General features: G+C 36.6%; 2 non-coding genes across 2 annotated transcripts; both read left to right on the plus strand.

The window, feature by feature from the left end:
* The first annotated feature begins 70,020 nt into the window (after positions 1-70,020).
* Trnae-uuc (transfer RNA glutamic acid (anticodon UUC)) lies at positions 70,021-70,092 on the plus strand. The gene has a single exon. It is a non-coding gene; the product is annotated as a tRNA-Glu (tRNA).
* A 1,122-nt stretch (positions 70,093-71,214) lies between these two features.
* Trnae-uuc (transfer RNA glutamic acid (anticodon UUC)) lies at positions 71,215-71,286 on the plus strand. Its single transcript has one exon. It is a non-coding gene; the product is annotated as a tRNA-Glu (tRNA).
* The last annotated feature ends 217,072 nt before the right edge of the window (positions 71,287-288,358 follow it).

Consider the following 288,358-nt stretch of genomic DNA (forward strand, 5'->3'; position numbering starts at 1 on the left):
CAGTAAATAACCAAATAAAAATATTAAAAAAAACAGATTCTAAAAATTATACACCAAGCAAATTGCTACATGGGGCACTGAAAAAAAGTTATTTTTTTTTTGTAATTAGAAAATAACACATAACGGATAAGGAAACAAAAAAAAGTTAGAATAAAGCATGTTAAGCCTTTTATTTTAAACATTTTATTTTCAAGGGCTCAGAAGGAAGTAGATGGGGCAAAGCTAATATTAAACCTAAGAAAATAATAAATATTAAGAAAACAATATAAAATAATATTTAATAGCTGTTACGATCTCTGCTATTTATTGCAACTGATACTTTTCGTCGTGGCATCGAGGTTACGAGTAGCTGAAAGGCCCTAAGGTCGATGTTTGCACATTCCTTTTGAATGGCTTTTTAAGGTGCAATAGGCTAATAAAGTTGTTTTCCAAGAATGCTCCAGAGGTTCTCCATTGGATTTAGATCTGGAATCACCGCGTGGTTCTTTAGCACAGGAATATTTTTCGACACGAAAACTCCTTTATACGCTAGGCGCTGTGGATTGGAGCATTGTCCTGTTGGTATGCCCAAAATTCACCGTGAAGTTCTTCGGCAAAATTAAACAAAATATTTTCCAAGACTTCTACGTAATTTTCTGCTTTCATCTTATGCGAAATTAATTGAATTGGGGTATTTTCACGGTAGCTAAAACCCCCCAGGTCATGTGCGAGTCACCGTGAAAGTTTCAGGAGCGACGCGTTTGTAGCTACTTTATATAGGACAAACCAACTTCATAATTTTCCTCTAAATTTCCTTTAATGTCGATAAAATTAATTTAAGTCAAGTGTTGGTCAAATGGCAGACAAGAGAATTACTAGCGAGAAATTCAGCCAATTCTGGAAAATTCGTTCGAATTAGTTTCTGTGATTATATTATTCAATGCCACAAGTGACTGTAAGAAGTCTCACTTAAAGGTGTTTGAAAAGATTTGTATGGTTTTGTTTTATTCTTCGTTTCATTTAACACTTTCCGGTACTTTTATGGCAGTATGCACAGTTAAACCCCAGCGGTCTTAGTTGTTTAGAAAAAGGGCTGGAAATATTGATCAATATGTAATTTACATTTGTATGAACTGATGCCTTTTAATTCAGTGAACCATGGTCGCATAAAACTCACATTAAATATCAGCCGAACAATGCACGACTTTTAAATGTGAGTATACGATTACTTTATTGTCTATACATACATATGTACCCACATAAAATATGCATAATTTTAACACAATCAAGCGTCCATAAAGTTAGTACTTTGGAAGTGTCGTATAAACCGCACAAGCTGGCGTTATTTACCATAAATATCAGTTGAAACGGCTACATAATTTAGTTGTTGAAAGTTGGACAGCATGTTCTACAATACTTATGCGAATACACACATACATATGCATGGGCATAAAATCTTGTGTATGCGCGTATAGCCTTCATATTTGAAAGCGCCGGTGATACAAAGTCTGCGGCGGGTTGATGTCGTGACGATGGCACGTAAATTTCCAAACCTCTTTTCATTTTTGTGAACTCACCAACAAAATTTACAACATCAAATCACGTTAAAAAGAGTTTGTAAAATATACATACATACATGCACACATATAATATAATAGTAGCGTGCTAACGGTAATAGAGTTAGTCATAATAGCAAATAGTGATGTGTCGTAGTGACTGTTGGAGTCAAATTTGCAGTGGGACACGAAGGCTTAAACTAAAAAGAAAAAAGTTGTAGTAGTATAGTAAAATTATATTATATGGGCTTAGTCATTGGAAGTAGCAAAGTAGCCACAAACTATTACCTAAAATTTATGAGCTGAAAGCAGCAACAATTTAGTACCGAGAATAGCGCTTTCAACACATTACGCACATGAGCTCATACTAAAAGCGCTAAAAATAGGCTGGCTAGAAGTTTTGGTAGTAACATCAGATTTAAGTTAATTTGACACGCAGGTCTTCTAATTTCAACTGAATGGGCATTTACAAAAATAAAAAAAGTTTTTTTTTAAATATGTCGATAAAAAACTGTACGAAATTATGAGAGCAATAATTTAAAAACGAAAATCACTACAAATGCATTCTCATGATTAAGCGTATTTCTGTTCTGCTCTCCAACTAATTTAATATATTCCGCCTCAGTTACGCACTTAAATGACATGACAAGTTTTTTCTTTCCATTACAATAAACCAAATGAAAAATTAAAAAGGGATAAAAGTTAAAAACGAAATTGCTTTGAATTTAAGAAGAGCTAAAAACTAGAAATTCTTGCGTGGCACTTAAAATAAGTGGATGACGTGCATTTCAGCAGGTCCAACCGGAGATGATCGTTAGCCAAGACATGCAGAGACATGCAATCCGTGTAGCAGACGAGAGACGAGGGGCACCCCAAAATAATGCACGAAAGAGCAAAAGCAGAACACAGCAAAGCCATAAAAAAGTAGCCAAACAATTTAATAAAATGCACAAAAAAAAAACATTTTATCCCTGGCTAAAAGGTAACCTATACAAATACATATATCTTTTTTATTCCCTTCTTTTCCTTTCCCTTTTTTTACCTCATTTTGTATTATAGCCAAACACCAAAAATGCTGAGCTGCTAATTTATTTGGAGTCATGTCGTCATTGACGTAGCCCTTGCCTTTGCCTGTGTCGTCATCTAAATTATTGGTCGCCATGTCATTATCGCACAATTGGGTATGTGTGTATGCATGTAGCTCTGTCGAAACGTCTTGTCCAGTCGGTATTTTGGTCATTTGTAAGCAGCGTGACGTAGCCAGAAAAAGACCTGACAGATGAGAGGATACCCAAGCAGGGACTGATACCTTTTGCTAAATTAGACGATATTGTTGGTTGTGTAAATGCACTGCCTTGAATTTGAGTTAAAGTGTATGTGTGTGTATGTATGTATGTATATGTAGCTGGGTATTGGTGACGATGGATCCACCAAACGAAATTGGATGAAAGATTAGATTAGCTGTTGTATAAAGGAAAGTAGAAGTGCGAATTAAAATGTGGCGGTTGCCGCATTCTGCGACTTTAAAAATGTAATAAAGTTACTCTAAAGCCAAAACACCAGAAACGGAAAAACCATTTATTCGGTCGTATATGGCATTTTTGAATTGTTTTCATATATATTTGTTTCTGAAACACAAAATATTCGCAGTACGTGACATTTCAGAAGGAAAACTATTACCTGTGCCACTATTCACTTGCCCAAAAATCGTCTATACTGGGCAATGTGGAATATTTTTGTTTCATTTCAAAAGTGACGCTTAGATGTCAGATGTGAATAATTCCTAGACGGTACGTGCTTTTTATGTCATCTTTGACATTTGTCAAGTAGACAGAAGTGCAATTTTGGACGATAGAGCAACGCGAATTATTGAAATTCACTAAGGAAATTGTTGAATGGTCAACCTGTAATAACAATATATCGCACAATTCGTGATTATTTTGAGTGAAATAATCGGTCGAATGAGTCGACAACTCGAAGGTTGGTAAAAAAATTCAAAAAACCGATTCTTTCGTGGATAGAAAGAAGACTCCTAGACCAAGCACCGGCTCAAAATTCGTGACGCATATCAAGCAGATTTCTTTGTGTATTGCAAACCATTATGAAATATTAGCAATACTTGCATATCATTCAAGCCCAATTAATTACGTATCATTTCGAATACATGTCATTCATGGGCCTCCGTCAATTTTCCGCTGCATCCGAGCCACATTTATTTCGTCGGTCGACGATTTTGACCGTTCTTCTCGTGGCTCGTCGCACAGAAAAATATCCAATGTGGAATCTTTGATACCTCTTAAAAATAGTCTCCCATTTTATATGCAGCTTTGAGCTTATTCAATATTTCTACAGGCTTGAGTACGTCAAAGGCAATAAAGTATTGGGTAACTAATTTCCTGCTGTTTCGGTGACAGAATTTTTACTGATGGCGCATCACTTATTTTAGGTTTCTTTGTCTCTATTCAAAGATGAAACATCGAATTAAAATTAAATGGCATTTACAAATTTTTCAAAAAAATAAAAAATACCATCAAGTTAAGGCACCTTTAATAGTCCCCACGTATGATGGAACTGGCATCGTAAAAATCATCATAGTGCAATGAAAATTCTACCAAAAAATATTGCAAAGATCAGCCTATCCTAAAAATATTAAAAATAATTATGCAGTGCTGCATGAAAGAGCAGGAGTGGCTCTAATATTAGGTATTGTACAAAAACGTTCGTAGTGACATTCTAATGCCATAATTTGATATAAATCCCATAGCCCTAACTATGTTACTCTCTTTCTCGAAATACAGCGTAAAAATTTAAAAAATGTTTGCTCATATTTTTCGAAATCACCTTGTAGATCAGTAATGTGTTTAGAAAGCGATAATTTCTTGATCGAATTATACAAAAATTAATCAGTCGCATTTCTAGGCGCAAAAGTCTTTGCTTGTGCAGATGCACATACATACACACATCAGGCATATATACCAGCCTTTACTGGCAGCGTACAAAAAAAAACTCTCAAGCCAATCCCTCAATGCTATATAACTTAAGCAATAATAATATGCACAATAGTAGGCTTGTTTTTTGGTTTGACAATCTGATAATTTTCTTAAGAACACAAAAGAGTCTCAGATTCACCAGCTTACCCACATCACTAAGTTCCCAATGAACAGCGGAATCAGTTTAAAAAGGATCATAAATCATCAGAAATCAGATATAAAAAACAAAAGGAAGCAAACAACTCATAAACATAAAGAAGATATGATTTTGTATTGAAAAAGAGTGATAGCAAAAAATGGTATAAGCAACTCACGCAAAATTCAAGAAACAGGTAGCGCAGGGAGGCAGAATAGCGGCTCATTCGTAATAGCCGGCAGCTACATGTTTCAACACGTCCAGGAACGTATTTTAAAAGCAGAGATCAGGTTGAAAAGAGAAACCTAAAAGTAAAAAAGAGACGCGGAAGGTAAATATAAAATAAATGAAAACTAATGAATTCAATAAGAACAAATTTCTTCACTTGCATCATTTCAAGTAAAGTGGTTGTGGTATGAAACGAGAATAATAATAAGTGTCTGAGTAAAAAAGGAGAAGGAAAATCACGGCGAGGCTAGAGATTACAAGTGCATAACATACAATCAAATATAGGCTGAACGCAATTTACTAAAAAGGGGAATGAAGTACTTCGATCATAGAAAATTACAAAAAAATAAGTAAATGGCTGAGGCGGTAACCTTCACGTATCGTTGCCTAATTGGACACAGAATAAAAAGCAGAGGTCTGGTATCCACATGCGCACATGTGTAGAAATATATCTATGTATGAGTATGTATGTATGTATGCATTTGTAGAGACACAAATATGTCGCACGCAAGGATGATAGATTTACAAGGTTTGCTCTTTAACTATGGTGACATAGAATATTATAAAGGGAGCTTAGGTTACCACGTCATATGGGAGGTTCGGCAGCCGAATTCTGCACGATAATTTCGCATGCATTCACACACTCGTCCAATCAGTCGTTGTTCAGATAGCAACAAAGTGTCATTGGTTGATTTTTTTCGTATATCACCAACACAATCCCAATTATTTTTTTGTAAACACATCCCAAGTGACGTGAGCCCATCAAATGATGCTGTCAAATTCGCTCAGAGCCGAATAACGGTCTGTTATTAAGCACACCTCTCAAAATCGTTTCAACATGTGTTGCACGTATTAGCAAATTAAATACCTACAAAAACACCCCCAATAAGGATATTCAATGTTAACCAACTACTTTTTATGAGCTATAGTTTTTTTTCCAATTTTATATAAAAAAACGACTAAATCAGAGATCCAAAATGGAACGATGATAACATCAGCCAATCTTGGGCCAGCCAAGGCCGTTTAACAGCATAAAAAATTTCTAATAAATGTTTTGAATGCTGCTGACTGGATATTCATTGGCTTCATTCGTCGCTATACATTCGAATTTTCTTATCCGTATGCCTTATAAACAGCTGTGACAGTTGTTTTTCGTTCTCACTTAGAGTTGGAGACGACAGTCACTTGGAGTTCTTATGACTAACTTTCGATAAATAGAACTCAGCGTTTTGAAAAAATCTTTCTTTAACAGTCTCGGCTAAAGCTAATTAATCTAGAATCTCTAGAAAAGAGAAGGAAAGTCATTTCACTTCCGTTTATTGTTATTGTTAATGGCATCTTCGACTGTCCACTTCTACTTGAGCGAGTAAGCTTTAATGTTCCGCGATAAAGTCTTCGCAATTTTTAACCATTTTATAGGGAAAACTTAAAGACTAAATTTGTGAGACTATAATTCATTATCGCCCATACTCCAGACTTCTAACGAGGAGGGGATTGCGAAAACGAATGAATATTTTTCAGAGTTGGACAAATTCTATTCTCGGAAGGCTTCCATAAACTAGAACAAAGTTGGACAAAGTGTATAAGATTAAAAGAGGCTATGTTGAAAAATACTAAATACTTAAGTAGTTTTTATTTTTGCACTTTTCAAACGACCCTCGTATAACCAGTTCAAACTTTCTCTACAGGGTAGCTACTCATGTTTACACACATATAACTGCATTCTTTATAACCTACTAATTGTGCACCTGTGTCTTTGCCACAGACAAATCTAACAAAGCCCATTAAATATGAAGCAGTCGAGCATACAAACTATTTTGAGGGTACCTCGAGGCAGCCAACACACAGGCACATATATACACATACAATGTGCGTCCCAAAATGATAAGTGATCCTCAGCGCAGAGTGCGTAAACAACAAGTAGCAACAAGAAAAAAAGTGGTTTGTAATCAAATGCCAGACGACATCCCTGTGCAGCAGATGAGACGGGGCAAATCAATGCGAGCGGCAATGTCTGTAAATGTACATAAAGTGCAATTTGAAATGCTTGTAGACCGTCGTCAGTGACTTGACATGTTTGCCACGCACAATGTGATCTGATCCTTTTCGATTTGGCAATGCACTTTTTCTGCATGCTCTGGCCGATCCTTTTTCTGCGCGCCAACTCCAATTCGAATTGCCTTTGTGGCACACTTGCTGTTGCCAGGTCCATGTCTGCAGTTGCATTAGAACTTCAACATACTAGAGTGTAATACTGTTTTTGTTGCTATTGCTGGCGGCTTGTTGGTGCGGGCATGTGACTCACCGACTCAATGCCCAGCCTCATTCACACACAATTATACTGATTTCCTAGGGGCAAATGTTTGGGCTGTCGCTGCTGGTGCTCAATGTCTCATTTTCTTTGGTTCATAGCATTCCATTTTTTTTTTTTTCAACATAGTTTTGCGCCCTTTTTTTTGCTGTTAGAAAAAAAATTTTTAGCTGTTTTTTCTTCTCTTCACTTTTGTGATGGCATTGTCCTGGCAGAAAACTCAATCCCCTAGTGGACTAGGCTCCTCACAATGGCACTAGCAATCCGTATTTACCACTAACACTACTTGCTACTGCTGCTACTGCTGCTGCTGCTTCTTCGCCTTTATGTCCCTCATTGTGTTCTTCTGCTTATTGCTCGAATGCGTGCATTGTCAGCACTATGATGGATTTTCCGCATATGGCATTGTTTGTGACTCGTCTATGGAACACCCCTCTTGGTGCAAATAATCCCCATAATTCCATGGAAGAGCATTCCCACGCTCGCAGAATCGTGCGTTCTTCTCTTTTCCTTTTTTTCTGCTCCATTGCAATCGAACATTTCTTTTATTCTCTATTAGTTGCTGTTTCGTGCCTGGCGCGCTTCAGCAACTTCACCTGTATCGAGGCAGTATCTTTACATTCCTATTTGGAAGTGCGTTGACGTAGCCTCATCCTCTGCTCACAACTGCTTTTATATGTATGTATGTATGCGTATGTGTGAGTCCGCTATTTCGCTCCTCATATGCGCATTAACGGCATAGTGCATATCTGTATACATGTGTGTATGTGTGTATGTGTGCATGTATGTCGTTCTTGTATAGTGCCATTGTATAGCCAGTTGCACCAAAAAGCGACCTAAACACCTGAAACTGTTCTACAAGGTGTCCTTTTTTTGGTTTTTTTTACTACAAAACATCAATAGAGTATTTGTCATCCGCTTCTCTGTAAAGGGTATATTTTTCCAGCGGGCATAAATTTGCAATTCCTGAGTCCCTATTTTATGCCATGTTTAGTGGGCAGCCCTAATTATGTGAAGGGATGCATGGTACTTATTGTTGTCAAAAACAATTATGACACTTATTGTTAAATAAGGATTTGTATGGGATGGTATGAATATAAAAAAATGCCGAAGTTATTGGTAAGTGCACACATGCAAGTTCGTACATACACATGTGCACACACACATAGGAATTTGCAAGTATGCGTGGCATTTCATTTTCGTTGTAGGTTTTTGCATAAGCCATTTCACTCTCGAGTGAGTTCCGTCGACAAATCGGATAACTAAAATGCATATAACACAGTGCAACAAAATCGAAAAAAAATTATGCCTAAGGACACATAATATTTTTCTGATAGACTATAATCGTAGAAAATAATAAGGCACGTATTTTAATTTAATTTAAAGAAACTGCATGGATTCCTAGAATCCATTATTTTAAAAGCTGATGAGAAAAAACTATCTGTTAAGTTTGAATAAAAACCCTTTTCACTGAGAATAGCTGATCAAACTATAGTACCCCTTCGCCATTGCTGTCGGGTTTTTCGTTAAGTAAACTTCAACATGGAAAATGATATTAAAAATATAGAGCCACTGGTTCTGATCAAATTTCACCTGAAAATCTGAAACTTATAGATGACGAGGATTTACAACTCTTAGTAAAACCTTTCAATCATTTGTATGATACCGGCCAATATCCTTCGGAGTGGCTGAAATCCAAGCAAACGAAATTCGGCTACCGAGCATGAATGAGTACTCAAGAAAACTTATCCTGTGTCCAGATGCTTGTTGAAAACTCTAAAAATGTACAAAAATATATATATTTTAATGCATCATAGACTACGAAAAGCATTTGTCCCTGTGCAACCTGTCAAATATTTATTTCAATATAACAAATAATTATATTCAATATTCGAAGATCTTCGGGTGTCTAAGAAAAAGATATCCAAGCAATTCAGAATTAGTGATATATTATCACCAAGCAGCGCTCACTATAATTGAAGGTGACCGCACTGATATCACCGCAGCGATATCAAAAGGGGGACAAGAAGGCTCTGCTCTTTACTGCTCTTTAATGTATACTCCGACAGAATATTCTAGGAAGGATTAGAAAGTATCAAAGTAAATGGCGTCATTGTAAACAACATCAGGCACACCAGCGATACAACTTTATTATGTGACTGTATGGAGGGCCTTCAGAAACTGGTCGACAATGCCAAAATGCACAGTCAACTACCCGGTCTCAAAATCAACATCAACACAACTAAATAAATGGTTGTTAGCCAAAGAATCAATAGTCAACAATACTCCTGTAAAAAGAGTAAGTAAATTTAGATACCTTGAGTACCTGGTCAACGAGAACTGGGATGTCTCAACAGAAATGTGATGTAGCATTGAAATTGTAAGTCCGCATTTTTTAGATATGATTAAGTCGTAAAATGTCGCGACTTCAATCTGCAACTAAATGGCATGGAAATATGAACTACAAATCTGTGAGGCATGAACAGACCGGAAGCATTTGCAATGTGGCTACTCCGGAGATTACTTTAAATAGCCTGGGTTGAAAACGTTTCTAATAAAGAAGTGCTGCGAAGAGTTCATAGTGACAGACCACGGCTCAGGTATTGAAAAACAACGTATCTGGGTCCTATTCTGCGAAATTCGAAATATGAGCTACTACAACTAATATTGCAGGGCAAGCTCTATGGAAGAAAAGGAATCAGACGTACGCAGTTTTCTTTTTCGCAGAACATACATAAGTCGGTGTACAACGTGTGGGTCACCTCTTGGAAGCAGCTAGAGGCCGCGCATTATTTTCAAATATAGTTCAAAATTTGCATAAAAAATAAAAAATGTAACAATTTATTACTTTTAAATTGTATAGTACCTTCCATCCGAAGACGAATAGCGAATAAAGAAGACGATTTTACCGTATATTTGTATCAGTAATTTTTTCATTTCATGACAGACCAAAGTTTATAATACCAATTTTTAATGAAATTCTTGGATAATATAGCAAAACTATTTCTTAAATCATCCCAAATTCATTGAAATATTTATAAATCTTATTTTGAAATGCTACTTATGGTAGTAGCCCGGTGTGACCGGTTCAAAAAATCAATTTTTTTTTACATTTTTTGGAAGAAAAACACCTTAAAAATATACTACAAAAATTTCAGACAGAAATTTTAATTATTTTTAAAGTTATAGCTAAAATAAGAGAGCGCGCCGTAGTGTGTAAGAAAGCGTGTGACACGCCAGCAGCAACTGCTCTGACCGTCTTTAAACGCGTTTTCCTCAAAACCATGTTTTCGAAATTTCGGGGAATCACTGACTCAAAATTATTCAACCGATTTGGCTAAAAATTTAACGTGTTATTCTAGACGCACATATCTAGATCCCGGACCTTTAACAACTTTAATTTTCTAAACTATTTAATTTAAACAATTTATGAAGAAAAAAAATTAGATTTTGAGAACTTTTTTCACAAGCCCGACATTTTGGTTTTGTTGTTTTATTTTTATGTATATTTTATATTCGGGATCTAAAATAAAGTCTACAGAATAATAATATCTTTGAATTTTTTATTTCAGATGACTTTGGAAGAATGTGTGTTTCCCCGAACCAACTCATCTTTTTTTAAGGACTCCTCTTTGTTATCAAAAATTGTAAACAAATTAATATAAAATTAACTTAAAAAAAATTTGTTTATATACTTCAAAACACCAATAAACACATGTAAAAACTTTAAAACGATCGCATTTTATTTAAAAATTTTACAAAAGATGCATGAAAAAACGTCGAACGTCGCCTTATGTCCTTGCCCTTAATTTGTGCTATCTTCCTCTTAATTAGCGCGATAACCGCTTACGCGATTTTGGCCGAGTTTAACAATGCGCGCCAGTCGTTTCTTTCTCGTGCAAACCGGCGCCAATTGGACACACCAAATGAAGGCAAGTCCTTCTCCACCACCTGATCTTTCCAACGCAGAGGAGGCCTGCCGCTTCCTCTGCTAACACCAGCTGGTACCGCATCGAATACTTTCAGAGCCGGAGCGTTTGTATCCATTCGGACGACATGACCCAGCCAACGTAGCCGCTAGATCTTTATTCGCTGCGCTATGTCTATGTAGTCGTAAAGCTCATACAGCTATTTGCGTTATAAAACTTAAAAATCTGCTTTGATAAACAGAATAACTTGCTAAGCAAAAGTAAGATCAGGCACTTCTATGAGGCTTACCCACCATCAACATCAGAAAAATACTATAAGACTCCTGGGCTTAAAACTTTTTTTCATTTTGTTGCACTGTGTAACAGGTGTGGTATTGTGTGACTGGATTTGCATTTTCTTTACTTATCCACATATTTTTCTCTTTTATAACAGCGCGTCTCGATAAACAGTTTAAGGGCATAACTGTTAGAGATTAGAATTCGAAAATCCCTTTGTTTTGCAATTGCGTGCCTTGCTTTATTTTCGTGATTGTAGGTAATGAATGGAAATTTCTACAAATCTATTAAATATTTGTGTAAAAAAGGTGGCATATTTGGACTTTGAAAGGAAATAATTGGTTTTTTTCTTACTTTTTAGTTTGCTTGTTGCTTTTAATAAATTTGAAAGATTGAATTTAATTGATAACTAATGGCTTTATTTCACCTTTAAATATTAAAAATTTCTATTTCTATTTATATCCTGCAAAGTCGAATCAAAAAACAAAAGAAAAGGATCAGAAATCGATTGAAATCTTTCGGTATGCTTGCTGCTGAGTACTTTTTGAAGTATGTTTTTGTTTTTGGAATTTTTCGCCCAACCCTTCATACCGTTCATTTTTAAGGAATGCACACAAATAACTATTCCATGCCAGGCTTCTTGTGGAATCGCTAAAAAGTACAAAATAATGCTTCTGCGTTTATTCTCTTGTCGTTGTTAGCTACAATTTTGTATTGCGACAATTTCATTTTGCATGTTTCCTGACAATTTTGCTGTTACACAAACTAAACTGAATAAATAAAATCCGCCTTTGCTCGTATTATTACATTTTTATTTTTCATTTAATTTTTTCCTTTTTTCAAATATCTCAGTTTGTACTATGTACATGCAAACTCTCTTGTACGTGCGCCTCTGCGTGTGTGTGTGTGCACTGGTAATACAAGCCTACACCTATACATAGATAAAGTTGTATAAACATAACAAAACGTAAAGCCAAAATAACTATGTGCAAATAGTTGTGATAACAATCACAACAACAAACAATACAGCATGCAAAGGCCCTATAGTTGGTGACAATACGAAACAAAAACAAGAAAAATAGAGTGAAAAAATTAAAGTTTCACAGAAAAAGTTGTTAGGAAAAATTCCGCACAGGCGGCGCTCATAAAACTCTGACAAATTCACGAGAATTTCGTTTATGCATGTCGCTGCTTGTAGTTGGAATAAAAATGTAAATGCAATACAACTCAGTACCAGCAGCAATTATTGTTGACATTTCAGCGTTGGCATGAACACGCAGCATTTTAAATGCATACTTTCGCGTACAAATACACACACATCCATAAACATGTACATGTGTATGTGTGTATGAATATTTGCATGGAAAATATAAAATACAAAGTAAATTTTTATCAAAGCAAAACCTTTAGGCTGATTTAAGCCAGATGCGACAGACACGCAATGGATGATACATGAAACTATAAACATTTACTTTTAATGACATAAAAAAATCTGTGACGAGGAAAAGTATTGGGTAGAGATTTAAATGCAGTAATTAAAGTTTCGCTTTTTTTTGTTTTTGTACAGCAGTCGCTGAAAGGCATATATTTCAGCTGAAAAGCTTCCCATCAAGGTTTTTTTGCAATTTAAATGCGGAATAAAGACTTTTAAAATGTTAAAACTTTAATCGAAATGCACCAAAATGACGAGCTGACTTGAAATAAAGAGCAATCAAAATCAAATCAAAAAGGATTTTTAAATATTTGAATAATAAAGGGTGGTTAAGTTTCAAGGGCCCATGTTGATTTTGAATAAATTACATTTTTTTTAGGAAATTATTACCATTTCTCTTTATTATGATAAAAATGGTATGGAACAAAATATCGGCCAAATAGCCACCGCGGCCTCGGCGGCACACCTCCATCCGATGGTCCAAATTTTCGATGACGCTGAGGCATAATTGAGGTTCTATGCTGTTAATGTGCCGAATTATCTCATCCATTAGCTCTTGAATTGTTGCTGGCTTATCGACGTTCACCTTTTCTTCCAAATAACCCCAAAGAAAGAAGTCCAGTAGTGTCCAATCACATGATCTTGGTGGCCAATTGACATCGCCGCGACGTGAGATTACTCGGCCATCAAATTTTTCGCGCAAAAGAGCCATTGTTTCGTTAGCTGTGTGACAAGTGGTGACAAGTCCTGTTGAAACCATATATCGTCCACACCCAAATCTTCCAATTTGGGCCATAAAAAGTTAGTTATCATTTCACGATAGCGAACACTATTCACAGTAACTTCCTGACCGGCCTCATTTTCGAAAAAATACGGCCCAATGATGTCGCCGGCCCATAAACCGCACCAAACAGTCACTCTTTGTGGGTGCATTGGTTTTTCGGCAATCACTCTTGGATTATTATTCGCCCAAATGCGCCAATTCTGCTTATTGACGAATCCACTGAGGTGAAAATATGCCTCATCACTGAAATCACGAAGTGCGCGATATGCATTTTGATTTGAACGCCCATTTTCATAATAAACCTGAATAACTTTAACGCGTTGTTCGATTGTGTATCTTTCCATGATTCAAATTGAGTTAGTCTGAAATTGAAAAATGTGAAATAAAATGCAGAAAAAACATAGTTCAGGTGTGGTTTACATTCAACATCGGCTCTTAAAATTTAACTACCTTTTATAAAGCCGACAACGAAAGTTCCTACATCCAGCATTTTAGTGAATCGCGCTGAAGATTATCCAACATATTTCAATTAAGGGATTGCGCCAATGTATCAGTTTTTTAAGATACCGTTAAAAACGGGTTACCTACTGAATTGAATCCAGCTAATCTTTTAGTTCAACCCGTATGGAATATAATTGAAATTGGTTTTGTTGTTGTAACAGTTATTGGACGGTTATACATCAGGTGGTTTGGGTAACGTACAAAGCCACTATAGTAGTTTAAGTGAAGAAAGTAGAAATGAAGTAGTTTATTACTCTTTGTTCTTATTTTGTTCCAAAAAAATTAAAAAGAAGAGAAAATTTGAGGGAATGAAGGTAAATTTTATTATGGAGGAAAAGTGCAAATTTTTTCTGTAGAAAACTTTTGTTTTGCAGATATGCAGAATAGACAGCAAATACTATACAGCAGACCAACAGCAGCTTATTATACATATATAATTGGCGCGTACACCCTTTTTGGGTGTTTGGCCGAGCTCCTCCTCCTATTTGTGGTGTGCGTCTTGATGTTGTTCCTCAAATGGAAGGACCTACAGTTTCAAGCCGACTCCGAACGGCAGATATTTTTTATGAGGAGCTTTTTCATGGCGGAAATACACTCGGAGGTTTGCCATTGCCTGCCGAGGGGCGACCGCTATTAGAAAAACTTTTTCTTAATTTTTTGATTTTTCACCGAGATTTGAACCGACGTTCACTTTCTGAATTCCGAATGGTAATCACGCACCAACCCATTCGGCCACAGCTTATTATAGTTTAGATAAATAATAAAATCCTATATAAGTTTAAAAAATTACGAGGAGAATAAGTAAATCAAAGATGCTTAAATTACGTCAAATTGCTTCTTGTCAAATTTCTTAAAAAATTTCATGATTTCGTTATTGACGCAGCAAGGCTTTTACAACAACACTTTAATTATATCATTCAGAGCGTCAAAAAAGGCTACACAAAAGGTTGCTCGCTAATAAAATGAACCATCCCACCGAGCAAGGTCTGCCAAGGAAATCATAGAGATAAGCATAGCTATTATTTTTTATAAAATATATTTTTTAAATTTTGGCCGTTTTTGTTTTTATAATTGCGAAAACTGCTACTAAATTCTTTCGAATACATTTTTTCTAATTTTTTATAGATATACATATTTTAACTGCCAAAGCAGAAATATTGAATTATTCTGAAATTTTTTTTATTTTAACTTTTTAGTAACTTTTAAAGGAGAAATACTAAATTTTTATGCATAAAATAAGTTTTTAAAACTAGAATATTAAAGTCCGGAAATTAATATTATTTATTATCTTATATATAAAATAAAGTCAACTTTTTGTGTGTGTTCGCTAACCGGCCATGACTTTGCACCGAATTAAACCAAACTTATACACATTGTTAAGTAAGTATTGAAGATGGTTTACGTATAGTTTGGATGCCTATTGGTGGATAGGGCTCGAGATATAGGTCAAAACGTGGACCCGGGTAACCTTCGGATGTGTATGTATAATATGGGTATCAAATGGAAGCTGTTGGTGAATGCTTTAGTTCAGAGTATTTTTCATGCCGCTCCGTGACTAGGGTCTCGAGATAGAGACCAAAACGTGGAGCCTAGAATGTGTTTGTACAATATGGATATCAAATCGAAGCTGTTGGTGAATGCTTTAGTACAGAGTATTTTTCATGCCGCTCCGTGACTAGGGTCTCGAGATAGAGACCAAAACGTGGTATTGAATAAAGAAATAAATAATATGAGAATAAAGAAATAAATAATATGAAAACCATATCTTTTTTGTTCTAAACCATATCTATTCTATTTTGGTGTGCCCAGCGAAGCGGGCCGGGTTTGCTAGTTTATTATAAATTAATTTGATTGTGAAAGCAAAAATATTGAATAGTTTGAGTAATATACTTATTCTTAATTTTTCATAAGTTATAATAATTGCAATAACGAGAATGCCCATTTATTGAGAATAAAATATGTTTTTATTACTTTTAAAAAATTACATTTAAAGTCAAAGCAAAAAAAAAAAGTTTTTTTGAAGAAAAAGATATTTTATTTTTTTATAATTTGCATTGAGGTCAAAACAAATATTGAACATTTTGATTAATTCTTTTTATAACTTATAACAATTACAAAAACGGGAATGGTCAACTATTGTGAAACATTTTTTTTATTAGTTTTAAAAAATTACATTTAGAGTCATTTTATTATTATTTGTAAAAAATGAATTATCAAAGCAAAAATTTTGGATTATTTTGAATATTTCTTTACATTTTTATAAATTTTATTAATTGTTAGAACAGAAATATTGAATTATTTCCAATAATTAAATTTTTTAAATTTTTTATAATTTGAATTAAGGCCAAAGCAAATATTGAATATTTTGTATACCTTTTTTCAATTTTATTTTTTATAATCTATAAAAATTGCTAATGTCCAATTTAGAATGGCATAGCATGTGCCTGGAAAATTTTCCAATTTTTTCTCAATCTTTTCTCTTTTCTTCTCCCCATTTTCTTTCATCCACCTTTTGCGCATTTACTTATTTTGTTTTTTGTAATTTGTTTTCAGTAAACACATTTTAAAAAGCTGTTTGACACACCCAGAAAACGCTTTTGTAAAATAACGCAGAAAATCTAAATCTACGATAGTCATTTATATTCAAGTATTTTTCAAACATTTAACGTCAAGTGGCAGCGACTAACGAATTGGTATTCGCTGTTCCTAACATCAAGATTACCCGCCTGTAAGCAAAATGCAAAATATACTTGTGCATGTGTATGTGTGCCCACCCAGACACTATTCAAAACGTAATTTTACTTTCCAAAGCAGACCAGTCCTGCTCATTTCTTGTGTTGCTTATCTCCGCAAGCTCATCGGTCAAGAAAAGCAATCACTTGAGGTTCCCAATGTTGTTGTTATATTTTTGTACTTATGAATTTTTTCTGCGCCTTGCTATCACTTCACTGCGCCTTGACAAGTCAACTTGACTTTGACTGTGAAGTTAGGCGTTAGACGCTCCTCGCTGCCATGCGTTTAAGTTGGAATGACCTCATTAATTTTCAATCTGACCGCTGTGATTTCGTTGTAAAAAATTCCCTACACCATTGTCACGCCTACATGACCACTCGCTCAATCACCACATCCACACCCACGCTTGCTCGATAGTTGCTGTTAGTTATTTATATTTACGATGGTGTACAGCCACTGCAGGACGTGCAAAATTTGAGGGACAGCAACAAAAACCAGTAAACAGGATGCGTCTCCTGCAAGTTACTCACTCGGCCATCGTGGTATTCAATGATGAATTGTTTGTCAGTTCCGTGGCAGTCCATCTCATTTTGCCGCAGTGGAAGTTGTTGCAATTGTTGTTTTTGCTTTTGTTAAATTGTTGTGTATAGCCATGTTGTGCTGTGGTAGAAATTTGCGTACAATTTTTCCATATCTAAGATTTATGATGATAAATGAGTTGCAATTGTGAAATGCCATGCGGCAGCCAGCAATTGCTCATTACTCATACCACGCGGTGGCCATTGGAATGTCGCTTCAAGCTCAACTGATTGCAAATACTTGCCTTAGGTATGCGAGTTGTTTGCGCGAGTGCGAGTGTGCGTGTGCGAGTGCAGCACAGCGAAAGGGACGAAATGTATTCGTGCTGTCGCTTAAGTTCACCAACCGGCGGCTCTAATTGGATTTGACGGATGCTGCGGCATCTTCATGCTCGGTTATTTATTTACTACTGCTGCTGCCACACTTCTACTGGCCTTCTTGGGCTCCCTGGCATTATTCTGACAGTCATACACAGGAAAGCTCAACCAGCGTAGGCGCCACGGCTACATTAGAAGATTGAGTGGCCGTTAACGGAAATCATTTGCCAACAAATTGGTTTTTCTTGAAATATTTAATAATTTGGCAATTTTATGATTACTTCAGTGATTTATTGATTCAAGTAGGCGATATTAAGCTATTTAGTATGAAACAGCGAAAATTTGGGAAAGTGAATTAGGAAGTAAGTAATAAAATGTTCACGAAAGTTGATTGGATTTCATTGTGCTTTAAAAAGAGGGACTTTCGAAAACTGAAAAGTGCGTTATTATTCAGAATTATTCCATTTGGTACTCTATTCATATTAAGAGGCGTTTCACAAAAGCACTAAGTATTCCTGTGGTGCGCAGATCATGAAATTGAATTGACTATTTACCTCTTCAGGCTAGGAAGCATTCCATGTGAGAACAAATAAACTGAAACTAACACATTTGACAGGTTTTCTGACACAGAGGATAATTAAAACCAGACTAGTGAAGCAATGCACTACTCCACTGAATAGAGTTTGCAACCAAAACTTGGCAGTCTTAATTTGGAATCTTAGACATCAAAATATTCCCACTAATGAGACTGCCGATGAGTTAGCCATAGAAGCGAGGAAAACATGCAAGCTCCAAAATGGGTTTTAAAATAAAAGCATTTATATCCACTGTTCTTTGACGTCCGCTCATTGATGGCGAACAGTTCCAGATTGCAGATCCAGCAAAGTCATACGGCTTGAGTACAAACTTACTATTTTATTTTGCAAGCGAAGTGCAGGACTGACACCACCCGTTCTCACTGAGTATTGGCTTAATACTACCTATATTAGAAGACTGGGTCTAGTCTGCAATCCCCACAGCAGTAGCTGTGATGATGAGCTGAAAATGAACCAGGCGATATTGAACAGGATCTTGAGAAGACGTTTAGCTTCCCTTTACTTAACTTTTTCACCTTAATAGTATCATTCGACAGGCTTAATAACCTTAAAGACATGTTGAGTTCCCTTGCTAATTTTCACCAAAAGTATTTTTGAAACTAATGGGGTAGTACTGAACTCAACTGTGACGGAGCTCTGAAAGACCAGTCCAGACTATCGCTTGACTTATACTCACTAATGAGGCGCACATTTGGCATTAAAAATCTATTGCTGCATAAGTTGCAAATGCCAGAGGGCCAAGCGAATTTTTGTATCTCTACCGAAATCGCCGTCGATGAATTCGCTAACTAAGAAAGTTGGAATACGATTATTTTAAACGTTCTTACGACAATCGATTCTGTGTTACCGGAACCACCCGTACTTATGCCCGGCCAGGGACTGTCACTCCGCCCAACAAATTTTGGATTGATTTAAGTACCTTTAGTGCGAAAGAATTTTTCAGAATAACAATAATTTAGTTTTTACCTAAACTCCGCTACTGAAGATCCCTTGAAGACTATAACGTCGCAATATCACCATTCCTCTAAATTTGCTCAACTGATGTATAATCATCTTAGCCAGAGCCCCTCAGCACGGCACAGGAACTGTCAGAACTAGCCAGCCGCGAAGATCACTGACAGAATTTTGCGTATTAGAAAGTTTTTTCTATTCATCTATGCTTCATGTGAGTCCACTGTGACTCCTGTGGAGAGTAAAAAAAACACTGCCTTCTTTCTAACTTATTTTACACGAACGAAACTGAAAACTCAATAACTTCCTCAAAATATATAAAGTTTTGATAAAAAAAAATGAAATTATGGAAAAGCACAATTGCTTTCTGGAGAAAAAGGTTTCACTTATAACTTTAAATTCTGCAATTTTTATTCAAAATTTTCCACCAGTAATATGTAGCTACACCATCTCTACTTGTGTGTTCAAGAGATCGCTAAAAACTTTACAAACTACTTAAAAGTTACAGTTTTCCTTGGTTTTCAAAATTTTTTGGTAAACTGAGAAAACCACAAATGTGGTAAATAAACGTTTTTTCAACAGAGAAGTTCTCGGAAATATTTTTTTTTTTTATTTTTGTTAGTTTGCGTGAAAAGTTTAAAGCACAAAAGCAGACTACGCATAAATTAACATTTAAAGCGGATTTTATGGTTTCTGCCAATATTTCTCTTTCATCTATGAGTACCACAAAAACCACCACCACAAGGCCCCCAACACCCGCATCGTTAGCAGTCACTTGTTGAACAATTACAATTAATATGCTTGTCTTTTTCAATGCTCTGATAATAAAACTTTCACTACATAAATCCTACCAACGACATGTCCGTAAAAACTTTTACTTCAAAAAAGGTCTAAAAAAAAGAATCGGAAATAAAATATTGAATAATAAAGAGAAATAAAATAAGCGCTTTGTCTGCCTTTAAAAGTTTTTCAATATTATGACAGCTGCTTATGCCACTTTCAGCGCTATGGCCACACTCTCAAAATATCACCTGCGCCGCTTGCCGGCCTGCAAGCACACGAACTTACGTACATGAATGAGTACCAGCGTAAGTAAATGAGGGAGTGTGGGAGTGTGTCGGATACCCCCAGTCGGCAAACGAGTGAGCAGAGTAGACCTTTCTTTTTACTTTTGAAAGCAAAAGGCATTACACGCTCGATTCGTTGTTTAGAGTATATGGAGTGCTCCGAGTATCAAGGAATTTTGTTGCAGTCCTTCCTTTAGAAGGGCTTTTACCTCGATTTCGACTATAGACCGTCTAAGCAGAATTTGAGATAGGGTCTACTAAAATGATATTTCAAACCAAGATCTTTTAGAAGGTCTGCCAATGACAGCCCTCCAGACCGATATCCTTCGAATTTATTTCTACTACTTTCTTTAAGCATATCAACCATATTTGTTCTTAGACTCCACTTTAGAGCTTTTATTTCAGCAAAATGCTAAAGATTTGAATCACTGTTCTCATATAGACCTAACTCTCCGTAGGGTTCCTTTTTTGAAACCTTCGGTTGGGCACTCGGGTCTGGACTTTTTTCGCCCCTATGGAGGATCCTTTTTAAAAGAATATATCCATAAATCGATAGAAAATTTAATTTCAGGTTGATGCTTGCAAACTCAAGTCGTTAGATATAATAAAAAGATATGTTACATTTACGTCCAAAGTGGAAAAACTCTGGTCAGTAAAGTCTTGCCAGACACGGGTACCCAACGGAGGTTAAATAGATTTAAATTTTTTTTTTCGAAGTAACTTCATCTGACTAGTATAACAGAAATTTATATATTTAGAATATGAGAAAAAAATAAATTCGCCAACTTCACTGATTAATTAAAAAAAATGCCGTCGAATTCGGTTCTTCCAGTGCAGAGATAAGTGAGTTCAAACAAACAAATATTTAGATGGATCATTTTTTTTAAAATAGTATTGTTACGCATAACTCTTACACTCCCTTTACCATCCACATCCAATTCTTCTTCAATATACAGAAAAAATGGTCCTATATTTCTTATTCTCACCGCACAAATTTAACTATCACCAGACACGCACTGATTTTGTTTCCCTCTTTTTCGGTTTCACCTCCAAAAACAAACCTGAAGGTATTTCTAAAAATGCGCTTATTTTTCTCGATTTCTACTTTCGTTTACGCGGAAGCAACATCTTTCACATATCAGTACCATTCAGAGATATTCTAATGAAGCTTTCAAAGCGAAGCTCTTACTTAAAAAAGTCGTGCCTTCAAATTCCCAACTGGGTTAGAGCAAATGCACATACTTTTAATAACAGTTGACTTTGGAAACTTTTGCTCAAATATTGAATATTGAAGTTTTAACTTAACTTCAGCTTCTCGTCCTCCGTCATGCACTGCTCTGCTCCTGCTTCTTATAAAAGTGAACGAGAAACGTGACACGTATTGTTGCCTCTGTTGTTAACGTACAAGTAGCGGCATCCAGCGTCAAAACTACGCACGACCAGCTTACAGGCCACTATGTGCTGCACTTACAAAACTTGCGCAGGTGAGTTTTTTTTTTTTAATTTTTTATATTTGTATATCAGCTTGTGCGCTCTTAAGTAGTCCCCAAAATGACAGTCTTCAGTCACGTAAAATGTTAGAAGAAAATTAAATATAAATGCTTTGTCCATTTTGCAGCTAAAAATAGAGAAAAGTGCAACCAGTTGGCTTGAAGGAAAAAATATAAGAGAACCAATGCTGCTGCCGGTCCAGTTGGGGAAACAATCAATGACACGAGTGGCAAATGATAAAAGTGCTAATGGATAGAACGCCAAAGTAATTTCAATGCAATTTGTGCTAGATTTTTTTATTACTATTTTTTTATTTCAAAGAAATGTTTCCTTTGAAAACTGAATTTAAAATAATTGGAGCTGGGTCACCTTCGTATTTAGATGCATATAAAAATATGCAAATTACAAAAAATGAAAAAAAAATTTAATAAGAATTACTTTGATGGGGTGGCTTCAAAAAAAGCGCTACATTTTTTTACAGCACGCAGCTACGCATACAGGGCGCCACGCATTCTAAAGGCGATTAAGGGAATGTACAAAAAATGCTTTTATTATATGGGATTTACTTTTTCTGTACAAGCAAATGGGGTATAGTAAATAAATACAATATGCCAACAACGGCCAGGAAACAATGAATTAAAAACCTTAACATTTTATCGAATTTAAAATATTCTTAACAGTTTTATTACATTGAAAGTAAAAAGTATCACAGGTGCCAAGTCAAAGAAGCTAAAGTGAAAAAAAGTATTTCCTTAACTAACTCTCGTTCGCCTTTCGTTACAGTTATAGCGAGAAATATTTACGAAAGTGGAAAAATTTAAATCAACACTACCTTTTGCCTAAATAGTAGGTATAATTAGCGTGAGCGCTAAGCACCGTAGGGACCAACAGCTAGCTTTGTTGGTTAACTAAGTCGCTTGGTACTGTTTAAGAAAAACTCTTGGCACACTTTTTCTTCGACCGGTACTCAAAACAACACCTAAAATAATAATAAAGGAACTATCCCGAGGACTGCGATGCCATGATTTCTGTCTAATAGAAAACGTTTGCCTTTCAGGTCTTTCTCATGTTCGGAAGGCAGAAATATTCACTGGGGTTTGCCTTTTGAAACTCAGCACAGGTGCATGGTTTAATTTCTTAAGTTACTGTAGGAGTATGAAAAGAAGGAAGCTTTGTTGAGCATCTCCCGTTAAAAAAAACGCAGCGATCGGCAGCAAATCCTTATGTTCAGGATCAGCTCAGTAGCGTTGAAATGCGTGCTACTGAATGATAATTTTAGTAGACAGTGCGAAAACTGGCAAAACTACGCATTGGAGATTTTTGTATTTAAAGGGCATTCGATTGCTTGTTACTACTGCCAAAGGCAGACCGCTGGAATGCGCTTTTGAGTTATATTAAAGCTGACTCGTTTGCACCAATATTCAATACCTCAAATTTCCATTTTTTCAATATGGAATCTCTACTGAAAACACTCTACCTGCGTCATTTGCATGATGATTAGGCTTTTACGTGCTTTTGAGGCTTTTATGTTGCACTAAATTTTACAAAACCTTTCCTCTAAAAATACCAGGATCATAACACTTCAAAACATTTTATCTGCATGGCTTTGCACTCCACAAACTGATACACAAAGTCATCAGAAACCCAATTTACTATTTATAGCAAATTATTTTACTTGCAGTGGGGCATGCAATTTCACACCTTTCATACATTTTTATACAGTTTCGCAACACTGGGAATACAAGGAGACAAGTTCGATGTACTCTACGCACGTGCTGATCATAAATATAATTTCGAACACCTTTTTTGCACAACCCATTGGAGAATCCAAAATAGGAACCGAAAATGTTATACTCAAATACTCACACACACAAAGTGGCAGCATTTAAAATTGAGCTTTGGAAACGCCCTGAGACCCTTTGTTGTTGCACAGTAATCGACCGAGTGATATGGAGTTGTGCACAAGGCGGCGGCATAAACCTTTTGAAATAATGCACAAACAGCAAAAGGAAAACAAAAACAAAAACAAAAAGAACAAAAACCAATAGCAGGATGAACATTCATACGGCAAAGAGACCAACAGAGAACTGTCAAGGAAATACAATAAATGAAATTAATATTGTTGAGTGCGTGCCGATGAGCAGCTACTATTTAGAGTTGTTGTTGTTGCGCTTGTTCTTGTTATTGTAGGAATTGTTTCTATTGCTTTTATTGTTATTTAAGTTCTTGTCATCGATGCTTTGACGGTCACTTTGAAGAGGTGTTCAATTGTGGTCACCAGCACTCAGCAAAAACAAAAGCAACAGCAACGAGAACAACAAAAAGCTCAAGGCACAGCAATGGCAATAGCAGCAGCGCCAACTAGAAAGGCAGGGTACGAGCAGCACTTAAAGAGCGGTCAGCAAAAAGCCATTTACGCCTTTTAAGCCGCAAGGGGCCAAACCACACGTATGGGTGTATGTATGTGTGCATGTGCGCTCGTACACTTTATATTTCCATACATATTTACGTATGCGTATATATCACTAACACATATACCTCAAACCATTTATCTATGCATGTGCGCTTGTATTTGAGGCAAATTTATTTACGCATATAAAAAAATGGTTCATGAAGCCTAAACCATAAATACCAAAATTTAGCAAAACAAAAAAAAACATGAAAACAAAGTATTTCCTATAAGTCACCATAAAGTGCGAACGTTGACAAAAGGTTTTACTACTCCACTTTGCACAATAAGTTTTATCATTTCAATGCGAAATGCGTACGAAGGCAATAAATTAACAACCCGTAATCCTTTGATTTGCTATTATTGCAACATCCTAATTTGGTAATGCGATTGTGTGTAACATGAAACAATAAGGCGATTTCTTGCATACAACACATACATACGTATACTCACACATACTTGGATATGTTCACTCAAGCATGACGAATAAGGGAAGAAAACCATTTAGCAAATATTGGAAACTTTGCCTGTCTACTCAAAGTGCAGCTACTATAAATCGTCATCACTCAACTCTTTAAGTATTCATGCTCAGAAAAGTAGGATGTAAAATACGAGGCTCGTGTGAAAAGTCCGTGCAAAAAAAAAAAACTACTTAATTGCTTGGAGTAAACCTTTCTTATTTTTTGTTATAATCTCCTTTTAGGCTTATGCCCTTCGTCAAACGCTGTTCGACTTTGTTGAGCCCTTCCGAATAATAGAATCACATGCCCAGTTCTGAAAAATAGCCATTCGTTTCTGCAAATACCTCCTCGTTCAAATAAATTCTTTTTTTACGCCAGCCATTTCTTCAAATTCGGAAACAAAAAGTGGCAGAAAACGGGGGCACTTCTTTCCATTAATTTTGGGACCACAACAGCTAAGGCTTGAGCTGGTGTGTTGCTTATTTAAATAGTTTTTGAAAATCCCTTCTGGACGACTTCCTCGATTCAAACGAGTGCCAATCACAGAGAAATAAACCGATCTAGTTGAAACTTGGTATGTGTTCTTACAAGAGACGCCACTAACTAAACTTAATCTCGATACGCGCCAGTAGGGCCATGCCTCTGACTTTGTACGGACTTTTCGAACGACCCTTGCACGTCTAATAATTTAATCATCAGGATGTGGCGCGTTATATGAGGGCAAAAAAGTGCTCAGAAGTTTGCAAAAGTGATTTGTTTCCTCTTGATTTTTAGACTATGACAAGTACGTATGAGCACAATATCCGTTAAATGCAGTCCTTTGGCAACGCAAATAACTTTTAACGCGTATGTAATTCTTTCTTCAGCTCTGGAATCTTGCCGAGTTTGTTAACATAGACAATACTTTTCATGTAGCCTCAGAGAAAAAAATACAATTGTGGCATTATTTTCTAAGAAGTACCTTCCGATGACCTGGCCAGCCCAAAAACCACACCAAACAGTGACTCAATGCGAGTGCATATTTTTTTCTTGAGTTTGAGTTGATTTTTAGAATCCCAAATGTGGCAGTTTTTCTTGTTAGGGTATGTGTTTAGTTGAAAATGTGCGTCATCGCGCAATGCTTTCTTAAAAGGTTGGATCATTTTTATGCGTAGTTCAGCTGAGTATCCGTGACTCCGTGACTAAGTTTACAAAAGTCTGTACTACAAATAGATTACAAAATACGTAATAACATGTCGCTTGAATCACCTATATACACATATACACATAGCTACTATGCTAGCCTTAGTAAGGTGGCAGACTTCTAGGGTATCAGAATCTGTTTGGAAAAGAAATAGGAACTCACTAACACTTAAGCTCAGGCTCATTTGAGAAAAAAAACTATATTACTCACATGAAATGGGTTTAAAGACACTTAGCAGTGGCTCTGATATATTTTCCATGGGCCTCTAGCAGGCGAAGATATATAATTACTCTCTGTGTCCCACATACCTATTTCAGAGGCTATAAAAATACTTGCAAATCTGGAAATTATTTAGAATAGACGTTGAGATTAAGTCAGCAAGGGCTGTTTTTGAGAAGGGTTTCTTATGAATAGGTTATAATTTTAGTCCTGCCGACATGAGGATCCTACATCAATGAAGGAACTTTCTGTACTTGTTATGAGTTATGCAATGAGAAAACGGCTAATTTTTGTATCGAGATGCTAGATTCTATACAGAAAACAGGGGTCTTTGTATATACCCCTTAAAAACTGAAATAGCAATTTTTTTTACAAAGAAATGTAAAAAAAAAAAAATAAATAATTGGCGCGTACACTTCTGTTAGGTGCTTGGCCGAGCTCCTCCTCCTATTTGTGGTGTGCGTCTTGATGTTGTTTCACAAATGGAGGGAGCTACAGTTTCAAACTGACTCCGAAAGCAGATATTTTTATGAGGAGCTTTTTCATGGCAGAAATACTCTCGGAGGTTTGCCATTGCCTGCCGAGGGGCGACCGCTATTAGAAAACTGTGTTTCTTAATTTTGGTGTTTCACCGAGGTTCGAACCAACGATCTCTCTGTGAATTCCGAATGGTAATCACGCACCAACCCATTCGGCTACGGCAGCCGCCGTAAACATAAGTTTCCTATAATCTGCTCGCTAGTTTTGAAGGGTGTGAAGATTCGTTTGAGAGAGAATGCCAAGTACTTAGGACTTATATCAGACCTATATACTTGCAAAAAAGCAGACGGTATTAAATGGGGGTCAACACCTCGTGTTCCACATTGCCTGTATACTTCTGTAGTTAGGCCAATCTTAATATAAGGAATACTCGTATGGTAACTATCTGCTGAAAAGGCGAGCTACGCAAAAATCATGAGTAAGGTCGAAAAAGCAGCTTTTTTATGCATCTCTAGTGCTCTCAAGACTACCCCAAATAAAGCGATGGAAGTACGGGTGGGCCATATAGCGTTTGCTTTTTGAACCACCTATTTTTTGAGAATGGTAACACAAACGACATGGCAAACGTGTTCATAGTTTACTTAAAGGTTTGACATTTACGAAATGGGACGCTATACGCTTGAACAAAATTGCGAACTATGGAAAGCCTCTTTCCAAAGTGGTGAGTCTTCTTCTTCTTTTCTGATTTTCACATCGGTGGCTACGTCAATAAGGAAAATCGTCGGATTTGGGGCTCAGAAAATCCACACGTTACTGTAGAGAAGCAAATGCATCCTCAGCGAGTCACTGTTTGGTGTGTTTTTGGTCTGGTGGCATCATCGGGCCATTTTTTTTCGAAAATGAGCGAGGAGCCGCGGTTACAGTAAATGGCGAATGTTACCGTGACATGCTCAACGAATTGTTTCCAAAATTTGAAGAGGATGACATAGACAACATTTGGTTTCAACAGCGTGGTACAACTTGTCACACTGCCAAAGTTACACTCGAACTTTTGGCTACCGTTTTTGAAAACCGAATAATCAGCCGAAATTCCGATACCAATTGGTCGCCTTGGAGCTGTGATTTAAGACTGTTGGACTATTTTTTGTGGAGAGCCGTTAAGAACAAATGCTATGCGAACCATCCAGAGATGATTGGTGCTTTAAAGCACGAAATCGAAGTTGCCATTCATGAGATTGGAGCCCAAGCAATCGAAAATGTGCTTAAAAGTTGGGTTGATCGAATGGCCTACTGTAAAGCCAGTCGTGGCAGTCATTTGAACGATATTATTTTTCATTCATAAATAACAATGTTCAATCTTTAAAATAAAAAAAAGGTTTGAAAAAATATTGATTAGTTTTTTTTTATAGCCGATTCAAAAAGCAAATTTTATATGGCCCAACCCTATATGATACTAATCAATTTGCCGGCACTAGGTAGGTAGGTTGGTAGGTAGGTGAAATGGTCTCAAGTAGCACTAGAGCGCCGTTTTGATACCACTATGAGACCACCAACAGTCAGATATCTACAGCCAGCCAAAGTTGTTGATATAAAGGAGGAGATTGATTGGATTTAGGTTAGCGCACTGCCGCAGGCTGTCGAAGAAAGGAGCTTCCAGTGACCTTAGTCATCTAGCTTCCAAACCCGGACATTACAGAGAAAATGCTCTGCAGTCTCCTTCTCTGAAAGGTCCCCCACAGCTTCTGTGATGGGGGTTAAATGGTAATCCTAGCTTTTCCGCGTGTGTGCCGATTGTCCAGTGACCGGTAAACACAGCTAGAAGTTTGGAAATTGAATGGCGGGGAGTCCATAGGACTTTGTGAGTCCTTCGTATATCGCATTGGGGTCAGAGGGTTTTCGAAACAGCACATGAGGAAATGGAGCTCCATCTTTTCTGCACTTTCCTTAGAAATAATTTGTGCAGTTCCCCTTTATCCACTGTCAGGGGATGCGGATGACTGGGTAGGAGGTCTCTCTGGCCAATTCAGTCCCCTTCCTGGCAAGCTCAGCAATTTCATTTCCTTCCATCTTCTTATGTCCTGGAACCCACATCAGAGCAATGTTAGTTGCACACCCAATAGATTTGATCTCCCCTTTATCCTCTTTATCCTATTTACTAATTTCGTTCTGCACCATGGCGTCGTCAGAGCCTTAATCGTGGCTTGCAGAATCGCAACGATTTCAGAAAGATAGATAAATTGGCTGATTTAGAGAAAACTGCTGCTTCGACTCCCGATTCCATCGTGGAACCGTCAGTGAAGGCAGAGGTGCAAGCTTCGGTGCAGATTTTTCCCTCGATCCAATGCTGCCTATTTGGAAAGATTGCCCTAGCACGACCCTCAAACTCTAGTTTGCGCATAGAGAGATCTGTTCGAAGCTCGGGAAAATACGGTGTTAACTGCCCGAAAATGCTACCATGTCCCTTGAGAAATTGCCTCCAGAGGCCAAACTCCTTTCACCTGATTGCACTTTCAGCTGCGACGGAAATGACGGAGAAATCGATGGAAAGTAAGAGCAAAAGGACATTCAGGGCTGCACTGGGGAAGTTTTACATGCTCCGGTGATGCCAGTGCATGCTGTGCTTTGCACCTTCCCCAGTTTAATGGTATTATAGCCCTTCCTAAGAGCTGCCCACCAAACCGGGCATCCATACGTTAAAATTTTCAAAACCACTACGTTGCCTGCACCTTCGACAGACTCTTCAAGCATACAGCAGCGAGCATACAGTCCAGAAGAGAGTAGCAGACTCTAAGGACTGGCGTGGGGACAGAGCAGAGAGAATTGAATTTCTTTACAGATTATTCCAAGCTAGACGATAGAGTTGGCTATGAAGTATTTTCGAAGGAATTAGTATTGGAACTAGCAGTTCAACTACTAGATTACTGCAGCGTCTTTCAGGCAGAGTTCTCGCTATAAAAGAAGTGGCTATGCATCTATGTAAAAACGCATACCGTAACAAAATCTACAATAAATATATTCTCGGATAGATAGGCGGCAGCTTAATTAAAGATCGCGACTACACTAAAATAAAAGTTTGCACAGGAAAGTCGGTCTGCCCTAAATAATATACGTGTCGTATTCAGGGTCAGCCTTATTTGCGTTCCGGAGCATTGCTACTCTTCAACTGCTAAGTGATAGAAGTACCATTGGGATACCTATGATCACGAGCAAACTAATAATTAAGAACAACATAATCCAAGAGGCCAATAGGTAATGGAGATATGGAGGCCACATGCGTGACAGCTAGGCTACTATGGGCGCAAATAAAAAAGAAAAAGACAAAGGAACTGATTTGCCTCTCGAGAGAGGATGTTCCGAGGGTCCGCTTGTATAACCCGTCATTGGCTATTTGGCAGGTATTCCTTGAGATTAGAAGCTTTCTCCCATGAATATCTTAGAAGCTCTAGAGATGATTAAAAAATAGTTGAGCACTTCCTTTGCTATTGTTCAGCCTTAGCTAAAATCAGGTTTTCTAAGTAAATACGTTTTCAATTCTCTTACGGAACTGACTGGCATAGGGATGGGACCAATCCTGCGCTTCATAAGAGTTACGGAATGGTTCCACGAAGGAAAATAAATATGGATCCCGTGTCGTATAGAGGTATCATAACGGCCCGGTAAGGTATAGCTTCTGCTCAAATATGAACGAGACGGTATCAATAAAACGGTCCGCGGATGACATATGGCAAAAATAAATTTTTCGTTTTTTGGTAGGGCTGTTATAAGCTTACATGGCAAATTTCAGCGTGATATGTCACATAGTTTGTTTTCTGTGCTACTGTAAACAAGTCAAGCTCGAGTGTGTTCTTCGAATTCTCTTTTATGACTTCAATTGTCTCAAAATGTTTTCCACGGAACGGCAACTTGAGCTTGAGAATACGGTGCTTGCGTAACGATATTAACATTATTTTTGTTAAAATAATCGCGAACAAGACGGGATGTATGAGCTGGTGCATTATCGTGATGCAAGAACCATGACTTGTTGTCCCACAATTCCTTCCTTTTAAGACAAATGTTCTCGCGCAAACGCTTTAAAACGTCTAAATAATATTCAGCATTAACCGGCTTTGCGATTTGTGCGATTTTCAAGCACAATTTCCTTTACTTTTCCTATGTTTTCGTCGTTTACTGATGTTGCTGGACGACGTTCATGAGGCAAGTTTTCAACTATGTGACATATCACGCTGAAATTTGCCATGTTAGCTTATAATAGTCTTACCAAAAAACAAAAAAAATTATTTTTGCCATATGTCATCCGCGAACCGTTTTATTGATACCGTCTCGTTCATATTTGAGCAGAAGTTAAGTTGTACAGACCGACTACCACCAAAACCTAACAGAACCTAGTAAACTTTTCAGACCAACCACAAAATACGATGTACTTTTTATTTTTTCATTATAGACCATCGTTGGCGTTTCGTTGGTTAAATAGGTACTTTCCTAACCTTTAAATTTCCATATTTTCGACCATGGAATTTAAAAAATTTTGATTTGAAATTTTCACTGTGCATTCATAAACCAATTTGCACATAAAAATCCCTGTCATTAGCTTGGATTTATCTACCCATTTTATTCACGATATACATAAGTATACCTAGTATGTACGTGTGTGTGATTTTTTTTTAATAAAACCATAGTGACCATTTCGACTGATTTAATCCATCCACCAATAATTTTCTTCTTTTCTGCTTTTGGTCGCCACACGCATCGTGCCACACATATAAATGATGCTCAATCACACAGTAATCCTCAATATATCAAATAAATCGTGATAAATGACGGATTTTCCACATATTCGGAATTAAAATTTCACAAAATTTGAAACATAAAATGCTTGAGTGCGCATATTAAAATTTTATGGGCAATCTGACAGCGCGCATGTGTAATTAAGCCATTTAAATGCAAGCGTGTTGGTATAAAAAAACGAACAAAAAATTTACAAATATTAGCATGAAAACTAATTCATAGAAATGTTTATTTTTTATTTGCTTACATACACACATACTACAATAATACATACATATGTACGCATGTGGCATGCTACTGTGGCATTGACAAGTCACGAAATTACAAAAAAAAAAATTTAATTTTGATGTATGCTAAAAAATTTATTGATTTGGCAAAGTTGTCACAATTTGATTTTTTATTGCACGAAAATATTTTTATAACTTCAGACAAAAACTGTCGCATACTGCCTTGAGTCGTTCAATTAACTTTATCCGGCGAAATAGTAAAAAATGCAGCTAAAAATGTATTAGAGTACAAAGCAAATAAGAACCAAAAATTAACGGTTATGTTTCATGAAAAATTTCGTGGAAATAAAAGGAATACATTGAGCAAATTATGTTCTAACCATTACTTATCTGGGTAGAATACGCCCAATTGCATAAATATAATGCTTTACTGGTCCACTACATGATTGCATATTTAAGATAATTGCGCTAATCTTTATGTTAATTGCAAAAAATTTGCAATTTTTATTGAATATTTCTAATTAATTGTACGGATACATTTAACAGGAATTTGCATATTCGGCTTAAGTATTTAATTTGCTTAATTGCCTTACCTTAGCTATTCGAGTTCTTTGTTTTTGTATGTAAAAAAATAATTTTTTTTTTTTGTGTAAATATTTTATTTGGAATCTATCTTAAGGTAGTAATCTGGTAACTTATTTTGAAAGTTTCGAATTTCGGTTTTTTACATATTTTGAAAGTGCGATATATTGGTAATAACGGTACAAATTTTAGACCGAAATTCGAAATGTTGACGAAATTATAGCACATACATGAGAGCAGCTCGTACTTGCGCGCGCTAAGCCGCTAAAACTTTAAACGCGTTTTTCTCAAAACAACGTTTTTCCGGATGGCCGTCGTGAAAACAAATTTTCTATCTAACGGGTTGAGCTGAAATTTAGATATGTTTTTCTACACATCAATAGTTCTGGCGGGTAGTAGATTTAATTTATTTCGTCCCTAACTTTCCATTTTTGAGTCCGATTTCCACTTTAAAAAAAGGCAATTTTCTTACGAAGTCCGCCATTTTGTTATTTTTTGACAAAATCATTTGATCTTACTACCCGCCAGAACTACAAGCGCACTGATTAATAAGCAATTTGTTTTTTCTATTTCAGATGACCACAAGTGACGAAATCACGCCGGCCAGCCACTGTACCTCTTTTTTTTTGCCGCTTCCTGCAGTGTACAAAAATAGTATCAAACCATAAAAAAAAAAAATTTTGTATACCTTCTGATACCTTTAATAACATATCAGAAAATCAAACCGATTGAATTTTATTTTCCCTTCCAAAAAATGTCCCAAGCATGGCCTCAAAAAACGTGTAAGTTACTAGACTACTACCTTAATACAATGATATTCAGCAAATTAGGTCATATAATCTAATAGCAGCGGAAAAAATAATTGAATTTCTGTTTAGAACTACTCGGAAGTTTTTATTTAAATGGTGAGACCAGTCTGACTTTGTTTTAATTTTTTTTTTTTTAATTTTTCAAAATTTTTTCAAAATTATTTCAATTGTTCCCGAGAAGCTCAAAAATAATATCGCAAAATATTATATTATGTTCAGGAACATTTTCTTCGTAAATGATTTTCAAGTTTTTGCGTAAGCTGCTTTTATCACTTTAGAAGCATTTATCTCATAACTGCATTTAACAAGTTGCCTACTTTTGTTTTTGTTTTTTGACAACAATCATTGTAGCTAAAACCCAGTCGCTTTAAAAAAATAAAGGGTGGTTAAATTTCAAGGACCCGTGTTGAATGTGAACCACACCTAAAGGTCAAGTTTTTTTCTGCATTCCTTTTAACATTTTTCAATTTCAGACCAATTTAAATTGAACTATGGAAAGATACACAATCAAACCACGCGTTAAAGTTATTTAGGCTTATTATGAAAACGGGAGTTCAAATCAAAATGCATATCGTGCACTTCGTGATTTTTGCGGTCAATTTAATCGTCCAAATGTGCGTACAATCGGAAAAATTGTGCAAAAGTTTGAGCAAACCGGGTCTGTAGGAGATGTGAAAACACCAGTGCATGCTCGTACAGCTCGTACTGCGGAAAATATTGCTGCTGTTCGCGATAGTGTGGTTGAACAGCCGTCCACCTCAACTCGTCGTCGTGCCCAACAATTGCACCTCTCACGCTCGTCGTTGATGAACATTATGCATAAAGACTTGCATTTACATGCTTCCAAGGTGCAATTGACTCAAGAACTAAAGCCTCTTAACCATTTCAAGCGTCGTCAATGGTCAGAATGGTGACAGGAAATGGCAACAGTGAATGAGCAATTTTCGAAGAAAATCATCTTTAGTGATGAGGCACATTTTCACCTCAGTGGATTCGTCAATAAGCAGAATTGCCGCATTTGGGCGAATGTTAGTCCAAGAGTGATTGCCGAAAAACCAATGCACCCACAAAGAGTGACTGTTTGGTGCGGCTTATGGGCCGGCGGCATCATTGGGCCGTATTTTTTCGAAAATGAGGCTGGTCAAGCAGTTACTGTGAATAGTGTTCGCTATCGTGAGATGATAACGAACCTTTTATGACCCGATTGAGAAGATATGGATGTGGACGATATGTGGTTTCAACAGGACGGTGCCACTTGTCACACAGCTAACGAAACAATGACTATTTGATGGCCGAGTAATCTCACGTCGCGGCGATGTTGAACTTCCTTTTTTGGAGTTATTTGAGTGAAAAGGTGTACGTCGATAAGCCAGCAACAATTCAAGAGCTAAAGGATGAGATAATTCCGCATATTGACGGCATAGAACCTCAATTATGCCTCAGCGTCATCGAAAATTTGGACCATCGGATGGAGGTGTGCCGCCGAGGCCACGGCGGCCATTTGGCCAATATTTTGTGTCATACGTAATTGAGCTATACCAATATTATGATAATAATAAATGACAATAATTTCCTAGGAAAATTGTATTTCATTCAAAATCAATACCGGCCCTTGAAACTTAACCACCCTTTAGAACGTCGAAAACTGTAGCACAAATATGCGGGAGAAAAAAACGTACATACTGTGGTTGACAATTACTCTGCCTCGGTTGTCCACCTCAGTGAGGAAAATATCTAAAATGTTAAGGAAATTATACTAAAAAAAACGATTAATTTCATTTAAAGAAATACCAACGTATTAACATTTACTTTTGGCGTCATTTCAGCGCTTAAAACTAAGTTTTTCCTGCATATTTCAAGACATTGTAAAAGTAAAGCTTTACTAAACCGAACAGCTGTACAAAATTATCAAAAAGAGGTTGTCTGTAAAGTCGGTTTACTGACGATAGTTTAACGTGACAACGTCATAAGAAAACATTGATGGAATGGTTGCAATTTTCAAAACAAAATTTTAATTTTATTTGTTTGATAGATATTTTGTATGCATATAGAGGAGAAGGTAAATGGAATTGCAATGAATAGGTCAAGTCACATTTACACAAACGTGAAAAATGACGAAACATTTATCAAATTCATGAAAGATATCTTCAATTTCGATTGTGCATCAGACGTTAATAAGTCAACAACACTAAGAGGCACCATCATCGATTTGCCTTTTTCAAGACACTTTACACTCGAAACACTCCCTTTCATTTCCGACTTTTTCTATCATCGTCCCTTTCTCAACAGAGAAATGATTCATTACCATGCACACAGGAAGAAGGCATATGCAAATACAAGTATGTGAATTTATATACAAATGCCCATATACATACATATATATGCTCACTCAAGTAGGACAGAGCAAGATGTCGAACATTGCTGTTCGTTTGCTTTGTCGTTCGTTCCGCGCTTTCGCTTGCAGTTCATTCAAGGTAACGACAATGAGCGAGGTAACGGCAAATGAGCAAGGTAACGACAAATGAGCAAGGTAACGACACATTTTTTCGTGCGTGGAGCCGGCTAAATCGAATTATAAGACGTTATCAGGTCAAAAATTTCAAAACTGTATTTGCATCAAATAACCCTGTACCACTAAAAAAGTTTTACACACTCTGTTGCGCCGCCTTTTTTCCGCTTCGCCAGAGCACTGCCGTTCGCCGCTCTACCTATGAGTATATTCCCCTTTGTTCCATCTATATTCCCCTTCGCTGTCACACAATTCATTTCTGTAACTGTTCGACCATTGAAATTTTTCCTATATAACAAATAAAGTCGATCTTAGTCGCACAGCATAATAAGGACGCATAATAAGTCGTCTACATATTTTATCAAACTCAATGAGACCTGAAACGGATAGCTAGTTGGACGGCAGCCGGTGTTTCAGCAACAATCAATGCTTAAAATCTCTAGCTAATCAGTAAAATGCTTAAAAATGGACTGGAAGGTTCTCCTGAATTGCGGATAAAGCGAGTTCATCTAAAAGTGGTCGAAAATAAGGCTCGTTTTATGAGATCCAAAATTCGTTCAAACGCTTGCGAAACTGAATTGATCTTCATGGACAATATTTTGAAACACAATAAACCATTTTTACAATAAAACTTACTATTTTCGCCTACAGCAACTCAGAAATGAAATATGTAGCTACCTTCTCATCAGACAGTCTCCGCATATTTACAGCTTAAATTATTTATATCCGTATTTATGTATTTCCGTTTGAAGCAAATTTCCAAAAGTTGTGAACTTGATGAAGCATCTTGATTACTTATTAGAAAGAGGACGCTAAGATTGGAGATAAATTGCGGATTACAGCAAATGCACTAAAACTTAACGCAACGTAAACTTGAAAGGTAAACTTTTCTCAACAAGAAAATATAAAACGCGAATAGAAACGTGAATAGTTCCATAGGTCAGACAGGTGGTTTGGTGTCTAAGAACAGTCAACACTTTGAATACTACATAGATATATTAGCCAAATAATCCGATAATAATAACTGAATAAGAAAACGAAGATTTTTTGCATGCACCAGCTGATCCAGGCATCTTCGGTTCCCACAGTTAGTTACTTACTTGAAAAAAACAAACTGCGACTCCTGGTACGCCTCAGCAATCTTCATTATCCCACATTTGCAGGCTTTAAATTTGCATCATGAAAATAAAAACTTTAAATACGCTACGAGTACATGGCGTTTCCAGCTATTATCTAGAGTCGGATTTAAAGGCAGCGGCCAACAGCGCTCAAGCGGAAAAATACAATAATGATGTCCTGCGAACGGTGAAGCTAAAACAAATGCGCAAATGAAAATGAGAAAAAAAATGGAAACATAAAATTTGAACGCATTGAAAAAGTGGAAGTTAAAAGGGACGTGGAAATACAATAACGCTAAAAAGTATGCAGCCACACAATGATAGCAGCTGGTAGGGTTCGGGGAAGGGGCAGTGCCATGGTTGTATTGTTGTGTTTATTTGTTGTTTAGATCCTTATACCCTTTTCTTTCTCAACAATTTTGGCCATGTATTTAAATGTTTCCAATGAATTTTTTTTTAACCTTTCCGTATAAGCCACATTTTGGTAGCAAACTTCAACTCTCAAACCTTTTTAACTTGGCATTCATATTTAGCTCTCAACTAAATCGTCTGTTTCCCCGATTCCCTTTTCACGAACGCCAACATTTTGTCTATCGCTTTTTACTTTTTTTACTTTCATTTTTTGTTGTTTTCTGTTTTCGCTTACTGCTTGTACTTTGTGTTCAGTTGCTGTTGTTGTTCTTCGCATTTGAAAATGGATTAAAAATTTATTAGAAGAGTGAAAAACTTTTAGCCCCACTTCAACGGTGGAGCCTGGCGTACGCTGTGCAAGTGCACCCCCCTCTATTTGTGTGCAAAAAGCAAGCATAGAAAAGGTGGATAAGCACGTTTAAGCTGCAGTAGAATGGGTATAAACGAAATGCGCGGGAATGAACTAAGAGGTGGGTTAAAGCGCAGAAAAGAGGAAGCGAAAAAATAAGGCTGGCAATGGAGTTGTTGTAAAAGCGCGACAAAAGCTGTGCAAGCACATACAAAAGACTTGGTCGAACTGGACTGAGTGCGAGTTAAAATACCAGCGACACTTTTTTGTTTTTTTTTTTGTTTTTTAGCAACCACTATAGATATACCTTCATTACGGCTTTAGCCGGCCCTAGGCGCGACTAATTTTTTCGCGTATTTTTTATTTTTCTGGACAATTTTTTGTTAATTGTTTTTGAACTTTATGCTGCGGCTTTTCCGCATATTTTTATTTTTTAATTTTTTGTTTGTTTGTTGAGAGTCATTTGTTGTTGCTTTTGTATTCGTTTAGCTGCATCTATCTCTACCTATAAATGTATGTATATCCGCAAGTGCTTGAATTTATTTTAGGTGTTTTTCTTGTTTGTGCGCACATTTTAGTTGTTGCTCCTGCCCGTTCTTTCCCTGCTGCCGACATTGGCCACCTAAACCGAAAGAAATTAATTTGCATTTAAATGAAATTCAAACTGTCCACTTTTTTGGCACCAAATGGGAAGAGTATGAAAACTTATAAAAAGGAGCAAACACTGCGTTTGTGTTTGTGTGCGTGTATGCCTGTGTATTAAAAAGCGTTGACACATAAAATGCGTTGACTTGTTTGCGTTAATGAATTAATTCTCGAGCTGATAAAGTTATGAAATATCTCTTTACAACAAAAAAAAACTAAAAAACCAGCAAAACTGAAAAATTCGTATGAAAAAATTAAGGAAATGGGGTTTAAATAAGTCGTGAAATGTACGCTTCTTAAAGAGTACGTAAACCCTGAATAATAAAATTTCGCTATGCTTCATGAGAATAGCAAGAAATTAAATGAACTAGAGAAATATCGGACCAACTTAGATTTTCAAGCAGCTGTATTTGGCCAGCCAAAGCACCTGCTTTCAAATAGTTCATAAGCAACTATTTATAAACACAGCTTTGATTTGGTTTCACTTGGGCGAATAGAGAGCTTGAATACCCTGTTGAGATTAAATACCAAAGCATTCAATAGGAGATTCGACTGGTATTTCTAGCTGGGCAATATCCTATATAAAGCCACAAAGATTGAGACAGCCTACAGGGGCTCTTTGGTGTGCCTAAACTCAAAGTTAATAGAGTGGCATGGCATTCCTTTTCACAAGGCAAAAAGTTTGTGGCATTCGCCCAAGTGAACGCTCGCATGGGCAACCATATAAGCTTTTTTTTATGAGGAGGAAGCATTGAAAGCCCTACCCCGTCAGTGTGCGGCTTTAACCCGAACTAAATATCCTACCGTGAAAGTACCGATCCCCCCGATACTACCGGCAAGAAAAATACATGTTTACTCGCACTCTGTACTTTCTTCGTGCCCAAAGCGGTGAAGGTACGCTTTAAAGCAGCCATGATCACTTAGGATTTGGCAGAGATAGTAGTCTACTTCCCCGTGCTTTCTCTGGACCAAGCTTCAACATTGGGGATGAGACGGTGGGTCTACCTGCCTTTTTTTGCACAGTCCCATCGCGTCTGCCACTGGTCCACGCAGCTGATCACATTGGGCTGGATTGTTTCTCATATATCTCATTTCGTACATCTCCTGCGTTATCAAGTCGAGTGGGCATTGACCAGCTATGATGAGCGCCACATCTTCTGAGACTGTCCTGAAGGCAAATCAGACTCTAAAAGCACACAAGCGGTACGTGGAGTTACTGCTTCATACGTATAAAGCGTGCTTGAATACATCACGCCAAACTGTCGCGCTATAAAAAGGATAGACCTCACTACTCCAGCCAGGACCTGTCTTGTCTGCTGTTTGGTACTCCAAGGTTCGCCATTATTCTAGCCAGGGCTACCGTCGCAGTCGCAGCTTTGTTGCTAGCGTATTCCAAGTGATCTCGGAAGCTAAGTCGGTGGTCTACCAAGACACCTAAGTTTTCTACATATGGCTTCGACTCGATAATGCTGTCCCCAACTCTAATCTTGACCTTTTCAACTCTTTTTCGGCTGCTGATGAGTACGGCTTCTGTTTTATGCGTAGCTAGCTTTAAGCCGTTAGCGCTTAACCACATCTGAGCCGCTTCTATAGCCTGTTGCGTGATATTTACAATTTCCGCGAGCGTTTTCGCGGTTACAACGATTGATATATCGTCCGCGAAACCAATGAATAATGCTCTCTTGTGTACCTTTAGCCGCAAAATGTCTTTGTGCATAATGTTCCACAGAAGAGGCGCTAGTACGGATGCTTGTGACACACCAGCTGTGTCCTTGTAGTCAACGATTCCGGCGTGGCCGTCGTAACGTAACACTCTATCAGACAGATAGCTGGATATAATATGCTGTAGAAAGGTAGGCACTTGCATCACGCGAAGGGCGAGTAGTATGTCTATCCATCTGGCATTGTTGAACGCATTTTTGACATGTAATGTTACTACCAGGCAATATTCATTTGCACCACCTAACCATCACCTGCCTTTCATAGCCTTTTCCGCAATTACTTTTACGGCCTCTATCGGGTCTGTGGTAGATCGCTCCTCCTAAAGCCATGTTCCAGCCGGTTTTTAATCAAAAGCTCAAACAACTTACCAATGGAGTCCAGCATGCACAGTGGACGGTATTCATTTGGAGAGCAAGCACCTGGCTTTCTTGGTAAAGGTACCAATTTTTGTAATTTCCAAATTTTAATTCTGTTCTGAGGTAGTTGACTATGACTGATCGTTCGATTTGCTATTACTTCATTTTAGGTCTCTTTGTCATTAAAATTTATTTTCTACTTTTTAGATCGATTAGCAACAAAGCGTGTTTTTTAGTTCTTTTTTTAACTATTTTTTATTATGAATGAAAATTATTGTTATCATTGCAGTCAGTGAATTAATGATTCAATATATTCGTGTTATATTTAATTCCTTTCTTACCGACTGTGAGTCTAAAGCTATGCAGTTATCGGCCGTGATAAAGAAGTAATCGGGATGAAAAACTTATTTCGTGGAGGGAGCCTGACAAACGGCTACCCCAATCCTGAAACGGAGAGGTAACAACAAAATATACTAACATAATCAATATGTTACACACTTTTTCCCATATAGATCATTGATTGAAGGTCGAACCTTGTTTTTCTGAATGAAAATTATTGTTTTCATTTAGTCAGTGATTTATAGTCCGATTTAATTGTGTTATATTTAATTCCTTCTTTACCGACTATATGTCCAAAGAAAGGCCAGCATTGGCCTTGACACAGAATAGATACTCTCAGCACAGAAAAAGGAGACCGTGGATTATATTGTCACAATCAAAACGAGATGTAAAATTCCAGTTTGGTTTTTTTTAGTTCATTTTTGTTGTGAATTGTACTTTAATCGATAAAATTTTATAAATGAAATAATGGTAATGATAAATTCCTTCTTTATTTGCCAAAATTTTGTTCCGTAAAATAATTTCAAAATTTATTTTTTGATTATTTTATTGTAATTAACAAAATTACATCTTATCTGAAAATTATTTCATCTTGAATAGAGTAAATTTGCGTGTATGAGACTTGTAGTATCTACGCGTGTGTAAAGTCTATACAAAGTGAGAATGCAACTACCCTGAAAACGTTTTAGCCTTCAATTCGTACTGCAGGGCAGCGTGCCCGAGCAAGTTCGAATTCGAAAGAGTAAGTCGTATACACCCGAAATCAGTAAGAGTAACTCGGAGAGTGCAGGCATGCGCAGACCGCGCGTTAGCTCTGTCTTTCTTATTCTTCTACAGAAGATCTAAAAAAAGAAAATATTAATCCTGGCAATCCTAATAAGCATAATGGAAAACTTTTGTCAAATTATTGCATTGTCATCGGTCCTTGATAGGTGTGCAAAATTCCAAGTCGATCAGATTTTTAGAAGCCAGTGAAAATTTAGCTCAAAGATTCCGTTACATACATACATACATACAACCCGACCTAATAAAAGTGTGCTAAAAAAAATTAAAAAAATCTGAAAGGGATTTTTTAGAAAAGTAACAAACAATTTCACAATAATTTTCCAAAAATAAAATTAAATTGTATCAGAAAACTTTTTTTAAAAGGTATATTTTATCGTAAAAATTATAAAAAAGAATTTTTAAATAAAAAAACAGAACCGCAAATATTTCACTGTAAAGAACTTTATACCAAATTTTAAACATAATTAGAATAAATGTCAAAATTATATATTTTTTTTAATTTTTTCTTCTTACAAATAATCAAATTTTGAGTCTAATTTACGACAACATTTGAAATACTTGGACCACTTGGCATGGAATCGCTTACGTGTCTATCTCTACATTGTCTCAATTCGTATGGCATGAACATGCCTTCATTTTCCTTATTAATGCGAACTACTTTCCTATTTCTTCTTATTTCCATGTGTGTAACTACGTAGAAGAAGTATTTATTTGCAAAGTACGTGCAACACAAATAACAAAGTAGTTATGTAAAATATGGAAGCTTGTAAGAACCCAACGAAAAACCGCAGCCACATGCAGCGCCCTGAACTCAATATTTAAATAATTTTTCCAATATTCTGGCAATTGGGAAATGCGAACATAAATAACTTTGCGAAAAACCACTTAACCGCACATACATTTACACACACAAACATTTGCACTCACCCAAACTTCCATTCGCATACTTTGCACAACTTCCGCCTGCTGTGCCGAAAATGTCAATTTTATAAATCAAGAAATTTTGTGAAATGCCTACAAACAAACAATCTCCTAAGTACTGAGTTGTAGAAAACCTACCAAAAAAAGCAAAGAATAAAAAAATAAAAGTTATTGAAAATACCAAAAACTTTGGAGTTAACCAAATTTCGCCAAAGCGAAAATTACGACCAAACGACGCGACGAGACGCATTGACATTGCCGCAGTGTCACAGTGTCAATGCAAATTTGTAACGCAAAAATTTGCTGCCGTCGACGCCACTTGACTTTCGATGGAGCACGACTTGTGGCGGTTTTAGGCGGCAGTTAAGTGAACAAGAGGCAGAAGAAAAATGAAGCGCCGCACACAGTATGGTTAAGCATTTTAAGTGCGGTAAAATGGCAACATTTTGCGGTTATTGGCTACAACACTTAATACTTTTCCATGTATGAGTATATGAATGTAGCTATGGCTGTGTGCATACAGGGTAATCCAAATAGAGGTACGTATATTGTATTGACACTGATAGCTTAACCCGCACACACAATTGTAGGTCACCTTCCACAGTAGAACAGTTTTTATGAGGAGCTTTTTATGACAGAAATAAACACAGAGATTTGCGATTGCCTACTGAGGTGCAAACGCTATTAGAAAAACTTTTGTTCTCTGATTCGATATTTTAATGCCTGCACGTTTCAAGCCCGAGACAGCTAAATGGCAGTCGCATACAAACCTTTCGACTATAGCGGCCGCAGCAGCAGATGCAGTAAAGGTACTGAGCGTTCTTGACTTAAGGTCTTTAGCGAGCCATACCCTCTGCATGTGTAAATATGAGTGGATCATAATCTACGGTATCTTAAAGTTGGTCTTACACTTCAAAAATAGTTCTTGGGTGGTTTTGGGATTAATGCAGTCATTTGGGTGGAATCATCGATGGAATGATGGAATCATCGACCCTAAATGGTGCAAAGTTGGAGCAGGAAGCTAAAGAAATTGTGAGGTTTATGAATTCAATACAGTGACGAATGCACTACTAAAGCGGGGGTTCTAACGATTCTGTTCTAGTTAAATGGATATGAAGATGAAACGTGCTCAGATAGGACAATCGTCGAAAATGTCTATAAAATCAAGGAAGTCAGACCGGCGCTAGAGCACCTATTCCATTACAGAAGAACTGAAGAATATCCAGAAAACCACTTGAAACTATTTCTTTAAGTCTAATCTGAAGAAGAGCTCGATGTATGCCACACACATTTTTCCACAGAAGAACCTTTTAGACCAAACTTCAGCCAAGCACAGATAATTGACCAAGAAGGCTTTGCTGTGTGCTTGTTCAGACTGAAAGTTTAAATTCTGTAAACGAAGAGCTTTACAAGCAGTATTTCGTGTAGTCATAATTACCGATTTGTGTGTGAACTGAAATTTACGTTATGCATTTAAACGATCACCGCTTTCAGAAAGATGGCGCAGTACGTGAAACAACCCATCGAACAATAATTTCTTATCCGCACTAAGTTTGGCAATGCATCTTGATTTCATCTGAGCTGTGTTTATACTCGATTTGAAAGTTTTCGAAGTTTTTCGGCGAGTGTCATCGACATAGATCTTTTGTGGATGATTTAGAAAAGAGTCGAGGTTTTAAATGAAATATCAGCCAGTTATTGGGGAGATAAATTCTTCAAAGCAATCACAAAGACAGGGTCGTCTTCAAGAAATACTCAAAGTGTTCGTTCTCTCCAAACACACCGATAGGGAATTAGTTTTTATAAACTTTGTCTAATTTTTTATGAAGAAATTTTCATTTGTGCCACCCTGTATATGTGCTAGTTAATACACAGTCGCATAGTAGTTAAATCTCTTGGCTTGAACATGCAATGCTCAAAAACGTAAAAGGATGAATTGACGTTCTCAAAGGCAGGAGCGCGTGGTTGGGGAGGAAGCATTAAACAATTGAGTAAGTGTAAGAAAATTCAAAGTTGGAGCTTTTCAAGTATGCGACAGAATTTTGCGAAGCTTGGCAAAGCGCCCAATAATGCCATTCAATTGGTTTATTGTTGCATTAAAAGCGCGATTATGCTATTTGTGCATGAGTGAGTATGTGTGTTTGTATGTGCGCGCACGTAGTGGATAAACTGAAGTGAGTAGGCTACTTGAATGTCGCAAGTGCTTGTGAATTGGTTCGGAAATTGTCACCAAGTACAGTACGCGGCTGTGAAGTTTGAAGGGCTACGTGCAATAAAGAGATTATGAATTAAACAATTTTTTTTGGCTTTCTTATTCTCGAAAATATAAAATTTACCATTGAATTTAAGTGCCACTATTCACTATTTTTTTACTACCATGAGCAAATTCTGCTCCATCGCATTGTTGGAGTCTATGACCGACCAAATGATTCAATTTTTCTGCCAGTCCTATTCTGTGGTAATAACTAATGGGGAGTTTATCTGCGTGAAGCCTTGCCTATCAGATATGAACCCATACTAATACGACTCCTCATAAAAGAAATCTGCCGTTCGGAGTCGGCTTAAATTTATGGAACAATATCAAGACGCGCAACACAAATTGGAGCAGAAGTTGGGCCAAACACCTAACAGAAGTGTACGCGCCAATTATTATTATTTTTTTAGTACGACTCATTAGTTCAACGATTTAAAAACTGTTTACTCTTTCACAAAGTATGCTAGCAAACACCTCAGGGACTTATGTGGCAGAGAACCCTTAAGAGGCTTAAATAATGGGAGATATATACCCTCCATGAACCGGAATGCAACATTTCCACCAGTTTAAATTTTCTCCCTTTAAGAGTTCACTATTTTTTTTATTTCCAATTATTTTTTAATAAAACCATATAAATCCAAACTTCAAATGAACACAAAAAATATAAATTAGAGTAAGATCATCAAAATTTCATGATTTTTAATGAGAGTTTGCAGACAAATTTGTGGCATGCCGTTTTATGGCCTCTAAATTTTAATAAGGAAAAGTTTGAAGTGTCTAAAAATCGTGTTAGATTAGGTTAGGTGGAAATGGTTGCCGGAGAAAACTGAGTAATAAGAAGAAGGTGCTGAGATGATTCCAACTCATCCTCCATGTAACTGACTCAAAAACGACTCAAAGTAAAACCGAGTCTCACAGCATGCATACCTCTTGGCCAATGCAAAGACACTTACGAAATTCGAGAGCTGGGATTTTGTTAACCTCAGACGTTCTCTCGAGCGCGTCTGATCCACACGGAACCCGAAAGATTTCACAACCTTACAACTTGTACATATTGCCAGCTCTCACTGAGTTGACACGGAGCAAGCCGTAGGTAGTCAACGAGATCCGAATCCTTTTCAGCGGGAAAACTATCGCGCAGGGCCCCCTTCCGGCCAGCTCATCCGCCTCCTCCTCTGGCCTATGTCGGTTTCCTACGAATTGGTACCCAGATGAGCCTTATATCAAAGATTTCGAATGCATTCGCAAGTGAAGTCAGGCATTCCCTAACCAGTTCCGAGATCAACATCATCGAGCCCAGGGCCCTGATTGCCGCTTGGCGGTCGAAGTAAATCTTAACATCCGTGACAGTTACTACACAAGTAATTTATACTTCTTTAATTGCCACTACCTCCACTTGGAATATATTGCTAGTGATCCGGTAACTTGAACTTGAGTTAAGTCCGTCACCGTCAATAACAGGCATTAATCCTCAATGCAAAGTGAAATATTGATAACAAATTTAATGCTAAGAGCGGCCTAGAACACCTTCCATGGAACTGGCCTGTACTGTGCAGATCGCGAGCTCGTAATGCCGCATTTTTCCCCCTCATTGAAGTATAATATATTGAAGACGAGAAGATTAGCCATTCACTCAAGCTCTCTGGACAATATATCACGATTAGAATATAAGGCACACACTTTCATACAATCTCTTGTCAAACCTTGTGGTCCAGTTTTCGCTTTGGAATGTAATATCAGTTTTAATTAGTCAGGTTAACTTAGCCTAGCCTCATCATGCAAGCAATGCTCGTCCAGGGTTTTGTAGATGGTGACGCATCTCCTGGCAAGCCAGAGTCTCGCGTTAGCAAACACTATTCATCAACTCCAAAGAGTTGAAATTTCTTCGTTGTTGCTAACCGAGAGTTATCTGTCGGTTAAACTAAATGCAGAAACGTTGCTCTTGGACACTTCGATTCGTACTAGCATAGACGCTTAACCCCTTTTTGGATGTTTGGCCGAGCTGCTCCTCTTATTTGTGGTGTGCGTCTTGATGTTTTTCTACCAACAGAAGGACCTACCGTTTTTTGCCGACTCCGAACGGCAAATCGTTTTTTATGAGGAGCTTTTTCATGGCAGAAATACACTCGGAGGCTTGCCATTGCCTGCCGAGGGGCGACCGCTATTAGAATAAATTTGGTGTTTTACGGAAATGGGAACCCATGTTCTCTCTTAATCCCGTATGGTAATCACGCTCCAACCCATTTGGCTACGGCGGCCACATAGAATTACTCATTAAAAAAAATACTGTGCTTTATTAGACTTATACGCTTTTATCGTGAATTCTGTGTGAAAAAATCATACAGTAATTTTTTAAACTTTTTGTTTTCATAAGGTTTTTTGATGGAATCTGTTAGAATAAAAAATAACAACACGACAAGAAATGTGTAAAATGTAATTTGAATATTTTTTAGCTTCATATGAATATTTTTTTTTATTTTACCATAATTAAATTAATATTTTTTTAATATGCTTTGTAATCCCAATTTTAATGAAAATTTCTACACTTTTGCCACAGCTAAAATTTTGTTAAACTTGCATGCAAAAATGCGAAAATAAATTACGTTTAATCAAACCAAATATGAAAATATGTTGAAAGTTTTTTGCCAACTCAGTTTTACATTTTGTTAATCAAAATACGAATAAGCGCTAAACAAAAGAACAATGAAATTTTAGCCATAAATAACTTCAATAACAGTATACATTTTTTACGCAATCAGCTATTACAGAGTTTTTCCAGCTTTCGGCGTAAGAGAAAAAAATTAGAGAAACTAGTTTCCTGCTTTATGCTCTGAATATTGGGAATTTTTTTATAAAAATTTCCTGCAAATATTAAATTTAATATTACCATGCAACCAGCATAAATCACAAAATAAATGCGTCAGCATATTTAGCCAATCTAAAAATTTATTAAAAAATGCAGTTGCTGAGAAAACTTTTATGAATATTTTTTTGTTTCACTCTTAAGCGGAAAATGCATAATACTGACAAAATCTGACGTTGATTTGCTGAATTTGCGCACATTTTAATGTTGTTATTTTCATGCAACAACAACAACATGCACAACAATGTTGCCTGCATATGGGGCAAATAAAGCTGATATTTTTGCATTAGTTGGCGCCTGAATGGCAAATTATGTAGATTTATGCTGAATGAGTGATTTCACAGGAGTAGATGCAAAAAACACAATGTACTCTTAGGTATTCAATAAGTGAAAAAAATGTTAATTAATCGTGTTGAATAGGCAAATTTATATGAATTAAATAATACAAATAAAAGGGATTATGATTTGCTGAAATATCATTTTCGTATGATTCAGCCATTGTATTAGAGCCAGTTAAGCTGAATACAAAATATAATTGGAAAACCAAAACGCTTCGGTGGCAAATTTGAGCAAAATGAAAAAAAATTTAATTAACTTGATTAAAATAAATACCAGAAGCGTAAATTTAACGAACCGAGTAATAACAAAATGTTCTGTACAAAATTCTATTTATATCAGTTTTCTACCTATTACCATTTTATTAAGAAAATACTACACGAGAAATTTAGAATATAAGATAACATAACAACATAAGGGCAATTTTCATTTTTCTCAAATTTTTTTTATTTATTTATCAATTTCTAATTTATCTCCTTCAAATTAGTCCCCCTCAGATACAATACACATGCGCTGGCGCGTGTTTTCTAATCCTTGAAGCAGTTCTGATGCACACTTTTCGGTATGTCTTTGAGCTCTCTCAGCGAATGAAAACGCCATCCTTTCATGGGTCTCTTCAATCTTGCGAACAGAAAAAAGTTGCAGAGAGCCAAATCTGGTGCATACGGTGACTGAGGCATGATAAAGGTGTTGTTTTTGACAAAATAATCACTCAAAAGCAAAGATAAATAAGCAGGTGCATTATCATGAATCAAAAGCCATTAAATTTCTTCCAGAATATTTCCTTTTGACTCACGCAAGCGGCGCATAATTTCAAGGTAATGCTCTTTTCTTGCCGTACGACCTTGTGGTAAGAACTCCTAATTCGCCACGCCATGGTAATCGAGAAAACAGTTAGCAAAACTCTTACAATTGATCAAACTTGGCGTGCTTTTCTTGGTCTTGGCTCTCCTGGACTCTTCCAATGCGACGATTGGACTTTGATTTCGATGTCATAACCAAACACCAGTTATGGTTCTTTTAAGCAAATCTAGATCATCGTTGACATTATTCAACAATTTCTAAGCGATGCTTATCCGATGTTGTTTTTGGTCAAAATTCATCAATTTTGGAGTGAACTTCGCTGCCACACACTTCATGCCCAATATTTCCGAATAAATTGCATGGCATGAGCCAACCGATGTGCCGACGTCTTCAACAACTTCCTTAATTGTGATTCGACGATTCTCCATAACAATTTTCTTCACTTTCCCAACATTCATCGGTTGTTGATGTGCTGGGGCGTCCAGAGCGAGCATTGTCATTCACATCTTCTCGATCTTCTGTGAAAAGCTTGTAACACTTGTAAACATTTTTTTGACTCAGAGCACTCTCACCGTATGCCACTGTCAACATTTCAAGTATTTTTGAGCACTTAATTCCAGATTTTACACAAAATTTGATGCAACTTCTTTGATCCATTTTTTTCGACAGCAGAAAAGCACCGAACACGCAAATGACTTGTCTCATTTATGCCTCTCACAAACAAACAAAATATGCTATATTGCTAAAGCCGCGAACATATCTTCGAGACGAGTGTACCAACATAAAAAAAATAATAATAATCGAGTAGTTTTTTGAACACACCTCGTGCAGGGAGTGCATCGATACCTCCAAGACAATGTCTTTGGGTTAACATCTGATTATATATATATAGTCTGAAATTACCTAGATGGAACACGTGGAGCTTTCTGTTGATCAACTTTGATCATTTCGATTGATTTCGAATACCAAAAACACACAGAAAATTACCACTCCCAGCCAATATATTTTCAAATTATTTTATTGAACTAATTATCATATTAATCCCATGCAACCCGCTATTAGAGTTGATAATATATTCACATCAAATACATTATAAATTTAAAAAATATCATTAAGTTAAATGCCATTCAATGGAATGAAAACATCCTTTTCTCGCTAATCCCGCTCAATTATCGGCAACATTTGCGTGGAAATCCACTTTCAAAATGGCATCATTAACATATTTCCCATTTGGACGATGAAACAAAAAACGAAAGTTGCAGTCGGAAATTGCACACAATAATCGAAAGGAAACGCATTAAAATCGATGAGCATCCGCTGTCTATGCAACCTTCCCGCACCAGCACCGCGCAAGAAAATGGATTTTGTTGCTTAAGCGTAGCGAAAAAGTTGTTTTTGCTAAATAAATAGTTGCCTTGCACTTTTTCGTTGCGCGTTAAAGAAACAAAAAAGCATGAAAAGTTATTTGTTTTTACTTTTCCGAATCCCTGCTTTACTCCTTCTCAGCCACGCTCAGCTCCACTAAGTTAGCCTGCAATTATTCCACTCCTCCTCCTTCTCTTTTCTCGCTGAAGATGTATTCAAGTTCCGAACTGTAAACAGTTTTAATGACGCAAACAATAAGGCGGCGGCATCATCAACAAAGTCCAGATTTTATTTTACCCCTGCCAACCTTTGTTGTGCTCGCTTAATGTCCTACTACACTTTTCGCTAAACTTATGCTTTTTCTGTTTACTCTACTTGTTACTGTTATAACTGTGCTACCCTGAACTTGTTCGCTGATTTTACTGTTGTTTTTGTTGTTGCTTGATTTCTTATTTGTTTTGGATGCGATTGCTCAATACACTCGCTCCGCAGTGCGCGCTTTATGCGATTCTCGAGGAGATGGTGCACTGGCAGCAGCTGAGACAGTCATGGCTACAGATAGGCAAAAGTGCAAAAAAGCAAGCTTAAGTACCATTAAGTTAGCGCACCGGAAAGGCGAGCGGTATGGGCGTGTGGTAATGAGTTCGTAATGCGTGTGTCGAAACAGAATCGTAGTATATACATACATAAATATGTTAGTGAGTAGTTTTATAAAATTTTCCAAAACTCATCGCCTATGTCTATGAAAAATGAATGGCAAACGCTTAAGTGAAGTGAAAATCTGAAATTTGAAAACTTTTGACTTTGTTGACTATTAAATTGCTTCCTTGTTTTTGTGCGGCCGAGTGAACTAAAGCAAATGTCTGCGTGTATGGGTGAGTTCATATTCTTATGCGTGCATTTGACTGTGTTTATTTCTATATTTACTACGTTGCTAGTTGTTGTTACACGTAACGGTACACAATTCGAAGTACACTTTAAAGACGACAGGGGCATATTAGTAGTAATTATAAATTTTTAGTAACGCAAAATATTCATAAATTTGATATCAAACTGAGTAAACTTTAGTCTAAAGATAATTTAATGAGGTATATTTCAAACCGCGATATTCTCCGAACTTATTAACGGATATCTGACAGAGCTTGGTTCACACAGCAGAAGCAGGCAAATTTTGCCAGAAACTCATCTATAGTGCATTTTCTACTAAGGTAGCCATCAAAATGAAGCATTTGATTTGCTGCTTACGAGTAAAATATATTTTAAAGGAGTATAAAATTATTATGCCAAGAAATGATATTCAATGAGCTGACAGTAGGAGGAGTAGCTTGGCCAAACATACAAAACGGATGTACGCGCTATATATATATATATATATATATATACAGCTTATAAAAATATATATATATACATAAAAGTGTGATTTACATTTAACTTTAGCCCATTGGCATTAATTACATTTTATCTCGTTCCCTTTCATTTAATTTCTCGTCACATCAGATCATCTCATATAATTCGTTTTCGTTTCATATCATTTTATTTCATTAAAATTCATTTCGTCATTATAAAAATATAGTATTCATTCAAATTTTCCACTACCCTCATCATTTCTCAAGGTGTAATGGATTTAAGTTCACTTTGCTGGTAGCAAACACCACAGCGTATACTTAACATTTTTCTTTGAGCTCTTTGCACAAATTCACTTCGACTCACTTTGGTTCGGTTCACTTCGTAGAACTGTTTGTTGAGTAGTTTCGCTGCCTTTTGGTCAAATTGAAAAGTTTACGCATTTTCAAGTACTCAAAAACAGTAGCAGTAGCAGTAGCAGTACCAGCAGCAAAAGCAACAACAACAACAATAGAAGCTGAGACAATAGCTGAGTACAGATAAACTTTCGCAGCACCAATAACAACAACAGCACAAACTATATGTACATGTAGTACAACCAACAACATCTGCTGACTACCAACTTACAAATTACAAATACACAAACAAGCAAGGAATAGTGAAAGGAACAGCGGCTTATATGTAGCACTGCCGCTGGCTAGGCAACTGATAGCAGGGGTGGTGGTATTGGTAGCATTAGCGATAGTGGCAGTAGCGGTGGCGGTGGCTTCTCCATCACCATATTTCCATGGCCATGTGGCAAACAAATGGAAACAAGCAGTTTCAACCATAAAATGTTAGATTTATTGAGTGGAGCTTGTGGCTGCAATGGGGGTGCACGTCTCCGTTTCAAGCTCCCATAGAACTTTAAGCACTTTATCGTCTTAGTACTACAACAACTAATACAACAATAGCAAAGAAGCAGCTACACGAAAAAGTAGTACGATGTATGCGGAAATAAAATAAAGTGAAATAAAAATTGTGAAATGTGAAGGAAAAACTTTTGAATTGCACAAAAGCACAAACACACACACACACACATATGTGCATGTACACTTATACAAGCAGACTATATTGCAAGTTGCAAGTCACTTGGATATAAACTGCAAAGAAAACTAAATCTGCTCAATATAATGTGGCGTACAAAATTGTTGGACTTTAGTGGCTAAAAGAGTAAACTGTCTATCTTGATAAGTGTGTGTAAAGCTGGCGTGCAAGTGTTTGCATTTGTGAGTGTGTTTGCGCTTTTATTCCCTGCTTCTGTTTCGTATTTGTCTTTAAAATATGAACTGCTAAAACGCAGCTGATCAATATTAATCTTTGCTTGTATAGAATTTTGTAGGATATGAGGGTCGTACAACAATGTCAACAATAATTTCTATGCGGCCATTCGCTGCGGAGAAAACTCGGTATGTGAAGAAATATAAAAATCGTCGGCACCAGCAACTTTGCACATAAGTTGTAGATTGCCAGTCGATCAAACTGATAGTCAAAAAATAAGAAAAGCGTTGTGAGGTGGTAGTAAAAGGTAAGTTTTGAAAGTCAAACTTCGTTAGATCTCTGTATTGAAATTCACAGTTCTTGAAATGTACCCATACTGTCCGCCTATGGAACAAACTAACCCTTAAGCTCAAAGCTACTAAATACACATTGCACTTTAAAATAGGATTACTAAAATGCCCCTGCTGAATAATGTAGTTTATTTTTAATTTAATAAGTTTTAGATATTAAGGGGACCCGGGGGTCTAGAAATTTCATAAAGTCGATTTTTTTGTTTTTTCAATACTTCGAAAGTGTGGTACCTTAAGAATATACTGTGAAATTTTCATGCAGATATTCCCAATATTACAGCTTCCACAGCCCATTAACTAGGTAGAGAGCGGTCCGCGCGCTTCTGCACCTCAAATTTTAAACTAATTTATCTCGAAACGACTTTTTTAGGCCTGGTGTTGTCAAAAAAAAAACAAAACGCTATTCAACCGAATCGTCTGAAAATTCAACATGTTGTTTAGAACGTCAATGGTTGTCGCCCGTACTAGAATCATAATATTATTTCAGTTATTTCGTATTTTTTTTATTAAAAAAATGAAAAAAAACCGGACAATTAAATTGGTTACATTTCACCATAGTAATAAATAATCGAAATCACCGAAGATGCATAAAAGGAAATCAAATTCTGTATTAGTTGTGCAGGTAATGAACCATATAAAACCACTGCTGGTAATTACGCATGCAAGCAAAGGTTGCTCATACGCAGTGTTGCACCAGCAGAAGTTAAATGAATTAGCTTTTGCTATACGCTTTCAAAACACATATTCCCGTACATATGCTTATGTTAATATGCCAGCTACATATTAGGGCTTTCAGACTGTTATACTGATTTTAAATGAAGGCTGAAAATCTTCGCTATGCTTGCTTCTTAAAGAGACGCCGTTATCCAAAACGTGAATTTAAAAAATTTGAGTAAGTATAACTATTAAAACTATAAAAAATACAAAAATATTATTATAATAATCAAACTAAATTTAATTTAAAATATTAAGTTAAAGCTGGATACCTCAAAATAAGGTAACAATACGTTAGAGATATGCCATATGTTTTTTACAAAAAAATCTGAAGTCGAATCTAAATATAATATAAGGCCTAATATAATATCGTATCGAAAATTCGATTTTTTTCTACAGGAAACTTTACTTAGTCTTTAAAGAAATGAATGCAAAACCTTAATTATGTAATGGTATTGGTTGTACGGGTTATGCTAAAACCTTTATGTATTGCGACCAGATTGATCTATAGTGCGTCCCTGTGCTTAATTTTAATTATTTAGTAATGCGAGGAATCGAACCAGCTCCTTAAGGGGGAGCATTTGTAAGTCTTCATCCTCTAGGTACGTACGAGCCAACTACTCTATCCTAATGCTTCACAGTAAGTGATTACGAGTTCCATGGACTCCTCTTCATCACAGCAGAACCGGCATAAACTAAGGCTAGAGTGTCGCATTGTAATGAAATGTTTATTTCAAGCAAAGTGGCCTGTGAGTGTTCCACAGGCCTTTTTTGTCTAGGGCTAGAGTTCATTATGTAAATTTTCGAACCATTAGCTATCTGAGCTACGAGTATTCCATCTCATCTGATTCAAATATTTTGGACATGGTCTTCTATTTTTCTAAAAACAAGTTTATGTGTAGACTTTGGTATAATTAGTAACAAACTGAAAAAGTTTTCAAAATAAATTTAATAATTTTGACAATTATTCAATGTACAGGGTGGGCCATATAGCGTTTGCTTTTTGAACCACCTATTTTTTTGAGAATGGTAACACAAACGACATGTCAAATGTGTTCATAATTTACTTAAAGGTTTGACATTTACGAAATGGGACGCTATACGCTTGAACAAAATTGGGAAATATGGAAATCCTATTTCCAAAGTGGTGAGTCTTCTTCTTCTTTTCTGATTTTCACATCGATGGCAGAAAATCCTCACGTTACTGTAGAGAAGCAAATGCATCCACAACGAGTAACTGTTTGGTGCGTTTTTGGTCTGGCGGCATCATCGGGCCGTTTTTTTTACGAAAATGAGCGAGGAGCCGCGGTTACAGTAAATGGCGAGCGTTACCGTGACATGCTCAACGAGTTGTTTTCAAAAATTGAAGAGGATGACATGGACGACATTTGGTTTCAACAGGACGATGTAACTTGTCACACTGCCAAAGTTACACTCGAACTTTTGGCTACCGTTTTTGAAAACCGAATAATCAGCCGAAATTCCGATATCAATTGGCCGCCTCAGAGCTGTGATTTAAGCCCGTTGGACTATTTTTTGTGGGGAGCCGTTAAGGACAAATGCTATGCGAACCATCCAGAGACGATTGATGCTTTAAACACGAAATCGAAGTTGCCATTCATGAAATTGGAGCCCAAACAATCGAAAATGTGCTTAAAAATTGGTTTGATCGAATGCCCTACTGTAAAGCCAGTCATGGCAGTCATTTGAACCATATTATTTTTCATTCATAAGTGACAATGTTCAATCTTCAAAATAAAAAAAAAAGTTTGAAAAAATATTGATTCGTTTTTTTTTTATATCCGATTCAAAACGCAAATTTTACATGGCCCACCCTATACAATGGTACGCAATTTTTTAAAGCCAAATATCTCCGATTAATTTCAACATTTTTATTAAGCATACTATACTTCTTAAAATATTTTTTTTGGAACAAAATTAATTTTTGTTTTTAATTTAATGTTAAAGTAATTTTTATTTTTTTCTTCAAAATTTTTTAGAAAAAATATTAATTTTTTTAATTTTTGGCAAAATTTTTTTTCTGAATTCTAAAATCCGAATTCCCGTATAACATTTATATGATTTTTATTTTAATTTTTTAGGACAAAATATGCATACGTCTTAAAAAATTGTTGGGAGGAAATTAATGTTTTTGTTTTATTGTCATGCTATAGAAAATTTAATATTTTTTAAAACTTTTGCCCAAAAAAATTTTATATATATTTTTCTTCAAAATTTTTGGGAAGGAATTTTTTCAGAAGAAATTTTTTTTTGAAAAATTTAAGCTATTGACAATTAAGTATTTTTTTTTATTTTATATTTTTCTTCAAAATTTGTCGGAAAGAATTTTTTCAGAAGAAAGTTTTTTTTTTTTGAAAAATTTAAAAATTTAATTTATTTAAAAATTTTTTTTTCAAAATTTTTAGAAAAAAAAAATTATTAACATAATTTGTTAACATAATTTTTTTTTTAGCACTTTCTTTTGGCATTGCGAAAAATATCGCCTACAAATTCCTTCTTTTCTTTCATCAAAAGCTGAAACTAAGCCCAGTAATCCTTGAAAGTTTCATAGTGAGATTGCACTAACTTTTCGAGTTCTACGAGTATTCAAATAGTTGCAGCGAAAAGCTTTTCTATCTTTCTGCTGAAGGCTACAAATAAACAAGTTTTCAGAAAAGTTCAAAATACTTGGATCACTTGGAATCGCTCATCTGCTAAAAAAGTTGTAGAATAATAATAATAAAATAAGAATTCTTCCAATACCGTTAAGAAGTGTTGTAGCACTTTATACACCCGAAAAATTATTACTTCGAAAGAATTTTAAGAAAATGGTTTTCTCAGATCCAAGGTGAGTCTAGCAGCGGTGGAAATATTTTTAAATACCATTTAATTTCATATGAATTGTAAATTCTGCGCCGAAAAATTTTCGATTTGAATTGACAGAATTCATTAGTCATGGGGCTTACTTTCAGCGTGGTTGAAGTGTCTTTCAAATGAGCTTTTTTTATTATTTCATTTACAATACTTTTCGCTTGTAACTCTGGCACCCGCATGTCAAATTAAATATAAGCATAAATACATATGCCCTTCCAAGTATTAAAATACACATTTTCTTTATTTACTTCATTCATTTTCTGTGCTTTTGTGTTTATTATTTATTCCTGTTTTTCAGTGAACAATAAAATTATGAAATCTAAATGAAGTTGGCATGTGAAATGTGCACAAATGTGGTTTTTGCGCATCAAAATGACGAAGCATAAGGGTAGCATTTGGGTGGAATTCAAAATCCACAAATACGCATATTCATACACACACATGTATGTATGTGTACTTGCATATGTATATACTCATTTACGCAAACACAAGTATGCCTGCTCCAGTTGAATTGGCATATTAGTAGCTTTGGCAAGTGGCGCTTAAGCGATGAAAAATTCACTCGGCATACAAACGACGCAATTTTCGTGAAAGTACTTAGTGGAAGTGGTGAGAGCGAAGAGAGAGAGAGGGGGAGAACGCGAAAGTGAGCGATGCTGTAAGTGGCTTTTGTGCTTTCATTAACCTCTTGAACTCGCACACGCACGCACACTAGCGCAATTACAATCATTTGTTTTACAAAGTTTCCCCAATTTGAAGTTGAATTTTAGGTTTCATAAAATATTTATACCAAAGCATGCTCGTACACGATGGAAATTATAATAATTAACATGCACAAAGGCTGTTGCAATCTATGCCTGCCTACTAACGAAAACTCCTAAGTGGGTTGCTGTTACTGATACAAGCACGCGAAGGATTTTTTAATGTAGATACGAACAATTATACATTGGATGTTACTGGCAGGCGAGAAACGTAGTACGATTGGGTTATGCGAGTTGCGTAAGCCGTCGTGCGGTGTATTTGAAGCTCCTTCGCGATGTAAATACGAGCGCAATTTTCCCAAAATCCAATGTGTAACTGTCAATAAATCCACAAAAAAAAACAGTGAGTGCAACAATTGGTTGATTCCAACTCTGGATGAAAGAGCTAGACCCCTAGCAAAACCTTAAAATCGCTTTGCACCATTCGGTAAAATTTTTTGCTATGGCCATTTTAAATTTGCAATTTTTTGCTAAGCGTTTTTAGAAAAAAAAAAAATAATAATTAAAAAACATATCGGAGAGAAATATATTGTTAAGAGGCATATAGTAAATATTACAAGGAATGATTTTGTAGAACATTTTGACCTATTATTTCTCTCACGAAAGGTTCGTTTTTGGCCCCTTTGTTAGATAGTCCTAATAAAATGGCATTTTAAAGATCGTTTGAGGGTTAACATGTTCTAGAGAATTATTTGTCATAAAATTTCACTATGGGTCTCCTCAGACAAAGCTCTGTAGAAATAATTTGTAAGTCCACGGAAAAGTAAAAAAAGATAAACCTTCATCAACACTTGCATGCGATTCTCTAAAACTCGTTCTTAACATCTAAGAAAACAGAGAGCGTTCCGAAATACGGATCCGAAAGCAATTTTAATTTTGAGGTTTTCAGGGAGTTCTTTCGTAAACTTCAAAAATTTACCTTTTTGAGGAAGCCTTTGGTTTATTGATCGTGAATCCGTCAATGCTCATTTATGGGAGCATTTAAGAGTATTTTTCGCCTTCATCTAATAACACCTAAAAAAGTTTTTGCTGCAACATCCTGCCAAGTGGATTTTATCTGCACAAATTAAAGTTAATTTGTGAGCCGTTATTCCTAAATCAGTATTTTAGAATACTTTTGCTTAGTCCGGGAAGTAATAGAAGAATATTTACTTTACATAGATCTCTGATTGGTTTTTTCCAATAGGCACAATTCTGGTTCCACTTGAAGTAGTGCATGAACCATAAAAAAACTTCTCACAAAAATATTCAGTATATAATTTTATATTTTTACGAAGAGGCTTAGCACTGCGTCCTGAAAAACCTGATGTGTCTAGGCTTATAATAAATAGCTTTATTAAAATCTCCCGAAGGTTCAAAGCTTTTAACTCAATTATTGGCGGTCGAGGAACTTTAACTGGATATTACAGCGGCCGCCGTTAACGAATGGGTTGGTGCGTGACTACTTTTCAGAATCCAGAGAGAACGTAGGTTCAAATCTCGCTGAAAGACCAAAATGAAGGAAACGTTTTTTCTAATAGCGGTCACCCCTCGGCAGGCAATGACAAACCTCCGAGTGTATTTCTGCCTTGAAAAAGCTCCTCATAAAAAATATCTGCCGTTCGGAGTCGGCTTAAAACAGTAGGTCCCTCCATTTGTGGAAAAACATCAAGCCGCACACCACAAATAGGAGGAGGAGCTTGGCGAAACACCCAAAACGGGTGTATGCGCCAATTATATATACACAAGTATATATATCTATACATATATATAACGAAAATAATGCCGTAATGAACCAAAACACTAATAAAACAAGCAAATTCAAACATCAAAACGAGCACAAATTGTAATTTAATATTTTTTTCTACTTAATCAATAAAACATAAAAAGACAAAAAATTTTAAGGCCAAAGAAAAGTCAAAATAACAAAGTAGAAATATGTAAATAATGACAAAATAATTTGCTTACTTTGTATGAGTCTTGCATTAATGAAAAGTTTAATCTGCGACCAAAAGCAAAAAACAAAAGTTTAAGCAAAATTAGTCAAACGATTCCATGTAATATTTAAAATATTTTCATTTGCTGTGACATCGCTGAGAATTTAAGTGCAATTTATTTATTTTCTATCTACGTACAATGGCATGCGAGTAAATAATATTAACAATGGCAAAGTGATTTCCATAAAAATTGCACCCCTTAATGCCAAATACGCTTTTCTGGAAAAATTAGTTCTGACTTGCCTTCCGACTTCTTTTATCTCTCACAAATATATTTTTTTTTATTTTTTTATTATATTTTTTTGTTGGTTTGCAAAGTTGGATTTTTTGTTATATTTTTATAACTTTTTTGTTAAAAATTCGCAGTCCTTGCTTCCGGGAACCTCTTTGCCATGTTATTTCGAAATAAACTTTTATGATTTGCAGCTGAGCTGTGAGCGCCAAGGCAACCAGAATGGATGGAAAAATGGAAATATGAAAGCAGGCGGGCTGTTAAAGAATTTCCCAGAAAATGTACGTATGTATGTGTTTATGAAATGTATTTGTGAAAGTGCTGCGTACTTTGATATTAAAACATATGAGCGTATAGTATGTGGAGTTAAAAATGCTTGCAGAAAAGCGAAAATGAAACAAGTATTCGCATGCCTGTGCTAAATAAATACATACACGCATACATCTAGGCAAGAGAAATATTTATATTTACATTTTTGCTTAAAGTTATAAGTGAAGACAAATAAGTGTAAATATTGCACATGCGTGTATTTGTATGTGTACAAGTATATATGCATATGTATTGGTTATGAGCATACAAAAGTACTTCCTCTTCCGAAAGCAAACATCCAAGTACGCGTGTATGAACGTGGGTGCGTTTTCATTCTAAGATAAAAACTTAAAACACATATTTATGCCAATATGTTTGTATGTATATGCGTATGTGTGCATGTGTGCATGTGTTCATGTCTTTATTTGTATACACTGCTTACTCTAGTATCTGTTGGCACTTCTTTGTTTGCATATTTGTAATGGCTAAGTGCCGTTTTAACTTAATTTCCTCGACACTTTTCTCAACAATCGCTGTCAACATATCGCAATAATGTTAAAAGTGTCAACATATTTGAAGTTAAAACAAAAAGCAACAATGACATTTACAAATAAAAACCAACTTAAGTACATTGAAGTTTTAAGCAAAAACAAAAACAGAAAGAAAATACTTCATACGAAGCATTTGGGCTGCTCTGGAATAATTTCGCGTCCTCCAGCACCAAATTTTATTTGCGGTACTTGAAAGTATTTGCTCATACAAAATTTGTTACGCAATTTATTTGCATAACAGTGTTTTTACCATAAGCATTAAGCTAGAAATGATGCCTAAAGTCACTGCGAAGTATTTTGTAAAGCGAGCGCCCGCTTTTTATAAGCCGCCAACAAGAGATAATAAAAACAAAGCAAGGTGGAGCAAGACACCGGCATAAACAGAGTCAGCTGCATACATATTTACGTACTTGTTCTTGTAAGAATTCTTATCTTCATTTTATTATTCGGTTTTTTTCTTCTTCTTCAGAGCACTACAATGTAAACAAATAATTTTGTCACCAAACACCCACTTCAAAGCAAAAAAAAAAAAAACAAAAACAAAAAAAGTAACTTAAACAAATAAGAAAAAATATCTAAAAGGACTTTAAGTGAAATTAGTCACATGCCAATATTATTTCCGAAATGTTAAAGATTAAACAAAAAAGATACTGTATAGAAGTTATTCACTACTGACATATCGGCGTCACATTCGAAAGACCCTTTACATTTTTCATTTTTTTTTTTGAAGTTTCACACTTTATACAAGGTAAAAAAATTGTATCAAGACTTTTTAATCAGAATTTTAAGAAAAATTTTGAGTACGCAGTTTTATACCTCATTGAATTTTGTTGTAATAAAGTGCATTTTTGATATGGCTAAAAATTCTAGTTGGTTTTTCAAAATATTTTTCTCCAACGATGCTATGAATTTTTTCTAGAAAAAAAATTAACCGATTATTTTAAATTTTGATAAGCATAAGTTGAGTTACGTTTCTTTTTGAAAACTAAGCGATGACTGCTTGAAAACATGATCTCAAGTTAAGTTCTTACTCCAAATTTGAATTTGAAAATTCCTTTGCAGAGAGTTAGCAGACAAAAAACACATTCAATCCAAAATATTATGCGCCGGTAGCCTACGAAAAATGATAGCACATAACCACAAAGAGAATTTGCTGCCGTAGAACTATTCTGCGTATCTGGTGGGCTTATAATTGGATATCGCATGACGAGCTCCTTACTCGAAGTGGTTAGAGACCAACTGACACTGAGATTCGCGAACGAAATGGAAATGAATTGTTCACACAATCCGTAAACCTCTTGCTAACATAAGCAGAATGTCATTGTACTGGCGCCCGCAATGCGCTCGAAGTAGACAACAACCAAAAAGAATAGGCGAGGCGAAGCCTATTAAAGGAAATCACAACTGTTGACGATTCGCGCACATGGCCACAGATAAAGTTGGAAGTTGCAAGTCGATCCCAGTGGAACACCTATGTTTCGGCACTTTACGCCACCGGCTGAAGCTTTAGCAAATAATAATATTTTTTACAAGTTTTGACTACTTTTCTTCCTCATTTTTTTTTTGCAAGCTCATATTTTTTTTATTTTTTGTAAAAGCAATGCCTTTTGTCTAATCGCGTCGAAAGAAGAAATCTTTGCTCAAATAGATAACTATTTTGAAGAACTTATGAAATTATAGCTTTTTAAAGGCTTAGAAAAGTTGGAGATGCACTTGGAAAAGGGTAAAGATTATGGAAAGGAGATTAGTTAAAAATTAAAAACTATTAACCTAAAGTAATTTTTTTCTAATATGACCTTTTCTATAGACTTATATAGAACATCCTTGGAAAGTAATGCAATTTGTCAGACAAATTCAGATTAATGCTGAAAACCAAAACTCAAAAACATTTAAAAATAATAATATAAGTTTTCTTAAATAAAGTGAATAATTCCACTGACAAGTACCCACAACGTGGAGTCACGTGCGAATATTCACTTTAATTTTGCAAAGAATTGTGAATAATCGCATGAATGAAGCCCTCTTTCAAATTCACTACATGCATAGCAATACTAATACTACCACAGCGCTTGCTGATTATGCGAAAGCAGAAAACTAAGTACAAGACTTTCCAGATTTGCTTTTACAGTTATCTCAAACTGATTCACGTCTCAGTGAACTTTTCGATGCTGATACAATTTTAGTGCAATATATTTTTATTGCATTCACTCGATTCCAGAAATATGCAGTTATGCATTTTGAATGGTCTTTCGCATTAAACTCAATACAAACCAAAAAATAAAGCGAAATGATTTTCATAAATTAAATAAATATCGATTTTAAATTCAGTAGGAAAAAAGTTTGAAAGTAAAATTGTCAATAAAATAACTCTTCTCTAACTCACAACCACAAAACTCAATTGCAACATTAAAGTTAACTGAATCATACGTCACAAAAAAGAAGCAGCTCAACAAAACGAAGCTCAAAAAATCGAAACAGTCAGCTCACAAACGCATTTCAAAGTGGAACAACTGTTTTTATTGATGAGCTTATAAAATTTTATGTGTGCCATTTATGGCTGAACAGCGCAGAGAGAAAAAGTATTAAAAAATGGCAGGGAAGAAAATCCTGCAGATGCGCTGAAAGGCAAAACGAAAGCTGTCGTATAAATAGATAGTCAAGCAGAAAATATCAGCAAGGAAATTGAATAAAATATTTTTGAGGAAAAATGTGCCCAACTACGCGCTAGCGAAGCAGCATCAGCTGGACGCACACAGAGCAATAGAGGTAACAGTGGCCATAGCCATAGTTGAGAAAAGCAGCTGCAACATTTAATGGCAGCAAACATCAAAGCAGCAGCAGCAGCAGCAGCAGAAAGAAAGACAGTGGCGGCGGCTCCATTATTACAGTAGAGCAAAAATAATAAACAGTAGCGCAATATTGGCGCACACTATGGCACAGCCAGCCCCTCTCAACCGGCCCCACAACGGTTGTACTCTCTATCAGCGGCACAATTGTCAGCATTGCAATAATAATTTTTATTGCAAGTTTTTATGATTCGGAAGCCAACAACGTTTGAGCGCTCGACGACAGATGTTTCCAGCACCCTAATAAACCCAGATGGGGGATTTCGCAAACAAGAAATGCAAGAGTGTTCCATCTGGACATGATTTAGAAGCAATAGCTGATATGCTCTTGATTTTGTACTGCATTACTACTCGTTCTAGGGACACAAAGCAGGTAAGCGGGAGAAGCTGTTTTTAGTTGAACAATTTTAGAAATTTCAATTTCTGATAAAACTGAAATTTACCTACAAGCAAAATGTGTTGTAAAGGCAAATACTGAAGACAGAGCCGAAGAAAGTGGAGTTCAAGATATTTGCTTCGAAATCTATTGCAGACATCGATAGCAAGAGCAAGAGCTTGTCTAAAACTGTGAGAATTATTTGCAAATTAAATATTATGTAAGAATAAATAATAATAAAAAAAATAAATTTGATAAAACATCAGGTTCAATATTTATTAACAGATAAAACAAAACGTTTTTCAATTTTAATTTCATTGGCTACTCACTTTGAAACATTGTCCTTCAAGAGTAGCAATAATGTTTTATTTAGGTATTTATAAATATTCCATCTTATATTTCAATAATAATTAATTTAAATAACAAATGTGTGACAATAAAAATATTTTCTGTCACAGCTCAAAATTAATTAATAATTAAACTCTGCAATAAAATATTCTCTATAGCGTAAGGCTTATTTTATAAAACAATTTAGTAATTTCCAATTGAGGGCATTAAGTATGAAAGCAAAGGAAAGAGGCAAAATTATATTATATAAAAGTGGTTCAACAAAAAAAGTTGTTAAATATAAAATAAGTTATGCAATTTCGATAGCTATATATATATATATATATATATATAATTGCCACTCACACTCTTTTTGGGTGTTTGGCCAAGCTCCTCCTCCTATTTGTGGTGGGCGTCTTGATGTTGTTCCACAAATGGAGGGACATACAGTTTCAGGCCGACTCCGAACGGCAAATATTTTTATGCCATTGCCTGCCGAGGGACGATCGCTATTAGAAAAAATGTTTTTCTTAATTTTGGTGTTTCACCGAGATTCGAACCAACGTTCTCTCTGTGAATTCCGAATGGTAATCACGCACGAGCCCATTCGGCTACGGCGGCCGCCTGATAGCTACTCGATAGCTATTCTGTCAAATTTACTGAAAGCCGAGCAGCAGTAGCGCAATGTGCGCAACATTCTCTCTTCTTTGAACCATGCTTTAGAAGGATCTCCGGTGACTATACTTCAAGTAGTTAATTCTATACTTCAAGACTATACTTCAAGTTATTCAATCATTTATAATTAAAGTGGTTTGAAATTTGAAGGGCGAGCCAAGAAGCACACACTCAGGCTAAAAAGTCCATTGTATTTAAAGATCTGGAAAGTAAAAGTGTAGATAGTCAAGGAGGATGGGAGAGAAGTAACAAAAAGAAAGAGATGCGATATAATAGAGACGGAGACATAGATAGCTAATCCTATGAGAATTTCCACATCCTTTGGAAAATCTAAAAATATTCTCCAGTTTTAGAGTACGAATATTACTCATTTTCATGGCATCGCATTTCACAACCCAAAATTCATAAGCTTGCTCAAAGTCAAGAAATTCACAGAGAAAATGATTAGTGCTATCCACCTCCTCTAAGCAAGACAGGAAAATGGGTCCTCAATAATTCCAATGGTTCTCATATGCGGACCGCACGGGCTTGGTCCTGTAATTATACCGGCAAACGTCTTTTCTTCCAAGTTTTAGAAGAAAGTTCGACAGTTTTCTGTTCGGGCTTGTCACAAAACACTTTGCAGTTCTGCAGCGTTCTAGACCGGATCATTGCTCTTTATGTAGATTACATTCATAATCGCTCATTCCATTCATGACTTCTTCTTCTTTTTAATTGGCGCTAAAACCGCTTACGCGATTTTGGCCGAGTTTAACAAAGCGCGCCAGTCGTTTCTTTCTCGTGCTAACTGGCGCCAGTTGGACACACCAAGTGAAGCCAAGTCCTTCTCCACCTGATCTTTCCAACGCAGTGGAGGCCGCCCTCTTCCTCTGCTACCACCAGCTGTACCGCATCGAATACTTTCAAAGCCGGAGCGTTTGTATCCATTCGGACGACATGACCCAGCCAACGTAGCCGCTGGATCTTTATTCGCTGCGCTATGTCTATGTCGTCGTAAGGCTCATACAGCTCATCGTTCCATCGTCTGCGATATTCGCTGTTGCCAACGTGCAAAGGTCCAAATATCTTACGCAGAATCTTTCTCTCGAACACTCCAAGCGTTGCTTCATCGGATGTTGTCATCGTCCAAGCTTCTGCGCCATACGTTAGGACGGGCATGATGAGAGTCTTGTAGAGTGTTAGTTTTGTTCGTCGAGAGAGGACTTTACTACTCAATTGCCTACTTAGTCCAAAGTAGCACTTGTTGGCAAGAGAGATTCTACATTGGATTTCAAGGCTGACATTGTTATCGGTGTTAATGCTGGTTCCTAAATAGACGAAGTCTTTTACAACCTCGAAATTATAACTGTCTACAGTGACGTGGGTGCCGATACGCAAGTGCGTCGACTGTTTGTTTGAAGACAGGAGGTACTTCGTTTTGTCCTCGTTCACCACCAGACCCATTCGCTTTGCATCTTTATCCAGTTTGGAGAAGGCAGAACTAACAGCGCGGTTGTTAAGGCCGATGATGTCAATATCATCGGCATACGCCAGCAATTGTACGCTCTTATAAAAAATTGTGCCTGAGCGATTAAGTTCTGCGGCTCGTACGATGCTCTCCAACATCAGGTTAAAGAAGTCACACGACAGCGAGTCACCCTGTCTGAAACCTCGTTTGGTATCAAACGGCTCGGAGAGGTCCTTCCCAATTCTGACGGCGCTGCTGGTGTTGAGCAACGTCATCTTACATAGCCGTATTAGTTTTGCGGGGATACCAAATTCAGACATCGTGGCATACAGGTAACTCCTTTCCGTACTGTCGAATGCAGCTTTGAAGTCGACGAAAAGATGGTGTGTGTCGATTCTCCTTTCATGGGTCTTTTCCAAGATTTGGCGTATTGTGAATATTTGGTCGATGGTAGACTTTCCAGGTCTGAAGCCACACTGATAAGGTCCAATCAGTTGGTTGACGGTGGGCTTCAGCCTTTCACACAATACGCTCGCTAGAACCTTATAGGCGATATTTAGAAGACTAATCCCGCGGTAATTGGCACAAATTGCAGGATCGCCCTTCTTATGGATTGGGCAGAGCACACTTAAATTCCAATCGGCAAGCATGCTTTCATCCGACCATATTCTGCATAGGAGCTGATGCATGCACTTTACCAGCTCCTCGCCGCCATGTTTGAATAGCTCACCCGGTAGTCCGTCGGCGCCCGCGGCTTTGTTGTTCTTTAGCCGCATTATCGCTATTCTCACCTCGTCATGATCGGGTAGCGGAACGACAATTCCGTCGTCAACGATTGGGGTATCGGGATCTTCACTTTCTCGGTGACATGCGCAGCAGTCACTGTTTAATAGGTTCGAGAAGTGTTCCCTCCATAATTTAAGATTGCTCTGTACGTCAGTCACTAGTTCGCCGTCTTTGTTCTTACAGGAAAACGCCCCGGTCTTGAAACCTTCTGTAAGCCGCTGAACTTTCTGGTAGAATTTTCGGGCGTTGTTCCTGTTGGCCAGCATCTCAAACTCTTCGCTCTCACGTATTTCGGCCTCTCATTTCTTCTTTCGGATAATACGTCTCTCTTCCTTTTTCAGCTCTCTGTAGCGATCCCAAATGGCTCGCGTTGCGCCCGATCGCAGCGTGGCTCTATAGGCGGCATCCTTTCTTTCTGCGGCAGCATGACATTCCTCGTCGTACCAATTGTTTTTTCGGGCTCGCCGGAATCCGATTTCTTCTTCGGCGGCGGTACGTAGAGAACGAGAAATGTTGCTCCATTGTTCGTGGATGCCGGTTTGTTGGGCAGTACTCTCTGAGAGCAGGAGTGAGAGTCGAGTGGCGAATCTTCTAGCTGTCTGTTGTGATTGCAGCTTTTCGTTGTCGAACATTCTTTGCGTAGGTAGATGCATGTTGTTTGCTGCACAGAGGCGTGTGCGCAGTTTGGCTGCAACAAGGTAGTGATCCGAGTCATTGTTGGGTCCTCGGATCGTACGTACATCTAATACACTAGAAGCGTGTCTTCCATCTATCACAACATGGCTTTTTTAAAGTATTCATTGGGGGGATTTTTAAGTGGCGGGTCCCAAACCCAACGCACAACCAGCTATCCTGGAATTCATGACTACTCATTTCGATTATTGGGTCCCTGAGAGGGAACCGCTGATCGGCAGTTAGCCAATTTATCCTCAACTTCATTTCCCTCTGCGTAAATTTGACATGAAAAATAATAAATTGATTAAAGAGAAGTGGCTATAGTAGCCAAAACTTTGTACAGAAATCGCTCCGGCATACTCAGATGATGGGCCTAAATTCTACTGGGATGGGGCACTACTATGCGTCTGCTGTATGCCTGTGTATGTGCGAGACAGGAAATCGGATGTAAAGTCATGCACATTCATACATACAAATGTACAACAGTGGCAAAGCGTCTATGTTACAACAACAATAAAGCCCACGCAACATTGCCGCTCAACAATAACAACAGCAACAATGTTTCACTACTAAATACAATAATACACTGTACCTAAAAATGTGTTGCACATGGCACTTGTGCTGCTTTTGCTGTTGCCGCCTGGATGCTGGCGAATATTACAAATTATCGGTAGATGTTGCTTGGCTCGGCAATCAAAATTGCACCTAAAACTAATAAAAATCATCAAATGTTATGACAATGAACGGTGTAGCGAAATGAAAATAAAAATGTTAATGCGAATGCGAGTGAACATCACGAAACTGATAACACTGATTGATACGCGAACGAGTAACAAAAGCAACATCAACAAGGGAAGCCACGCACGTTGCTATGGCACTGATGTTGGCTACAGAAAATACAAATTTATACACTGCGGAGAAAGATAAAAAAGGGTGGGAGGTAATTTTTTCAGTAATTTCTTTTAAGATCTGAAAAAAACTTTGAATGCAGCTCACGTTGTTTGTGCCAGTAAAAATTGGAAGTCTGCTTGATGGCTTCAACCAGCTATTTAAGAAAGCTAAAGGAAAACCATAACCTACATTTATACTGAAAAAGCTGTGATAAATATTTTGCCATCGTTTACTTTTTTGAACAAAGCAAAACTCTTGTAGGGGAAAATAAAATACGTGTATAAGCACATACCGCTTTGATCAAAAAGTTCCCGAAATTTATTTAGAAAATTCAAACCAGAAATTTATTCCTCAAAAGTGATATTATCGCCTCCAAAGTTTTCCCCATCAACTACAAGCCACTTATGCCAGCGTTTGATCTAGCTCTCGAAACATTTCTGGAACTCTATTTTCAGTATAGCCAACAGAGCCGTTTTCGATTTTTCCATTACTTCCTTTCGGCTGTTAAAACGTGTTCTCCGCAGTGAATTTTTAACTTGATCAAAGAGAAAAAGATCGCAGGGGCCATATCAGGTAAATTCAACGGCTATTGGATTCGTATCACTCTTGATCAAAAATTAAGGGAAAATGATAGCGCTGTGCTACAAATCCTTTCTGTTTTGGGAAATTGATTCACGTAAACGTCTCAAAACGCCCATACAAAAGTCTGTTGGCAAAAGTTCTTGGTGTACGTTACCATTGTAATTCATAAAAACGATAAGCAGCGTTTTATTTATTGACTGAAAACGACATGGATGTATTGCACCTGGTTTATTTGAAGCTCTCTAATCACTCGCCACTAATGTCTGGTTTGCCTGTCGTTTTCTTTCACTTACTGGATGTTTTCAACAGTGTGCGATATCGATGGTGAGCCAACGCCTCATGTCACTCGTGATCGGCTCATTTCTTTAGAGTATCATTAACGAAACAGTTTCCCAACATTTCTAAGGTTTTCGTACCATTCAATCCAATTTTAACACAAAATTTAATACAAATTCGTTGTTGCAAATTTATATCCAATTTTAAAACGATAAAAAATAGGAAACCGTGAAGAGTTAGATTTCAAGACTGAGTAAATTGTACAATTGCGGTAAAATAAAAAATAATCACATGCGTGGCAACCTATCAAACAAAAAAACAAAAAACAATGGAACTCAAATCAGTTGCCTTAGAGCATCACCGGTTGTTTCGAGAACTTTTTGGGCAAGGTAGCATATCTGGTGCGGCAGAAGAGTGATTCGGTTTTGATCTACAGCTATGACGAAATCTATAAAAAAACTTAGTTGTAGGCACTTCAGTCGTCCGAAACTTGTCCAGCAAAGATTTTAGGTGAACGGAAGCAATTAATTTTATTTGATTGAGACAAATTAAAAGGTATGTAAATTGTAAAGTTCGGAACTATGCATGAAAATGTTTTATATTAAGAACCACAAAACAGTTTTTCGATGCATCATCTGATTTTTTCTGAAATAAGCTTGCTCCAACAACGGAAGTATGACTAATTTTTATCTTTTTACGTTTGTGCATATCTATAGCTTAGTTCTTACATACTTACTCATTAATATGTAAAAAAAGCATATGCAACTCATAACAGTAAATTCAATATGAGTATTTCACGCAAACTCGTGAGTCAATAAATTAGTTCCACCTTTTTTATAAATACACAAAAATTGTCATACAATAATTTTTATGGAACTTACTCATTAATATTTAAAAAACATTTCTTATCAATGGGACATAGTTCGATTTCTTATCATTTCCCATATGGTCTAGTGGCTAGGATATCTGGCTTTCACCCAGAAGGCCCGGGTTCGATTCCCGGTATGGGAAGCAATATTTTAAAACATATTCTTAGTTTGGCCCTTTTTTTTTTGGAGCGCAATATTTAAAATATTAAGCGAATGAATTCTCTTCAGCCATCAGCATGAAACTAACTATCGGTTTTCTTTAATGTAGCAAAATTGTAGAGGCTTTAAGTATGAACTTCTTTGACAACTTAATGTTATAATTTCTACTTTCATTTCAAAACATATTGCTAAGCTAATCCGAAAAAGCGTGTCAAAAAGTCTTTTCAGTTTGGCAAAATATTCCACAAATATTATTTATATTAGTTTGACACAGTATGCGTGAATTTAATAAACCAATAAAGCAATAAATAACTTTATTTAGACTTTGTAGATATGTATGCATATTTAAATATGTATGCCTGGTTTTCATTATGACATTTTTTATTACAAAGACGGCCAATCCAGCTAACATGGATAATTTATGATAATTTCGATTTGTAGTGCAGGCAAAATGTGTAAAAAACGTTCCATGTCAAATAATGTCGTCAAAAAATATATTAGCACTATAAAAACCAGAAAAGCATCTTTATAATAAAACAATATTGACTTATTTAAAAAATCGCGTAGAAGATTGCCCGCTCAAAAAATTGGACTAATCCGAAAACGAAAAACAAAAAGCTTATGAACTTTATGAGTGTAGCTTAAGGCGGAAACAGAATAATTCATTTATTTGGCAAAATAGAGTATTTTGAATATTGATTACCCAAAAGGTTTTTTGTAAAAAACCGAGTTTTAATCAAAAATTTGTTTTTGATCGCGCCCATAGCCACTGCTGCATTGAAAAAAAGTTTTAAAATTTCATCTGATTGGAGTAAACATTTCCTCATGCTATGCAGACATAATTAATTTACGGTAAAGCGGCATCAACAGAAATTTGACTGATGTTTGAACCGAAAAAAAATCTTTTTTTTCATCGAACTGTACAACTCGCTATCAAAAAACGTGACCTGCCTAGCTATCCTATGTAGTTCAAAGGCATCAAATATAAATGCATCAGACATAAACAATGATCTACATAAACTGCAATCGCCATAGAAGTCGAGGTATAACAGAACAGTCCACCCGAGCCCACTAGTATTTACTCACGCCTACTATTACCGGCGTATCCCATATGGTCTAGTGGCTAGGATATCTGGCTTTCACCCAGAAGGCCCGGGTTCGATTCCCGGTATGGGAAATTTTTTCCTTAACATTTTTAATTTCTAAAATTTTCGTATAATTATTTTTGGCTGTCATTTTAGTTGTGATATTTTATATCTACTTTATAACAGAACTGTCTATATTTTCGCATATTAACATTAATTCACTGACTGTACACAATACTAAAAGGCAACACACAAGAAAAATATTTTTACTCTCAACTTACAAGATAATTTTTATCCACACCAAAGATATCAATATTTGCAAGAGTTGATGTAAGTTTACAAGCGAAAAGTAATTAAAATAATCTAAGAATTATAACGCTAGAAAATATACTAGAAATGCGTACTCCTGAATGTCCCACATTGTCTAGTGATTGGGATATCGGGGTTTTACACAGAAGGCGATGGTTCGTTTCCTGGTATGGCAAATAACTCTAAACTTAACAATTTATTTATTATCCCTAAATAGAATTTTCTATTGATATTTTACAACATTCAAAAGTATGTTTTTCTCATTCTTAACTTACGCTTAAGATTTCTATTAAGTTTCACACTTCCAAAAAGGTAAGGCAGAATTCTTAATTTATCAAAATATGTTTCTTTATCTGAGCTTATTGATGGTCTCTCATTCCATACACACTTATGCAGCTGTTTAAAATTCAGATTTCTGGCAAACAAAAACAAAACAATTCCAATCAAAACAATTATTTGGGAATTGCTGTAATAAATTCTGTCAATAAAAAAACCTTATTTCGGAAAACTATATTAATATTTGACTTAGTAAATCTTATTAAATTCATGTTAAAAATGAAAAATTTATAATTCAAAATTTTCAGCATAAAATTCAAAATGCTGTATTACATCAAAACGAGCACAAATGTACATTTTTCATACATACCCGGATACATACCAAAATCACTACACACCCGGTAGGCAAATTTTGGGTGGTGATGCAAATTTCTGGTTCGAAATTTATACTACTTCACCAATTACCAAGTAGTTGGTTTCTCATGTTGAGAGTCACGGCATCTGCTTTCAAAATGAGTATATAAAATAAAACAAATAAGAATATAAATAAAAAACGCGGTACATATTGCGCTCGTGCGTGCATTAGAGCTTTGGATTAGATGAGTTGCTAATTTACAATGGGTAGAGAACAGGGGTGTTGCAGTTCGTTTGAATACGAGAAATGTTAGTTATGGGACGCCACTTCAATTTCATTAAAATTTTAATTATAACATGTATAAAGAAAAGTTCATTCATCTTAAAAAAATGTTTTTGCTTACTTAAAAGTCGTTAAGCGAACGCTGCACACTCCTATCGAATATGACAGCAGCGGTAATAAATTACACTTTTACCGCTCACAGCTGTATTTGTATAATTTTCCGAGTTTAAATTTTCCTGCAGGGACTCTCTCTCACCTTTGCTGAGTGTGTAGGCTTGTAGTGTCTCAGCGTGTTTATTTAACATAAATTTAAGGGAGGGGTCTAGGGTTTGACTTTCAAAAAATCGATTTTTTGGAAATAGCTATTTCTTATAGTAAATCATCTCAAAAATATTGTCCCAAAATTCCAGCTCAATCGGAGTAAACCTTTTGGAGTTATAGACGTTTTTGTCCCCACTCCTCTGCGACAGCTGCGAGCGGAGCGTGTTTTTCAAACGCGTTTTTCTCGAAACCACTTTTTCAAAGTCCGTGACTATTAGAACTTCAACAATATTTAACCGATCCTTTTCAAATTTGGTATACAGCTTCTATATATAAAATACCTCCCCCCCCACGGAGAGATTTTTCACTTTTTTGTTTTACATTAAGGGCGGTTTCCACTTATACAGCGAAAAAATCAGTGAAAATCGCACTTTTTGCTTCAAAAACGCGCTGGCAACGTAAAAATGAAAAAAAAAAAATCGGAGCCCGTGGGGGGGAGGTTTTGGTGATAATTTAACCAAATAATTCTGTTTTTTTTATTTCAGGTGATTCTACAACTAGATACGATAGTCACCGCAAATCACCTTTTGGAAAAGGCGTTTTCGGAAAAGTTACCTCACCGGCTTATTTCCCGATATTTTCTTAAAAAAATTTAGTACAATATTGTTGAAATGATGCTTTATAATGTACAAAAAGTTTAAATACATTTTCACTATTCATATCCCTAAAGCAAAGTCTCAAAAATTTATTAAAAAAAATGCTCAAACCCTAGACCCCTCCCTTAATGAAAACAGTAGCGAATGTTACGCATACGACCCTGGTTGCTAGCGGTTAATAAAGCCAAGTAAATAAGTAGTTATAATAATAACAACAGCAGCTGCGAAAAGGTTCAATAGTCTTCAATGCGTTTAAGCAAAGTTGAAGATGTAGCAGCAACAACTACAACAGCAATGACCAGAAAATTAATGCAAAGCTTAAAAGTGGGCCAAAGAAAGTATACAAAAATATTTACATGGATGTGTGAGTTCATTTTTTTATTTTCTACTTTTTTTTTTTTTGGTATTGTATATGAAGAAGTGCGCAACACTAAACCAATACACAGCATACTGGCGGCTGGTTCGTGGTATATGAGTTCGATCCCCCATCTTCGCAAGTGAAGACACAAATTTGCTAAAACTAAAAATTTTCTCATAGCATTAGCCCGTTGGCAAGCAATGGGTAAGAATTGAGTGGATAATCGTCTCATAAAACCGAAGGCGATATAAAATTGTAGATCGCCATATTTGCAGCAAAAGTGACAGCTGAAGTCTCCCAACTTTTTATATGCGACACATTTTCATATTTTCAATTTATTTTTGTTTTTTTCCAACTGTACCTGCAAATGTACATATGCACATTCAAACATACAAATAAATGTTTACTCTTAGAGTATAAACACACATATATATGTGTGTATGAGGGAGCCGAGCGGGACGCATAGCCGTGGGTGCAACGCACAGCCGGCACGCAGTCAACTCCAACGGCTACGCTGCGAGGGCACGCAAACAAGTTATGCAAACGCATAAAAGCAATAAACTAAAAACAACAAAAATCCATAAGCTGCCTTAAGTTAACAGAAAGGCAGAGAATCAACAAACTATCGAAAAATAAATAAATGCATTAAAGCTAAGAAAATGTGAGCGAAAAGACAAAAAAGGCAGTTTAGAGACGAAAAGGCAGAGATAAGTTTTATGGGCACGCTGGCAGAGGTTTAATGATATTTAATAATAAACTATACGTATGCATGCATGTGGAGTAGTGTGTGTATGTGAATGTATGTGTGGATGATTGTATGCATAGTAGAAATCCATAAATGTAAGTCAATGGCCGCAGAATTGGAAATTGGTTGTTTATCTTTCGTTCGGAATTACACCTATATTGAATTTAACTTTAAGTAGAAAGACACTTACCTCGCGTCGCGTTCACCTCAAATTGCTTAAGCTCTTAATAGGTTTAACTGTGCGGTAAATTAAATTGATTTAGTGGGTGAAATTGGTTAATTTCTTCTTTTTTTTATTTAGCCTAGTATCTATGGCTTTGATGACAAAATGTTGAAGATGTATTTATATTAGTAAACCTTGCCTAGCAAATAGCTCAAAAAAGATATCGGCTAAGACATTTTTGTTCTATTCAGTAAGGTTTGGCAAGTCATCATGAATCGTTTAACGCCAGAACAACGCAGCCAAATTGTGGGCCATGCGCCGGATATCAAATCCAGAAAATTAATTAAAATGAACTTGAAATCTACCAGATTATAAAAGAAAAAATTAATTCCTTTAGTTTTGTTGTTTTGTATTATGATTTTAAGTTTTCAAGCTCTTAAAAAAACATGAAATATTTATTTAACATTTCAGTATTTGTTTATTTTTGAATTGATATCTACTATCATTATTTAATTCATATCAATCCATTGAAAAATGCTGAATTCCCAAGTTGATATCTGAAATAACTCACCACTCGATCTCAAACCTTTAAGAAATTCATAATTCTCAAACGGATTTGCAATAAAATTTTTGAATTGATATTCAACTTTTTCGAAGTAATTTAAAGCATTATTTTTTATAAAAATATGTATCTAACCAGCATTTCTATGTTTCGTCGACCTAACACAAGTCTTTGACAGGGTGAAGCCACACGATGTGTTTTATGAACTGTGAAAAAGAAATTTAGATGAACGAATCATTGCGGTGGTAGAAGTTAAAAACACAGACAACTCAACTTTTATTAGGCGAACAAAACAAAAATTGCCTTCAGGTACAAGGTAAGAAGGTAGTCTGAGTTCGATACTTTCCAACTTAATCATGGATGAAATAATAATAAATATTAAAACTACAAGCGCAAATGGTCATAAGTGATTAAATACAAAATTTTTAAATACTGCAGTGTTGCCAGCTGAAATGGAAGATAAATTACAACGAATACTTTTCAGTCCACTGAAATCTACGGCAAAATATAAGTTTGGGGAAAAAGAAATCCATTATTTTTACGTAAATGGTTCAAACCTGGCTTATGGTCGATCTTAAGCTACTGGGCATGCCGGTCAACTTCGATTATTTCCGTGATTTGATCGACATTTTCGACATTTTCTTTAACATCAAAAATGCCTTAACGGAATCGACGAAACCAAATTTGCACGTAATTAGCTGTTACAGTAACGACAATATAACTGCCATCCATAATTCCAGCGACCTGTATTGCATTCTTGCCTATATCAAAGAAAAACTGTAAATAAATGCCCCGAATTTTCTCTTTGCTGACTTCCATTGTTAACACCCTGTAACTCTCAACTGAATGTAACAAACAATAAACAGCAAAACAATTTTTTATTGTGAAATATCAGTTTGAGAACGAGCATAAATTTCAAATTTTTTTTTCGATACTTTCACTACAGCCATCTATCAAGAAAATATTGGATTTCTATGTTCCCAAGCGAATATAAATGTGACTGCTACGAAACTTTGACAGATTTTAGAGATTTTAGGAATTCCTTAAACCTTAACTTGTCGCCAAGTTAAACACAAATATTTATTGAATCTAAGCTTATTGCTTTCGCATGGAGGATAAACATATTTTTGCAAATAGCAATATTTTATAATCTGAAAACCTGCTGAACTGGAAAAGTAAAGCAAAAGAGAGCAACTGGAAATTATTGTCCCATACTGTCATCTGTAGTCTAAATAAATTTATGAGAATTGTGGAAATATTTTACGCTTTCTGGCGTCTCTATTATATAAATTTTTCCTAAAATTTATTAAATTTGACTCTATATGCGCAAAACACGCGTTCTACGTCTCGGAAACCTTTCAAGTTATGTAAATAAAAAATAAGTGAACTTCAGCTAATTTCTATGTTGTTGCCAAATTTCATTTATAAATTTTCAGCGCAATTCAAACTAAACAAAAGTGGTATTCACGTGTTCAAAGACACATACAAACAGTCAAAGTCTATTTGTTAGAAAAATTTCCGTTTTTTACAAAAAAAAATATAATATATACCATACACACACACACGTGCCATGTAAGCATAAATACTCGAACCATTCACTCTTCGCATGGGATTTTTTTGTCCAAACAAACTTAACATTCATCACTATCAGCTCTTCAGCACAGGCCTCTTTATTAATTTCACTTGCCATACTTCGCCATTGTCACATCTGGGCGTGATCCATTGTAGCAGATATGAGGCAAGTCCGGCACGTGGATCTGCTTAAATAGCTACATACGCCCACACATTGTACTACATAAATAACACTAGCCAACAAAATTGTTGCTCAACAATAAACGCCAGTGACTCTTAGAGAATTTTTCGCGTAGATTACAAGGCCATAATTAGAACTGCTCCATCAGCTTTTAATTTAGGAAAACTCGAATTAAAGATGTCAAAAATCGCCTGTTTGACATATTTTAAAATTACTATAAAAATTATGACAGCTCAAAAGGAAGTTATAGTCTCAAATTTCAATGTTTAGGTCTTAGCACCTAACAAAATATGGGGCAATAAGAAACGCTATAGTTTGTGTTTTTACCAACGAAAAACTTTTCTTGTCACATTTTTTTCTTTTTTTTCGGAATATTTTTTTTTTCGTTATGTAGAAATTTCACTTCGGATTCGTAATCCAAGCGAAACCCGCTATAAGAACTAGCAGCTCTAACTCTACTGACAAAAAATACTTCATTTTGTCGACCAGTGTAATTCGACTATCTGCTGAGGCAACGCATACCATTTTGACATCCGCGAAAAATTGGCTTATTAAAAAAAAACATTAATCTTGCTTGACATACGCTCCAATAAAGTATATGTAAAATCTTTGCGTGTTGATGGAAATCTACAGTAGCCTCATGAACTTGGCTCATGGTCTTAAAATTGAAAACACGTGGCAAATTCACTTTTAAAAAGTGTAGTAATGGAAAAGTGCTTAGCAAAAAAACAAAAAACTCAAAATAATGAATGGGAAATCTGAATAGTGCAAAAAAGTGCGGTTCACTTCGCTACTTACACATGTGTACGTACATATGTAATATATGTATGTGGGGCGAAGTTCTCATCTGAAAGGTAATGACCCTGCAAAGCCACTGGCTACTATGTCCTCGTGATTTAATCTGGAATTTGCACGCAATTGCTTGTTAGTGCGAATTGGCCTCCAATTATGAGTTTAGAAACTTTCATCGAAAATGTTAGCCTTTGAATAGCGCGAACAATATTTTAATAGAAATCTCATCAACAAGCCCAACAGAATCTGAGCGCTTTTCTGCAGCACCAAAAAGCTAAAAAAACGCGAGATAGCGATGGGCAAGGCGGCTACGTAACTTTGCCACCGTAATCTTAGTCCACTGCAATTTTCTTGTTGCCGAACTGAGAAGGCCAAAAAATGGAAGAAGATTTTCCGCGATTAAAAAGATAAGGACTGCATCGCTGGGGAGGAGTACAATACCATGTCAAAAAGTAAATGTTGGAAGTGCTTCGAGGATTGCAAAAAGCACTGGCATAAGTCTCTTAAATATATATCTCAGTGGACTACTTTAAAGGGTCCAAAATAGATATTGATGAGCAAATACATATATTTCGAGAAAAATAAAAAATTGCCTTTCCTGAGGTCCCGTACATTCGACGTACGATCGAATGACTTATGTCGCTCGTGAGACATGAACTCAGAGTATGTCTTACCTAGAACACTACGGGCTCACAAACCCCTCAGATAAACGGCACTAAACTGGAAGTAGTAGATGAATGACGCCTCATGAATGACGCCTCATAAACAAACATGGCAGCTCAGCAGCCGGCACTCGCAGTCGAATATTGAATGGTCGCCCTATGTTTGGTCTTTTGGACAAAAAGTGGAGATCATAACATATATTCAGGTGCACCAAAATGAGGATCTTTGCATCAAACTTATGGTCTGTTGTTTTGTATGGGAGTGAGATGTGGAAAACAGCAATGCGTGCTAATATACCATAAGCACCCTAGGTGTTCATCAATCGCAGTCTTCGAAAAATTGTGCGCGTTTTCTAACCTGATAATATCCTAACACCGACTTCTGGGTATTAACGAAGCAGAAACCCGTTCATCTTGAAATCCGAAGGCGAAAGTGGAAATGGATCGGTCACATACTGCGAAAACCACATGGAGATATCATAAAAGCAGCCCTAGATTGGAACACTCAGAGTTATGGTAGGCCATCTAACACGTGGAGGTGACTAGTGAATGCAGAAGCGCTACAAGCAGGTCACACTTGGCGACAAATCAAATTCTTAGCTTTAAATAAATATAATTTTAACTTGTTTATTATATTATATATATTTTATCAAGGAAACTGGAGAAGTACAGTCAAGTACCAAAGTGTATATACAGAACATGCAGTACGCTTAATAACTATATCACAGGGACGTATTTACTTTTTATAATTTCTTATCAAAATATGGTTACATTTCTACAAAAATCATATAAAGTATCGGACAAAATTTGTCCAAATTTAAAAGAAAAATTCCAAAAATGTTCATCAAATCTTCAAACTTTTTAATTTTAAGAATTTTCAGAACAATTTCCGGAAATCAATTTTATAGCTGACTGAATTTGATATAACAAGTGCAAATTTGAAGACGCTCAATCATCGCGTTGATTTTAACAATTTTTTTTTGCTGGCTGTCTAGTATATTTTCCCCATATAACGAATTCTCGAACTTCCTTTGCTTAGAGAATATCCAGCAGCATCAGCGAAAACATTTTCCAAAAACCAACGTGGTTTTTGAGCCAATTCAAGCACCCACTTTATTATATCAAAATTCAATGGGCTAAAAAACTGCTTACTCAAAATTTATCTAAGAATTCTGTTAAAAAGCTCAAAATTTTAATGAAAATTTCTTGTTCTTGTTTTTTTGGTTTAATTTGCACAAGTTTTGAAACTTGGATTTATATGATTTTTGTAGAAGCATAACTTATATTTTCATTAGAAACTATTGTTAAATATATACCTAAGTCCCTGTGCTACTCTTATCAAACAAACTGAAGGCGCTGTATTTTAACTTTGGTCCTTGACTATTGGTATGATCGCTATGATCTAACCTCGTTCTACATCTAACAAAGCGCCTAAGTCTAGGTGATAGTTCTAGTTCTAAATGAGCTCTCTTATTCTTGAGGCAAGCTTGTAACCTAACCTAATCTAACCCAGATTTTGATTATTATAAGTGCGCAACTAAGGTTATCGCTGTTTTTTTTTTATGAAAATACAACTTTGTTCTGAAAAAATGGTTACAAGTGAATCATTTCTGCTAGATCTCGTATACCGTCGCGGTACATCTGTTCATCTTTTGAGGCCATTTCCTGATGTCTTCATGTGAATGGCATCGATCGGAACAGGTGATAACCGAACGGCGCATGATAACGGGTGGGGTAGGATTTACCTTTCAGTGTTTCCAGGTAGGCACTTTTGCATGCCTCTCCGCGTATTGCGGCCGCTTCTCGCGCAGTACTCGGCTCAATCACATCAATTGAAGTTGATACCGATCCCCAGTGATAGTTTCGCTTGGTTTAAACAGTTAATAATAAATAACACCAACTTGGTCCCACAAAATACATAGCATAACCTTCGCAGCGTTAATATTCGGCCGAGGCGACGACGTAGAAGCATGACCGGGCAGTCTTCATGACTTTCTTTTCTTTGGATTGCTTTAATGAATCCATTTTTTATCACCCGTCACCATGCGATGAAGAGTAGCCTTCCTTTTTTGCCGCTGGAGCAGTTGTTCACAGGCGAAAAAACGACGTTCAACATCCCTTGGTTTTAACTCATAAGGAACCGAAATCGCCTGTTTCTGAATCATTCCCAAAGTGTGCAACCGCTTAGAAATGGATTGGCGGGTAACTCCTAATACTGAAGCAAGCTCTTCTTGCGTTTGACACGGATCCTCATTGAGCAATGCCTCCAATTCAGTTTTCCCCTTCCTTCACGCAGACGGTCGCCAACATTAAAACCACCGTCTTTGAAGCGACGGAACCAATCTCGGCACGTTGTATCACTTAAAGCAGCATCTCGATAAACTTTTCGTAGCTCTCGGTGCGCTTCAGTCGCCGTTTTATCGAATGAAAGAGGAAAATCAACACTTCCCTCAAATGACGATTATTCGGCACAAAATCAGACATTTTCACAAAACCAAAAGTATATGATACCAAAACAAAATCACTAGTGTGTCGAAGCAGTTTGTTTACCATATGTCTAAGCTTGGTTTATGACGTTCAGATTATGTTAGAATCGACTAGCACACACTGCTGGCTGCATCTATTGACAAACAGCGGGAACTTAGAGCAGAGAGTAAAGAGTATAGTGCAGATCTTAACCCTAGTTTGATAACCCTTTTAAAAGTTGTTGAGGAAATAGCCTTACGCCTTGAAACGTATCACAATTTTTGGTTTAATATAAGATATAAATAATATTTGCTTTATATTTTTGTGCTCAATTTCATTATTTAAACATTTCCCAGTATTTAAATGCATTTAGTAAAACTTGTATGCTTTATTAAAATCAAAAACTTAATTAACAGTTATTATAAAACCCCATCGAGGGGGAATAAATTTAAAAACTCACTTGGCTCGCGGACGTAGGTAATCAAAGCAGGCTTAAGAGAGCAGAACACATAAAAGCAAGCATCTGTCCACCCGTCTAAAATCATGTAATGCCCTGAGCTTAGTTTTTTTATGAAGTGCGAAACGCAATTTGCATATCACTGCCTTCGCAAAAACTGTTCTTAGGAGGAGCCTGATCACATCATTTAATATTCGTGGAATTACTAATTTTCCCATAGCATTTACATGCTCGCAGTTTTTTAACGAGCTTTAAATTTGCTAGATGACGAATATTTTCGAAACAACTTTTTATTGATTTCTTTCTCAGCCTTGTGTCGAAGCAGGTGCAGCTGAAACCGCTTAAAACAAGCTGATATTTAAACGAGCTAGATTAGTCAGTTGATTAGCGATGATAACTCGTTCGCCAACTAATCGCTAATGGACAAAAACAAATAGCGTATGCGTGAGCAGAATTAAAATTCACACGCTTTTCAGATGCTGGTTGTGTTTGCTATTTTTTTAATTTTTAATTTTTTTATTTGTATGCTTTTGCCTGCGGGAGACTCGTAAAAAAAGCTTGTAATACTATGAAGTCAACAGTCAGCAGAACCAGCGACGGCTATAATAGCAACAGCAATAATAACAAAAACAACAATGCTTGTAGCATAACATCAAAAGTAAGAAGTGTGGCAGCAGCTGTTGCATTCAAACCGCAACAAACAGATCTTCAACAACTATAAAGTAAATACTAACACTAAACATACAACAACAACAGGTGAGTATGGATTTATACTCACATAAGTTGCGCTAAAAACTGCTAAAGCAACAATAACAACAACAATAGCACCATTTTTTAATTTAGATGCATAATAAACAACAACTCGCCGCTACTTCTCCAACTTGGCTAAGAGGCAGCGAACTCACAATCAGAGTAGAAGTGGCAGAAGAGGCCGTAGCATTAGCAGCAGAGTCAAAGGCAACAGACAGACAACAAACAACCCAACCAAATAGACAACTATACAGACAGTCGCACATTAACTTTTCATTGTAGGAAATCAACTAGAAACTCAGGCTAACATTTGTGCCCGTACAATCTATGTGGCAGGTAGCATTTGTTGCAGCTGCGCCACTCTGTGTTCTGTATGTATGCACTAATGTGGTATGTTGCAACTAATACCTTGGTTGTCATTGTCGTTGTTGTTGTTGTTGTTGGTTTTGTTGTTACTGATGATGTTGTTATTGTGGCATTGGCAAATAGTCACGGAAAACTCGTAAACAAGTTAAGTTTTTATGCTTTGTCGCCATGCAACAACAACAGCAACAAAAATAATGGCAACAGCGGCAGCAGCAACAACAACCTACCAACACTTGCTAATCTCTTTGGCAAGTAGAAAATGTGGGAAAACTTCTATGCCGCTTGTGGCAAGTGCTTGGCAATTCTGAGTGGCGGATGTGAGGTCTGCGATTAGAGTAGCTGGTAAAACTGTTAACTGTTAAACGCATACATAAATAAATGCTTATGGGTAAATGTGTCTGCTGTTGACGCATAAATAGTAAAAGCAGATATAATATTAATAAATGAAGTGTTGTTGTTTTAGCCTCTTTTTGGTTTTTTAATATACGAGTTAATAGAAAATCAAGGAGTGCCTCTATTAAAAATTAGCCAGAATTGAGTTCAATGATATGAAACCCATACTTTTTGATAGGTTATTCGTCCGTACAGCCCGCGTCAAAAAATACCACATCAACATTTTGAAAAGTTTTGACCATTATTCTTTTTTTTCCAACTCTTATTACCTCCTTATAGCAATGAGAGATATGAGATGTTCATTGCCTATAAAAAAGGAATATACATTTTATATTCACAATTTATAGGAAATTAGAAAAATCGCACAAACTTTCTATGCTAATTCCAGGGTTTTTAGTTGAAGTTCCTAGAAAGTTGTTTGGCACGCAGTTTTACAGCTCCGTAAATTGAAATATAATAATTTTTATTCTTGATGCACTGCGCATATTCTCTATTTACATATTTTATAAAAACAAGTTCGTGCCCATATCCTCTATGAAGCGTGAAGGGAGATAAAACTAATGGCGTGCATGTCAACTGATGCTGTATAACTTTTTCTGATCAACAGCAAAATAAGGCATCCCTACTCAGTAGACTGAAGACAAAAAAGGGAGACCAACCCAAAGGAAGCGAGAAATAATGATGGCTACCAAGCTCTCCATTCTCTTATAAGGGGCTGAAGTGTGGGCAAATGTGGTAAAAGCAAATCACCGGTGTAAACTCCTGGCATCGGGACAACGAACGGCAGCTCTGAGGGTTGTGTTTGCCTACCGCACAATATCAGAGCCAGCTGTTCAGGTGGTAAGCAGTCAAATACCAATAGATTTCCTAGCCTTTGAGAGGAAACAAATTGGAGGTATTAAAGAACGAGATAGACTAATAAACGGCTTCGCTACATGGTACAGCAGGAGCTTGGGTGTAGTCAATACAACCCAAATACATTCAGGACACGGACATTTCAAGAAATACGTATTCAAAATAGAGAAATGCGAACACCCCACATGCATATACGGTGATGAAGCCTAAGATGGCATTGAACACAACTTTTTCCAATGCCTACGTTAGAAACAAGAATGTCGAAAGTTCGAGAATACAATCGGGCACATAGCCACTGAAAATGTAACCAATCAGATGCTAAGCAACGAGAAAACGTGGGAAAGCATCAGAGGTTTCTCCGAAAAACTCCTGCGGATGACAAAGAGGTACCTGGGCGTAGGCGCATAAGTATAAACTTTGTAATGAGTTTTTTAGTCTTCGGATATACCGTTGCTGCGACGGCGGAATTGATGATGCATTAGGCATTTTAAATCTCCTCATCCACAAAGAAAAAACTGTATGCAAATCCTCCGGTTTGATCAATGAATTTGAATAGTAAACGATAGATAACTTAATCGCTACTTCAGTGCTCTTTTTTTCTTGGGCGCATACATCTTTTTATAGGTGTTTGGCCCAACCTAAATGTTGCCCGATAATAGAAGGCATTTCCATATTGAGACGCCTCCGAACGTCAGAAGGTTCTAATGGGCAGATCTTTTATTCGCTATTGCACGCCGTAAGGCCACTGCTATTAAAAAGCACATTCTATTATACGATTTCGCATGCCCACAATGGCTTTTTAATCCGGTTCTTACCAAATGGTAGCCTATTGAGCTTGTTAGCGAGCTTAAGGCCTATAGCTTTTTGAAACGTTAGCGTGATAGCGCCTTCTTTGTCAGTTAACTGATGAATTAAATAAATAGTTAGGATTGCCGAATAATCCGTCGTTTATTATTGCTTTTCCCCCCTTCTTTCGGATAGCATACAACCGGAAGAAATCTTCGTTTTATGAGATGATCTGTGAAACGATAAATTTTGAGCAGAGCAAAAAAATAAATAAATAAATATATTAATTGGCGCATACACTTCTGCTAGATGTTTGGCCGGGTTCCTCCTCCTTTTTATGGCGTGCGTCTTGATATTATTCCACAAATAGAGGACCTACAGTTTTAAGCCGACGCCGAACGGAAAATAGTTTCTATGAGGAGATTTTCATGATAGAAATACACACATGCACGGAGATTCGAACTTACGCACTCCCGAATGGTAGTCTCGGTCTTAAAAGAAAGGATGTGGCGCAGTCGTACCAAAGAACAACTCAAATTAATCATCAGACGAATATTAAGGGAACTTCCTACACAGCGATTGCTCTGGGATTTAATCAGAGACCAAAATTGCGTTGAAGAAATTTCAAATGGTTCAGGAATCTTTTCTGAAATTGCAATAAAAAGTCCTTTAATGACGTTACCGCAGTTCTAATTCGCCATCGCAATTCATTAGGCTTCAAAAGAGCGCTGCTTCCAGTAGGCGCTGGACAAGAGCTCGTTTTAGATATTAAAGTTATATAGTTTGCCCATAAAAATTCGGTAATGAAAGCCACTAATTTTCTGTAACTCTTTATATTATTTTTTAACTGGTATCCAAATTGGTAGGCTTTTATTTTAATATTTTTCACAACAAAACATTTCAATTTACAATAATAAAACAGGTTCCTGACCCGCCTGCATTGCAATGGACTATTTATAGGCACAACTCAGTTTACAAACATGTAATTATTTTATTTTTGCCATTAAGTTTTTAATGCAATGCCATGTAATGTTTATTATAATGGTTCTCATTTTTTATTTTTATTTTTCTACTTTTTTATATTATTTTTACTTTGTAATCAAAACCGTTGTGTGTGCGTGTTTTCTTTCGTTTAATTCACATGAAGCTGAAGTCAAAAAGGCCAAACCATGCGATGCGGGTTAAATTTTACGATTTCAAGACACGCGCTTACAATGCGTTTAAAACCCGCCCGCCTTGCTTGCTGGGCTTGGCTCACAGTGCTGCGGTGCGCTGTGGTCCGGTCTGGGTCGTTGCGGTGCGGTTTATTGGGCAAGCTGTTTGTCTAGTTGGCTGTTAATTTGTTCGTTGACTCCATGACTACAACTACAAAAGAAAAAAAAATATTTTTAGTATTGCTGTTTTGTAGCTGCAGTTGTATTTGGTGTTGTTGTTGTAGCTGTTTTTTTTTATGCAAGATGCACGCAAATGCGCAGAGTTTCCGTTTTTAGTAGCAGTTACCAGCCGGAAGGCGTTGAAAATGTCGCGTTTTAATGGTCCTACTGCACAGGCAAAGGTAAGATGCATATTGAAATTTTAAATACTTAATTATTTTATGGAAATGTTTAGTGAAAAATGAATGCCTTAATTCTCGAGGTTGCATTAAAACTTTCACAACAGTGAACAAAAAATGTTTGAATAACTTTAATTTTCGGCTTATTTTTAGACAACTTTGCTGTTGCCCAGGCCATTGGCTTTATTATCCGGCTATTCAGATACTTCAATGCGCTAACTTAGATCTCATTTTTGATAACCGATAAATTTCTCTTGTGCTATTATTAGTCATTCAACCTAACTGAGTGGCTTGCAAGCGTAAAGAGATTTTTCCGTATCGATGTATTACGATGTGAACCCAATTTGCATACCAGTTTTGATTCCAGAGTAATTCCATTTAGATAGTCAGAAGGTTGATTACAAAACTGAACCGTCAGCCTTGTAGAAAAAATATTATAAGACAAGTTTTAAATTAATATTCTTAGTTAAAGCAGATTCGGTTTTAAGGTACAGTTTTAAATAAAAAAGCTAACTCCTTCCAAAGCCAGGTCGTGTGAGTAACAACTGTAAGATTGAAACAGAGCCAAATGTCATTTCTGCGGTTGGTGTTCTGGTCTTGGTAAACATTTTTTTCGTCAGACAAAAATCATAACATCTGAGGCGCTTCACGGTGTTTAGTAATTTTATTTAGAAACCATTTTGACCAGGTGACTCGCTGTTCTCATGTTTGCTCCCACATAAACCATCCTCTGCGCATAACGTAGGACTTATACCGGAGGTCTTTATGGACAACTCAACCCTCAGAAACATTCATTTATGACCTAATTACTTACTCAATGCCTAAAAAGAGGCTTCTCTGAAATTCAATAGAAATAACAAACAAGAATATTTATTTATTTGTGTCACCCACGATGGCGGCATTCTGCTTGGCGTCAATATGGTCCAGTAATTTATATACGAACTGTAGGCTTTGAGTTCGATGCTGGCTGCAGAAATTAAATATGAAACAGTGCGTCCGAAGAAAGGTCAACTTCCAACAGTCTATTGAAGGAGTCTGAATATATTTTTCAGCACTGAAGCAAGTTGCGACTTGGAGAGGAGAAGAGATGATCGAATCTCTGAGTGTTGAAACTACATTTAGAAAAATGCATGCCGTTCTTTCTGAATATTTGACCAGTAGAACCCACACAATTATTTTGAAAATAATCTTATAGTGATTACTACAGAAGCTGAAGAATGAGAAGGCATCAGAGACTATTGAGGGCGTTTTTAATCTTTTATTTGGTTTTATTTAGGAGCGGAAAACCAGCATGGAAAAATTGGAATGCAAATTTCCGCAAGATATATGAGATCATAGCCTGAGGTATATAGCGTATCAAACCGCTAGTTAGCTGCTATTTACGCTTTGCATTCCTTCGCTGCTCTAATAACCACGCTGAGGCATTTTTTAGCTCAAGCTGACTTTAAACCAAGTATGTGGCTCTTCCTACGTGTTCATGTAGCTTCTAGAGGACAAAATGCAGCTTTTTTCTCATTCAAGCCTTAGAGATTTTACCAAATATTATAGCGGTTCTTAGGGTTTGTCCATGGAAGTTCAATGGTTCCTCAAAATTCTCCCTTAATTTATGATTTCTTTTCAAAATTTTTCACACCAAAAAAGAGCTTGTAACTGCTAAATAACAAATGCTAATTAACATATACTCATTATTACAAATTTACTTGTTAACATCGGAAGTATTTTTTTTCTGTATTCAAACACCACCCGCAGATGAACAGAAAATTATACACATTTAAATTTAAATTTTACAAATACACAACGCAACCACAATGGACTCTTAATGAGAAAAAGTTTTTGTAGTGGTCCTACATTGTTATTGATATGCGCATGTATGTGTGTGTATAATGAGTAGGTATGCCTATCTATACGAGTATACAACAGAAACAATGCAAAACCCATGCATGTAAATAATTGCGTTGTTAAAAGCAGTAAAGCCACTAGCACAGTGCCTACTTCCTCGAACATTTCCGCAATTTCCACTGGTCCAACAATGTAATTAGTCTGGCTAACTGTTATTTATGTACATGGAATATAATAACAAAACATATCATAATTCTCTGTAAGTCGGCTCTAGATTTATTTACTCAAATGCCGCTGAAAGGAATGATTTTGCAACTATGTAGATTCTTATTTGAAACAATTGGTTTTAAGCAGGGTGAATGTCGTTCTCGAATTTCAGGTCAGCAAATTCTGTTTTATCAGAGAAAAATTAGGTATTTTATTGAAGTTTTATTGACATGGACGACTACAAATGATTAGTTGATTAAATATTTCGAGAAACGCAAGCAATATAGTGGCTGGCAGAAAAAAATACAAAGTTGTTTTTAGTTCCCTCATCGAAAATTCACAAAAATGCCTGCATTGATTGAATTTCAGTAAAAGCTCGCAATGAATGAAATTTTGTATTTATAGAAAGTGTTTTACTTTGTGAGTTAATCTGAGTATATTTTATTTCTCAATTTATTCGTTGCCTCCTATTTTATGTGCATTAATTGAAGCCTAAGCAAAATATCTAAATAGTTGGTATGAAATGGAAGGTGTTTTAGCAGCTCTAATTCAGAAATATTTTTGCATTGAGGGTCCATCTAATTTTCAATCAAATACTGTAATTAAAATATTAAACAAATTTAAAAACCATATAGCGATGTATTTATATGTAGGCCGCGAACAATGGGATTTATCTCTGAGAATTTACTTATAAAATATTTTTTTTTTTTTTAATTTTAATCCGCGTTTTTCATTAACTTTTAATTTTTTTCAATTATTTTAACCTGAGCTCGAATCATCACATCAGTGAACGTACCATTCGACTTTTCACTTAAACTCTTATATCTTACTATGACGTATGCGAACGAGTCCTGAACGTAGTCATGATTTGATTGAACTGGCATTCGAACACTGACAGCCACCCGTAAACGATCGAATTAAACCAAATTTGTAAATAAATTGTAAAAATATAAATTTAAATATGGTTTTTGAACTGGAGGCAGCGCTTTGGCGTCTGAATCCGCTAAATTTATTTCCTGTCAAATAAATTCAAAGGCCTCATTGGTCAGGCGGAATCATTTCAGGAATCTGCAAAGAAAAGTTTGTAAATGAGTTAGAATAATTCACCATTTACATATTTACGCTGTGTTTAGGAGAGCCAAAGGATTGCTCTCTTAGCTGCCTCCGCACTATTTTTGCATCTCCGTCACTTTCACTAGAACTCATATATAAAAACGAAGCCGTATTCATGGCAATATTTTATTTCTATTTATTAAATTTTACAACAGTTTTGACAGTTCTACGTCATTGTGACTTAATAATATGATCCAAAGCATTGTGGAACTTGAAAACTACTGTGAATTGAAAATAAGTTTCGATCCGTTGGTTTAAATGCGATTCAGCTTATCGTGTGGTTGTTGATCGTGCACGGATGTGATGATTCGACCCCTTTTCTTTAATAAAGCTTGTCGGACAAACGCGCACTCAAACGGTATTTGGGAGTATTGTGCTTGTCTTAGCATAGCAATAATTTTGTATGAACTGAATTACATATCAAAACGTGCGTATTAACTGAGATGTATTTAAAGTAGCTTTAGGCCGCCGTAGCCGAATGGGTTGGTGCGTGATCACCATTCGGAATTCACTGAGAGGTCGTTGGTTCGAATCTCGGTGAAAGCAAAATTAATAAAAACATTTTTCTAATAGCGGTCGCCCCTCGGCAGGCAATGGCAAACCTCCGAGTGTATTTCTGCCATGAAAAAGCTCCTCATAAAAATATCTGCCGTTCGGAGTCGGCTTAAAACTGTAGGTCCCTCCATTTGTGGAACAACACCAAGACGCACACCACAAATAGGAGGAGGAGCTCGGCCAAACACCTAACAGAAGTGTACGCGCCAATTATTTATTTATTTTTTTTTTTTAGTGAGCAAATTTGCAAAATACATCGACCCAAGCGCCTCCTAGCGGGTAAATTTTAGCAGATTTCCATGTAACGGACGAGTAATAAAATGTATATAGGCGAGCCACCTAGTAAACCAATATATTAGGATAGCATTTTTTCACCACCTACTTAACCACCAAGTACTGTTCATTTTTTGTCACGAATCAAGTGTTAATGTGTGTGTTTTTTTTCTGTTTTTTGCACAGCCTTACTGTGGCATCTGCCAGCTTAAAGAAACATTAATATAAAAAGCTCGTATTTGATTTTCACGTTGAGCCAAAGTCCAAAGTATTTTCAGTAAAAATAGTCAAGATATGTGAGATTCAAACTGAAAATTGTGTAATTGAAAATTGTGTAATTAAATTGAAAAATGTGAAAATTGGCACAAACGCCGCTTGAGGATTGATATATGCGACGAATATGCAGCAAATCGGACCGTAACTATGATTTCAAAGCATATTTCAACGCCAGCGTCTCCTGGAGAGTACTGTTTTCCAAAAGTGGCTATAAGCTACTCTTACACCGGATTTACACACGGAGACATCTGGAAGGGAGACACTGGAAATTCTCTTTTGATGTCTCATTCGCGGCCACACGGGCAAAATTGTTTTCGGCAACATTTTGACATTTAATACTTTACCATCGTCTGGTTCGGATGTATTCTAGCACGCGCTTACATGTAAAGCAGAGAGCGTTCGAAAACAGTTTCTTAAATATATGAATGAAAAATGCAAACTTGTTAAATAATTTGTTGTTTTTTTTTTATTGAAATATATTTATAAATTCTTATACTTGAATAAAAAAAATTAAATTAAAAATACTTCATATGTAAATAATTAACTTAAAATTAACTTGAGTATCTAGAAATGCAGGGAAAAATTAAAATTCACCATAAACATGTCCCATAACTATTTTAAATTATACCTACTTTACTAGCAAAAATAATCGTGCATTTCCCAAGCAGCGTTCGGATGTTTGTCATCGTTGTTATCTTCCGCTTGATTGAAAACCAACACATAACTTGGAACTTTCTTCCACAAAAGAAGAAAACGAATGAAGCAACTGTCAAAAATTGCTTTAAGATTAGAAATACGAATAAGAAGAGCAAAGCGTGTCGCCAGTACAGGAGACAAATTCTCTTCTCTCTTCCGCGGCCGTCCTTCACCCCCTAACTAAATGTTTCAATTCCAGATGCTTAGAAAGTTCCACTAGTCAGCAGTCGAAATCCTGTCCAAATCGATTCATCTGTTCTGGGATTTAGGGTTTTCAAGCAGACACGCAGTAAGGCAATGTTTTTGAGAATGGTCTTATTATATTCTCTTACTCTTTCTCAGCATCCACAAATATTTTTTTAATATTACACTAAAGAGATGAGGGTATAGATTTTTATTATTTTTTTAAATAAGAAGTAAACGCCGACAAATCTCGGCCAATCAAGTGCTAATAATAATAATTATTTTATACATATGTATGTGTGGATATATAGGGTCCGCCATACAACTTAACGGAATTAAAAATGCTATAAAAAGAAACTACTCAATATTTTTCCAAACTGTTTTTTTTTTATTTTGAAGTACAATCCTTCCGGTTAATGATGGAGCACAACTTCATTCATATGGCTGCCTCGGCTAGCCATGCACCATCCCATACGATCGGTCCAATTATTCAACACATTTTCGATTGTATGCGGCTGTATTTCAGCTATGACATCGCGTATGTTGGTCTTCAGTGCATCAATTGTTGCTGGTTTGTTGGCATAACACTGGTCTTTGACGGCACCCCAAAGATAATAATCCAACGGCGTCAAATCGCAGCTCCGAGGCTGCCAAACGATATCAGAATTTCGGCTGATAATGCGATCTTCGAAGACAGTGCGCAAAAGATTGATCGTAGCATTCGCTGTGTGGCAAGTAGCGCCATCTTGTTGGAACCAAATTCCACCAATATCCTCTTCTTTGAGCGTATACACAACCATTTTCGTTCAGGGGAAGAATAAAACTAATTTTCTGTTAAATCAGATGACAGCTAAGTCTTACCATTCTTCAAATAGTACCTAGTTCAAATCCGTAACGATAGATGGCGGGCCCTATATTTATGGTCAAATTTCATCTTGAAGCACAGAATTTTATAATGTTTTAGTCGCATTGGAAAACTGAAGAAGCATAGCATTTGAAATCTCGCAGATCTGTCAACTTAGTGTCAAGCTCTAATACTTTTGAGGCATTGTTTGGCTATTATGTGTACGTATATGGATATGTACATGTGTATGTGCGCATGTCCGCTTTTTAAATGTGCATTTATGCTATTTCACTGGAAATTGTTGTGAAAAAGTATCTTTTTACACATTTCACGCTCATTTCAAAGAGGGGAAAAAACATATCGTAGAAAACAAAGAGAAAAGGGCAAACACAAACAAAAGTTAAACAAAAATCGATGCACCTACAACAAAGATAAGCACTGGGTGAAAATGAAAAGAAAAATTTAATACAATAAATAAATAAAAAAAATTAAAAAGTAAGCAATCCAAAAAAAAATCAGCCTTTTCTTTACAATTTCGCCCTTATAATGGTGTACTCGTTTTTTTGTGTTTTTTTGTTTCTTTTGCTTTTTATCAGTTTGTTGCCATGTATGTGCGGGCCTTTTTCTCTTTTCTGTGGCTATTTTACATCGCATTTGAATGCATCGCAACGCTGCGGCTCTGCGGTTAAGCTGTCATTATAGTTGCATGCACACGTAAAACACACACACACACATGCTTAGGTATAGCCGTGCTACAAAGTAAACCTATGCACACACAATCTTTCTTACATCTACTCAAACACACATACACAATGCATACATACATACATGCATACGTGTGTGCAAACGCACTATTGTTGCATAGTTGCAAAAGTATCTGCCGCTAAGCCGCCCAGTTGGAGCTCTGGCGAATTTGAGCCCAACAGCGGGGCGGCCTGAGCCCAGCGCATACAACATGACGCAGCGAAGCCAACAACCGCAACTTAACGAGCCAGCGGCTTTTGTAGTTCATGAACGGCCAGCGAACTTAAAACATAGCAACAATAAAAGCTGCAACAACGGCGGCGCAACGACTACTACTTGCAAAAGTGTACAACAACAAAAATTAAATAAAATAAAATAAAATAAAATAGAAGCAAGAAAGTCACAGCAAACAGCCAGGTGACTAGGCTTGGCAACTTTTTTCCATTCGACCGCTTCATAGCTTTAGCGAATGCATTTCTTTGCTATTTTGTTGCCGCTAATATTGGTGTTTTTCGAGAGTGTGTTTGTTGCGCGTTGTAAGCATTAAGCGTGGCAGCAACAATAGATATGCGTGTAAGTGACTGTTTCGGTTGCAGAATTTTCTTCCTAGACTTTTTTTATTTTATTGTTATTGCTTAAAATTTGATACGTTCCATGCCCAAATGTTTTGAGAATACGGCGAGAATTTTCAATGGCTTACAGTTAGTTTTGTAATGAGAATGCAACATTTGGCTTTTGATGTGGCGATTATTTTGCCTAGAAACATTTTCAACTCGTACACGGCTTACTATGAGTAGTTGACAGTGCAATTGTTCTTGAAAATTACAGCTTTGACGTGAATGGGTAAATTTAAATTTCAATAACCATTGGATATTCCTGTAGAAACCACAGTCAGTTTAGAAATATATTTCCTACCCGCGGTAAGCGAAGGACTAGCGGCGTAATAAGGGTATAACTTATTTTGGTGGAGTATTAATTATGATAAATATAAGACTCTTTCCAGAATTTGGTCACTTTGGTCATGCAAAAAATATTGAATATGTTCATTTGTACATACATTCGGATGACCCAACAAAAATTTTTTTCTTGATTTCCCCATAAATTTGTTCCGTGATCAAAAAAATTAGTCATATGAAATAATCAGATTTACAAATAAGATTTTTTTCTGGGTTACCAAACCTTTTCTTCCATACAAAGTACTTAATCGTACCATAAATCCTGTGACAACTTTTACAATAACAGAACTTATGGCTGTACTAAGTACATGCTCGAATTTTCTTTATATGGATGAAAAGAAGCCTTCAACAAAAACATTCACAATAAGCTGTATTTTGTAGTCACTTAAGATTTGCAAAGTGTGATACTAAAATTCAATAGGCTCTAAAACTGTATACTTGGAAAAATTCTAACAATTCTGATTTAAAAGTTGAAAGTTTTGTCGGAATTTAGAAAAAATTTGTACAAGGTTTGAAACTTTGCATTATGTGGTTTTTATTGTAGTATTAACTATATTTTTATAAAAAAAAATGATGATGTTTTTATAATTTTGCAACGGGGTCTATGCAAGAAGAAATTGTATTAATCCCATATACCCAATACCCACAATGACTTGCACAGTCACGCAATGTCATATCCCATTCACATATATCCTCCATTTATAGACCTTTTTGAGAAGTTTTCATACTGAAAAATATTGGTACTCAAATCAGTTGTTGTATTCGTATAGAAATTTATTTCTTGATTAGGCAGTAGATTCAAACAATAATTTTTTTTTTTTTTTCAAAATGTGTTGCAGTAACTCAGTACACTTACAATTACTCAAATTTTATCTGATAGTGGAATTCAGTAACGTATTTTAACTATATTCGCATTCTTACCTTTTCTTAACCACAAATTTAACGATTTTGGTAGTCGGTAACCCATTTCATAACGAAAATCGATTAGTCAAAATCAGCTGTTTTGGTTAGGAAATCGATTATTGCAAACTAGACGACAACAATTTTGGAGTGGTTAAATTAAACGGAAAAATAAAAATTAGTAATTGAAACGGTGAAATTACATTAGGTTATTATATTACAAAGATTTCTAAATATTTGGTTTTACATTTAACGCGTGGAAAGCAGGCAGTGAGCCCTCGAACAGTAAATTGACGTTCGCCCTGAGGTGTGGTATCCTTTCCATTTGACTACAGGAGAACTACAAAACTTATTCGAATTAACTTCAAACTTGGCTGAGCAATGCCCTACTCTATCAGAATAAACAGTAGAAGACAGATAATTTAGTGTTACTTACCATAAGTTTGGGAATAATGCAATCGTTAGTGCAAACTTTTAAAGGTAATTCATTGCACTACAGGTTGGGGTACACAACATTTAATAAGAACAGTAGAAGAAGCTAAGCATGCGTTTTTCTGCGGACGCAGTTAGCTAAAGGGAAATATATGATTTTCGCCTACCCATTAACTTTGCTTTCAAAAATCAAACCCCGAAATTATGTCATGAGCTAATTTTGGAACGGGCTCAAAAATAGGCTTGCATGAACTTTTGCCTAAATAAATTAGGTGCATTAGCGCTTTTTACCTGACAAGTGCAGCCTTGCAGAGTTTCAGTATAAAATTTATCTTATTAATCATTCGTGGTCTTAGTTGAAGCATTTTGGTTAATAAAAATTTTATTAAAACACTAAATTTTTCAGTGTAAGGTCATCATTTGTTCATTCAAAGGCAAAACCTATTCAAGTCGGTTACGCTTTTTGTCAAAAATCCACAAATTCGTTCAGGTTTCTCCCATTTTTCAATAGCCTGAAATGAATCGGAGATTGAACGTAATATCTATTCAAGAACTATATAGGCCTGCCGAAAACAAAAGGCCACTTGCTACATATACATACATTATTACAAATAAGACGTTCTGTGTGAAAAGAAAAATAAAAAATATATTGTATAATTTTTTTCTTAACTTTTTCTTTATGGTTTTTCCTTCTTTCGAGAATAGCTCAAATGCAAATGAGCATTTTCAGTTCAACCACAATTTGTCTGCGTTGCATTACGCTCTTGCACATAATACGCCTATGCATATGGTAAGTATTCTTGTTGAAAGAATAACAAATGAACTTATAAATGTAATAATGTTTATTCATATGTATGTATGTATGTATGTGTGTGTGTGTGTGTGTGTGTAGATAAGTTTTTGTTTTCTTGGTGCATTACACTGCACTGCATTTGCCTTTTGAATTACGAGTTAGTTACGAAAAATTATTGTAAAATTATGCCATTCACGTCGCAGTCAATGGGCCTGGCTGCCAGCGACTCAGCGAGTCAAGCAGCAGCCAAAAGCCATTAGGCTACCAAACAACGAGCACAACGCATACAAAGCAACTCATTATGCAGTTGTTGTTGATGCCGTTGGTTGTTGGTGGTCACTCATAAGCGCACCAACAACAACACTCTTGGCACATCAACCAGCAAGCAGTGCAACAACAAAATGATCAACACCAAATTTAAATACGTACATGTAAATATATATAATTACTTTATGAGTTCTTTGACAGCTAAACAGTTTGTAATAATTTGCGTTTGCCCATATGCGTATGTGAGTATGTACCCTATGAGTATACTTATGTATGGCTGTGTAAAATTCATAGTTGAGCAACTTTTAGTATTACAGTAGAAAAGTTGGTTTTTAAGTTTTCGTTAAAAGTTTATTTTCAGCATTCAGTAGAAATATTCTAGTATATTTTTAAAGTTTTTTCAAGGTAAAGTGCTGCATGAATGGCTTCATATGATCAGTACATTTTCTTGAAAGGTGCCTCACCAGCCTACGCTATGCGATATAATGGAATTATACCTCATTTTCCGCCTTTCTCCAGCAGAGACTTTTCTCAGATTTTCGTACTCATATTTCTTTTCTTAATGAATTGGAGTTTCTTAAGAATTAAGGAGTTAAAAAATCATTAAAATCATTAAAAAATAGTTGAAATATTGTCACAAGGGTAACAAATGGGAGAGAAGGCTGTATGCAAATTGAAAAAAAAAAACCTTAACAATTTGTCATTTGCAAAAAGGGCACCAAGGTAAAATTTTAAATATTTTTATTTGGGTTTTTTAAGAAATTCAATAGCGTTATTATTTTTTAACACTCGAATTAAAAAATTTTATAATTATAAGTGCAATTGAAAATACAGTAGAAGCCCGATAAGTGCAATACCAATAACTGCAATTTCGCGGAATGTACAATTCGATTTTGAGTCCATAGAAAACTCGAAAAGAGCAATAAAAAATTGCAGTTTTCGGGCGCAAAAGAATTCTTGTTCGAAGAAATTGTTTACTTAATACGGCAATGTATTTGCGTTCATCACGCGCGAAGACACAGCTTTATAGCTATGCACAGTTATGGTTCTCGGAATTATTGCGACCAAAAACACTTTTCTCACGCTTTGTGATTTTTGATTTTTACAAATAACTGTAAAATTGTAGCGCTGATATCATAAAATATGGCATCGAATCGTTTGTGACATTCAACACGCGTTAGTTTTAAGCTGGTTCTTGAGAGTAAAACAATCGTTCGGAGTTTGAATCATTTTTTTTTGCTTTCATCAAAAAAATTCATGGGAAAAGTGAAAAAGAATCTACATTTTCTTACATTGAAAGAAAGAGATGAGATTCTCCAAAAAATTTAAAAAGGCGTTAAACAACGAGATCTTGCATTCGAATACAAAGTTGATTGCGCAACGATTTGCCGAATAAAAAAACAATCCCGTTCATTAAAAGAAAATGCCTACAATTCATTTTTACTTGGAAATAAACGGAAAACTTTGCGGTTTGGCAATCATCCAGAGCTCGAGAAGCGTTTGTACCAGTTTTACATGAATCAGCGGCGACGAAATGCTCCTGTTTCTAGCTTGATATTGAAAAGCAAAGCATTAAAAATATTTGATGAAATAAAAAAGGATAAAGAACAATTCAATGCAAGTGATGGATGGTTTTCGCGATTCAAGAAGCGCTTCAGACTTCGCTATTTGACTGTGACTGGTGAATCATTATCTTGTGATCCAGAAGCCATTGAGCCGTTTAAGGAAAAATTGACGGCGAAAATCGTTGAAAAAGGATATGTAACATCACAAATATAATATATAATGCTGATGAAACGGGGCTCTTTTGGAAACTTTTGCCAAATAAAACCTACGTTTCGAAAGATGAAAAGAGTGCTCCAGGCAACAAAGTTTCAAAAGATCGAATCAGTGTTCTTTTGTGTGCAAATGGTGATGGCAGCCACAAAATAAAACCATTAACGATCGGCAAATCTAAGAATCCGCGTTGTTTTAAAAATTTTCGTCTACCGGTGAATTATGCTAGCAACAAGACTGCTTGGATGACGCGGGATATTTTCAAAAAGTGGTTCTTTGATAATTTTGTCGAAGAAGTGAAAAAATTCGCCAAAGAAAATGATGTTCCACCCAAAGCATTACTCTTGCTGAATCAAGCCCCATCTCATCCGCCCGAAGAAGAATTAGTTTGTGGTGAGATCGAAGTGATGTATTTTCCGGCCAATTGCACAGCGATTTTACAGCCAATGGATCAAGGTGTTATTAACTTGACAAAAATTCAATACAAAACATTGCTAATGGAAACCATAATTAGTGAAAAAGATTCTTCATTACATGAACTATTGAAGAAAATTGATTTGAAAACCGCCGTGATCATGTTGAGCCAAGCATGGGGGAAATTGCTCCCTGAAACGATCGCTAAATGCTGGAAAAGCGTATTGGGTGCAAGCCCAACAGTTGACGCGATTATTGAATCTAATCCAGACGATATGCCATTGGATATCGAAATTGACGACCCCCTTCTTGTTGGGGAATTACAACGGTTAAATGAGATGGTTGAAAACTATGTGGGTGAAGCAGACACAGATGAAATTCGCAATTGGGTTTTGGAATTAGGAATAGATGAAGGTGATAGTGAAGCCAATGAACCCGAAGATACTACTCAAGAAGAAACAACCGAAAAAGTCCAGCATGAATCGATTTTTGGCTGTGTCAATACAATTTTGAAATGGGGTGAACAGAACGATGTACTGTCATTCAATCAGATCGCTTGTTTGTATGAAATCCGATCAAAAGCACTTGAAAAGTGTTACGAGAAAAAGCAATCGAAAATAACAAAGTTTTTCCAAAAAAAAAATAATTGAATTTTGGAGCACACACTCATATGTCCTTCCGCATTGATCTCTTTGTATTAATTTCAATAAATATGTGTTTAGTTTTCTTGAATATCGACCTTTTGAGCTCATTAATTGCATTGAATAGAGTTAAAATATTTTTCCCTAGGTATTCCTCGATCCACAGGAGAAATTAGCAAAAGTGCAATTTTTCGCTAAGTGCAATCATTGCTGAAATTTTCAAATTGTACTTATCGGCCTTCTACTGTATATTAAAAAATCAAAAATAAAAAATCTTTCATACTCGTACAGCCGAATAGTTCAGGCTGAAGGTATTCACGGCGGCCATCTCTCACTGCTGTTCTTTCCGCTCAGAGCTTTAATAATTGATTCAGCCTTCATTTCCCTTAAGAATTCTGGTGCTCATGTTCAGACTCATGCAGGCAATGGTGTCTGCCCATTTTATAAGGAGAGTTTTATCACTTTATGCGGGTTGTATTAACATTTATTAGAAATAATAAATTAAAAAATATGTTAAAATATTGACTGAGAGCGATCCAAAGTCTGATCATCCAAGTACTTTGGACATTGCCTTAATTTTTTCCGGAAATTGGTTTCTTTGTTGGCTTGCGTATAATAAGAAGTAAACTGAAAACTTTTGAATTTTGGTTTTAATAATAATGTTAAACTTAATAATTTTGATGTTCATGTGTACATCACACATAAATTCAATGTTGAAAATTTTTTTATAGATTTTTTTTAGTGAAATAACTTTTTTTTAACATTTATTGCTCTTTAGAACATTTAAAATTTTTTGCAACAAAACATAATTAAAAAAAATTTTAACAGAATTTAATTTTTTCTATGGTTCGCTGACGTATTTGAATATAACTCAAAAGTTAAAGGGATTTAATTATAAAACTCTCAGGGATTATTGAGTACTTCCTTGGGTATTAATGAAAACAAAAACAAAAAAAAACCTGTAGGGATGATTTTAAAAACTACAAAAACATAATGTTCTCAAAACATTTTCAAAATTTTCCAAAAATTTGTAACAAAAAATAAAATATTTCCCCAACAACTGATTTAAAGAACTATTTTAAAAAAAACAAAACTTGAAAATTTCAAAAATAACTAAAAATATTTCTTTTGAGTTTTTAATGAAGAAATAAAAAGAGCTATAGAGATGAAATGAATAAAAACATAATAATCTCAAAACATTTTCGAAATTTTTGAAAAAATTTTAACAAAAAGATAAACTATTCTCCCAAAAATTGATTCAAAGAAGTATTTAAAAAAATGTTTTAATGAAGAAATAAAAAAATACGTAGGTGTTCTTAAAAAATTGCAAAAAATAATATTCTCAAAGTATTTTAAAAATTTTCCAAAAAAATTCAACAAAAGAATAAAATCTCTTTTCGCAAAACGTTTTTAAAAATTATCTTTAAAAATTACAAAAAAATGTTTCACTTTAGCTATTAATGATGAAATAAAAAATATGTAGAGATGTTCTTCAAAAATGGTAAAAAACTTATATTCTCAAAAGATTTTCAAAATTTTTTCATAAAATAATATATATACTTTTTTTAAATGTTTTTGAAAAGAAAATTTTATCCTTAAAAATTAAAGAAACCAAAATTCTCACTCCAACTCAAAAATTTTAGTTGCTTCACGACGCTCCGTATAGACTTATAGATACATGGAGGAATTTTTATTCATAACATCAAAACTGACTATATGTAAGCATAATCAACCCTTGTATCTCGAAGGTAAACAGTGTAGACTTGACTTTGATGCGGCCTTCCAATCGAGAAACTGTAAATTTATATATATGTACATAACTGACATACTTTGTTTGGTAGGAGCCTCTGTTGGAATGTATTATACAATATGATCCTGCAAAAAGAGGGATTTCTATATTTTATGGCGCCTCCAAGTGCCAGATTGTTTTTAGAAGATCTGTTTATCGTCGCTAAAAACACTAAGAGTTTTGAAGTGGCCCGTCGATAGGCAGCCGCTATCAGCAACAAAGTTTTTTCTACCATTTGATGTTTTATGTTTATGGTGAGTATCGAATCTCGGACCCACCGAAATCTAGTTGCGCACAAACTCACTCCAGGAATACTGACTACTTTTACCCATTTGAAATATAAACATAATGAATACATAGTTGTACGCATAGCCAGTAAATTAAAAACCTCAGTAAAAAAAAATAAAAAAAGAGCCTCATATCATTTATTATTTATATAGACATCTACATACAACAACTTAAGCCGATTTAGCACTTAAGTCGACTTAGCTCTTTTTACATATTAAGCAGTAAATTTCTTAGTTCCACTGAGCTTTTTCAGCAATTAATCAATCACGTTTGAGGCTTAAGAATAAAATACTAATTAAATAATATTATTAATAATTAATAAAATAACAGCGAATAAAATAATTCATAAAAGTTTAATGAAAATATTCATAATTATTTAATGAAAACAAAAACTAAAAAAGAATTTACGCTCTCAAAATCAAAACCTGTTAAAGTGACAAAAAAGTTATTTTTTGAAGTGTTCTGAGTTATGTAAGAAATGATGTGAGGCTGCTGATTTTATGAAAGTCAAGCACTTCTCTGTGCTTGTTGGGCCAGTTAGAGTGATAATGACTCAGCAACTATTATACAAAATATAATAATTAATTTTGAATTGCATTTAGAGCCAAGTAGTACCCAAAACAGGTGGCTTTGCGCTACAAACGCGAATGCAAACGTATGCGTGCATATACATATACACACACACGCACATACATATCAAAAGTGACACTCAATTGATGCTCAAGATAAAAGACTAAAAAGTTGGAAATAATAATAATAATAAATCAGTAATAGCACAAAAGCAATTTGAAGCCAGAATTAGTTGTGAGTAATGACTTTTGAAAAATGCTGTGGCTTGAGGCAGCACAAACAGGCATATCACAGGTCACATATCATTGCGCTTACAATTAATAATACTTAGCAGAACTGGTGACAGCTGGAGAAATGTTGTATCGAAAAAAATTTAAAAATGGAAAATGGATGCTTTTTTATGATTTTCGCATATCACTCTCGAGCACTTTTAACACGCAGTGGACAATATTATCAATAATTACAATTTTTAATTTGTGTAAAACGAATGGCATTTAATATTCATTTTTATTGCTAATATATGAAGGGTACTATTTGAAAAATAAAAATGAAAATAATAACGGCAATAATGCTTGTCATGCTCCATTAGCTTGCCACCCGGTGAGTCGTGGAACTTTTCAGCATAATTTATTCAGCTTTGCAGCATTTACATGACAATGGACCCCTGGGAGGAGAGGATGACAGTTGGAATGGTATGAAAAGTGAAAAACCGAAACAAAAGTGTAATAAAAAAAACATTAATCTCCTCGAAGTAACTGTCAAATGGCACTGCTTGGGGTTTTGTTGTTTTGGATTTTCGACATTCTGCCATTTAGGTAATTACAGGCAAAAATAAAAACCACACAAAAACAAAAACCAAACAGAAAACAATAAACAATAAACATAACTGAACATATACATAAATGCATACATGTATATATGTACATATGTATGTGTATGTGGAATGTGTAGCCATATAATTTTGAGTATAACGAAAAAGTGGTAATTTAACCTAAAACGAAATTGCTTGCCTAAAAATGAAATAAAGACAAATTCACTCAAGAGAAAAACAAAAGCAAAAAGAAACATAATAGGAAATAAAATAAAAGTTTTAAATATTTAAAGTCATTACAAAACCAAAAACAACAATAGCACATCGGCATAAACAACTGTTTAAAAGTTTGAAAAAAACACACAAGACCTGCCACTTCTCTATAATTATGACTCTTCAGCAGCCTCAGCCGCTCAGTCCCTCAGCCACTCACCACCTATTCTCATCTCTTTTATACCCCTGCGTCCCTTTCCAAAGGCACAATGGCTCTTGGCTAGCACAATTAAGTATTACATATTTTATTTTTTCCTTCAAATTTCAAAGCTGCTAAGTGCTTTTCTCGCTAGCAATTCATGTTGTTCTTTTAATGGCTAATATTTTGAATACCCAGCATGAGCTGGTGCGCATACACTGAGGTATTACAATTTTGTTCATATAACGATTACTTGAAATAGCTGAATGCAATCGAGACAGATCTATGGAATCAGTACAGCTCGCGATAAATGACAGCACATCAGTATATGGACCAATTTGGAATATTTTTCTGCTCTTTTGTTTTTTGAATAATAATTATCTTTTTTATAAAAGTGTAGCTTATTGTCTGCCTGTGTTATGCATTTCCTCCATATAACAAATAAAACGCAATTTTTTCTGGAATTTTTTTATATAAGTACAAAGTAGCAAATGGATCAAAGAAAAATGTTAACGGGATTTTTTGAGCGATTTCAAACTTGCATTTTACTACATTAGCATATAAAAAACTATAAAACTGCATACCGAAAATCTTTCTAGAAGTTCGAATAAAAAACCCGGTAATTGGGATGAAAAGTTCGTATATTTTTTATAACTTCTGTGTAAAATCTTACATTATATGGTTTTTGCTAGGCAATGAACTATACTTTCATACAAAAAAAAAATAAACACTCATGTAACTACTATTGTTTTGTCGCAAGTGTATGTCTGGCAGCACATCTGTACATCCGTACACCCGTTCGTGCGAAAAATCGAGTGAAAGTTGTGATATCTCACCGAATCTGAGAAAATATGTTGCTCATGGCAAAAACGAAATCGCACTATAATCCCTGCCACCTTATCATAATTTTCACATACGTCCGTTTGACTGCTTCAGCTACGAATAACTCATGCAGGAATTTAGATATCTAAACGAAATTGGAAATTTACTGCTGGTATTAATTCCTATCTGAAATTGGCGAAATCAGACAATTATCACGCAATGCTTCCTTCCGGTATGGAAAAAATGCAATATCTTCTTTAGAGATGAAAAAAAATTGCAAGACTTTATTTAAAGAATATCCTTAAGAAAGAAATTGGAATGCTGCAATTTTTTTTAATGAAATACGATTTTTTTCTTCAAAAAACTTAGGAGATATTGTATACTATGCACTATTGGCTCTTTAAATCGTCTAGAAATTGGAGTATTTTTCAACCAGAGGGCTTCGCGATCTTTCAAGCATGCTGTTGGGAGGGAGACATAAATATCGGGTCTGATAGTCATGCTGGTCAAGTTTTTTTGGTCACCTCAGTACGACAGAAGCCGGATGCTTAGAGTGTTCCTTTGCCATTCAATTTCCAAGCTCATATCAGTGTTCATCGGTCACTGAGCGATCGGAATTCTTGTGGAGAAGCTTGAACTTCCGTTTAACCCCCATTGCAGAAGCCGTGGGGATCCAGATCAATGTGATGCCCATTTTTTCTGGCGGAAGTTAAGCCTAATAGAATATGAAGGCACTTTAAGCGAAAATTTGTAAAAATTATAAATGTTCTGGTAGGGTGATTATATTTGCGCCACCCTGTACTATGCTAGCATAAGTGAATACTTAAGTCATAACTAACTACACACCTGGGAACTGTATAAAATCATACACTGGGTATAAAAATGTCGCTGCCGCTTGGACTACCAATACTTCTTTACAAGTTTTTTAATACTTTTGGTGGTAATTACATTGTCAAATTAATTTTTGAAATTTTTTCCACATAAAACTATTTTGTTTAACATTTCCATACAATAGCATAGGAAGTGGCATGAAAAGTAAAGAAAACCAAAAGCATTTTAACAAAGAGCAATAAAATATTTATAGTCACATAACCGCTTGTCTGGCTGCATGAAATTTTATATAACCAAAACGAATTGTTTAATTTATGCTAATCTCAGCTAATAAGTTTTTGGACTGCTGGCTGTAAAAATTGTATAAATGAAAGGATTTGGTTGATTATAAACAAAAAGTTTCTCTACTTTTAGTTGATTTTATGGCAGAAATAGAAAGAAAACTGAAGTTCCTGCGGCAAAGTTTTTACTGCTATATTACGCCAGTACGAAATTGTTGGTAAATAAACGAACCACTCTGACGCCGTGGTGGTCAAAGCAGTTAATAGGCAATATTTCATTTTTACTGTTAAACGCAATAAATGTAAAAGAGAATCATTTATCAGTGAAATTTGCCACATACACACATACATAAATAAATATTTGCTGTGTGTATGTGTGCCTTTTGCGATCATCGGCAAAGAAACAATTCGCGGGATAACCGCTTACGCGATTTTGGCAAAAGAAAAAATTGCTTTCATTAAAAAAATAATTAAAACAATTATTGCCCAAAATAAACATTATTATTACCAAACGTTCTGACTAATCTCTCAAAGAATATTCCATTAATTCGCTTTTACTGCACACTCGCAAGCCCGCAGCCCATCAACCAAGATGACTTTTTTTCGAAGTATTATACGCTTTTTTTTTTTGGTTTGCTTATTAATACTCACTTTGAGCCGCTTATTGTCTCTAGTTTTCTTGTTTGTGTTTTTGTAAACCTTTCTTCGTTTGATATCATCTTTTCGGCTGTTATTTTTCTATTTTTAGGTTGAGGTGAGGATGAGGTTTTTAAAAAGTAATTTCGAAAACAAATCTCACAGCCAGAGTCATTAGCGGCAAAGGTGAAAAAAAGTGTTTACTAGAGAACAAAAGAAAAGACGAACGAAGCAAAAAATTCTTACGGCCAGAAAAAAAAATAAGGGAGATAAATTTCTAACCCTTTTATTTGTATTCTTTTTATTGTGGTAGATCTCGAGCTTTCGCAATTACGGTGTCTGTGTATAGAATCCAGATATGAATGCAAAGAAAGATTAATTGTCGGTTTAATATTTTCAGCCGTTTCACGAGTTGCTTTCTCGCCTTTCTTAGCTATTAGCTGGGTGATGTCTTCAGGCTCGTATGTATGTGCTGCTTTATTTTACTAATTTCGTCTTGGTGATTTCGAAAAAGCAAAACATGAAGCTTTGACTGCAAACTAACTGCTGTTAGTTATTAAAAAAAGTCTGAATTATACTAACAAAAAAGTGCCTTATTATGAAATCGTGTGCAGATTTAAGGGAAAATTCATTTTCCAAAAATCAGTGCGGCTTCAGAAAAGCGTGACCTACTGTGGATGCTAATGAAACGGTCACGAGTATTGCGCGTAAAGCCACAAGCGGCAAGAGCCGGAGCTTCAGCTTCGGAGATCCGGCGCTGGATATTAAAACGCATTCAATGGCATTCTAGAGCTTGATCTCCCAGAAGGAACATCGCTTATAGCATACGCACATGGTGTAGTACTGGTGGCAGTGGCAAAACACCTAGACAGGCATTGTGCAACAATGCTATCTCAAGAGTGCAACGATGGCTGAGAAAGGCAAAGCTCGAGTTGGCGGACCATAAAACTGAATTGGTCCTTCTGAGCACACGGTGGATGGGTGAGGAATTAACTATTACGACTGATGACCACAACATCACGTCTCAGCCGCACATAAAATACTTGTGACTGCTCATCGAATCGCGCATGTCTTTCAAGCAGCATCTACAATCAGTAAGTGACAAAGCTACAGGTAGAAATGATGCGCTGTGGAAACTAAAGCCGAACATCAGTGACAAGCATGTGATCCTGTACGCAGCGCCAATTTGGGCTCATACAAAGAAAACCTTTCTGAAAGATGTTTAATAAACATACAAAATCGGTGCCTTGAGAGCGGCTAATGCATACCGAACTGTACCGAATGGCGCGATATGTGTGATTGCGAGAAAGGCGCCTATTGATATTCTAGCGAATGAAATGGCACGGGTGTACAGCGACAGTGCACATAGCTCATCGAATGCAGCAACACAGGAAGAAAAAGCAAAAACAATTGCTGAATAGCAACGGCGATGGGAACAATCCGAGATGGGTAGCTGGATTTTCAAACTTATTCCTGAGGTTGTGACGTGGATAAACCGAAAGCACGATGAAGTTGGTTACGACACAACGCAGCTTCTTACTGGTAATAGACGCTTCAAAAAATACCTGCACGGGCTTAAAATCGAAGATGGTCCTTATTGTTCACACTGCCCAGAAGAAAGAGAAAGTGCGTCATAGATATATTCTTTTTCATTGCATGGGGTTCGAAAATAACGACAAGCGCTTCGAGCTGCTTTTAATGAAAATCCGAAGGAGAATAAGTCCCGCAATAAGGCCTCCTCTAACAAAAACAAAAATCGCTTCGCGTCGTGTCGCTTATGGAAGACCCTTTATTTAAGGATGAAGTTCACCAATCAATCAACTCATCGCAATAGTCAACCAATTGGCAGGACCATCCTCGGCAAAGGATTCCAAAACTTTATAAGGAGAAGAAGAAGAAGAAGAAAATGCGCAACAAGAAGAATAAGAAAAAAAGAAGAAAAAAGAAAAACAAATGAAGAGGCAGAAAAAACAAATAATAATAATAAGAAGAAGTATACAAAGATTAAGTACAGGGTGGGCCAAATAAGACCTACTAATGTTAAAAATAAACACCTTTTTTATTATTAGACATATTTATTTTTCTCTTTCTGTAGGTCATAATTGAATTGTTGGAAATTTATTAAGCAACCCTACAGTACAACACAACACGTTAAAATTATCGAGTTTTTCTATTCTTACACAATTAGCCACACAAATTGCTTCTTGAAATAATGTTTTGATGTCGGATGAAGCGCATATTCGTTTAACTGTAGATTGTGGGAGTCTGAAAATCCAAGGGCAACACACCAACATCAGTTGCACCAATCTAAATGTACTGTTTGGTGCGGTGTTATGGCCACTAGAGTTATCGGTCCAAATTTCTTCGTAAATGAGAATGAGACGCCGGAATCGATTTCAGGAGCTTCTTACAGAACATTGACTGAAAACTTTTTGCGGCCAATGGCGGAGCAGTATCCTAATTTGTGTTTTCAACAAGATGGAGCAACTGCGCATACTGCTAGGCAAACTATGGACCTGCTGCGTGAAATTTTTGGCGAACGTCTGATTTCCAAAAATTCAGATTTCCCTTGGACACCTCGTTCGCCAGATTTGACTACGCCCGACTTCTTTTTATGGGGATATTTAAAAGACAAAGTGTATCTTAATAAACCAGAGACTATTAGACAGCTGCCGCCGTAGCCGAATGGGTTGGTGCGTGATTACCATTCCGAATTCACAGAGAGAACGTCGGATCGAATCTCGGTGAAACACCAAATTTAAGAAAAACATTTTTCTAATAGCGGTCGCCCCTCGGCAGGCAATGGCAAACCTCCGAGTGTATTTCTGCCATGAAAAAGCTCCTTATAAAAATATTTGCCGTTCGGAGTCGGCTTGAAACTGTAGGTCCCTCCATTTGTGGAACAACATCAAGACGCACACCACAAATAGGAGGAGGAGCTCGGCCAAACATCCAAAACGGGTGTACGCGCCAATTATATATATATATATTAGACAGCTGAAGCAAAATATTCGAGACGAAATACTGAGTCTTCAACCAGAAACATTATGTGGTGTAATGGAAAGCGGGTTAAAGAGAGCCAATCTTTGTATCGATAAAAATGGTGGACATTTGTCTGATGTCATATTTTATATGGTAAATAATTTCCATAAAATATATTCAATGTATAAAAACAATTAACCAAAATAAATGATTATTGCAAAAGTTATTTTTCTTTAACATTAGTAGGTCGTATTTGGCCCACCCTGTAGCAGTTGAGGAGCAGAAGAAGAAGAAGAAAAAGAGAAAAGAAACATTTTTTCGATTTATATTTCAACTTTTAAATTTTCCATCTTTTAAAAAAGCACCAAATTCAGATCCAGTTCCGGATCTTAAATCTAAGATATAACCAATAAAAATTACTATGAAAACTATTAAAAATTACTTTTACCAACGAATTTACATATTAATTCCCTATCTACAAATTTGTTTTCAACTTTCATTTCTCCTTAACAGCCACAACCAAGCTAAATGCAAATCTAAAAAATTAAGTACTAAAAAGCGTTAAAAGTTGAAAATTGAGATTTATCTGCACCAAATCGGCGATGTGAATATTCATAAGTCTGTTTAAGTGCATTGAAAACTAAAGTGGGCTGAAATTAATTTGTGTACGCACAGACATATGCACACATATCTACACGCATATACTATTTATATTGTGGATTTAAATTAATTAACTATCAACTTGTAAAAATATAATTAATTTCGTATGTATGGGTGTATGTACATATGTATTTATATGCATGCAATTTAAACTAATTCAGAGACACACTTAAAGTATTATCTGCCACAACGGGCAGTTAATAATAGTAAAACATAGGAAACTAATTTGTTTATTTCATTTACAAGTAAGATTATATCTTTTTCTAATATATTTTATGCGCACATACATACATACATATATATTTTTAATTCGCGCAGCTAAGCGCGGAGATTGATGAGCCCTGTAATTTATTAATTTATTTTTTAACATTGGCTCTGTGGTTGTTTTTTTTTATTGTAACTATTTTTTCTTTTACAAAATTTACCTCGCACTCTTTAGCAGCCTGAAGCAACGTTATTTGCCTGATTTAATTATTTATTAATTCCGCTGTAAATTCGTGTTTCGCAATCGACTATTAATTTGTTTATAAAATTTGTTTATTCCGTGAGTTGTTGTTCTTTAACTTGCATTAATGAAGGCCTAACTGTGCTATAATTAGCAAAACGCGCCACACTGTTAAGCGGCTAAGGTTTAAATTAGCATGCTTCTTTTTTTATATTTTTTTTCTATTTTTTTACCCATTTCTTATGCACATTTGCGGTCGCTGCTTCAGCTCTGGGGGCCTGACCATAACGCCAGTGACTCATCGCAAGTTGTTATGATTAACAAACGACACTCTGCCGCTTTTTTTTCTTATATTTTTTTTATATATATTTTTTTTCTGTGTTTTTCAAATTTATAAACCACAAAGATTGCTTGTGCTGTTGAGCAGCAGAAAGCACAGCAAACGTGAAGCAGCAACAAAAAATAGACAAATGCATTAAGCGTATGAAGTGGGAAAAAGAAATAAAATAAGCACCGTAAAAATAAAAGTGCTGAATTAATTTCTGCTTCCTGTTTTTCGCCCTATGCCCAGCACACTCGAGCAGCCGTCTCACCTGAGCCGCGTTTCACCGGTCCTTGAACAAGTAAACAAGTGGTCTCGCTCACCCTTGCTTACGCTGTTGTTGCATTTGCTGTTCAAATTACAACGTCAAAGAATAAGAAGAAGAAGAAAAACTAGAAATTTTATGCAAATGTTGTTTATTTGCCAGTGAGATTTGACGTTAAATTTGCTCCATATTTCATTTCAAAGATTTTTCTGTAATTTTTTTATTGCCACTTCAAGCCAGCTAAGCTGCTTTGGTGTGTTTGTGTTTAGGAATATATTATACATACACACGTACAATTTGTAAACCTTTGGTGCACCTTTTTTATGTTTACCTCAAATGACTTTTTTTCCTTTTTCCACTGCTGCTTTGCTTATGTGTATGTGTATGTGTATGTGTGCGTACTTGTAGGCCAGTGTCTATAATTGCGTGGTGAGGCCTTCTTTACGAACGCATCCGCGTTTTGAGGTGTTTTTACCACTTCACTGCTTCACCTCGAATACTCTAATATTTTGAAGCTCTCTGAGTGCCTTTAAAAGCGCAATACAGTGATGGAAGTATTAATGGTGCCTTTCAAGAGAATTCTGCAAATGATTTTGAGAGTGACAAATTAGAGCTAAAAAAGAAACTTTTCTCCCAAGGCCTATGCGAGTTGAAATTATCATTGAAAGCAAGGATACAAGAACTTTAGACAGTGGTGAAGTTCCTACGTTACTTGATACCTCTATGTTGAAAAAAAAAATCTGAAGGGAACTTCGGCTGATACGTCACACGGGACTCGCTTATTTCTGATGTATTTACACACACGACCAATCAATCGTTGTTCAGCCAGCAACGAAGTAACAACACAGCCTTAGGTTTTTCTTAAATAACCCGCGGTTATGACCCACGTGACGTCAGCCAATCAGCTAATTCTTTCATATTCGCTGAGACCCGGTTAACGGTCTGATGTTGGACACACTCCTAAAATCTTTTCCCCGTAGCTGATGGCTCGTGAGCGCTTTAAAGCTACACAAAATAGTTATCTATTCTCCGTTTTGGAGTTATTTGAATCACACCTTCATATAAATTTTTTGAATGTAACAAAAAAAGTTGTATAGTCTCTTTTGCACTAGTTTATATCCTAAGCAAAAATATTAAAAGCATTTGCATATGTACAAGTTGGTACAAAACTAATGATCCTATCGGAAGCTTTATACATTTTTAAAGTAATGTCGTGCCACAATCATATTTGTCATTTGTGAAGTAGACAGCGACAGTATACATACATACATACAAACAACAAGCATTGAAGCGCGTGAGGTTCAAAATACAGATGTCCATCACTCTACATTTTTTAGTTAGTAAAAAGTTATTCATAAACAAAATTCGATGATTGTTATGAGTAAACAAAATTGTAATGCTTAATAATTTCCACCATTATTATTATCTTGTTTCAATCGCCTGCTTCCAGCCTTAGTCCCGCCACTGTAGTTATTCAGCGTGCGATGTTATAAAGCAAACAGCAGCTCATTTTAGCCGCTAATGAAGTTTAATTGTTCTTATTTTACAAAACGAAAAAAGAAAGAAGAAAAAACAGCAATACAAAAACAATATTTTCTTCTTTGTAGGCCCATTTGTACGCATTTCGTTTCATTCTTACATTTGTTAACTCATTTGTGGTCTGCGCTGACCTTTTTTTTAATTATGCAAATTTATTTTTATTTTAGTCGTTTGCTTTATATCTCCCATATAATTCAATATGTGTATGTATGTAGGTGTATGTTCTTGGTGCTGATAAACAAGCACGCTTGTGTGCGTGTGTGTACGCGCGTATATGGATGTCAGTAAGTAGTTATTAATTTCTACAATGCTTTGTGGTCACGATTTTCTTGCGGTCAACAAATGACACAATACATTTTCATTTTTAAAAATTTCTTTCAATAACTAAATGTGCATGTATGTATGTATGTACATATACATATATATGTGTGTACTGTAATGTATTTATTTTTTGTTTTTTTTCTGTTAAAGGAAAAACTAAATAAATATCATGAAATTGTGTGGTCCCGCAGCATTTTAGCTGAATTAGCGCGGGCCTTAACATTTGTTGTTTTTTTTTGTTGGTCAAGTAGGCTGTAAAAATTTTCCACTCAACTGGATCAAATTTCCATAGTTCTACGACATTTTTACTTGACAAATTTTCTTTGCGCTCTCATTGCATTTTCTCGGTTGAAAAATTAAATCTGCTGACACAACAAAGAAAGTACCGTACATACATATATGTATGTACATATGTATGTATGTGTATATTATTTTCTAATAACAACCAGTAACACATTTTTCTGCCTAAAATATTTCAAAATGCCTCGAAAAATATTATATTCGAAAACTAAATAAAAACATGACAGCAGCAGGCAAAATTTTCGGCCGCAATTTTTTTGGCCAACTTTTTGCTGCACTGTCAATTTGTGTTAAAAACTGGTCGAATTTGATAAAAATATAAATATAATGCAAAATTCATTACTTTCCATTGGTATGATGCTGAGGGTTCTTGGCAGTGCCAACCGCCAAGCAGCAACTCGCTGTTGAAATCAACAATCAGCCAAGACATGATGACAGCTGACAAAGTCGCGCGACCGGCGCGAATACGACTCGCAGTCTCGCAGACCTTTGGCGGTGGCGGCAGCACGCCCATGTCCAATACAATTTCTTGTGAGTTTCGCTAATGTAGAGTTAAATATAGTATATATGTACTAGGGTTGTCGTTAAAAATTAAAACCTTTGCGGCATCCGAAAAAGTCCTTCTTTTTGATGAGAAACTACGGGGAAAATTTTGCTTTTTTGAATTTAAACAAAAAGGACACGTACCGACGGCCAATTGAAGTTACACTGCAGCAATCACATTTACACTGTATTCATTATGATAGATATTAACTTCAATTGGTCGTCGGCATGTGTGCTTTTTGTTTCTCATCATAAGGAAGGATTTTTTTCGGGCGCCGCAAAGATTTTAATTTTTAACGCCCACCCTAATACGTACGCATGTGTATGAGACTGTATGTGTATATGTAAAGCTGTGCATTGGCGTTTTTCTTCTCGCTGCTTAGATTTACATAGTATTTGCATATAATATTTATGCCATATACTAACACATCTATACATTACATACTTTCTTTTTGCTTATAAAAACATTTGGCTGCTCGCACTCATTTCTTAGGCCACTGCGAATTTCTTTATGACCCCCCACGTGGTTTCCTAAAATATTTGACATCTTCGATGGTATATATTTACACGAAAATTTGGCAGCAAAATAAAAGATTTGCTTCGTTGCACTAATTCTGAAATAATGACATCATTTGAGCAGCCTTAACAGCCACATATAATATAAACCAGCGCTGCATTGAAAGTGGGGGTCTTTAGTGGGTACTAAAACCGCATAGGACCACGCGCAGCCACTTGGAATTCTAAGTGAATGAAATGGAGTATTCATTTATTTTAATTTAAGCATTTATTAACTAAATTCATGAGTTTAGGTGCTTAGCAGATATATTGATTTCCAATCTACCGGCCCCACAAAGTACTAGAGCACAACAAATATTATATTTGAGGACGCTTGAATTTCGATATCCATACCGTATAAATTACGCGTAAATTTTGCGCAAAGCCAAGTTGTGAGAAAAAGCACCAGCCTAAGCTCATCAACTCTATGTAAGGGTTTTACCAGTGATGGCATACTCGCCTCAAGCGTTATTTCAAAAAGTCCAACGGCCTCCAAATCAGGAATGCCAGCAGCCAATCGCGACTAAGCTGTCATAACATATAATATCTAAAGCCGACCCAAGCTAAACTCGCATATCACTTTATGAAAAATATTAATTATTTTTAAATTTTCATCAGCTGCCTTTTTGCTTCATAAATCGTTCAATATGCTAAATCGCGCTGTGAGTGTACTAAATTTCTTTGCACTCTGCTCAATATGGTAAACAAATTATGTAAATTTCAACATTTTGCTTGTAATCAACATTTGTAAGTATACATTTAAATGTTAACCCGCTAAGGCACAAGATTGCCGCGAAGCATTCATTTTCAAAGGCAAACAACGGGTCTTCGAACTTCAGTAATTCGCAGTGGTTGTGCTTTTTATGAGATAAAATCGCATTTTAAATGACAATTGTGGAAATATTGGCAACATCTTGCAAACAGAAGACAAAATTTTAGGTGGAACTGACAATCTGTTGCTCATTTCTAGCAACAAAAATTCTGAGATAGGAGGCTAAAAGTAGGTAAAATTTATTATAAAATCTTTTTCTAACAATAATTAATATTAAATTTTTGTTATCTAACTCATCTTAGCTCAACTCAGCTGCACCTTACAACTTACAACTAATTTTGTTTATAATATAAATATTAAATATATATTTATAAGGCATGATTATTTGTCGTCTTTCATTGCCCTTATATAAATATAAATAAAACAATCAATTCGTTAAACTACGCTACCAAATAATTTCTTTAGCGTAAAGCTGACTTCAAAAAACCAACCATTTTTCTCGAAATTTTAATCATGTTTTTTCAACATTTAATGCGCTTGTAATTTCTTTTCAAGATAAGTATTTCTAACCTCAGCTATAGGACATCTTTCAATAAAATACTTCCCATTTTCTTCTTCGTTTAGATTGGAGAGGCTGCACATTTTTTCCACGTTTCCGAATTTATTGACATTTAACATAAGCAGCCAGTGACATTGCTGGAAACGAGCTGGCCAGACAAGGGACCTGTGAGGTAGTGTGCCCGCGAAAGAAGAGGATGGGATCCCCTTGACAACCTGCGCTCTACTCCTGAAAGGAAGTACACGAACGCGTAAGGTCACGAAGTCCTTCTGGCCACATTTGGATAGGAGGCGTTCGAAGGATATTCTGAGGATGACAAAATTTCATCTCGTGGACATCCTCACGGGTACTACATGCCGTGGAACCCGGAATTACTTCGAGTCCGTTTTGCGTCAGCTGTATGGAGGATGAGGTGAAATCACCTCAGCACCTACTCCTTAGCTGCCCAGCTCTCGCATGACTAAGATTCAAGCATCTTGGTTCTCTCTTCTTTTTTGCGCCTGCTGATATAGCAGGTCTTGACAACAAAAATCTGATGAACTTCATCAGCAGCAGAAAGAGGTTAACATAACCGCAGACTAGTCACTGTTCATAGTCCACAAACACTCAACCCTCCCCAACCCTTTCCCTTTCGTCCTATCGTCATTTTTCCTTCACCTCTTTTCCCTCTCTTGAAATGGTATCTTAAAGGATCAACCAAACTTCTTTCGTCCAAGTGGGCCCACTCTCTGGGCAACCTTTACAACCTAACCTAACATAAGCAACCACATCGTGCTTTGAAAATCATTGCGAAATCCTCAATCCACATTCTTTTTTTTATGTGAGTTGAAACCTTTGTTTGGTCTAAGTATTTGTATATGCGCGATGCACTTGCAAGTGCCTTTCGCTATGTTCTCTGGTATGCTAGGCCTTGAATTCTGTCAGCAACTGTATGCAAAGGCTGTGTCACTCCGTACTATTGATTGAATTTTGAAAGCTAAAAGTTACTCCGAATTCTGAGCCCATTTAATTTAGATGTTTATACCAGAAAAGATTTTTTCGATTCACATAGTGTGACAACTTATGCGGAAGTCTGATTTCTTTATATTCACATAAAGTTTTGAAAAAAATATTTCATCACCCAATGTAAAAAAATCGCTTTCCACCAGCTGTTGTTTCCAGCAAAACTTCATAGTTTGGCGTGAAGTCTGATATCCTTAGAATCCTTTTTATGAAGTCTCATTGCAGTTTGTCGACCGTTAATGTATAACCCAACACTGTGACAGCCTTGTATGGGTCTACAGACAGCTTGAAAAAGTTTCCATTTATTATTTAGCAAATTAAAAAAACTAAATATAATCAATATACTAAAATGGTATACAAAATTAATTAACGGAGGTAAACATACTTCCGACATTCTCACCTGACGTCTAATTTGTGAATTCCATCTTAAAATGTGCTGCAACTTCATGCATCTCATGCCAAAACTATCGCTTAAAAATAAAGAGTGGTTAAATTTCAAGGGCCGATGTTGAATGTAAACCACAACTAAACGTCAACGGCACCGTTGGACTTCTTTCTTTGGGGTTATTTCAAAGAAAAGGTGTGTGTCGATAAGCCAGCAACAATTCAAGAGCTAAAGGATGAGATAATTCGGCACATTAACGGCATAGAACCTCAATTATGCCTCAGCAGCATCGAAAATTTGGACCATCGGATGGAGGTGTGCTGCCGAGGCCGCGGCGGTCATTTGACCGGTATTTTGTTCTATGCATACTTGAGCCATATCAATATTATCACAATAAGGAAAAATTACAATAATTTCCTAAAAAAATTGTATTTTAAATTCAAAATCAACACCGGCCCTTAAAACTTAACCACCCTTTATTATGAATTCCCTATTTTCACCGATTTTCGTTTATGGCATTAGAGGGTTAAACAATTTATTGCCAAACGGTGGCTTTTCGAATTTGTTGTTAAACGGTTTTACAATTCAATATTGTTTGTGACACTTTTGCATCACATTTATAAATGGCAACATGCACACATACACACATACTTATATAAAATGAAATAATTAATGTGCGCAATCATGCTTTGTTGCACATTGAAATTTGCATTTAATTGTAAAAAAATATAAAAAAAAATAAAAAAAAAAAAAAATAAACAAATCGAAACTGAAAAAGAAGCAAAAAACAAACAACCAGAAATACATAAAATGTAATAATTTAGTTTCAGTTGCCAAGTGCAATAATTTTGTGTGAAGAAATAAATGCAAAAAAGGAGATGCAAACAAATGCGCAAATTTAAAAATATATTTATTTATGCAATGATTTTATTAAATCCATTAAAATATATACTTTGTGGTTTTATCTTAACCGAGCTACATATTTATATAATTTTTTTCCACATCTATAAAAATCAGACCAAATGCCAATCAATGCACTAATTTAAGTCTGTATATGTAGATAAGCAACCACCACAGATGCAAAGGCCATTACTTCACAGCAGCATATCAGTTGGTGAGCCATCGAGGACGAACTTGCAAGAAAGGCACTTCTGTTCCACTTAACCCAGCCTGTTAATTATCTGCTCACCACCATCAAGCGCTTTACATAGCAAATTTTTCACAAATATGAAGGCTGAAGGTAGGTTGCCAAGGATTCTCTTGCATTGTGCCCAGTGTGGAACAAGAAATGCGCGCCATCCCCTCATTTTAGGCAAAATTATCCAAGTCAAGAGGCTGCTAATAGACCACATCAAAGAAGAGCCAAATTCCTTAAAACTCTTGGTTTGTCTCGCATTCACGAGGAAATATAGAAATTAATAGATTCAGATTTTTTGAATATCTGAATAGTGGGGGCGAGGTTCACCGCACCAGATAGAGCTAGTAGAATACTGCCATCAGACAGCCACGGGATATCTCCTGATGTCCTTCCCTGCAACGCCTTCACAACGAGGCTTCCGTGCGCCCGGTTAAGGAGCACTGGAGAATGATCATCAAGACGCACGCCACAAATAGGAGGAAAGCTTGAAAAACAAGAATATTTTATAAAAGGTGGTTAAGTTTTAAGGGCCGGTGTTGATTTTGAATAAAACTCAATTTGTTTAAGAAATTATTGCCACTTCTCTTTATTATGATAATATTGGTATAGCTCAATTACGTGCGATACAAAATATCGGTCAAATAGTCGCCGCGACCTCGGTTGAGGTTATATGCCGTTAATGTGCCGAATTATCTCATCCTTTAGCTCTTGAATTGTTGCTGGCAACGTACAAATAACCCCAAAAAAAGAAATCCCACGGTGTCAAATCACACAATCTTGGCGGCCAATTGACATCGCCGCGACGTGAGATTATTCGGCCATCAAATTTTTCGCGCAAAAGTGTCATTGTTTCGTGAGCTGTGTGACAAGTGGTGACAAGTCCTGTTGAAACCACATATCGTCCACATCCATATCTTTCAATTCGGGCCATAAAAAGTTCGTTATCATCTCACGATAGCGAACACTATTCACAGTAACTGCCTGACCGGCCTCATTTTGGGAAAAATACGGCCCAATGATGCCGCCGGCCCATAAACCGCACCAAACAGTCACTCTTTGTGGGTGCATTGGTTTTTCGGCAATCACTCTTGGATTATCATTCGCCCAAATGCGGCAATTCTGCTTATTGACGAATCCACTGAGAGGAAAATGTGCCTCATCACTGAAGATGATTTTCTTCGAAAATTGGTCATTCACTGTTGCCATTTCCTGCCACCATTCTGACCATTGACACGATTATGTGTCTTTCCATGGTTCAAATTTAATTAGTCTGGAATTGAAAAATGTTAAATGAAATGGAGAAAAAAACTTGATGGTTAAGTTTGGTTCACATTCAACATCGGTCCTTGAAATTTATACCACCCTTTATAAGTACAGTTTATGTCATATAAAATAAAGGAATTGCATTAGAAGTTGCCCTCGAGTTTTGTTTTATTGTCTAATGCTTCGGTGCTCTAACCGCTTAAGTGTGTAAACTAAACTCGCTTTCCGATGAAAAGTTGTATGGTATGTGCCATGATGGCGATTCAGAAATTTTTCTGGTTGAACCGTTTACACACTTGACACAAAACCTGAGAATATTGTTTATCCAAAAGTGCTTAAATATACTTAAATACGAGGTCAGTTTAAAAAATGAGATTCAACGATTTTTTTTTTTGCTTTTGTTTTTTTATATTAATTTCAAGATATAATGACATTTCGCATTTTCCTTTTTTAGCTAAAATAGCACCGTACCAAATCATGCTTTAGTTACCATATACACCTTCATTTGGCCTCCTATAACTTTTTGCAATTCCGGAAAAAACTGAAACAAACCTGATGAACCGATGACGGAGATTAACCTCTTTTGAGGATCTGAAATAATAAATATTATATGTTTCGAGAAAAGTAATCAATCGCCTGTTATTGGCCAAACCCGCATTTTTTTTGTTTTGGTTTGTTAAAAACAACATCTGATGTGAATAAGTTAATCTGGTTTGTCTACCTAGCACAGCCGCCAAAGAGACTCAAATGTATATACTTACAAGGCTTTAAAGTAATTCAATTTTTATTTTTAAATACTAAAATATATGTCACCGAAGAATTGCTTTAAAATATTTCTCATTCCCCATTTTTGTAGGTTTTTTGCGTCACATTTTGTTTTTAGCGCGACATTTTGGGTAAGTGCAAAATAAATTATCAAAAAGACACTATACAATATCATCATTGCTGAAAACATGTTACGAAAAAATTTGACTTTTATATCCCTCAGTACTATATTAAGCCCAAATTGATACTTTATGTCTAATTTTCCGAAGCAACCTCGGTGACATATATGAAAAATTAATTTGACGACCCCAAAAAAATGTGTACCTACATGGATAAAATCCTTTGGTGGTTTTGATGCCATCGCATAGGAATTTGCCACCCGCCACAATTTGGCCTACAATTTGTCGCGCAGTGTAATTTATAAATAAAACATTCAAATATAAATTCGAATGTCACACCCGTCACCGTGGAACGAGTCTTATGAATTATTGAGGTAAATATTTTTAGCACAAAGCAATGAAATTGCATACTTCATTCAATGCTGATCTGTATATAAAAATGTAGTTCAGTTTAGCATTTAATATGGCACTTAAAGTATAAAAAATTATGTTGGCTCAATCGGTACAGATCAAACGGACTAAGTGGATAATCTCAGTGCTTGAGATAATAACTTTATTTTCCCCTATTTATATGCATATGCACACACACATACATGCGCATATATATTTTTTATGATATCAATTATTTTTTACAGGAAAGTATTAATTTAAAACATCAATGCTTAATCGCTGTACTTGCACAGTAAAACCGAAACAAAAAAGCAGCAACAAAAAATACTAATTAAACAGCAAAACAATCAATTGAAATTCATTATTGGCAAATATGTAGGTACAAAAAGTTCATTAAAATAAACCGTATTAATGCCAACAATAGCAAATTTATGCCACACGAGTCACATCATTGAACAATAAAAATAGCAACAAATTTGCATTACAGCAACACAACATACAAAATAGCTAAAACACTGCACTAGGCACGATGTTCGTAGAAAAAATGCAACAACAACAACAACATTTATAATTGCACTTTGAGGCCAATTAATGCAATTAATTATAAGCGTACAACATCAGCCGTTGCTGCTACGTACAGCCAACGCGTTGACAATAACAGTCATAATAACAGCAGCAACAGCCGCAGCAAGCCAAATGAGTCCGTGCATAGTTGAAAACAATAGCTTAGAAAAAGCTATAGCTAAAACAGAAAAACAAACAACAACAAAAAATCTCAATACAACTGTGATAACAACAGGCTGTGTGAATTTACATTTTCGCATAAATTTTGAATAATAAAAACTTGTTGACCAACTTACAACAACATTGTGTTAAGGTAGAATTTCAAAATTGAAGTAATAATAGGATTTGCTGCAGTTAAAATATATAAAGCACATAAAAATGTTATATGAAGCATGCTTTATGGATTTATTGTTAATTGCCTGCGCACATGTACATGTAAGTGTGTGTGTTTATGGAAAAACAAAAACAAAAAAATGCACTTACTAAGGGCAGCGTTATTCACTAAAAATTTAACTTTCATTGTTGCAAAAATTGCATTTCAATTAAGATTGCAAGATTTCCCATTTTCCAGTTTTTGTTTTTCTGTTATGATGAAAGCACTCGACTGATGGATCGCAATAGTCGGCTTGCGCACCACAAGCAAAGCAGTGATGACATCTGAAGCTAATAAAAGGTCTTTGAAAAGTGAGGCCTAGATGTCATCATCATCATCATGCATCGCACTACAACTCGTTGTGAGCCTTAGCTTTCTCACTAATTTTTCTCTATGCATCACGGTCCATAGCCATACTACGATAGTTGGTCACTCCTATCGTCCTCAACGTCGCTTAACCATCTTTTCCGCGATCACCCTATTCGTTTTTCACCATCTTCCGCATCTCAACGGTTTTCGTCTGACATTCCACAAACATGTCCTAGCCATCGGACGCGCTGCGAAATCCGCACGCGTTTTCACTGTGTAGGAATTCCTCTAGCTCTAGTCTAGAGACCATTGTCTCCTTGTACTGGACCCAGATTCTTCTCAGTAATCTTCTTGCCAATGTGCTTAATTGTGTAATTGTATCTGTTTTCGGTTCCCACGTTTCACATCCACTTGTTGCCACTGGCCGAATCAGTGCTTTATATATTTTGATTTTTGTTCTTCTACTCAAGAACTTACGTCTAGATGTCAGTGAATAAGTCTTAGACAATACCTTTTTTATGGCATCTTTGAGATTTTGCAAGTAGACAGATATGGAATTTCAATCGAGACAACAACGCGTTAAAATTATTGAAATTTATTATGAAAATGGTCGATCTTTAAGAACAACATATCGCAAAATTCGTGATTATTTTGATGGGAATAATCGTTCGAATGAGTCGAGAATTCAAAGGTTGGTGGAAAAACTTGAGGAAAGAAAGAAAACTTGAAACTGTCAAAGATAGAAAAAGGAGTGGCAGACCAAAAACTGGACGTACTGTTGAGAATATTGCTGCTGTAGCGCAAAGTGTTGCTGAACAACCTCTCGACGTTCTGAACAATTAGGCATTCATGAATTGACTGTTTGGCGGATTTTACCTGAATACCTGTAGTGCTCAAGGTGGTTAGATGACATGATTTCTCACAAATAATTGTTAAGAGCCGTATTTTGAAAAAAAATTGTAAACAAATTTCACATTTTTTAATTGCACTTTTGCTAAAAATTTTGAGCATGCAGTTTTATAGGCTATTGAATTTTGGTAGTGTAACTTTGATCTGGTTCAAAAATCGTGTTATTTTTTAGATCTTTTGTTTTATTTCTGATGGTGTTGGATGTATAAAGGGGTGGTCGACCATAAATTATATTGAAGATATGCACGCAGTATAAGCACTACATCATTAAAAATTATTGATATTTTAGAGACCTTAAAAGTCGGAAAAATTCTCTTTCTCCATGAACACCAAAGTTAATTTAGAGGTTCTGCTCTTCCTATCCAAAGTTTATAAGAACTCCCTAATTAATAAAATAATGAAATATACAAATTATACACATATTTTTATAAGGTGTACATTAAAAAATAGGTTACGTTAAAGTTATCTGACTACTAATGTATAAACTTTTATGCTTGGGCATCAGCTAACAACATAACCTCCTTTCGTGCCAAAAAAATATAAAGTTTTGTCCCAAATTTGAGCCATTTACGCGAACTGTTGATTTACTTCTTTAATCTCATTTATTTTTTATTTTTATATTTCTATTATATAATTTTTCTCTACTGAAGTACTGAAAAAAGCGCTCCTTCCTACTTCAGATACGAAAAAATTATGTCAGTAAATTTATCTGTCATCTTCCTATATTCCACGGGTCGAAAAGCTTTGGCTAGATACAGGTGGAATGAACACTTTGCTACTCGGTGATGATACTTTAAGTGCAATTTTAGTTTCTTCAAATTTAAATATCCGCAATTTTTTTCAGTAAGATTTGGTTTGCTTTCTTATGTGACTCTTTCACTAATATTTTAATTTTTTTATTGCCTCCCATAATATTCAACTGACTGAAGAAACTAAATTAGGGAGTGGAATTATATATTATGCCCCCAATAATGAAAACACAGCAAAATATTAAGGAAAAGGGCTTTGTTGTTTTTCAAACTATTCTGCTTGGAAATCTTAGCAGTTCTGTATTCGTTTGAACCCATTTTAAAAGCACTATTGCCACTCAAAACAGGATACCCCAAAAAGAACGATTTATAGGATTCAACAGCAGATTCAAGCGTTGAAAATCGCTGACCTCGCAATTTGTTTTTGATGTTCAGGAGCCAAAACATAGCAAGGCTCCACCGCCAAAAATTTATTTCTGCGATGTCTCCTAAGATATCAATGATGCAATTTAAAGTTTGTGCTCGTAGTCAAGGTGACATTTCACACTTTAAAATTTGTTTGCTGTTTTTTGTTATCTCCGTTCAGTTGTGAGTTACAGGGGGTTAACAATGGAAGTCGACAAAGGAAATATTTCGGTACATTTTATAGTTTTTCTTTGATAAAGGCGGAAATGCAAGCCAGGCCGCTGAAATTGTTAATGGCGCTTATGGTGCCATTACTGTAACAGGTAATTACGTGCAAATTTGGTGTCGTCGATTCCATTCAGGCAATTTTGATGTTAAAGGAAATGTCGATACTGTCGAAAATGTCGTTAAAAATCACAGAAATAATCGAAGTTGATTACGATGGCGTATTAGTAGTTGTAGCATCGCCCAGGAGCTAAAGATCAACCACAAACTAGTTTTAAACCATATGTTTAAACCATATCTTTTTCCCCAAACAATTTCGAAAATTTCATTATTTTGAGCCAGCATTCCTCTGCACATATGCTAAAATAGTTATTTATTGATACACTTAAGGGTAAAATTGTTTAATTAATGGGTAAGTAAGTTTTGATTGCAGTAATTAAGTACTCCGGATTATCTACTCCCGAAAGGCCCGCACGTATTCCCAACTATGCAGAATGTGTACCAGCAAAACAGCCTTTTTGAACGAACCCACTTAAAGCACATACACACATACATACATACATTTCCTCAAAGTATTCATTTATTAATCAAAAATTCAATATTTTGTTATCTGTCGCCAACAACTATTGCCATTAACCCTTACACTCGCAAGCAGCGAGCAATCTTAAATTTTAACGCGCTCCCTGATTAGATCATCCTTTTGTTTTCTTTCCTTTTGTTTTGTTTTTGCCCCTAATGTTGTTCTGTTCTGAGAGCTTGTTGCGGCTTTCCTGTACAGCAATTGCAATTACAGCGCTACCACACATTCACACACACACACACATGCACATATATATTATATTATCCACATGTAAAGAGTTGTGTCGGCTCGCGCTTTTCAACCCACATCTGTAACAAATCAGCGGCTACAAAAAATATACAAAAAACGAGCAAAAAAAATCATGCAACAGAATGAGTACACACAGCTCCACACCCCTTTGTCGTGTTTTCCTTCGCTTCGCTATTTGTTGATTTCGCTTTTGTTGTTCGACGTTGTTCGTATTCATTATAGTGATAAATTTTAATTAAATAAAGCAATACATGGCTAACTGGCTGCCCGACAACTTGCCTGCCGGCTGCCTGGTTGCCCGGCTGTCTCATTTGACTGGCTGCCTAATTGCCCGACTGTTGCGACTGCCTAGCGAACTTGGGGACTGTCATGTTGCCACTGCAAAGAGGCTGACTTGCAAAGTGTTCTCCACTTGTTAGTTTGGGTCTGGGCTGCTGCCGGTCTTTTCGGCCTGTTGGTGGTTGCCGAGCTTTGTCAGTTGCCGCTGCCGCTGCTACTGCCACTATCACAATCTGGTGGTATTGTTGATTTAGCAAGCCCTTGCGCCTGCCAGCCACCGACCGCTTCGTCCATTATGGCAGCGTTGCTGGCACCCCACCAGTCATTTATTTGCGCTGGCTGTCATCACACTTGACACTAAATAAATTAAGCAACATTTTCTATGCGCGTATTATTTTATAGTTACGTATATATATACATATATGTATATCGCCACGATTTCCTATAATATTATATATGTATGCCTTGCCATATCAATCTTGGAGATCTTTTTGAAAGAACAAAAAATAAATAAAATAGAAAACACGAATTAATTTCTGTACAGTTTGCGCCTCGTATGCATGAATGTATGTACGTATGTATGCATGTATGTATATATGTAGCCATGGTGATTTGTTGGATCGTGCAAGTTGGCTTTTGCAGGTGCAATTCGAATGAAGTCAAGTGGTATTTTAGGTTGCTCTTAAGTACCAGGGGCCCCTGTGTGTGGGATATACGTGAATTTATTGAGATTGTGTAAGATATTTGCCGTAAGATTAATTATAATGCACGGTTGTGTAAATTTCCTGATACCTATGATGTCACTCATACTTAGATAAGTACTTAAAACAGTATAATTTTATCTTTGAGTGGTTTATTATATTAGGAACTATAAATATAAATTTCAACATTATTAGAGATTATTGAATTAAAACCGAAGCTCATTTATTTATAATATCAAATATCGCAATACATATTAACACAAATAGGGTGTCCTAGTGCAATTCTATAAATTTGTATCTATGGTAGCTAAGCACTTTGTATGCTGGTTTATAATTATGTTATTAGACCCACTTCTTGGGTCTTAAGTATGGCTTAGGTAGAAGAAGTGACAGTCCCTCTCTAGACAAACTCACTTAAGCCCTTGCCAATCCATTTTAGCATGGCTTACTTCAGAGAATATGTTGCGGCAATGTGTAAGAAACATGATCGATCTAGTTTCGCGGAGACAGGCACGTAGCTTGGTGTATCTTCTTGCGATGCAATCTGGTGTTGCAGACCACCATGTTTTGAGCCCTGGCGAAGTCGATCAGCGTCAGTCCGTTACCGGATGTTTCGTTGTGCAGGCTGCATTTTTCGACTGTGGGACCAAAAATTCCCTCCTGCCTACCATAGAATTTAAGTCGCCAAGCACCATTTTTGTGTCGTGGAGGGGGCAGCGCTCATAAGAACGTTCCAGGCGCTCATAGAAGAATTCTTTGGTCACATCAACCTTCTCTTCCGTCGCGGCGTGGGCGCAAATGAGCGCGTTGTTGAAAAATCTAGCTTTGATGCGCAGACCGGAGTGTACCGGACAATACTCGACGACGAAGTCTCTCTCCCACTATAAATCCAACACCGAATTTCCGCTCCTTTAGAAGTTGTAGACGTCGCAAGGTCAAATGCTATTCTTGCTTTGCCCCGTTCATTGCATCTCTTAGTGATGGCAGCCTTTTCTCTCACGAGGACATCAACCAGCCGGTCAGAGGCACTTTCTCCATTAAGGGACCGGATATTCGAGATGCATGCCCTCTAATCACAGTACTTTGTACATTTGCAGGGGTCGTCATCAGAGTGGGGAGTTCTCATACGAGGCTTTGCCTTGCTCTCCGTTGGAAGAGGATTTTTACGTGGCGTGCCCCAAACCCCTTCTATGTGAATAGCAATCAGGTGATTTCCCCTAATTACGTGGACTTCTACATAGTACAGAGAATAAAGAGCCAGTGGCTTCGCTGGCTCGAAACAAACGGTCCGGCTCTGAAAAAAAGAGGAGGCCGCGTTAGAAAGATCAGGTGGAATGTTTGGTGGGAGAGAATTCTGCGAGGAGCTCTCCATCAAACTCAACTTTAATCGTCCGGACTAATTTAACGTCCCGACCTCTCATTTCAGCTGGTTTTGTCAAGACATATGGATATCACAGAAATCATCGAAATTTCAAAATATGAAACGAAGTCTCTCGTGTTAAAATTATAACCACAAAGTTGTTGGTACTGACCCTCCAGGCCGGCTGGTTTGACACCTCTGGGCGGTTTTTTAGTGATTACTTGCATACACTGGTCTTCTTGAACCATTGCAGCCATCTTTTTTTTTTGTTTACACAATCCAATCCAATATATAAAACATGCTTTAGCTTAAATTCTAATACTTTAGAACACCTTAAGAATGAATAGTTATGCGACAGATGTCACGCCATCATACACCTAGTAGGATTACTCAATAGCATCGCACATGGCAACTTATAGGACTGCATTAAAATATTAATTTAAATTTATTTTTAATTTTTTTTTTTTGCAATTTTTCACATTGTTCGCTACATTTGGTGTATTTCTAGATTGCCATGCAATTTGTTTTGAGCTCTAATGTGTTTTTGTTAGCGCTTCAAGCATCTACTGGCACCAACAACTGAAGTATCGGTTTGGGCGGCATGCAACACAACTGTCGGCAATCAACCGTAGCGGCAGCGGCAATATTGCAATTGCAGTGCAAACGTCAAAACATGTGGCGGGCGAAATGACAAACATACAACAAAAACAAATTGCATTACAGCTAAAACCTCGCGACCGTCAACTGACAGACACAAAGATAAACTGTAATAATATTTCAAATTTTTTTGCTGCTAATATTTTTTCAACACTTTTTTCCTCTGTCACAAACTTTTAAATTTTTCCACTTTTTATTCAAGTTGTTTTTAGCTTGCGATTTTCTCAAACACCAGCTTCGCGCTTAATCGAGACCAACACACAGCCTCATCTCTGCCGCCCACCCACTTGTGCTTGTACGACACGGCAATCGTTTGCCAGCGCAAGTAATGCTCGTGCCGCAACAGCAGCTTTTATTTCGTACGATTATATGCAAGTAAGTATGCACGTATGTATGTGTGTATTTATGTGTTCATTTGTAAGTGTAATTTTATATTTTTTATAACATTTTAACATAGCAATTAATTTAATTGCACGCCAATTTTTCTTATTTGTATTATTGTTGCCTCTGTTGCTGTTGCTGGCGCTGCTGCTTTTATTGTCGCCCGCAATGAGATGCAAAATAATACCTACTCGCGTCGCTGTTGGCAGCGCGTTACGATAAACGCAAATATCCAGATACGGCTATACGACAATAACGACGGCAACAATAGCAACAATGGTAAGCCAGCAACAACAATGCCCACTTAATACTGGTATTTATTTACTTACATCATTGCCAGCGACTATGGCAACAACAACAAGCACAATCAACAACAAGAACCAGAGCTTGCAAATGATATTATTATTGTTGTTGTTGTTGGCGTTACTACTGCCAGCGTGCCTGCTGTTGTTGCTGGTATTATTGTAACTTTTGTTGCTGTTGTTTTTCGTTTTGTGCACTCGGTTCTTTTTTGCTGTTTTGTTATTTTGCTGTTTGCCCCATGTGCTGATTTAAATTTAAATTTCAATAAATTGCAAAGTAAAGTGAACAATGAACAAATAAAAGTGAACCGAATTACTCGACTCGAAAATGAAAAGCGCTACAATCGGCCAAATCCCAGTCAACTATTTTGAAAATTTATAACAAAATTTGATTCAGTAAAATGTAAGAAAAAAATTATTCTATTTTAAGTCTGACATCCACAAAGCTACACAGCTGCATATCTTCAGGGACCGGAACTGTTAGGACTTTTTTTCTAAAGAGCCAATAAAAAGTTATTACCTTTTTACCAAGTGATTTAGGTAAAAAAAATTCAAACTTTATTTTCATTTTTTCGACCAAATATTATTATTAGTTTTTATTGTTATTACATTAGATTTGCGTAAAATTTTTGTCACCTTGACAACGAGCATAAACTTTACATTGTTTGATCGCTACTTTAAGAGATATCGATCACTACAGCCATCTAACGCGAAAATAATGGATTTCTTTCCCCCAAACTAATATAAACCTCTTTTTTCAAAAATAGAAATTAAATAAAAGTAAGCCAATGCGTAAAATCGATCAAATTTGGCCCAAACTGCGACTGTAACGCCAGAGTAGTTTTTAATCACTTTTTTATTTAAAATTTGATGTATGATGAAAATGTAAACTGATACTTTTGATCGAAAAAGCTAATTTTTTAACTGTTATTTTTGACTGGAAACATTAAGTTTCTAGCCGACTCTTGAAAAAGTCCAAAAATTTTAAATCATATTTAATATTCCTTAGCCAACAGGAATCACATTGCTATATATGGGCTGGTTTTAAGAGCTTGAGAACTCAAAATGATTAAATCGGGTGTTTTTTAAGAGCATGAAAACTTAAATGATAATACAAACCAGAAATATTACTGAAATGAATTTTTCTTTATTATAATCTGGTATATAATTTTATGGGATTTATTAAAAAAAAAAAAAATTTTCATAAAATTTAGTATAATCCTTTAAGAATATGTTAAAAAAATTTTAGAACGTAAATTTAAGTATTTCTTATATTATAGATCGTCAGCCGTGGCGCCTCTATACTTTGCGTTCGAGCGCTGGGAGAGGCATAGTTACGTTGTATTAAACTTTAGAGGCGTTTTTCTCAAAACTATATTTTTCGAATTGGCGTACATGATAACTCGAAAAGTTATTGACCGATCTCCCTACAATTTTGCACACATCTTTTTTTCGAAGTCACAATACGAGTAGTAGGAAAATTCGCTCCAAAATTAAAATTTCCAAATGTTTTTTTTAAGCATTTTATTTCGCGAATTTGTTCCCCATTTGTTTTTAATTCATGTAGAAATTATGACATTAATAAACAAAGAAATTTTTGGTTTTTTGTATTCAGGTCACTGACGCCGATATTACAATGCCCGCCTATTGAGATGCCCCGCTGCGACCTTCCTGGAAAAATCGAGTGTACATCCGCCATTTTAATTGATTAAAATAAAAAAAATATTATATAATTTTAATGTTTAAACTGTATGCCAATTTTGAAAAAAATATATTGACTTCTTCATTTTAAATAATTTTAATTAAAATCAGGGAAAATTTGGCCGTTTACAGGTATCTGTCCCCTTAAACATAATATCCGGCATATGCGTCACTCCATTTTTTGACTAAGTCTGCTCGCACGGGGTCAATGGCGGCTTGAATATCGCAATAAATCGATTGATAAGCTCCGTCTTGTTGGAATCAACCGTCGTTGATGTTTAGCTGATTAATTTATGGAAAGAAGAACTCAGTCTGCATGGCTGGACAGCATTCGCCATACACCATAACGGCAGCTCCTTCCTCATTTCGAAAGAAATAAGGACCGATGATGCCGTCAATGCTCTGATTCATGTTATTTTCAAGCCTTACTTAGCAGAAATGTTAACAAAGTTTGCCATTCTTAGCAGTCAAACCATAGTCATCGATATCGATAGTTCTCATGCAGCTAAAAAAACACTCGAAACAAATTTGTTAAATAGCTAAATTTTTTTCGACAGATTTTGTGCATTGAAATTAAATATATAACTATTATTTTTAGGTAACTAAAAAAATATTATTTTCAGAATCAGAATTCAAAATCACAAAATTCGCGAATATATCGCTGTGCGTAATTGAATAAAACTCAAAAATGTATCGCAATCCCACTATGGAACTTTCAGAGATTATTGGGTATTGCATCAGCTAATAACATCAGATATAAGAAAAAAGTATGAGAGGGGTATTGTTCAAAAATGACAAAGAGATTTTTTTGTACATTAGAAAAATTAAAATCTTTTTATTTCAAAAATTTGTAAACAAAATTAAATTCTTATGACGATTACTTTTAGTGCCGGAACATTTGCATCCATTCGGACGGCATGACTCAGCCAAGGAAGCCGCTGGATCTTTAGTCGCTTCGCTATGTCTATGTCATCGTAAAGCTCATACAGCTCGCCGTCGCTAACATACAAAGGTCCAAAAATCTTAAGCAGTAGCTGTTGGCAATCTTTTTAGACAACTGAAACTAGCAGATAAAAGGTATGTAGGATACTTTAAAAGGCAAAGCCCAAAAGAATACAGCGATCAAGAAACAATGAATACGTCAGTCTCCGAAAGAACTCGCCTCTCGTAGGCTTTGTGCAAGATGTTAATGCAAGTATTGAGATTAGTGAAAGCTTACACGGAAGCAAAGCAGGTTCTGAGGTTTTGCAAGGTATAAGCTAAGGCGTTCATGCCTCCGAAACGGGATTGTCTATGTGGTCCGTGAAAAACAAACAATATTGTACGCGCAAGCCATATGCCAATTGCAAATAGGAAAAAATTGAAGAGAAAAAAATATTTTTTTAAATTACAAATACACGAATGAGCGCCAAACATGAATAGCAACCAGTTCGTCTGCAAATGAGCCATGTACGACTAACAACCTCAATGTATTGTAGAAAAAGCTGTGGTTGTGGCAGCTGGTTGGGGATTTAAGTACAAGTTCACATGTGACAGGGGCCGCTTTAATGCCATTACCCAAGCCAAGCGGGCGCATACGTGCATACACACACACATGCACATAGGGATGAATATACAACTACATACATGTTTATGTAAATTTGCGCTGCATTAAAAGCTGTTATTGCGGCCACATCCATACTCGCTTGTAAATGATTACTGCCGTTGTCGTTGTTCTCTGCACATTGTTATTGGCCCCCAGATGAGCAGAATAAAATAAAAAGTAAAATAAAACAAATGGAAAAACAACAAACTGGCAGCGTGAAAAGTATGGAAATGTGAGAAAAAACAAAAACTTGTATAATGTGACGATATGTAAAGTATATTGTTGTTGACAATAACACACAAATTGCATACATACACAAATATTCTACTTATTTTTTTGCTTTTTTGCCAAATGGATGGATACATGACAAGCCCGGCGGAATGGGTTGGTTGCCCAAATCGGGATGGTCGCTCAAAGCGCGATAAATGAAAACAAGCAAATAAAGGCAGAATGCTGGATATAAATAACAGTGTGTGACAAAAGTAAGCAAATAACTATGAAAAGGTAATTGGTAAGTAAATAGCTTAGCGTGGATAGATGTTGGCATAAAATAAATGGGAAAAACTTAAAAACAAGATGCCTGTAGACTAAAGAAGAAAGCAAAGAAAAGGAATAAACATACACAAACGCACATACATATACAAGAGTTAAACTAGTCAACAAACATTATAACGCATGAACGGGTATTTGAAGAAAATCAGACTAGTTCGAGTAAAACTAGAATTGTACTAGTTGCAAAACGGCGGACTAGAGGTGTATGTATGCAAAATAGTCCCTGCAACTATCTTAATCAATGCGCCTTCCAGGCAAAGTGAGCGTATTCACGCAGAATTGGTAGCAATCAGAGAAGCCTGCAAAGTCATCTCACCGCCTTCAATCAAGTTGGAGCCAAGTTAGCTATCTTCACTGCTATAAAGGCACTAAACTCAAGCTTTATAACTTCCAAACTTGTAATGCAGTATATAAAGCAACTCCATACGCACAGTCAATGGCTCGGTATCACTCTGGTATGGCTTCCAGGCCATCGATGGAACATCGAAGCTAACGAGAAGGCGGATGAGCCTGTGCTCTGCCGAAGCGGAATTGGTAGAAATTTCGTTCAGCCGGATTAAGGCGAAACTAGAGTCTCGCCAATACATAGGAAGCAGAGAAAGAGGAAGGCCTCCTCGGCGTTGGAAAGACCAGTCGATCAATCGTTTTGCCCAAACATGTGAAATGACAGACAGAAAAGAAATGGTCGTCCTTGCGTGGTTTGAACCAGTGCAGACAGAAAATCAGGGAAATAATGAAAGTATAGACCAGATGTCAAAATAATTGAAGAAGATCTCCACAGGAAAGCCTTCCGTCGCTCAACTGGACAACGCGCTTGACGAAAATTAGACTCGACTGATGCAAGCAACTTCTTTGGTGGCACGCGGTCAACGGCCCTGAAAATATTCTTTTCACAGATGAGAAAATTTTCATTGTTGAAGAAGTTTTTAATAAGCAAAACGAAAAATCTGTACTAAAACTTCTAAAGACGCAAATGTTGTTCCAAGGGTTCAACCTTCGAATGGTTGAGCGGGTAGTGTCTTGTAGAGGTGTTACATCTCTTCATTTCTGCGAAAAAGGAGTTAAGACTGGGGCAAAAGTGTACCAGGAGGATGTCATAGAAGGCGTGGTGAAGCAGTCGAGCAGTACTCTCTTCAATGGAGATTCAGGAAGATTCAGCTCCAGCTCATAAGACAAATACCACCCAGATCTAAATCCATTAGACCAAAGATTGTAGTCAGAATTGGAGAAAATTCTCTTTTGCAGACCTCACAGAAATTTGGAGGGTCTCAAGCAGCGACGTCAATACGCGTAAAAACCGTGCGTGGCCATTGCTGAGTGGCCTAATCGTTTGAAGGCTTCTATAAAAGCAAATGATGACCATTTCGATTGCAAGTTAAAATTTTTGTTTTAGTACTTACATGATTTAATAAAACTAACTTCATTAAAAAAAGTATTATAATTTCATTTATAAAAAGTCTTAACTTGTAACAGAACTTATGGCAGGACTAAGTACAATAGACCTTCCTAAGACGTCTGCCATTGTCTACCAAGGAGCGAACGCCATTAGAAACAACTTTTTCTATCAATTCGGGTCCTCAACAAGTGCACTTCCGAATGGATGTCTCGCACCAACCCATTCAGCTGCGGCTGCCGAAGTTTAGATGTATACAAAAGTTGATGGAGTCAATAATCTGCTCTATAGTCCACTATGAACTGGTTAATTAACTGGAATGTATACGACCCAGATTTGAGGCCCTATTCTCCTATGGGAGATAAAGGAACCGATGATAATTGTGCTAACACTGATGTATACACTGACAATTGACCTTTTGTTGGGCATTGCCGTGTTCAAGGTTCCAGTTACTAGCATTGAGAAAGGATGAAAGACCAGCAGTTGAAGTTGCTGGTAAAGCAAACTGTCAGCAGTGAAAGAAGTTCAGAACCAGTAGGTTCGACTGCAGGGTGCACAAGAGCATATTATCTCAATACTTTGTTTTGCCGAAAAATGAGGTGGGGCCCAGCAAAACATTCACCTTTCTGATTACAACACAACAAAATAGTTAAGGGCTTGTAGGTAAAGCAAAATAACAACAGCAGCAGCAGTGACAGTTTGTCTAGCATTTATACCACTAAGCGGCATCGACCGATATGACTAACATTTTGAGCACTTTAGTAGGGGTTGTTGTTGTAAGGTGGCTGACTAAAAGGGTGAAGAAAGTGGAGGTTAGGTGCGATATGGGTGTGTCAGCGCTAGCGTTAATATAATAAAACTGGCACAGTCTTCTCGTTAACTTGTGCTCATATTTTTCAAATACTGCTATTTCTGCTTAGTTGTTGCTTTTTCTATACACCTTTAGGTAATTACTCATAAATGTGTATTAAGCGCAGAAATTGTATTAACCACACACGCACACATGCAAACATACGCATGAGTTATTACACAAATATTATTCGCTTGGTTATTTGTGTAACCTCCGTAATAGCTTTAGCTGAATCTGCTGTTGTGGCGGTAATTTGTTATTGCTAATGTGTTTTTTACAGCTATTCACAGCGTTTTTTATTTTTTTCTGTTTTTTGTGCTCGAGCCTGGAATTTCCTATGGAAGTTCATAGAGTCACTTTGCCTTTAACGAATATTAAAGCAGTTTAAGGTTGGATTTCAGAAAAGCCATTTTTCATATCAACCGCTTTTGCCATGCGGCTGCTCACTGGCTGCCTTGCTTGACGCGTGCAATTGCGTTCCCACCTGCAACAGATAGGTCTGTCAACTGAGACAAAATACCTTTTAAGTGCATATCCAGCTTGCATGAGTTAAAGGTTGACAACCATCGAATCGCAGATTTAAACTAGGATGAGTTTAAAGGTAACCCTTTATACATTAGGGAACTCTCACTAAAAACAGGTCTTTCTTTTCCAGCATCAGGTCAAAGAAGTCACACGACAAAGAGTCGACCCTGTAGGAAACCTCGTTTGGTATCAAAGCATTAGCAACAATACTCAAGTTCTCTGTCAGTTCTTTGATGGTTAATTTGCGGTTATTGATCAACTTTTCTTTAACTTAATGGAAGTTTTCAACAGTTTTCGATACTCATATCGATGGCGTGCCAACGCTGAAGCGTTTATGCCACTCGCAAACAATTGTTTCCTTTAGGGTATCATTAGCTAAACAGGCTTTCAACATTTCTCAAATTCAAGTCAATTTTAGAACTGTAGAAAATCAAAAACACGTGCAGCGGTAAATTTACTCAAAACGGCGTAACATTTGCAAATGTCAAGCAATGGCGATAAAATTTTGGTAGAAATATTAATCACAGATGGTGCAACCTTACAAAAACAAAACTCAATTCTGTTGACTTAAAGCGTCACCTAGCGGTTGTTAGGCATTTTCGCAACTTCAGCTCAACTTCTCAACTTCATGCTTCAGCAGGCCATTTTTAACATAGCCTGACATCTCTTCAGCAACAAAATGGATTATTTGAAAGTTGTATTCTTTTAGGGTTCTGCCAGAAATTTGATGTGCCCAGCTCATACTTCTTCCTTACAAGCATTTTCCATTACCTTAATGCAAGTGTTAATAAATCAGTTCCGAAATATTTAAAAGAAGTTATTTTTGATCTCCACAAATGCATGTTTAAGACAAACGTGTTAAATTCCAATTAGAATTAGCAATTGATGCAATTGGTTTATATTATCTAATTCATCAAACAATTAGAATGAGTTCAACTAATTCCCATTAGATAATTGAAATTTTTATTCCAATGGTAAAACTAATTGCAATTAGTTGCCATTAGCAAAAAAAATTGGTTTACCTTTACAATTAGAAATCTAATTGACTTCTGCTAATGCAATTAGATATTTAATTAGCTCGAATTAGAATTAACTAATTGAATATCTAATTGCATTAGCAGAAGTCAATTAGATTTCTAATTGTAAAGGTCAACCAATTTTTTTTGCTAATGGCAACTAATTGCAATTAGTTTTACCATTGGAATAAAAATTTTAATTATCTAATGGGAATTAGTTGAACTAATTCTAATTGTTTAATGAATTAGAGAATTTCACAAAAGAAGGCTAATTAGCAATCATTAGCATTATCTAATCATTATTTAACATCTATGGTTTAAGATTCCTTATCCGTTCTCTTTGTAGGCAGTAATATGTTGGTTTTTAACGAAACAACAAAAAGTTGTTTCTTTGCTGTTGTTGCTGTTAGGGTTGTTAAGCACTTTTCATTGATTTGTTGTTGTTGTTTTCGTTCTTGCATCATAACTTGTTGTTTTCTTTGTCATATTGCTGTTAACAAGCAATGTCAACATGGCGGCAAACCATAAAAGAATTTTTGCTTTTCTTTTCGTATAGGAAGCGGCATATCTGGTGAAACAAAACAACACCGATGGGCAAATACCGATGTAATTACATACAAAGTAAAAAAGTGAAAATGCACAAAGCAGGCAAATGATGGTGACGGAAGAGAGACAAGCGGGAGAATGCCGTTTTATATGCATATATTAACGGAGATAAGATTTTGTTCAGAATTTCAGCTCTATAAGCAGAGCCGATCTGACTAATACACTTAAGTACGTATGATCGGATTCAGTCTACTCATCGTGAGATATGACTCCCAAAACTATAGCTGGTGGAAAACGTTCCGAACTTTTCACTTCACCTTATACCAAATTCATGCAAAACATGTCAATTAGCAAAATGGCCTTTAAGGCTTTGCATATATTTTTAATTTCTTTGTACCTGAATTTTTTTACTACTTGAATCTTTTATTGTTGCTTTTTTGCTTCATAACATCAGACAAGTCCATTAAATGGATCATAACCCACCTGACAAGCCAAACAGTTTATCGCATTAACACTAAGCACACATAAAGAGCTTAAGCAAAAAACTAATGGAAATATAGAATAGAATAGTAGCGAAAACAACGCAAAAAAAGTAAATAAATAAATTCATAAAGAGTAAATGCAAATATTAAGAACCTGTAATTCATTATTTTATTCGCATGACTCATTCGGCCGTAAAGTCGGCAGCGAGATTAATAGTCTTGCTGACATAAGTGCACAGCTGAGCGACACTAAGTATTTGCTGATCTGATAAGAGACTTGCTTAAATATGTGAATAAAAGATTGTTTTGTACACTTTTGTGCAACAAATTAAGAACATGTGTAGAACAGTACAAAAATATTTCCTTATTAATTTGTTTAAACTACACAGATACCGATTTTTTTTATACCAGTATAAGAACCAGTTTTTTCAGGCACTTGCCGGGATTATGTCAGAAATTGTTGAGAACAAGTAGTTCATATGGAACCTATAAGCTAAACAAAAAACAAAACTTTTTTTTAATAAAACTTTGCCTTTTTTAACAAGCAGCAATTTGAGGCATGAGTTTCACATGTCGCGTACGTGTCTCTGACGTGTGCAAAATATATTAAAGCAAAAAAGTGCGCATAAATGGCGAACGCTCAATACATATGGATTGGAAAAGCAAATAAACGTAAATGCCTAATTTGCGATTTTATTATTGTCTTATTATTTCCATTTTTTCTTTTTTGTGCTCCCTGTTCCCCTAGTACCTATTCTTGTTTACATTATTTCGCGTTTACTCAATAGTTAATACCCTTAACCGCCCGATAATGATGCTAATGATTTTTTTGTTGCTTGCAGAAACTTTTATCTAAATCGCTGTGCCACTCCAATTAACCAAGTGGCCGACGGACGGTCTGCGTTGTTGACTTTGCGATTAGCCAACACTTTGGCAGCGCACCCCTGCAATCACCGCCCACCAATTTGTAGTTGTAGCGGTCAATATTATTATTATTATTATTTTTGTTTTTTGTTTTTGTTATTTCCATTTGCATTTGTGCTTCGCTGTACGTAAAAAATAGTTGCAAAAAGCATCAACTATTGATAAAATGATTGATGGACTGAGCGATTATTGCGACGAAGGACAGTTTAATTGGCAGTTTGATGCGTGGGGCGTGAAGTTTGTGCTGGTGCAATGACACACGTACACCTAGTCCCAAAAGTGTGCAGATGTGGGTTGAATCGAAAGAAAGGCAGGCTAAAAGAATAAAGAAAAAAGTGCACAAGGCGCGTCAAATTTGAAAAAAGACATAATTCATTTTTTGTTTGCCATAAAAACGTAAAAGAAAAACAACACAGAGACATTATTATTTTGGTGGAAATTAAGCAAAGCAAAGCCGAACTGATATATTTTGATTACTTGGTACCAAAAAAGAGCAGTATGAATAGTAAGAATATAAAAATGGATTTTGAGTTGTGTCACTATTGAGGAATACTGACCAAATCGTCAACAGCTATGTCGATCAACCAAAAATTCGTAAAATGTTTCGTTTAAGTCTTTTGCCAAGAAAATTTTTCTTTAGGTGGCGTGCCCCTAATTGGCAAAGCGAGTTTTTGAGCAGTTTGACTATATTTTTTTTATTATTTTAATTTTGAATAGCCGCTCCTAATCAAAAGTACAGACAACTGGTTATTTTGTTGTAGCAGCAAAAAAATTATTCTTTCCAGAGCTGCTGGAGTGGCAGTCCTCAGCCAAATAAAAATCCGGATCGTTCCAGTAACGTAGAACCGACTGTCGGGTGGAACGGCAACAGGTCCTCTGAGCCGGTGGCCAACGTCGCTATAAAAAAATTGCTAGACAACCTAATCATTCAAGGGGTATGATTATTTAGGAGAGTCATTCTATTTACCCTCCTCTTTCCGCTTTACATTTATTCTCCTACCGCCGCAACATGAAACTTGCTTTTCGCAGCAGCAGCAATAGACCGCTCCCTAAAATAAAATAGAAACAGTACACGAGGTGATCCCATGGTGAAAATAATTGAGAAGGTGTGGCCCAGTTTAGACCCTTAAACAACTCTCAGCTAATTTGAGAAATATCAGCTGATTGGGAGACGTCACCGGGGTCATGGCAGTGGTTTTTTTACTACAAAACTGAGATTGTGCTGGTAATATACGAAAAAAATGAACACAGTCATCGATCATGTTACTTCAATGCCATCTGAACAACGACTGATTGAACTGGGTGTATGAATGCATGTGAAATGATCGTTACGTCGGGATTCGGCAGCCAAAGTTCCTCTCACAATTTGCTCTTTCACCATAGTTCACCAAAGAGCAAACCTGGTAAATTTATCATCCTTGGTGTGAATACGTGTGAAATGAGTGGACAGAACTCTGCTTACGAGCACCCAGTTGCTCGCTCAATTTAGTTTTTCACCATAGCAGGCTGATCAAACTTGGATATTTATCCTCCGTGAGGTGTTCCTGCTTTGCTCAGGTGATCAGCTTGGTTCGTATTCTTCAATAGCGAGAGCTCATCCGCGCTCAAAGCGAACTAAGGTCTTTGAGTGGTACAAACTGACCGAGCAACCTGATTAATTAGTGTAGATGCTGTAACTATCAGCAAGTTTATGAAATATTTTATAAATAATATTGTGATGAAAAGGCTTTTAGAGGTATGCTCCTTAACATACCGTTGACAGAATCAAGTGATGGCTGACGCCACTTAGGATGTGCTTACAAAACCAGTGAGATTATATTCGTGATATACGAAAACAACTAACCAATGACTATTCGTTGCTATCTGAACAACGACTGATTGGACGAGTGTGGGAAATGAAACATGTAAGATCATCATGCAGAGTTTGGCTGCCGAACCTCCTAAGTGGCGTGACAGCCGAAGTTCTTCACAGAATTTTCGTTTTCAGCACAGTTAAAGAGCAAACCTTGTAAGTCCATTATCCTCGAATAATGCATGTAAAGGGTTTTTCAATAAGGGCGGGTAGATGTTGAAATGGAATAAAATGGCGTTTGCTGTGTGGCACGTAGCGCCGTACTGCTGGAACCACATGTCGTCTAGGTCCATATGGTTCAATATGGGCCATAAGAAATTGAAAGGGCCACCACGTCTACCGAAAAATGGGCGAAATGGGCGCAATGCGCGCAACGTTTGCGTTAATGAACACTCATTTTGATAATAAAGTTTTATCATTTGAACGTGCTGTTCAATCGTGTAACTTGCCATGATGATTTGGCATAAACAACTGAATAATAAACAAAAGATTTGACAGATGTCACCAAAACAAAATTGCTGCCACAGGGCGCCAAAATCGATCCGCGCTAATTGAAAAACCCTTTACATGGAAATTTTTTTTCTTTATGAGAGAAAGAGGCGAGTTCAGCCGAACACTCAGCTAAATTCCACGCACTCGGCAATGCCGGCTGTCCTCTCTCTCACATCACAATACTTTCAGTTTTACGGTAAATGTTAAGCTCAGTGAGACAGTCACAAGATTGAATTGGTATATTTTAAAATTTCATATTATAAAAACTGGCAATGTATGAGCTTTCTAATTAAGCCACAATATAATGTAAGAAAAACTGTTCGCCGTTTGTTTATTTTTAATTATTCTTTATTTTTAAACTCGAATGCATTTTTGCCCAACTGAGTTTATTTTTAAAAGCAAACTCGAAAGCTGTGCCAATTTGGGTCCTTAGCTTTTAACCACTGCTATTTCTTGCCAAATTCAAATTTCTTAAGACATTTATGACATTTTCAACAGTCGACGCCTTAACATTAATTTTGCAATTTACTTGCCGCTTTGTGAAATGCCGCGTTAACTCGCGTCAGTGGCCAGAATTAGAATTCATGTATTCTGTCATAGCCGTGAGTACAATGTGAGTGGTAATTTGTTTTAATGGATTTCATGTATACGAGCTGTATGTGTGTATGTATGAGTGCATGTACATAGTATATCTCAGTGGGGGCTGGGCCGTAACAAACGAGCAAACTAATGTCAAACAAACAAAGCAACTTAAGACAACTCATAGAAAATATAAATAAATAAAAAAACAGAAAAAACCAAAAAAACAGAAAAAAAAAGAAAAAACAAAAAAATCAAAAAGAAATTAGCGTCCAACAAGGCAGAACTCAAAAAACAAAAACGAACCCTGAATGACAGCAAAAAAGTCAATACACGCGCCAGAAATTGCAACACATCGAGGGGACCCAGCCCCTAGCAGCCAAAGTTACCAACCTAATATATCTACCCTATTAGGCTACCTAGTATTTATCCAACCATCTCTTTAAGTACACTTACAAGCGTGAATGCATACATACATATGTTTCTACACAAACATACGTACATACGTGCTAGTTGTTGATGTGTTGTGCTGAGTCTTGGCTTTTCAAAATTTAATTTGCTTGAATAATGTAGCGGTGACACAACATGAAACATCAGCTGATTTGCGGCAAATACCTACAATCACCTCCCATCTACAAGCATACAACCATACACACATCCATATAGTATTTTACGTTTATAGGTATGCAATTTTCAGTGTGTGTGAGTGTGTGTGTAAGCTTTTGCCTGCCTGCCTGCCTGCCTGCCTGCCTGCCTGCCTGCCTGCCAGTTCGCCGGTTGTTCGCCTGACTGGCTGTTGAAGCGTTTCGCGACAGACTTGCTGGCACCAGAATCAAACGAACTAAAAATAACAACAACACTCAAACTAATATACACCTATATACGTATGCAAGCATGAGTGTGTATTGTGCATTGTGTATGTGCATACTCGTGTACTTACAATTTCGTAATGTAGTTTACTCGCTTGTATGGACGTCGAATTGTGCAACGAAGCGTAAAATAAACCAAAGCTAAGCAAATGAAAGCAAGAAAATATCAGTTGCTGTTAAGTACATACAAATATAGAGCCATATATATATATGGTATATATTACATACATACGCATACATATACATCCTGAAGAAGCAGCGCAAAACAACCATTTCTTCGAATTTCACTCAGCTGACAGCCAGCCCCGCCACTTGACATTTGAGCATTTTGCATAGCCTACAGTACCACGGATCCGCAAAATGATACATAAAGCAAATTGTGCATATGTATGCATTCATGTGTATACATAGATGCATGTGTGTGTGCGTATTTTTACTTTCCAGTGCATGTCATACTTTTATTTATTCATGCACCTTCCATTACTTCTGCTTGGCTGCACCTAACCCGATACCTTTGTGTGCCATTTGATTCTGTAGAATTCTGTTGCATCCACTTCAATCCAGTTAAATCTTGCGTTTCATATTAAAATGCAGCATATGGATTCTTAAATTGCAAAATGATACTTTCGTATTTTTATAATTGGTATGAAAGTAATTTTCCAGCAGAAGTGTTGGCGATAAGTAGTTTGAACTAGTTCTGGCTGTTGCATATTTTTCTAACTAATAGAAATATTAGACAGCTGGATTTGATCAAATATGAAACCGGAATGGTTTAAAATTTATTCATTTCTATTAGCGGCCTTATTCTGAGTTCGTTCCTACTGGAGACAATAAGAAGTAGAAAGATAAAAAAGCGTTTATAATAGAGATCGACCACCAGCAGTTAATGTCAGACTTCTTAGTAATAAATAATTTCACCAAAATTTTACTTTTTAACCACAATTTTTGGAATTTTTCTGAGTGTACAAAAATCGTCGATGGGCACTTGTTGATGCTGTTAGCATTTCACTTGAAACACGGGAAACTATTTTAAATTAAGTTTTGGCTTGAAAAAAGTAATTTCTGGTTTGGCAACCAAAACACTATGGCCCCTATTATGAGTTACATTCGACCTTCGATATTCGCTGGTTGTCGAAGATCGAAAATCGAATGTCAATTTGGTATTATGAGCGGTGCAACCCTATCGAAATTTTCGTTGTTTACCGAATTTAGAGTCGAATGCAATTTTGATTTCGATTGTGTAGCGTATTGTGGGAAAACTTGTTAAAGTGTAAGTTGTTTGCGATTATTTATGGTTTTGTAGTAACCAAATAATAAATATATACTAATTTTGTTAATTTTATGCAGGTCGAAAGTCGTGAGTACCAAACAACAATTAGAAAGGCGAATCCACAATTCGCAAAAGGGATTTGCAACAAAAGTTCATGCAGCAAAAAAATGGGAGGAATTTACAACGGAGCTGAATTGCTTGGGACCACCAGTGAGAACGGCAGCAAAAAGGATTAAGCTTAAAATGGTTTTTTTTTTATGATGTTTATAGAAATACATTTTTATTTTCCCTTGGTAGGTATGGGCTGAAATACGTAGAGGAACTGAAATACATATTTTTTCGAATGACAAATAATTGAATAAAGAAAATTTATAACAAAAATAAAACAGAAACTGTGGCGTAAAGGTTTCTATTTAATACTTTTTAGATTTTTCTATAATATTCTCAAAATTTCATTTGTTATGTTTTCTACTTCTCCGTTATTTGACTCCACTTCAATATCTTCAGCATCATCGTACACAGTGGGCTGAGCAAGTGCTAGCATACCTTCATTACCAATACTCAATTGGTACGATCCCTGAGCACAAAATCGAAGAACTGTGGCTAGCTTAAAGATATTTGGAATGGATTTGGCTCGGGTGCACTGCTGCAACTGGTTTTCTGTACTGGACAGTAGGATCATAAACGCCTCTTTAGATAATCTAAAGTTCTATAAAAATCTGTAAGGAAATTTCTGTAATATTAAGTACGTCAACACATTTTGAAAATTCTAAACTTACTCAGTGGAAGCCATTTCTAGGGGGTTGGATGCGCCCCTCAACTGTTTTCTACTTCTAGCTAGTTCCACTAGTCTTTCATCGTCCGATGAATCGTCGAACCACAACTCCATTGTACTCATTTTCACAAAAAATACTTTTTTTAACTTTAAAAAATGTTGTTAGCAAAGAATTTCAACACAATCGGTTGTTCTTTTATTTTGATTTGCTGTATCAGCTGAGAAAAAATTATCTATTGTAAATGCGTCGAGCGATCGAAGTTCACAATAGTCATATTCTTCAACGAATGAGCACCATTATACCAAATGAAAATTTGTTCGATCACAGTCGAAGATCGAATGTTGCTCATAATAAGGGCCTATATTTGTTTTTAATTTAGCAGCTCACACTGCACTGGTTAGTCGATAGCATTTCCTTAGAAATTCCACTAATATCGCTCCACAATAACTTCTAACTATGGTCTAAGATTCAGAGGTTGCTCCCATAACAACATTTCGATACGGCTGAGGAGGCATAAACCTAAGCCTCCGAAAATCGCCTTGGGCAGTTGTTCGCAAAATTGGGTAAAAAAATCGATATCTCGTAAAGTATCGATCGAGTAATTTAAAGTTTATGCTCTTTGTCAATGTAACATTTCACACTAAAAAACTCGTTTGCTATTTTTTGTTGGTTCCATTCAGTTTTTAGTTACAGGGTAATCGGCATCCGCCTGACAGTTGATAAAGGGGAACTGCACAAATTATTTCTCAGGAAAGCGCAGAAAAGACGGAGCTTCATTTTTTATATGCTATTCCGTAAACCCCTTGATCCCAATATGATATTCGAAGGACTCAGAAAGTCCTTTGGACTCCTCGCCATTAAATTTCCAAAGACGTAGCTGTGTCACTGGATGATTGGCACACACGCGGAAGAGCTAGAGTTACCATTTAACCCCCATTGCAGAAGCTGTGGGGACTTTCAGAGAAGGATACCGTTGAGCATTTTCTCTATAAATGTCCGGGTTTGGCAGCTAGACGACAGCCTGGGGCAGTGCGCCAACCTAAATCCAATCAATCTCCTCCATTATGTCAACAGCTCTGGCTGGCTGTAGATATCTGACTGTTGGGGGTCTCATAATGGCCGCTGAAAGTGTGAATAGTGTTTATGGTGCCGATACTGTAACAGCTAAGTGCGTGCAATTTTGGTTTCTTCAATTCCTATATAAAAGTGCTTTCTAGGATTTATTTAAAAAATAATCCTGATCAACCACATCTACTATGGAACATGATGAAGATGATGATGATTAATTGCTATCGCATTGATCGTTGGACGCCTTGTGCCAGGCTGGTTTAGTAACGATGTGATTTCGGAGTAATAGGCTCAGCACTCCTATCGTCCTGGTGGAGCTGCCACCTTAGGTATAGCTTGCGAGGAATAGCTTTTCCAAGAGGCAACTGCTTGCGACGGGACAGACGTTATTTCAGCCGCTACTCACATGAAGGCAGACGCTGCAATGCGGAATCAAGGCAGAATGCTTATCTGAAGGCGGCATTTGTTCGGTTTGTCAGTAGGAATTATAGGACTTGCCATAATTCAAGGCATGACCGGCCACACTTATTATTGCTACCGCTGCTTGTCAGGGACTTCTTATTTGTACATTAATACTTATTGACAGCTGCCCTTCATATCTGAACTATCACTATTTGCCATCACTGACACGTCCGGTAGCCTGCAGCTCGGCTTCCGCGGATTTATCGGATACTGTAGAATATAGACAACAATATTTCTATTGGAGAACGTCTTATACAACTTATTACAGGTAATATTATTATAAAATTTGGCAACTTAGCCTCTCTATAAAAAGCAACTGAAAGGTGTACTTATGTTCTACTTTCAGAATTATATGGTTGCTTTTCTATTTTAATCAAAAAATGAATGGTGTTGTACGATATTATTGTATTTATTTCTTTCAAAGTATAATTTTCTTTCTAACTTTTCCTAGAATTTCCCACTTTCTTTCTATTTTATGCCGTTAATAAAACAAAAAATTTAGTTCATTCAACTTCCGTCACTAACAGACTATTTTTGCAACGTCCTCATCTCACACTCACGCACACAAGCACATCGTAAATATTGTAAATGATATTTTGACATTTTTAATTTTCACCAAAAGACGTGCAATGCTCCCAATTACGAACACACATCCACGCATGCACATGTGCACATGTTTTTGAGTGCTCATACATTTTTAGTATTTTCAATTGCATTTAAAGGAAATGTCTCCCACACGTTGCAACCGCGCTGACGTAGACAAAGTGCCCCAAGGTGATGCTAATAAATTTTGAATTAAATAAATTCTGTAAAGGAAAGGAAGAAATGCCAAGTGTAGGAGTTAATACATATAAAAAGCTATAAATACATTTAGCCTTTGTGCACATCAGCGACTATAAAGCACAACAGAAGAAGAGGAAGATGCTATGAATGAAATGTAATAAAAAGTTGAATAGCAAAATAATTGTCAGGTGTGACATACAGGGAAATATTGCATTTGCTTAAATTAAATTTATTTTGCTTTAATAGTCCAGTACGTGTGAAAGGAAATCGAACGGCGTTTGCAGTAGAGATCTGCTTGGGGTTTTAGTAAAGGTTGGTTGTAGAAAATATTTGACTACATAGGCATAGGATTATTATTATTGAGCCATAAGTCAATGCGGCCTCTGATGCGGTTCATGATGCTTAACGACAAGCCTAAAATTGGAGTGTTCTAATGAATTTGAGTACCTCCTCAAGCTTTTTTTCCATATCACTAATGGAATTAGAGTCGCACCACCGAGATGGGCACACACGCTTTCACATATTTATTAATTACTTTAAATTCTGTATATTTAGTTCGATTGTTCAAAATTCACTTCTTCTGCACATCTAATCTAATATTCAAAAAATTGGTGTTGTGAAAATTTTAGGCACTAAAAAATTTTTTCTTTTAATTTTTAAATGAAGCTTTTTCCATCAAAACTGTTGAACGTCCAATTCAATCGGTTGAAATGATTTCAAATACTATAAGCAACTATGAACAAGGCTAAGTCAGTAATATTTCTAGCATAGCAAAACATGGGTGAATTGCTTGGAATTTTAAAAAATTTCATTTATTCTTCAAAATGTAAAGTTCTTCTTCCCTCCACCCCACCTCCTATACGTAGAAAAAAGTCATTCTATGAACTAGGTTAGGTTAAATGGCTGCCCTAGCTAAGGGCTCACTTGGACAAATATTAAGAAATTCGTCCGTTGTGGTGCCATACATGGGAGAGGAGAAAGGAGATGGGAAGGAAGAAGAAGCCTTGGGATTAGAGACGATGATGACCATACATTTTACGACGACGCCGACGGGGGCTGATTTGCGTTCGTAGTTAGCCGTAACAAGCTACTAATGAACTTCACCAAATTAATGGTATTTACACCGGTTATATCCGCAGGCGTAGCAAAAAAGTGAGAGCCCAGATGTCTAAGTCTTTGACAGACGAGAGCAGGGCAGCTGAGAAAAAGGTGTTGAGATGATTCCACCTCGTCCTCCAGACAGTTTCTGCAGAACGGACTTGAGGCAATCCCAAGTCTCACGGCGTGAACACCTAACGGACAATGTCCGGTAAAGATGCTCACCAAATTCGAGAGCTGGGGCTTTGTTAGCCTTAGGAGTTCCCTTGAGCGTCCCCGATCTACCCGTGGCGACCTTGCACATTTGCGCACTAGCCCAGCGCTCGCTGAGTTGACTCGAGGCCCATCTTTCCAGGAGGAGACCACAGGTTCTCAGGGGAACCCCAATTTTCTCATTTCGCGACGAAACCGTCTCTAAAGTTCCCTGTCTAGCCAGCTCATCAGCCCAACAGTTTCCCTCTATGCCCGCGAACCCAAATGAGCCTGATGATGAAGTATTCGGATGCAATCGAGAGAGAAGCCAGACATTCCCCGACCAATCTCGAACGCACAAACAGCGAGCCCGAGGCCCTAATTGCCAATTGGCTATCGGAGTAAATATTTACTTCCTTAACGGTAATTACCGAAATAAGCAACCAGTCCACCGCTTCCTTAATTGCGAATACCTCCGCTTGGAAAACACTACAGTGGTCCGAGAGCCTAAATTTAAGTTTAATGGGAGGCTCCTTACAGAATACTCCCCCACCAACCCTTCCGTCCAACTTCGAGCCATCCGTGAACATGTTTGCCATGCCTTGCCGCCGAATGTTGCACCTCGCCCACTCATCCCTTGAGGGAATGTGAGTAGAAAAAGGTCCGCTCGGACCTAGCGTGTGTGTACAGTGGTCCAGCACCATGGGGATGAACTCAAAGTTTTTAAGAATGGTAGAGTGTCCGTAACTTAAGTCTAGCCTATGGCCCGAACACCTTAATCTGATTGCGGCGCGTGCAGCGGTAGTTTTTCCTACAATGTCCACGGGCGCCACATTCAGCATAGCGTTAAGCGCTCAGTATTCTATGAACTAAAGTAAGCTGAAATTTTATATAACTTTATATAATCTTCAATTATTCTTTTATAGTCTTCATTTATTCTTCAATATTTCATCACCTTAAGATACCTTATCTTACATGCCGTAAACCAAGGTTGGCTTGCATTATCGCCTTTATCAAAGAAAAAATGTAAACTGTAACCGAATTTTCACTTTTTTTACTTCCATTATTGACACTCTGTTACTCACAACTGAATGCTACAAACAAAAAACAGCAAACGAAGTTTTTTAGTGTGAAATGTCACCTTGACAACGAGCATAAACTTTAAATTGTTTGATCGATACTTGACGTGATATCGATCGCTACAGCCATCTACCGAAAAAATAATGGATTTCCTTTTCCCCAAACTAATATTTATTTGAGTCTGATGCCTTTGCGCAAGGGGCAGCAGTATAAGGTTTTACCCATAATTGTCAAAAAATGCTGTTGAATAGTGTAATGGAAAAAATTTATGTAAAATTGTGTTTAAATTTGGCGCGTGTTAGATAATTTTCAATTCATACACGAAGTAATTTCAAGCTATTATATTTTATACTAGCAAACCCGGCCCCCTTCAGAAAATATATGGTTTTCATATTATTTATTTCTTTATTCTTTATTCAAGCGCTTTGGCATAAACAATATTTTTTGTTTTTCTATTTGTTTTTGAGTAAATATAAAATATAAATTGAAAATCAGGAAAAAAGAAGATTGTTTTTAATTTTCAAATCAACGCATATGAATAAACAATCGTCTTTTTTCCTGATCATCCATGAATTTTTCGTTTCAATTTATATGTTTTATTAAGCATTGGAGCTTTTTTAACCATTATCCATTTATATTAAAAAAAAAAAACGAAAAAATTGTTTTTTCCACGAACACATAATTTCATTCGGATTTCACATTAAATTCTCAAATTTCGTAAGAAATTATTCACTGTTCCAAAATCCACTCCAAAAAAATTCACAAACAATTTTTACATGTTGCACTTACGTTTTTTCCTTATGGCATCCAAATCAGAAAGAAATATTGACACATTGTAACTAACACTGTCAATTTGACAGTTCAGTTCCGCCCCAAGCGTTAAAAAAGTAAGCGACATTATGGCTGGCTCAAAAGAACGCTGTACCCGTTGCCACTGCTCCGAATTACAACCAAACTTTACGAAACCCATTTTCAATACTTACTTAACAATGTGCATAAGTTTGGTTTAATTCGGTGCAAAGACACGGCGGGCCCACGTTTTAGCATATATTTCCAGACCCTAGTCATCAATAGGTATGAAAATTACACCGTATTGAAGCACTTATCAACAGCTTCCATTTGATACCCATATTGTACATACACGTCCGAAGGTTACCCGGGTCCACGTTTTGACCTATATCTCGAGACCCTAGTCATCAATAGGTATGAAAATTACCCCGTATTAAAGCACTTATCAACAGCTTTCATTTGATACCCGTATTGTACAAACACATTCTAGGGTCCACGTTTTGGTCTCTATCTCGAGACCCTAGTCACGGAGCGGATGGAAATACTCTGAACTAAAGCATTCACCAACAGCTTCCATTTGATACCCATATTGTACATACACATCCAAAGGTTACCCGGGTCCACGTTTTGACCTATATCTCGAGACCCCAGTCACGGAGCGGCATGAAAAATACTCTGTACTAAAGCATTCACCAACAGCTTCCATTTGATACCCATATTGTACATACACATTCTAGGGTCCACGTTTTGGTCTCTATCTCGAGACCCTAGTCACGGAGCGGCATGAAAAATACTCTGAACTAAAGCATTCACCAACAGCTTCCATTTGATACCCATATTGTACATACACATCCGAAGGTTACCCGGGTCCACGTTTTGACCTATATCTCGAGCCCTATCCTCCAATAGGTATCCAAACTATACGGAAACCATCTTCAATACCTTCTTAACTATGTGTGTAAGTTTGGCTTAATTCGGTGCAGACACGGCCGGTTAGCGAACACACACAAAAAGTTGACTTTATTTTATATATAAGATTTTTTTCAGTTTGTGTCCGAAAAATCCAAATATCTTACGGAACCCTATTTTTTCCAAAATAAAATGTAATCCATGTTACTCTTGGATAATGTAGTTTTCGAATGGTGAAAGAATTTTTAAAATCGGTCCAGTAGTTTTTGAGCCTATTCGTTACAAACAAACAAACAAACAAAGTTTTCCTCTTTATAATATTAGTATAGATCAGTTTAGTAAGTACCACACACAGAAACCCCCTTCAATTGTCGGAAAAGTGCAATTTTATAAACAAAAATTATTTTTTTCTCAAACATATTAGGCGCGCTAGTTTCACGCCTAATACTTTACGCCCACACACAATTTCATTCAAAGCCCAAAAAGGCTGATTTTCGTTTCATTTCAAAGGAAAATTAAATTAAATAAATGTTTCAGTTTATTACTTCACAAAAAATTTCCAGTAATAGTTTTTTTTTAATTTTTTGTTTTGTTATTTTTGTTTTTCATCAATAGGGTAATAAATTAAACTTGTGCTGTTACTAGTTCACTAGACTGATTACGAGAAACTCCACAAAGAAAAAAAAACATAAATTTGGACGACAATGTTGTTTACAGTTTCAACGGTACTTAAATTTATCTCTATTTTTCTTTGATAACGCATTAAAATGATAACCCATAAGGCGTCAATGATTAGCAAATGAGGCTGATAAAAACAAAGTTGCACCTAATGGCCAAAAGCAGAAAAAACTGGCTAAATATTTATTTAGTATACTGCCTTCAATCGATTGAGGTCATCGAATCGCCAATTTAATCTTTTTGTTTTTCTTCAGAACTTCTTCTTCTGCAACCGTCATTTGTTTACCATCGAAATGGTCAACACCGCACTTTGCAGCCTTATCGGTTGATTTATGGCCAAAGCGGCTGTTCGAAAATGAGAAATTGAAATGAAAAAACTAAAAAAAAATTAGAAGAAATAAACACAAACAAATAAACGCTTCTCTAAAGACTGTTACCATTTTACGCTTGGCTCTACATAGCCACCAGTTATCATAATATACAAACACACGTAAATACTTTTTTTTCGTTTTTTCACCCAATTCTACCACCAATCTATCGCTTTTCACACCTCCACGCCGCCAAGAGCAAAATATCCATTCAGAAAATTTCATTCATTGAAGCAACAAACTGGCGCTGTACCACTTTTTTCTCATTCCAATAATTTAATTTACTGAAAGAAATTCACCTTTGATAAACAATTTTCGCAAATTTGTTTACGCCAATGCGTGTAGTAGCCAGCAAGTCCATTCATTCGTACGTCCGTACGTCCGTCCGTTCATTTGTTCAAACCCAAATATTTGGCGTGCTGGTGTGAAAGTGAAAAATGTTCTTGTTTATCTGACTAAGAGCAATTGCAATCGCATTCTTGTGAAAATCTGGAAAATAACAAAAAAAAACAACAACATCTATTTCTAACAGCTGAAGATATATTTACGTAAGCGCTTATATGTCGTATGTACATATTTATTAGGATGGCCCAGAAAAAAAAATTTCTCGAATGCTAAATCCGCTAAATTGGTTCTAAGGCGAACAAACTGAGTCACCTATATTTTTATTTTTATCTACCAGTTTAATATTTACCCGTGCAGTCAACGCTTTCAAATCTTTAATTTTCATAGGAAAGAATGCACTTTCTTGAAATTTTTCCCTTCACAATTCGCTTAACTTTTAACTTCTTTTCACAAACAGCCAACAAATTTTACTCTTTGATTTATTAAAAAAAAATTTTATATATTTTTGTAGTGACGCTGACACCCCCCAAAAAACAAAAAAAAAGTGTATATTATTTCATAAATCTAGCGAAAATATTCAATATCCACCTGCTCGTTTTGGCAAAAGGAAAACAAATGCCAGCTCAACCAACAGCTAATAAGAAAATAAGCAGATAATCACTTACCAAGTCAGATACCTATATTTTCAAAAATTCAAAATTAAATTAAAAAATTCAATTTAATTTGTAGTGATGTGTATTTTTTATAATTATATAAAATAGTAAGTCTTGCGGAGTATAGAATTTGAACTATAACTACCATTTAGCGCCTGAGTTTAAAATACCCTGCTTTCGGACTTACAAAATTGTACTAAAACATAAAATATTTTAGATACGAAAACGTATGCAGGCACTCACAAACTACTAAGCTTGGCACGTGAAATCAAAACGTCAGAACCATTGTCAATAGCGCCGTAATATCAAACCACACATACCGGCAGGCTCCCACCAAGGTTGAAAACCAAGTGGAATCAAAGACGAGACGAAGGTGAAGCAAGCAGTCAGTCTGAAAATGTGCGGTACTGTTTTCAGGGGCGAATCGCTTGCTTTAGTGAATTGTTCACATATCATCTATTTGTTTGCAACTGTAATATAAATGCGAGTTACTTTTGAAAAATATTAGTGGCAATTTGATTAATTAAAATAAATTATCTTTGACTAAAAAACTACGTACTATAAATGGGTTTCTGTCTCATTTTCCAATGGGTCCCTATGGGTCAAATTCAGGAAGGGATAATTTTCCTCAAATTTCGATTGTGCTTTTATGTGCTTCAATGTGCTACACCTCTTCTCCCTCCGCTCACTACCTCAGAAGCTGTGGACGAATGTGTATACATTTCCCATTTGGATTTTTACCTTAAAGTCACAAATAATCTTCCAGCGGCCGTGATCGGAGTTTTATTAAAATGTTTCCTTTGTTTTTCAATAAATGGCTCCGTTTTCGTCAAAATGTAACCAAACATATTAATTGACATTCTTGAATACTCGAAACATTTCTGTTCGTCTCGCCGTAACTCACAAGTGGTGAAATTCTCTACACAAATTTCTTTCGTCAACTGATTTTTTTCTATTATCATATTACCTATTTTTGTATGGGTCTTCATTCTGTCTAAAGCAGTGAAAAACGCTTTCCACGCGTGAATTTGTTTAGGTTTGGAAACAGATGGAAGTTGCTAGAAGCCAAATCTGGTGAACACGGCGGATGCTCCAACAATTCGAACTTTAATTCATGGATTTAAGCCACTGTCAAAATTCTCTTGCATTACGGCGCATTGTCTTGATGCAAAATAATTTTTTTCTTTTGCAAACTGGGTCTTTTTGCACGAATTTCGATTTTTTTCCTTCACTGCACACGAATTCAACTCGTTTCAAAGTCGAAGAACCGGGTTAACACCACTCTTTGGCCTCTTTTTTTGATTTAGGATCGTGGTTATAGACTTAAGTCTCATCTACAGTGATAAATCAATGCACGAAATTTACTTTATCCTTTCGAAAACGCCGTAAATGTTGCTGAGAGAGTCGCATCCGAATGTGTTTCTGTTCCATTGTTAGCGAATGCCCACCCATTGTGCAGACAGTTTTCTCCAACCCAATACTTCAGTCAAGATATTGCTTACACTGCCCCATGAGATGCCTAGGGCTTCTACTAAATTTAAATCTAGAATTGACAGAGTACAAGGGAACTTCACATACGTTCATATGAAGAGTGCACCAGTGTAACAAAAATAATTTCGCTAACAGCAACGCCCTTTCTTATCGAACGCAAAATTATTGAACAACCTAGTACGAGGGGTGACTTTTATATGTCGGGATTTGGCAACCCTGGTGTTGCAATCTGGCAACTGACAGCTGTATCGCAAAGTTTGACATTTTTTGGCTTTTACGTACTCAGAACGTTTTGAAACACCAGCGATATTTGTGTTGTTTACAGTAACTTCAAAGATTCATCTCGGTCCGAAAATGGAATAAAATCGTGAACATTTTCGTGCGATTATTTTTTACAACTTTCGACGTGGATTAACTCAGCAACATTGCATGGATGAACTTAATTCATTTTTTGGCGATGAAGCTCCATCAAGGACCAGTGTTTATCGATGGTATGATGAATTCAATCGTGATCGTAGTTCACTCCAAGACGAATTTCGTGAAGGTCGTCCAAAATCAGTTGTTGTTCCAAAAACCATTGATGCTGTGCGCGAACTGATATTGCAAGATCGTCATGAGACCTATCGTGAGATTGAGACAATCTTAGGCATTAGTTGGACCAGCACACATTCAATATTGCACAAGCATCTGTCAATCGCTCAAAAAAAGGCTCGTGTCGATTGGTCGAAGGAAATGCTCAAAAAATACGATCGCGGGGCTTCGAAACACGTCTATGACATCGTGACAGGTGATGAATCATGGATTTACGCGTATGAGCCCGAAAGTAAACAGCAGTCGACTGTATGGGTGTTTCACGATGAGCCAAATCCAACAAAAGTTGTTCGAGCACGAAGCACTTCCAAGCAAATGGTCGCCTGTTTTTCCGGAAAAACTGCACATGTCGCAACCGTACCACTAGAACAACGCAGAACAGTAAATTTTGAGTGGTACATAACCATTTGTTTGCCAGTTGTCTTCCAAGAAATTAGGAAAACCAATCGCCAAAGACGGATCACTCTTCACCAGGACAATGCGAGCTCTCACACATCGGCTCAAACAACTGCATTTTTGAGCACCCAAAACATCGAATAAATGGGTCATCCGCCGTATAGTCCTGACTTGGCACCGAATGACTTCTTTTTATTCCCGTACGTAAAAAACAAACTGAGAGGTCAACGTTTTTCAACACCTGAAGAAGCGGTTGCGGCATTCAGAATGCATGTTTTGGAGGTACCTCATTCAGAGTGGCAAAAGTGCTTCGACAATTGGTTCAAACGCATGCAAAAGTGTATATAGTAGATCTTCATGGAGAATATTTTGAAAAACAATAAAGTGATTTTCGATGATTAAAATTTGTTTTTGTTCTCTAATCCCGACATATAAAAGGCACCCCTCGTACCCACATACACTTGTTTGCACTTACCACCTGACTGTAGTTCTTTCGTCGACTGTCACTTGTTGTCATGAGGCCAACACTTTATGTTTCCTGAAGGTCGTTATATTCCAGCAATCGCATCGAAAATCTCGCCGAAATTAGCTAACGGCCTTATCAGTGATATTTTTATGTTTTTATTAACATTTTTTTGTATTTGTTGTTTTATTTATCATAAGAAAAGTATATGGATTTTTTTTAATTCAAAATTAATTTTATATATTATAATTAGACTATATAAAATTAAGACTTTTCCCACTGCTACTTAGGTAATATTTGTATTTTTTAATGATATTTATGATCCGCTTGTGCTTTTGATACTCTTATCTAATAGAAATGCAAACACAATTTTTGGTTTCACGAGAGATGTTAAGCAATCAGCATTTGATTTAGTGGGAAATTGCCTTTCCCTGAAACTCCTGCATCACAACCAGCGTTGATAGCCACGTAGCACAGTGAAGAGGTTTTTCTTCTTATACTTCCATTTTCATAAGATAAGTTTTCATGAAAAATATTATTTAAGACTTAATTATAGTGTGAAAAATTTCAGTGTAGTTCGCTGAAGCAACACAACAGGGCGGGCATCTGCAATATGCATGTATGTGTGTGTACTTTGAATTACATAAACAGTTGTAAAGCATTTATCACTTTCGCAAAAACAGAAAAAAAACAACAAATATGTATGTGTGTATGAGTTCTAGGTGCAAATATCTTATACCGAAAATTTAATCAAACATTTCTTGCTTTGGCGCACGTAGTAAAACAAACCCAAGGTCGGTATCATCTGAGGAAATTTAAGTTTATTATTGCTTTTCTGCTGTTTAGCTTGCATGCTTCTAGTATTGAGAAATTATGCCTATCTGCCTATAGAATATCATGCTGCGCACAATTTGGGAATTTTCCAAAACTTAAAGGTCAGAATAAATACAACACCGCAATTAATTTAAATGGCAAATAGGCAGTGAGTGTTTTCTTTTTATCTTCGTGCCCATTTTACGCCAAAGCTAATGAGTTGGAAAATAGGGCCCATACAAATAAAACAGATTATTTTTCCTTAAATATAAATACATACATACATAAATATGTACACATGTACGTGCGTATGTGTTTGGTAAAGAATTACGAAGAAGTGTTTATCTTATTAATTAGCAAAGAATTTAGTGAGGCGGCAAAGTAAGAAGAAACTAATATGGAAGGTTAATGCAGAGGATCCTTGTGCGTTTGGCGCCTCTTTTGGCAGGCATTAGTTTAAGTTGATGCTTTTAATAGACAACAGCAAGCAAGAGAAAGCATAGGTAGCCAATCAAGAATAGGAAAAAAAGAAGAATTTAATTTGCTAGAGGTTTGATTTTGGTTAAAACTATTAATTTTTTGAACAGACTAAGCAAATTTTAAGAACTTTAGTATCCGCAGCGTGAATCGAACATAAGTCCTACTTCGGTAAGCATATCATGGGACTGCTTTTAAAGTTTTCAGCTAAAAATTTCACCGGTTGAGATTTAACATTTTTAAGTGACAAGTCTAATTTATGTACTATTTTATAAATTAAATTTAAATTTAGAATCGTTTATTAAATGTTTGTTAAAGCCGTTCAGGCATATTTTTTGTTAAAGATGCATCTCTCACAGGCAGGCCCGTAGTCGAAGATGTCGATAAAATCACAGAACTAATCGAAGTTGAGCGGCATTTTAGTAGTTGTAGCATCGGCGAGGAGCTAAAGAGCGCCCATTAAAAATTTTAAGCAATTTGCGCAAAATATATTATAAAATAAAAAAATATTCTATTTTAATTTTATTTTTCCAATAGAACTTCATGATTTTTCGTAAATGAAATTTTGAATAAATTTTTGTCGGCCAATTTTTGTTTCTACTTTTTTAGTATGAAAAACTGCAAGACCGTTGTTTCTGTATATTAAAAATGTCATCAAAAACAAATAAAGCGGATGATATACGATAATTTAATCAGAAAATTTGCTTGAAAAAATTTTTTTTTCACTTTGAGGAGATGATATGAACATATTGGAAAATTATTGAAATAATTCTTAATGGAGATTATAAATAGTTTATTTATTACAGTCTGTTATATATTAAAAATATGTAATTTCTGTACAATTAGGGTATATTATGTTCTTTTACCAATGTAAGAAGAATCTGTTATTATTTTAAAAACAATTTTTTTTTCTTTTTTTTTTTGTAATTACACTGTAAATCTTATAGTTAATATAGATAAATCGGTGTGTTTGATACTTTCTGCCAGTACTATTTTTCTCATTTGTTCGTTTTGGTGGACTGGCAGTCACTGTATATGCTTAGTGCTACATTTTGTGATTGTTTCTTGGATTGTGTCTACGTTTAAGTCACGATGTATGGCTTCATTGGAAATAAGCCAACCAGAATTTGTTATATTTCGTAGGATTGTGTTCGCTGTATGAGCTAAAGATTTGTGTTTTTGGCCGTTCCCCATATTCCGTATTTCCAGATAGGAGTAATAATTGTTTTGTATATAATCACCTTATTATAAAGTGATAGTTTTGATGCTCCTCCGATTAGCCAACTTCATTGCCGGTACTTATTCTTAATTTGATTCCTTTTGTTAGTGGTATGCTGTTTCCATGTTTGTTTTTCGTCAATAGTTATTCCAAGATATTTTGCTGCTGGGCAGATTTTTATTTTGTTGTTTTTTAAGGTAAGCTTATATTTTGATTTCTTTTTGTTTGTAACAGGTGGCGCTAAAGTAATCCTCCTATCAGAAAATGCTATAAATTTTGCGATTGACCCCTGATGTCAGTTCTGTTTTGACATTTGTGTAGTAAACACATGCGAAATATACGTTAATAAACAATGTTACGCTACACTGCTCCAGAATGCCGAATATTGCTGACTATTTATTTGACCAATAATCGGTCGGTGACTTTGGCACAACGTGAATTTCGTCGCAGATTTCCTCGCCGTCCAACGCCTACTGGTGAAACACTGCGACCTTTAGCCGCTCGCCTCGAAGCGACTGGCACAACACGAGATGCTGCCAGGCGTGGCAGACCCCGGAGTAGCCGTTCTGCAGAGAATATTGCTGCTGTAGCCGAGGATGTCATGGAAGCGCCGTCGACATCGACCAGACGACGTGCCACGCAAATGGGTATCAGTCAACGGTTTTTACAACGAATTTTGGTACAAGATTTGAAGATGTTTCCGTACAAAGTCCAGACGGTGCATCAGCTGTTAGCTGCTAACCGCCAATCGCGTCTAACATACGCTCAAGCCATCCTTAATCACCACAAAGAGGAAGATGATTTTTCATCAAAAATAATCATGAGTGATGAGGCCCATTTCCATCTTAGCGGGTACATAAATAAGCACAATTTATACTTCTGGGCACTGAAAATCCGCGTGTAACCCACGAAGAGCCATTACACCCGCTTAAAGTCACTGTATGGTGTGCTGTTTTCGCTGGAGGAGTCATCGATTTTTTTCTTCGAAGACGTCGCGGGCCAAACGGTTACTGTGAATGCTGAGCGCTACAGAGCAATGATCTACGAGTTCTTTTTGCCGCCACTTGATGAATTAGGATTTTAAAACATGTAGTTCTAACAGGATGGTGCAACGGCACACACTGCACGTGCCACAACCGATATGCTGAGGGATGCATTTCCCGGGCGCCTAATCTCCCGTTTTGGCGATTTGCACTGGCCAGCAAGATCGCCTGATTTGACCGCTCCAGACTTCTTTTTGTGGGGCTTTTTGAAGTCGCGGGTTTATGTCAACAAGCCTCAGACTCTTGCAGCTCTTAAAGGCAATATCCGTCAAGAATGTGAGCACCTAGCGCCGGAAGTTTTGGCCAAAGTGATGGAAAATGCCATAAAATGGGCTCAAATGGCAATCAAGTGTGGCGGCGGCCATTTACATGACATCATATTCTCGACTTGATGTAAAAAAAATTAAAAGACCAAATAAAAATAATCCACAAGAAGAATCAAAGTTTTTCATTTTTGTTTTAAATTACAGCCAAAAAACATCGCAAGGTTACTTTTGCGCCACCGTGTATATATAACTTTTATAGTTTTGTCTGTATTAACTTGTATACCCCATTCGTCAAACCAATTTACTCTATTGTGTAATACAGTGCCTTGGGGTACTCCAGCTGTCATTGGTAAAATATTGGAATATTCGTCTTCATGGGTGTTTGGCCGAGGCTCCACCTTCTATTTAAAGCGTTCGTCTCGATGTTGTTCTACTAATGGAAGTTCTATATCTCATTGAATTTTGATAAAATAAAATGTAAGTGGTTTCAAAATACCTCTGATTTTAAAAAACATATTTTTCTTCCACATAAAAAAAGATGGCGCATTCGTTACATGGTAAACAAAATACACAAGACCGTCGCAAAAAAATTTAAAAAATCAACGCGATTTTTGTGCCCCATGAAACATGAACTTTTTTACACGAAAATTCAAACGGCAATAAAAGTGCATACCAGAAACTTTTTTGTTTAATTTTGTTGTTTTTTAAATTTGGTAAAGTTGGAAACTCTTGAAAGGGAATAAATTATATTTTCATAAAAAATATTTAAATAAAATAAATTGTCAAACTTGGTCAACGAGTCCTAGTGATCTAGTTATTTAATAGCAGTTAATTCAGATTCAAATTGTAGTGCAACAGACGGATTAGTGAACAGCTGATTTGCTTATTGGATAGTTTTGTCAGTAAAAGATGGGCCGCAGGCAACAAATACAGCTATAAGCTGCACTGATAGTTATTATTAAAAAAATGTGTGATATTTGTAAAACAAAACTTTTAAATTGCAATTTCTCAAACTTCTCCGATATATCAAAGCAATTAATGTAATTTCGAACGTTTTAGTGCAAACTACCATTGCACCCAGTCTTTCTTGCTCTTTTTTTTTAAAGTTTTAATTTCAAAATAGAAATTAACAGCCTTTTTTCGGCAATATTGCCATCAAATAGTCCCATAATCTGCTTAAATTGTGAGAATTGTGTCTAGTTGCCAATCCGAATTAGTTGCACTTAATTCCTGAGATAACTGCGAGTTAAGTAGTTAATCCCGATTAACGCCATCGTCTGCCAGTGTCCACCAGTACCACATCTGTGTAACTGTGGCGAAGGTTATCAAATTGAAAACAAATAATTTTGTAACTGTAAATTTAGGTATGTCCGTATGCACTTCGCCGCGCTTTCCATTAATACTGCAATAAACACTGCTGCATTTATGTGTTTACACAACAACAAACAACCAAGTTCAATTACAACAACAACAATATCTTTACAATCATTTTAAGTACTTAATACAATTCAAAACAAAGTGCTTTTATATAACCTTCGTTTGTCAACTTTCAACAAAAATGCATTTCATGCATTTCAAGAAAATGTGACAAAACAACAACTACATAAATCCAGAGCTTAATAGCTCCAAAGCTAATGCATATCTACAGTAACTACGCCATCACAACAATTCCATTGCTATCTTCGGGTAAACAAGCCAATAAATGCTAACAAAGAATTTAATTATATTGACGACAAATAACAACATTACATAGACAGCAGCAGCGGCGGAAGAAGCAGAGGCAGCACCGGCGGCGGCGACGGCAGCGGCAGCATTACTTATTTATGCAGTTAAAAGCGAAAATACAAAAACACTTTTTGCAGAGAATACAAAATATGCAAGTACACCGCCACTACGCGAGTCGGCGAGTCAAACGGCATTTTCTACGAGAAACAATAATAGCAACAACAATAGCCATGTTGAGAGCGTCGACGGAATGACGTCAAATTACATTGTCACTTCCGCAATGCGGACAACATTAGCAAACAGCAAAGATCAGCGGCAGCAGCAGCAGCAACAGGAGCGGCGACAGCAAGAAGAAGCGTCGGCAAAAGCAACAACTAGTGAAATAGCATTAAAAATCGCTACATTAGCAACAGGAAGAACAACAGCAGTGCTATATAATGCGAACAACAAAAACAAAAACAAAAAGCAACAGCAACAAGAATCAAATCAGCAACAGCAAAAGCTGTGGGAAACTCAACAAACAAACAGTAGCGGCTGCCATTGCCAGCGTCGGGGCACTGGTGCGATGAATAAGTGCGACCGCGTGAGTTGACGACACTCGAGCAACGACAAATCTGTCATGCAAATCTCAGCAAGGCGACGACAAAATGTAAAATGCAGGCAAATTGTTTGGGGCGAGTGAGCAAAATATGCATAAGCACAAGGGTGTATGCATGCACACGTAAAGGGTGTCTTTTTTGGTGGTCGAGTACTTTGAATTGTGAACGCGTTTTACTGTGACGGTTCGAATATCCAAGCATGAAACAGCAAAAGACACAATTTTTTTTATAATAGCGGTCGCCCCTCGGCAAGCAATGGCAAATATCCGAGTGTATTTCTGCCATGAAAAAGCTCCTCATAGCAAAATAAAACAAGCAGCTGTCGTACGCAGGTGACATGAAAATGTCCCTTTACTTGTGGAAAACATCAAGACGCACAGCCCAAACAGAAGGAAGAGCTTTCCAAACGGGTATATGCGCGATTATCAAGGGTTATCATATTGGAGCTACTTTTTCGAATAGGGGTTTTTTGACAGATCACTCAAGACTACTGTCAATCTAAATACATAATTTTTTTCGGTCTTAATTGACATTTCATCATGGAAAGACTTACGCCTCAGCAACGTTTAAAAATCGTGCAATTTATTACGAAAATCGAAGCTCTGTGAAAACTGTTCAACGCGCACTCAGTCCCACTTGTGATGAGGAGGCGATGAGTGATGACGGTGCTACTTGCCACAGTCACTTCGAAGCCAACATTCGAGGCGTTCCTGCCGAAATACACCCTGTTGTACCCTGATGAAGAATATGTAGAAATTGGATGTCATGTCCGAAATAATATTTTAACACTAAATAAATAAAAGTATGTGTAGAATAAAATCAATTTCATGGATATTAAAAACATTTGTCTGTGTTTTATTCCCACTAGCGCTTTGCCGCTACGAGAAACACCCTTTATATGCACATATATGTATGTATGTATATGTGGCCTGCCGCATTTTCGCAAAAATCTCTCACTCATGCATATTTCAGCAGCGCTCAGCAATAATGTTGGCATCTTAAATTATATACATATACAAATATATACATATGGCGTACATACATACACACTTATATTCATTTTAAATACCCCGGCAGCAAAGCAGAGGTGAGTGTCAAAAACTACTTTCATACTTCTTATTTCAGATCTGTCTTCAAACTAGTGAAAAGCGATAAAGATTAGGGCCGACTGCAGCTCAGTGACTTTGTTCGACCACCATTCGCTTAGTCCCGGGGTTGATGCCCTTTGTGGACATGTAAAATCAGATGGTAAGCTATGGTAGGCATGAAACAGGAATAGAACTGAAATAAATAAGTGTAAATCTTCTCTAAACGCGAACGTCCCTTGGCGGATAATAGGGAATCTCTGATTGGGTTTTTATTATCATTAAAACTGCTTTGAGAAAACCCATTTGGCATTCGTAATATTAGGATGTGCACTACGAAGTTGAGTAGAAGATCCACCAAATGCCTAACAAAGGATGGACGCGCTAAGGGCTGACATGTGCGAGGAAAAATTAAGGTCACTTTTTTTAAGGACGAAAACAAATTGATTGAACATTCCAACTTTTTCTCGTCCCTTAGAATAGATTTACAAATCAATAAGAACGCAGGAACTACAAAAAATTATGTAGTATGTTTATTAATGCTTTCGATTTCCAAAACAGTCGCTCAAGGGACTTGGTAGCACTTTTGGGCAGTTAACATCGTATTTCTCTAAACTTCGGACAGATCTCTCTATCCGCAAACTGGAGTTTGAGGGTCATGCCAGCGTAATCTTTCCAAGTAGGCATGATTGGGATGAGGGGAAAATCTACAACGTAGCTGGAGATCAAATCTCTTTGGTGTGTAGGTAGCATTTCTTTGATCTGGGTTCCAAGATATAGGAAATGAAATTGCTGATGAGTTTGCCAGGAAAGGGACTGAATTGGTCACAGAGGCCTTCTACCCAATCATCGGCATTCCCCTGTCTGTTGTTAAAGTGGAATTGCACAACTTTTTTCTCAGGAAAGCGCAAAAAAATTGGAGCTCCATTTCTTGTTGTGCTATTTAGAAAACCATTTGGCCTCTGTACAATAGGCGGAGGACTCGGAAAGTCCTAGGACTGCACACCATTCAATTTCTAAACTCGTAACTGTGTTAACTCCCATTGCAGAAGCTGTGAATATCGTTCAGAGAAGGAGACTGTTGAGCAATTTCTATGTAAATTTCCGAGATTGGCAGCTAGACGATTAAGGTCAATGGGAGCTCCATTATTCGACGACAGTGCGCGGACCTAAATCCCGTAAATCTTCTCCATTACATAAACAGCTCTGGCTGGCTGTAGATATATGTATGCCTCTTGTAGGCCTCATAGTGCTGGCAAAATGGCGCTTTAATGCTACGTGAAGTGGTACTTTAACAATTCCACCTACCTACCAATACAAACGCAACTTTTGCGCGCCTTGAAGCTGCTTATCTTCTTTTCTTTTTTCCATAAAAGCTTTTGCGCTTATTAGGTCTCTTCCTCTAAAATCAAAAAAAAAAAAAATATATAATTTAGACCATTCATATTTTTTTAGAAAACAACAACTCTAACAACTATGTGAAATAATGGTATTGCAACAACGACGTTTGCAAAAATGTCAAACAGTGCAATCATCAATAAAAACAGATCAATTCAACAGCATCACTAACCCACACCATCGCGCCACGGTTGCACTGTAGCAGTGTAAGTAAGTGAGAAAATCGAAAAGAATTTACATTGCTGACGCAATTTATTGCTTGTTATTGTTGTACATATTATATAGCAAATATATACCATGTTGCGTTGCCTGCTTATGTTGTTCGGCGTTGTTTTTTTGCTGTCTTTGATTTGGCTTGCTGGCTTTAGATGCAATCTTCGCTTCCTTTACATTGACGTCTTTTCTTATTTTTTAAATTTCTGTTTTTGTTTTCAAGTTGATTGTACTATTTCGCTATTTTCTCGGTTTTTGTTATTTTCCTTTTAAAAAATTGGCGCATTTATTTTTTTTAATTTATTTTGTTTTCTTGGGAAATTGCTGCCAAAATAGATTAGTGCGGCATCACGCCAACCGGGCTATAGCTGCGGTCAACAGACAATTGCGCAAACCTACAAATGCATGCATACATATTTACATGTATGTATATAGTATACACATATATACTTAGACTCTGCGTAAGCAGCCCGAGACGAATTGTAAAACCAATCGCTGTGGGTAGACAAATTAATAGACTTGTTACCGAAATGACTCGGTCGATTGTTTGCCAGTTTGCTTAGCTTGCAAAATGTTAGATTTATCAGAGAAAGATTTCAAGCAAAGGCTTCATCAAAGCTAGGTTCGATGATATACTACATCTACTCATGCTAAAAACCCAGACACGCTGCTTCCTTATAAGCTCCGAAGTGAAAATGCATGTGAATGACGGCAATATTGGTAGATCTCATAAAAGGGACTTAATAAAAAGATCAAAGAAATTTCCTTAGTGCCAGGTATAATTTTAAAATATTACGTAAGCCTAGATCGAAATTTGCATCCGCTTAATTTAACTTTTCCCACCACAAAAACCACCGATCAGGCCTTGCTTCATAATAATTGTACGACCTTTACATCTGCTCTGTAACAAGGACCGATGCCTTGAATTAAGAACAGCTCATACAGCTAATTGCTCCATCGCCGACGATACTCGCCGTCGCCAAAGTTCCAAAAATCTTCCGCAGAATCTTTCTCTCAAACATTCCGAGGGGTGCAACAGAAGTGAGAGCAGTAGCGGTAGTGGGAGTACATATGGATAATTTCGCAAGTAGCGCTCCGGGCAATTACGAGTTTTTTGCTACTACTCCAACCACAGAGAGCACTGAAAATTTATTTTGACTATTATTCTCAGCTACCAGCGAAACGTAGCTAGGAGCGGAGCAAAACATTTGATCCCGCGTTTTGTGCTACCTTTTCCACTACTCATCTGTTCAAGTTCAAAATTAAAGCGAGAGCAGAAGTGAAAACTAGGAAGTAGCGGAACAATTTCAATCCCTGGCAAAAACCAAATAAATCGAATTGGCAAATTTGTGCAAAGTAAAGAAAAAATATTTATAAATTTTCATCGAAATTGCACACTTTTTATTCAAAATCTTTTGAAAACAGTATGCAGTTTTATAGCTCATTGAATTCTGGCTTACGTTGATTTTTGATATTTTTTTGGCTTGGCTTTTAGATGTTTTCTTCCATATTAAAAAACGTCGAGAAAATTCACAGGCAACAACAAATTGATAAAATCAACACCTTGTTTGAGCCACTTCAAACTTGCACTTGGACAGTATAGGTGAATGGAAAGACGAATGGAAAAAACGCAGCCTTCATTAGATATAATTTTTAGGAAATTCCGAATACTTACACTATCAGCAAAACTTATCTTATTTTATCTCTAATTGTTGTCTGCAATCGGCCGGTGAAGTATTGAACTTAGGAGTCATTTTTCAAACGGAGGCGCAACAGTACAGAATTTACAAGTCCGTATATTCTTAAATTGCTCTACACATCACTTGTTTGTTCCCAAATGGATTATGCATTATTCACCTTCAAGCACCTTAATCAGGCCTGCCACATAACTCGAATGGAACGTATCCAAAAAGTCTTCATTGGGTTTTCTCTGCGTTCCCTTTGCTTTCGTGAGCACATGCTTTCATATTGTTCTAGATGCCTGCTTGTCAATTTGATATCTATGCAGTCTCGCCGTTTTTGTCTATACCCTTCGTCTTTGATTTTATTCAAGGTGCTGTGGATTGCCCCTCCCTTCTGGAGCGAATCGGTGTTAATATTCGATCTAGAGCGCTCCGTAATTTAGATTTTTTTCATATTGCCTTTATGAGAACTCTGTATGCAAGAAATTCACCCATCATGAAAGCTCTGATCGAAGTCAATGCTGTTTACAACACTCTTTCCATAAATTCCTTATGCCTATAAATAATTTGATTTAGCATATTTCGTTATATTTTGCTCACGGACAAATTTTTACGAGAAAAAAAACATAAAACAAGTGTTCCCTGAATTCTGCTGACACTAAGTCAAATCTTTCCAAGTTGAAGCCTAACAATAATCGATACATGAACTGCTGGTAGCAGCACTCCCTCAGCATTTAATGAATAAATGGAAAAGATTTCTATCACTAGGGTTTCTAGGGTTCACTAATTAGCTAAAACTTCTCCAAGTTGGGCTAATCACCGCAATTTAGTACGAGAAGTTATAGATCATAGTTGCGCTTGGTTCAGCTTGATCAAAATTTAGAAAAAATACATATTTTTAGCAAATTATTTTTTTTATTATAATTTTTTTTGTTTAATTAGAATAGAAATCAAATACATTTTATATAATAAAATAAATAAATAAAATAAAAATTTATTTTTAATTTTCAATTAAAACCCGAGCTTAAAATATTCTACTTTATTCTGCTGTTATTTTGAAATTTAAATATGCATACATATATACATACACACATACATTAGTTTTTCACAAAATCATTTGGCATTTGCGCGAAAACTTTATTAATTCTTTTATCTCTTTTCCCCCCTTTTTTCTTTTTTTCTTCAACACCAAAAACTGGGCGTGTTGCCACTTGGCAACGCATATGATTATGAGTTATGGCCACCGCTGTTGTTGCTATTTTGGTAGCACTGAGCTTGCTTTATCGATAATTTATTTATTTCTTGTTTCTCTATTCCACTTTTAAGCACAGCTGTAAAATTTCAGAAATTCTGAATTTCAATCAGAAGAGCTCGCGCACCAGCAACAGTTGTTCTTGACAAATTGTTTGACATGTTTTCGTAAAATATTGCATTTACACGCATCAATATGTCAGAAGGCAGCAGGCAGCAGGCAGCAACGCTAATGAATGGTGGACGTATACTTTGCTTCGAGCCGGCCGATCCCACCAACAGACATGCTGAAATCGGCATTATTTATATGCCTATACACATGTACATACATTCATTAACACATACAAACATAAAGATATAGATATGTGTTGTATGCGAGTGTTCGACTTTTAACAAATTCAAGGCCAAGCGAAAAGAAAATTAAACAAATCGATAATTTAAAAACATTTTTTGTGTTGGAAATTGAAATTACAAGCAACAAATATTTTCAATACATTTGGATTTTCGATTTTCAATTTCCATTTTCAATATTTCTTGACTACGCTGCTGACCGCTCGACCTATACGACGTAATAGGGTTTTGGCTTTGACGTCAATGCGCGCTCGCTGATTTGTTTTTGTGGTGTTTTGTTTTCCGTTCTTAATTATTATTATTATTTAATTTTTAAATTCTTTTTACTTTCCTTTTCCTCTTGTTTTTATGTTTAACATTTCAGTGTTGTTTTTAAATTTCGTTTTCTTTCGCCTTGCAACCGCCACTTATCGCCATTGGTGGAAGATGTCGTGTCCGCTGACATGTTTTTACAAAATCGTATGATTTTTGTTGTCGAAAAGCCTTGTGAAAGTCAAAGGTGTCAACAATAAGCATTAAGAAAGAAAGAAATAATACACATGCATTCACACTCACACTCACATGCACACAAATAAATAAATATATTATTATTTGCACGAAAAGCATTGATTTGTGCAGTCGAATTTCAAAAACACAAAAAAAATTAAATTTCATAACCGAAAGTAGATTCGTGCTAAATGCTGGGTAGGTCAGTTTTGCCTCTCACTTCTAGGCTTTATTTCGTTTCTATGCTTTTGTGATTTGATGCTATTTGCCGGTTATATGGCGTTTCAAGTTATTAGTGATTTACAGCTGCGTACAAAGAAATATGGCCAACTAAAACTTGTAGTTACCGCCGTAAATGAGATTCTTCCAGCATTCTCCGTTTCATCTAAGGGAGCATCCATTCACCTATTACGGAGATAGCAAACTACTAAGATGATTACTGATTCTCCCGCTGAGATATTATACTAAATAACAACATCATGTCCTAAAAAGTTCGACTCCTCTACTTGATTGTTTCGGCTATTTAACCATAAACGCAATTTCTTTGCAGTAAAAGAAGGTTTAATTTATCTTCAATTATATTTTTTTTCGTTCAAGAGGTCAAAAAACCATGATTTCAAAGTGATTACTAAAACTAGTGAATAATATAAAAACCAATATATTACGCACCCTGGTAAACAAAAGAAGAAGAAGACGGAATATAAAATAAAGTTAAAATATAAAATAGTAATAATAATGTATTAGCTTCTTAAGACATTTTAATAATTATTCGATGCTCAGTTTTGATGGTTCTCTTCGTACCATTTCCACGAACTTCCTTCTACTGCCTTCAGCAGTTCTGAAGCGATTATGCAAGCCTATGCACTCTATTATCCGATCTTTGCTTAAAGTGGAGAGTCCATAGATTCTGGGTTTTTGTTTTCTTTTAAGAGCCTTGGTCCTTAAATGATTTTGAATAAACCACACTAATCTCGCAGGTACTCAATTTCTCTGTTCGCCAAAGGCCGAAACGTCGATTTTTTGCATTTCAGTCCTCCTTTTTACAACCTTCATCTTAAACATCATTAAACTTCAGACAATATTTAACGAGAAAAATAAAACAAAAATTATACTAAAATGCATATACATTTATTATATATTTTTTTTAGTTTTAACTATTATTTTTTTTTTTTTTTGGAGTAAAATGGCCTCATTCCTTCCTCATTTATTATGTAGCGAACCCAATTTGCTCTAAATGCTGTCATATTTCAATGTTCCCAGCTGTACTTGTATTTCTGAAACAACTCAGTTGGCTTTCAATTTTACGAGAATTTTGTTCTGAATGCGTCAAAATAATGCAAAGACGGGCCTTTTTTATTTCACTAACTTTTGCACACACATCTATGTTACGTGCATCAGTATGTGCGCATGTAAAAATCTTTTGCGATTAAACAACCGGATAGGTCAGGCACCATGCGGTTACGCTGTCTATGCGGAGCATTTATTTGGCGAGATTTAATCACGGATGCATTAATATTGTTTTATTTACTTTCTTATACAATATTTATATCTATAAGTATGTGTGTATGAGTGTATGGACTTGTGCGCTGTTTTATTGCTTGTAAGCTGGATGAAATTTATTTTGATTAGGTAGGTAAAATATGAAATCATTATAAACCGCTTCCTTTGAAGTTATTATCTACACTCAAGAATTTTATTCGTGAAACATACAGTTAGCCAGAAAAGTCTACGTATTTCGAATCACTTTATACTAATTTGCTGGTCTACTTGAAAGAGGCACTCATTATTGAATGAAAAGTTACTCACATTTGAACAAGAGTAAAAACTTGGAAAATTTTCAAATAAAAATTAAAAAAAAATTGTTAATTAAAAATTATGATGTAATAAAACTCGTTACAAAAAAATTTTTTTTTGAAAATGTAATATCAAATTGTTAATGACGTTTTTAGACAAGCAAAGTTAAACTCGAATTGACTTATGGCAATTATTTTACGGTGGTTGTCACCCTCCTTAAGGTGTACAGAGGACCCACTTAAGCTTGGAGGCCCATTGTGCAAAGGACAATCAAAGGCAGTAGCTTTCCATCATTAGGATGTGGCGTCAGGACGCCAAGGGGCTTATACTAGTGAGTAAACCGTCTTAGTGAAAAGTTTGCTCCGACCTCTGCCCTCTTTATTTTGCACTCTGTAAGATATGTAAGTTTATTACCGATCCATACCTACACATATTTATTTGTGTCTTTTTATTATAGTCAAATTCAGCCGATCAGCTGACATCATTTTCTCTTATCGAAAGCCCAGTCCAGCTTGTAACTTTATTTATGAGTTTTATATTCCAATACCAAACGATCTTCCATGAGGTTACTAACCAACCGCAGGAATTTCCAAACCTTACAAATATTTAGATTTATCATAAAATAATTAAAATCAGTTTTTTTCTTCTTTTTGCAAATATGTAAATATAAAATGTATGTTTGCGTGTGTATGTAATTGCTTGGTAGCTTTGGAATCAGAAAAAATTACCCATTTCATTAAATGCTTTCGCATACATTTTTGCTGTCGCTGCTGCTGACATTCCATTTTTTTTAATCAAGTGTATGTAGATGTGTATACAAAATGCTTTTAAAATATAAAATATAGGTAGATATATTTCGAATTTTTGTTGTACTGCCCTTCCAACGCTCTTGGCGTACGTGCCTTTGTCCGCGTACTTATTTACATACAGACATATGATTGTAAGCCCTGCAGAGAAAGCTTTAAGTAGTGAAACACACATCTTGTACAGAACTTATGCGATTTCGCCAATTGTGAACCATTTCGCTACTCCTGTCGCTAGTAGCGGCATCTGTCTCAGAGTTTAGCAAATTCAAAGCAGAGAAGTCCTGAATATATTTCTAAGTAAATATTCACTCTGACGTCGTGTGATGTTGTGGGTTGCAAGTTAATGTAGTGTTTCCAGATCCGAAAAAGGTAGCGGATTGTGGTTTCATTTGAATTTTTTATGAAGTATTGCATTCATAAATCATAATTATTATTATTTTACTATAATAAACCGAAGAATAAAATCTTAAAAAGTAAAAGACTACAAGTTTTGTGGTGAGCCAAATATCGAGACACTAGCATCAACACGAGCTGGAACTGAATATTTATTTCGTAAAAAGGATGTAGAGCGCATTAGATCTCATTTTTTGAATTTAGAACTGGTTTCGGGGGTACTAGACCTCATTTTTCGCATTTAGTACGAAAAATGCAGAAAATCTAGATCTCTTCTGTCGAGTGTAGTTCTAGTGTAGTACTATAGAAAAAGTTATGCAGAAAATACTAAATCTCACCAGCAGAATTTATTACCAGTTGCGTACTATGACAAAAGGAATTCAGAGGATTCTAGATCTCACCCGTCGAATTTAGTTTCCCACTAAATATAGAAAAAGAGGCAAACTCTGTGTATTAGATCTCACCTTTCGAATTTAGTACTAGTTCGGTACTATAGAAAAATGGATGCAGAGAATCTAAATCTCATCTGTCGAGTTTAGTACTACAGAAAAAGGGATGCAGAGGATATGGATCTCATCTGTAGAGTTTAGTACTAGTTTTGTACTATGGAAATTAGGACGCAGAGGATCCAGATCCCATCCCATAGAGTTTAGTACTAGTTCGGTACTATTGAAAATAAGACGCAGAGGATCTAGATCTCATCTGTCAAGTTTAGTACTAAAGAAAAAGCGATGCAGAGGGAATTGGATCTCAACTGTAGAATTTAGTACTAGTTTAGTACTACAGAAAAAGGAATGCAGAGGAGCTAGATCTCATCTGTCAAGTTTAGTACTAGTTTAGTACTACAGAAAAAGGAATGCAGAAGGTCTACAACTCATCTGGCAAGTTTAGTACTACTTGCATATTAAAAAAAAGAGACACAAAACGTACTTAATCTCATCTGTGGACCCACTTCGGAAATAATTGATTTCCCTACACGGTATGTATGCATGTAAGCATGTAAGCGTCATCCAGACGCGAACTTAATTCAATAAGTACAACAAAAATGCTTTGCATTACTTACAAAATTATTTGTTTGTATTCTTCGTAGCTATTACATAAAAAAATGATTGTTCACAAGATCTTTGCTATTATTATAGTTATTTTGTATGAAAGTTTTTTGTTATTAATTTTTTATAGTGACGCACGCCATAATGACAGTACTTATGGATTGTAGTGGAAACAATATGGGGAAAGGCACTCACAAGCATGTGTGTATGGATGTGTCTACATGCAGCTGTCGTGGACATGCACTTCTGCTGACGTGATTGCATGCACTCAATATATAGGAGGATATACGCGCCCACATATGGAATCACCTTACTCTGCATACATACAATACATACAAACATATATACGTGCAGGTACCTTTATACTAGATTTTGTGCAATATTGGACGTTCGATAACAGTGAATTCATGTATGCATGTCCATATGTATCAAATTCGTTTGTATGTTTGTGCTGTTTGTAGGACATGCCGCAAGTGGCATCTGTACGTGCTGCAAGCGCATACACGTGACCGATCAACGCTAGCGCGATTCTTACATGATGCAAATGCACATACATACATATATGTATATGTATATGTGTTTGTATGCATATCTGTAATATATGCATTTATGATTTACTCACTACTAACGAGTAGTTACTTTCTCACTGCTCACTCCCATGAAAGTTTTGGTTGGCCTCGCTTGTTGCCATGTCCGAATTGGTCCAACACCCAACCAAATAAATATTGTCATTTCTCTGCACATCCCATTAGAGGTCGTCCAACCCATCAGTTCGCTATAATCACCATCATTTGTTATTCCACTCGACTGCTTCACTTGTATCCAATTATTTGTAATTATTGGTAATTGATTTTATTGATTGCTATGCAGAAATACTTGCCGGATTCTTTTTTGTTTTACCATATAACATCCGTGTATGTGCATTTAACTGTATTTACCATCTGCTAGCACTCACCAGCAATTCCAGGTAAACAATTTATTTAAATGTAACCACTTTCTGTATATTTACTTAGTTAATAAGTACCGCCTAAGCAAATACGGGCTGGATATAAAAATTTCCCTTTGTGCTTCAATTCAATAAATATTGTAAATTATAGAGTTCTGCTTGGGTATTTGCAGGAAGAAATAATTTAAAGTGTTTTACTAAACAAATATTCAATTTGTAGCAACACTTAAAACCAATTCATGCACCTAGTAACATTATGCGACTAGTACTGGTCTATCTGAGTCGCTATTGGGTTAATCAAGCTATCCTAACCTATGTACAACCGCACAAACAAATTTATACCAGTACAACAAATTTTTTTTTTTAATATTTACAAAAAATTCGTATATTTAACAAAGGATGTCAACATTAATAGAGTGCAAATACAAAAGAATGGTGGAGTTTAGCGAAGGATATAAGAGGAAAGTCATTTCAAGTTGGTACAAATATCACTGCGAACGATTTTAAATACTATTTTCAAAGCCTACTAAACCAACCGCAATTAACAAAAGACATTTATTACGCAGCTGCGCTATGTAAAGATGAATATCTCGATAAAGATATAACATTTATGGAAGTTGAAAAAACCATTGAAAATGCTAAAATCAATAAAGCGCCAGGAGAAGATAGAATACCTTATGAGCTGCTAAAGTTTGCTTCGCCAGAATTTAAGTTAGAGTTAACAAAGGTATACAACATAATTTTTGAGATCGGAAGAATCGATGAAACTTTTGAAAAAACGATAATTTTCCCAATTTTTAAGAAGGGAGATGTAAATGCAGCCAGTAACTATCGGGGAAAATCGTTTATGAATTCTATCGCAAAGGTGTTAATGGGATTGATAAACGCAAGACTTGCAAATTGGGTAGAAAAAAACAACGTGCTCACAGAATTCCAAGCCGGCTTTAGAAGAAACTATTCAACTGTAGATAACATTTATAATCTTGCGTCTATTGTACATCTAAAGTTTCATGAAAATCAAAAAGTTTATGCATATTTTGTTGATTTCAAGGCGGCGTTCGACAGGGTGCCGGGGAGACCGATGATTTATAAACTTCGACAGATGGGAATATCTAGCAAAATAACGAACCTCATAGAAAATATTTACGATAATACTAGATCTGCGGTTTGGACGGGAAAAGAAGTATCCGACTATTTTGAAACCTGCACTGGTGTAAAACAAGGATGTCTGTTGTCGCAATTATTTTCATTTTATGTCTAAACGATTTGCACGACTATTTAGAAGGTGGACTATTGGTTGAGGGCATGAATATACGTCTTCTCCTTTATGCCGATGATATTGTTCTCCTAGCGGATAACCCTAAAGTCATGCAATCCATGATTAATAACCTGGAGAAATACTGCGCTGAATGGAATATGGAAGTAAACCCAAATAAATCGGAGATGATGGTGTTTAGAAGAGGTGGACGACTTTCCCAGGCTGAAAAATGGTGGTACCAAGGTAAAGAAATTAAATTGGTGGCCAAATATAAATATCTTGGTGTCATTCTCACACCCAAAATGGCATTCGGCAAGCACTTAGAAGCCAGAAATACTTCAGCAAAAGCTAGTATTAATTGCACATGAAACGATTTTTTAGCGAAGCCATTCATTTCATTAAAATCCAAATGGAAGCTGTTCCAAGCGGTATGCAGAGCGATACAAACCTACGCAGCGCAAGTTTGGGGATATGCCTTATTCGATGAGGTAAATAAACTTCAACGTTACTTTATTAAAAGAATCCTCAAACTACCCGAGTTCACTCCAAATTATGCAATAACATTAGAAACTAATATAGAAGATAGCCACATGTATTCTTTAGAATTACACATGAAGTATATCTGGAAAACTATTTATAAATATAATTGCAACGGACTCCCACACAAACTAACACAAGGCATCTTAAGTAAAAATGTGTTTTGGCTTAAGCATCTGAACGACATGGAAATGGAGTTCGGTCTGAAGTTTGAAGAAAACATCACCTCTATAGACTGGCAAGATCGCTGTGTGCAACTTCTTACCGAAATGAAAATAAACGATACCAACATGGCAAGGCAAAAAGCACAGTCAAGCGCGAAGCGAATTTATAAACATTTAGACTACTTAAAAGGGGAAGATATGCGGCTAGCTGATATTACGACAATTTTCAAAGCAAGATGTGGTTTACTGAAGCTAAATGCAACTACGTATGGAAATGCTCAGAAAATAACGCAGCGAAGCAAAATGAAGCAGAAGTAATAGATATACTTAATGGCCATAATTGGAAAAGACTTGCTTTATATACTCAGCCTTACGCTATAAAAATTTTCTTATTGCAGAGTTTAATTTTTTATTAATTTTTGAGTTGTGACAGACAACATTGTTATTGCCACAAATTTATTATTTCATTCTTTATGTATTTATATATTTAAACGAATTATTGTAAAAATTATTGAAATGTAAGATGAAATATTTATCTATACTAATATTATAAAGAGCAAAACTTTGTTTGTTTGTTTGGTTGTAATGAATAGGCTCAAAAACTACTGGACCGATTTTAAAAATTCTTTGACCATTCGAAAGCTACATCATCTACGAGTAACATGGATTATACTTTATTTCGGAAGTAGGGCTCGAGATATAGGTCAAAACGTGGACCCGGGTAACCTTCGGATGTGTATGTACAATATGGGTATCAAATGGAAGCTGTTGGTGAATGCTTTAGTTCAGAGTATTTCCATCCGCTCTAGGGTCTCGAGATAGAGACCAAAACGTGGACCCTAGAATGTGTTTGTACAATATGATATCAAATGAAAGCTGTTGATAAGTGCTTTAATACGGGGTAATTTTCATACCTATTGATGACTAGGGTCTCGAAATATATGCCAAAACGTGGACCCGCCGTGTCTTTGAACCGAATTAAACCAAACTTACACACATTGTTAAGTAAGTATTGAAGATGATTTCCGTATAGTTTGAATACCTATTGGTAGATAGGGTCGCGAGATATAGGTCGAAACGTGAACCCGGGTAACCTTCGGACGTGTATGTACAATATGGATATCAAATTGAAGCTGTTGGTGAATGCTTTAGTACAGAGTACTTTTCATGCCGCTCCGTGGCTGGGGTCTCGAGATATAGGTCAAAACGTGGACCCGGGTAACCTTTGGTTGTGTATGTACAATATGGGTATCAAATGAAAGCTGTCGATAAGTGCTTTAATACGGGGTAATTTTCATACCTATTGATGACTAGGGTCTGGAAATATATGCCAAAACGTGGACCCGCTGTGTCTTTGAACCGAATTAAACCAAACTTACACACATTGTTAAGGAGGTATTGAAGATGGTTTCCGTATAGTTTGGATACCTATTGGTAGATAGGGTCTCGAGATATAGGTCAAAACGTGGACCCGGGTAACCTTTGGTTGTGTATATACAATATGGGTATCAAATGAAAGCTGTTTATAAGTGCTTTAATACGGGGTAATTTTCATACCTATTGATGACTAGGGTCTCGAAATATATGCCAAAACGTGGACCCGCCGTGTCTTTGAACCGAATTAAACCAAACTTACGCACATTGTTAAGTAAGTATTGAAAATGGGTTTCGTAAAGTTTGGTTGTAATTCGGAGCACTGCCAACGGGTACAGCGTTCTTTTGAACCAGCCATAATGTCGCTTACTTTTTTAACGCTTGGGGCGGAACTGAACTGTCAAATTGACAGTGTGAGTTACAATGTGTCAATATTTCTTTCTGATTGGGATGCCATAAGGAAAAAACGTAAGTGCAACATGTAAAAATTGTTTATGAATTTTTTTGGAGTGGATTTTGGAACAGTGAATAATTTCTTACTTGAGAATTTAATGTGAAATCCGAATGAAATTATGTGTTCGTGGAAAAAACAATTTTTTTCGTTTTGTTTTTTTGAAAAATATAAATGGATAATGGTTAAAAAAGCTCCAATGCTTAATGAAACATAGAAATTGAAACGAAAAATTCATGGATGATGAGGAAAAAAGACGATTGCTTATTCATATGCGTTGATTTGAAATTTAAAAACAATCTTCTTTTTTCCTGGTTTTCAATTTATATTTTATATTTACTCAAAAACAAATAGAAAAACAAAAAATATATTTTATGCCAAAGCGCTTGAATAAAGAATAAAGAAATAAATAATATGAAAATCATATATTTTCTGTTCTAAACCATATCTATTCTATTTTAGTGTGCCCAGCGAAGGGGGCCGGGTTTGCTAGTAAATAAATAAAGAATTACTACTTACTACTATTAGAGTGCAATTTGAGGTTAACTTGAGAGCAAGTGTTCCCTCACATTGTGCTGATTCTCAATCGCACCTACAATTGAAAATAAAAGCTTTCTCCACTAAAGGGGCATTCGTGGTAGAGGAATAATTATATTTCCCCAGTTGAGCGATAATTCGCACTCAACTCGAATTCAAAAAGAATAGTCCATTTGGTATCAAGTATATATGCACCGATACACTGCACTCTTAGAACTCCTTCTCGGCTCGCAGGTCGTATACGAATGCATTAAATTTACCAACAATCTATCTGAACATAATACTTTATTACTCTGTATTACAAATAAACAACACAACAACTTTTCAAATATTCTCTTTAAATACTCCTTTTGTATATCGTCGTCATTTAAAATATTCCGTTCTCTCAATAAAATTTACTTGAACCAGACGGTATGGTGACGCCATTAAAAAACAGTTACTTTACGTTTCGCGATTTTTACAAGTCTGACGTCACATCAATTCGCAATACAAAACAAACGAACAAAAGAAACAAAAGTAGGAAAAATTACGTGTTTGTGAAAACTCAATGAATGGTTTGGTAGTTTTGTGATTTGTGAGATTTAAACTAATCAAACTAATGAAAACGAAGGGTACACAAATTAATATAAAGCCTCCAAATGTAGTTTGTTTGCGTTTTTATGCGGAAGATGCCGTGCCAGGAAAGAATGTGTGTGTTTGCATAATTTCTTGTGTTTGGTTGTTTTCATTGCTTTCGCCTACTCTCCTTCTTCACAAACAAGTAAATCCCCTTCCTTTGGCTTGTTTACTCATCCGCTCTTACGACACGGCGAATTCGGAAGGTGTAATCTGTTTTTCTATCATTCTCGATGCATTTTGCATGTGGAAAGAGGGGTTATGTGCGAGCTTAATGCAGAAATACAGCGAATTCTGAAGACGTGTTTGGTTCGTATAAAGGTGGGTTAGCAAACAACAACAAACAGGTGAATTTTGGACAGTGGGGCATCGACGCATATCTGCAACAACAAAACTGTATTCACTTCATACAGAGAGCACACGCAAAAGATTGTAGGTGGAAGCATTGTAGCGAAAGGGATAGGTAATGTGGAGGTTTGCCCATAGCCAATATTAGCGTGGTAGAGTGCCCAATGCAGGAAACACTCGACCGTCTCGTTCAAGCAAATTAAATTTATTTTCGAAGCAAAGTAGATAGAGTAGTCCATCAAACATCAGTAGCATACACGCCTCAACCAAATGGAATTGCTGAAAGGGTATATAGGACATTGGGAGATGTTCTTCAAACATTTTAGGCCAAATTTACAGAAAAGTGCATACTTACATGGCAATTTCAAATTCTTAAATATTGAGAAAAAAGTAATTACCTAATTTTTTGACATGGAAAAAATTTAGAGCGTAGCTTCCCGCTGTACATACAAGTACAATATTCATATGTATATACATACTTATTTATATTATATTTCCATGCTTTCTTCTCTGATTTTCAAATTCAAAAATATGGAACGAAATTTTATCACTCACCTGACTTATTTCTAAACAAAATCCCCATCTAATTTGTAAACTCTTGTAACAAAATTTTAGAAATGAAATTAATTTTCACCAACAACCATAAATTTTGCCGCACCCAACTTGGCCAAATTAATTGCTGCAAAACAAGAAAAAACACAAGTACGCACACACACACACATACAGTTAAAGACTTGCGATTTTTAGCTTGCCCTGCAGGGAAAATCTCAACTATTGACTTCTGATTTCGCCAGTAAATCGGTAAATTAAAATTTTCATATTGATAAGTGGGAATTTTAGCGAATACCTTTTGATTATATTCTTTGGCTATGAGCAGATTTTTTGACAGATCAAATCATTGCTGTCTAGATTTCTTACTTTTGCAGCATTAGTTGTAAGAAATTACAAATATGTTTGCCAGAATTGGATAAACTATTTTTCGAGCAGGTCAACTAGTGTTGAATCCAATTTTCTGGCCATTTTTCTAAATTAGTTCTCGTTTTCGAGATATTTGAGATCCAAGTGTATAGGCTTGAACACACCAGGAATGTTCTAATTTTTATAGTATCGTTAAATATATATGGAAATATGCTATATGAAAAGAAATTAAGTCGATATAGCAAATTTTATAGTGATTTTCCATCATTTTTTCGCAAAATATGGGGTTGTAGTTTTACACTTTCGTGTTCGAAATGAGCAAAAACAATAAGAGTTATAAATTAATTTACAAAATTTTTAGTTAGTTGTTGGCTCGAACCGGAAAGTAATGTCTTTTTTTCAGATAAGGCAAATTGAAATCCATTTGCGGATCAACATCAAGACGGACCCCAAAAATAGGAGGATGAGCTTGGCCAAACGTTACAAAAGAGTGTAAGCGCCAATTGAAATAATTATAATTGAAATATATAACTCTGAAAGACAAAAACATAAAAAAAATTAAAATGTGTTTACTTCTCCAAAGAATCGAAGTTGGAATTTCCTGAGTGATGTCTTTAACTCTAGTCTATCGAATTTTGTGGCAGTAGTAGCAGATTTGTTTCTCATCAACATATCCGAAAACGGACACATGGTGTACTAGTTCTCAACTGACTAATTTGGTAGTAATTCTCAACTGACTAATTTTGTATTATCTCTGAACTGTCAAAAAAGTTATGCAACATCTAGCAATTCCCACTTTCTAGTACACAACAATGTAAAATTCAGCAGTTGCATTAGTAGTAGTTGCAAAGTAGTTTCTAAAGTCACTAGAAGTGAACCAGTTCGGTACTAATGCGTTTCCCTACAGGGTGTGAGTGTTCCCGAGAGTGTGGAAATATATGCAAATATAATTTTCGTAATCTACTAAAATCAATACACATAAAAGCAAAAAAGAAAAACTAAAAGACAAATCAGCGAATATAAATCGCTGAAAATAAATTGAAACAACTGACAGTTTAAAACCACAAAAAAATCAATAAATTACATTAAATTGGTCGGACTTTAAATGGGCCGATCGTGGCCAAAGCTAAAGCTATAGAAATTAAAATAAATGAATTAAAATTTCAGGCAATTTGGAAATTAGCAACAAATAAAGTTTAGTGCCCTAAAAACGCAAATAGGAACAAGTAAATTACAGAAAAAACAAAAAATAAACGGAAAAAGCAAATTCAAACGAAGTGAAGCAGATAATCACGGTTAATCGCTGTTTTTGTAATTCCAAGCAACAAAAAATTTAACGGAAACAAGAATAAAAGAAAATCAAGGCAAAGCAACAACTGTGTGGAGATAAAATTTAGCTTAGCAACCAAATGCAATCACAATAAAATGATCGACAGGTAAAATACAAATAAGAAATTGAAACCATTTCCTATTTTGTAAAAACGTGGCTGAACAAATTTATACAAAACAAAAAACCTTACCATAGATCATGACCGCAATCGTTGTTGCCATGGCAGGCAGTAAGCGAAGTGAAATACGAAGAAGATAAATAACTTCCAAGCTTGTAAATGTTCACTCACGTACGTATGTATGTATGTATAGATCACTACAGTTGGATAGGCATAAATGTGTATAGGTGTGCATGTGCGCGTGTGTGTTGGCCATCGATATTGCTGATCACCATTGGACAATGGCTCATGGCAACAGCGAACATTGATTGATGCCAACATCTAGAGCTGCTGCTGCAGCAGTGAGGAAGACAACAATAGCAACAGCCATTAAAAGAACGACAACAGTCATAAAAATCAACTGTAGTAACAATAATGGCAACAAATCAACAGCAACAGCTGATTTTTCTACTATACAACTCCCGACCTCACCATCGTCATCGGCAACGTACACGGCGCCCGCCGCCAACAACCACGTCTCAATTTATTACATTTTAATTACTTTCAAGTGTTGCTTTTGCTTTTACTGCTGCCGCTATTGTTATTGCTATTGTAATTGCTGTTTTTATTGCTGTCTTCACCTCTGCGATTTCTGCTGTTAAAAAAGCAAAGAATTGCTGTTGCTGATCATTATTGCTGATGCTATGGTCGCCGGCCACTGGTGCCGCTGCTGTGATTACGTGTTTTTTGCCTAGTTTTGCGCCATTGGCACCACGATGCGGAAAACATTGATGAGATATCGAGAAGCTGTCTATATGGGGTCTACGCTTTTAGCTACTAATGACTAAATATACACAGGAGCATTTCTCCGCCACAATGGGGCGATGGTGTTGCTTTTTTACTTTGTATTCATGCGGATGTCATCGGTGCCACAATAAATATATTTTTTCCCCCCAGAATGTTTTAAACGCACATACAGTTTTGTGCTTAGCCACGTGGGAACAAACACTTTGCAAGTTAGTCAAATGCATTGTGATCTCATATGTTTCCCTATTGCCGCTTGCCATCTCAAATTGCATTCGAGAAAACTGAAACCAAGTTATTTATTTAATTGCACTATAAAATATGGACCATCATGCACTGCGACCTCTGATGTAGTTCATTGTGTTTGAACGCAAACGCATAATTGGCGGCTTCTGTTGAGTTTGAGTGCATTCTCAAGCTCTTTATTTCATATAACTAATGGATTTAGAGTCGCATCACTTAGGCGGACGAGTCATCGTCTTGCGAGAGCTGCATATTCGCAGGGAATTTGCTCCGAAGTTTCATCACTCAGTTCGCAAAAACAGCAGACGCTAGTTCCTACTAATTCTAGTTTCCGGAAATTATAACGAAGACTAAAAAGCCCCGTAATGGATCCAATGAGTGTTCGCAAATTCTCTCTAACTGCGTTTAGGCGCCTATTTGATGCCATTCTTGAGATAAGGATAAACTAATTATTTAGTTCGCCCTCTAGTGTCGTGTAAGTTTTCTGCCTTCACAGTCAAGTATAATAATACAGTGGAAACAAAAATTCAGTCAGCATCGCTCGGTAGTGCTCGCTATTCGGCGAAACGGCGGCTTCTTTCTCATTCCGAAAAAAGTAGGGCCGATGTATAATGGTGCTATATATCGCTTGCTATTTTTCCAAGTAAATTTCTAGAATTTGGAGCTTTATTCTGTCGATAAACGAGTCATGATGACTTGCCAAACCTCAGTTGATTGGAGGGATCTGCTAGAGGGAGATCTATCATTCTTGCGGAATCGGTATCAACACCATTGGATGTAATCATGAATGCAATTTTCTTAAAATACTTTCGAGACGCGTATTGTCGTATAGCAGAACTTTATGGTCCACTCACAACCGAAAACAAACGTCAATACTGGCGAATATGAATTGAATGCATGCCTGCAGACTCATGGCAGTGTTCACGACTTGTGGCACATAGGAAAGCAACCAGCCAAAATGAGTATCCCTTACAATTTATACTGTCACAGTTGTAAGCAACCGAAGAAAAAGGAAACTATCTTCCACTTCCTCTGTGTGTGCCCTGTTCTATAGAAGGCAAAGATGCTAGTCCTCAGAAGGCAAGTATGTTAATACTTGGCAAACCGCTTTTTGAAAACCTCGAAGAGCTGGCTGGTATAAACGCAAGCAACCTTATAAAGTTTCTCAATCGCACAAACTGGATATAGTCGTGAAGGAATAACCAGGGTAAGCGTTTGTTTGTAGCGATGATGTGGCAATTAAATAGTGCGGAAGTGCTAATTGGATTCTTGGAGAATTACCTCTTCCACCAACAAACCAGTCAAACCTTGTTCATCTTTACTTCACCGATAACTGCTTAATCTTTCCAACGCAGCAGAGGTCTTCCTCAGCCAAACCTTTTTGAACAGAAATGTCAACACAGTTCGTCATCATCAGCTGTCAAATCTTAGTTATCGATATCGATAGTTCTCATGTAACTAAAAAACCACCTGATGCAACCAAATTTAATTTAATACTTTCATCCAAAAAAGTGTATTCATTAAATAAAAATAATTGTTACTTCAGCGCAACGGAAATTTTCCTAACAAAGCAAAGAAATAATAAGGGAAGATTAACGGTGCAGAATGGCTCAGCATATTTTTCAAAAAAAAGCACACAAATCGCCAATATGAGTACGTAAGTAATTTTATGAAGTGAATAATTGGTTTCGCTTTAATAAGCGGATTATTTCATTTTCACCGAAAGATAAATGTTCGCAAAAGTATTCAATACTGCTTGTACGCACACGTGTGTGTGTTGGTAAGTATGCATAGTTGTATGTAGATGCAGGCTCGTACCTATAAATACTCGCATTCATTTGTGCAGTAAATGGTAAATAATCACATAAGCAGTTTTAAAAAATAATTATGGATGATGCCACAGCTTTTGTTGTCTCATTGCTGTCGTTGTTGTCATTTGTAGCATCATTGTTGTCCGTGCTTTGTTGTTGCATTTCCATCAAGCCCATACACCTATGTACTTATCCTTACACACACACACAAGCATACATCGCACGTAAAGTGAATAAATAAAAAAATGTAATACAAGTAATCATTAAATGCGAAAATAATTCCTGCTCGTCCAGCCGTTCGTGCGTGTCATTGTCGTCATTTCACATACGGCATGCACCCACACATACATACATGCGCACAAAGGCAGTGAGTATATGTATGTACATACTATATGTATGTGTGGAGTATATTAACGAATGCACGTCATTAGCGGTGTCCACAGTGGCATGGCAACATAGCAGCAGCGGCAGCAGCAACAACAGCAAGCCGTAGCGGTGTGCCTAGGCAGTCAGGATTGCTGAAAGCAACAACATCCAACAATCAAACGCAGCTACTGAAAAGCTTCAAGCACGTAGCGTTAGCAATAGCAGCGGCAACAACAACAACAGCAGCAACAGTAAACGACATAGGTGATCGTACAAACTGACAGACAGACACGTCATGGTTTAGTGCACACAAAAGACACAACAACAATAGCGTAAATTGTTGTAGTTATGGCAAAAAAACGACTGCTTAGTAACAATGTTGTGCACTTGACAACAGCAAGTTGAGAGTGACAACAACAATAACAGCAATTGGCTTCAACTACGGCTTCATACGATCATATAACGAATAGTGCATACAAACACACAAACATACAAACATACATACACAAATGAGATGAAATAACACAGCAAAACGCATAGTAACTTAAAATCGACTAATATTTATACCCTACACGCGATTTTGTGTTAAAAAAACTAGTGGCTGATGGCTCGTGCTTTGCCTCACCTACGGGGAGTGACGCACCTAATTTGTTTAATTTTTCTAATATATGTACATAAAAACCATTCAGGATTTGATCTCAAAGGATGACACGGCCTTGAGCGCAGCCTGGGTATCACTGATAATGCAGTCCGAGGAGAGTTTCTCATGCCGTTGGTTTCTTTTATTGATCTCTACGCATAAGCCGACGGCATACACTTTCTCTTGAAAGCAAAGTATAGGGTTTTTCAGTAAGAGCGCTTCAACTATTGAACTTTTTTGAATAAAACACAAACGGTTTGACTTTTTTAACTAATTTTTTTTTATTATCGAGTTTGAACATATACATTTAAGTATGAAATTCGATTTCTTTTGCATGACCACCGCGTGCACGTTTTACGAAGTCCAATCGTTGAACCCAATTTTCGAGCACTCTTTTGCATAAATCGGCCGAAATTCCAGCAATTTCGCGTTCAATATTGGCTCTGAGCTCACAAATCGTCGCCGGCTTGTTACTGTAGACCAATGACTTCACATAACCCCAAAACGGGACGGCTTGTTAAATGGACCGTAAAATGGCCGTAATGCTCTTAAAGTAGCAGCAACAGAACGATTATTTTCATAAAAAATTTGCACGATTTGCGATTGTTGCTCAAGTGTGTAGCGTTCCATGATGAAATGTATACTAATGAAGTTTACAAATGACAAGCGAAAAATAAAAAATATTGCGTCGTTCGCCCTCCCTATCGGAAAAAAGTTGAAGCTCACCTATTGAAAAACCCTATATTTGGAAACTGGCTACTTTTTGCTTGTACTGAAAAAATCATTTTTTACATCAACCTAACCCAACTTTTAAATATTGTCCATAAAACATCAACTATTTTCTTTGTGCTTGCATTCTCAATAGAATTCTTGTGGTATGACCAAAGTCAGTGACAAAAAGCTATTTAAGAAACAACTGTAGGGTATTTTTTTTTTAATTTTTTTTTTTAAGCGCCAACACTGCCGTGAATGTTAGTGAAGCGACAGCAACATTATTAACAACAAAATGATCGTTTCTCTGTGCAAGTTTTTTTATAAGTTTTTTGTATAATTTATTTTTTGTTTTTTATATTGCCATTGCCCAAACAACACACTTTTACACAGTCGGTTTCTTTTCTACTGTTTTCCAATGATTTTTGTACTACTTGGTTTTATGTAGCGGCTGCCTTTTCTCCTTTTCTGCCTTTCAACGCGCCTAGCAACAACAGCAATCGCTCAGCTCAGTTCAACTCAATTCAACTCAGCTCAGCCCAGTCGCAAGTTGGTGAATGCGTTCGCTTGTATGTGTGCGTGTGCATGTTTGTGTGTTTGTTTGTGTGTTTGTATGCCTGTTTGTTTGCGCCCGTTCCGTCAGTCAATCACGTTTATTGTTGCTGCTTTCTGTGTTGCACGTAAGCTGGCTGGCTCGCTAGCTATTGTTGCTTATTGCTTTGCTATATCTAACAGTTGTTGTTGCCTTTGTATCTGTTGTTATTTGCACAATTGCTACCTTTGTTGTGTGTGAGCTGCACTGCACTGCACTTTGCAATTGCAGATTGCAGTAATCATTGTTGCTTGAGCTCACTTTTATTTCATGTTTGCATTGTTGTTGGTACGCAACACTTGTAAATTGTTGTTGCTATTGTTGGTGTTGCTGACGCTATTTGTTTGTTTGCTTGTGTTTGTGTTGTTTTTTTTTTCGTTTGCTAACTGTTTGCATTTGTTGCTTCAGCAATCATTGTTGTACTTAGTTGGTGATTTTGCAATTTGTGTTGCGATTTCCTATTTTCTTTTTTTTATTATTGTTTTTGTTTTTGTATCTTACTGTTTCTCTCACTTTTTTCAGACCCTGTTTATACGTGCGCAATTTTATGTAGTTTCAAGCCTCCTTCCGCTTCGCTATTACACCCCTTCCTGTAGGCCCACGGCGACTGCCTATCAGAGTTACCCGTTTATTGCTGCCACCGGTATTGTGACTGTTGCTGCTGACATTTGATTGTTGCTCGTTGCTCGTTGCCCATTGCTTATTGTTGGCTATGTTGTTGTTGTAGTTGCTATTACTATTGTTATTGTTGTTTTTATATGTATTGTACTCTGCACTCTCGTAAACTGCTTCCTGCTCCAAATTACCTTTCGCACTTGTTGTTGATGGCTACTGCGGCAAATGTTGATTGCAACGCGTCATTTGCAATGAAATGCAGCAGTTACAACAACAGCATATATGCACACATGGCACACAACTTGAGCGTGGACGGACAGAAAACTAAATAAATAATTCGACTGACGGGAATGAAATTATGGAGGGTGTTGTAACAGAGTGAAAAGTTCGCAAAGAAAAGGTGCAAAAAAATCTGTCAAAGCGATTTTCTAAATTTTTTAAAATTTTGGTCTTAAACTACTTAGTTTCTTACACTAAAACTTAGAAGGAAAGACATTCGGTTGATGGTCGGCATCATTACGGGACACAACCCATGGGGTCAGCATATGACCACCATTGGAATCATCGAGGACCCGGTATGCCTGTCCTGCTTGGAGGAGGCGGATAGCACTGAGCACTTTCTCTGTGAGTGTCCTGCCTTTGCTAGAGCGCGACTACGGGTATTGGGTTCAGATGTCATGGGAATGAGTGATATTCGTTCTCTAAAACTGGAGGATATTTACAGATTCGCCAAAGAATCTGGAAAATTCTCACAGGACTAACTATCTCTATCTCTGTCTCTATTCTTTCCTATCTCTTTCTCTGATACTTTTCTCCCTCCCTCCTTGACTATCTACCCCCTTTCCAGAGCTTTTAATACAATGGGCTTTTTAGCCTGAGTGTTTTAGGAGCCACCAAATCTCCTGGTGCTCCTTGGCTCGACCTCTTCAAATTCTTCAAATTCACTTAGTTTCTTTATAGAAGCTTAAATTGTACGTGAGCAAGTAATGAAAAACAAATGAACGCCTTTTAAACAAACCATTTATTATCGCCTAGTGGTCGCAATCGCCCAAGCAATGAAGTTATCAAATCGATATTGGGGTTTTCATAAAAGGAACCCAACATTTTTTCCTTATACCTATTTATAGATACGTATTTCTGCCAAGTGAAATGAAGGCATTATATAAAAAATGTCATCGAAAATTTAAGAGAAACATCTCCTCTTGCTATTGCACACATCTAAAATCGGCTATTTCAAAAGACGCGCCAAGTATCTAGACTAACTGGTAAATTGTTTTCCCAAATTTATTGCTTTTTATTAATGCCTCGAATATGAAACAAATCACACCATAATGCTGGTTTTTTTTTATATCAACTCCGGAGCCACCTAACTGATTTATATACAAAGATGTTTATTCTCGTTTTGTGTATTCCGAATAAACAAATTTGTGGGCCATAAATAAAATTTTCAAAATATCTGGATATCAGCGCCACCTATCGGGAAAGCAAGTGCCCCTGATGGGTGTTTATGTATGTATTGTATGTAAGTAGCTTGCGACTATTTACCTGTTATGGCTACTTATTACGATGCGTCACTCCACAGAAAAGAAAATGTGTACGCCTTTCCCTCGGCATTATGAGATTTATTATATTTTAAGACTTCAGCCAAAATATTTCGGAGAAAAATTAAAATTTGGTAAGTTAAAATGATTTGAAAAAAATATCAAAGATCGCGTTTATTTTATAAAATTCGTTTTCAAAAATATTTTTCCCAAAAAATCTGCTCAAGTGATAACAAAATATTATCTCCTGCAAAACAAATAAAAACTATCGCATCCCAGTCCATTGGTTCATTTTCTAAGAAATGCAAAGGTTGAAAAAATGTGTTACGGCTTTTTTCCAATTTTTTCTTAAATTTATTTGCAAAAAAAGAATCCGATTATTTTATAATTCTATTGGGAGGTTGAATTAGTTTTAAAGGTTTTTTTCGAAGATTTGGGGCTTTGTTGTGAAAAAACGGTACAAAATATTTTATTCGAAGTATTGGCCATCGCTAGCTACAACTTTCGCCCATCTTTCGGGCAATTTCCGGATGCCGTTTCTCCAAAATTCTGGCCGCTGCTTGGCTATCCATGACTCAACCCATATTTTGGTAGCCTCGTAGGAGGAGAACCGCTGGTCCGCCAAATCGAAACTCATATGCCGGAACAAATGATAATCGGAGGGAGCTATGTCTGGACTATACGGCGGGTGGGGTAACACTTCCCAGCCAAGCGTTCCAAGGTATTTTTTGACAGGTTGAGCAACATGCGGCCGAGCGTTGTCATGTTGCAAAATAACCTTGTCGTGCCTTTTTACCGTTTCCGGCCGTTTTTCTTTCAATGCCCGGCTTAAACGCATCAATTGCAGTCGGTAACGATCCCCCGTGATTGTTTCGCCCGGTTGGAGCAGCTCAAAATATACGACGCCGACCTGAACCCACCAAATGCAGAGCAGGATTTTCTTGCCGTGAATATTCTGCTTGGCCGTCGACGTTGATGCGTGGCCGGGCAAACCCCATGATTTTTTGCGTTTTGGGTTATCGTAGTGGATCCATTTTTCGTCGCCAGTCACCACCCGATGCAAAAAACCCTTCCGATTTTGTCGCTCGATCAGCAATTCGCACGTAAAAAATCGCCGTTCGACGTCGCGCAGCTTCAACTCGTACGGGACCCAATGTCCTTGCTTTTGGATCATTCCCATCGCTTTTAGACGCTTGCAAACGGTTGATTTATCAACGCCCAATGACTCAGCAAGCTCTTCTTGGGTTTGGCACGAGTCCTCGTTTACCAATTCCCCCAATTCCGCGTCCTCGAACTTTTTGGGCTGGCCAAGACGCTCCTTGTCTTCGGTGTGAAAATCACCACTTTTGAATCGTCGAAACCAGTACTCACATGTTGAAATCGACGGAGTATGATCTGGGTAGGCCTCCTGCAGCAATTCACGGGCTTGGACTGTATTTTTTTTCAAATTGAAGCAGAAAAGCAAAGCTTCCCGCAAATTGCGTTTCGACGGCACGAAAGTTGACATACTCGGAGCACGAAAACACTGCGTTGTTTATACTTCAGCGAAATGACAGATACTGATAAACAAAGCCTAGGGATGAGGCTTTGTCATGAATATATATTCAGTATTGCCAACGCGATAAAGTGATAAATAGCGCCATCTGTGTGTCACCTTTAAAACTAATTCAACCTTCAATAATATGTTTAGGGTTTATACTTCCAACCAGACCTCCCAACTAGACCAAATGTGCTTAAAAAATATATTTTCTGTTAGAGACAAAAATAACAACGAATGTTTCTGAAAAATATCATTCAAAGGAATCTTTTATTTATATATTTTTAATGAAGGGTTTTCCAATAACAGGTGTTATTTTAAATAGCCCGCTATTTCGGAAGATGTCGCTTTTGAAGTTGTCATTTTTTGATACTTGACAAGTAGAAACTGCGCCATTAATAAAAATGAAACAATAGAAATTATTAAAATTCACTATAAAAATGGCGAAAATTTGGCAGAGACGGTTCATAAAACTCGAACATTCTTGGGTCATCGTGAAGCAACTTGTCGGACCGCAATACAGAAATTGGTGAAAAAATTCGAGCTGTTGGGACAAGTTAGTGATGCGAAGAATAAAACCCGTGCACGTCGCTCAAGAACAGCCGAAAATATTGCTTTGTAGCCGAAAATGTTGAAGAAATCCCAGGTTTGTCCATTCTTCGTCGTTCTTTGAAATTAGGCATTCCACAAACGTCATTACGCCGTATTTTGCATAAAGATTTGGGTCTTAAGGCTTATAAAGTCCAGTTAACACAAGAACTCAAGCCGGCCGATCATGAACAACGTCGTGTCTTTGCTGATTGGGTTGTTGAAATGCATGAAATGATTCGGAATTCCATCGAAAAATCATCTTGAGTGATGAGGCCTATTTCCACCTCGGTGGCTTCGTCAACAAGCAAAATTTTCGAACCTGGGACTGTGAAAATGCAAGAGTTATTGTTGAAAAGCCTCTCTTTCCTCAACGTGTGACTATTTGGTGCGGTTTATGATCCGGCGGAATCATTGAACCTTACTTTATCGAAAATGCAGCTGGGGCAACAGTTACGGTGAATGGATTGCGCTATCGAGAGATGATTAACGATTTTTTATGGCCGGAATTGGATGGTGTTGATCTGGACAACGTTCATTTTCAACAAGACGGCGCTACGTGCCACACAAGCAACGAAATTATTGATCTTTTACGGGAAAAGACCTCCAATAACACCTCTTATTGGAAACCCTTTATTATATTTTCTAATACAGGTCATCCTTCGGCAGACAATGGCAAACCTCCGAGGGTAATAATGTCATAAAAAGGTTTCTCATAAGAACCATCTGCCGTTCGGCGGCGGTATACAATTTTTCACCTTGAGAATATGGCTCTATACTCGTATATAATATTTCAATCGATATTTGCGAAATTTTTATCTTTTTAACCACGTTTCTTCAATGCCCAAATATTTCAAAATCTGCATGACAGAAAATGTTAGGCATAACTAAATTATTAAATTAAAATTGAGACCGATAAAATAACGGGTGGTTTTTTAGCTATTATCTATTATTTAACCATGAATCGTCTTACAAACGAAGAACGCTTGCAAATCATTGAATTTTATTATAAAAATGCGTGTTCTGTTAAGAAAGTGTATCGCGCGCTTCTTCCACTTTATAGTAAGTTTAATCTACCCACTGAAGCGGCTATTCGAGCTACTGTGACTAAATTTAGAATCAAATTTACATTTACTACCTACCGTGAAATGATATCCAACTTTTTTTTGCCCAAAATGCAAGAGCTTGACTTGCATGACATGTAGTTTCGGCAAGACGGTGCCACATGCCACACAGCGCGCGTAACAATGGATTGTTGAAAGACGAGTTCGGTGAACATTTTATTTCACGTTCGAGACCTGTCAATTGGCCACCCAGATCGTGCGATATAATGCCTTTAGATTATTTTTTGTGGGGCTATGTAAAAGCTCATGTCTATTCAGACAAGTCTGCTTCAATTAACGCATTGGAAGACAACATTAAAGCATTTATATGTGAGATAATGCCCGAAACATTGGAAAGAGGCTGCCAAAATTGGACTAAGCGGATGGACCATTTGAAGCGCAGTCGCGGTCAACATTTGCATGAAATAATCTTCAAACATTAAATTATATGGACTGTTCTATCGATTTAAATTAAAATTGCATGCATTTTTCTGAATTTTACGAGTGTTTTTTTGAACAACTTTCTTATAGCTCTTAAAAAATCACCCTTCAGTAGAAGACGCTACTCAATTTGAGTACCTTGGGAGTATAGTTTCTACTAAGGCGGGTACCTTATGATACTTTCTAACATCGAATTGACGCTTTCTCATATCTAATATATAAAGGGTGGGTAAATTTCAAGGGCCGATGTTGAATGTGAACCGCACCTAAACGTCAACGACTCCGTTGGACTTCTTTCTTTGGGGTTATTTGAAAGAAAAGGTGTACGTCGATAATCCAGCAACAATTCAAGAGCTAAAGGATGAGATAATTCGGCACATTAACGGCATAGAACCTCAATTATGCCTCAGCGTCATCGAAAATTTGAACCATCGGATGGAGGTATGCCGCCGAGGCCGCGGTGGCCATCTGGCCTATATTTTGTTCCATACGTAATTAAGCCATACCAGTATTATCATAATAAAGAGAAATGACAAAAATTTCTTAAAAAAATTGTATTTTATTCAAAATCAACACCAGCCCTTGAAACTTAACCACCCTTTATTTTCGAAAGTGCTACTGGAAAAGTGGCAGTGTTGTACATTACTTGGGTTAAATGATTTGTGCAGACTTTTAATTGCCACTCAAAGCTGAGAAATCGTAGTTCCACATAAACTTGAAATCATCTGCGCTGCCTTTTTCTCATAAATTGAGCTCTCGCCCACTACTAATCACTCAAATTACCAAGCAGGAACTACTTGTTGCATTTCTTTTACCAACTACTGAGCTGAGGTGCTGCAATTACAATTTTAATTTAATTTGGATTAACTTAATTTGATTTCGTTTCAAAAGTTGTTGATTGATTGCTGCTTTCTTGCCGTTATTATTATGTTTCAACAACACAGAGTAAGTGTAAAAGCGAAGAAAAAAAGCAGTTGTTGTTGGTGTTACTTTGTTGCATTTTGTTTTGTTTGAAGTGCTTGGCGTTCGCCGCACCAACAGCCAGCCGCCAACGTAAGCGCTGCTTTGAATACACATTTTAGATTTCATTTGCTGCTCCAACTCAGCTCCAAACTCGAAATGGTGTACCACTTTTCGCATTCGTCATCGAGAGCAATAGTTGTATTGTACATAATTTTTTATAATTTTGGTTTTTTTTTTTTTTGAGTTTGTTGTTTGCGTTCAATTTTTTCGGCTCTATGCTGGTAATTTTCCATTCGTTTTTTCTTCTTCTTCTTTTACCTTGGTTTAGTTTTTGTTTCGTTTATTTGTTTAACTGTTTTGATATTTCTAATTTTATTGGTGCGTGGCTACAGGCAACAACAAATAAGCCGAGCAACAAGCAACCAAACTGTCAGCAAACCAAGCGTAGTCAAATGAATTCATTGACCTCAGCCGTTCGTCCGTCCGTTCGTCGATTGAAAATCGGTGCGCTGCCTAGCGAAATCTAATTTGCACACTTCAGCTATTTCATTTATGTATGTATGTATGTGCATATGTATATGGTATATGTTTTTCAATACTGTAATTTCTACTTTTTATTTACTTTTTTCGCATCTGTCTGCCGCACTCGTACGTATCATCAGCTTCCTCAAAATAAGAGCAAAACTAAATAAATAATTATGCTTAATGATATTTTCAACGCTTTATAGCATCTGTGCTAGTATAGCCCAATTTTTAAAAATTTTCATTTGATTTTTGCCCAAATTTAAACTAAATGTCGTTTTTTTTGCTTTTTGTAATCCATATTCGTTTCTCAATTTACTTGAAACTCGCTTTTGCCTTTTGTGTCGGCGTGAATTATTATCCAAAATTGCCATATTTGCTTAGTCCATTAAAAATTAATTTTTTTAATTTAATTATTTGCTATTTTGAAAGCGCCGACAGTACCGTTAGTCGGTCGATTAGTTGGTTGCTTGCTTGGCTGGTTATTGCTTAGGTGTGGAAATGGGTGTGTTAAGCGCCGTTTCAAGTCATTTCACGCTTTCATGCCACTACTCCAAAAAAAAAAGTGGAAAAAGCGACTGAATTGTCATTCGGTGTTTATTTCCAGCATTCAAACACTGCGCATAAGTTCGATATAATGAAATTATCTGTTACTAATTTGACAGCGGCGTCGCAAAGCGAGTAAAGTGCAACTTAACGGTGGTTGTCATAAAAATCTTATGCTTGGAACTCGGACGGGCCTGACTCTAATACCAATTCATGCTTCTTTTGAGCGCATAAATTCTTTAGTTTACCTAGTTACCTATTCACTTAGATTCCTTCGTGAGCTTGAGGCTGTGGCGTACTAATTGCGAGGGACGTGCTAAAGAAACTGGCAGATCTGTAGAACTTTCCAATCATTTCTCTGTTAAATTAGTTCTAGGAACAATTTAGAAAACCCTGAACAGTTTTCATGTCATGTCATAGAGAATGTGAAGATCCCGATACCCCAATCGTTGACGACGGAATTGTCGTTCCGTTACCCGACCATGACGAGGTGAGACTAGCAATATCACGGCTAAAGAACAACAAAGCCGCGGGCGCCGACGGACTGCCGGCTGAGCTATTCAAACATGGCGGCGAGGAGCTGGTAAGGTGCATGCATCAGCTCCTATGCAGAATATGGTCGGATGAAAGCATGCCTGCCGATTGGAATTTAAGTGTGCTCTGCCCAATCCATAAGAAGAGCGATCCTGCAATTTGTGCCAATTACCGCGGGATTAGTCTTCTAAATATCGCCTATAAGGTTCTAGCGAGCGCATTGTGTGAAAGGCTGAAGCCCACCGTCAACCAACTGATTGGACCTTATCAGTGTAGCTTCAGACCTGGAAAGTCTACCATCGACCAAATATTCACAATACGCCAAATCTTGGAAAAGACCCATGAAAGGAGAATCGACACACACCATCTTTTCGTCGACTTCAAAGCTGCATTCGACAGTACGGAAAGGAGTTACCTGTATGCCGCGATGTCTGAATTTGGTATCCCCGCAAAACTAATACGGCTATGTAAGATGACGTTGCTCAACACCAGCAGCGCCGTCAGAATTGGGAAGGACCTCTCCGAGCCGTTTGATACCAAACGAGGTTTCAGACAGGGTGACTCGCTGTCGTGTGACTTCTTTAACCTGATGTTGGAGAGCATCGTACGAGACGCAGAACTTAATCGCTCAGGCACAATTTTTTATAAGAGTGTACAATTGCTGGCGTATGTCGATTATATTGACATCATCGGCCTTAACAACCGCGCTGTTAGTTCTGCCTTCTTCAAACTGGATAAAGAGGCAAAGCGAATGGGTTTGGTGGTGAACGAGGACAAAACGAAGTACCTCCTGTCTTCAAACAAACAGTCGGCGCACTCGCGTATCGGAACCCACGTCACTGTTGACAGTTATAATTTTGAGGTTGTAAAAGACTTCGTGTATTTAGGAACCAGCATTAACACCGATAACAATGACAGCCTTGAAATCCAACGTAGAATCTCTCTTGCCAACAAGTGCTACTTTGGACTAAGTACGCAATTGAGCAGTAAAGTCCTTTCTCGTCGAACAAAACTAACACTCTACAAGACTCTCATCATGCCCGTTCTAACGTATGGCGCAAAAGCTTAGACGATGACAACATCCGATGAAGCGACGCTTGGAGTGTTTGAGACAACGATTCTGCGTAAGACTCTTGGACCTTTTCACGTTGCCAACGGCGAATGTCGCAGGCGATGGAACGATGAGCTGTATGAGCTTTACGACGACACCGACATAGCGCAGCGAATAAAGGTCCAGTGGTTTCAGTGGCTACGTCATGTCGCTCGAATGGATACAAAGGCTCCGGTTCGAAAAGTATTCGATGTGGTACCAGCTGGTGGTAGCACAGGAAGAGAAAGGCCTCCTCTGAGTTGAAACGATCAGGTGGAGAAGGACTTGGCTTCACTTGATGTGTCCAATTGGCGCCGGTTAGCACGAGAAAGAAACGACTGGCGCGCTTTGTTAATCTCGGCCAAAATCGCGTAAGCGGTTATCGCGCCAATTAAGAAGAAGAAGAACAGTTTAGTGTCAAAGTGGCGTGATTGGTTGATCTAAGGCAACATCATTGCATACAATTTTTACGAATCTTAAAAGCTCATATATATAATAGTATACCTGTAGATAGAATATTGGCACTTCTTGCCGTTGCAAGAGCAGTTTCACACATTTCATGAGTTTTAAGAGAGCATCATTCCACAGGCGGTTGATTCTACGCAACTGGACCGTAGAAGAATTTTCACTATAGCAGCGATCCCAAAAAGTTTACTAGGAATGCTTTATATTGTTAGAACAACAAGAATAACAGCACACAGATTTCCAATTAAATATCGCTTTTCTTGGGCTCGAGCGAAGGCTCTTGCACTTAAAAGTCATACTTCTGGAGTTCTGAAGCCGCTTGGGGTGTCTTAGCAAGAAGTAAGACGGAAAAAGGAATTGACGGAAAAAGGAATTGACGCATTCGCTATCCGATCAAGCTACTATATTTCAAATATGCAAAAACAAGAACCTGACATACTGGCATAAGTGGAATGGGTCAAGAAGTAGCTGAAAAACCTGGCTTCGGGCAGACTGGATACACAGAATCACATCAGCCTTATACAAATAACAGGAGTATTACTTCGAAGGAGTTGACTGCCGTAGCCGAATGGTTTGAGCGAGACCATGAAGCATCACATTTTAGAACAGCGAATTATAGAAAAATTAATAGTAGAAGATCCTCGGCAGACAATGGCAATGGTCTCCATTGCATGAAATTCTATGATGAAAAATCTTCTCATAAAAACCGACTGCTGTTCGGAGGCGACATAAATTTGTATGTCGCTCCATTTGTAGGGCAGTTTTATATAAATAAATAAAATAAATTGTTGGGGCGTACACTTCTGTTAGGTGTTTGGACGAGCTCCTCTTCCTATTTGTGGTGTTCGCCCTGATGTTATTGCACAAATGGAGGGACCTACAGTTTCAAGCCGACTCCGAAAAACAGGTGGTTTTTATAGGAAGCTTTTTTAAGGCCGCCGCCGTAGCCGAATGTGTTGGTGCGTGACTACCATTCGGAAATCACAGAGAGAACGTCGGTTCGAATCTCGGTGAAACACCAAAATTAAGAAAAACATTTTTCTGATAGCGGTCGCCCCTCGGCAGGCAATGGCAAGCCTCCGAGTGTATTTCTGTCATGAAAAAGCTCCTCATAAAAATATCTGCCATTCGGAGTCGGTTTGAAACTGTAGGTCACTCTATTTGTGGAGCAACATCAAGACGCACACCACAAATAGGAGGAGGAGCTCGGCCAAACACCCGAAAAGGGTGTACGCGCCATTATATATATAGGTATATATTTTTTAAGGCAGAAAAACACTCGAAGTTTTGTCATTGTCTGCCGCGAGGACACCGAAATTAAAAAAAATACCAGTCTAACGGTTAGACGCGATAGAAGTGAAACCTTCCGTAAAACAAACTGAGAGAGAATGAGACGAAGGCAGCATTAGGAGCGGGATAATTATAGGTTCATTATAATATTGCTATAAAGTTCATATTTTATTTTCTTCATTTTATTATTATTCATCCTCAATGTTTTCAATTTCAACAAATGATACGAGTGGCTTATGATAGCTAAAATATGATACAAATGCTTTGGTTTCGATGTTGTCAACATATCTTTGAAATACCGCGTCAATGGTTGTTTTTGATCGTGTTGTCGATTCAGTGCGATTGTTACACATTTTTAAATTGAATGTTGTATTGAGAACGTCAATTAAAGGAACCGCTGTGTGCAATGCAAAATTTACGTTAAAATCGCCACTTAAAATCATTGGAACTTTATTGTAATCTTTTCTAAGTATCCGCGATACTTCTGGTGTATACTTTATTAAATTTTCGTGAATGAATTCCGTGATGCTATTTATTGATTTTTTTTCTGTCGATATTCACGACACTTTTCTGCATTATTTTTCGACATAATTGCGGTAAATATTTAAAAATGAAAATATATACGAATATAAAAATACACACGCGGTTGCTATTATGAGCGTCCCCAGCAAAACCTGCGTGACCGAAACTCTAACACAATTACATTTTTTTGAATGTTACAAACACATATGCACGCAGGTTTTGCTGGGGCGTGACCGAAACTCTAACACAATTACACATATGCACTCGTATTTGTTTGAAAATCGACTTTTTTTTTTGGTTCTCCGTCACCTTTGGAAAATGTGTAAACAGTAAGCAAACTTTATTCATATATTTTTCCTCATTTTTGCATCAGTAAAATTAAACAAACGCCGTAGCCGAATGGGTTGGTGCGTGACTACTATTCAGAATTCACAGAGAGAACGTCAGTTCGAATCTCGGTGAAAACACCAAAATTAAGGAAATCTATTTTTCTAATAGCGCTCACCCCTCAGCAGGCAATGGCAAAACACCGAGTGTATTTCTGCCATGAAAAAAGCTCCTCATAAACATATCATAAAATAAAATAAATAACTGTATAAAAAAAATTTGTTTCTTGTGATTCGAACCAAGGATTTTGGATCGGAAGCTCACATTGCTAGTCGCTCGGCTATCGCGTCATTCTGTCGGCGCTGGCCTAAAAGTTATTTAGTTCGTCGCTACGTTTATATCAACATATAATATAACGCTTCGTAGCCAAAAGTGTCGCGTTTTTCGTTTCACTTTTTCTCAAATCACTCCCAACGATTCTAAAGAAGTTTTCACTTCAAAAGCTCCTCATAAACATATCATAAAATAAAATAAAATAACTGTATAAAAAAATTTTTTTTCTTGTGATTCGAACCAAGGATTTTGGATCGGAAGCTCACATTGCTAGCCGCTCGGCTATCGCGTCATGCTGTCGGCGCTGGCCTAAAAGTTATTTAGTTCGTCGCTACGTTTATATCAACATATAATATAACGCTTCGTAGCCAAGAGTGTCGCTTTTTTCGTTTCACTTTTTCTCAAATCACTCCCAACGATTCTAAAGAAGTTTTCACTTCAAAAAACATTTTCTGTCATTTGGTGTTTCATGCAGGAAGTCTTGAACCTACGCAATCCCGAATGGTAGTCACGCACCAACCCATTCGGCTACAGCGGCCGAATGTGAAGGTTCTGTGTTAAAGAAACGCGATGTGGTTCCCTAGCACAAATGACGCATAGAGTGCCAAAAATGCGGCTAAAAGAGACTAATTATTTGTTTCCAAGAAACTTTTGGCGAAACAGCAGTCTACACATAAGAAAAACTGATAATAATCTACAAAAGGTAGACTAAGTTTAGATGCAATGACTAAAGACCAATAACGAATAGTGAAGATAGCATTGACAAGCCTCACTTTTAGTTGCGTGTCCGAAAGTTTTCGAACTTGTACTTGGATGCTGATAGCAGGTTGAGTAATGAATAATACAATGATGAATCACTGGTGACTCATAGAAGCATCACAATCGAACAAAATACCATCAACTGATAAGAGATATGTCTATCAGCAAAGGAGATAAAATAGTGAACTCAAATCAGTCAACTTTTGTCAGCACAACATTTCTCATTTATGCTACTTTCACATTCGGAGCAATAATCAATAGAAAGACATAAAAATGCTTACTTCTCGAGCAACTTTTGCTGAGAAGAATCCTTAAATTTGAACTAAAATTTAGAAAAAAAAAATAAAAGCTGCTTTAAAACTGAATAGTTAGCAACTTCTTAAACAAAAAGTGCTAAATTGAAATAGCCGATTTTGTCAAATTAGCCACACAAATTATTATTATTATTATTTAATGCTCTCCGCTTCACCGAGGAACTGCGGGAAAATCTGTATGTAGTATTCGAGAATAGACACCATTAAATTTTATAAAAATTTGCGGTATCTTACAAATGAATAATAGATCGATATTATCACAAACATTCATCAGCTAAGTGAGCGCGTTACTTAACATTTTCTGTCAACCACTAATGACGAAGCAAATACTTGCATAGAGATAGACTATGATAGCAAAATACAGTTAGTTACAACACTGCAGCTGTGCATGAGTCAATAATATCGGAAGCAGATGAGTATAGCTCCAAATAGAAAGGCCCACATGTGGGATATTTTCCTACAAAATATGGTAATTTTATTATTTCTTTTCACGTAAAAGTTTTCAAACAATTGGCTGGACTGTGTCGCTCGATGGCTGAATGAAAATTTGCAATTGAAAAGAGCAGCCACATAAAAAACTAGGAAAAAGTTTAGCTGAGTTTGTTAGTCTACAAGTCCAGTACTTGTGATAAAAATACATTTACTGCCAGCTTAGTTTGGCCGAACGGTGTTGCCATCGTACAAATGAAGGTGCCCACAGTCAGCCTATAAAGTAGAAAATTTCATTTCCGTGGCTGTTACTTTACGAACTTCAAAAAATTGCTTGCAAGCTCCAAAAAGTGCAAAGATCTCTCAAGACAAAACTGGTACTTTACCTTAGGAGATACAGTTTTTCAGTTCCCTTTGACGTCCTATGCTCCAAATCGGAGCTAAAGGACTACATTTGTATATGTATTGTCTAGTTTGATACAAACTTCTATTTCTGTATTTCAGTTTCAATTTAAAACTCAATCTCTTTCTCTGTTTCTGTCTCTAGAACTAGACAGTTGGAAAAAGAAAGAAGAAGCTTTGGATTAGAGAATGAAAACCAACAGCGGCTAATTACTTACGTATTAACCACTTCAAGCTACAAGCCTATGCCCACAGGTGTTGCAAAAAATTGAGAGCTCCGATGTCTGAATCTTATCCTCACGAGAGCAGGGCAACAGCAGACAGCTTCTGAGAGAGCTGTGGCTTTGTTAGCCCTAGAAGTTCTCTTGAACGCTTCCGAACTACCCGTGGTCAGAAGTTGACGTAAGACACATCTTCCCAAGCGTAGACCCCGAGCTCTCAAAAGATCCCTAATCTTCTCATTTTGCGATGAAACCGTCTCCAGGCTCCCCTGTCTAGCCAGCTCATTAGCCCAGCAGTTTCTCGCTATGCCAGTGTGACCCAGAACACAAATGAGTCTAATATCGAAGTACGCATGCAGATGAAAGAGAAATTAGGCTTTCCCCGATTAATTTCGAACGCACAAACAACGAGCTTAGTGCTCTAATTGCCGCCTAGCTATCTGAGTAGATATTTACGTATTTTGCAGTATTTACAGAAGTAAGCAACCAATCCACTGCTTCCTTAATTGCCGCTACCTGCGTTTGGAAATCTCTACATATAGTGGTCCGGAAGCCTACATTTGAGCTTGATGGGAACTCCTCACAGAATACTCGCCGAACTCAACTTCTGTCCAGCTTCCAGCCATCGGTAAACATGTTTGTCATGCCCTGTCTCCATATGTTGCACCCCGTATACTTAACCCTTAAGGTAATATGAATGCAAAAGTACCGCTCGGACCCAGCGAAGATGTACAATAATCCAGCACTATGGGGATCCATCCCTACAAAAGCTCTTGTTACCTCCTAGGCTGGGCCTGAGCATGTTTCATCTCCCTTATCGTTCAACTTCCGCATTGATAATCATTGCTAAGACGGAATGCCAAAGAATGGAGATTACATTTTCTTCTCTTAAATTCATATCTGCTTGAAGTGGGAAATTTCTATCTCCAAGGTTTCAGCGTTGGCTATTGCATATATGTATTTGTGTATATATTTGTAGATATCACTGCCTGTAAAAATATTTGTCGAATCAATGTTAGTAAAGCGAAAATTTAACTGACTCTGGAACGGGAACCCATTAGCAACAATTGCTACGTAAGTGCAGTGAACTGTGTAATTCAAATGGTGACAATTTTCTTACTGAAATATAACAAGAGAATTGATGGGCCTGCCTATTTACTTATGTACTTGTACATACATATACTTATGAACATGTCAGGTCTACGCTCAGCAAAGACCTCAGCAAACGAGCAGATCTTTACATGGATAATTTATGAAGTAAGTGTCACGTACTTATGTTTGTGTATTAGTGTGCCCTAGCATCAAGTGTCTCCTCCAACTGCAATGATCCGCAAGACAGTAGCCTCGATTACACTCAAGAGAAAAAATAACAAGATCTGCAACAAAGTAAAATCGTGCAGCAACTACAGCGGCAATATTTAACCAGAACAATAACCGCAAATTAACTTAAATGCAACTTTAAACGAACGAGGCGCGTAAATTACAGTTGTACAAACAAGCACGTCAAAAAATCGAGAAAAAAAGGCACCAACAACAAACACTATAATGAGTATTGCGAGCAACTGTTGCAGCGCATAAGTAGTCATGGCCAAGCAGCTCGGCAAGTACGCTGTGCATTTACTATAAGTAGCTGGCAATGGCTGAGTGGTGATTAGCGAGTAAGCGATTTAATTTATGTTCTCTATATTAAGTTCAATTATATTGTCTGCCTGTCTGACCAGTTAACCTGCCTAAGCGACGGTCCATCTGTTGTCTTCTATCTCGGCGATTTTGTATGATTGTTGAGCAACTCGTGAAAAAACTTGATCGAAAGCGACTTTTTGTTGCAATCGCTCTGTATGGGGAAACTACGAATGTATGAATGTATGTATGTAAGTGACTTTTAGGCTCCGTGTGCAACTAGTTTGGAAGTTTTATTAGGTTCTACATAAACCCGCTACCGCTACTACGTATTTTAGAAAGCTGCATTTAATTGTCGCCAGCTATGGAATTTATGTTCCTGCTCCGTCTTTGTGCTGAGATGCGGCTAAGTTCAATTTGCTTTGGAAAGCATTTGCTTGCGAAAAAAGCGGAAAAGTGTTCACGCAACACTTGCTCAAGTGATAATTGCAATTACCCCAGCGGCGGCAGCTAGAATCCAGAAATAATTGGCGTCTGACGATTAGAACTATTGATGATGTGGCTGCTGGGAATGAGACTGATGTGAATGGGTTTTAATTTGCAGAGCGCTAGGGTGATTATATTGTTCACCGACTTGCTTGATTGATGTTCTAGGTAAGGTATTGTAATTCGTGTCTTATTTTATTTATTGTTTAAGAGGACAGATACCTGTAAAATTTTGCAAAAAAGAAAATTTTTTTTCATAAAATGTTAATATAATTATTTAAGAATGGGTCAAAAAAAATTTAGAACATAAATTTAAGTATTTCTTATATTATAGATCGTCAACCGTGACGATCTATTCTTTGCGTTCGAGCGCTGGGAGAGGTATAGTTACTTTGCCGATTTTAGACGCGTTTTTCTCAAAAATATATTTTTAGGATTGGCGTACATGATAACTCGAAAAGTTATTGACCGATCTCCCTGAAATTTTGCACACATCTTTTTTATGATATTACTTTCTATCTGAAATTTTTCGAAAAAATAATTTTTTTGGAACAAAAATAGTAGGAAAATTAGCCCCAAAATTAATTTTTGTTTTTGAAGCATTTTATTCCGCGAATTTTTTCCATTTTTGTTTAATTCAAATAGAAATTATCACATTAATAAAAACACATTTTTGTTTTTTTTTTGTATTCAGGTCACTGACGCCGATGCTACAATGCCCGCCGATTGAGAAGCTCTGCTGCGACCTTCCTGGAAGAAGTGAGTGTACATCCGCCATTTTAAATGATTAAAATAAAAAAAAATTATATTATTTTAATATATAAATAAACTGTATGCCAATTTTGAAAAAAATATATTGACTTCTTCATTTTAAATAATTTTTATGAAAATCAAGGAAAATATGGCCGTTTACAGATATCTGTCCACTTAATTTTACCTGATTTAATTTTGTTTTATTTCATTTCTTATTATTAGCTCTAATTTTTTATTCTGTTCTTTATTGTGGGCACATAAGCACAAAATTATGGAAATGGGCATATCCATCATGTCGAACGGGACCATCGCACACATTTAAACTGAAAAAAGTCATCTAAGGCGTGTTTTTATTTTGAGAATAGTTTTGACTCATGACTTAGTGCTATAATTGGTGCTAGACTTGATTTTTGGAAATTTCACGCATTCAAGATAATTGCAAAGGCCAAGACATTCGCACGGGTCAACACCAGAAATGGCTTTCACGGCCAAAAATTCACACGCCGATATAAGCCCACCTGGAGCTATATTTCAATGTGACAAATTTTAGGATGTCCTGCATTGATATAACTTAAAAATGGTTTCTATTTCATGGAAAAATTAACTATGTAAATTAAAATTTAAAAAAATTTTAAATTAAAAAGTATCTTCTTTTTATTTAAATTCTATTCGCATTGTCATTTTTTTTATCATTTTATTTATATGGTTTTTGTTGCTTTTTATGAAATTATATTTTATACAAACGAGCTCATTAAAAATATATTTGAGTCAACAGAAGTATTCCGAGTAGTTATTTTCACATAATAACAACAACAAGCTTAACAAAAATAAATAAAATTGAATAAATTCAAACAGAAATAGTATTTTTCTGTATTAGCTTGATCATTTCTCTATGAAAATATACTAAACTACGAAATTTCATTAAAGCTCTGATACTTTTTTTGCGATGAAACTTCGGGTGGAAAGTCCCAACTACATTCTCAAACCAAAAAAACTTGCTGGGATTATTTTAATTAATTATATTTTATGTCATATTATTATAGTTAGTTTTCTTAGTAGTTTTATATTTATTTTTTTCCTTTTCTATAGTTATTTATTATTATTACATTTTTTATTATTTTTATAGTAGTTGAATACTGTTTTATTGCTTAATTGTTTCATTTTCCTAAGTTTTTTTTATTTTTTATATTTATCTATATAAAATAGGTTTTTTTTAAAAGAGGTGTTATTTTGATATTAAAAAAAATGCTATTTTTTAATATAAATGATCGGATGTTTATTTCATCATAAAGAGGAAGGTAAGCCGTTAATAGTGGAAAATAACATCAGGCAAATTACCACCACGTTCACGCTTACTGGACAAAATCCTTTTCATGAAATTTTCCATAACCGAATAGCAAAGTGGCTGCCCTATGCCCTCTATACCCTCATGAATTCCATCTTTGAGGTTTTGAATCGACCCTGGGCTGTTGGCATAGACCTTCTCTTTCACGTGGCCCCAAAGAAGAAAGTCACAAGGTGTTAAATCACAACATCTTGCTGGCCAATTGTGATCACCTGTTCGAGAGATAATACGGCCGGGAAACTTTTCCCGTAAAAGATCAATGGTTTCATTGTTTGTGTGGCACGTAGCGCCGCACTGTGCGGCCGATTCCCAAAAAGCTGGCCAAAAGTCGAAAAAAAAGTTTCTAGATAGAGTTTTTTGTCTTTGGGTTGGCTACAGTAATGCCTTGAGTAGTGAAAACCGTTCATAGCAACGTCCTGTACACTAAGTATCCTCTGTATTTTCAGTCGCAACGTGGTCTTCGTTTGAACATCGTATTACTGTCGATGAATAGTGAAAGTTGTACACATTTGAAAGATTTTGTAATGGAGTAAATTGAACAAAACCAAATGGAATCATCTTCGGAAGGTTAGTAAAATACGAGAAATCTTTAGTACATATCAATACCTCGACACAAAACTTTTAGCTGCAGCAATACGTAGATACATTTTTTGCAATTTTTTTTATAAAATTTGAGTTTTCAAACTGTATATTAATACAACGCCGTCATATGCTACTTTGAAACCTATTAAAGGTTACTCAAAAAAGTAATGATTACTGAATAAAACAAGATTCAGCTGCTACCACTTGCTACCTTGCGACCCCGAAAACATATAAATTTACATACATCTTGATTATGTTCCTGAATATACGCTATTTCACGTGAGGGGGTGGCCAATAGGGGTGGAAGGGGGTAGATTTTCAAAATTTTAAGATCAAATTCATAATCAGCGACCCCGACAACCCCCGAGTAAGAAATTTTGAATCAATTACTTAATTTTTTGAGTTTTGGCCAGCTTTTCGGGAATCGGCCGCACTGTGCGCCGTCTTGTTGAAAATAAACGTTGTCCAGATCAATACCATCCAATTCCGGCCATAAAAATCGTTAATAATCTCTCGATAGCGCAATCCATTCACCTGCAACACCTGTTATTGGAAAACCCTTTATTATATTAATTTATTTCATTTTATTTTAGTTCGACTTTATTTCCTTTTTGTGATATTAATATTATATTTTTCATTTTATTTCTTTTTGTTACTTTTATTTTGCTTACGGCATACAGTTTCTCAGGGCAAGAGCGCTTATCAATTATTTATGCCTGTACAGTTGAGAAGAAGTGTCGACATAAATATGTGTATAAACTGGCAATGAGTCGTTTATTGTTCATTTACAGTACTCAAATTCCAGTGCTAATAATGACGACAAAATAAATACCACATTTTTATTTTATTTCCGCTAACATCATTTGAGAAATTATACAGTTGGCAACAGCAAAAATATAACGCTGTTGACTCACAAAAAATAAAAAATAAACTAGTACATTCAACACTTTTAAACTTTTCCTGTGAAATTGCACGCACATTGTTGATTCTGTTTCGAATATCACTAAAAATGTCCGCATAGCAACTGTGGCAATGCTACATACCTTTGGGACCAACAACAATGCATAGGAATAAAATAAATTTATTGGGGGTTTTATGAAATATGTTTTAATAGCTGACAAGAAATGCTAATTAGTCATGCATACACATACATACATAAACGAACACATTTTGTGAGAATAATTCTTTTTGGAGCCTACAGACACGTCACGAAATTTCGTATTCGCACGAATTTGTGTTGATGATATTTTTTACGACTCTTTTCATTAATTTATGATGAATATTAGTAAAATTAGATTAGTTATTGGGCAAATTAGTTAAACTTTAAGTAATGGTATTAATAATCAGCATAATCAGTTTATGATTAAAAATTAATGACTTTATGAGTTAAGTTTTAATGGGCCGTAAAGTCTATACAGACAGCTTTGGCTTTGATTTGTAATTTTTTATGCAAATGAAAACATAATTGATTTGAAGCGGTTGCAAAGTTAAGTCATCTGCTTTTGTCTCCCAAATAATAGGAGTGTGACGAATTGCCAAGTTTTAACTACTTTTTTGTATTTAATATTGAAAAAAGTCCAATTCACTCTGCAATGAAGCCCATATAACACAAAGCTTTAAATTTTGAATAAGACTCACGAAAAATTTGCATTAAAAAATGTATAATTATATACCAAAATTTGAAACTTTTCATTCAGCATTTCTATAAAAATTCCAGGTGTGTGATTTTATAGCTCACTGAATGTTAGTTAGTATGAAAAAGTACAAGTTTCAAGTAACTCAAGTGTTGTGTTGAGCTGAAGTGCTCAGAATTTTTTTCAATACAAAAGACTTCCGATTGTGTGTTTTAAATGAAAAGAAGGCTGATGATGTTATGCAAAAAAAAATTTGCAAAACTTAATTCTGGTTAAAAAATTAAAAATTTTTATAACATTTTGTAAAATAAATGTTCAAGTGTAGACCATAGAACAGTTCCTGAATAAGTTGCCCCAAAAAATGTTCTGAACATAATTAGGCATCAATAAGCAGATTTTGCGGCTTTTCCAGAGAAAATTAGGAAATATCAATGAAGACAGCAAAGCTTAAACGGATCCAAAAAGAAAACGAGATACGTGTAAACACCATCCGCGACCGATTGCGCCAAGCAAGCATAAAAGACCTGAACACGAATTAGCAAACCATACACTTCTGCTGACAGAAGGTCAGGAAAGAAGAACAATGGTCACCCTGGATGCAGAAAAATACTTGCAACAATCAGGATTGGGCGGATCCAGGCGATATTTGCAGAAGAATATACTTTTATCATCACAAATTGCCCACTGATTAAAAGGATTATAAAGCAATGGCACAAAGTTGCTTCACTGCCCAGCCATTTGAAAGTTTGATAGCTTTCACCCAAGCCCTCGACTAATAATTCACACAAAAATTTTATGTAAGGGAATAAAGGAATTGCTAAAGAATGGTAATGATTGTGTATAACAAGAAAATAGCAACCAAACACAAAGAGCCTTTAGAAAGGTGAAAGGGGTAAATGGCATATCCGGAATAGATTGGCCATTACAGAACCCAAATGTCAATCGAATTGAAAATCTTTTTTATACTTTTTGCTATATGACAGAAACCACTTAACACTTAACAGCAAAAAAAAATTTTAAAATTCTGATAAAGGATGTGAAATTTTGATGAAAATTTTTGAATATTTAAATTTATTGGTCTTTTTTTAGTAGAATGAACTATATTTTCTTTAAAAAAGTTATCACAATTAAATGAGAAGCAAGTAAATACCCTTTTCTATATATACTTAACGCTGTATATATACAATATATGTACCTACTTATAAAGGGTGATCAGATTGGAGGCACTATTTCCAATTGGGAGTTTTGAACAGATCACAGACTTACGCCTCAAGAACGTTTATGGTACAAATCGTACAATTTTTTTACGAAAATCAGCGCTCTGTGAAAAGTGTTCATCGCGCGCTCAAGTCAACTTATGGTGTTCAGCGATGAGGCTCATTTCTGGCTTAATGGCTACGTCAATAAACGAAACTGTCATATTTGGGCTGAAGAGCAACCCGAAGCCATTCAAGAATAGCCATTATATCCCCAGACAGCCAACGTTTGGTACGGCTTATAGGCTGGAAGAATCATCGGCCCATATTTCTTCAAAGACGTGGCTGGCGCCAATTTAACAGTGAATGGCGAACGCTATCGCGCCATGATAAACTACCTTTTGATGCTGAGAATTGAAGCCCGTTATCTCCACAACATTTGGTTCAAACAAGACGGCGCAACTTGCTATACAGCTCGTGAAGCAATGGACCAGCTCGTCTTGAATTGGATTGGCCACCAATATCGTGTGATATTACACATTTGGACTTTTATTTGTGGGGGTATGTAAAGTCTTAATGCTTTGTGGATGAACCAGCTTCAGTTGAGGCATTGGAAGCCAACATTACTAAAGTTATTCACGAGATACCGACCGAAGTTCTCAAACGAGTCATTCAAAATTAGTGTTAACAGATGGTCGAATTATGGCCGACAGTAGAAATGGATTATCTTTAAAAACTAAATTTTATGCATGGTTCTATGCAAAAATAATAAAGATTGCCCAATCATTTTAAATTTTCTTTGTTTTATTTCAATTTAAAATCCGATACCTCTATATTGATCGTCCTTTATAAAAGCAATTCACAATTAAATGCAAATAGCCTGTCAGTAAGGCATTAACAAATTCCCAAAGCAAGGCAGACTTAAAATGTTGGTACAGTGAAGCCCCTCTTAGGCGGACACTCACCGTTAGTCAATTTTTGCCCGTTCAAGGTAGGTGTTCGCTCAGGAGAGGGGAGTTTATTCCGATACTTAAGACTTGTTATAGGAAAAAATATCCGCCCAAGGGAAGTGTTCGTCTAATAGAGGTGTCCGTTAGGAGAAATTACAGATTTATTTTATTACTGTACAATTTTTTCCATCAAAATGTCCAGTCATTCGCACTTAATTGTGAATTTTCTGATGCCTTTATTTAAATCCAATTTTACAACATAGTTATATCTGTATATTTACTGCCCATTAGACCGCACGTTTCTCTTTAACGGATTGTAGGTATAAAACTTAGCTCAGTTGTACTAAAAATCCAGGGTGTACTAAAAGTCCTTAAATTTTAATTAAAAGGCACACGTACGTACAAAGTTAGACGTTTACCGTTTTTTGAGTTCAAATACACATACATTAATATGCACACACACACACATGCATACAGCAAAGTTTCCCTGACTTTTGTGAGGTTGTAAATTCGTACATAATAAAAATGCATACACAGCGAAATTCATTCAAAATTGCCACAAAACATTGTTTTTACCAGCTCTTTGAATCACTAAATAGACGTAAGATCTAATGCACATACATACACACATAAATACATACTTCCAATGTTACCCATTAAGAAGACGTGGCCAGACATTTGCGAATTTCATCAGCGAATTTCAGCTAATCATAGCGGGAAATGTTGAAATATGCATTTCTATTTTTTATTGCCTCACTAAAATTTGATAATCAAGGAATATACGCAGATAGGTACTGATTCAACCGTTTCAGTTGTCAAGCGCACGTTCATAAATTATTTCCGCAAACAGCAACAACTCAACTTAATTCCATTCGATGCGGTTTCCTGTACGGATTAGTGTGGTTGTTGTTTCTGCATTAGCATTCGAACCGAATTTGAATCATCGACAACGCATCGATGACAACGATTTGCGAGGCAAAGTACACAACGCGCAAAGGTCCAACAACAAGCAGCTTGATACGCGCATGTAGTTAACCGCAGTCTCATCAAAGCAACTGAAAAAAAGCACAAACACACACACATACACGCGTAAAGACTAGAATAACTTATACGACGTGTGCCAACCGCGAAAATGTGTATTTATTTATGCAGGCCGCCAGCGAGCAACAATCAGCAGCAAAAAAAATTACCTACACTTTGTTGCTACACTTCTAGAGATTTCTCTGTTTAACGGCCAATGACCAAAAGTCAAATGCTGAGCAATGAGAAAAAAGTGAAATAAAAAATAAATTCAAATAAATAAAAGGAAATGAAAACATATCGGCTGGCTGTTTGTTTGTTTAAGTTTGTTGCTGTTGCGTGCGCTTGTGGTTTTTGCAATCCGTGTTGCCACCAACAACAACACAGACAAAGTAGTGTAACCGAAAATTCGCTAGCCGCCCGCCCAGCAACAGCGTCAAAGGTAGTCCGCAAGACGAGCAACGAGCGGCAGTGCCAGAAAAGTAGTCAACAAAAGCCAAATGGCACAAGCCACCTCCAGTGCATAGTTGTTGTTTAGTTGTTTAATTGTTTATTGCTATACCTTTCATTGCTATTGTTGTTGTTGTTGCTGAGTTGACTCATAATCGACTTTTCAACTCTTTGATAGCCTCTCACGCGATCGCTCTGTCTAAGCAGCTGCCATTTGTTGTTGTTACACCAAAGATTTGTTGCCTTTTCTGCTTACCAACTTTTATTGTTTTTGCATTGTAGTTGTACATGCATGCATATGTAGCATGAATAGCATGTTTGTAGTGTATTAGTATTGTTGTTGTTGTCAAAAAATTTTCCATTGCTTTTTATGAAATCTATTTGCGGTTGGCAACAAAAAAGACACGATCGTCACTTGGCTTATAGCTCATATAAGCACAGCTACAGACATAAGTTTATACGTGTATGTATGTATGTATGTATGTAAATGCTTATACTTGCTATTGACTATCTTCTGTTGTTGCTTATTGCCGCATGTTTGTTGTTGCAATCTACATCATCAATTGCATTCGGTCAATTTTGGTACGTTGACTTTTCGACTTAGCTGTCATTGTCACATATTTATTGTTTATTTTTTTCTTTCCCTCTTTCTAGTATTTACTGTCAGCTACTTGTTTTGGCTGCTTATTGGTGTTACCAGATGCTGTGTAATGCTCAGTAAAGACAGATGATTGTGCAACAACAACGCAACATTAATAAGTGGCATTAAATATGTGTGTATGTATGTATGTATGTTGCTACGAATACTTTGATTACTTCCATTGAATTTATTGTTGTAAGCGTTTCGTTTATTATTATTGTAGATAGGAGTCGTCGATAGGCAGTACTACGTCAGCGTGCGAAACCACCTAAGTTTTACATGAATATGTGTTTATGTGTATGCGTGTGTGTGTATGTACGTAGTTATATACACCAAATATGCGCCAAGCAAAAAAGCTGCTTTGGGTTAAGCTATGGTGCTTCTGCGCTCCGTACAGTGTTTTACGGCTGAGCAAATGGAGCTCAGAAGAATGCGGCGAGCAAAATTTTACCTGTCACAAGACTGCGGTCTACAATTTTCAGTTGTGTTACTTTGTACTAATCATTCACTGCATTGTAGTTCGGACAAAAGTATTTCTTATTAGAAAATCGGGTACAGATATAGTTTAAAAAAGATTAAGAAATGGTATGGAATAGCTTTAGGGCATCATTTGGATTAAATTAATTAAAAAAAAAATATTAAACAAATAAAAAAAAACATATTAAAAAAATAAAAAAAAAACAAGTTAAAAAAATATTAAAAAATCTTTTAAATTTTTACAAACTTGTTTAAACCTTTATATCATAGAATATAATAATAAAAAATTCATTAAATTTTTACAAACTTGTTTAAGCCTTTGTATCATAGAATAAAATAATAAAAAGGTAACAATAAAATATTAAATATGAATGAAATTAAAAATTTATAAAAAAATGTTAAGGCATTTTGTGGGGCAACATTTCTAAAAAAACCTTATCAAACCGAAAATAAGAAAATAGTTGAAATACCAATGAGCTCATAAAAAGGCGCATCGAAACTTTCCTATCGGATCCTGTATATACAAAATTATTTTTTTCGTAATAAAATTTACGGACCCCATTGCTTATAGGTTTGTCTACTGCCGCTGTCTAGTTCACAAGTGTCAAATATGCTTAACGTAGGCCGCTATTTGTCATAAATCTTCGGAGAGGGTGATTAATGTCACACCACCACCTATTTATCTCCTGAAGGAATCAATAATGGCAGGCAATGAAAAATGTCGAGGCAGTTCATACAAAAATGGGTATAAGCCTCTTAAGAATTTCTGAAATATCCTTAATCACTAATTAAATATTCTTTAAAAGCACTTACATTTAGTTAAAATTTATTTTAGAAAATATTGAAAACGACACACTGTGCAACGGTGTTAATACCAGCCACATATTCGTTGACCTAAACAATCAGTTGCGCGGCACGCTGCCTTAGTAACAGCAGATGAGTTAAATCGGCAGCGCATTCGGTTAGCAACAGCAGTAAACCGTTTTAAAGCGACGCAAAAGTAACAACGAAGAACAGCAACTACAATACCAATAACAACAACATTGCTACAAAAGGCATTAACCCAAAAGAGCGTTCAAACGGCTGTAAAGAAACAGCAACTGGTGTCAAGACGCCAACAGCATTAACAACAACAAACGCTACAACAGAAAACCGCTCTCAACCAAATTTGGCGAAACTTCGACAATCAAAAGTTGTGAGCTGCAGCTGATCCAGCGATAATAATTGCACTAATGACGTTGATCCAGCGACAAAAAGAAAAATGACGACTCGCTGAATATCATTAAGATACTGCAGATGATGATGAGTAACATAATCGCTTTTACGCGCGGCAGCAACAGCAACAGCAGCAGCAGCGGTAGCAACAACATAGATAATTCTACATATGCATACACATCCATTCTCGTACATTTACCCGCAAAGCACAAAGCACAAATTCGCGTTGGTCGGCTGCAATCGCTCGTGTTGAACACGTTTTTCGTAGCCTGATTATTGTTGCTGTTGTTACTGCTGATCGCTGATATTTTATGTATCTGTATATGTGCATATGTGTGCATATATTTTCTGGCTACTGCTGCCGTGTTGATGAGTAATCTTTATTGCTTCCCCTTTTGTGGTGCCGATTTGCGGTTTTTTGTTGCCAATCAAGCGTAGAAAGTCACGTTATTTGGCTGGTGATGACTTACAGTCTCTGGCAAAAAACAAAAAATCAGGCGATTATCAGCAGAAGCTTGCCGGGCGTAAATGCGCTGGTCACCTTTTTAATTTAGCTCACTAAAATAGGAGTTTCCCTTCAATGCATTCATTGACCTGTTAATTTAATTTTTAAATTTTATTTACATATATAAGTGCATAACAGTAGTTATCAGCACAGTAACAGGATTTTAAATTTAATCGGTAATAAATTTCGTGATTATAAACGAAAGTACACTTTATCAAATAAAAATTAAAAAAAAAATTTATTTTTTTAAGTTTCCTTACCCTTTAATGAAATGAAAGAGTCAAAGAAAAAACTCTATTTGCCCTCTTGAGCTAAGCGAAAAATTATATCATTCGTGTGACATTTAGGCGCACATAACTGACTCCTCTTCACCTTTGCATGGGCTACAAATTACAGCAATAAGGACATAATAGATATCCCGGCATCTACTCATTTCTGTGGTTCTAGCTGACACGTAAGTACATATATGGGAAAACTCTATTAGACACTCGTCCAGGCTGTGAGTTCTAGCAGACAGTGGGTTCAGCTTGACTACTATGCGGTTGGGCTGTGCTCGAAACCCACTGTGGGTTTGAAAATAATTGTTAGAGAAAGTTTTTGGGTACTGATCGCTGCTGGGCAAGCCGTGGCAAACCTCTGAGTGAATTTCTACCATCAAAAAACAAAATTCAAAACCATATACCACTTGGAAGATGTATAAAAAAATTGAGGCAGAAGCTCGGACGGTTAGAGAGTTGATAAAATTTGGAAATATGTTAGGTGCTTAGCTACTCAGGTCGATTAGGAATTATATAAGAGTCACTTTAAGATATTCAGAAATAAATACTATTTCCAATCCAGAACCTACCTGTTTCTGAACTGCGCAAGTGTCTTAATGAGTCTCGTCAACCCTAAGGTTACTAAAGCTCAGCTTTTCAGGTCCTCGAAGAAAAATAGAGAGATATCTAAAACGCATTTATCTGAGACCCGTTCATGAACATAGCTTCTCATATTCTTTGTGGGGGTCTTGGGAAGGTATACCCGTATTTATTTTATTTTATTTTATTTTATTTTATTTTATTTTATTTTATTTTTTGGCGAGGTGTAAAATCAATCAAATGCCGTAGCTAGTGTGGGACTTTAACGCCACTAAAAATACCTCAAATCCGACTGTTCATCCTCCAGGGGTGCCGGTTTCGTAATTACGTCTGCAGGCCGTCGTGAGGAATAAGTTCATTTAGATGTAACATTCGTCTGCTGTTCGTCTAGCGTTATTCCTTCGCACCCAACCAGTGTTACAACGTTCCACGATAATTCGCGTTGCAAAAGCTTACTTGAGGAACTATATCTGTCATAAATTAGTCCATATGTCCCCATTGGTGTCCTAGAGCTCTGAACTTCAATCCTCGAATACCGAATAGCAAATCACATTAACGTCCTCGTCAAAAATCTTTTTTTCCTTATTCAATCCACTCAGGAGTGGATACACGCTGCTGTGTTTGCGTTGTCCCATGTGATGTCCGCATCTGCTAGCTCACGCAGCATGGATCTTCTCCAAATATTCTTTGGCCGACCGCGACCTCTGCTCCCTTGCAGGTTCCAGCCTAGTGCCATTCTCGTGATGTTATCTGGTGTTTTAAAAGCGTGCGAGCTATGCATTGCCACTTTCTGCATTTGATTTGCTAAAGGATGGGCTCCTCATTCGTTAATCTCCACAGTGCGTCGTTGCTGATGGTGTTCGCCCAGAATAGTCTACAGATGATACAGAGGCATTTGTTGACAAAAGATTGACTCCTTCAAAAAATCATTCATGTACAACGTTTCATTTCATTTACAGCAAAGAAAAACAAAAACTTTGTTTGATTGATTATAGCGCCGCCAAAGTGCTTAGAAAAATTGCTTACTCTGCATTTCTTGCTGGACGCGAATCACTGCTCTCTACCAACATTTTGGATTTATCCCACAATATATTTGCATGCATCAGTCATAGCACAGCCATAGAACGCACTTTGTGTAACGGAACTGGATACTCAGAAGTCTGCGGCAGGTTTGTACGTTCTTCGAGACTGGATCGGAAGAACGACTTTTCTTGCACTGCGACGCAAGCTCCGATGTTCAGTAGGGCTATAAGTCTGATGCAAATCTAAAATTAAGTACCTTTATTTAAAAAGCTTTAAATGCAGCTCCACTTCTGTATAACCCATTTCTTCTTCTGCTGCAATTGACGCTTCCTTGAATGAGTAGAATGAGCTATTCAGCGACTCAGCTGGCACTTACTGCTTAGTACGCTGCAGGCCCTTTTATTTCCTGGCAAATTTCTCTTTCCACAGCTTGGCCGTGCCCAGCAAAATGGACTAACATATTAAAGTTTACTATCAAAAAACGAAGTAAAAGCAACTTTTCTGCACCACATACAATCTCTTTTAGGTGATTCATTTAATTGAAACATCATCTATCTAAACTACCTGTTCACCTCAATGTCAATCAGCTTTTCAGGGTAATTGGACACGAAAGACATTAAACTAAGCCAAGAGCCAACGAAGGCAACAGAATGAAACCAAAACAATACTTGAGTTGCGAAGCAACAGTAACGATTTTAGTAATATACTTACTTAAGTAGGTATGTATGTACGTAGCGACCCTGTAGAGAAAATCTGAAGCGAAGCGGCACATGTTTTAAGTTAAATTGTAATTCATTCGAAGACAGGCTGGTGAGAAGACAAAAAAAAAAGAAAATATGCAATTCCAATTAAACGGGGCTAAAAAGCAAGTAGTCTTGAGAGGAAAGCGTCACTATTTTGGAAAGCAAACTATTTATTTCCTAACAAAACATCTAGTTTAGCGCAAAAAATTAAATAGTAATTGATGCTTACCTGCTTTGCTGAGTATTTGGCCGAGCTCCTCCTCCGTTTTGTTGTATGCGCCTTGATATTTTTCCACAAATAGAGGGATCTACAGTTTTATGCCATTTACCAATGAGCAGATGGATTTTTAATGAGGAGCTTTTTCGTGGCAGAAACACACGCGGAGATTTGCCATTGCATGTCGGCCGAGGAGCGACCGCTACTACAAAAAACTTTTTCTATAATTTGGTAGAATGATTATTACAATTTTTGGTAGTTACTCGCAATATGTTGTACAAAGGTCAAAAAGGTACAAAGACGGTATATTAATTTGTTTCATATCTGTTTCCATAACAATTTCTTAGTCACTTGTGACTAAAGTCGAGCTCAAATCGTTCCAAAAGCGGCGAAAAATATTTTGTTTAGTATTTGTTCTATCATCTCAAGATAAACGATATGAACCACTTCTATGTATTATAGGCAAGCTGAAAACACCTTATTTCTTTCCGACTGACCGCTCCAATTTGGCAATCTTTTAGAAAAATGCATTGCTTCGAATGCTTCTTAGCCGCTCTTGTGGTATAGGGAGTTTTTCTTTTTTTTGTTTTTTTTTGTTTTGACTGACAACTGGATACAGACAACCAAAATTTATTTATCGAACTAAGCTTTTATATAAGAAGTTCTTATAGCCCATAATTCCCAACGAATGCCATAGCTCCGAACCAGTGTAATATTTTCCTGCAGGGCATGCACTTCAACATTTATACACATCTCATGATGCCCGTTACTAGTGTTGTTAATAATAAAGTTGGAAATGGATTTGCTGATTATGATGATTGTGGTGGTGGTAGTGTGGATGTTGAACGTGATGTTGGTATAAAAATTGCTACTGGCAACTTTGATACTTGCAAAAAAAACTGATGATTAGCCCAAAAAAATTAAATCAAAAGCTAAAACTACAATTCCAGCAACAAATTATGGCATTCGCGCAGTTGTAGTGGCAATGCTGCTGCTACTGTTGGCTTCAACTTTGGGTACAAATAACAGCACTCCATGAGGGAAAATAAGCAGAGGTGGCGGCTGAGAATTCTCAAAGCAGCTAACTGAGATATTATGAGGAAATAAGGCAGAGAGCCTCTTTAGTTTCAAATAATATATGCATATGTATATGTATATGATTTGGACCCATACTATGGAAGCATTTCAATGATATAATTTTTTTATTTTTTATTTTTGCATTGAAATTAAAGACTCATTCCTTAGATTTTGATTTTTCTTACTCCTCATACAACTCTTGTTACAGGGGCTTTGAATGAATATATCTATTATTAGTTAGTATACATCCTGTTTGTTGATTAATAAATAAATAAAAAGTCACTTTTTCAATTGTCCCTGAAATTTAAAGTCGCCACGCTAAACCATTAAACAGCTATTGAAAGTTATTTTTGAGCAAATTTGGCAATGGTAATATTGAATTGGGCCCAAATAATTTTGCTTAGAATAAATATTTACTTAACTTAGCTTTTGATGAAGTCTACTCCTCCTATATTTTCATCATTTTTATGACATAAAAAAAATGGATATAATATTGCCTACTTGAATTAAAAAAAAAACATCATCAACACTGCTGCTCTCTTGGAAAAGTAGCTAAATGGAGCGCTTGCCATTCCCCGTAACGGCAGCTCCTTCCTCATTTTGAACGGAGTAAGTACCGATGATGCCACCGGGGTGTAAGCCGCTCGTAAAATGGACGAATCTCTATGAAAAAGCATAAAATTTATCGTAATTTATTGGAATTATTTTTGCTCGTTGGCCTTTCAAGCTCAAGGGAATTTCCCGCACGTCCTCATATACTAAAAACGGAGATCTTGTTCAAGGCTCATACCCCTTCTAGATCAAATATCCCAATTATTTTCCTCCGCCACTGTCTGTTGTTGCTTTTTCTGCCTTTACTTGCCATTTGTTACTTTTTATCGCGTCTTTTTGTTGCCTTAGGCGCTTTGATCTTGATGAACTTGATCGCGTGGCATACATTCTGTTTGTTGCTCTTGTTGGTACTGACACCACATTGAAAATACTAACATTACCATCGCCACAACAACTACATGGACGCATTGCCGAAAGCCATAAAACAACATTAACTTTTTTGTTTGTTTTCTGATTTCTGTTTTTTGTGTTTTTTGTTTTTGTTGGTAGAAGTATAACATTATCTTTTTCATGGCGACTATTCTAATTTCGTTGTCGGAAGGCATCCAATTGGCAACGAATGTCTATGAAGGCAACACCAACAGCAAAGTTTTTGAGTGCATAATGGCAGTGGCGTGTTGGCCAACTCACTCTCCGGTGTCTTTGGGAGCAGCCAGCGCGCATGCGCAGCCGCCAACTAAAACGACGCAGGCCCACTTTTGTGGCCAACTACAACTTTTTACCGATTTCCCTTGCGGATTTATGACTTCTCGCTCAGCCTCCCGCCTTGGTACTTTCTAATAGGTTTTGTCAGTTCGTGGCTGCGGTCAGCGTTGATATGTCTGATCTATTGTCTGCACTAACGGTTCTGTCTACTGCTCGTTGTTTTTTCTCAACTTTTCAACTGTGCATTGTTGCCAACACTGCTGACGATGCTGTATGCTTGGCTGTGTCGATTGGCTGTGCATCAAATTCGTTGCCTCTTGTGGCTTTTTTTATGACATTGCTCTATTCGGGAAAAACCTTCTTTCTCTCTTATTTTGGTTTTTGCTAGGTAGCTTGTATTGTTAGCTGCTTCACTGCCTTGTCAAGCTATTAAGCGTCTAATTGTTGCCAGCTCACGGCTATTGGCTGCCTGTGGCTGCTGTTGTTTTGGGCTGTTGGTTTTATGTTTTGGTTTCTGTTCACTTTTTTTTGCTTTTTATGATTTGCCATTATTTTGGAGCTTCGTTGTGGCTGTTGGCGCACTCCCAGGCCTGACTGTTATTGCCACTAGGTTGTCAGTCTTAATTTGGCTTTTCACCTTTTGCTGTCAGTTACTGCTCTGACATGACTAACTTAACATTAAAAGGCAATAAAAATTATCGCTGCAATTTTTGCAAACTTCACCTATTACATTTTTGTCGAAATTTAAGATGTGATAAAAATTACAATGAAAATCCGGAATGAGCAGCGAATGGTGCAAAGAAAGTCGGCACAATTACTTTTAACTTTTGTGTCTAATTGTATTTTATTATTGTTTTTTTTTTTTTGGTTTTGATAATTTTCTGGATAGTTCTAGTGCCAACAAGAAACACCGTAATAGGTCTAAGCCTTAAAGAGAGTATAAAGAGGAAAGTAATAAGGGGAGATAATTGATTTAGCCGTTAACGCCTCTGGATACCCTAAAAAAAGATTATACATAAATATATAAATTATCTTTTATACAAGGCGACGTATTGCAAGCATTTTTCGTTCTCGCAAAAGACAGTTTGAAGCATTTCTCTATGTTCAAAGCGAGACGGTTTTGTAAATCATAAATTAAGGACCTAAATGTCACTTTCAAGTTGATCAGCATCGCACTGATACTTGGCAATTGCAAACAATTTCAGATCATCTGCTTACAGTACAAAGTCGACATTAGAAAAACAGTCACTTATATCATTAACGAGGAGCACACGAAGCAGTGAAGCTAAAACGCTACCTTGAGAGACCCCTGACGAAGCAAAAAAGGGCTCAAAAGATGCTGCTGTGACCACACAAGTCTATAAGGGAGATATGACTCCACCCAATCCAAAAATACGAGTGAAACCCGAATGAAGCTTTGGCCGTCGGTTCGCATTCATACGACGACTATGACGCCTGCAATTTAGTGAGTACTCCCTAATTGGGCTACAGCTGCACAGCTGCAGCTCGAATTACACGAATGAATATAATTTGTTAAAGTGCACGTATCAAAAAAATATACAAACATACCGACGGGCAGATGTACATGCGTTCACATGTAAATTGGGAAAAACTATAAATACATATAAAACAACAACTTAAGTGCTGTTTGTACTTTAAAATCGTTTTAGCTTTTTATTCAACTTAAATTAAAAAAATAAACATACAAATATGTTTTGTGTGTATGTAAATATGTACTCGTAAGTGCAAATATATTCTTAGAGGACACCAGAAAAGTAAACATTTAAATCGTGCCCGTTGATTATGACCACGTGTACGTCTACCATATATATGAGACTATCTACGCCTGCCGGAACACGTACTCGCTTGGCTTGTGTGACGAATATCATTTGTATAGGGTGTTCCTTTTGATGTATAGAACCCGCGATAGGAATAATTGGCGTGCAAGTGAACAAACGTTTTCGAAATTTCTATTCAGCTTAAATACGCAGGAACGATAACAGGCGAAACAGCACCATTCTGCTTCTTCTTTAGTTGCAATTCATTACCGAATGTAGCGATTGTGTGAACAATAAAACGTATAGAATCCAATGCGTAAAAATAAAATGTATAAAAAAATTGTTTACAATAAAACGCGTAAATACAAATTTAGAAATTTGTATAATATTTTAAAAAGTATTTCTGTTTCTGGCTAATTCCAAAAGATTACCAATATTTTCAGCCCTATCGATTGAGATATGCGTACATATATTTCACAGCCGTGATAATTTGTTTCTTCTGATGCTGCTTTCTGTAATTGCTGTTGGTTCCATTAATTTTTTATATTTAATTTGAAAAATAAAAGTTGGCCATATATGAAAACACTCATAAGAATTAAAAGTCATAAAATAAGAGGACCAATACAGCTGAAGTGTTTGTAATTCCATTAACTTTTTCTTAAATAAAAGTTCCATAACTTTAAAAAAATATCCATTATATACAAAAAATAAAACTTATCTATCTATATATATAAATGTGAAAATCTGTCCCTATATTCGCTTAAAACTCGCGAACGGGCTCACCTATCTAAACCAAATTTTTAGGCTTTGTTTGGACTATTCATTGGATGGTTTGTGTTTTAAAATTTTAAGAATCGGATACCAGGGTCTCGAGAAATAGGCCAAAACGTGAACCCGAGTAACCCTAGGATGTGTTTGTACAATATGGGTAGCAAATGGAAGCTGTTGATGATTCTATAGTATAGAGTGTTTTTGATGCCGCTCCGTGGCTAGGGTCTCGAGATATTGCCCAAAATGTGGACCCCGATAACTTAAGGATGTGTTCGTACAATATGGGTAGCAAATGGGAGCTGTTGATGATTTCTATAGTATAGAGTATTTTTCATACCGTTCCGTGACTAGGGTCTCGAGATATAATCCAAAACGTGGAACCGGGTAACCCTAGGATGTGTTTGTACAATATGGGTAGCAAATGGAAGCTGCTGATGATTCTATAGTATAGAGTATTTTTGATGCCGCTCCGTAACTAGGGTTTCGAGATATCGCCCAAAATGTGGACCCCGATAACTTAAGGATGTGTTCGTACAATATGGGTAGCAAATGGGAGCTGTTGATGATTTCTATAGTATGGAGTATTTTTCACACCGTTCCGTGACTAGGGTCTCGAGATATAATCCAAAACGTGGAACCGGGTAACCCTAGGATGTGTTTGTACAATATGGGTAGCAAATGGAAGCTGCTGATGATTCTATAGTATAGAGTATTTTTAATGCCCTTCCGTAACTAGGGTCTCGAGATATAGACCAAAACGTGGACCTGGATAACCCTAGGATGTGTTTGAACCGGTACCTTACCTGTATATAGGTGACCACCACAATCAAATTTTAAAATAGTACAGAAAAGGCTATTGTGACATCTTTAGAAAGTATGTTGAATGAAAAAAATCAACTAATTCAACTGTTTAAACATTTTACGAGTTCTATAAAGAAAACTTAATATGAAAAATTTCTTGGGTGATGCTAGTATGTCATAAAAAATAAGAAAGCCAATAAAGCTGAAATGTTTGAAATCCCATTAATTTTTTCTATACTTCTAAAAGAAACACCCGTTACACCATTATACACAAAAAATAAAAATGTATAAAAAATGTCATAAAAAATAAGAAACCCAATAAAGCTGAATTGTTTGAAATCCCATTAATGTTTTCTATGCTTCTAAAACAAACACCCGTTACACGGCAAAAAACAAAATCAATTTGTATACAAAATCATTCTTTGTTCGCTGATATGCAACATTTTATAATACATTTTTACATGTACATATGTATGTATGTTTGTATATTCTAGAATTCAGCAGTATTGACGTATTGTTCGCTTGGCTTACATACCGACTTTCACACATAAATATATTTGCATGCATACAAATGTATCATAAACAAGCACTGATAGGCAGGGACCTCACCTTGCCGACTGTCTATACTGCTGATTATTTACTTTTATTCTGATATAGTTGATATTTTTTTAAATGTCTTGTTGTTGTGAAATTCAAGATCATGGTGTTCTGAGACTTTGGGGCGTCTACGTGCCCAACGGATGGCAAGCACTCGCCAAAAGGCGCGTAGTCAGCAGTGCAAAATGTTTATTGGGGTTGGTTGTTGTTGCTTTCAGAGGGTTGTGCGAATAGTTTTTGTTTTTGTAAATGAAATAGTATTAATATATAAGTTCATACATTCTGCGCTTGCATACATACATACATACATATAAATATCTATAGAAAAAGCGCAATATAACGAAAAACCTTGAACACCTAGTCCCATAAGCGTTAAGCTTCATAAAAAGCGCAATCTGTTAAAATGCATAAGAACAAAGGAAATGTTTTGCACTACAGGCATGCATACACATACGCCCATTAAAATAGGTACCCCCACGTTTATACGAAAAGTGCAAATTTTTTAAAGTAATAATAACAAATATTCAATTGCAAAGATGTTCAATTTACAGCTATCGGATTTTAGATTAAAATAAAACAACGAAAATTCAAATGGATTGGGCGATTTTTATTAGTTTTATGTAGAACCATTCATAGCATGTAACTTTTTAAATGTTGGCTGCAGTTGTGCAGTAATTCGGCCATCTATAAACACCAGTTTTGAATGACTCACTGGAAGACTTTGGTTGGTATCGCGTGAATAACTTTAGAAATATTGGCTCCCGATACCTCAATCGAAGCTGGTTTATCCACAAAGCATTTAGGCTTTTCATACCCCAGCAAATAAAAGTACAAAGCTGTGATATCACACGATCTGCCGGTCAATTTCCTGGTCCGAGGCGAGAGATAAATTGCTCAGCGAAACCACTCCATTTTTTCACGGGTCTTGTTTAAACCAAATGTTGTGGAGATCACGAGCTTTAATTTTTGGTATCAAAAAGACGTGTGGAAGCATGAACCTTTCCATGATGAAATGTCACTGAATACTGAAAAAAATTATTTATTTAGTTTGACTGGAGTTCCAAGTGATCTGTTACAAAACCTCTATTCGGAAAAGTACCTTTAATCGGATGACTATTTACATATATGGCTTTAGATGGCATAGATTACTATAACAAATATCAAGAGTCTCTTAAAACTTAAACTAGTGACAATAGGAGCATAGGACTTAGGACATACGCATGTGTTCATTCAAATAGGTAAAAACTAGAAATAGAAACGATACAAAAATAACTTAGTGATTTCATAAAAAGTTCTGTATAAATTATCGAAAATTAATCAATAGCCCTTGTGTGCACCATGATTACACAGGTCTGCAAAAAAATGAGTTCGGAATGTCCTATAAAAGTGTAGTATCATTTCCGAAGTAATTTTTTGCGTAGAACCCGAATCCGGTTTCTATCGCATTTTGAAGTTTCCATGTTTATGAATTTTTCGGTATTCGAAAATCCATTGAGATAACATGAGACGTGATACAGTCGATTACATAGTCCCACAAAAAAAAATAAAAAAAACTTCAAAATGCGATATCTCAGTGAAAAATAAAGATATTTTAGTAAACTCAACGGCATTTAAAAGAGGAAGACTTATACTTTAAAATACTATGTTTACTTTTTTTATGAAGAGCAAAATCTGCATAGCTACATAACCTCAAAAAATTATTTCGGAAATGACACTACACTTTTATAGGACAAAACATTGTCGACCTGTGTTATCAAAGACTTTTTCTATTAGATTTAGTATGGAATTGGAAATCGTACGGTAGGTTTCTATGGGAGTGGAATACCTTATTTCTGTGAATTTTTGCCATAAATCCTTCCTATTTTTGAAAGTATTCTTCCCGATTCGCCCCTTCAAATCTCGCCTAAAGTTTTCAATGGGACCTAGGTCAGGACGGGTGGCTGACTTGACCAATCCATAACTTTAACATTATTTTGTAAAAACGATTAACGTAATAACATTGGGGAGTGTTTTAGGTCATTATCTTGCATAAAATCGACGGAAGTGGCACATTTTTTTCACCAAATAATAGCATCACTTTTTGAAGTTTGTGCTTCTAAATAAATTTGTCAATTTTATTGGCTATGAGAAGAGAAGAAGCAACCCCAAATCAGTTTCCTATTCAAGATCAGCCTTATTATGGTTTCGGAGCACCGAAGGGCGATGAGCTAGCCAGGAATAGAAGTACCATTGGGTTACATCTGGCAGCTTGCAAACTAAGGATAAAAAAAATATTCTCCAAGAGACCAATAATGCATGGTGAGATGAAGGGAATGCGTAAAAATTAGATTATTGTGCCCGCTAATAAACAAGAAAGAGGCAAAGGAACTGCTTAGCCTTTCAAGAGAGGATATCTTGAAAATCGTGGCTTGAATAGCCGATCATTGATTATTTGGCAGGCATTCCTTGAGATTAAGAGTTTTCTCTTATGAATATTATAGAAGTTGAGAAGAGATCAAGAAGAGGAAGAGAAAGAAACAGTTGAGCACTTCCTTTGCATTAGTCCAGCCTTAGCCAAAATCAAAGCATGTTTTCTAGGTAAATATGTTTTTCTGGCGTGGAGATGGGACCAACCCTGCGCTTCATAACAGCCACAAAAGGGTTCCACGAAGAAAAATAAATGAGGTTCCCGTGTTGCAAGGGATCTGTAAGGTCTAAGAGAGCTGGTCGGACATACCGATTCCCACCATAACCTCACCTAAACTATTTCAAGCTACAACAAATATCACATAAATCCGAGTATCAAACTTTGTAAAATATTTATAAAAAATTCACAAATTTTCATCAAATATTCATCCAATTTTGATATTTCAAATAAAAAATTGAGTACGCAGTTTTTTAGGACATAAAATTTTAGTATAATAAACTGCAAGTTGGCTGCTTTCTGATAGTTTTTTGTCCGGATATTGTTGTGCGTTTTCTCTGCCCCATACAGCGAATGCACGACACGAAAATATCGCGTTTCTAATTAGCTGTCAACGGGTGTAAATATGTGCACTTTGTATTTTGTATATCTATTGTACGATATTGTCTGCGTATTTATGTTCTTATAAATAATTTATTTATTTTTATCTACATTAATTCGCAAAACAATTATTTCACTTACCGTGCGCCCTTACGCTGCAATTTTAGCCGTTCGATGGCTGTTGAGTCATTTCATAAAGTGATTTCGTTAATACGTGCATATGTATGTATGTATGTATGCATGTATTTGGCACATATGTAAGCCTTTCCTATATTGCCATCCATCAATTGTACGATATTAATGCAACAACATTACCAGCACTACCAGATAACAGGTGCTGCAATCGGTCTTGCTTGCTTTTTTCATAGTTACTTAGCGAACTTCTTTGTTCCACGCAACCTTATCGCGCAAACTTAGTCATACAAGCCTACAAATGCATACGAGAACATGCGCACGCACGTACACTTAGGTAAGGCCTGCAGTCATATCTACATTCATATTTATGTATACATATATATATATATATATATGTATGTATGTATATATGTGCATGTGTGTATATAATTGATCGTCGATTGTCTTTGCTCCCGTTAACTTTATCGCATTCAGCACTACCACTTAAGTACTAAATCAGCAATTGTGCTAATTTTAATGCCAATAAAAATTCGAAGAACAAAAAGAGTAATAAAACGTCAATTCGATTGCTTTGCGAGCTTTGCTTTATAGAACAATAAACACACTTGCACACATACACACACATATACTTATCTTTATGAGCAGCTCAATTTTGTCAGTTAATGGGCCACATTATAGAATATTCTACATAGATGATGACTGTATTTAAGTTGGCACTACGCTACTGATCGCCCTCGCCCTCGCCGCCGTCCCCTGTTTGCGCTACCAGTGCTGCTACAGCTATGGTTTGGCGACCACTCACCTCCACCCAACGAAATTACTAATCATTTGTTATACCAGATACCCATTCCGCTTACGTGTAATTGCGGTTAGAGCACCTCAATACATTGACAACGCATTGCCTTTGTATCTACTACATATGTATGTATGTGGGTATGTAATATATGTGTGCATTGCTCGAAGTCGCTTAGTCGCCAATGTGTCTGGGCTGTTCGAGCGACGCTGAGTATCTCGGGAAGTCATTTAATAATTTAGTTAGTACGAGCAAAATACAAACACGTCAATGATGCAGTCGTATGTGTGCATTGAAAGTACAAAATATAGGTATGTACATATGTGTGTGTGTATATTGCTCGCCTCTTTGTCTCGCTATTTGTTCTACTTAGATTAAATTTAGCCTTGATTTTTTGCTTTCTTGCTAAGAGTATTTATACAGTTACACGCTGGTGAAGCAATCCTTCTTTCCACAGCCAAAGAAGTACCTGTGTATGTATTCATGTGCGTACGCATATACCTACATATGTACATATGTACATATGTATGTACATATGTCTTTATTTATTTAGGTAAAATATATATATTTAAATAATATATAATTCCAACACTCATCCTTTAGCGCTTGTGTGGCCAAGATTCTCTCCGAATTCGTTACTTGCACCTTGAAAGGGCAAAATGAAAGGGCCTACAACTTTGTGCCACCTTCGAACGGTAGCGAGTTTTCCAACGAAGTCTTTTCATGCCAAAAATGCACTCGAAGGCTTGCTTGTAGGTGCCGGGGGGCAACTGCTATTAGATGATTAGAAAAAAATTCTATTATTTGATGTTTAAAGTGGGTATAGAACCCGCGATCAAGCGCATGATAGTCATACACAGTGTATTGGATCAGTATTTATAGCTGTGCAGTTCTTTTGTCATCAACTTAATACACATGCATGCATACATACATCAATGGGTTTGCGCACACAAATGCACCCTTGTATGAATGCAAACATCTCAGATTCAGTAGGAATTAACGTCTATATGCAAGCCATCAATAAACAAAGTGCACGTCTGATTGCTTGTAGCAAATCAAATATTGATTAGTGGATGATTTCATCATTCATTTTAAAAATGAACAGCGCTGATTACTATCGATTGCATTAATGATGTGGTTTAGTCTGGGCGAGTAACGGGAATATGAATGTGCACAAATGCAACGGTACATGAACATACACACATACAAGAGGAATTCTTTTCAAAAACTTGTATCACATAAAGTTTTTCAATATGTAAAGTGTAAACTCGCTCTAATTCAAGCGGGTTTGGTAATGCTCATAAAATGCAGCCATATTTTTTATAGCCATTGAAAAATTAAAAAAAAAAAATTTAACTACTTTAAACGCTATTCTAACTTTTTAGTGCACTAAAAACATGTTTCAAAACTTTTTTTTTTTAATTATAATTGAAGGAATTTCAGAAGCTGAATATTTGGACTTCTGAATATTGCACTCCAAGTGTAGCTCAAACCTTAACTTGTAGTGCATAACCGGCTTAAGGAACAGCTAGTTGTAGTGTACATATAAATACATACATACTTACATACACTCATACTCGTACACACATGGTATTCTACCGAAAAACCCAGTAGTTTGTATTCTATGTATTCTGCAATATTGTGAAGTAGATTTTGTTTGCAGCTGAGAGAATACTCAGCTCTCGGTGAATTTGACAGAGTCAGCAATTGAGCTGACGCAATTGTATTATAGATTTTCGTTAGCATATTTTTGTTTACCATACAAACTATACATTTTTTAACAAAAAAATACTTATTTTCTTCCTATACTCCATTTTAACATCTTCCTTGTTTTAACCTATCCAAACTTTTCAACATTTACAAAAAATGGAGGGCGGAGTATTTCCTGAGTAGGTCTGGCAGCGCAATTTTCGAACTAACATTCGTACTAACGAGACTTGGGCCGCTTGGTGTGCATGCTCTGCCGTACCACACTCGGTGCTGTAGCAGTCAGCTTAGGGGCAGCGAGGAAACTATTCTTCACCATTTCTGCAAGTGTTTTGCGGCGTTAATGCGATACCCACATTTCCAGGAGCAGGCCGCAGGTAGACAATGAGATCCCAATCCTATTCTTTCGCGGAGAAACTACGTTACAGGTCCCTTATCTGGCCGCTCATCCGACTCGCAATTTCCCGCAATGTCGCTATGAACGTGGCGTGCAATAGGCAACAGAAACGAAGTAGCTGCTCAAAGCAATACGTGTTCCTTGTCCAACATGAATAGATTTATCGACAAATGTAATGGGTTTTAAAATTCTTAATAAATAATTGTGACAATAGAAGATATTGCAGGCTCCAAGAGAAAGCGCATACAAATGATGCTAATTGGGTTTTGGACAAGATACTTAGGCGACGCTTGTATCAACCAACCATAACAGATCGGTTGTCGGATTTAACATTAAAAAGTTTTTAACTCGCTCAGCATTGGAAAACCCTAACATACTTCAAAGAGCTTTTATTTTAGAGATCAGTTGTTCCCAATGTTGTACAACAGCTGTATAGAAAAGGATTAGAAGCTGAACTTGATTTTAAAACTATGGAACAAAAAACCTGAGAAAGTACTTAAATTCATTAAAAGTCTACGATTTTAGGTTTGCGGTCAATCTTACTGGACGACGCCAGGGGTCGCAGTGCAATATGGGGCAATGCTCTTTTTCTTCGTCCTTGCCATGGTCCAGTAGTTGAGGTCGGCTGTCCTCGCACGCAATTTCCCGGTGACTCAGTCTTGGGTTGTCCCTTCGTTGTCTTCGCTTCGCTGCATATGGTTTTTCATAGTGTTTACCTTTATTAAATTTAAGAGGTCGGCCACGTCCTATTGATGGTAGCGGCTGTGTTAGCAATATCTCTGGTGCATGCTGTTCCGGTCTTCTCATAACGTGTCCATACCAGCGCTAGCGAATGTTTCTCTCAACTATTGGAACATGACAGCTACCTCTGATGTGTTTTTTGCTTATCTTATTCAGTTTTCTTACACCCGATGCCCATCGCAGCAATCTCATCTCCGCCACATGGATTATTTGTTCCTGTTTAGCAGACAGCGGCCAGCATTCTGAGACATATGTACGCCATAGCAGGTGTAATGAGTATGAGTAAGTCCGCGTTCATACAGGAAAACATTTGTTGCTTCAACTCGTTACTTATGATGCTCGTGCTCTGTTAACACTCTTTGTATTCACAGCCTTCTCAATGTTGTTGTTGACTGTAGACTAAAAACTATAATAGCAATTGCAAGGCATGTGAACACGACGGGCAACAGCGGGCAAGAGAATTCGAAATATTGAAGCAACAAAAACCTCCCAGTATGAACGCGGTCTAATGAAACTCTCTGGAAAGAGAGTCGCAGCATTGAAAATAGTGAGTTATACCAGTTCTATAAGGCATAACCATACTCGCTAGCGGCGAGTGCTGCTCGATAACTTTATTGTTGCCTTGCAAATTTTTCGTCAACTGCACAGAGCCCAGAGATAGTGAGCAGAGAAGTAGCAAATCGAAGGCGCCTATAAATGCAGATTGAAAAACAATGCTGTTAAAATTTTAAATCAATTTGCAAGTGCAAAATAAATAATAAATAAATAAAATAATTAAAATTTCATTTATGTAGAAAAGCCTGGCACAATTGATATCAGTGTCCATACTTGAATTATAGGCGTTTAGCCCACAATTGAACTCAATTCCTCACTTCATAGCGATTGAACACTAAAAACAGCAGTCAGCTGAGAATGGCAAACCCTCGAAAGCAATTCGCTTATGAATATGAACAAAATTTATACTGAAACCCTTTTGCTTATTTTCTCTGCAAGGGTTTAGCCAAAAATCGTATATTAATCAGCTGTGCGCATGGCATGCGATGCCAAAGAAAAGGCTTATTTTTTCATCCATTTTCCTGATTGTCTTAAAATACCAGCGACTTGCTTTCGGAGGCAGGCGCAATTTTCTTAAAAATAATAGAGTTACAACCAACCGAAAAAGATTAATAGTATTCCATTTTTCTCTCAAAGCACACACATTTTACTGTTTATCTCAAGGGATGCAGCGCGCTAGCAAAATATTACTAAATGAAGCAATAAATAATCAAACTGCGAGCAATTAAAGTAGGAAAAGCAGGCGTTCATGTAGTCATTTGCAGCAATTTCGATTTCCTCCAATTAAAATTGAAAAGAAAACTGAAAATGATTTCACTTCATCTTTTTCACTACACACAAACACATACACACGCACTTGAGTGTAGCTGTGTGCAGCAACCTTGAGAAATCTTAGGTAATCAATTTTCTTGTCTATTTACATGACCTTCATACTTTCATTTGATAAAAATAAATGTTGAAAATGAGAAGAAAATAATGGCAAATATACACTCCTACGTTCGTATATATGTGTGTGTCTGTGTGCATATAAGTACACATGTGCATGCATATATTACACAAACAACTGAGAATGTAATTTGCATGTGAGACATCTTGAATCCTACAGCAGGGTAATGCGAAAAGTTCGGTAACGAAGTGCCGTTAGTTGGCTTTAAATTTGAGCACCTCTTAGAATCAGCCAAGACTGCCGCTGTCGAATGGGTTGGTACGTGACTACCATTCGGGACTGCGTAGGCTCCAATCTACGTGCATGAAACACCAAAATGAAAAGCAAGTTTTTTCTACTAGCGGTCGCCACTCGGCAGGCAATGACCAATGTCCGAAAATGTCAATGTCTGCCATGAAAAAACTCCTCATAAAAACCATTTACCGTAGTCGGCTTAAAACTGAAGGTACCGCCACAAATAGGAGGCGGAGCTCGGCCAAATATCTAACACAAGTGTGCGCGGCAATTATTTTTTTATTGTATTTTATTTATGTTATAAGGCAGCACCGGTTACCTAGCGCGCTTAAAAATATGAGGTTCAACAGATTTAAATTAAAAAGGGGAGTTCTAGTAAAAAATTAATTGCTTTAATGGCATCAAAATGGAGTGACAAAATTTTCGGTGTGCGCCTCTTCTTCCTTTCCAGTGGAAACAGAAATTTAGTATTTATTCAAAGTTACCGTTGGCATATATTTTTGCCATTTGACCCATTCAATTTAATTTCGGACACATAATTTCAATAAAAAAGTCGTAAAGATTAAGTTATATACCTGACAAACTCTCGTAAGTGCAGTGTTACCTTATGTCATGGAGTTTTGAGCAGTTACATGATTTTTGTTTCCTTTGCTCACTCCACTCGGAAGCAAAAGGCCTCGAAAAGACTCTTCGATGGCACTCTTCCATGTCGGCATCCGCTAGCTGGCGTCACATCGATCTTCTCCAAGTATTCTTTGGCCGACCGCGACACCTGTAATAACCACAATTTTTAAAAAGTGTATTTTATTCCAAAATTCTAAACGAAATATGCGAAAACAAATAAAAATTTTTATCACAAATAATTGAATTAAATTGTATGCGTAAAATTTTTAACAAAAAAAAAATTTTTTAAGTGTATTTTATTCCAAAATTCTTAACGAAATATGCGAAAACAAATAAAAATTTTTATCACAAATAATTGAATTAAATTGTATGCGTAAAATTTTTAACAAAAAAAAAAATTTTTTAAGTGTATTTTATTCCAAAATTCTAAACGAAATATGCGAAAACAAATTAAAATTTTTATCACAAATAATTAAATTAAATTATACGCGTAAAATTTTTAACAAAAAAAAAAAAATTTTTAAGTTTATTTTATTCCAAAATTGTAAAATAAATATTAAAAAGGATGAAAGAAAGTTCTTACCTAAACTTTCCAAATTGAATAAATTTCTAAATTATGTATTAAATTTTCTTCAAAATTTGTTCAGTCTACTTCTTATTACCCTCAAGCACACGAATAAACCAATTTTTTTGCAAAATTGACGACAATATCCAAAATACTTGAAACATTTAACAAGGAATTGCTCTATAATGGACCGATTTGTTACCTCTGAAGTATAGCTCGGAAAGTAAAAATATAAAAACTCGACAAAAGTAGCGGTAAAAAGAGAGAAATGAACCATCTCAGACTTTAGCAAACTATAGATTGACGGGAAGGGAGGTGCTATTAAAATGGCATTGAACATAAATGTGCTATTAACGCCGGACCAGAACTACCGCTACTGGTATCTACGATAGACAATTGAAAGCATTAAGGCAAGAAATTCATTTGGAGCACGCAAAATTCATTAATCGTTTCGTTTCCCACAACATTGCCGATGCATTGGCCCCCTGCGAATCAACGGTTACCTATAGAGGCCAGAGCCAATAATCGAAATCACTTCTACAGAAATCATGAATTGGATCAGCGATTATGTATGCAATTTACATAAAGAGCGATGGTCCAGTCTAGAACGCTTAGAACTGCAAAGTGTTTTGTGACAAGCCCGAGTAGCAAACTGTCGAACTTTCTTTTAAAACTTGGAAGAAAAAGCATACGGTTGATAGTCGGTATCATTACAAGGCACAACCCATGAGGTCAGCATATGCCCACCGTTCGATTCATTGAGAATCCGATTTGCCTGTCTTACTTAGAGGAGGCGGATAGCGCTGAGAACTTTCTCTGTGAGTGCCCCGCCTTTGCAGGAGCAAAACTGCGAATTTCGGGTTTCGATGTTAGGTGGGTTCCGATGGAGGTGGATTCTCTATTCTATCCTATCTCTTTCTTTCTCTTACTTCGCTCCTTTCCTCCTTGACTCTCTACCTTTTTGTGCCAGTACTTTGAATACAATGGGATTTTAGCCCGAGAGGTTTAGGAGCTACCAATCTCTCGGTGCTTCTTGAGTCGCCCTTTTTTGAATTTCCATTTCCCCACGAAACCCATTCACTGAAGTAAAAAGTTTGGCTGCAATGCTTACCAAACTTTCTAGACTACCCAATAAGTGGGAATTGTAAATAAATTCGTATGTGGATGTGTATGCGCATACGTTAATACGTGAGTTATTGTAAATCGTGTAATTAACATGCCTTTGACTAACATACACACACAACCTCCCGTAAAGGTATTCGTTACTTCACTTTTTCATTTCCTTTTGTAAACAAACATTTTTCACATTTCCTTTCTCTTCTGCCTTTCGGTTGATTTCATCCTTTTTAAATTCTTATTTTATTATAAACAAATCATTTTCAACGAAAATTGCAATCACAAAACATGTGCCCACCTTTTACACAACGACCATAAGCGCTAAGTTGGCCAAATGAGTTTCAGAAAAAAAATTAATTTTAGTAGAATATTTCAAACATTCAACGGGCTTAATTTTGATGTGTTGAGTTTTCATTGTAATTTATTGATGTAAAATATTTCTGCCCAAAATCTACTTAAGTTCTAAATTTTGCTATAAATTTTTGTTTAAATTGCATTTTCACTACTAATAAATCAATTTAGCTAAAATGTTCGGCCAACGAAACTCATTAAATTGATTGCCCATAAATTTATGTAATTTCGTTCTCTTAATTTTTAAAAGAAAAATAAACAGAAAATTTTAAGGTAAAGGGAAAATCTCGTTGAGCTGCGCTGCAAAGCGTGGCAAATATTTCAGAAAGTGGCAGTCAAAAATGGCACCCTGTATGTGCATACAGCTCGAACGACATACATGCAACTTGTGTGCACCGCGTGGCATATGCTCGCATATGCAAACATACCTACAATATATTGGCACTTGCAGACATACATTCAAACCTTTAATAGATCTGTGAGTACGTCAAAGGCACGGCGGTGCGCTGCCAATATTCGACAAAATACAAATTTAACAAAAATTGCATTCACAATAAATACTAGAAGACAACAAATACTATGTGTGTATGTATGTATGTACATAGAAGCATCCGTCGGGGCACCATCATATTTTAAGCAACATGGATTACCTACCACGAGCGCACAAAAGCAACAACATTGGCTGCAGAAACGCAAATAAAAAGCAACATATTTTCAAAATGTAAACAAAGATCAAAGCGAATGCACTTTTCTTGGCATTTTTTCGCTTTCTTCTGCTTCTTCTTTTTCTGATATTTTGCCTGAATAGCCGAGAAGAGTGAATTAGCGCGAAAAAAAATGTAAAAGCTTTTGGCAACACTGCTTTTTTCGTTTTTTTTTTTTTTAATTTTTTTATTTAATTTTTTTCTGTTTTACTTTTTTTGTTGGTTCGTAATTTATTTTATTTTCAATCAAGTACTAATTTTTTGCTCACAACATTTTTTCTTCGCATTTATTTTTATACAATTTTTTTGTTTTTGTTTTTTTGTATCTAATTTTCACTTCACTTTGGCTGTGACGTCAATAACAGCGAGACTGACAGCAGACGTTCGAAATGATTAGTTGTGAAAATTCACAAGTTGCACACACACACACACATACATGTGTACATACAAGTACTGATGTATTTAATGAATAGGCCTAAGATGGCCCTTCGTCCGTTGCTTCAACACTTGCACCCATAAACTTCCTATGCTTATCCACTCAGTTGCTTCATTTTTTTTTTTTTTAATAAATACTTTTTGTATTCTGCTTTTTTCAAAAGCTTACGAGTATTTTTTATTTCGTAGTTTGCTTTTCTGATTTTTTAAACCTTGCTATTTTTCACCTGCTATTTGCTTTTATAGAAATTTGTGTTGAATTTTGCACATACAAACACACACGTACATACATACATACATACATACATAAGGCATACCACTTTGAGCCCATAAATTCCTTCGCATTAATTTTCGCTTCGATTTGATTGCTCATCTAATTTTAAACTTGTTAATATTTTAGCATACCATTCAAGCCTAAATTTGAAATTAGTTCTATTCATTGAGGTCGAAACTATTTTGGAGGTGTTAAGAGTTTTCTGAGCACAAAAATACCAAATTTTCGTCCATATGCAAATATTTTAAGCTGTCATACCGCTGTGAGCGCAAACAATTCAATGGTGTTAAAGTGTTATAAGTTGTCAGGATTTTCGAAAAGCAATTGGTTTTACATTCATAATATATATGCACACACACATACTTGTATTCACACACTCATATTTACATATACTTTATACACAAAACACGTCAATCTGTTGAATTTTCTCAAAATTAAACGCTTGCTTGTTAAGATCGCCCAAATGGACCAAGTGCGAAGTGCTTTTGAAACTTTGAATGCCTTTTTTCCAAAACTGTTTTTTCTTAATTAATAAACAGAGTTTTCTTACAGAAAAGTATTTCCTGTTTTATTGAAAAATGTAAGAGAAAAATGTTCACCAGAAATCGAAATGGTTTGAGAAGCCGGCATTTTTTTATAGCGATATTTTAAGTATCCCTTGATTAACTACAACTAAATGCAACAGTTCCTATTTTTCAACTTAGATGTTCCTCTTCTGAGGAAAAAATTTACCTAAATGGCTCGTGAAGCAGGCATTTTTTCTTCTCAATTATACTAATAATAAATCAAGGCATACGTGATTAACTTTTACATTAAACAAAAACAATAATTTTAATTTTTTATTTTTTCACTTTAGATGTTCCACTTCAGAGATATGGTGGCCACTTCACAAATCCTTTTATTAGAAGCCAATTGGAGATCAGCTGCACAGAAGCCATTAAAATCATTTTTTGTTAAAAATAATTAAAAGATGCCTTTGAACACATTGTTGCGGTCAAAGTTGTGAAAGTCACTAAAAGAGACATACGGCTGCTAAATGGCTTAGACTTGGATAGCTGTGTCATCTGCAAAGGTTGCGGTAACGTGTTGGTCGTGAACCTGTAAATCATACGTATATAAGAGGTATAGGAGCGGACCTAGGATGCTTCCTTGAGGTACCCCCGCGTTTCTTTTTTGTAATGAAGAATAGGCGTTGTCAAGTCTGACACGACAGTATCGGCCATCAAGGTAGGAAGAAAGGATTTCGCAATAATTCCTGGGCAAAATCAATTTTACTTTGTTGAGTAAGCCCGTATGCCAAACTTTGTCAAACGCCTGCGAGACGTCAAGGAACACCGCTGGGCAAACTTTATTTTCCTCTATCGCACAATCTATAGTTCTAACAACCCTGTGGACTGAGTCGATTGTAGAGTGATTTTTTTCGAAAGTCAAATTGGTGCATTGGAATAACTCTCTTGTTTTCTATAATCGGCAACATTCGAGTCAGTAACAGTCGTTCAGAAAGTTTGGACAGCATTGGTAGCAGAGAAATAGGTCGGTATGAAGACATATAATTTGGCGATTTTCCGGCTTTCAGAATCATAATTACTTCTTCCGGTGCATAGGAACATATTTTAACAAACAACACAAATTAATCAATTGAGACAGACAAGTAACACAATTATTGGGCAATCTCTGAAGAATTTCTGCAGTTATGAGGTCGAAAACAGGCGTTCTTTTTTGGTTTTCATTTCGAAAATTTCGCTCATTACTTCTTCGGTCGGATGATTCCTGCGTCATATTAAATAAAAGCTAGAACAACAATAACCTTTATTGACCTGTGTGTATGTACATATAATATAGATATAGGTACATATATACAACTGCAGCAATTAGAAAAATATTGTTTTGGGATAAAAGTGTGTACAAATTCAAAAATACTGACTTAATTACTATAAACCATTTACGTAAAGCTTGAGAGGAATAAACTTTATAAGATTTCTTAAGCAAAAATGACTTTTTCCACTAGTTGTGTCCTTTAAATAATATAAATGTAATCTTTTTCTTAAAAAGCAACGAATTTTCAACTGCATATTTGCACAACATTCTATAACAATTCTTTTAAATAAATTACGAGTTACCTTTAGTCTCGTTCATTTAGTCGTGAGTCAATATTATCTTCACAATCTTTTAGTGAGTACAAGAAATGAGCAGCAAACTCTGTTGGCGATTTCCAAAAGCAGAGCGTACACGAAAATAAACTCAAGAGCAGAAAAAATCTCAAAATGTAAAAATGCTCACTAATTTTAGAGAAACTGAGGAAGAAGAAGAAAAGTACTTAAGTGAGTGAAAGAGTTCGAAAGAGAAGAATTGCATAATAAAAGCTCTTTAACTAGGCGGTGGTGGAAAAAAAACTTAACAAAGAGTATCGAATCGATCGAGCGGCTAAACTGATCAAGCTCTTCATTGGCGAAAAGAGTAAAAATGGCTCTTTATGAGCGATAAATGCTTTGGAGAAAAGAATGTAGGAACTGTGAAAATATACTAGTATATATACACGTGTATGTACATAGGTATGCATGTGTGTGCATGTTTTTGAAAAATATGTATGTTATTTTAAACTCTTTCAAATAAAAGTTTTTCTGTGTGCTTGAAAAATTTAGACTGCTGGAAGCATTTTATTATTTAAACTTGATTGAATTCTTTATAAAAAATATTGCAGCATCATTTAAAACATCAAAAAATTTCATTTATACCCAAACCTTGAATTATTTATTGTTCTGACATGCTCAGCTGTTCAACTTTTTATGTACGCCATGTCAGCTGTGCGTCTCTTTTAGTTCTTTTCGCCTGCACAAGCGCTTTTCTGTTGCACTATGACCGCAGTTTGCTGCTCTTTACAGTGCAGTTACAGTGCGCTTAGAACTCATATTTCTCACAGCAGAAGCAAAAACTTCATTAGTGTCAGTAAGAGCTTAATATGTAATCTACAAAATTTCGTCTCTGTAATGAGTAATTTTTAAGTTTGAGTGCTAATTTCATATTGTTCAGTTAAAATAAGAGCATTTAGTTCATTCTGTAGCAAAAGATCGTCTCTGCATATGCCAGTCGCACATTTACAAAGAGCACTCTCTTTCGATAACACACTCTCCCCAGCACTCCCGTTCAGATACAATCGTTTCCACACACATTTACGCTCTCGCGCACTGCCTTGCCGAAATTTGTGAATCCGTATGTATGTGTGCATATGTACATGTGTATGTACATTTGCAATTAAGTTCTCCTTCTCCACTAGTTGTCTGCTCAATTTATTTAGTAGGTAATGGAAACGTGACCACCACCACATTGTGCAGAGAACGATCAAAACTCCCACACCAAAACATACATATGTACATATGTATGTATGTAGGTGCCTGTTCAGATGTGGGTACAAGTAAATAAGCACTCATGCACTCACAGGCATAGGCCTATTTGGAACGGCTTGAAATGTGGAAAAAGTGAACATAAAAAGATTTAAAAGCAAGAAAATGATAAAAAAAACGAGCTGGCTACATAAACAGATAAAAAGGCAGACAAAAAATAAATTTGTATAGAGGAAAAAACTTGTTTATCTTACAGTCATTTCGTATGTACAAAATAATGATATATGGGTATACAAAGCATGTACGAGCATATACAATATGTGTGCATGTCTGTACAGCTACATGCAAGTAAAATTGACTGTGTTGAATAAATAGGCCTATGATGGCTCTTCCGTTGCTCCAGCACTTGCGCCCATCTCGGCTTGTTTATGTATCTATTTGCATGGATCTTTTTTAATTTAAAAGTTTACTTTTCATTTGTTTTTTTAACCCTCCCCAATCACCCCTCTTCTCTCATTATTTAGTTTGTTTTTCTGATTTTTTCAGTTTGCTGTTGTCTGTTTTTTCATCGGTTATTTACTTGTTTTTTGCATTTGTTTGCTTTTCTACTTTTAGGTCTCTTGTAGGCCTTTCAAGGTGTATGGTACCGTTTATCTTTCTTGTTATTTAGTGTTTTTTCTTTTGTTTGTGTTTTCGTGCTCCATGCATTATGATTTTTGTATTTCTTTTTTAAAGAGTTAATTTTTTTTGTAACTTTTTTCTCTTACTTGCTTACTTTGTTTGTTTCACAGCTGGTTTGACTGGTTTCCTCAACCTCTACGAGTGTTTTCTTCGTCACCCGATTACAAACAAACAAACACACACATACATAGGTATGTGCATGTGTATGTATTATATGATGCTCAAAAAAGCATCGTGCAAGCAAACAGACATCAGAGGTTCATATAAATTCTACTTCCCCACCACTTTCCCCCGGTAGCTTGACGATCAGTCAACTGATCTTTTGGCTTCTCTACTTTGTTTGCTGTGGCTTACACAGCGCTTTGTATTTTTTGTTGGTTTGTCGCTTTACATACATGCATACCTATACGCAAACTACAAACATTCGTACATACACACACACATAAGTGGTTAGATACCGGCCTGCCTCACTCACTCGTTCACTCAGCGGCTACTGTATTACCCACAACCGGCTCTTCAGTAAGTAAAAACTGCCTATAAACATACTTATTTACATATCGAAATAAGAGTACCGGGTAGGACACACAAACAAAAAGTAAAATAATCTTTCAATTATTATCTGAATCTGAAAATATACTGAAATTAAAGTTATGGGAACATACCTGATGCTTCTCATTCATGAAGCAGCAGACTACGGTGTGTCGGGTGCAGAGCTGCTATGGTGAAGTCCTTGCGATATTATTAGACTATTCTATAATCAGTGCTGCCGGAGGTAAGATTTTGTTTGTAAAAATTATAGATATGCAACAAAACATCAAAGAAAGTGGAGACCGCCGCAGTCAAATGGCTTATGCGTGATTACTATCCGGTTACGCCCGCTTTCGAAACCCGCTGTGGAATGATATAAAATGTTTTTTTTTTTTAATAGCGGTCCCCATGCGGCAGCCAATGACTAGTCTCCGAGTGTATTTCTGGCATGAAAAGGATCCTCAGAAAAAACCATTAACTATTCTGAGACGGCATAAAGTCGTAGGTCCCTCTATTTCGGGGAAAACATCAAGACGCATACTACAAATAAGAGCAGAACTCGGCCCATGAGTTATTAGTTTCAAGTTTGTTTGATTTCCTGCAGGGCAGTGAGAGCATACATTTTTCCCCTCTGCTTTTATTTCCTTGGCTTCACATACGTACGTACGCACATATTTCTTGCTCTATGTTTATTTTTTCATGCTTCTCGCTCAATTTGGTCTTTACGTTTTTGTTCGATTTTTTTGGTTGTTTGCCTCTTTTGATTCTTCATTCCTCTATGTTTAATTTTTCAATTCTCTTTGCAATTTGTTTTTTGTTTGCTTTTAGCGAAAGTTTTCTCATTTTCCGCTGGTTTGTTTTTCAGAAACTTTCACACCCCTGCCGCACAAACTCGTTCACCCCCTACGGATCTTGTGCACGCACATACAATATTCATATCTACTACGTGCGCGTGTGTATGTGCATTGTAGATCGTCTGGGCTAGGTCTCGGCTATTTGGTGAGCACTGATTTCGTTCGCTGAGTGCGTTTGTACCGGTGTGACAAATGAACCAAGCTTTTTGCTGTTGCTGGTAGTTTTTTGTGCCTTTTATAAGTATATGCAAGTATACACATTCATACATACATACATATGCACTATGTGTCAACCAATGATTTTGCGTGCGTGAATTGGTTTTTTGTTTCGCTACCGAGAGTGGCTTCGCAAGCACTCTCTATTTTGCTCAAATGTTAATGATAATATTGTGGATGCGTTTGAGTATGAATTTGTAGTTATTGCTGGATCACATCCCATTAGTCCTTCTTACTTCGACTGCTCTTGAAATTGTTTTTTCTGCCCGAACGTACGAGCACACAAATGTAATACTGCACTTTTTGTTATTCTCATTTCTCACTTTTGCTATTTCTCAGTTTTTTTTATTTATGTTTTTTTTTTATATTATGTATGTACGTATATATAATATTATTGTTAGATCCTCGAAAACCTATTTCTCCTTTTTTCAAAACTTTTTTCCATCCTTGGTTTGACGTCAATTTCGTGATTACCTTCAGACATTCAGATCGCTGTTGTTGATTACTTGGCACATCTCAACAAAATATCTATATACTCGTATGTGCACATGTGCATACATATCTACGCTTTTGGGGTACAAAACATGCCACAAATAAGAAAACTCTTTATATATGTACACCTGTGTTCTCAAAAATAGCAGTGTGCCTTATTGTAAAGTTTTGATTATTTATTAAATTTTTTATATCTTTTAATATTTTTTTAATTTTTTTAAAGCTCACACTACAACAAAAGCCGTATAACTCGAAATTTCAAACCTTCTACAATACAAAATTTTAAAAAACTCAGCAATTTTCCATCACAATTTCAGTTTTTTAATCAGAATTTTTTATAGCCTTTTGAATTTTCGTACAATAAAGAAAATTCTTTATACATATATGTACACCTCTGCCTACAATAATAGCAGTGCGACTTATTGCAAAGTTTGGATTATTTATTTAATTTTTTTATAACTTTTGAATTTTTTTCTTGTTATTTTTTTTATTGCTCATACTACAACAAAAACCACATAACTCAAAGTTTCAAACCTTCTATATTACAATATTTTCAAAAATTCAACGGATCTCCTCATTTCAAAATTTTGTAACAGGAAATTAAAAATTCGCTTTGATTTTTTTCTTGGCGTTTTCTACAGGCTCAAAATTTTTCTGAAGATTCTGGCTAAAAGATTTGAAGTTTTGATGGAAATTTTTAGAATTTTTAAAAATAATGTACAAAGTGTGAAGCTTTAACTTGTACACCCAGAGCTCATCACTATGCGGCCGATCGAAAACTTTTAATATGCGACCTAAAATATTTAATTTTACGATCAACAACTTGGTGAGCCAGAGAACCTCTTTCAAACGGCGAGACGATGCAAGCGAACGAATGCTTGGTGAAGAGTCAGAAAAGAAAAGGGAATAAACATCCGTCTTTAAAATGATCCGGACGAAGAACGCAGCAATAAGGTATCTTGGAGTAATAAACAACAACTGCAACAAAACATTGCAGAAAGAAGGAGAAAAGAGTTGCCCTCTTTCAGACAAAGTCTGACGAATATTTTAAGTCGAATCAATCAATAAAAATGAAAATTGAGGATTACAGTATTTTATTAGATTATAACAGCTTCCAACCCTTTTATAATTTTTTTTAAACTGTGAAATTTTATTTTTTGTATTCTTGTTTGGGGTCATAAAAATGATTTTTTTAATAAGCATTCAACAACCTTTTACGCTTTATCCAAAGCTCAAGATGGTCCAATCTGGAAGGGGAAATGTAGCCTAGCACCTGCGGCTCACAACGGACTCATTTCGTGGTATAAGTGGCGTCACTGTTCCTATGTGCATTCATCCCTCTCTACGCTACCTAAGCATTCTTATAAAAAATAAAAAGAATAAATTCACTCAAGAACTTAACACTTTAAATATTGTTTTTTTTTTTTTTTTTTTTTAAACCAATCTAATTTATTTGCTTTTGTGTGAAAGCAACTGATTCGCTTTACGGTTTTCCGAACCCTATCTAGGCCGTTAAACGAAGCATGAATATGAACTCTATTTTTATAAAAAAATAAACAAAAAAAAAACAAAAACTAAATAGTCAAAACTTTGCAAAATGTCGCGCTGCTATTATTTTGAACACAGCTGTACATTCATACTCACATATCTGCACATGTACAGAGGTGCATGCACACGAAGAGATGTACCCAAGAACCTGCATGCTTACTACTGTATCATTCATATAACCTTAGTGATCTTTGCTGTTTTTTCTCTCTTCGTCGGATATTCTTCAACGTTCTGCCTTTGCTGCTTACGAGTTGTGTTGCCTGTAGCGTTATAGGCTTGGCGTAACTAATGTCGCCTTTCAACCTCTAGTCGTTTTTCATCATTAGTTTTGTTTTAACAATTTTTTTCCACCTTTATTCTTTCTGATTTTTTGATAATACTATCCCTTGGAGGATTGCCTCTCTCGTCAGCCACTTTACATTGGATGTTGTTAATATTGCGGTCTAACTATTGGGCTATTATTTCGCATAAAATGTGTGATGAATTGCCGTAAAATATATCATTTCACGGATTATTGAGTTTGTAACAAAAAAGTACCCACATATGTACATATGTATGTGTGTATGAATTGGTGCATCTGTGCCCACTTAGTAAGCGAAGAACTTTCAAAATCGATTTGATTTGCCGTATTGATTTGATTTTATTATAACGATTTGTGAAAGTTGAAGTTGGCTTGGTTATTGGAAGTTATTTAGATTGGCCTCTACGCTAGTTCCCAATCAGTGAAGTGGCTTTAAATGTTTTAATAAGTAAAATGCAGTAAAAGGAATTAGATGACTCAGCGAATTCTCTGAGGAGAACTTTTTTGCTATTAGTTCATTTATTTAACGAACTTCAAGTCAAACTATCAAATAGTATTATTGAAATTAGGTTATAATTAGATTCAAGCCAATTTAAATTAATGTCCGAACTTATCATAGTGAGATTACCCAATCCGGAAAATCAAACCACTTAAACTGAGGATTACACTTGTACACCTATAGCTTGTCCAAAGAGTTTTCCATAATTCCCAAAATCTTCTCATAAAAAAATATCTGCCGTTCGAAGTCGGCTTAAAACTGTAGGTCCCTTCGTTTGTGGAACAACATAGGAACTTCGCCGTACACCCAAAGGTCAATATTATATATAAAGGGTGGTTAAATTTCAAGGGCCGATGTTGAATGTGAACCACACCTAAACGTCAACGACACCGTTGGACTTCTCTCTTTGGGGTTATTAAAAAGAAAAGGTGTACGTCGGTAAGCCAGCAACAATTGAAGAGCTAAAGCATGAGAGAATTCGGCACATTAATGGCATAGAACCTCAATTATGCCTCAGCGTCATCGAAAATTTGGACCATCGGATGGAGGTGTGCCGCCAAGGCCGCGGCGGCCATTTGGCCGATATTTTATTCCATACGTAATTGAGCCATACCAATATTATCTTTATTATGATAATAATTTCTTAAAAAAATTGTATTTTATTCAAAATCAACACCGGCCCTAGAAATTTAACCACCCTTTATATGGGCCTGTCGCGAAGGGTTCCTAAAATTATATGGGAACATAGGTTTTGAAATTTTGAATGCATAGTTACAAGTGCCCACTCATTTCTATAGTAAAAATTTTTAAATACAAAACAAGAAGATTTTGAAAATTATTTCCACTGAAAGAAAAAAATTTAAATAAAAGAATATAGATTTTTTTATTCAGAAATTCAGATATCATTTTCTTGACAACGCCATTTTTATTAATTCCAATGCATTTTTATTGAGTTGACGTCATATAGAACTTGCCAGCAGTCGATGGAAAACATCTATATTCGTGAAAATTCTATCATACTTCCAGGAAACCTTTAGTCTCTAGTCGCAAATATGCGCACAATTTTTTTAGGGAATTGATGGAAAGCCGGTCCTTTATTTTTCTATGTATAGGTAGAAGACGGAGAAATACCGAGAGAGCAAAGCTTTTATGCATCAAAAGTGTCGGGATACTCATATAGAGTTTCATTTTTTTTTGCGTATATTTATTAAAATGAGAGGTCGCTTGCATTGATTTTTTGTTTATTTATTAAGTATCACTCTGCCACTGCCCAAGTAATACTAAAGGGCCGTTTTGATACCATTATGAGACCTCCAACAGGCAGATATCTACAGCGCTCAACATTCAGGGCAAGCTCATCAGCAATTTCATTTCACTCCATGTTCTTATGTCTGGAACCCTGATAAGAGAAATGTTACCCGCACATCCAAGAGATTTGATTTCCTCCTTACAGGAGCTGACTAATTTCGTTCTGCACCACGACGTCGTCAGATCCTTGATCGCGGCTTGACTATCGGAGAAAATGTTAATATCTCCCTCGCTCCCACATTCCCAAAGCCTTTTGGATGCCTGCAGGATCGAAACGACTTTTATTTTAAATTTTAAATAAATAGATAAATTGGCTGATTCAGATAAAACCTCTGCTCCGACTCCCGATTCCTTCTTAGAGCCTTCAGTGAAGACAGAGGTACCAACTTCGGTAGAGATTTTCCCCTCATTCCAGTCCTGCCTACTTGAAAAGATTACACTGTCACGACCCTCAAACTCCCTAAAATTGTACTGTCTCCTACAAAGTTATAATGAATTATTCTCATTCAAATATAAAAGTTGAATATTCAACAAACTTTGTTTTTTCTGCTAAAAATTCCGCAGTGCGGTGTACAGTTTCGGAATTTATTTTTATTCTTATTTTTTTCGATGTGATCTACAAGCTTTCATTTTAATATACAGTACAATATTAGTTTAGTAGAACACAACGTGCTTCCGATTCCCATTAGACACTTGAGAATTTGACCATTTCTGCAACACCACTCAAATTAAATTAAATTCATTATGTATGCCTTGGCATCTTTTGTTTTTCTATAATTGCTACTATTTTAGCATAAATTACGCATTCGCATAAATTATTTGCATTTCCGCTGCGGGCTGTCCAACTGAGGGTACACCCCATACTTAGTAAGTACCAACAGTACAACTTCTTGTACTTGTCGCTGGTGTACGAGTAGGTACTTAGGGACCCTTAGAAATGGCAACTGTCGGCAACTGCGTGCGTGTGCGTGTGCCAGTGATAGCCGGACGAACGCCTGTTGCCCGCATCTTCAGTTCCAAATTTTCACACACATAATTGCGTTGCTTGATTTTAACTCTGTTTAAGTAAACACTATCCATTGCCATACTTTTGCCAACGCCTTCGCTCGCCTTTTCGTCAAATGGGTGTTGTACGACAAATTTTACACTTTTGCATGCAAATGAATAGTTGAAGCTGGCGTATAGAACAGCAAATGAACAGAAGTGGATGTGTATGTGAGCTGCTGTAATGCGTTTATGTGTATATATAAATATGTATGTTGGTATGTGCGGTAACTAGTTACGAATTAGTACGCAGCTAACGTTCGCAGTTGATAGCTGCTGGCTGGCAGTTGAAGTCTTCGCTCTTCTCGCATACATTCATACATATTTGTGCGCCTTTGAATGGTGTGAATGCCCGCATCCCGGGTATTCTCCCCCTATATATCTAAGTATGTATGTGTGTGTTATACATTCTTGTATTTGTTGTCATCTAATTTTCTTCAATTTAGCACATTTATGTCGAATTATTTGTTTCTGACGTAAATTAGCAGCAACAACAGTCAATAAATCTACAAACTTGAGCGCTGCTAATGAAATTCATTTCGAAGCTTTTCCACTATTTACCCATTGCTTTATGAGTACTCTGGAACTTAAGGAACTTTCTTGCCAAAGCATCCATGTACTACGCCACATATACATGCAAACATACACACACACAAATACGAGTATAATTTGCCAAAAGTATCCTACTCTGGTTGCATAAGTAAACAATTTCCTTCTATTGCGGCCGAGTGTTTGTTGAGGCGTGTTAATTCTCCACTTTGTTTGTTTGCTTAAATTATTGTGGAATTAATTAGATTTTCTCCTGTGGTCCTTTGACATCCGGCCGGACATTATTGCCCACTAATCCCCCACACCTTCTTACACACACATCTGCAAATAAATGCTCGTTTTTGTGTTTTATTAATTAGTTGGTTGCGACGAATCCGCAATTCTGAGAGCTTTTTGGGAGAGACAAAATATTTGACGTCACTGTGAAAAGTTCATCAAAAGCGCCCCCAGACCCAAGTCAAAATATGGAAGAAAACATGAATTTTTATTTAATTTGACAATCTAAAGTAAGTCCATTTTTATAAGACTTCTTCTTCTGCTTCTTAATTGGCGCGATAACCGCTTACGCGATTTTGGCCGAGTTCAACAAAGCGCGCCAGTCGATTCTTTCTCGTGCTAAACGGCGCCAATTGGACACACCAAGTGAGTCCAAGTCCTTCTCCACGTGCTCTTTCCAACGCAGAGGAGGCCTTCCTCTTCTGCTACTACCACCGCATCGAATACTTTCAGAGCCGGAGCGTTTGTATCCATTCGGACGACATGACCCATCCAACGTACTCGCTGCGCTATGTCTATGTCGTCGTAAAGCTCATACAGCTCATCGTTCCATCGGCTGCGATATTCGCCGTTGCCAACGTGCAAGGGTCCAAAAATCTTTCGCATAATCTTTCTCTACAACATTCCAAGCGTCGCTTCATCGGATGTTGTCATCATCCATCCATTTTTATAAGACTAGTGGCTCAAAAATCAGCGACCATAAAAAGCCCATAGTAAAAAAAATTGGGTCGGCTATTTTGAAAATTCGATGTGGTTTCTGATACAAAAAATCGGAACACGCTTGAAGTGTTTGGAGCTCATTTTGTTAGGCTTCTGTCCTCTGCTAATTATATAAAACGCAGTTCCACAAAACGTATGTATGTAGGTATGCTAATAACTATGCACAGAAAGCTCCAATTTGCACAAGGTTGCTTGCATTTTGAAACTGATCTCTCCAGAAAGGTTCTTTCATAACATAAATTGCACGAACTTACAAAGAGGCTCGTCTGTAAAATGTTTTAAAAAATTATAAAATTAAATTTCAAACTGCAAGAAATTGAAATTTCCTCAACCAATTTTTGTACTGTTTTATACTATACAACTTCCTAATGTTTACTTAGCCCCGATTCACACAGAGAAACATTTTGTTCGTGGGAGAAGGACGCACGGGGTAGAGAGAGGGGTTTTTGTTTCCCATAAAGGCGAAATCGTATTGCTCTTTATTCGTATTGCCAAACTTAAAGAAGTTAACGTCAAAAGCAACGAATATTGCTGAAAACAATTTTACCCATGTGACATGCATGAAACATCAAACGTGAACTTCCAGTGCCTCCCTTCCAGATGTCTTTGTATGTAATCGGGGCATACAAACGAATTGCGCACATAATTCGAAGAGTAATTAGGAAGCGAATTACGAATGAGAGAGTGAAGCTGCAATTAGTGATGCCTTGCCGTAACTATAACCGTAACCACAGCAATCAGCTCTTGTTATCAAACATATGAGCATCATTGAAAGCGATTATATGTAGGTGTCGCACTATAACGCCACAACCATAACCGTAGCCGTATGTATCTATTGAATTTTCATTTTTTCCTTAAGCAGCTGTGAAATAATTTGTTTTGATATTTGCGATAAAAATTTTAATATTAGAAATTAACGACGAAAAATGAATTGACTTAGTGGAAAATGATCCATGTTTTTATGACAAAATACAAATGTGGTCACTAATTCTACTTCGATATCAGCTGTTTATGGCTACAACATGACAAATCAGCAAATGCTGTAATGTTGAGGCTATGGTTTTGGTTACGGCCATGGCGTTATGGTTACGGCACCACTAATTGCAGAATAACATGCCGTGGGAATCGCATTAGTATTAGTTTCCTTCTGAATAGACCATTCCATTGATGCATGGTTTCAGTGCCTTCCATCCTCCACAAGCTTTTTTTTTTTGTTCGATACAAACAAAATATATAAAATGCATTTTTTTTTTTTCAAACAATATCGCTTGCATTTCTCGCCCGCCTCTTTTTCCCCATTTCAAGCAATAGAATTTATGAGCACTTACTTGACTTCCTGCAGTTTTCAGAATTAATAAATTTCTATTTGACAAAAATGCTTACCGCAAATGTACCATTTCCGCATCACAGTAGCAGCAAATAATTAACTGCCGCTGACTTGGTTGTTTCGTAGAATAGAAAAAGATAGACAACTCGGAACTGCGTTTGCTTGCAAGGCATTTTTTCCACATTGCCACAAATCTCACGGCAAATAAAAACGCATGCATAGGCACATAAGGATGTATGCGTGTGCATGTGTACGTGTGTGTATTTTCAATTACTTCGATGACAATGCATTCCAGTTCCCATTGCAAACGGCTCGACTCAGCGCTAGCATGCAATCTCTCTCAAAGGTGAGCCATTCCGACCCATTTGCTGCGGATGCACAGCTTGGCATGCGTGCGTCCCGGGCGCTTTGATTTAATTACTTACATCCGGAGCGGAGTGTGCGCTTCTTTGGCTTTTACTCAATGCCTTCATTCGCGTTTTGCCTTTTGTTTGTTTTTCCACAAACGACAGCAGCAGGAACATAGTGTGCAAAAAAGAGGAAAAAAAACACCTATCGTATCCACACACACACACACGCTGTTGCCCTGCCACCCCTTCTTGTTAGAATTTTTTTCTTGCATATTGTTTATTATGAATTTTTGCATCGTCAACGCCTCTCCTTCCCTTCAACAACCCTCTCGCCTGTCAATATTTCAATATTTTTCAATAAACCACACAACAAAAGGTGATTTCGCACAACCCCCCGCAGTACTTCACATCCATCCATCCGTCCAACCAAATCTCTACAAATCGGCCGAATATGGCCCACCATTGTGTGCTTCAATTATTGTTTGCATATATTTCCGTCACACAGGCCAGAGCATTGTTTAGTTTTTGTCCTTTTACAATTATCCTTTTTGCCGATTGAAAACTCTTTGTTGTGTTATTTGTTGGCGCTGGAAAAAATTCAAATAATTTAGTCCCTCTACAGTTTGCGCAAAATGTATGAGATTTTTTTTCAACTCAGCACTGAAATTTTTATTGACAAAATCTGCATACATACCAATACACACATAGGCAATCATATACATACGTGGTGGCACGAGTGCGATAGGACCTCTCCACAAGGCCGATATTATCCTGCTGGCCTATCTCCTATCGTTGCCATCTGTATTTAGCTTTGTGCGTGTAAGCCATGCTGCTTTCAATAGATAAGAAATTTTTGTTTGTGTATTTTTGCAACGAATTCCTTCCTCTGCCTTTGTGCACAACTCGTTAGTTTCATGCTTTCTTTTTCATACCTTGCACATCGGCATAATACTTGCAGATCCTCGCTTTTGCTTTGCTGCGGCTTTGGCAATATTATCAGCATTCAATCAGCTTCACAAGCACCACAATTTCACCGTACTTGGTTTGCAACATAGTCAAAGAAATTGAGTTTTTATTGCAGTACTTGAATGTTTGAGCTCAAAGGATTCCTTTCACCTTCTCCATACGCTTTGTGTGGTTAATAGGCTTTTGCAATTCGATTCTTTGAGCGCGTAATGGGGAAAAATACCAACAAAAATCGAAATACGTATTTGCTGAAATTGGCTTTATTTGTATTTAAATAAGATAAGATTCATTTGTGTAATATGGGAGAAAGTAGCTCAGCCAACCAATCGTCCGCATCATCCTCACAATCCCGTCGTAAGCTCCGACCAAACTTTATTGCTTATAAATAAATAAATAAAAACATAAATAATTGGCGAGTACACTTCTGTTAGGTATTTGGCCGTGTTTGCTTATACATACTTATTAAAAATAAATGTAAATTTAATGTTTCTTGTTGTTGGAGTTATTGCAGCAACATAAACATTTCCCATCATGTACGGGGAATGTGGATGGAGTGACAGCCCTTGGCCGGATATAAATCCGGGTCGTTCCGGTTACGTAGAACCGGCTGCCGTGGAAACGAACTAATGATTATTCTTCACATGTCGCTCCCTAGCGAAATTGCGCCTATTGTTCATACTAAGAGCAGACAGTCGATCGCAAACTGTGTCTTAGAACTAAAAGGAGTTTTGCACTTCGACCTAGAAGTCTTTTGAGTGCTGTGTTTACATTTTCTGTAACTGCATTTGCCACTAGGTGGGTACCCTATAGAAGCATCATCATTCATTCACAACTAAGGAATTTTTAAGCCAATGCAGTGTGTTTTTAAAGCTCTTTCAATTAAAAATTTATCTGCTTCGATCTAAGTCGTCCACGCAGATAGGTCCGTAGAATTGCTTCCTCGAAAGCGCTTAGTATTCTTCATCGTTGTGCGATGTAGTTATTTCTTCTTTCTCATGCAAAAAGATGGGTTTGTAGGTAGATTTGTAGTTTGAGAATGGTTGCACCGAGGGAGAGCTCTGCTGTCTCACTGCCTATAGAGCCTGTAGTGAGAGTTTTGCGCTTTAATGCAAAGTTTACCTGGTTAATGGGGCTTACATTGGTTTCTAAAAAGGCAAAGTCTATCACAGCTTAGAATTCATATTTGACAATAATGGCCTGGTGTCCCAAAATGCGAGGAATCTTTATATTTTGCAGGACTTATATTAATTTAAGTAATATTTCACCAAACACTTAAAGGCAATCTTCGAGTGCAGTGCAGAGTGCTGCAACCAAACATGTTCGAGCTCGGTGGCTCCTAGGCATCGTGGCAAAATAATGTTTACTCGAAAGATAATTTACACCATCTGCCAACTGTGGGCGTCTAAAGTAAAAAAAAATTATTTTTTATTATTTTTTGTAAATTTGTGTAAATTTTCGATTTATATATATTAGTAACAAATATATGAATAAGAAAACAATTTTCGAAAGATATTGTACTCAATTCTTAAACCTAACATATCTAGAAAGAATTGGAATAATGAAGAATATCTTTAATAATTATGAAATTGTAAAACTGTTATGGTTTTAGGGGTTGTGAGCAACAAAGGACATGTCGTGCCACCGCACTCCTTTACTCAAGGGTTTCGAGTGAATTTTGTTGCATATATCGCGGCTCAATAGACAGTAGTGAAACCCTAGATTGATAGAGTGTATGCGGCGACAGCCCATGCGTCTTTCAGCAGGAGTCTACTCCTTCACACAAAGTTTGGATGACGAAACGAAGATTGACTGGCTGAAAATTTTCATGACCAAATAACATCGAACTTTTTCATGCCAAATTCCACAGACCTTAACCCCCTGGAATACTACGTACTGGATGTAGTTGGGCGTGAAGCCAGTAAGCATCCTCGTAACACCATTTCTTCTCTGAAGCCTGCAATTAATACCGTTATGGCCTATATGAATAAGGAGTATTTGATGCGGGCATGCAATCGTTTCCCGACCCGGATCGAGCAGGTTATTGCAGCTCATGGAAACTGTATTGAATGATTTTATAGATATAGTTAGAATAAGATAAAGTTCTGTAAAAAATACGTTTCATTCAATTTTGATCAAAATAAAAGCCACTTAGTTTTAATCTCAAGTTGTCCTCCACTACCATGGGCGCCTGATAGGTCTTCAAAAAGTTAAGGCATTGCTTTATTGCTTTCTTTATTAAATAAACGACTTGTATGATTTTAAATGTGGCCCATTTTGAGGAATTATTAAACGACATTTTATGCTTGCAACAGCCTCCCCCCCACGGAATAAAAGCAATACAGCGTATGCGGAAACGATAAAAGGATCATAAAACAGAAGTTATGGCCGTATTAGAAGGTCGTCCATTAGTAGCAATTAAATATACGCAATCGTTATGTAAAGACAAAGGCACAGACAATCTTTGACGGTTTGTTTTTTTTTTTCTTTTTTGTTTTATAGAGCAGTTAATTTCATTTTCGCTAAGCCGCTTATAATCAAATCATTCCTATTTTTCTATGACTGTAATATAATCAATACGATTTTATTGTGATGACCATTTCGTTATTGGTGAGCATCAGTTGGCGGCATAATCAACTGGGTCCATTGAATGGCTGTCCATTTTTATGGGCGAAAGCACATAGTATAACGCAAACTAATAAGAATTGGTAATTAGTAATTGTGAGCCAGTCAACCGGCAGCAAGGCAGGCAGGCAGGCAGTTAATGTGCGGCAGGCAGCCCAAGAGCACCAGAGACATTACTATTTCGATTCAATGAAGTGGCAATTAAAATGTTTTCAATGCAACAGCCAACACATGCGACCAAATGTGGTAGACAATAGCGTAAATATGTATGTGTGTATGCACGTATGGAGTGAGTTGATGGAGCTGCTGATTGGCAGATGGAGCCAAGGGTGGCCGGTAGGTCAGCTCTAAACATAGTAGGCAGCGGCAATTGAAGTAGCGGAGCGGAGCAGGCAATTTTAAAGCCAATCATTGGCAATGCCGCAAATTACAAAATGTGGTTATGAATTCGAATTGCATTGCCACAGCAGGCTGCTGCAGTACGCACTTGCGATTGAAGTACAGACACACACTTGGCACCTACGCACAAAAATTCATAAGTATGTTGCCAAATAATGCATTATATTGTTAGATATAATAAGAAAGAACATGCAAATTTAATTTTTACCTGCTTTCCACCAACTGTTTAAGCCACTTGTAACTTGCGCTATGGCCACTCTGATTGTTCCTTGTACTTGCTGCACATTTAATTCTTATAATTGAAAGCACAACTCTCACTTCACTTTTTATTTAGTGGCATGCACGAATTCTTTAAGCCAAAATAGAGTTGAAAAATTTGTACTTGCACGCGATTTGGCTGCTTACCACCCGCTGAGCGCACTTAGTTGTAGTTGCCACTTTTACTTTCGCTATTCCACTTCACTCCACTCCACTTGAGCTGCTTACGAGCACCTCCCACATCGCTGGGCATTTTCATACATTCTCCTCTTTTTTGCCATATTTTACCGAAATCGTAAAATTTTTCTACACGCTCGTAAACGCAGTGCGTCAACAGCAGCAGCAGCAGCAGCGCAGCTATGAAAGCCACAAGCACTTAAAAGAATTTCTATGCGCTCAAGAACACAATTACAAGTACACCTACCAAGGGCACTTGCAAGTATTCGCTCGGTTGAAATTGATGGCACAATGGCTCAATAAAATACTTGATAAACGGCTCCACGGTTTTCGACTAACAGCAGCTGGTGAGAATAATATTCACCCCTACACACAAACGAAAACCAAATTTCCAGTGTTAGAAGTGTGCGTACGAATGTGTGCTTGTTCTTGTTACTACATAAAAATCCACTGAAATAGTGAAAACATAAAAGTGAATGCGTCGATTGTACAATATATGTAAAGTAAGTATGTATGTACATATGTATGTGTGTAATACCAAAAGAACGAAAAGATGTCAAACTGTCAGCAGAAGGCGATAATGATAATATTTTATGTGGCTCTATAAAAAGATATGTCCGTACACGCAAGCACGTAATTCTGCTTCGGAAATCCGAGATATGAAATGAAAATTATCTAAAATTCAAATAGAAAATTTAAGGGCACGAAGCAAGATGAATTAAGGATAAGGATCGTTTAATAGGCCACGCCTTTAGTGTATTATTTGAGTAAGAATGCGAAGCAACGTATCAGCCACGAGCGCCCCTTACCGCCCACGGTTGAAGCAAGAGAATTCTGAAAATCAAACCAAAAAAAGACGAATCGGGCAACCCGCTGTAACATCGCAAAGAAACTTCTATGAACAAACGAGTAAAAGATTAAATTACTGAACAAGAAGTTAGTTTTAGCCTTATAATGCAACCTCAAAACTCACAGAGCAACAACTGGAAGAATGGAGCCAAAAGCAGTTGTCTTATTGGTGCAAGAGGGCAAAACAAAGTACTTCTTGACAATATACGAAGCGATCAGGCACGTCGTACAGCGACGCACGACACTGTTGCCTGTTGTCAGTTGTAAAGTTAATGCTTTTTGTCCTTTGTGTATTTACGGCAAGTTTTGAAAACCAGCATAGAACCACAAAACTTGCCCTTGCATGCTACATAATTAGTCCCGACCCCAAAACACAGAGACATCTGAAAAAGAAATACTGGAACTTCTCTTTTGATGCTTCATTCGCGTTCACACTGACAACATTTGGGCAACATTCGTTGCTTTTGACATTAATTTCTTTAAGTTTGGCAATACGAATAAGGAGAAAAAAGCGCGTCGCCAGTATGGGAAACAAAAACCCCTCTCTCTTCCCCGTACGTCCTTCTCCCAAGAACAAAATGTTTCCTTCCAAATGTTTTCTGTGTAAATCGGGACTTATCGGTAAGCAACTGAACAGCGGGGCCTGCTTCATTGCTTTTTCATTGAAAAAAATTAAAAAAAAAAAAACTTAGAAGTTCAAGAATTATTTGAGAGACTCATTCTGTGTAGAATCCATGGTCTGCATAGCGAAGAACTACAATACTACAACGGATGCGCTGTTTGTATGCCGACGTTCGCTTCGACATTTAAATGTGGGCTATGAAAACAACAGCTATGGCGAAATCAAATCTTAAGACGAGGTTTGAAGGCACCTGCTTGCATTTGGCATGCATGTCTGACGCAACTTCGCGCAGGACAGGGCCAAAGGAGTTGTTCTAACATACCCCTTTCTTCTTCGCATAAACTACTTATACATGCGTCGTTCTGAACCAATCCCATTTTAGCTGCGTGATTTCGAGTGAAGCAATGTCCCGTCACTACTCCAAGCAATATTTTGCATTCTTTCCTTGGGAGTGATGGAATAAAGTTGGTTGTTTTCGTGTTGCAAGTTCGTAGCATTGTTTTGGGAATCCTGTGGGAGATCGAGGCTTTCCATATAGACAGGCTGCCAGAGATCCCGACCCAATATGAAAAACAATTTTATTGCCTCTCTGGTATAAAACTACAAATGAGAAAATTTTTATAATTTTTGTAATATTTGAAGAGCTGCTAAGCGGCGGCAACACCGCTAAGTTATTGCAGACTGGATTATGCGGCGGATGCGTTAGAACCTCCTACCTCTCGAAGCTTTTGTCACGTCATTAGAGATGTGTACGTCAAGGCATTGTCTTGATTGAACAAAACACTCTTCCTTTTCTTCAGTTTTGAGTCGCCTCATCCAGTCTCGTCGATGGCTTAAAGTAGCTCTCCAACTTGAATTTTTGGTCTGATGGAAGCAGTTTATAATGAATGATTCCTTTCTAATCCCACCAAACATTTAGCAAAACCTTCTTGGTCGTTAATCCCGTCTCGACGCTTTTATAGGTTGGCTCATATCGCGACTCCTACATGGCTGTTTCTGACCATTATCCTCCTATGTGACCGATTTTTCAAAACCAGTTACCGTCCGCTGCAAAAATAGACAGAATGCGTCAATTTTCAAAAATGAATCGTAAGCGGCAATGCTCTACAAAAGGCTATTTTAGGTCAACTCATACTGAGACCAAATTTCAAGAAACTAACCCTATGCAAATGGTTCCAAATAGTTTCTGGACAATCCCTCAATTACTGGGCAATGGAATACCGGCTCGCATGCTTACTCGTGTCCACGTTTCTCATTATTTCATCGATATTTTCTATGATTGTGCTATCGGGGCGTGCTATATCCGCCGTCGGCAATATTGATAGAATAGAATCGTGGAAACTAAAGCTTAGATGATATATCCAATCCATTGCACCTTTTCCGCCTACTCCAACTTTTCTTCTGGATAGACAGTACCGAAATGCATCGAAATTTCTCTTTTTCCACTTTCACTTGGAAACATTGTAACACACAACTGGCTTTACCATATGCAAAATTAACGTACTTTTTTTTTTTATGAAATATGGCTGGCTGAAGTACCTAGCGGAAAGTCGTCAGAACTTCTTACTCCACCTAAAATATTCTCGAATTACAAATTTTGCACATTCAGCCGATTTTTGCACGGCAAAAAGAAAGAATTTCAAAATATGGATTAATAACAACTTTCTTTCAATTAAATATTATCCGAAATCTTTACTACACTTTGGCTTAAAAAGCGGAAACTAAATTAGCCCGTGACTCATATCAACTAACCTCGGTATTTTTGGTACCTAAGAACCCGATATTTCGGTATTTCGGGATTGTTATCCCTACTAAAGCATTTCTGAATTTTAACTGGTCGCTCCAAAATTCTTTGGGGCGTAATTAAAGCGTAGAAAGCGTGAGCAAATTCTAAATTAGAAACATTTGCAAGAAATTTACTGCTTTCACAAATGAAGGAATGGACAAAATCGTGGTAGATCGTAAAAATAAAAAATGTAAAAATGTGGCTAGAGGGTTTCAGCAAAATACGAACAATAAAAAAAATAAAAAAAAGAGAGGCGACTTCGCAGCATAGAATTTTCTAACAAAATTAAATCAACAGCTGACCACTTCCGGGCGGTGCACCCTTCGCGCGGGCTCGAGCGCACCCTGAGGAGTGGGCGGTTGCACGAAACAATATTTTGCTGATAAATATGCGCAGCCGAGAAAGCATTTAAATTTGCAGACTGCCATGAAATCAGCGTCAAAAAATTCAAATAAAATTTTACGATGTAATTTTTCAAGTGTTGCAAATGAAGTAATGAACTGGTTGAATGTTTGAATAGTTGAATGGATGAGTGGATGAATGTTGGAATGGTTAACTGTGCTCAACAATACAGACTTTAAGCACAAAAACATTCACATATTTAGTTGACATACGAGCACTGCCATTAAATGGTTTGCTGGACGTAGGACAACGAAAAACTTTTATTGCACGCTCGCCGCTCTTTAAACTTTTTTGCCTAGATTTTTATTATCTTCTGCTCATATTTATGCTACTTTGTAAACGATTTGTTTTTTTTTTTTTTGTGGAGTGAGTTTCAGTTATTTTACATCGTTTGAGTTAAATTGAATTTTTTATGCTTTATTCTAAATTATGCCAATTTCATTATGCGTTTTTTTTTATCACACCAACAAATGCTTGAATTTATGAGCGATTTTATTTTTATTTTTTGCTGACTGTTTATCTTTTTATTTATTTTTTATTTATTGTAAATATGTTGAAGCGAATACTTTCTAACTAAGTAATAATAAAGTGATTTCGAAACTAGGGCTATAAAGGCTAGGGCTAGCGATATAACGAAAAGCTCTTTCAAGGAATTTGCACTAAAGTCTTTACGGATCCAAAACTAAGTGAAACTGAAGCGCGTTTACTTTGCTTTTTTGGGATACCTGGAATGTCATTTCATTAGAGTTAAAGTTCCTTACTATATTTTCGAAAAACGTGATATGCTTGGGGCTCCCATTGAGATGCATCACAGTACAGAAACAATGGAAGCTGCTTTATTAAGTAAAAATAGCAAGAAATAGTACATAGAGGCATGCAAAAGCTGCAAACTGTTTTGAGGTCAAGTCTGCGTTGTAAAAAGGGAAAGTGATTTATTTATTGGGATAAAAAAAATGTTGAAAATTAGAAATCAATGAAATCAGACGGGACAATCCGAGTGGATCAGCCATTTTAGGTCGTCAGCCAGACCAATTCGAAATATTAGTATTCATGCGTAGTAGTCAAGTCCGCCACATCGAAATATGACAAAAATTAGGAACAAAAGAACACTCAGGAGGTATGCGTTATGAAAAATGACAAAATAATTAAGTGCCTTTAGTAAATTTAACTGCCTCTAATTGACTCTTGAATAGTTGCTTTGGAAGCATTTATATGCAGCCAAGAACTATCACAGCAGCCGCATTCCCCCTACAAGTATTTGGAATGTTTATGCTGCTACAACAACAACAATATCAAGCAAGCCTTTGCCTAAAAAAATTGTATTCAACCACTTTGAGTTTCTCAGCAAAGTTTGAGCGAAAATGCCAAGGGTCACCTTTGTCTTCAAAGAAGTCATATTTTCGTAAACAGAGCTCATTAGAAGTATTGCAGCCCAATGTTGTGCTCAAAACATTTCTTCATGGACTATTTGAGAGAAAAAATTTGGTCTATTGTTGAGCTTCCAGGTCGGAAACCGCACTGATACTCCGGAAGAACTGTTTCTGCGTGGCCTGGCCTACAAATCTTTTGTTTACGATCCATCCGCGATAGTTTTCGCAGTTTGTTTTATGACCTTTCTTTACTCCAAAAAGTTTTTGAACTTCAATGTCAACAGAGCAAAATCTGCTCTAACCCTAATTAAAAAGGGCCTCAGATTACTTTGTGGAGCACTTACAGGTCACCTGTAAATAAACACTTTAACACAATAGGGTTATCTAGTAGAAGGTTATGCAGGTCCTGCTGTAATGAAGAGGAGCCTATTGAACACTTAATTGTGAGGCATTAGGTCACAGGAGACACAGAGGAAGGCCTACAATTGCCACCTCCCAAGGAGCTGGTTCGATTCCTCGGTATACTAAATAATTATAATTAAATAATTAAGGGCGCACAATAGATCAATCTAGTCGCAGTGCATAAGGACCTTAGCCTAACCTGTACAACCATTACCATTACCATTACTTTCTTGGGAATGAGGGGTATTCTAAGTTCGATCAGTTGGACTAAAGTCAAGAAATTTACACAGCTGTGTTAACTTTTCACCATTCGGAGTGAAAAAATTACGAAAACCTGTTTCTGTAATAGTCAAATACAGAAATAATAAAAGAATATTTAACATTTTAGACATTCTTTTTATAATTGACGGTTGTTTCTTCAAATCTAAGCGCTTCTACATCTACATACGTACCACCTTAACAAACTCCTACCTCAAACAAGCCGTCCCGCACTAATGTCCATACACACACAAAAACCCACATGAATTTGTGTATGTAATTAAAACCTTCTGTGCATACATATTTTATTCTCCCCACCCCTAAAATTTCAAATTAATGCCCTTGAAAAGCAAACAACTTTTAATGCAGAGACCTACCGATGCCGGCATGGAATTAAACAGCAAGTGCGGACAAAATACAACGAAATACAAGCATTTCTCCCCCTGCATGTGGTGCTGATGCTTTTTTCCAAATATTGGCCTTGAAAATCAATGGGTAAATTAAATTCAATGCCAAGGGCTAGCTTGTATGTACACAAGTGCTATATATGTACACATACATATATACATATTTATTTATTTTGCGGGTATTTATATACGCAGTATTGTGTATGCTTTTGGCGGAACACCCTTTGTGGAAGCACTTTTACTTTCCAACTGCGTGTGAACAACGACAAAATCTTGCAGTTGCTGGCAGCAATCAATACATGCACTCATACGCTGACGTGTAAATACATACACACACATGCATAACTAACTATATTTACACATTGCGTATGTGTGTGTTGGTGTATTTTCACATGCACTTATACATGTGTAAATGACGAAACCGAGCCGGCACAGTGGCGGTGGAGGCCAATCCAGGCTAAGACCGAAGTATATGAATTAGTCATGTGAGACGCCTTCAGTGGATGAGAAGTAGAATTTTCGGTCATGGGGTAGGTTGACTCTAAACATAGCATATATACGAACATATATACGAATATACATATACTAACCAGCTACAAACTACATGCTTGTGCGTACATGTACTTATAGTGCTATTAGAAACGCCTGCATATAGCAGCTATAGCTTCATTAAAGATCATACATAAATGCATGCATTCCTACATGTGTACGTATATGTGTACGGACGTATGTATGGGTGTAACTCGTTATAATTTTGGGAAGCCCTCAGATGAGACTTTTCCTTCTATAAAGTTTTTCGCATTATATACACTCTACGGATGCCCCTAATAAGGTCGTTTGCTGATCCCGAAGTATCGGGTTTTTTCTTTGTAATCCCGGAATACCGGAATTCATTATCATTGTTTCCTTGAATACCTAGCGGAACATAGGCCACCAGGATTAGCAGTGAGATATTCATTTCATTAATTCACTAAAATTTCAATACATTTTTCTAACGCCGAGGAAGCAGCCAGCGCTCTCGAAGGATGACATTAGAGAATCTGGTTGGGCATTCATTTTGGGATCATGGTGTCCAGTAGTTCCATCTCTACCTCCTTTCAATTGTCTTGCGACGTTTGTCCAAGAGCTTTGCTGTGGTTGACAGATGCCACGATCAAGTGTCGCTTAGCCAACATCTCTGCCATAGCTGTCAAAGACGTGGACGCTCCGACTATGTAGTATTGTATATTATTTCAGTCTATTACCAGAAGGACCTTTGCATTCCCTTGACCGCTGCAGTTGGCTTACTAGCTCTTCATCGATATGATTTGCAAACTTCGTATCAGAAGCTGCGTAGCATTTTTTGTCGTTAAAGTACACACGACCTTTCTCGAACTTGTCTATTGCCCAGACCAACCTATCATTCTCCTTCTCCAAAAGATCTGGTCGGTTCTCTGATTGCCGACTTGTATTGTGCCCTAGGCTTTCTCCGCTTTATGGTGCTGGCTTTGGCGTCTTCACCAGGAGAACGTAGAAAACCCTCCTTATCGGCGGTGTTGATGCTCGTAACGCTTTCATGAGCGGTTGGAAAGTTGTATTGCTTTTCTGGGAATTCCATGGCAATAACTGCTAAAAACAACAAACAATTTGTCGAACAACATCAAGACGCAGGCCATAAATAGGAGGAGGAGCTCGGATAAATCCTAACAGAAGTGGTCCCGCCAATCATTTTTTAAGCGGGAACTAGCCGATAGATTTTTCAATTGCATTTACTAAAATTAAATTTAAGAATCTCAGTTTGATGGAAAAAAAATTCTCTCATTTCTTAAAATTACTCTTTAGGCTAAAATCACGCAAAAAGTAAAAAATAAAAAATCGGGAATATATGATTTATTATTCTCAACATTTTTCACTAAGAATACCAGATTATGTAAAGTTGGGTTTTACCACCATTATCTAAATTTATTGCACATAAAACCTGCCACAGAAAATCCCACTGTATATTCTCAAATTGGAAATTTCGCACATTCATACTGATTTTGTGCACGCCAAAGCGGAAAAGCTTTTTCATATGAGAATTTATTTATTTCAATTTTGTTAATCTATTCCAAGTTTTGTTAATTTATTTCAACTTTTGTCTAATTGATATTCCGATATTCAACTTACAAAATTTCGTGATTTTCAGTACTTGAAATACTTACACACCGGCATAGCGGCACTTCGGGATTGGCGTCCCTAACACCCACATATCAAACACAATTTGTTGAACTCACCTACACACACTCAAGCTCATAAAATTCCCATCGATAATCATGGCAATAAATATTTGGTTTCATATTTTAGAAAGTAGCTGCATGTGATCCTGCAACAAGAATCTGCTACGAGTACTCCATGTTCGCACTCACACACTCGTTCACACTCGGCTGTAACCTGAGAACTTATTTGCAATTATCTGTAGACACATAGAAAATTATGAAACGGAAGAGAATGGAGTGGTTAAAGAGTCTGAAGCTGGGCATAAGAGCTTTATGTTCTGGTAATCCGATATTTGCAGTTCCAATAATGGATTATTGTGGTATTATATGAGCACACGGAACCAACTGCAACATAAATTATTTGAGACATTTGTTTAAATTTGGTATTTTACAGGCGTATTTAAAAGTATATTGCTAGTGCGGCTCGTCATTCAGATCATTTTGATATAATTTTTGAAGATGAAATATGTTTAAGTGAAGTTGGTAAAATATTCACTGAAATTCATTTTATAAAAAAGTAGTTCAAAATTATATAGACACTCCTCATTTGAAGTCTGAAATATTGCAGATAAAAAGAAAAAAACCATCACTTTATTTATCTCTTTATTTGTTTTATTTCATAATCTCGAAATGTTCACCCAATTCTGCCTACAGCAGAGCAAGAGCTTGACGCTAACACCAGCAGTTTGTCTGGCAGTCTTCCCCATGGCACGAAGCATTTTTCTTATTTTCTTCAAATGAAATAAAAATGTAAAATAATTTAGATTTTTATATGAAGGCCACTTTGACATTTCCCCGATTCATCTAAAATCTTCGTATCCATGTTAAGTAGCGGTGCTTCTGCAAAGCTAAACACAAAAAAAAATCTTCATCTACCTTACCAAGCCACTATTAATATTCCCTTCATCATAAGTGACCTCTATGAATCCCCAACTGGGATCTTAATAGGGTGCTATGGTCCGAAATTCGTAAAACTTGTTTAGTTTTTGGCTCATTTAATTTATAGAAATGGTTTCACGTGCAGAAGTTCTGAATTTAATTTTTTTTTTTTCAATTTCTGTAGAATGCTCTGAAACAACTATATTGCAAACGGCACAAGCAGCTCCAAATTTTTATTTGTTTCATTAGTGGAGCCAGAAGCCTTTGGTTGGCAAACGAGCGAGCGCGCTTTTGTGAAAAGGCAAACATTGAAATAAGAACACCGAAGCATATTTGGCTCCACGATCTTCCAGGATCTGCAGCATCTGCTCATCAGTAAGTGCAGGTGCAAGCAGGAAAACAACTCGCTTCGTAAAAATTTATAGTCATACGAATATTACGAGAACTCAACTTGGTTCTTCGCAAGAAAAGGAACTCAATCAAAATACTGAATAGACTGAAAATCTCGATTGACTATCACCGCAATTGAATTTTACTGTAAGTTATTCCAGTTCTGGTAGTCAAAAATCTTTAATTATTTGCTACAACCTTAGCTGGAAATCCAACATCCGATAACTTACTGCTGTGCCGATCTCCTGAAACTTCGGGGATGGACGTAACCGGTTGAGGGCGCGTCAACATATGACGGATAGCAATTGGTTCCCAGATATGGGTGTTAGGAGGGAAATGAAATATATAGCGTGGACCAAACAAAACCGAAGAAGGAGAAATTCGTTAAAAGAGACATTCAAAAATTCAGCGTCTGCTTCGTCATGTTAGCGAGCTCTGCCTTGACTCCAGCGGCTCGCTATATAAATGTGTACTCAATCCTGATGTTTAGATATGGATTCAAATCTAAGTGGAATTATGTCTCCATGGGGTAATCGATTAAATCCCGAGAATTCCACTGAGCAACGAGACAAACAAAATAAACGCACAACTTAGCATAGGAATAACATAATAAAGGTGCCCAAACGAGCAGGCTTAGAGGCTGAATGCAGATAATTGAAATATCAACACTTCAGTACGTTAGTCAAGCTCACACACGGCGTAAATTCTATTCCATAGAGCATGTATGCATGCATTTTGCATCCTTGCTTTGGTTTCTGTCTACCCACAAGCCTTGACTTAAATGCGTAAAAACTGGTATGATAAATAACGGATGGTGACAGGTTGAATCTCATTGCTAAAATTTGGCAAAGGAAAGCAGAAAGAAAATCCTTGGATAAATTAAATCAATGCTACGTGAATCCTTTTCGAGGGATGGAAACTATAAGAGGTCTGCCTATATGGGTATCAGCGAAGGCTTAATCGATTACAGTAGCTAACAGTTGCTTACTTTGTGGCCGCCCACATCTCACTTTTACGCCGCCCACAAATGGCAGATGTTATTACACCGCGTTACACACATTTTGTCCTATGAACCAAATATACTTTTTCGGAAAGCGGATAAAAAATAAAAATACACGTGTATCGGCGATTTTCATGTACACGTCACAATCTTTTTTTTTTGTATTTTATAACTTTAAACGAGCAATTCTTGTATGCATATCTGTATAGCCACACGATCTCAGGATTAGCTTAACGGATTTGAATGAAATTGGGCACACAGATAGTGTATCACATTTCTAGACTTTTCACCTAGGTGTTGCCCCTGACAATGTTTCACAGGGTTGCCACCTGTTGAAATTAAAAAAAAAAATTGTATGAGATATGCCGATGTGGGTATCAAAAGAAAGGTATTTCACTCCGCATTACAATAGAGATATAAGGCCCCGAATTTTTTATTAATTTTATTATATTAAACTTAAAAATTGTTACATTAAAAATTTTAATGCTTTTAAAAAAGTTCACTGGGTGTTGGCACAAATTCCGATACTTCTGGTTCCCCTCATCTCGCATTCGATGCAAGAAATGTTGATAGCATTGTTGGTGCTACTGTTGGTTCTCCATCCCTTAATTCGGGAACATCATCAGAAATCTCCATTGAAGCCGCTATACGTTCTTCTGGTGAGTACAGAACCGCTGGAATAACCGATTCTACATTAGCGTAGCGAATTTTGTTGCGGCGAAAGTATTGGTATCCTTTAGTTTGAGTAAAAGTTACGCAAAAGTAGCACAGTTCACTGCAGTGCTCCGTACGGGGTAGCCAAATTGTTGGTACAGAGTAATTTATTGGTGACCTTCCATCAGTAAACTTGCATAAATTTCTATAGCAATAGTCGCACACGACTTCCTGGGTAAGTAAGGAGCATAAGCAGTCTTGAATATTTTCTGAAACGAATTAACCACTGTTTTCGTAATATTTTTAAAATTTTTACTTGGTGCGAATAAGCCACAAACGTAACAAAAGTTATTTCGAGTCGGGCACTGCATTTTTCGTAAGATGAAATATACCGAAAGACGTTTTCGCGCAACAGAACTTAAAACAATTGTCAAAGTATACGTCTCCTAGTAGCGCAACTGTCAGATAATCGGAACTTCCAGAACTGGAACAAACTGTTGCATGAAACAATAAATTAAAGGTTAATAAGTTGTTTAAAAATTTGGAGTCCCTTCAAGTTATGCCGATAATTTAGAAAAAAAATTTTTTTTTAGAAAAAAAATTCAAGAAAATCTGAAAATTGATAAAATTTTTTTTTTTTAATTTTACATAATAAAAACATTTCCACGAGTCTGCCTGCAGAAATTCAGCGCGATTGGATCACGGAAAAAGAGTTACAAATTGATCCAAAGTTTTTCACACAGGCGGACTACGAGCTCTATATTTTATACGTAACAAAAAAAATTTCTGACGTGTACATGAAAATCGCCGATACCCGTGTATTTTTATTTTTTTCTCCCCTTTCCAAAAAAGTATATTTGGTTCATAGGACAGAAAAAAAGTTCGTTTTTGTAACGCAGTGTTATTATTATTATTTTATTATTTATTGTTCGACTTTTTTTTTTAAATACACATTACATTTCATTTTTAATCATTACCATTAGAACGTACGACAGTGACACTAGGTCGTTTGTCGGAAAAAAAAAATCTTACATTTTACATATGTTACTATGGTACTATATATTGAATTCGTTTAAAATTAATTTTCTATATTCTATAGCACCAGTAATGAACTTAAATAAGTTATTATATCCAGGCCGCCGCAGCCGAATGGGTTGGTGCGTGATTACCATTCGGAAGTCATAGAGAGAACGTTGGTTCGAATCTCGGTAAAACCAAATTAATAAAAACATTTTTCTAATAGCGGTCGCCTCTCGGCAGGCAATGGCAAATCTCCGAGTGTATTTCTGCCATGAAAAAGCTCCTCATAAAAATATCTGCCGTTCGGAGTCGGCTTAAAACTATAGGTCCCTTCATTTGTGGAACAACATCAAGACGCACACCACAAATATGAGGAGGAGCTCGGCCAAACACCCAAAAAGGGTGTACACGCCAATTATATACAGGGTTGGCCATATTAAACTGACCCATGTGATTATTAAAAAAATATGGAAAAAGAAACATTTTTTTGTGTTTCATTGTGAAAAACATTTAATTTAGTTCAAGGAGATTCGTTTACATCACTTTTTGAATATGATATCGCGCAAGTGGTCGCCCTTAGCACGTATTTGGATATGTACAGGGTTGGCCATCTTAAACTGACCCATGTGATTATTAAAAAAATATGGAAATAGAAACATTTTTTTGTGTTTCATTGTGAAAAACATTTAATTTAGTTCAAGGAGATTCGTTTACATCACTTTTTGAATATGACATCGCGCAAGTGGTCGCCCTTAGCTCGTATAGTGTAATGTACCCGTTTTTCGGCGTTTTCCATAGTTTTGGCCAGCGTCTCGGCCGATATGGCGGCTATTTCCCGTCGGATATTGGCCTTAAGTGTGCCTAGTGTCTTTGGCTTGTTGACGTAAACCTTAGATTTCAAATTACAGTAAAAAGTTATAGGGTTACTCAATGGGTCAGTTTAATATGGCCAACCCTGTATATATATATATATCCAGAAGGGCCAATACCATTTAAAATTTCTATGATTTCATCTCGGTTTAAACTACATATATTTTCCGAAAAATCTTTGACGAATTCTTTTAAGTATCGGGCATTTTCCTAAAAAATGTGTGATGTCTTCTAATTCATTTAAGTTACATAAAGTGCAATTTAAATCCCTTTGGCTTCCCAAGTATATTAAATCACATCTGACTTTCATAATCCACATAATTTTATAGATTCCAGTATTATCGTTCAAATAGCTTCTGGCGTTGTTATGATTTAATTCCTTATATAATCGGGTGTTTTGGTGTGCCCTTTCCCATAAATTTCAAATATTCGAATCATGAAGATTTTCAAGTATTGAAATTATATTTCTATTCCACTTTCTTTTATTTGAAGTGCCCCAGTTACATGTTATATTTAACTTTTGTGCCAGAGTACTAATTTCTTCAACCCAAAATATCTGTTTTTCTAAAATCTTTTTTGATGGTATATGAGGCAATCTATCAATCATTATAGCTGACTTAGATCAATTTACTTGCATATTCCACTTTTCGCAGTATTTTTCTAAGTTGCTTATCATTTTTTGAAGAGCACTAACCTCATCTGCCAATATGACGATATCGTCATATAAAGAGTCCCCCCTCCAAGCAGTCGTGCAAGTCATTCAAGTAAAGAGCAAAGGTGAAAGGTGAAAGCAGGCACCCTTGCTTTACTCCTGATGATATTTTGAATTTTTCACTCATTTCATCTCCTACTTTTACTATCAAACATGTATTTCTGTAATAACTTTAAATAAAGTTTGCCATTTTGGTGGAGATTCCTATTTCACGAAGCTTGTATAGCAATAGTTGTCTAGGGACAGTATCAAAAGCGGCTTTAAAGTCCACAAAAAACGCGTACATTTTTTCTTCTCCCTAAACTTAATATGGACTATTGCTGCTAGGTTATATATGTTATCTACGGTTGAATGTCGCTTTCTGAAACCTGCTTGAAATTCTGTTATAATATTTTTATTTTCTACCCAGCTTGTGAGTCGCTCATTTAAAATGCTCATCAAATGGCAGATGTTTTTTTATTAGAAACCTTTTCTTGGTGGAAATACTCTCGGAAGTTTGCCATTGCCTGCCGAGGAGCAATCGCCATTGCAATGGAAACGATCTTTTCTTTCATTTGGTATTTCGTGCCCGGATTTTCGAGCCCGAGCACTACAAACTTATAGTCACAGCACCAGCCCAATCGGCTTCCTATGCTAATATGATATAATAATTGAGGTCATCGAGAAATGTTTTTAGCCAGTAAATTTTGCTAGAAAATTTCTCTCAATGTATGCTTGAAAGCGAAAGTAGGCTGAATGTATGTGTGCAGATGGCTCGAGGCTTCAAATGAAGAAGAGCGAAAGCGCATTTTCGCAAGTCAAGCGTATGCCAAAATCATAAAATCCATCTGATTGCTGACAACCGTTTCGTGCTGAAGTTGTTTAATCTCTGATGCGTCAAGTTAACCGAGACAACTCCGCAGGGCAAAAGTAAGATGCCAACAACAAAAGTAAATAGCTGCATAAATGTGTAATTAAATCTACAATAAGGGTTGATAGCAACAATGCAATCAACACCCCCGAATGATAAGCAGAACAGGGTGTCTAAAGTCGATTTGCGCAGAATAGCTGATATTTATGGCTGTGCAAAAGTAGCGTATATGTGCCAGCTCTATTGTTGTTATTGCTTCCATGTCACTCTTTACCAACGTACATTGTAGGTAATGATGATGATGTTGAAGAGCGTTGCATGCCACTTCCTGCAATGACGACTTATAAGCAATGGCGATATATACATACATACATACATCTATGTCTACATAGTTGCCACCCTTCAGCTGCAGCAGAAAAATTGACATTTGTAAGCTCCTTGAAAGCAACAATAAAAATTAGCATATACGGGAGATATTTGTATGTATGTGTGTGTATGCTCTGTGTGATTGTGCGCCATCAAATCAGCAATTCGCTACGTCATCGTTCATAAAGCAGCGCCGACAATAACGATGACAAGGACTTTGTACATACACACATACATGCACACATGTATAGGGAGAAGACGATGTGCAATTTGAACACATGCAATTTACTGCCTGCCACACGGGCATTTCCGCCGCAATGCCACATGATGCACGTAGAACCCAGTCCATACATGCATACATACATAGATTTTTACGGTGCATTTGTGTGTGTATTTGTATGTGTATTCACATGTATTTAGATAGGCATGACTGCATTTGCACAGGCGGCATAGCAACTGTCAAAGCAAGCCAGCCAGCGAGCGAGCAGGTAATCAAACAAACAAACTCGTGGTGTACGCCGACACACGCGATAAATCATAACAAAGCGGCATCATTGAAACGACCCAAGCGGCTGATGTGGCAATGGGAAGCAAAGGGAAAATTCCTGCCAGAATTTAAGCGAACGTCTTTCCAAGCAGTCGGCAACAAGATTGCTTTCCCAACAAGTGATTGACTGTATGAATGAATAAATGACTAGATGGTTGAGTGAGTGAGCGAGCGAGTGAGTGACTGAATCATTCAGTTACACATTTGCTCAGCAGCAAGTCAGCTAGACCATTCATTCTAAGCGCGTAAATTTGCATTTTCACCAATACAAATGGCTTAGAGCACCAGCATTTGGTACACACATACACATGTTCACATGTATATATGCACTTTCACACATATTTACTTATGCAGTTGCGTGTGCATTTAAGGCGCTATCTGTTCGCCCATCACACATCACTTTCAGCTGTAACATTTAGCGCAACATGCAACACGCATCTGTTCCCAATGACTTTGCTTGTGCATGCATACATACATACGTATGTGCATATGAAAACACAACTAGCATATGCTAGGGATACCAACATAAGCTGGAAGTTCTGATACCGAGATTTCGGGATATTTTTAAGGTACACTGCGACCTGAGAAAAGTTAGATGTATATGGAATACCTTTATGTATCACGAAATTGCATATAAAGAATATAAAATGAGTAGGTATCACTTTGGGCATAAATACACAAGGTCTTCCAAGTTCGAGTTTCTTTTTTAGCATTGTTTTCTTACCGACAGCTGCCTCAGATTTTAAGTAACCAATTTACAACTTAATGAATTCGATTGAAAGTAATTAAAATCCACTTAAAAAGCTTCAGTGAAAAAATTGTATTCTAAACACACGTAAAATTCAGAAAAATGCATGCAATTTTAATTTAAATCGATAGTACAGTAGTAGAACTCGATTCTGTTGACTTGGAGCGTCACTTGGCGTTTGTTCCAGGAACTTTTTGATCAAAGGGGAATTGTCTCAGTAGACAGACGCATACAGTGTAGCTAGGAACGCAGTCAGTTTTGAACGGTGAAGTCAGCTGTGCTAAATAAATTTACGTCAATCCTACTTAAGAAAGGGATTGCCAAAAATATAATAACGGGTGATTTTTAAGAGCTATAGGAAAGTTCTTCAAAACAACACACGTAAAATTCAGAAAAATGCATGCAATTTTAATTTAAATCGATAGTACAGTCCATATAATTTAATGTTTGAAGATTATTTCATGCAAATGTTGACCGCGACTGCGCTTCAAATGGTCCATCCGCTTAGTCCAATTTTGGCATACTCTCTCCAATGTTTCGGCCGGTATCTCACATACAAATGCTTTAATGTTGTCTTCCAATGCGTTAATTGAAGCAGGCTTGTCTGGATAGACATGAGCTTAAACATAGCCCCACAAAAAATAACATCTAATCTAAAGGCGTTATATCGCACGATCAGGGTGGCCAATTGACAGGTCCCGAACGTGAAATAAAATATTCACCGAACTCGTCTCTCAACAATCCATTGTTACGCGTGCTGTGCGGCATGTGGCACCGTCTTGCTGAAACCACATGTCATGCAAGTCAAGCTCTTGCATTTTGGGTAAAAAAAAGTTGGATATTATTTCACGATAGCGCTCACCATTCACAGTTACTTTACGATTCGCAGCATCTTTGAAGAAGCACGGCCCATAAACCGCACCAAACTGTGACCTTTTCTGGATACATTGGTAGCTCTTGCAATTCTTCTGGCTGATCTTCACTCCAAAATCGACAATTTTTATTTACGTACACATTGATCCAAAAATGAGCTTCGTCCCTGAACACAATTTTTCGATAAAAAAGTGGATCTTCGGGCAACTTTCCAAGAGCCCATTCACCAAAAATTCTGCGTTGCGGTAGGTCGTTCGGCTTCAATTTTTGCACCAGCTGTATTTTGAAAGGCTTCACACCTAAATCCTTTCGCAAAATTTTCCACGTTGTTGAGTAACAGAGGCCCAATTGCTGCGAACGGCGACGAATCGATAATTGATGGTCATCATTAACACTGGCCGATACAGCGGCGATATTTTCTTCAGTTCGCACTCTACATAAGCGTTTTGGTGGTTTGATGTCCAATAATGTAAACTAGCTCGAATAGCCGCTTCAGTGGGTCGATTAAACTTCTTCTTAGCAGAACAGGCATTTTTATAATAAAATTCAATGATTTGCAGGCGTTGTTCGTTTGTAAGACGATTCATGGTTAAATTATAGACCAAACTGAAGATGTTTGACAGTGAAACAAAACACGAAACGTGCGTCAGCTGTTTAAACCAACTGTTTAAAAAGATAATAGCTAAAAAATCATCTGTTATAACAAAGCTTTTTTCCATTTCAAGCGGCACGTACTCTTACAAAATTACCATATTTTGGCAATGGAACACCCTCGGAAATATGACGAGAAGTATTTGATTCTTATGGTGTTAGTATTTAGTAAACGGTCTGGTATTGCTTTGGGCTCAACAGATTGCGGTATGGAGAAATATTAACAACTTGTTTGGTCTATTGTGAATGGTGTAAATATAAATGACAAGTGATTTCAGCAGTACGATACGGTATACCAATGCCGACTTCCCTTGCAAAATAGTTTCACAATATTCAACTGTAACTTAAGCGCCAAAAAAGGACAACTCGATGCCTTCGAACTATTCTCTGTATCTCCAAGTTGTATGCAAAGTGGATAATAATTCTGCGCCACCTTGTATGAATCACAGTTCATGTAAGCAAATCAGAAACATTCCAAGCTTCGAAAGACAAAAATCCAAGAATTGTGACCAAAAGTAATTGCGAATTTCACCAAAAGAATCGCCACCACAAGTAATTTTGATGTTGGTGGTGAAGTTGTTGTCTGAGTGACACAACCCAGACCCACTTCTTTTTTTAGTCTAACCATCTTAAAATCTATTCTAAAGTCCAGGGTAGCGGTAGTAAAATCTGAGTTGCTAGTTAGCCCTTATCTGTCTAAACTAACACTATGACCAAACATCCTAGCATCCGAAAAACTATCTTCTTTTATTCTGAAGGTGGTACTCGTTGATGTGAGTCGTAGTTGTAAGTCTATTTGTAACAGGTAGAGCACGGCCTTAAGTAATAAGAAATTATAAAATATTATTTTTTATTTATAAATGGACGACCCTTCCTACTAGCCGTGCCAGTAACCAGATAATAAAATCCTATTCAAAAAATTACTTTGATTTAAATTCAGAAAACAAGTTCGTATTTGAAAGACCCTGTATGCATATGAGAACACATTCTGATTGCACATCTGTACAAAAATCTTTTTTCAAGTAAAACAAAAACAAACAAATTGATATTTACCCTTCTTAGTCCACCGTCGTGCGCACTCGAGCCATATCTGCGCGCTTTTCACTTATTTTAATTTCTTTACACTTTTTCCAGTAATTTTTATGGGCCATAAAAACGTTGCAGCAATCGTTAAAATGCAACTTAAAACACGAAAACTTATTAAAAAACAACAACAATAAAAGCAACAAAAAAGCTGCAGCAATAAAATATTTCAAAAGAACATCAACAAACAGCCAACAAACAATCAACGAAATGTCAGTCATAAATTTTTTTTTGTTGTTGTTGACGTTACCAAAGCGAGGCTGTGAAATTTGTCCCCTGGCAACAGCAGTCAAAAACCGACAACCCAACCAGCAGAAAAACGAAACAGAGAAGCAACAAACGAAAACTTTAGCTGTGAAAATGATTCCTCGCAAGTGTGGGTTCCACTGGCGGCAACAGCGCCATAAGGCGGTAGAACGCCAACAAAAACGTAACAGCTTGCAATACCGGCGGTGCAACATTATTTACATGCACATCTAAAACACATACATACACACACACATACGTACTCAAGCACCAGTATGGACACGCATGTTGCTGCGTGCAATATGAGCTTGCAACGTCATACATCAATGTCAGAAAAACAGCAGCAGTGGCAGCAAGAACAACAGCAACACAATTGTAAGTGTTGTGCAGTGGCAACAACAACAGCCGCCTGTCACCGCTAAAGAGTCCCCAGGCGCTACTGTCGCGCTTTGACGCTTGCAACAACAGCATTGTTGTCTACCAGAGCACCCTCTGCGCCTCTTCCACTCGCTGCCTTGGCCGTAATTTTGCTGTTTCGCGATTCTTCCTCCTCCGCGCTGTTTTGGCAACCTGCCTGCTGGCTGTGCGTGCGTGCATGTGTCAGTGTGTTGCCCTGCCGTTGGCATTGTCGCCGCTAAAGTGCTGCTCAAGTGGTGTATTAAATATAATTTACGCTTTGCAACAACGGCAACAACACAAACAATTTTATGTATGTACTTGCAACACTTGCAACTCTCGTTCACTGCCGCACTAACAGTAATAATTTTGCGCGTTCGTTCGGCCTTAACGTATGCGGCAACTTGCAAGCACACACACTCAGTTACTCACACACGCAAAGGCGCGCGCACATGTGTTTGCTCATATTCGCGCTGCAATTACGCTAAAGTAACGCAACAGCAGCAACACAAAAATACGAGTTCTCGCCATTTGATGTTTCGTTAATTTCGCTTGTAATAAATAAAATTAAATATTTATGTGCAACAATGTCGTATTACGTATGCAACATTTCTCCTCCCATTCGCCATGCACAACTCTCCGCAAGGCACGCCTGCGTTTCCATTCTCCTTCGCGTATCCTTCAAGTTGTCGTACTAAAGTGAACGCATTGTTTCGCTGTCACACTTCTGTTGTTTTTGTTGTGGTTTTTGTTTGTTGTTGTGTAGTTTGAGCGGCGTGTTGCAAATTATTTTCGCTAAGTGTCAATTTGGCTGAAGAAAATACGCTGATTCGGGCGGAACTCACCATGAATTACGAGTAAGCACGTTGGTGCGCCTGAACGTATGCAACGGAGGTGCCGCAAATTGAGGTTGGTTCAAGAAACACAGAAAAAATTAAGCAATAAGAAAATTAGTTTTGTAAGTGAAATATTTATGTAAGTACCCGGAACGTAGCAAGAGCAATGTTTTTGTTGTAACAGATTGCATTTTTAGGCTCATTCGGGTTCCCGGTCACAGTGGCATAAAGGTAAACTAATATGAGCTGGTTAGACAGGGGACCCAGTAGACGGTTTAATACCGAAATGAGAGGACTGGGGCTTCCTTAAAAACCTGTGGTCTACTCCTGGAAATATGGGCCTAGCGTTAACTCAGCGAGCGCTGGGTTACTCGCGAGTTCCTTCTGGTCACTTGTAGATCGGGCGCGCTTGAGGGAGTTTCTAAGGCTAACAAAGCCGAAGCTCTTGAATTTGTTAGGTATCCTTTCCCGACATTGTCTGTTAGGTGTCCATGCGGTGAGACTTGAGATTACCTCAAGCGCTTTCTGCAGAAGCTGTCTGGAGGATGAAGTGGAATCATCTGAGCTCTTTCTTCGCAGCTGTCCTGCTGTCGTCGGGCAAAGATTAAACATCTGAACTCTCACTTTTTTGCTACACCTGCGGATATTGCGGGTGAAATTCATCAGTAACTTGAAGCAGTTAATACGAAGGTAATTAGCGGTCGTCATCCTCTAACCCAAGGCCCTTCTTTCCTTTCCCCCTAATTGGTTCTTTGCTTTATTTTTTGGATTATGACACTATTGAAGTAATAAGCGATATGTATGTCTATGTATTAGACTACGAAAACGGTTTTGTGCATTTCTCGATTTTGTCAATTTTGTCATAATTTCCTTTAAGCCAACTTTCTGCGATTAACCACAACCCTTTTCGGTAGTTGTTTTCTTATGTGATTCAGAGTTCATCTTTAGTGGGTCTTCACTTTAAAAGTGAGTTGCTTTCATTGCGCTTCTGCAAAGAATCGCAGGCATCAATTGGATTCAAAAGATTATTTTCTCCCAATTAGTGTGACACCAATACATCGATATTCTTCTTGAATCAAGCCTTATATAAATGGTTCCTAACAGTATTTTGACTAATTTTAAATTATTTTCCAAAGAAGTAAGTTAGCACCTTCTAGAAGTACCTAAGGCTTAGGAAAACTGCTTAAAAATCCTTAAACCTCAAGCATTTTCAATGAATTTAGCAACAATTGTGCGTACAGAAAAGTTCTAAGACAAAAGCAAACTTTTTGGATCAAAATCGTTTTTTAATTCAATTAATTCTTTTTCAATACTGAACTTCAAAGTCTCTAAACGACGCAGTCCAGTACCAGCTGCTTTAAAATTTTTAGTATTCAAATCTCTCATTGCACTCAATCTCAAAGCTACCGGATATTTTGATTGGAATCAATGCATTTTCAATAATAGATTCACAACAAGCAATCTGAGTGCCGGCAAGCACAGATTTATTGAAAGATGGCAATGGTACACAGAGAGTGTGAGATTTGTTGGTAGAGCAACCCCAATGAATGAACAAAACACCAACTACTTAACACAATATAATCACTAAGGACACACGGAGCAGCCTAGTATGCCGTGGCACTGAAAGATATAACATAAGGAAGCGAAACATTGAACGGTGTCCGAAAGGAGGAGAAGAAATAAAATAAATAAAAATAATACCAAATTAAATGAATAACTGAAAGAAAAAGCGTGAAAGCGTGATGTCGAACATTATGGCAGAGCAACAACAGAATACGCGTACAATCCATGCATTGATCAAATGGAGCAAAGAATGGCAAGGAACAAAATTGGAAGCACCTCAGTTATGCTGGCGAAAGCAAACTAAAAATGGCAGCCATAGTGGTAAAGCATTATAATAAAGGAGGACACTACGAGGCAGCGTACAAGCAGAGGCAAGTGTGTATTTAAGTAGAGGGAAAGTAAATGCGGAAATCAACTCCTGTTGAGTGCGCCGTACTGTCATTACGATGCGGCGTGTCGATTAAACAACACAAGGACATATAGCAATAATAACAGCAGCGGCATCAGCAGCAAAATATAATATAAATAGTATGCCAATAACAACAAACTATTACTATTGTACTGTGCTATAATTGCGAAAAACTGATTATACAGTTGTAGTCATAGAAGCAAGTGCACGTGAAGAGTGTAGAGTGCTAAGTGTTTGGATATACGTTTCCGCGGTTAGGATACTCTCTTGGTAACAATAAATGCACCTTTTAAAATCAGCAAATGGTTTTGGTGCTTCTGAATTGTACTAGAATATCTAGAAAGATATTTGGTATGCAGTTTTATAGTCCGTTAAATTTTTGTATGATAAAATGCAAGTTTGAAAATGATGAAAAATGTGTTACTTGTTCGTGTATTCCGTAGAATTGGGGTGAAAAGTTTGTGCAAATAATCTGAATTTTTGTTTAAGGTGTGAAGCTTGGATTGGTATGGTTTTTGTTATACAATAAGCAATACTTTTATAAAAAACATTATTATGAACGTTAAAGAAATCTATACTATAAAGGTGAATGTCTGTACGTTGTCCGCGCATCACTACGAAACGACAACACCAAATGACGTAAAAATTTATATACATTCATATTTTCACCCATATGAAGGTTATAGGTATGTTTTTATGATGGAACTTCCTTCCCACAGCCCCAGGCCGCGCCACCACTCTCATTCGTCACTAATAATCGAATATTTGCTTAAACTTCATAATCCGCATAAGCTGTTCAACTATGACACAAATGCAAAGTTCAAAAACGGTTTGAGATAGAAAATTAATAAAAGTAATTTTGCTTCATATTTTTCTGATTGGTTGTTTTGATTTTATTCAACCAGGCATAGCAACGGATGCCGGGTATTGTAATACCTATTATGGTTATTAATAAAAAATTATTTTCTATGAAATTATTGTTTGTAATTCTTTTATATACATATCCTAAAGCCCTCAAAACTACTCCTACGCGAGCGGGGCCGCGGGTTAAAGCTAGTAGTCAATAATGTTAAAATGTTGATGTGCTATAATTTTATTTTTTTTTTTCATTCTATTTAATTTATTTCATGAACACTGGTTGCGCGCTACCTTCTAGTGGCTCTTTGAAACAAGGACAAGCCTGTTATTTTGTCTTGCTCCTCACCCCTCGGAACTGCCGCTCCTACGCCGTAGACTTTCAAGAGATCTTAGTTTATACATCGTCTCTGCTATCATATCGTAAGCTGTCGTTTATTTTTCACTGCTTTGTTTCATGAATTGTACGCATGACTCAGGATTGTAATTTCCGCCAAATATGCGAAGCTTTAATATAATGACCACATTTGAAGATTATATCTTGTATCGTTTAAAACGATAGAGATATGATTTGAAACACCCATGTCCGGTTGAAAATAGAGTCAGATAAAAAACTACTTCTGCATGTTTTCCTTCTAATCAGCTTCGGCAAACTGGCATGCAGTGTCCAGCGGCCCTTCGTTGTGTTGTTCCATCTATGCTGCCAAGTTAGGGTACTATTTTCCAATGCTACGAAGCGTAGTGTTTGACCCCCTGCAAATATTTCGTTTGCCAGTATCTCCACTGGATGCATTCCGGCGATTACTAGCGCTGCTTCTTCGGACACAGTTTTGAACTCGCAGCATACTCGAAGTGCACATCCCTGCCTTTATACCGCGGAAGTAAGACGAGTGTTGCATAGAAAGAGCATCGTATAGTATTTGCTTTTTTACAATGCCTGCTAGAAGTTGCCGTCGCCGTTGCTTTAGCCCACGCGCGTTTAGCATTGCTGATACGGCTGCTGATGCTTTTTCCGTCGTATTCTTAAAATCCATTTTGAATGACAGCCTCCTGTCTATCATAAAATGCTTTATCATGGCAGGCTTTATAAACAATATCTAGCTCGTTGGTGAGTCGCTGCCCGGAGCTCATGAGTTTGCCAAACAAAAAAAGTCACCAAAGGCACTAGGAGATCAGTCATAGAAGATGAGGTCAACAAAACATTATGTGATAGCAGTTCAATTCAGTCTCCAGCATGCTGGCATTGCTCGTCTAACAGCTCGCATGCGAAAAGTAATGAAATAAAAATAAAAAATTTGTTTGGTGCTCATATTTTTGTGCTCTCAACTGTATTGAAATCCATTTGACCATGAAGCCAGCCAGGCAGCGTACGCTAGGGCACGACAAAAGCGGTCCTGCGGCAAGCGGCGGAAACAAGGAAAATAATGGAATTGTTTAGTTGAGTGGTTGCGCGACTTGAGTACTTTTCGGTTGCCTGACTGTGTTGCACGAACTTCTGTTACAACTTAGATATCTACTTGTACTTCTTTCTCTGCTTGTCTATATAAAATAAATGAATTGAAAATGATACGAATACTTCAAAGAAAGGCAAGCTGGGGAAGAAATGCTGGATTCAACCTGCATGTAACGGTACACCAGTTGCTTGAAAACACTAAACACCAGCACAGGCAAGCAAGTAAATGACTATATGGGCTAGTAGAAACGGAAAAGAGGTTGCAAGAAAAAATAGCAGCCTAAATTTCATTGCTTGAACGAAGAGGCTGACATATTAGAAGTTTTCGCAATACGGTTGCTTGGTTCAAAGGTGCTGTGACCGGAAGTAGTTTTATCGGAAATCACGAATGCTAACTTTAATAACGAGTACAAGTTAGGACAGAACTTTATGAATCAAAAGTTTTATCGATGGGGGCTGCGGTGTGCGTAGCATTCTTATACCCAGATAGGTAAGCTACGCGATTTCGTTAGTCATGATGATGGTCATTCTTCATCTCTTCTTTATTGTACAAAGTAAAAGCAATGGAGTCTGCCCGCTTGTAGTAATTCTCATTCTATACATACTTGTAAAACGGCATGGACCTCTGACTGATTTTTAAAACTGTATCGAAAACACGTGCAGAGATAAATTTACTCAAATCGGCATAACTTTTACAAATGACAAACAATTGCCCTACAATTTTATTAGGAATATTAATCACAGATGAGCCAACCTTGCAAAAAAAAGGTAGAACTCGATTCTTTTGGCTTGGAGCGTCACTTGGCGTTTGTTCCAGGAACCTTTTGATCAAAGTGGAATTGTCTCAGTAGACAGACGCATACAGTGTAGCTGGGAACGCAGTCAGTTTTGAACGGTGAAGTCAGCTGTGCTAAATAAATTTACGTCAATCCTACTTAAGAAAGGGATTTTCAAAAATATAATAAAGGGTGATTTTTTAAGAGCTATAGGAAAGTTTTTCAAAACAACACACGTAAAATTCAGAAAAATGCAGAATACATGCAATTTTTTTTTAAATCGATAGTACGGTCCATATAATTTAATGTTTGAAGATTATTTCATGCAAATGTTGACCGCGACTGCGCTTCAAATGGTCCATCCGCTTAGTCCAATTTTGGCATACTCTCTCCAATGTTTCGGCCGGTATCTCACATACAAATGCTTTAATGTTGTCTTCCAATGCGTTAATTGAAGCAGGCTTGTCTGGATAGACATGAGCTTAAACATAGCCCCACAAAAAATAACATCTAATCTAAAGGCGTTATATCGCACGATCAGGGTGGCCAATTGACAGGTCCCGAACGTGAAATAAAATATTCACCGAACTCGTCTCTCAACAATCCATTGTTACGCGTGCTGTGTGGCATGTGGCACCGTCTTCCTGAAACCACATGTCACGCAAGTCAAGCTCTTGCATTTTGGGCAAAAAAAGTTGGATATCATTTCACGGTAGCGCTCACCATTCACAGTTACGTTACGATTCGCAGCATCTTTGAAGAAGTACGGTCCAATGATACCTCCAGCCCATAAACCGCACCAAACTGTGACCTTTTCTGGATACATTGGTAGCTCTTGCAATTCTTCTGGCTGATCTTCACTCCAAAATCGACAATTTTTATTTACGTACACATTGATCCAAAAATGAGCTTCGTCCCTGAACACAATTTTTCGATAAAAAAGTGGATCTTCGGGCAACTTTCCAAGAGCCCATTCACCAAAAATTCTGCGTTGCGGTAGGTCGTTCGGCTTCAATTCTTGCACCAGCTGTATTTTGAAAGGCTTCACACCTAAATCCTTTCGCAAAATTTTCCACGTTGTTGAGTAACAGAGGCCCAATTGCTGCGAACGGCGACAAATCGATAATTGATGGTCATCATTAACACTGGCCGATACAGCGGCGATATTTTCTTCAGTTCGCACTCTACATAAGCGTTTTGGTGGTTTGATGTCCAATAATGTAAACTAGCTCGAATAGCCGCTTCAGTGGGTCGATTAAACTTCTTCTTAGCAGAACAGGCATTTTTATAATAAAATTCAATGATTTGCAGGCGTTGTTCGTTTGTAAGACGATTCATGGTTAAATTATAGACCAAACTGAAGATGTTTGACAGTGAAACAAAACACGAAACGTGCGTCAGCTGTTTAAACCTACCTAGCTAAAAAATCACCTGTTATATTTTTTTTTTTCTAATATACGCCAATCTTATTCTCAATACACACTTCTTAAAATCCTTGTAGCCGTGGACCAACTAAGACCACTAAATATTTCGTTACACAGATAAACAGCGTATGAATCTACTCTTGTCGACTCGTCAACGCCCTCTTTTCCTTAGTGGAAAAGCATTATTGTGTTTTTCACTACCAGAAACTAAAGGCGCCCACAGCCTAGCTTCACTAATCCGGTCAGGTAAAGTCTTAAAGCCATCTACCGTATATAGCTAGGAAAGGTAACAATAGGTACACCTTCCATATCGGAAAGTTGTTGATGGTGCAAACTGAGTTTTCCATCCACTTTACTACCTATAAATGGCCACATTTTTAGTACTTTACTATTCCAACTCTCCGCCCGCTGCAGTGATGAGTTTGCAAACATTTTCGACATTTCAATTTATTTATTTTTTAATTTCATTTACAGATAAAAGTAATAATAGTTTCAAACAGCAAATGACGGTCAGCAAAAGCCTAGAAGTAATTTAAACTGTTTCTGCTATACTCACTCGGGCAGGGTACCGAAATGCATGAGTGTGCACGTTTATGTGTGTGTATAAGGGCGCCTATCTAAGCTTAAAAACTCAAAACGCTTTCGCATGCAACATTCGCATAACTTTTAATTTACTTTTGCCACCAACATAAAACTCATATCGACCTACACACGTTTGCCCTCAAGCGGGCATACTTGCGCATACATCCATACATGTGTATGTATGTGTGTGAAGCTTTGTGCTTCACTCATCTGAACGCAGAAAAACCATAAACAAAATTTCAAAATATGCCAAACTAAAAGTTATGATGCGCTTTATTATTACATTATTTTTGTTGTTGTTTTTGTTTCAGTTTTTACTGCTGCCGCTATAAGCACATGAGTCGGTTGTTAAAACTTGCAATTTTACAGCAAGGACTATTTTAATTGTTATTCATGACTCGAGTTTTTTTACGTTTTTTTTTGTTGTTATTAAATTCCCATTCATTCGCCTGCATACAGCTGTAGCGGATTTTTTTCGGTACGCCATACTTTTAATGAAGGACGCTGCAGGTTACTTTGTTTACAATAAAGGGCATATGGCAGGCTGCATGTTATATGTTGCATGTTACACGTAGCATGTGGCATATTGCGTGCAGCAGGAGGTGATTTCAATCATAACTGTGATTTACGTAAATTCATATGTAAGAGTATTTTTTGTTATGTATAATTTAGCTTTTGGTGTTTGGTGTTTGGGCTACGGAAACAGGTTTTGAAATGTACACAAATATTAAATTAATAGGTGCCTGGGAGGCAGAACAAACGGAATGCGAAAGTATTTGTGTAAATTGTTTTAATTAAAAAATGCATATGTATGATTGTATCGGTGTAAGACATATTTTAGTAGCTTGTCGATAAGAAATACTCGATAGACACCTGCGAATGCTTAGTTGTGGAAATATTTGAATTGCAAAATTTTTTAGGCTTTATGCAATATCAGCATCTAAGAGTCATTAATATACGAAAGGAGTACACTTAGCGATTGAATTGTAACTGTAGGAAGAAGAAAAAAATGTTTACTATGCTGACTAAAGTTTTTGAAGCAATTCCTGAAAGAGCAAGAAGGAGAGGTCGGCCAATTCGTCGATGGCTGCAAGGCGTAGAAGACGATATATGAAAAATGAAAATTCCACAACATAGAGCGAAAGCGGACTGTCGAGAAGAATGGAGGCGTAGTGTAGACGAGGTCGTGGTCCACTCCGCATTGTAATGCCAATGATGACGATGCTGACTAAAGTAGGCCTTAAAAAAATCTACTAAAAATATTTGTTGTTACTACGAAAATGTATTTCAGGATCACTTCAAAATTTTTCAAATTTTTGTCACTCAGAAAAGACGAAGAAATATATAGCGGCATCGAAAAAGCATTGTGACGGCATAAAATTACTAATTCAAGCTTTATGCTCGGGGTACATTCTGCTACCACCGATAGTCTGATCGAGCAAATCGCAGTTCCAACATGGCCAACTATCTTATGGAGGAGTACTGAATTCGAACTCAAATGGGGTAATCCACATACACTCACAATTACGGCTACCTATTATTCTTTCATATATTATATAATTTTTTTTTTTTTCAAAAAAAATTCTGCTTTTTGACTCAGCGACTCTCTATGACGAGCCTTGCTCTCAAGTGAGTAGAGCATAATAAAATTAGAATGGTTATAGGTAGTAAGCACGCATAACGCTTTTTTCAAATTATATATTCTATCTTATCGGCCGGTTGAGAGGCGCAGCCATTTTCTAAGTGATCCAAATGATAAGCAATCAGCGCATTTTACGTTTAAAAATTGCATACCTTCAGGCGTTGTACAGAATAAGCATACTTAACTCGTTTAGGGGGTTATACCACTACCGAAATTTAGAATATTTGATTTTATTGTTTCTTTAAATATTCTCTCATGATCACCCAAAAGATCATGGAGGACAGATTCTCTAAATAATTTAATTTAAAATTTTGACGATGCCCCTCTCAATTCACTGCGAAAACTTTATACTCTGTCTGTCTCGAAACTATATTTTTCAAACTGACCAGAGTCATAAATTGAATGAATTATGACAGATGAGCTTGAAATTTTAACTATAATACATATTTGTAATTGCGTTGTGCTTGAAAGTATGGATACCTTTTCTGATATAAAATATTTTATTGCAATTTTTTTTTTAATATAATATTTTTCGGAGTTACTTTTTATTTTGAAATTTACAAATAATTTTGTTTTTAGACGCCGCTATTCTTTAAAAAAATATATACTTGTAACTATATACATGTAAAATGTAAAAAAAATGATTTACCGTAGATTAAAAATTCCAAAAAATGAACTTATTTTTTAAAACTATATATTTCTACAAAAACGATATAAAAAACCGGTTTAGTAAAACCAAAAAAAAAATTATGCACAGGGTATAGTTGCCTGGCCGCGCGCACTTCAACAAACAGGCTCTGCAGCCACTATTTTCTTTTATATTACAGTCACTTGAGTGTTTACACTTTATGACGTACAGAATTTTCAGAATTTTTATTTCATTCATTGTCTCGTTGAAAGAAATTCCCATAAAATGCTTATTTTTTTGCCTCTCACTGGTCTTACTTCGTAAGGTTACTCATACGACCTGCCATACTTGTTTACTTAATTATATAGTTATATATATTATAATGTTACATCCTACTATACTTACTTATAATCAAAACCATACTCTTATATTTAATTATACTCAGTCTTTCTTACCATTTGACACGTTACATGCACACATACTTAATTTACATACATACATAGTATTAAACATACTTACCTTTTATAAACTCTTAATAATGTTAATCTACTGTTATTGCATTTACACTCACATCTATTATCTTACATCTACTGCAAACTTGACATAGACTCTTAGCTTTAGTAATGTTAATGTTAATACACATTCATATATATACGTGATTCCATTGCTGAATTTCCCTAAACACATTAATACATAAATACATACATTTGAATATTTCTTTAAGACCTAATTTAAGTTTCTCATAGCTTATAAGTTTAGTCTGTATTTGGAAACTGATTGATAAAGTTAATAAATACGGAATACTCCCCACATCATTATTATATACATTACCTATACAAGGTGGCGCATAATTAATCACCGTATCGGAAGATTTATGACTTTCGCAATCACCTAAAGAGCCCCCTTCTAGACAGGAGAACGAAGATTTCTCTGTACCGCTCTATTATTATCCCCACCCTGCTAAACGGCAGGGAAATCTTGTCACTCAAATAGGGGGTTTTTGAGAGGCGCAATTCTTTCTTATTCTTTGGCGCAATATATAATAAAGGTGAATAGCGAAAGCGCTATAATGTTGAACTCGAAAAACTGTAGGTGCAGCCTTCTATAATAACCAGGTGGGCAGGTCACTTATTACGGGCTAATACCGAAAGTGCCGCATACATAGAAAAAGGATCCACCGCCGCTCAGATAGATTAATGGTGTCCTCAGATAATAGATGAGGACGCCAATTTTTTTTGGAAATTCCGGGAAATGGGGACGCAGGCACGAAACCGCGACTATTGGAGGCATATGCTGCAGCAGGCGAAGACCTGGTCAGGGTTGTCCAGCCCACAAAGTTGATGATGATAATTTTGGCAAATGGCGTCTTACATCATTCATATATGAAACTTGTGTTATAGACGGTTGCAGTAAACAAACAGGCAAGCAATGGAGTGCGTTAGATTTCCATCACTCAAATATTTCTTTTTTAGCAAAAAATGTATTCAAAACCAAAATTGTATGATTAATTTCGTACCACCTTGCATGCATTTAATATTATTCATGTGCAATTTACTAAAGTAAACCCTACTTTCATCACTCATCATTATATATATATATAATTGGCGCGTACACCCTTTTTGGGTGCTTGGCCGAGCTCCTCCTTCTATTTGTGGTGTGCGTGTTGATGTTGTTCCACAAATGGAGGGCCCTACAGTTTCAAGCCGACTCCGAACGGCAGATATTTTTATGAGGAGCTTTTTCATGGCAGAAATACACTCGGAGATTTGCCATTGCCTGCCGAGGGGCCACCGCTATTAGAAAAATGTTTTTCTTAATTTTGATGTTTCACCGAGATTCGAACCGACGTTCTCTCTGTGAATTGCGAATGGTAGTCACGCACCAACCCATTCGGCTACGGCGGCCGCCATCACTCATCATTGCATACAAATAAGGAATATTATTATTTCGGATATTTTTCAAGCTACGCTACCACTTTTGACTTATTTTCAGTTTGCTCAACAACCGCAATGACAGAATTGTCAGTGCACAGTTGTGGTTGTGACCTCAAAGGCATTGTCATGCCAATGGAAACCAATAAAACCACAAGCACACATAACACAGTTCAATACATAAAACAACAAACATTTGCCATTGATTGATGTTATTCGGGTTTTCGGCTAATGCATGCAGTGCAATATAAAATTAATTAATATTAAATTGGGATAGCCTGTGGTGTCTTTAAAAGGAAATGATTAATTTATAAGCAAAACTAAATATTGAGATTTAATTAAAAGCAGTTTTGCAAAGCTCACATCATTCATTTATCAAAAAACAAAAAAAAATCAGTCAAAGCTAAGATCCTAACTCCGAAGTTATTTACCTTTTTCTAAATTCATTGCAACCATTGCATTTCAGGCTTTCACTAAATTCCCAAATTTAAAACTACACACCATACGAAAAGTTTTGCTTGTTTTTATCCCCTTCAATTCACCAACTCGTCTTCAACAATGTCAGCTTAGTGCGCGCCTGAGCGCCTAATAAGTTCTTGATGCCTATTTAGCATTTCCAGCCTCACAGCTGCTGGCTGCGCGTTATGCCTGCCCTAACGTGTTACTGCATTAATGCCCAGCACTCCAGCGAGGCACATCATTGAAGTCTATTTTTGTCAAGCAAGTGAACTTGTTTGAGTTCTTTTGCGCCGCACTCACTTCCTCTTTGCAAGCAAATAGACAATCTAAGCTATCAACACCTTCGAGTATTCTTGCTCTCCTGTGAAAAGGCTGGCTGTAGTAAGCGGACATGAGCGTTCGCGTGAAATCCAATTAGCCGGTAGCCACTTGAGTCTAGCGCATTGTGCTCACACACACACAAAGATGTATGGTGTACGGATACCTTTTGTGTCGTCACGTATTTACTTACAGCGCAGCGCGGCTAGTGGTGGTACGAGGGCTTTTACTAGGCTTGCCTATCAAACTTGTTTAGATGCCCTAAGCCATTGTAGCGATAGTGAACGTGCTTGTGCAAAAGCGATTCGAAAATAGGAAATGCCTGTTTGTGGCATTCCCACTCAGGAATGCTAACTGGTTTGGTGTTTTAAAAGCTTTTAGGCACCTAATGTATTTCACTACTACTGATTTTAGTACATATATATATATAAGTCGCATATATATTATTTATATCAGAGTACACAAAGCAAAAGAAACATCCTATTCTTTATTTGCATAAACTGAAATCTCTACCAGATGGCAATGCAATATTTTGGACCACGAAAACTGTACGCAGCCTCGCTTTTATCTAGGCCTAGGGTAGATTAGCAGTTCAGTAGGCCAAATTTTTCGGCCTTGATGCCATTTTCTACCACCCAACCATCACAAAGTAATGGGATTTACACTCTGATACAGCTTTCCAAATACTTTTTTGTTTTCATGTCGTTCATTCAGTGAGTCTGAAAAGATTGGCGTGCATGCCTACAGGCACATGGGCATGCCGCATACAAAATGTTCTTTCTTTTTATGGCTCACCCTGGTTGTGGAAATCTACCTGCATGATGATCTAAAATTGCTTTCATTATTGAAAATAGATCTCCTCGCAAGAGCATTCATTTGAAATTGACTTTGAAATCTTTGAAATGGTGAAAATTATGAAATTGTGAATTATCAAACCCGCGGGGATGGCTTATAACGAGGTGGCTAGGGATCAGCTCCAAGTTGCCCTCGTGAACGCAAACTGCAATAGTGGAAGGGTGGTGATGCCTCTTTGTAGAGCTCTTGAGGGGCGGCTATCAGGCATGGTCACCGAGCACTCTTTTCGACTCGGTTAAAATATGTCGAACCTCGTCATAAAATGTGCCGACAAGTTTTCAAAATAGTTTCTAGAGCCTTGCTACGATTAGCAACGTCTATGAGGAGCTTTCGCCAAAGCTCATCCCTGCTTCAGGGAATCCAGGGTGAACACGAACCCGAATTTAGTTGCCGAAAATGAAGCTGGACAGTTCAGATATTGTCCAGTGTTATAAAAAAGTCCGAGAGGTTCCGGTGGATGGATGAACCTAATCAAGGTAGAGGAGCCTCAGCACCGCAGCTTAATCGTTCTGCCGCTGAGCAGTAAGGGGTCCCTGGGGACACTTGAAAAGCATCAGTTTAAACTCCGCTTCGGCCCCAGGCCTATTTTCGGCGGCTTTAAGGAAATGGGCTTTAATCGGCTTTAAGGAAATGGGAGACGACACGAAAAATCAACTCGACGATCTCTGCTTGTCAGGACACACGCAGAATCCGAACAAACGGAGCAATCTTGTAGGTAGATAAGCCTTAAACCAGTATGTTAAGAGTATTCCAAATTAGCCTTCGTATATCTAAACTAGCCATCGATAACATACTTGTCATGCTGATTCAAGAGCCTTTGGTTTGGCAGTTAGCCGAAGGTTACTGGGTGCTTTTTTTTCGGCAAGCCAACCTAAAACCCATCAATCTTCTCCACGGCATCAACAACTCTGGCTGGCTGTAGATATCAGCCCATTAAAGGTCTCATAATGACATCAAAACGGCGCTTTAGTGCTGCTTGGGGGTGCCAGAGTGGTACTCCAACCATTTCACCTACCTGCCTATATAAGTAATATAAATTTTTTTCATTTTCTTGATTTTGACACGCTATTTATGATAAATGGAATTCGGTGAAGTTTTATTAGTCTGTAAAAATTATTTAGTTGAAAAATAAGTAGAAAAAATTATTCAACAATATAACGACATTTTCATAAAAAAGTTTATTAATTGACATAACTAATTCAAGAAATGCTTAGTATTGGTCAAAAGAGTATACACCCACATACATTTATAATTTTTAATTTCCTCCAATTACAACCAAGTTTCGCTTCACTAAATTTAAAATATGCGCATCGACCGCTGCAGAGCGCATGCCTTTGTAAGCTAAACAATATTATGTGTATGCATAGCCGTAATATGGTACATACATATATACATATCATCAATAATACATGGTTCATTTGTATGTATGTATGTGTGGGTCCACAAAAATAATCGATAATTGATTATTCATTTGTTTACACAAGCAGTTAAGCATGAAAATATTTGGAGAGTTCATTGACATTCCAGTGTTGTTTGTTTTTTAGACGCAAATATAATCCAATCGACTTTTGCTATGTTTTTCATATAAAGTACATACATACATACATACATACATATATGCATATATACTTAAATGCAAGTATAATTACAGGTTATAACCGATTCTAAAGCTTAGCTATTTGTACACTTTTATGCACATTTATTTATATCCGATAAATTTACAACAGCTAAATATACATGAAAGCCATACGCTTGCATATTTATATCTACAAACACAAACACACACATATTTATTTATTAATTTTTTTTTTTGTTTGCTTTCTTAACATTTTCTATTTTCAGTTCACTGCACTTCTTTATGCAGCGAGAGCACAATTCCGCTGACACATAACGGTGCTAATCAACAATAAAAATCGGAAGAGTATTTAATTGACTTTGTTTAATCAGTTGACAGTTATTTACTTAAGAAATTATGACTTGCGAATCAACGACCGATATCATTGACAGCTGGCGACACCCGGCCACAAAAGATCGATGAACTAAATCAACGACAGGTAGTGATAATCAGGGGAGTGCTGTGAATATTGGCCTTTAAATTTTTCAATTCTTATAAGTAAATGGATGTAAATGTAACACCAGTTGGCAAACAAATATTACAAAGATCAACTTTTGAACAACGACAATCAAGCGCTCAAAGCGTAGGTAGTGGCTCACAAAACTCGAGCATTTCATCTAAGGAGATATTAATATTTGTATGTGTACATGTACACATTTGTTTAAGTTTTTTTTAAATTTATATTCTGCTGTAAATTCGAAATATCCAAACTAATCATAAGTCACATGCGTCTACCAATGTTTGAAGATGCAACGATGTGGCTTACGGGATTAGTTAGAGAAAGTCAGAAGAGGTATGAAAAATTAATAGTTACATTTTGATTTTTTTTTTCTTTTATTGAAACTCATTTAATTTACTTTGTGAATTTTTCAATACAGAGCTATCACATCCATCGAAGCTTAGCTTTACTTCACTAAATTAAGAACAATATATTTTGGACGAAC

This window comes from Anastrepha obliqua, chromosome 3, assembly GCF_027943255.1.
Source record: "Anastrepha obliqua isolate idAnaObli1 chromosome 3, idAnaObli1_1.0, whole genome shotgun sequence".
Lineage (NCBI taxonomy): Eukaryota > Metazoa > Arthropoda > Insecta > Diptera > Tephritidae > Anastrepha > Anastrepha obliqua.